At 47.4% G+C, this 288,358-nt stretch overlaps 2 protein-coding genes across 4 annotated transcripts; one reads left to right on the top strand and one right to left on the bottom strand.

Moving 5' to 3' along the window:
- The first annotated feature begins 80,110 nt into the window (after positions 1–80,110).
- On the top strand, positions 80,111–237,709 carry CRTAC1 (cartilage acidic protein 1). Of its 2 annotated transcripts, none has more exons than XM_049855699.1 (15): positions 80,111–80,243; positions 98,496–98,695; positions 168,725–168,921; positions 183,738–183,874; positions 190,276–190,432; positions 199,736–199,870; positions 203,262–203,407; positions 205,941–206,077; positions 210,510–210,592; positions 211,926–212,026; positions 212,441–212,609; positions 222,326–222,471; positions 223,857–223,899; positions 226,379–226,522; positions 237,451–237,709. In XM_049855699.1, the coding sequence occupies exons 1-15, from the start codon at positions 80,220–80,222 to the stop codon at positions 237,501–237,503; spliced, it is 1,872 nt and encodes a 623-aa protein (XP_049711656.1). In that variant the 5' UTR covers positions 80,111–80,219; the 3' UTR covers positions 237,504–237,709. The 2 variants fall into 2 exon arrangements, with proteins under 2 accessions (XP_049711656.1, XP_049711657.1); XM_049855700.1 differs by lacking the exon at positions 237,451–237,709 and adding an exon at positions 227,301–227,423.
- GOLGA7B (golgin A7 family member B) lies at positions 237,375–257,408 on the bottom strand. Of its 2 annotated transcripts, XM_049855702.1 has the most exons (7): positions 257,327–257,408; positions 256,807–257,092; positions 248,523–248,648; positions 244,848–245,000; positions 244,658–244,759; positions 243,341–243,447; positions 237,375–239,076 (listed from the first exon to the last, which is right to left on the bottom strand). In XM_049855702.1, the coding sequence occupies exons 2-7, from the start codon at positions 256,816–256,818 to the stop codon at positions 239,055–239,057; spliced, it is 522 nt and encodes a 173-aa protein (XP_049711659.1). In that variant the 5' UTR covers positions 256,819–257,092; positions 257,327–257,408; the 3' UTR covers positions 237,375–239,054. The 2 variants fall into 2 exon arrangements, with proteins under 2 accessions (XP_049711659.1, XP_049711658.1); XM_049855701.1 differs by lacking the exon at positions 257,327–257,408 and having other exon boundaries at positions 256,807–257,218.
- Positions 257,409–288,358: the final 30,950 nt, after the last annotated feature.

Genomic DNA, 288,358 nt, shown 5'->3' with positions numbered 1-288,358 from the left:
TAAAGAGATTGGAGAATTGCAAATTAGAACAGTCTTTCTGGAGAGCAGTCTGGCACCTTGCAACAAAAGCCATAAAAGTGTTTCTAGCCTTTGACCTGGTAATCCCTCTGCTGGGAATATATACCATGAAAATAACTGAAAAGGAAAAATAAGCTATTTGCAAAAAGATGTTTATTGCTGCCCTGTTCGTAATAGCAAAATTCTGGAAGCCACCCAAATGTTCCACAATTGGACAATGGTTAAGTAAACAAGGGAACATTAACATGATGGCATATTATATAACTATTACAAATGATAAATATGAGTGCTCTGTCAATACATGGGAAAATGCACACAGAAAAATGTTAGGTGAACAAGGTGGGGTATGAAATAGAATGGATAAGTTGATTACCACCCAGGAAAATGATGCTTATACAATGATATGGTTCATAAAAGGTCACTGAGTTACGTAAATAGTTGGAGAAGAAAATTTGTTCCCTTTAGGAAGTTGTTTAAATACACATTTTTTATAAAGAGTTGCCAAGCAGCTGAAGCTAGTCAGCAAACTTTTGTAGTGAGCTGATCTGCAAGGCTCTCAGGTAATCTCCCAACCGGGGTAGGAAGCAGAAAACAAGAGTAGGGGACATTCGGAGCCAAGAACTGTTACGGTGAATGGGTCAGAAAGGCAGAGGTCACCAAGAGGAATGGCTCATCACGTAAAAGGCTTTGAGGGAAGGTGAGCAGAGAGAACAGGGAAGGAGAGCTGGAAAATTGAGAGGAGGGGATGGACTGAAGACCCAAGCGAAGAGAACCCAAAAGCCTGTTGCCATACAGTGGATTCTAACTCATGGCGACCCCATGTGTTTCAGAGTAGAACTGCACTCCATAGGGTTTTCAATGCCTGGTCCCTGGGTGGTGCAAACAGTTAACGCACTTGGCTGCTAACTGAAAAGGTTGGAGGTTCAAATTCACCGAGAGGCACCTTGGAGGAAAGACCCGATGATCTATCTACTTTTGAAAAACCAGCCATTGAAAACCCTGTGGAGCACAGTTCTATTCTGACACACATGGGGTCACCATGAGTGGGAGTCAACTCCACAGCAACAGGCTTTAATCTTCTGCAAGTGCCTTTTTTTCGTGGCACTGCTGCGTGGATTTCGACTCTCAACCTTTTGGTTAGTAGCTGAGAGCAAAGAATTGCATTAATGGGGGTGAAGGAATGAGAGCTTCGGGCTCCTGAGAGGGTTGTTACAGAACTGGGGATATAGACTTGAGGAGAACTGAGCAGGTGGCTGAGGGGGAAGGTAGATGGAAGTTCCTGGAGCAGAAGAAGCTGAAGGAGATATTTAGGAAGTTTATTGTATTCTGATATAATTAAATAAACATGTCTTGAATAAACAGACAAGTAGAGTGACCACAATGAACGATAACGGTCCATTATTCATTTATTTATTCAGTCAGCAAATATTTATTGAGAACCTGCTATGTATCAAACACTGTTCTTGGCACTAGGAAGCCAGCAGTGAATAAAACCATACGATTTACCCTAGGAGGGACTCTGTTTCACAGGGTAGTCCTAAGCCGCATTTCCTCGCTCTCTACAGCAGGTCACCTAAATTTCACTCCAAGCACATGGTTTTATTAAATGAATATAGAAATAAGATGAATTCTGTTGAGCATTTAAAGCAGGGTCCACTGAGATGTGCTAGGGCCCCAGGAGCACATGGAGGGTAGGTCATCAGGACCCTTTGGCCTGCTCTGGGGTTTGTGCACTGCGGCTATTGGATAGTCACTGCCTGAAGGGGTGGACATAATAGGGATGGAAGGGTAGAGAGAAGGAGAGATACTGACCTTTCTAGAACCATAGGGAAGGACCAGAAGGTTGATGAGGGGACAGAATATGTTGAGATGGGAAGAAAGTATTCATGGAATGTTCGTGTTTTTCATGAAGTCATTCATTCAACATTTATTGGCATCTACCTTGGCGTGAGGAAACCCTGGTGGCGTAGTGGTTAAGTGCTATGGCTGCTAACCAAAGGTTGGCAGTTTGAATCCGCCAGGCGCTCCTTGGAAACTCTATGGGGCAGTTCCACCCTGTCCTATAGGGTCGCTCTGAGTCGGAACCGACTTGACAGCACTGGGTTTGGTTGCTTTTGGTTATCTTGGTGTGATGCTTTAGACTAAGGATTCAGGGGTCTGCAGAGATGAAAAAACCTCCGCTGCTATTCTCAGAAGGTTCACAAGATTGTTAAATCAGAAATGGTCCTGAAAACTGGGGCTTAGGAAGACAGGAGCTACTCCTGAATCCTTCCATGAAGGAAGAAGCTATGACAACTGCCCAGGGCTCTGTCCCCCTCCAGAGTTACCTCTAACCTGTGGGCAGAAACAACAACACTGTCCTGTGTGGGTTTTCCAGGGCTTGGCTGGAGGCAGGAGGAACGCTGGGGACTGGCTGCTGGAGAGAGACTAGCTGATACGCTGACTGTGTGGCAGGGGCTGCTAAATTAAGGAGGGGGAGAATGGTGGAGGGTTGGGGGAACTGGCTCTGGGAAGCTAATAGAGACCTTTCTCCAGGGGCTCATTTTGCCCAGGAGAAAATGAACAAAGGACTTCAGAGAAGGTGCTATGACGCCCTGGAGGCAGAGAAAGCCAGAGCTCACAGAGAGAGGGAAGGGGATGGATTGATAGAGCTGGCTCAGGAGCTAAAGGCTACCACGGGTCCTTCTGCTAGCCTACCTAAGGGGCTGCTAGTGTCAGAGGCAAGGGGTGGTTCATTCATTCAGTCGACAAACTTTTATTGACCTCAGACAGACCTGGTTTCTTATCTCTGCTCTGCCACATACTAGCTGTGTGCCCTTTGACAAGTCACTCCCTTCTCTCTGGGTCTCAGTTTCCTCCTCTGTGAAATGGGTTTAATAACCTAAAAGAGTTATTCTGCAGATTACTAAATTAATGTGTATGAAAGGCACCCAGAGTATTGAATAAGCCATCTGGACATGCTAGCTATTATTTTTTGTTAGAATGACTCTCAGTTCTGCGGGGGACACAAAGAGGGGCAGGATACAGCCCTCCTCCACTTCCTGCCAGAATGCCTCCTGTAATGAGGAGAGAGAGAGATAAACAAGGGATTACACCCAACTGGACTGTAGTGTGGTCATTGTTAAAACAGGAGCCTACTTGCTGTGGGAGCCTGGAGCAAGGAGTAATTAGTTCTGCCTGGAGAGGTCAGGGAGGGCTTCCCAGAGGAGGGGACTTTTGAGCTGGGCCATTAAGAAGATCACCCGGCAGAGAAGAGGAAGAAAGGTATTACAGGCAGAGCAAGCGCCTTGAGCAGAAGCAGGGAGGAGAGCAGGGCAGCGTGTGTCTGGGGACAAGTGAAGCTGGGAGCCTGTAGCCTGGCAGGGGCGCCGGGGAGAGGGCTGGAGGGTTGTTTGGGGCCGGCCTGGGAAAGGCCTTGAGCTGGGGCTTGTGGCTGTATTCCTGCCGCAGTGGGCAATCATAGAGCCTTTGTCAGCACAGGAGAGCGGCTTAGGAGGGAGGCCTGCGGTGGAGCCGAGGAAGCACGGAGGAGGAGGGCGACAGGTGCAGAGAGACCCGGGCAGCGGCTACGGCTCAGCCCGGCCCTGCCCCTTAGGGCCACGCCACAGCGCTTGCTCCCCCTACCGAGTTCTTGAGTGACCCAGCGTCCCTCCACAGCATCAGCCATCCCTGGCCCTGCAGCACCCAGGAGCTGCTGCTGTCGCCACCCAGACATCTCCCACTCGAGGGAGAAGGCCCCTCACCCAGCGCTGAGACGCTGAGGGTCCCAAGTCCCTCCCCTGCCATTTTGGGGACTCTGTGAGCCCCGACTGATTTGGGGGCTGTCAGGAGGCAGCTTCACACTCTTTCACGGGAAGAGTGAAAGGACAGTCCCCACCTGTTAAGTTGATTTTGCTTTTCAAAAAGAGAGAGCTTTGCTGATGAAGAGCGATAAGCGTCTTTCACTGGTGAGGAAAGGATTTTAATAAAGCCTGCTGATGACTCTTGCCCTGCTCCGCTCAGATACGGAGGCTCATTCTTCTTCCCTTTAATAACCCGGCGCGACTGCACTGTTTGGGAGCCAGCTCCCCCGGCTATCCTTTCTTGGCCCCCGTGGTGCACTCCCCCTTTGCCCCCCAGCTCAGGGGCCCTTTCCTGTTTCCTCAGTCTCCCTCTCTTCCAGGCTGCCAAAGTCTTCTTTTCTCCGTGGTTCATATGACCGGGAAGGATCTTATTAACAGGTAACTTGATCCAAAGAGGGTGAGCTGGGGTGTGGGAAACTGTGGGGGTGAGCTCCCCGTCTCCTTGGAGGTGATTACATAGCTGGAGCACCCTTTCGGAAGATCTTGCAAAGGCGGCTTGTGTTAGCAGATAAAATGTGGTTCTCGGACTTCAGTTGTATTAGAATCACCAGTGGATCTTATTAAAAACCTGGTTCCAAGCCCCATGTGTCCTTCTGTTCTGAGAGTCGGCTCTCTACGTCTGCAAAGGGCCCAGGAGCTGCAGTTTGCACAAGTCCCTCAGGAGACCCAGGCAGGAGGCTGAACTTCTCTGAGAAACTCAGGGATGAGTTTGGACAGTGGGCTGCCTGAGACTCTCCTGCTAACCCCACCCACTGGTCTTTCCTCCAAGGCTACCACCGTGTACAAACCCTGAGGCATTTTGGTGGTTTAAAAGCTTGCACTGCATATGTTAAGCTTGGCTTTTTAACAAGAGTGGCTAACATTTATTAAGCCTTTATATAGAAGGAACGGGGTAAGCACTTGACGCCATCTCATTTAATCCTCCCCACAGTGTAGTGAGGCGGATCTTATTATTCCCCTTAGAATCATTGTGTGACTTGCTCCGGGCTCCCAGCTGGTAACACAGACTTTACTGAGACCTGAGTCATTTGGCTCCCAAGCCCACCCTGCTCCAGAAGAAGCACACTGGAGATAGGTTAAAGGATAGGGAGTCGATTCCAACTCATGGCGACCCTATGCATGTCAGAGTAGAACATGCTCCATGAGGTTTTCAATGGCTGATGTTTCCGAAGTAGATCACTAGGCCTTTCTTCTGAGGCCCCTCTGGGTGGACTCAAACTGCCAACCTTCTGGTTAGCAGCTGACCATATTAATCACTTGTACTACCCAGGGACTCCTTTAGCCTTAATATCCCCTCCAAAATAACTCTCTCCTCTTTCTACCCCACACCCCTTAATTCAATTCTCCAACTACCCATTTTGCCACCATTGTCCCAGACTCTCGGGCTTATAACATGTAGATTCCATTTAATGTCTTCTCTCCTTCAGGCCTGAAGCCAACCCTGCTGACCCATTCACTGCTGCCTCTCTGGCTTCACACCTTGACTATTTTTTGGCCTCCACACCAACCCCCTGCTACCACCACTACTTCACACCTGGAAGGCTTCCTTCATTACCCTCCTAGCTAGAATTCAATCCTCCGACCTTCCGATATTTTCGGAGAGTTACTGTCAGTTACCTCTTCCAAAGCTCTCTGCTGTCATCCTGCATTATCTTGCATAGTCATACACATCGGCTCAGCATTGCCCTCCACACTGAGTCTAAACTCCCTTGCTACTCCAAGACATGCCTCCCTACTTCAGCAGTATGAATTCCCCATTCCTGTAGATCCAACACATTATATTATGTTCTTTCCAGCCACTAGGCCTCGGCATACGAGTCCCTGGATGGCGTAAACAGCTAAGCGCTTGACTACTAGCTGAAAGTTTTGCAGTTCAAACCCACCCAGAGGTGCCTCGGTAGACAGATCTGGTGATCTTCTGATAGGTCACAGCCTTGAAAACTGTATAGAGCAGTCTCCTCTGCCTACACGGGGTCTCCATGAGTTGGAATCGAGTTGATAGCAACTAACAACAACAAGAAGCCTTTGCATATGCTGTTTCTGCCACCAAACAAGCCTCTCATTTTCTCTGCTTCCAATCCTTCAGTTCTTTTACAGCCCTACTCCAAACTCTTTGCCTCCACAAAGCCTTCTGTGGCTGAGCCTAACCTCCTTTGCTGTTAATTCCCTGATGCTTGGTGTACACGGTTGGCATTACACTCTCTCACGCTTATTTATTTCTTGTTTTAGAATTATTTTAAGGTTCTTTCAGGTCTGTGTGTTTTTCTCTCCCTAGCCAGCTGCTGTAGGCATTTAAGAACAATAGCCAAGAACTTCCTGCTCTTCAGCAACCCCTTCCCTGGAACACGGTGAGTGGCTTTAGGAGCTTTGCGTTGAATTGAAACAATTCCTAAATCACCATCCCTTTAATTGCAATGAATGACTCCGAAGTCCAAAGTCAGTGGAGTGTGTGCTTTGTGGATGGAAATGATCAGATGATATAATGGGGACAAAGAACACAGGACTAAAGGTAGGACACCTGTTTTATAATCCTGCATTTTCTACTGCCCAGCTATGTTATCCAGGGCAACTCACTTCACTTCTCTGTCCTGAGGGGACAGGCCAGATGTTCTATGAGATCCTTTCCAGCACTCACATCCTATGACCTCAGCTAACCCATCTACTCTCTCGCCTAGACAACGATCAAGGGCACACGTGTCTCTTTAGATCTCACTTTGCTTACATGTGAAATGGAAACTACAGTAATAGTAGCTAATTTATAGAGTTGTTGTAAGGATTGAATGCAACAATTCAGAAAGCTCTTAACCTACAGCCTGGCACATAGCAAGTGATCAATAAATGGTAGCTATTATTAAGCCACTTGGCCAGGGTTAGGAAGGTGGGGAGTGCCCAAGGGAGAGGGGAAGGCCTTACCCTTGTGTTGTGATCCCAGTAGGAACTCCGAGAGTCCATGAAGCCATCTGAGCCCTGAAGTGGTCAGCTGGGGCCCTGGTGTTGGGGCTCTGCCCAGCCACCCTGCAGTGGCTGGAACACCAACTGTCCTATCAATGACAGCACTGCCGGCAGTTTGGGGTGACCCTGTTGTATAGCCCCATCGATTTTCCCATTATCCTTTAATGCTGCGTATTAAAGGCTTTGCAGATCCACTCTGTTACCTTCCTTCTTTATGATCTCAAGGGCCTGCCCAACTGCTTGGGAGGATTAAATGGCCTGGATGCAGCAAACCTCTCCCCAGGGTGAGACACCTCTTCTTGGGTAGAGCTTAGAAGCCAGGAGCCTTGGATTCCTTCCTGGCATTCTCCTCAGGTCACACACAGACGAACAAGGACCCTGCAGGGAGTGCAGACTGTGCAGCTGGGGCTAACTTATAACCCATGGTCAGCTGAGGACGGATGCCAGCAGAGTTAGGTCCTTGCCCCTCTGCCAGAGGTCTCCTCTGGCCTCACCTGGCCTCAGCCTGGGAGGGCTCTTCTTCTGATCCTGGTTAGTAACTGTCTCTGCTTGATCCTCCCTGCCTGTGATTGCAATCTTGCTTCTGTTTTGCCCATCTGTCTTGCCCACATCTCCAGATCCCCCCACTGACACTTCCTCCTGGTTGCTCTTTGTGTTCAGCGATTCATTTAGTATTCTAGACCCTAACACATATGCAGCGTCACCAAAAGCTTTATTGGGAACTTAAGTTTGCCTTGATTTTCTTGTTTATGAAATGGGAATATGAGTTCTTTCATCAGGACCAGGATGAAATGAATTCCACATGGTTCTCTGAGCAAAAACTGCCAGGGGAACAAGCACTGCTGTTATTTTTGAGGTATGACCAAAGATAATGAGGTTGATATTTTGTCCTACAATTCATCTTTGCAAATTAATTCTCTCCCATTCACCTCGAAAAGCAAAACACCAATTCAGAGTTGTGCCTGCAGCCCACTCTTGGTGGGTGTCCCAGTCAGCAAGGCTGCATTCTTTTAGGTAGGTTAGAGCTTTAGATATGGTTACTCAGTGTTAAGTCTGGTGAGCAAACTAAGTGATTAAACAAGGTAATCTTCTCCACCCTCCCATGATATAAAGTAAGGAGATGACTTGACTGTTAAATTGGTACTAAGGGTTATCTCAATGAGTTCTAAAAAGTATTTTGGAATAAATGTTGCTTACCAAGGTGACAGCTTTGAAGGGAAATGAACTTACATGATTAAGCTTTGATCTGCTTGTATATTCAGCAGGAATTTTGTGGTGGCAGGTGACGGAAATCCAACTCAAACCAGCTTAATGGGGAAAAAATAATTTATTGGCTCAGTGATTGCAACATCCACCGTTAGGTCAAGTTTCAGGCATGGCTGGACCCAGGAGTTGAAATAATGTCATCAGGACCTGGTCTTTCCCTCAAATTCTCGTAAAAAGACCAGATTAAATGGTCTGACAGAGACTAGAAGGACCCCAGAGGTCATAGTCTCCAGACTTTCTGTTAGCCGAAGCCTGAAACCATTCCCAAAGCCAACTCTTCAGACAGGGATTGGACTGGACTATAAGATAGAAAAAGATACTGGTGAGGAGTGAGCTTCTTGGCTCAAGTAGGCACATGAGACTATGTGGGCAGCTTCTGTCTGGAGGGAAGATGAGAAGGCAGAGGGGGACAGAAGCTGGCTGAATGGACACGGGGAAAACAGGGGAGAAGGAGTGCGCTGACTCATTAGGGGGTGAGTGACTAGGAGTACATAACAAGGTGTATATAAATTTTTGTATAAGAGACTGACTTGATTTGTAAACCTTCACTTAAAGCACAGTTAAAAAAAAAAAAAAAAGACCTGGTCTTTCTTGAACTCTTAGCATTTTTTCTCTGCTTTCCTTTCACTCTCAAGCAGGTCCCCTGAACACGGTGACACCCAGCACTTCAAGGTTTACATCATCTCATCTTCAAATCCAATGGAAAGAGGACTTCTCTTTCCCACTTGTTTCAACAAAAGCCCCAGAATAAATCTCACTGGCCTTGGCTTGGGAGGCGCCCTTCACTGAACCAATCACCATGGCCAAGAAGATGGAATTCCCTGAGAGACCAGGCCTGGGTCATATGAACATTCTAGGAACTAGGTTGACTCCATATGGACCAAGAGTTGGAAAGGGGTGGTGTCACAGACAAAAAGTGAGGTGCTGTTAGCAGAGGAAGGACAAATGCTTGTTTGGCAAACAAAACAATGGATATCCACCTGTTTTTGTTTTTTTTTTTTTTTAATGAATTTCATAGTTACCATATTAAAATGATGGACTCCTGATTTTCTTTTAAATTTTTACTTTATTCTTGTATTACAGTTCATAAAATAAATACAAATGTAGATGCCCCTAAAAAGCAATTATACTTTAGCAAAATAAAAATAAATAAAAATAAACTGCTCTATTCATTTCTGATTGCATCTTTTGGTATCCTTGCACTGAAATGTCTGGAGAGGTTTTCAGGAAGTTCTCAAGATGTGTTGCTCAAGATGCTGGTCAGACACTTCAGATACCCAGGGTCTTGTCTTTGCCCCTTGCCCTGCCTGCACCCACCCCACGCCACCATCTCCTCCATTATTTGGCTCTTGTTTAAGGGCTCCACTCCCTCTCTGTGTTGGTTTGATGGCTTCCAAGGCCTTCTTGAGGATGAGAATGGAGCACTGGGCAAGGCATGGGTTCAGAGCCAGGAAAGGGGTAAGGAGAAGGACTGTGAGCTGATGAGGGTTGAGAAACAAGGCCTCCCCCAACATTATCAGGGCATTTTGTCTCCTGCCAGGAGACCTAGCCTCCACTCCCTCTTGTGCTCAGAGCCTCCTGGGGCAGTCCCCACAATCCCTGGAGAGTCCTTGAGGTGTCACTCCTGGCTATTCAGACCCTGCCTGGGTCCTTTGCCTCTTCCCTCATGCTTTAAAAGCAGCTTCTATTTTTAGGTCCCACTGTAAGGGAGACCCTGGGATTCAGGCCAGGAATCCAGGGAGCTGAGAAAACACAGTCCCAGGGGCTGGATCAGCAGCATAACTGAGTGGATATAACAGCAGCAGCCTTGGCATCAAATAGGTATAAATCTAAGTCTATGATGAATCACTGCAAGGCCCTGATCAAGCTCTCTGCTCCCATGGATATGTAGGGCCTGGGCTTGAGTTGGATTTTCAGGCCTGTCACCCTTTCCACTCAGATACATCCCTCATTCAGCTTTAGAGACCATCAACCCCAAACCCAAATCTGGTCACATCAGTCTTCCACTTAAATCCCTTTAATAACTCTCCCCCATCCAGTAGCAAAGGGTAACCTTCAGAGTTTATAGCACCAACAGAAATAGGTGCTGTAATAGAGTTGGCATTTGAGCAACTCTTGAAGGATGAGTGGGATTTCAGTTAGTGAGCAGAGGGCTCACTGAGATATGAAGTAGGGATGGCTAAGAAGACAGTTTCCCACTGGTGGGGCCAGACTAAGAGACTTAGACTTCACAGCACAGACCCTGGCAATTGGTGAAGCTTTTCTAACAGAAAAATAATCTGGCTGTGGTATTTAAAATAATTATTCTATGTAGGATGATCCAGGGTAATCCCTGGGTGGCAGGATCAGTTAAGCACTTGACTACTAACAAAAAGGTTGGCAGTTCGAAACCACCCAGAGGCGCCTTGGAAAAAAAGGCCTGTGATCTGCTCCCAAAAGGTCAGAGCCTTGAAAACTCCAAGGTCACCATGGATCAGAATCAACTCAACGGCAACTGTTTTTTAGGATGCTCCAGAAAGGTAAGAGGCTGGAGGTAGGGAGATCATTTATTTGTTCATTCCACAAGCATTTACTGAGCACCTACTATGTGCCAGGCATTATGCTAGGTCCTGAGGAAAGAGTGGCATACAAAGAAGATTTGGTTCTTGGCCTCCCAGGAAAGAAAAATATTGAAAAGGAAATTATCAATGTGATGCCTGACGTGCAGAAGTACAGGTGGGCCTCACCAGGGAATTCTGACCCCGTCTGGGATGGTAGTGATGTTTAAACTGAGACCTAACAAGGAAAACCAGTTATGGTCAGTTGATTATGACTCATAGCAACTCCGTGTGTGTCAAAGTAGAACTGTGCTCCCTAGGGTTCTCAGTGGCTAATTTTTTTGGAAACAGCTTGCCAGGCCTTTCTCCCTGGCGTGAACTGAAACTCCTAGCTGTTTGGTTAGCAGCTGAGCACATTAACTGCTTGCACCACCCTTAGAGGATGGGAAGAGGAGGTGCAGGGTGGGAGGAAGAACATTCCCAGAAGAAGGAGCACATGCAAAAGGCTGGAGAGCAGCCCGCCCTCAGAAATTTTTTTTTAATTCGAATATGACTTGAGCTCAGCCTGGAGCGCAATCATGGTAGATGAGGCTGGAGAGGCAAGTCGGGTGGGGAGGCTTGAGCCAGAGTGCCAGTGGGCCATTTAGGAAGTCACTGACATGTCCAGAAGAAAGGTGATGGAGGCCTGAGCCAGGCTGTAGCGGGGGGTGGAGAGGAGTGGGTGGATTCTAAGGCCCTTGTGGAGACAGAATCTACAGGACCCAGTGGGGAGGAAGATGGAGGAGACGGGATTCTCGGGTTTCTGCTTGGAGATGGCTATAGTAGAACAGACCGAGAAAGCCTCTTTCCCCTTTATCCTTCGTGAAAACCAAATAAGGAGCTCTGGTGGTATAGTGGTTAAGTACTCAGCTGCTAACCAAAAGGTCAGTGGTTCAAACCCACCAGCTGCTCCATGGGAGAAAGATGTGGCAGTTTGCTTCCGTAAAGATTGCAGCCTTGGAAATCCCATGGGGCAGTTCTACTCTGTCCTATAGAGTCACTGTGAGTCAGAATCTATTCAACTGACGAGTTTGGTTTGGTGCTCTGAGCTTTGCCCTTTAACTAAATCATAAGCTTCTTGAAGCTAAATACCAGGTGTTGGTTTGCCCTGACAGGACCTGTCCCGGGACCTTTCAGGTAACAGATGTTCAGTAAATAGCTGCTAAGTGAATGAGTGGCAACCGTTGGAGAAAACATTTGAATTGATCCTAACTGTGGCCAGTCATGGCCAGACCCCACTTCCCCTCCCCTCTCAGCCCTCTTTTCCCTCTTCCCTGTCCCCCACTAATGACAGGCAGAACTCCGGGGGGCAAAGGGGAGATGTGGCTTGTGGGTACAGTGCCACCTGGAATACGTAAAACATGAATTGCGAGTCAAGTGGCCCCTCTCACAGTTAATCGATGGCAGCATATCCTGACCGCTTTCATTATTATTATTTTCTTATGCATGTGTGATCGGGAGATTTATTGTTGAGGCTACAGAGGCAAAATCAATTATTCATGTTATAAATTAGAAAATGATTTATGTCTACAGGAGACGGGGCCTCAGTGAGCCGAGCCCATTACAGATAAGCTTTGCTGAAAGGACCAAGATTTATCTGTAAACTTCACAAATTGCAGCTCACCAATCCAGTCCTGTTCTCAACCCCTCCCCCCAGGGCACCCATCCCTCTTTCTGAGTCATTTTGTCTTTCTGTCGTCCACCATCCCCTTGACTCCTATTTCCTTTCCCCTTATCCCCCTAACTTCTCTTTGTTCTTTCCTGCCTTTTTTTGCCTTTGACAAATGCCCAATCGCTTGCTTGTATCTCTTTTAGGGGCAGACACTCTTGAAGCTGCTAAATAAACTTTGTGGTCTCTAAGAATAGTCTGCCCTGTACAGGGAAGAGTTAGGTAACAGGTTGGAAAAGAATTCTCTTCATTCCGTTCATCTGCAAACCTGTCGGGAGGACAGAGGACCGAACCACGCTTCTCTGAGCAGCTGACTTCTGCCTTGGGTAAAAGACAACCGTTACACAGCATCTGCGTTCTGTCTTTCTAGGGTTCTTCCCAGAGAACATGGTGATGAGAAGCAATGTGAGGAAGGGGAAAGCCCAATGGCTCTGGAGGTAAAGAGACCAGGGACGAGGAGGAGAGGGAGAGAGGGAAAGTTGAGGGGTTTGAATCCTAACTTTGCTATCAATTAATGGTGTGATCTTAGGCAAGTCACTTACATTCTCTGGGCCTCAGTTTCTTTATCTGCAGAATGAGTTTCCAGCATCAGGCCTACCACATGGGATTGTTTAAAGACTGAAAGAATAAGGCACCATGGGCATAAGGAAGAAAGCACTGCCTCAGGAGTCAGAAAACCAGGGTTATAGACTTGCTGTCTCATAAAAGTCTATAACCAGGGCAAGTCAATCTACTCTCTGAGCCTCATTTTCCCCTCCTGTCGAATCGGGGTGATACTTGCCTTGCCTACGTCATGGGATGCTGTATTGAATGAAAGGACGGCTAGAAAGTTGCTTGGGAACTCTGAACCTCTCTACATAATCCCAATAATAATTATGACAAATCTTTACAGTGGTTCTTGTTGGATGATGTTATAGGGGAAAACTGGCAAAAAAGAGATTCGGGTCAGTGGGAGGGCAACCACAGCAGAAGTGCGCTTAAAAATCAGCCTATTCAACAATTGAGTAAATGCACTTTGTGATGCAATGGATCATTTTTATATGGTCTTTCTCACAATGGTCTTGTGATTCCCACCAAATGATTGGGTGAGACTATGCAAATGAGGTGCTTGTGGCCCACCAAGGGGATTGGACAGCTAGCTGATAATGCAAATAAGGTGCATGGTACCCTTGTGAGGATGGGGCCATGCAAATAAGGTGTATGGAACCCTAATGAAGGGACTGGTCGGTTTTGCCATCCACTTAGCTTAAAGGGAGATGCGTGGGCAGGGGAGGAGTTGTAACATAAAAGACAAGAGACAGCAGCACAGCAGTGGCAAAAGCAACAGCAGCTGGAGACTGCCAGAACCAGGGGACTGACACAAGACAGCTGAAGTAGGGGTTGCCAACCCACGGAGCTAGAAGCTTTGTAACACTTGCTCAAGCAGGGCAGAGGTGAGGTTGAGAGGCTAGAGAGAAGCCTGCCGGAAGGCATGACTGAAAAGAAGCTTTCCTGATAGAAGAACTGTATCCTAAGTCATTTCTGATCCTGAGTTGTACCCTGTTACTTCTCTAATAAACTGCTTAATTGTAAGTATGATTCGTGAGTTCTGTGAGACGTTGCAGTGAATTATGGAACCCAAAGACTGGAGAGAGAGTACTGAGGGGAGGGGGAGTAGTCAATGTTAGAGATGACAGAGTGGTAGAGCAGTTTGGAAAAGTTGGACATTTGGGACATCTTTAACCTCCACCTCATAGGAGCCAGCTTTGTGCTGATCCTTACATAAGAAATTATTCATTTACACCTAGGATGCCCTGAAATGGCCCCAAAGTCCCCCAGGGGAACCACACACTTCACCGGGGGCTGTGGCGGCCCTACCAGCCCACTGATGTCTGAGCCCTGGCTCCACCAGCCTCACGGACCCAAGGCGAATCTGATCATGCAGGAATGATCTTGTGTCTGACTTGGTGTAGCAGTGGGAGTGCTGACCCTGGAGATTCTGGCCCTTCCTGAGTACCCACTGAGTGCCAGAGACAGGGGATTCTAGTGGGCAAAGCAGACATGGCAGCTGCCCTCGTGGAGCCTACACTCTAGTAGAGGAGACAGACATGAGACAGCCATACCCACACACATCAATCTGTAAAATACAAACTCGGAAAATTCTATGAAAATGAAGTACAGGATGCTATGAGATCCAGGCAAGAGGGGCTGGATCTAGTCCTGGGAGTCAGGCAAATCACCCAAGAGGAAGCGGGTATAATTCATGACCTAAAAGACCAATGGACATGTAGGGCTTAACTAGGTGAAGGGGCAGATGAGGGGAGAGTGCACGAAGTCTCTGCTGGGAAGGGACAAGGAGTTAAAGCATTTGGCAACTGGTTACTGGTTTGGGGAGACAGGCTTGGGTCAGCTTTTGGAGAGAGTCCCAACCTGCCTCCAGCTCCCGTACTGAGAACTGCCTGCTTTTTAGTGATTGTTTTACTGAAGCCCAGGAGCCTGGTCCCAGGGGCATAGCCCTGGCCTTGGAGATTCAGCCCCACATCCTGCCGGGGGACTGAAACCCTGGTACCTAAGGCGTCTTCTCCTTCGATGGGTCCCATGTTGAAAGACAAAGTCCTCTCCTTCTGCCTCCTGGAAGATCAATCACTGGAGACCAGGCACAGGCTCCTTCCTGGCTTCCATAAAACCCACCCAGCACTGCCCCCAGCGCCCTGCACCTTTCCCCAAATCCATGGGAGCCCACCCCCCTGGGTCCTCAGGCCTCAAAGTAATTTTTCTCATCCCTTATTGCTAGTTCCTGAAGTCCTGGCAACTGTTCTTTCAGCTGATGGAAACCCTGTGAAACCCTTTTACCACATGAGATAGTCCTTAAACGCTCTAACCTGGCCCAGGCAAGAACCTTGTCCTCCAGAGCCAGCCTGCAGCGCCTCTTGGGACACGTGAGTCTTCTGATGCGCCCCCTACTGTTGACCAGAAGCCTCAGACTCCACCCAGCTCCCAAGATATTCTCACTGGACAAAGCACCCATTCAGCTTTAATTCTTTCATTTGATTCTCCCAGGACTGGTGTCAGCTATTTCCTTGGAGCATCAGATATTTCCCTCAGAAATTCCACCCACCTTAAACCCAGATAAGATGATCCCACTCTCTGCTTCAAAATTCTAGGGGCCCACCATTGGCCATGCCTGTAAGAAGATTCAAATTTATCAGCATGGCAGAGAAGGCCCTGGAAACAGGGTCCCAGGGCCCCCACCATGTCCTCCATCCTATCTGCCCTCCAGCAGCTCCACTTGCCATTCACTGTTCCCCTTCATGTCTTTCACATGCCCCTTCAACGTGACATGCCCTCCCTCACCATCAGAATCCGCCTGTGCAGAGTGGCCCAGTCTAGACATGATCTCCCATGAAGCCCCTGAGGGAAGAAGACAGCACAGCGTAGCAGAGAGAGCCCTGGGCTTGAATCTCAACTTCTCTGCTTGATAACTGTGTGGTCTGACGCAGGACATCATCTCTTCAAGCCTCAGTCTCTTCATATCTTAAATGGGGGAAGCACTACTTCCTCCCAGGTAACTATAGAGTCTAAGTATTTGGGTATGAGTTAAGGCTTGGGGTTCCAACTTGGCTAAGGAGACAGATGAAGACTCAAACCCCGGCAAGGAGACAGGAAGCAGCATTTTTGAACGTGGTTAAGGTCCCTCAGGGGGTCACATAGCACGCATTGGAATAGGGTCTCATTACTAATGTAGATAGATTTCAATGTGCCAGATGAGATGACTCCAGGAAAAGGTATTGTAAGCATTGAGATAGATTGCTCTACCTACCGTGGTTACCATCATCTGTGAATTATCAACGAAGGAAAGAGGGTGCTTTGGAAAGAGAGGAGGTGACAGACACAGACTCATAGCAGGAACCAGCAGCTGCCCCTGGGACACCAGTCGGGCCTGGATCAGGCTAGGAGCTTCAGCGCCTGCTAGAGAGGGAAGTGCAGAAGGTTGAAAAACTAGCTTTGGCAACGCTTGGTTACCTCATCCTGCAGATAAAGTCACCAGGATTGAAAAATGGAACTGACTCCCTCCCTTGCCCTTGTCCTCGGGTGTTCTATGTGTCTGAGCTCTGTCCTTTCACTGCCAAATTATCTTTGCTTCCCCTTGCTCTGAAATGCTCACAGCAAAATGACCCCCGATGAGCTTAGCTGCTAGCCAAAACGTTGGCAGTTCGAATCCACCAGACGCTCCTTGGAAATTCTATGCTGCAGTTCTACTCTGTCCAGTAGGGTTGCTATGAGTCAAAATCGACTCAACGCCAATGGGTTTGGTTTGGTATGGTCTGTATGACCTTGGACAAGTTAACTTAATCTCTCTGAGCCTCAATGTGCTCATCTAAATGGGAAAAATAATATCTACTTTACAGGGTTGTTATACAGATTAAATAAAGTCATGAACATGATTTCTTTAACATAGCGTTTGCCATATTGCAACTGTCAGTAAGTGGTAGCCATTATTATTATGAATAACCCTCCTAGCTGGGCCCTCTAGTTTGATCTCAGACCCACATGAGAAAGTCTGGAATTAAAGTGAGCGGAGAGGAAGAAGAAGGTAGGATTGACACTAGGGAGATCATTAGGACTGAGAGGAAACTAGGTTTGTGTAGGATGTAGTCTCTGCCCAAGAACTTGGGAGCCCTGCTTCAACTCCCATTTGGCATGTCACTGGGTGTGGGGTGGGCATAAGAACAGAACAGGCATCAAGATTTAGCTGCTTGGCCTGAGTAGGGTGCACATGGGGTCTTACAAAGATTCCGGGCTGAGAGCCAGGTTGTGTGTAACTGTAACTGGGCCTGAGTGTTTCCTCTTTAAAAGGGATCTCTAAGCATTTATGCAGATGGAAACCTAGTACAGATGTAATAAATGCTTAATAAATGTTTGTTGAGTGGAAGGAAGGGAGGTGGGAGGGAAGAAGAAGGGAGGAGGGGAGGAGGAGAAAGGCAGACTCTGAGGGAGGAAGCCAGTGGGAGCAGTGCGGGGGTCTAGGCTCTGTACCTGTTCTCTGTCTGTGATACCTGCCAGGTAAGCAGTCTGCATCAGGCCAGTATCATAGTCTGCTCACTCCCCACGAAGCTTAGAGGCCAATAGCTCACCCACTGCCCAGCAGAGCCGAGCCTGGTAAGCCCTGAGGCTCCCTCACCTCCAGCACCCCGCCTCAGGCAGACCAGCATAGGTAGGAGTTAAGAACTCCCAGGCCACTCGCTGCCTCCCTCCTCCTCTGACCCCACACATCTTTTCAGCTGCCATCCCAGCTCCTTGCCTTGCTTCACTGCTCAAGCAGCTCATCAGCTTGCTGTCCCTTGGGCTCTGGAGTCTTCCACGCCTTTGCAGCGTTGGCTAGTTCCACCCTTCTGGAACAGCAGCAATGTCTGAAACCTCCCACACCCACTTGCTTGCTTGTAACTGCCTCTTCCTTTGCCTCCTCCTCTTGATGATTCTCCCCACCTCCTCCACCTTACAAAGGAAGCTTCTCTCACCCTCTGGATGCTGCCACTGCTTAGTTTTGAATTAAATCAGAGTATCTGGTTCTGTCGTATGTGGGCACTTAGAGGCCCAGAGTCATCTTAGGAAACCTTCCTTCCCATTAAGTCACCTCCAAATTTAGTCATGCTCCTGGCCTAGAAATTCTCCACTCCCAGTGCCTCGCTCCATCCTTCTCCCCCTGCTGGAGCCTACAGATGATGCTTCTATAATCACTGCATTTAGATTACCTCTTCCATATTTTTTTTTCCATATAGACTGCACATAAGACCCAGCACAAATGCCACCACCTGCAGGAAGCCTTCTCAGATCTCTGTCATCAGAATTATTAATCACCCTTCCCTTTGACTGCCATAGCCCTTGGCTCACAACACTAGGCACTAGGCACAGGCTGCCTGCAATATAAACAGTCATGTGTCTGCCTCTCTACCCTGCCCCTACTCTAATTTATAAACATGGACCCTCTCGCATTCATCTCTGTATTCTTGGCACCTAGCTTGTTGCCCAGAACATGGAAGGTACTGAAATAATGTTTACCGAGTTGGTTAAATGATGGGCACCCTGGCTTGGCTGGGTTACTAGGCACCCAGCTTCCTTATGAGATGAAAAACTGTGTTGTTAGGAAGGACTTCACTCCAGGTTCACAATGACCTGGGAGTTTTCTGCTCCGGCCCTGTGGCCTCCAGGGCACACAGAGAACTGCATGCTGGTGCCATTGTGTGCTTCCAGACTGCGATCGATCGTTTCCTCACAGCAGAACTGATTTCTGGTTTGGAGTCAGCTTATTTTCTACTAGGACTTCTAGATCTTTTTCAGCTGTACATTTATATAGCCACTGAGGACTCCCCGCCTCCCACACACCTCTTTATCTGTATCATTTATTTTTTCCTCTTTGGGGAAAGGGTGTTGCTTTGATCCGTTTCTCCATGTTATTATTACCAAGAAATAGTCTAAATTGAACGAGCATTCATCTTTTTCCCTTTTCCTTGTCAATGACACCATCAGGTTAAACTAGTTATTTTTGCCTCTTCCAATTCACTCATTTCCAATAGCCAATCAGTCAGTTCAGTCTTGTGAATGTTTCTGGATTCATCCCTTCCTTTCCATTTCTGAAGTTGCCACTAGTATGATTCAGGCCCTCATCACTTCATATCTGAGGGACAGCCCTCGGACTGCTGGAGCAGGAAGGGACCTTAGAAATCATGGTCCAACTTTCTCGTTTTGGAGATGGGGAAACTGAGGCTCAGATGTGAAGTAACTCCCAGTGTCATACAGAGAGTGAATGCCCCATGAGGGCAGGGGCCACGCCTTTTTATTCAGTGCTGCATCCCCAGTGCCTGGAAAAGTGGCACATAGCATTGTACTCAATAAGGGCAAGGCTTGACTAATAGAACTAGGTTTGGAGCCAGGTCTTCTGACTCCCAGTCCAGTGCTCTTCCCACCCTGGCAGTGTAATGGCCACCCAACTCATCTTCCACACCCAGCCCATCCTTTGCAATCTAAACTGTGCTCTGAGACCAAACTCTTCTTTGACGAGATACTCCCCTGCCTCAAAAAAAAAAAAAATTTTTTTTGAGGCAAGGGAGTAGCTCAAAAGGATCCCTTAAAATGGATCCTTACCCATTGCCTTGTAATGAAACATACTTTCCCTCTTCTCAAATTACATAGGCATTAATTTTTTTTCTTTCAGAAAAAAAGATTGCATTATATACATTGTTGAGGGTGATAGAAAGAAGAGAATATAAAGATGGCCATTGAGAACTTAAATTCGTGAAAATCCAGGCTTGATCTCCTGGCAACTGGATTGCAAGAGAGAAAACAATGAACTGATTGAACTGGCCGGGTGGGGAGGAGGAGGGGAGGTGTAGAAGGGGCTGGATAGATGGTAAAGGAGCCAGAACGAAGGGAGCCTTATCCTTGTCGTTGGGAAACCATGGTCAAGAGTCAGGATCTGTCTAGCACTCAGAAACCTCTGATCAAGTACGGAGATGAGGACATCCTTGGCCTTAAGAATGGAAACCAGGAGGTGGCTTCTCACAAATTGGTGCCTCCACTGAGCACTTCCCTGACTCACGGTCTGAACTACGCTGCTAAAGGAGGACTATCTCCAAGCATCCTGATGTCTTTAGTCAAACATTCAAGACTGGGCCTTCCACCTCCCAGAGGACAGAGTACAAGGTGGTATGGGCAGAGGGCAAAGGCTGCAGAGACTCTGGCTGGTTTCTCCTTGATGTGTGTCCATGGGCAGGGAAGACTCAGAAGTGAATAGTGGTTGATGAATACCCATGGGTTTGGGGGTTTCCAGCTGAAGAGTTTTTGGAGGGCTGTGCTTCTGGGACTGTGGCTTTTGGTGTTTACATCACTGTCCTAGGAAAGGCCAGCTCAGCCTAGAAGGGGATATCCCAAAGTCTACCTGGACAGAATCAGGATGTGAGACTCCCACTGGAAAATGGGCAGCAGAAAACCCTCAAAGCAGGGGGCTTGGGAGCCAAAGGACAAGCCCATTCAGGAAAAACAAGTTGGTGGGAAGTAGAACAAGGCAGCAAAGCCAAAGACCTGGGAACAGAGGTTTGGTAGATTGATTGAGCTAATGGCTCCAATAAATGGCCACACCAAATCATGACCTTTGTGCTGTTATTTTGTGGTCCCACCCACTCTAACACTGAGCTCAGCCATGTAATTGGCTCTGGCTGATGAAATGTTAAAAAATGTGTTTTCAGGCAGAGGCTTGAAAGCACATGTGTGTTTCCTTTCTTTGCACGGCTAGACTTGCTGGTCATGGCCTTCTGCTGTGCCATGAGAATATTCCTGGGATGGAGGGTGTGAATCATCTCATTCACTCCAGCCACCCAAGTCATCCCAGTCAAGGCCATCCTAGATCATCTAACAGCTAGCCAGCCTCCCCATAATGTGAAAGAATCCAGCCATAATAGAAAAACCCAGCCTAAATCATCGACCCACAGCAAGCCAAGTAAATGCTTACTGTTTAAAGCCTCTGAATGTAGGGGTGGTTTGTTCGACCACATTGGTGTGGCCATAGAAAGGTGATAAGAGAAAGACAGTCAGTACCCAAGCACCAGACAACAGTCAGTGATGCAGAGAGCTTAGAATCAGAGGAAGCAGAAACCAGACTGCAGAAGATTGGAGGCCAAAGCAACAGCAAAGCTAGAACCCTGATACCAAGGCAGCTTCCTCCTTACATTGTGTTGCTGATTCTCCCTAAGTCCTGCTCTTCACTTTGCCTTTAACCAAGGTTGTTTGTGCACTTTTTGTATTCCCATACTAGATTATATACGTTTTGACTTATCCATCACTGTCTTTCCCTTTCTCTCTACCTCTCATGGGTGCCAGAGAAGCACAGGTCTAGGGTGTAGTCCTGGCTCCGCCAATACTACCTCTGCGACTTTGAGCAGTTCCCTCCCATTGCTGACGTTCACTTTCATTGTCTCTCAGTTAGAGGTGGGGCCACATGCCATCAAGTTCCCTCCAGCTTTGATAGTTTAGGATTCCCTGTCATTGGTGAGTCCAGACCTTTAGGACCTTGCAGGCCCTTCCCCTCCCCCTCCACTGTCCAGATGTTTTCCTTGCCTTCTAGTCTGTATGCAGTTTGCTCCAGCTACCCGAGGAATAAAGCGTTAAAAACGTATGCATTTCTGGTGTCATCTATTATCGGCTTTCCCCCATTATCTATTAGGAAGAAATGTTTTCCCTTATCTTTCTTTTGTTCCTAGTGTATTTTAAAGAATGTTTTTCTATTTCCTTTTATGTGTTTTGCAGGTTGCATCTCATTTCTTTCTTTGATTTTTCTTTTCTCAAGCCTATAAATTCTGACTATTTCTTTGTTCTCTTCTTGGCCAGTTGGGCCAAGCTTCCTGTTTTTGCCTTTCCAACTACCAGATCTGTGCCCTGTGCAGCTTTTTATCTGGCCAGTGAGATTTCTCCTTCATCACTTACCAATCTTCTTCACGTTTGAGTTTTTATTTATTTATTATAGGCCTTTAATTAATTCTGTACTCTAGAGAGCGGGCTGACAGTCACAGCTCTGCAACTTAACTAACTGAGTGATCTTGAGCAGGCCACTTAGCATCTTAGAGCCTCAGTTTCCTCACCTGTGAAATAGAGAAGTAATACCTGCCTCTACTACCCACTCCCGTTGCTGTGAAGCTCTGAGGGAAAGATGGTCATTCAGTCTTTGGTAGACTTCAGAGCACTATATAAAGACAGACATTATTGTTTTTGTGGATATGCTTGATCTTATGTCTTCTAAAGGTGAACTATATGGGCAAAACCAGGGACCAGAACTGCTTTTTGTCCCCAGGAACCCATGAGTGCTGTTCACTTTTCCCACAGCCTCTCCACTTTCCTCTCTGAAGATAAAATTATCTATAACAGCCACTGGCCTGACTGCCCAACTCCTGTAGAAGACTGGGGTATTTGAAAGTTTTGTTTGTCCAGAGTAATTCCCCATCATCTTTCTTCTGGGTCTTGAGGGAGTTCCTCTCTCTCTGCAGGTGGCCCCATTTGCGCTATCGTTCTCATGCTCTGTGTGCCCTTCTCCCCCACAGGGAGGCCAGGCAACTCAGGCTGGCCAATCAGAGTATGGGCATATGACCCAACATGACCAAACAGAATCTCCTATGTGATTTATATATGAAAATCAGGAGAGAGAAGGTACTTTTCTCCTGGTGTAGCTAAGGAGGAAAGGTGATTCTGGGATTCCTGGTAGTCATCTTGCCATCCCATGATGAGAGCCTGTCTTCAGAATTAAGCAAAGAGAATGAGGGCTAGAGAAAGGGACAGAGTCATAATGATATCATGTAATAACCCCCACCCTAAGATTCAACCATATCTGAAGTTAGATCCATATCTAGACTTCCTAGTCTTGTGAGCTTTTTGATGAGGCTTATTTGAGTTGGGGAAACTATGACCTTACTGAAAGATCTCTGACGAATACACTTCTCACACCTCAAATAGTTCTGGAGCCTCTCTGCTCCCCATCCCCACCAGTGGGCACTGTCCCAGGGCCAAGGTGACAAGGAGACAGAGGAGGAAGGGTAGCAAAGGAGCTGGTCTTTTCCCTATAAGCTCAACGAGTGAGCTGTGTGCGGAATGGAATGTTCCTTCCTTCCATGGTGGCCTTATGGAGGCATCACGAGAACTTAGAAAGAAACTAGGCTTTGGAGAGAGACAGACAAAAGTCTCCAACATGCTCCACTACTTATAAGGTAGTAAGTAAGCCTTAACCTCTCTTGTCTTGCAGAACTATTTAGGAATAATGTATGTCCAGAACCTGGCTGATAGTAGGCACTCAATAAATGATACCTCTTCTGAAAAGTTTCCTAATCTTTCTGAACTCAACTTTCTAAGCTGAGAGTGTCTTTGTGTTTCCTTTCCTGTTTTTCTTGGAAACCTATGTTAGAATAGTTTCCTGTCATTTCCTCTAAGGTTATCTTCAACTTTAAAATACCCAAAGCCTTTTCCCTTGTATTTGGATGCTGCTTACAGGTAATAGGTCCTCAGTGAATGTTTGTGGGTTGAACAAACCTGTGAACTCTGAACTGGGAAATGCATTCACCTCATTAGAGCTCTACCTTCAGCACCATGGAGCTGTTCACAGTACATTCTGGAACCAGGAAATGGAGCCAGAATTTGGGACTTTTTTTTTTTTTTTTAACTATTTCGAATGTATTATCTCAAAGTAGGCAACAGGGAACTTTCCAAGAATTTATTTATTCTTCTTTCATCCAACAAAACTTTATGCAAGTTGCTATTCAAGGAAGGTACCTATTGTCCTCAAAGAGTCTATAGACACCCAAAAGTAACAATCAAAAAGAAAAAAACTTTCCTCCACAGATCCTAGCACATTTCTAGGGACATATTGTCTGTACCATGGGAATAATAATAAAAAAAAAATCCTACGATATTAAAGTTGGAAAAGTCCTCAGAGATCATTAAACACCACTCTCAGCACTCCATCCCACCCTCCTCACCACAGTTCATTTCTTTGTGGATGAAGAAACCGATGCCCCATGACTTTCCCAAGGCCACACCTCTGGCTCACTATTTGTTCATCAACCAATTCTATGCACCTCTATTCAAGTATGGAGTGCTCAAACTCCTCCTTAGTTTTTCCTTCTGGCCAAGAAGTCTCTGGCACCCCTTGCCGTGCCTCTACATTGCTTTCCTCTGCTCCATCTTCTTTATGGGACTGCCTGTGCTGTACTTCTCCTTGTTCATGTCAAAGCCACGCTGCCACCCCTCCCCCTCTTCGTGTATTCCTGATCTCTCAGAGTAGCCTGGCTGCAGAACTGGCCCAGAATTTCAATAGTGCACATCAGATAAAGGCCAGCAGCACAATCAGGAACTCCTGTATGGGGGAAGATGTTTTGCAGATTGCCTCTGGGAAGTCAGGATTCCCCTGCCAGAGCGTACCATCCCCTCCAGATCACCTTTGGATGTAGAGTGTATTCACCATTTTCCTCTCCCTTGTTTAGAGCTGAAAATACCCACATCCCTCTACAGTTGAAGCCATTAAGTGAGAGATGTTATTCAGACATGGGGCATTTATCTGATCCCCAAAAAGAGATACAGGAATTAACTGGTGGGGTCAGACAAATGAGAACGCGGGTAAGATTTTTAAGACCCATTCCAACCCTTTAATTACCCATAGAAATCACCCATTATTCTCCCACTCCATCACCCAAGGGAGGTATTCTTAGAGAATTTTTATATTAATAATCAACCCCCACCTCCCTATACCCATTTCTATCAGAGGCTTCCTGTAGGAGAGCGGTGCCTGGAAGAGAGGACGCAAAGGAGAGGAGGAGCATGTACATGTCAACTTATCGCTGACTGTCTCCCCCACCAGACTGTAAGCGCTATGAGAATGGAAGCCAAGTTCTGTCTTGTTCACGTTGAATATCCATCACCAAGCACATAGCAAGTGTTCAGTAAATACTTGTTGAATGAGGAAATAAATAAAAACAAAAGAAGAGAGAAACCAAAGAGGCAAGAAGAGGAGAGGCACTTACTTCCCTGCTCACATGTCTCTGTCTTGTAACTAATGGAATGGGATGGATGAGAGGGCAGTCTGTCCTCAGAGGCTTGTCTAAGGGGCCCACGTGCTTCCTCTCCTCACCCAAGGCCGGGGTTGCTTCCTGTGATTTCTCATCCATGGCTGACATAAGTCCTTGGGGGAAGACACAATGGGCGCTGACTCTCTCTCTCTCCTTATCCTTGTTCAATCATCTGTGACTGCTACAGATGGTGGCCAGGGAGGGCTGCATGTTAGCAGAGGAAGAGGCAGGGAAAAGACCAATTCAGAGAAAGGAGCTGCCTCGGGGCTTCAGATTAAGGTCACTTCTGAGTTCTGAACAGGCAAGATGGGCAAGCCTTTGTTTGGTCTCCCAACACAGGCTAAGCTCTCTTCTTACCTTACTATGCAGGGATCTGGGGACCCAGGTGTTCTGGCCAGTCTGTAGCAGTCTATGTGAGCTGCATTACAGCAAGATTCTTATGGGAGGGTCCTGGATGCCAGAAGTTACCTCAGCTTCTTTAGAAATGCCCAGAAGTGCTATAGGTTCTGCTTGCCTTGGCTTGACAATCTAAGCTTCCACTATTTGGCCTTCAAAATACTCTACCAACCTCATGATCCACTATACTCCCTCTATCCCTTACAGCATTTCCTCTATGCCCTCTATAAATTCTCAGGAAATTTGTCTACCAACTCTAAAATTCATATGGAGCAGTTAATGTTCAAGAATAGCCATAACTACTTTGAAAAAGAACAAAGAGACAAGGATTTTCCTATCACATGTCAAGACATATTACAAAGCTATATGAGTTTAAATAATGTCATACTGGCTCAGGTACAAACAAATAGGACAATGAAACAAAAAGTCGAGAAATAGACCCAAGTACTTAAGGAAATTTGGTTTATAAAATAGGTGTTGTTTTTAATTAGTGGGGAAAGGATTGACAATTTGTTAAATGATGTTGGGACAATTAACCATCCATATGGAGAAAAATAAAGTCAGATCCCTATCTCACACCATATGAAATATATTCTAAAGAGGTTAAAGACTTTTAAACAACCTCATTTCACTGTTCACATTTCTTTAAACATAGCATGCACTTCTAACATCTCTCTGCTTTTGTTTATCTTGTTCCTTGCCTATAGTAATACAAATCCTAACTCTGCTTCTCCTCTTCTTCAAACAACTGTCCCCTGAAGGCTCAGACTAAATGCATCTCCACATTGAGGACTTCCTGGCTTACCAATTGGATTGGAAGTTCCTCAAGGACAGGTCCTAGATCATATCTCTTTGTATCTATCCCTAGAACCTAGCAAAGTGCCTTGGAGGTAGAAAGAGCTCTGTTAATATACACTAATGATAATGATTATGGTGATGAGGATGATGAGGGTGGTGATGGTAAAGATGAACAAGCTTAGCTGAATGCCCTGAGATACAGGATGGGTGACTCATGGTTTGCAAATAGAATAATCCTCATCAAGCTTCCTAATTAGGCTGAGAGTTAGGACACCACATTCAGTTCCTTCTCTGACATCTATGTATTAATTCCTGTTTTGGAATCCAGACTTCAGATGTTAATTGTCACTCAAGGTCATCCAAGATCTTCAACCCCCTATACTCAAAAAGTTAAAATGCCACTATTTGAAAATAAGTAGTAGAATCATAGAAATCAGATCAAGAAAAAAAAAAACTACCCATTAATCAATTAAGAGGCATTTATTGAGCTTTTTCTATGTGCCATTATCCGCAGAAAATACATAGATCCCAATTCAATACAGCCCATTACAAAGGATATATATTGGTGCCCTGGTAGTGCAGTGGTTAAGAGCTCAGCTGCTAACCAAAGGTCAGCAGTTCAACTCCACCAGCCACTCCTTGGAAACTCTATCGGGCAGTTCTACTCTGCACTATAGGGTCGCTATGAGTCGGAATTGACTCAGCAGCAATGGGTTTGGTTTTTTATATGCCAAGTGTTAGTTCTGTGACTAAGAACATAGGTTATGAAGTCAGAAATATGTGGGTCTAAATCCTGAGACTGCCAGTTAGTATCACAGTGGCCTTGAGTGAATTATTGTATCTCTCTAAGTCTCTGTTGTTTCATTCGTAAAATGGAGACAATTAAAGTATCTATTTTATAAGATTGTCGGGAAAATCAAGTGGAATCGTATGTGTAAAGCACTTAGCATAATGGCAGAAATGTGGGAAACACTCAATGTGCTATTAGTACACTTCTTTGTTATAGAACAGCAGTTTCCAATCTGTGGGCACTAGACCTAGAAGGGCTCCCAAAATCATTATGAGGGAACCCCAAATCTGCATAGCTACTAAGAAAAATCTACAGAATGAATAAATAATATGCCTCTCACACATAAACCAGACCAAACTTGTTGCTGTTTTAAGTTGATTCCAACTCATAGTGACCCCATGTGTTATAGAGTAGAACTGCTCTATAGGGTTTTCTTGGCTCTAATCTCTACAGAAGCTGATCCCCAGGCTTTTTCTTCCACAGCACTGTTAGGTGAGTTCAAACCATCAACTTTTAGGCTAGTAGTCAAGCACAAACTATTCGCACCACCGTGCCTTACAATCTTTCAAATGGATATAAACACTGCTATAACGGAAAAATAAAAAAGGTGAACTGACATAATACAATAAAGAAATGCCATTGTTCACTTTATCACTTGACATTTTCGCAACTTATAAGCTACCAAATAAAATAGAATTTATACAAAGACAGCATGAAAGGGTTTCCTCCTTTTTCCTTGGGAAACTCAGACACATGCATGAGTGGTGGGCAAATGATTTCAAAAGACAAATCTTGGCAGAAGAGTTTTGAGAGAAAATCCTAAAGTTAGAGATTTTAGCTGGGGGTTATGCATTCCTGTCGCCATCTTTCCTTCCCTCTGTAATTGCTCACAGATGGGAACCAAACAACCAGGGCGCTCCCAATATCAGTGCTCAGCACAGGGTGGCTGCACCACTGCTAGTCCTCCAGTTTTCCCACCACTGTCATCCCAGAAAAGAAGCCCCGCAACAGAAGCAAGCCCACCTGGGGAAGGTGGTGGTGACCAGAGATCCAAGGAAGTGTTAAAGGGCCATTTCTTAATAGAGCATAAGGGATTCGGAATTCTGAAAGGCAACATTAAGATTGATTTCCCTGCAAAGTGCCTTTTTCGTAAATGCTATCTTTGGGTGTTTAAGTGGATAATCTTTATTTTCAGGAACTTTTCTGAGGGAATAGACTTGGATCTTTTAAATGCTGAAGTTCCATTTATTGAAACGCCTGTTGGTCTCTGGTGACCCAACATTTTGGTTTCCTCTAAAGTTATTTCCAACTTTAGATTTCCCGATAAAAAGAGCCCAGGCTCCTTCTGGGAGGTGGGGCTGAGAGGGCATGCATAGAGAGCAGGAGCAGCCCAGAGAGACTGCAGGCATCTCACAAGGCAAGACCCAGACACAGAGGTCAAGTGCTCAGCCTGCCCAGCCCTCCTCCATACTTCATTCCATTCATACCCACAGAGAGAGTGAGAGTGTGTGTGTGTTTGGGGTTTTGCTTAACATCAGTTCCCAGAATTACAGAATCAACAAGCCACTGAAGCACAGAGAAGACCCTTTCCCAAGACCAAAGAATAAATGTCTTGAACTGGGATTAGAATCCACATATCCTGTTCATTGGTTACATCCTTTGAACCTATCCTGTAGCCCTTTCCCATAGTGTACCATGGGGAGGGGGAGCAAGTATTCAGAGACCCTGAGAGCTGAAGGTAGGAAAAGAAGAGCTATGCTGACTCATTTTCTCCCATGTAACCCGACTGGTGCCAGAGTAAGGACTTGGAGGGATCATAGGGTGGAGAAGGAAGAAGACTGAACAAATTTTCCTATGGGAAGCAGTTAGGAATTCCAAACAGGACTACCATTGTTGGTCCCTGTTCCATCACCCCCAGCAAATTCTGATGCTCAGGCTTATTAAACGTTCAACCTACATCAGCAACAGAAACACCTTTTCCCTGCCTCTGTTCAGGAGCATTCCATCCAGACACAGAGTCTTGAGGACAGACTCAAGGAGTCTGATGATGGAAGAGTAAGTGGCTCCTGGCTCAGAAGTACTTAGATATCAGTTATCCCAAACTGGTTTCAAGTGTAGAGTGATCTCTTCTGATTGGTGTTTGGAAATGATTCAACCAATTGGATTTACTTTGGAAAAGGAGGCATCTGGACACAGGTTGCTCACTGGGGCCATGCGTAATTGTGCAATAACCCAGGATATACTGAGATGTTTCTCAAGTCCACAACTCCCTTCCCCTCAAGTTAGGTCATTTCTGTAAAAGGCAGTGTTGGAGGAGGGGCACCAACAACTTCTGTCATCAAATAAAAAAATTCCAGAAGAATAGTGAAAATGGCAATGTTGTCTCTGCTGTTCCTTCTAGGTCCACCCGCCCTAGAAAGCACCCAGTGTGCTCACACCTGCCTATCCCATTTTGCCTCCTTTGAATGGACTTGACTTCTCTATTAAATGCCAAGCCTGTTCCCAGAATGTGTCCAGCCACATCTCACTTGCCATTTTTTAAAATTTTATTGTGTTTTAGGTGAAAGTTTACAGTGCAAATAAGTTTTTCATCCAAAAAATTTATACACAAATTGTTTTGTGACATTGGTTGTAATTCCCACAATGTGTCATCACTCTCCCCCTTTTCCTTTTCCACCCTAGGTTCTCCAAGTCCATTCATCCAGTTTTCCTGTCCCTTCCTGCCTTCTCGTATTTGCTTTTGGCCAGGTTTTGTCCACTTGGCCTTGTATACATGACTGAACTAAGAAGCACATTCCTCACCTGTGTTATTGTTTGGTTTATAAATCTGTTTAATCTTTGGCTGAAAGGTGGAGTTCAGGAGTGGCTTCGGTTCTGAGTTATCAGGGCGTCTATAGTCTCAGGGGTTCCTCCAGTCTCTGTCAGACCAGTAAGTCTGGTCTTTTTGTGTGTGTGTGTGAATTTGAATTTTGTTCTACATTTTTTCTCTGCTGTGTCCAGAACCCTTTATTATGATTGCCATCAGAGTGGTCAGTGGTAGCTGAGCAGTATCTAGTTGTTCTGGGCTCAGGTTGGTGGAGGCTGCAGTTCATGTAGTCCATTCATCCTTTGGACTACTACTTTCTTTGTGTCTTTGGTTTCTTTCATTCTCCTTTGCTCCAGACGGGATGGGATCAATCAATGTATCTTAGATGGACACTCACAAGCTTTTAAGACCCCAGAAGCTACATTTTCCTTATGAACTATGTTATGTCAATTGACCTATATTCTCCCAAGACCGTGGTTCCCAGCACTCAGCCTCAGTACTTCGGTCACTCGAGGTGTTTGTTTGTGTCTAGGAAGCTCCTGTGACTTTGACTTGGTCAAGTTGTGCTGCCTTCCCCTAAATTCTGTATTGTCTTTCCCTTCACCAAAGTTAACATGTCTACTATCTAGTTAATGATTTCTCCTCCCACCCTTCCCCTCTCTCATAACTATCGAAGATTTTATTTTTCTGTGCATAGGTGTTTTCTTGGGTTTTTATAATAGTGGTCTTATGAACATTTGTCCTTTTGTGATTGACTTATTTCACTCAGCATAATGCCCTCCAGATTTATCCACGTTGTGAGATTTTTCTGTGGACTCATCATTGTTCTTTATCGTTGCATAGTATTTCATTGTGTGTATGTACCATGGTTTGCTTATTCGTTCATCTGTTGATGGGCACTTAGGTGTTTCCATCTTTTTGCTTTTGTGATAATGCTGCAATAAACATGGGTGTGCATATGTCTATTTGTGTGATGGCTCTTACTTCTCTAGGATATAGTCCTAGGAGTGAGATTGCTGGATCATATGGTATTTCTATTTCTAGCTTTTTTAGGAGGCACCATATCATTTTCCATAGTGGTTGTACCATTTTATATTCCCACCAGCAGTGCACAAGAGTTCCAATCTCCCTGCAACCTCTCCAACATTTGTTATTTATTTATCTTTTTAGTGCCAGTAATGTTGGGATGAGTAGTATTTCACTGGAGTTTAGATTTGCATTTCTCTAATGGCTAATGATTGCAAGCATTTCCTCACATGTCTGTTGGCTGCCTGAATGTCTTCTATGGTCCATTTGCCAGTTTTGACCTCTATATATGCATTTTTACCTTTCCTGGCTTTCCAGCCCCCATTTGGTTCCACATCTCATCTGTGGACGCTAACTAACGTCCACACCTCCTCCCCCCCCCCCCGTTGATGATCATTGTGGACACCCTTTCCTGAACCAACCTCTGCTCTCTTCCTCATTCCCATTCTGATACTTTCCCCCAAGTCTCTTACTCAATGACCTAGGAAAGAGGCATATCTACTCAGCTTTCCTCTTCAGTAGGGGAGCAGGAATGGACCATCTTTCTGTTCAGAACACCTTGCTTACAGTGAACTCTCAGGGCCTTTTTCTTTGGCTGCTACAGTTCTACTATGCTAGATACTAAGGATACAAAGATGAAAAAGACAAAATTCCTGCTTTTGGGAGCTTACAGTCCGGTGAGAGAGAAAGAGCAGTAAACAAGCAAAATATATCAGTCAAGATTCAGTTTCAAGTGACAAGCTTAAGTCAAATAAAAGGGGAGTAGGGAGAGCTGATTTATTAATTCATTGTATCATATAGCTTGAAAGTTTGGGGGGTCATATAATCCAACGAAAAAAAATGGACAAAGGACTTGAATAGCTATTTCTCTAAAGAAGATATATGTGCCAATAAGCGTATGAAAAGATTCTTAACATTATTCATCAGTAGACAAACGCAAATCAAAATCACAATGAGATACTACTTTACACCCACTAGGATGGCTATTATCACAAACAAACAACAAGTGTTGGCAAGAATGTGGAGAAACTGGAACCCTCATCCATTACCGGTGGGAATATAAAATGGTGGTGTCACTGTGGGTGGAAAAGTTTGGTAGTTCCTTAAAAAGTTAAATATAGAATTAGCCCATGACTCAGCAATTCCACTCTGGATATATACCCAAAAGAATTGAAAACAGGGCTCAAGCAGATACTGGTACACCAACGTTCATTGCAGCATTATTCAAAACAGCCAAAAGACAGAAACATCAAAATGTTCAACAACAGATAAGTGGATAAACAAAATGTGGTACAATGGAATATTACTCAGCTGCAAAGAAAAATGAAGTTCTGATGACATGCTACAACATGGATGAACCTTGAAAACATTAGGTTAAGTGAAACAAGCCAGGCATGAAAGGACAAATATTGTATGGTCCCACTTAGATAAAATATCTAGGATAGGCAAATGCATAGAGAAAGTAGATTAGAGGGTGAGGGAAAGAGAGTGGGGAGTTGATTCTTAATGGATACAGAGTTTCTGTTCAGGGAGATGAAAAAGTTTTAGAAACAAATAGTGGTGATGGTTTGTAACATTGTGTATGTAATTAATACCACTGAGCTGTACGCTTAAAAATGATTACAACGGCAATTTTTATGTTATGTATATTTTCCCACAAACAAACCAAAAAAAAAAAAAAAAAGTTGAGGGATCAACTGGCTTCAGGCATGATATAATCTAGGGCCTCAAATGATGTGCTGAGGAATGTCACCCTCTCTCCTCTCCATTCTGCTTTCCTCTGCTTGGCCTTAATCTCAGCAAGCTCTCTCTACATTATGTCCTCACCCTCAAGCAGATGCTCTAACCTTGCTTCCTACTAGCTTAGCAACTCCCAAGGAAGGAATATAACTCTGTCCCAATAGCTCCAGCACAAGTCTAAGGTAGGCCTCTTATTGGCTTGATTCAAGATTTTTGAACTAATTACCGTGGCCAGGAGAATGCAGTGCTCTGATTGGCTAAGCCTAGGTTACATGCCCACCCAAATTACATGGACTAAGAGTGTGGAAGGATGTTTCTCCAAAGGAAAATCAGGATGCTGCTTCTAAAAAAAAGATGCTGGGCAGAAAAAACAACAAAGGCCTACTCTACAAGCAAACTGTACTTTCTTATCACCTGACCCCTACCAGCTTTTCCAGGCCATCAGCTGGCTGGAAATGACTGAAGTGTTATTGTGCACAGGTGTGTTAATATGTCATCACATATTTGTACACTTGTTCTTTAATGGAAGGCCTAATGCCATGCCCTCTCAAATGACTGCTGGTGAAAAAAATCACACACCCCCACAGCAGATCAGGGGCAGATGGTTTAGGGAAAGAACAGCCTTTGGTTGCCTCTCAAAAACCATACCCCATCTGCAGCTCTTCCTCTGATTCTCAAAGAGCTGACCCTGGCCAATGCCACACTCTACTTACATGTGACACTGTTTTAATCGTATCATTTAAAGGCACATGCAGCTGTTCATACAATAAAGACTGAAGGTTTTTATCACGGGGTGTTTGTGTATTCATGTGCATGCCTCAGTCTTACTTCAAGCACAAACAGCCCAGTTTGAGTTGTGAAAAAGACTTCATCATTGGCAGTTTACAAATATACCCCCTCTGTCTTCCACCTACTTCCATCCACTCTTGAGACTTTGAAAGCATTCCATGGGGATGAAAGGGCAGCAACCACTCTTTGAAAGACTGCCTAGAACAGGGTTAAGCTCTGTGCCATGTTTAAATAAAATCTATAGATTAGCTAATTAAGCCATTTGGCCTACATCAATTGTCACGACTGCCACAACATTAGCAATGTCCTACCAAGGAATGACTCAACACTGTCAAGAATTCAGGAACAGCTAAAAAAAACATTTAAGAGAGGTCTACCTGCCAGCCAAGGATGATTCACTCAACCTGGAAGGTAATGGGTTGGCAATAAAAGTCATTGGGCTAAAGGCACGGTGCCCGTGAGGCCATGCTCTCCCCCATCACTGAAACTGAGTACCCTGGAACTTTTTCTATAATCAGGGGCCTCGATGAGTCCTGAGACCTGGGCGCTCCCTCTAGGGGATATGCAGAAGAATCACCTTCCTCAGGCAATGCCAAAGAAAACTCTGAGGTGTTGGCATCAGACAGACCTGGGTTTAGTCCTGGCACTACCACTTATTTGCTCTGGGACTACGGGCAAGCTTCGGTCTTCGTATTTGTAAGGTAGGGGTAATACTACCAACCTTCCAGATGTGATGACTTCACAACTATTTACTGCATACCGACTTAGTGTCAGACCCTGGAGGGTATATCAGGGGACTAGACACATGGCCCCTGTCTTCATAAAGCTCTAGTTATTTAATTCATGTTATAACGTACACAAAGTAGTTGTCCCATAGAGAAATGGTAGTTATTATTTACTATGAAGAGCTGGGGTTAAGGAATTCCAAAACCTAACCCTTATTTAGGGGGAGGGGTAGTGGTGGTGGCTGGAGATGGAGGAGCATGGGAAAAGACCCCAAAAGGCCTGGGGAAGTGGGCTGAGCTGAAGTTCTTCAACAGAAAATCTGATTTGTTCACAAATCATTAGTAAGAACTGACTTATATAGGAAAAGTCTTCTTCAAGGCTTAGCTGGGCCCATTACAGCCCTCTCAGCCTCCAAACCATCCTGACAGTGACTGATTGTTGTCGTTATTTCACAATGGGGAAGCTATGGCTCAGAGAGGTTAAGTGATTGCTCAGGGTCACACTGCTGGTAAGTGATGGAACCTGGACCAGTACCTGAGTTTGTCCAATGCCAAAGCCTTTGCTATGAGTCTCTGCACCACAGCACCTACCTCTCCAGCTCCTGGGAGGGGAAAGGAAGCCCTCAAACCCTAAGGATGCAGCCCTTTTCCTGAGGTCCACGCAGCTGCTGGTGACACTGAGCCCAAAGTTACTCTGAACAACAGTCATTCTTTTACTCATTTAACAAACATTTATCAAGTGCCGGGTACTGTTTTGGCTTTGGAGATACAACACTGAACAAGATAAACAAAAATCTCTGCCCTCATGAAACTTATATCCTAGTGGGTCAGAGAAACAATAGACACAATGAACAAGAAAATTATCTGGTACTCTAGAGAGTGATAAGAGCTAGGGAGAAAGCTACAGCAGGGCAGGAGGAGAGGGAATGTTGAGCAGGAAGTTGCAGTTTTAGGTGGGGCGTCCCAGGAAGGCCTCATGGAGAAGGTGGTCACAGAAGTAGCCTGTGAAGATCTAGAGGAAGACCAGGGAAACAGTAACAGTCCACTGAAGGGTGGAATCAGTCTGTGACTCAGCTTTGCACATGCTAACCCAGGCAAGCTTAAGGTAGCATGAGAAATTGTTTCACATACCTCAAACTGCAGGGAGGGAAACTGACCAAGGATCCCAGTGCTGGGCTCTAAAATCCCTTGCCTAGTTTGCACTGAGGCCACGCTCCCACTGGCTGCTCCCCCAGCAGTGGCCCGGGAAGGCAGGGATACAAAGGCAGGCCCATTCCTAGGAGACAATGGCAACAGGCTGACGGGCAACTTTGCATCTAGGACTCACCAGCTCTGCTGAACCCTCTCCTGCTCCCTTCCTCCCTGGGGTCAGATTTGCAGAGCCTTCTCCATCTCCCATCCCAGTTTCTCTCACGCAGGTGTTTCCCCTAATAAGTCCGTGCTCTTTAATCCTGATTTGACCTCTGCTTCTTGGAAGACCCAGACTAAGGCAGGAGTGAAGGCAAAAAAAAGGGAAGGAAGGGAGGGACACAGGGAAGAAGAAAGGAATGGAGGGAGGGAGGGAGGATGGAAGGAAGAAATAAAGAAGGAAAGAAAGAAATGAAAAGGGGAAGACAAAAGAAAAGAAAAGAAAAGAAAAAAAGAGTAGGGTCTCAGTTTCTTGTTGGTTGTGCTCACTGAGCTGACCTCTGGTTATTTTGGGTTGGAGTTTCTCTGCTCTGCAAACTCATCCATTTCTAGGCTTTTGTACTTTCTTTTCCTGATTTGTTTTCATCATTTCCTAGTGGAGCTCTTTTTAAATAAACAGCAACAACAACAACAAAAGCTCAGCGCTAACCTAAGGGCGGAAGGCGCTCATCCATATCTCCTTGCACAGGAGTCTTCATGACAGAAGCAAGGGGAAACCAGGGTCCGGTGGTGATGGCAGCAGTCAGCCCAGTGGGACACTGAGGAAGACATTAACGCTGGGGCCGTCTGAGGTGAGGTGTGGGGGAGGGGAGTATCTATCCCATCCCCCAGACTGGGGTTTCAGCGGTGGTGGGTTGGTTTGGTGTGGGGTATTTCTGGAGGGGAAGAAGGGTGGGCACACAAACATCCTTTTCAGGGTTCAGCAAGGCCTATCCTAGGCTCATTGACTTCAGTTTCCCTATTGGTTTTGAAGCCAAGTAAGTCATTTCCGGCTGTTCTGCAAACATCAGCGCCAGTCAATAGCATCAGAATCGTTTCTTTGCCCCATTTGTTTTCAACAGCCTGCCACTGGCGGTCCCCCACGCTGACTTTCTCCAGTGGCAGCTGTGTTCTTGGGGCTCCTCGTTGGTGTTCAGTAGAGATCCCCAGCCGAGCAGCAAACACAAGTTCAGGCCTTTAATCTCTTGCTCAGAGGGATAAAGCCCCCGGTTCGCCTCCCTGAGCAGATTACAGGCACCTACTGTGCAGGCAGCAGACAGCCTTCCTCTCCTTGTTCTGTCTTGGCTCTTGAGAACAGCATTTTGGGGTTAAGCGGGACCTTAAAAAAAAATTTTTTTTTTCCCTCACTCACAGGCTGTCCTGAGGACTTGGTAAACCTCGGCAGCTCCAGGGAGGCTAACGGCCAGGTTTCTAGGAGAAAGACACCCAGCCAGAAGAAAAGGGCCAAGCTGCATCCATTCCTTCATGTGAAGGCTTGGGACTCAGCCTGTTCTAGGAAAAAGCTCTGGCCTAGCCAGACATCCTGGATCAAAGCAGATCACTTGAATGCCTGGTCCTGCCCTCACACGGACAGTACCAAGAAGCTCCATTTATGCATTTACCCATTTATCCACAACTAGTCAACAAATCTTTTAAAAAAAAAAAAATTTTTTTTTTTTTTTAAATCTTTTTAAGCCCCTACCATATGCCCAGAAACCCTGGTGGCGTAGTGGTTAAGAGCTATGGCTGCTAACCAAAAGGTGGGCAGTTTGAATCCGCCAAGCGCTCCTTTGAAACCCTATGGGGCAGTTCTATTCTGTCCTATAGGGTCGCTATGAGTCGGAATCGACTTGATGGCAACGGGTTTGGTTTTAGGTTTGGTACTATATGCCCAGCACTTGGGGCAGGGGTGGTTCAGTGGTAGAATTCTCCCCTTCCATGCAGGAGACCCTTCCTGGCCAGTACACCTTATATGTAGCCACCACTTACCTGTAAGTGGAGGCTTGCGTGCTGCTATGATACTGAACAGGTTTCAGCGGAGCTTCCAGACTAAGATGGACTATGAAGAAAGCCCTGATGAGCTTCTGGAAATCAGCCAATAAAAACCCTATGGATCACAACAGTCCCATCCACAACCAATCATGGGGATGAGACAGGACTGGGCAGCGTTTGGTTCTGTTGTGCATGGGATCACCATGAGTCGGGAGCTGACTCAAAGGCTGCTAGCAGCCACACAGTATGTCCAGTGCCTCACAGGGAGGACAAGAAGCCCTGCCCCCAATGACTCTGCAGAACAACCGAAGAAAGGGCTGGGTAGACAGCCAACTGGCATTGCTTCTTTATTCAAACTGCAATGGTCTTCAAATCCTGGAAAAGAGCCTGGTGAGCAGTGTGGCTTGGGGAGGAGGTGTTGTTTGCTTTGCCACTTATGCTTTCCTTTAGGTATTGGTTTACATCCGAGTCTGACCAAGCCAAGCAACAGATTTCAGCCATGATGGGAATTGTTTTCTGTGGAGGACCACTGGCTTTCCCTCTGACACATACACACACACGCACACACGCACGCACAAATATCAGCCCAGGAAGAAAAGTGATAAGAACGGAAAGCAAATGTATTAAGTGAGGGTATGGGTGGAAGGGGGGTAATTACTCCATTAGAATATAAGCTTCATGTGGGCAGGCTATTTAGATCGCTTTGTTCACGGCTGTATCCCCAGCTCCTGGCACAATGATTGGCACGTAGTAAATGCTCAATAAATATTTATCGACTGAGTGAGTATTAAATAAATTGACAAAGAGAGAGATGTGATTTTAACATTAAGACTAGCAGCTATTCTGTATTATCCATTAAAAACAAAATATTGACATAGGTACTTCTATTTGTGGCTAATAAGAGTGGTCAAAGGAGGAGACACAGGAGGGAAAGTCACCAAGAGGGCAAGTGGGAGGCACTGAAAGGGGAGGAAGAAAGTGCAACCAGTGATTGGGGGAAGGTCCACATTTCTCTCTTGTTTCTCTTGCCCATCTGTGCTCCTTGTTGACTGCATCAGCTGTGCTACCCGAACACTTGCCAAAATCCATCCTCACAAAGACCCCAGATTATTAATATTTCTAGCCTATAGATCCCCCCAGTGCTAAGGCCACCCAGCCTGGAAGATCAGTGTGTGCAGAGGAAGAGCACTGGACAAGGATAGGGCCCAACCTCAAAACAGCCTACAGGGTAAACATTATTATCCCCACTTTACAGATGGAGAAAACTGAGGCTCAGAGGGATAGGTAAGGTGTCCAAGGTCACATAGCTAGTAAGTGTTAAAATTGGAACTCTAAACCCAGTTCTAGTTTTAGCTCTACCACTACCCATGCAATCCTGGCCAAGCCATTTCACCTATTTGGGCCTCAGTTTCCCCATTTGTAAAAACAAAGCTCATGGAACACCCACCCAGTACAGTTCCCTTCGGATCTGACTTTCCATCAAGACTGTCTCCCACCAGTCGTCCTTTCTGCTGCTGAGACACCCCACATCTCTCTGTAGCTTGGACCCCTCATCCAGCAGACAGTGAGTCCACATTCCCACAACCCATCACCTTCCCCAATCCAAGACAGCCTGACTCCTACAGCTACCACCCCTGCATCAGCTTCCTCTCCTCCACATGCCCTCCTTCCCTGAAACTATTTCCCTTCCCTGTGTGGTACAAACGGTTAATGCGCTCAGCTGTAACCAAAAGGTTGGAGGTTCCAGAGGGTGCCTTGGAAAAAAAAGGACTAGAGATTTACTTCTGAAAAGCAGCCATTAAAAACTCGATGGAACACAGTTCTCCTCTGACACACACAGAGTTGCTATGAGTCGGAATCAAACCAATAGCAACCGGTTCTCTATTCCTTAAACCTCAGCCACTAGAAAGCGCTTCTTTCTCTGGAAGCATGCTGGCTCAGAGTGAGTGAGGTATCCGGGGAGAGGGTGTGCCCTCCTCGAATGTGCCTGCCTTCCTTTGCCGTCAGAGTTGTCGGCCAGACAGACAGATGTTCAGTCCGTTGTTGCAAATAGTGAGAAGTAGGCAGGAAGGGACAATCTTAGAAATACAGCATAAACCACCTATTTTTCTTCCTTTTTCACCACCTTTCTTGTACCCCACATTCCAGGACCTAGGGCTTGGTCTTCTCAGCAATGCAACGCAGCACCCATTTACAAGAAGCAGGGTAGGATAGAGGGCAGGTACTCACGGAGATGGTAAGACTGCAGCAAGTGGCTGGCAGAGGCAGGAAATGATTGATTGCCAGTGTTGGGAGCTGGCCAGTACACCTGGGTGAATGCGTTGGCAAAACAGATGAGTGTCTTGGCACATCTTCTCCTCCTGGGATTTGGGTCGAGTTCTGGGCTGGAGGACAAAAGGCCTCTTCTGAACCCCTCTGAGGGACAACTGCAGGGGCAGGGAGGGTGCTGGGCGTTGGAGAAGTAGGTAGAGATGTCTCCAGCTACCAGCTGTAGCGGAATCATAGACTGCACTTCGCCCCAGCCAGCTGGGACAGGTAGAGCAACAATGATAATGGCGATGCCTTTTATTGGGCAATGCTCAGCATTTACAAAGCCTCAGCACCTGGGCCTATTTGATTCAGGCAATAATTTTGTACGAAAGTAGATTTTGAGCAGTCTCCATTTTATGCATGAGGAAACTGAGGCCAGATAGCACCATTCAAACCAGGAATACCTAAATTCTGCCTTGGCCCAGACACCCCTCCTCCCAGCAAGGACCCTGAAGTGGAGATGTGTACAAATGAAGCAGGACCGGGGAAATGGTGATTTCCTCTTAGACAGCATGGTGCAGTGGTTAAGCGCATGGACTCTGGAGCCAGACTTACAGGGTTTGACTCCTTGTACCACCACTTACTAGCTGTGTGACCTTGGGCAGGTCATTTGCTTCCCTCTGTATGCCTCAATTTCCTTCTCTCTTAGATATACCATTGCCCTCGAGTTGATTCCAACTCATAGTGACGCTATAGGACAGAGCAGAACTGTCCTATAGAGTTTCCAAGAAGCAGCTGGTGGATTTAAACTGCTGACCTTTTGTTTAGCAGCCGAGCTCTTAACCAACTGTGCCACCAAGGCTCCTCTCTCTTAGAAGGCAAGGATAATAGCATCTATTTGACAGGTTATTTGGAGAACGTAATGCATTTAATACCTGCAAAACACTTTGCACTGCACCTGGCAGATAGAAACTACTACATTCTGGTTGCCATTGAGTTGATTCTGACTCATAACGACCACGTGTGTGTCAGGGTAGAGCTGTGCTCCATAGGGTTGTCAGTGGCTGATTTTTTGGAAGTAGGCCACTAGGCCTTTCTTCTGAGGCACCTCTGGGTAAACTCAAACTTCCAACCTTTTGCAGTTGAGTACATTAACCATTTATTTGCACCACTCAGGAATTCCAACTGCTAGGTAATGTTAGCTATTATTGCCACCACTAGCTGAGACTTCAGACTCGTATTCCTGCTGGACTATGTAGGGATACTCTTTCCTGAACTTGTTAGGCTTCAATAGCCTTGTACCAAAGGAGACTGTCTACTCCCCTCAACATCCAAACTTGGGTCTCAGAACATGATGTCTTATGGGATGCAAGGCCACAATAAACCAAAGGAAGAGTGAGAGATCAAGAGAGGGGCCTATCTCAATGCTAAGTCTCCTCCCCAAGACTCCTTAGGTCTGGGAGTAACCCCAAGTCTACCTGCATTAAGGGGAAATGAAAGAGACAAAGAAATAATAGCATCTTCTCAAAAAGGTTGCTGGTGCTGGACCACAATCCAACTTCACCATCCTCAGGGGTGGGAAAGAAAGTGAGGTGGCCAGGATGAAATACTATTCTGGCCTTATCTGAAAAGGGCTCACCCTAACTGTCCTCTGCCTCTTCACCAAGCCTCCATAGTGGCCAGAGTCCCTGAATTAGTCCTTTCCAGCATCTCTCTGTCTTTCTTCCTTCATTTAGGCCTCAATGAAGGGGCATCGGCCACATGGCTAGAGGAGGCAGAACCTGGTTTATAACTCAGACGCTTTAACTCTTGTCCCGACAGCTAATCCCACTCTGCATGTAAGCTCGGTTGGCCATTGTCCCAAGCATCTCTGAGCCCCTCTTCACCATTGACAAAATGGGAGTCATAATCCTAAATGTGCTCACAGGCTTGCTCAGAATTACCCCGAGAATGGCATGAAAGGCCTTTGCAAATGGGCAAGGCTGTTCAGAGTGAATGAGTAGCTAGCTCAGGCTCTTGTGCAGTGCTTCTAGAAAGATGGGTCTGGGAGGGTAGGACCTTGGATTCCTTGGTGCTGGAGAAAGTTCCAAGGGAAATGGACCCATGTCTGAAATTGCCCTAGATGTCCATGGTGCTGATTCTATTCTCTCCACTCTGTAAGGAATTCCATACACCCAGATTTAACAGCAATACTGGGAAGCTATAGTTTTCCCCCAGGGCAGTAATTCTTGACCTTTTGGAGACAATGGACCCCTTTGAAAATATAATTAAAGCTCTGGACTCTCTCCCCAGTAGGTTATGTTGTGTGTGCGTGCTGAAACATTTTGTAAACTATTTCGAAGGGGTCACAGATGCCTTAGTTCTCAGAATAAATTAATACATTGCATTATGGTTTTACCTTCGGTCTCTTGTGAACTTTGTTTGATTGACATGAATCAGACATGCACTTTAAACTCAGCTCAACCATAAGCCTGAGCGCCAGGTCTCCTGGTGTCCTAAAGACTGCATGGAACCCTGTCCCAAGGCACCACCGTATCTTTGGGTTTGGTGAGTTTATTTTAGAATAGCAAGGCTTTCCTAAGCTTCCTAAGCAACCTATAAATAATAATTTTTTTTTTACATTTATCCAGTACTTTACACCTTACAAAATGTTTGTCATTCCCTATCCTCATAATTCTTACATCCATTATATTCATGATGAAAATGAGGCTCAGCAGAGTGAAATGACTTTTGCCCAAGGTCACACAATGAATAATAATAGCTACAGTTTGACTGCAACTACCTGCCAAGCATTTTCGGTATGTTAAAAATCTGATTTCCCCAACACCGTAAGGTAGATATTATTATTATTTCCAGTTGGCAGATGGGAAAATTGGGGTTTGGGACAGCTAAGTAATTTACCCAAATCACACAGCTACAAGTAGCAGAGCTGCGATTTGAACCGAGGACTACCTGAGTGCAGAACCTGTCCTGGTCACGTCAGGGATCCTTGCAATACAAAGTAAACAGTTTTGTAATAACAGGCTGTTCGGATTAACAGAGGAAAGGACTGAAAAGAAGCATACTGGAATAGTGTGAATGTATTGGTGTTTCTCCAACATTGAGCAGGAAAAATGTATATTTAGATGCACTTAACTCATAAGAGCCCACCCAGATCCTGCTCTTTCAGCCAGGCTGAACCATTCCGAACCCTACTCAGCTGACTCCCAAAACAGCAAGCTTTGGGCACACCAGGTACATTTAAGGTAAGAGCCCTGGACCCTCTCAAAACATGCTCACTTTTGCTCCTTGATTTTTTTTTAGCACTTACTTGACATCTGCCCCGTTAGCTTTTCTCTCATGCCGAGCCCCATGCCCACCTCTTGGACTTGATGACGAACTGAACTTTACTTCATTTGAAGCCCTGACTTCTCTCTCAGATGCTGTTTGAGCGCATCCTCTGCCCTTGCTCCCAGCCTTTGACACACTTAATGAAGCCTATTTGATCAGCATCCTTGAGCCAAATCTGTGCTGTCTCCCCTCAAAATCAGATAATAGTTCTCAGATGTTGCATTCTGGCCTAACCACTGGCCTCTTGTGAAGTTGGTTTGGTTGACATGAATCAGGCATGCACTGATTAAACTCAGCTCAACTGCAAAGCCGGGTGCCAGGTGTCCTGGTGTAAGTAAACATTCCCATGCTCTTGCTATGTCTGCCCGAATGCCAGGGGGATGGGAGACATCCAGATCTGCTGGAGTCATTCAGGCATGTGTATACCTACCTACACATTTACTGAGCACCGACAGAGTACAGGGCTCTGAGCTATATGCTGTGGGCACACAAAGAGAACTAATATTTTTTGAGTTCCTACATTGCCGAAGCTCTGGGTTAGATGTTTTTCATATGTTATATTGTCCAATGATTAATACACCATCCTGATGTAAGGTGTGTATATTTCAGAACATTTAGTGACAAGAGACAAAAAAGAAAAGAGGTTCATGGAGGAGATAAAACACATATAACAATTACAATACATGATAAACTATTATATGAAAACTGGGGACCAGACCACCCCCCCAAAAAAAATGAAACAAAACAAACCCATTGCCATCGAGTCAAGCCGATTCCAACTCATAATGACCCTATAGGACAGAGTATAAATGCCCCATAGAGTTCCCAAGGCTGGCACTATTTTACGGATGGTGACTGCCACATCTTTCTCCCTTAGAGCAGCTGTTGACTTCAATGACCGACCTTTCAGTTAGCAGCCAAGCACTTAACCACTGCACCACCAGTGCTCCTTGAATATCTGGGACAGGCAGATAATACTCGCTGCTGGGCAGGGGGGAGATGTACTAACTCTTCAAGTTCAAATGGGCTTCTCTATATTTTCCATGGTGAATCCCTGTCCTTTCAGTCACTTACACCCTTCCTTTTCTCCACCCCCCAGACAGGTAAATATCTTCCCATCACATGTCAGCAGCAATTCCACTCATACAGGCAGCAGATCAGGGCAATGAGGTGGACCCAATGCATCTTGACTGTAGTGTGGCATTTGACAAATGCTTTACCTGATGCCCTTGAGGATATGATGGGGAAATGAGAACTGGGTCAGAGGAGAGGAAGTGGAGTCATAGCTGGATGAGCAAAAACAGTCAAAGAATGTTGATTAGTTTTTCTGTGTCAACCCGAAGGAGGTCTCTAATGGCATGCCGTAGAGCTCTGTCCTTGGCACTGACCTCATTGGTATTGTTACCTGTGACTCAGAAGATGATGTGCAAGGTGTTCTAATCAAGTTTGAAGCAGACACAAAGCTAGGAAGAATAGTCACCACTACAAATGGCAGAATGGAAGTAAGAAATGACCTCAACAGGAAGGAACACAGGGTTGAAACCAACATGATGAAATGTAACAGAGTGAAATGCAAAGTTCTGCGTTTAGGTTAAAAATTAATCACATGAGTACCGGAAGAGGTAGACCTGGTTTGGCAGCAGACCACATGAAAATGACCATTTACTTGTTATTCTATAAGTTGGCCAACTGTGTTATGTGGTTGATACATGATACGTAAAATGAACACAATCATGGCTATGTTAAGGGAAATAAGATGTCTCTGGTCTAGATCAAAACATGGCCTCAATAGCTCAGAGTGAATCAGTCCTATCTGGAGTACCATTTTCAACCCTAGGCATTACAGGGTAAGAAGGACATTGAGAAGTTGAAGCACATCCTGAGAATGGCAGCACGATGGTGAAGGGGCTGAAAGTCGTGCCCATAAAGAAAGCTCGAGGGAGTTGGGATACTTTGGTCCAGGAGAAGGGGCAACTCAAGGAGAATGTGAGTGATGCTTCAAACATGTGATGGGCTATCATGTGTAGATTGGAGTAGACTTCTTCGGTGGATACCTCGAGACCAGCCATTCCCAGCCATCTTTATCTGATAGGACATAATATGACAAATAATGATCATATGCTCAACACATTGCCCTGACAGACTCCTAGCTTTAAACACTCCCCACCCGTATTTATTTGCCTGAAAATAAAGAACTTAACGATAGCTTGTCATGGTCACAGCAATCCAAGTCCCATTAGTCATGATGACTCGTTGGCCTCCAGCAAGAGTCTGGTGGTTGAGGAAATGTCAGAGCTTCTCTTCCTGCTTCCCCACCCAGAGAAGGATGAGTGTTCTACAGACTACCAATTTTGAGAATGTTGCTGGGGCATGTTTCTAGGGGCAGAGTCTCAGTGGAATGGAGAATAAATACATTTACACTGGGCAAATATGCTCTTGGTCCCTTGTACTCTCATCTACGTCTTGCTAGCAAATATGGCCTTTCTTCAAGTTGAACTGTCAGAAACCAAGACTGCAGTATACAATTTGGCATGGAATTTGTCAGAACAGACCTTTTGTCTAGCTTTGATTCTAGGCTGTCATCATTTGTATAAAAGAGTTCTCCAAGGGGCCCAGCACGGCTCCCTGGCACTCTGCTTTGAGAGTTGGGGTCAGAGTCCTGACAGTAATAATGTATTCCTTTACCTTGCCTTATTCTCTGTGTTCTGTACCTCTGAGGACCTCTCAGAGAAAGGTGGCAGGCTTCACTTACCTGGAGCCCTGACCAAGGATCATACAACTCTCCCCTGTCATCTCCAAAAGTCACGGAACAATTAAGATCTTCCAAGATAGAGAGACCTACCTGTTCAAGACTATGTTCTAATTTTTTGTGAACTGGGTGACCTTGAGCAGATTACCTAACCTCTATATCTCAGTTTCCTCTTTTGTAAAATGGAGCTAATAATGGTTCCTAACTCCAAGAATTAGTGTAGGTTAGGTGAGATAATACATGTAACATGCTTAGCACATTGCAGGCCACACAGTGAGCTCTCAATACTAGTATAACGGTTGAAACACCCTTACTGTTCCTTGATCACTGACATCCTGGGCAGAGATAAGACTGGATGTGTGTGTGTGTGCAGTGCCCATGGGAGGGCAGCAACACCACACCCTCCTCTTCTAACCAACAAATTATCCAGGAAGGCAAGCGAGTAAAAGGGACACTATTTACACTAATCTGTAAAATTTTATTTAAGTAAATAATTTGCAAATTTAGCCATTTTTAGGCTATGTATTACTGGCAGCATGTGTCACAACTGATCCCGGCACACCACTGGGCACTGTGACACCAAAACTGAGAGCCCTTGCTTGTAGGCCTGGCTCTCACAATTGTGAGTATGTGTGAGTGTTTGTGTGTGTTTGTGCGTGTGTGAGAGAGAGAGAGAGATGCAAATTCCAGGACCCTACTCCTGGAGATTTTGATTCAGAAGGTTTTGGGTGGCACTGAACCCCCTGCCATGTTTTCTGGAACTTTGAGAAGCACAGCTCCAGAAAATAGAATCAAGAGTTATTTATGGAGTTTAAGCTGCCTGTAAAGGGAGGTGCAACAAAAAGAAGAGTTTTCTAAAAAGTAGAACTAACCAATAGTGAGCAGGCTGCCTTGTGGAGCTCTGAGCTCCTGACATGACGGTACTCATTCAAGACTCTACAAAGAACCATAGGTAGAGCAGGTCAGCTGATACCCTGAGGAGAGTGGGTACAAGGCCGCGCCTGCCTCCCTCTCCTAGCCCTGGTAGAAGCTTGTTGAGATGTCCGTTGAACTAGATGTGAGCCTTCGCCCCACCCTGGGGCACAGCGGAGAAGCAGAAATTTGTCCTGGGCAAGCTCCCTTTCTTTTCAATGCTTCCTCCAATTTGAGTGGCAGGAGATAGGTAAAGACTCAAGTTCAAACATTCAGTCTCTGCTAGGCTGTTCCTTGACTGCTCTGGAGAAGGCCTAGAACACTATTTCTCTCAAAGGTGTCTATACGTTAATAAGGGGGCTCTGGATGTAGACAAAAGGTCCCTAGGTGGTGTAAATAGTTTGCACTCAGCTACTAACTGAAAGGTTGGTGGTTTGAACCCACCCAGCGGCACCAGGCAAGAAAGGCCTGGTGATCTGCTTCTGTAAAGATTATAGCCAAGAAAGCCCGATGGAGCAATTCTACTCTGTAACACGTGGAGTCTCCATGAGTCGGAATCGACTTGATGGCAACAGGTTTGGTGTGGATTTTTTTAATATTGACCAAACTCCAAGAACTAGCAATTAGGAGTTGGTGGTCACTTTACTATTGTCTTAGTTATCTAGTGCTGCCATTACAGAAGTGCCACAAGTGGATGGCTTTAATAAACAGAAATTTATTTTCTCCCAGTTTAGGAGGCTAGAAGTCCGAACTCAAGGTGTTGGCTCTAGGGGAAAGCTTTGTGTCTCTGATGGCTCTAGAGGAAGGTCCTTGTCTCTTTGAGTTTTTGCACCTGGGCAATCTTCATGTGGTTTGTCATCTCTCTTTCCCCATCTCTACTTCTTTCACTTGCTTGTTTAATCTTGTTTATATTTCAAAAGAGATTGACTTAAAACACACCCTACACTAATCTTGCCTCATTAACATAACAAAGAAGAAACTCATCCCCCAATGGGATTATAACTACAGGCATAGAGGTTAGTATTTACAACACATATTTTGGAGGGTGTCTTAGGCTGAGTTCTCTAGAGAAGCAAAACCAGCAAATCATATACATATATAGAAAGAGAGAGGGATTTATATCAAGGAAGTGCCTCACCCAGTTTTTAGAGGCTGTAACATCCTAAGTCCGTGGGGCAGGAAAGAGGCTTCTCCTGACTCACATAGCTGCAGGAGCTGGCAAACCCAAGATCAGCAGGCCGGAGAGCAGAGCTGCTGCTCACAGGCTGTGAAGACCTAAGAATCCCAAAATTGGCAGGCAAGACTGCAGGTAAGCTACTAGCTCAATTCCCAAGAACCAGAGGTCAGGTGAACAGGAGCCAGCTGCAGGATCTGGAACCAACAAAAGCCCCAGCAAGGCAAGCAGAAAAAGCCAGGTGGCAGAGGGCAGAGAGATGAAGGCTGAGGGGGCTGGTGAGCCACCACAGGTCCTGCCCCCACCAGTACCATAGCAGATCCCATTATGGGGGCGATCACATATCAAATCTCAACAGGGAAGTAATCACAATATTATACAACCGCCAAAATACCGAGAACCGTGGTCCAGCCAAGTTGACACACCATCTTAACCATCACCCTTAATCCAAACCCACTGCAGTCAAGTCGATTCCACCTCCTAGCAACCCTAGAGGACAGAGTAGAATTGTCCCATAGAGTTTCCAAGGAGCAAATGGTGGATTCTAACTGCTGACCTTTTTTAGTTAGCGGCTGTAGCACTCAACCACTATGCCACCAGGGTTTCCATTAACCATCACAGGGGGACACAACTATCATAACACAACTATCTTACCACAACTTTGCACTCCAGTATTTACACATTCTCACTGCTGGTGAAAATGAAGTGGATGGTTGTAAGTGGGGTAGATCATATAAAAAAATATATATAATGTATCATTTTTAAATTTCAGTAGCCACATCAAAAGTTGGAAAAAGAAATACTTAATGTTCATTTTAATAACTATTTTATTTGACTCAATATATCCAAAATATTTCCGTTTTAACATGTAATCAATGTAAAAAATTACTAATGAGCTATTTTACATTCTGGCTCCCTTTCTCTCCCTCTCTGCCTTTTTAGTACCAAGTCTTTGAAATCCAGTATATAACTTATACTGGCAGCACATCTCAGTTCAGACTGGTCACATTCCAAGGGCTCAACAACCACATGTGGCAAGGGGCCACATTATTGGACAATGAAGTTCTAGATCCTAAACTACCCTAAAAACCTCCTAGCCCTTCTACTTAGTACACATGACCTCAGGCAAGTTAACTTTTCTTTATCTGGCTCTCCTCCTATGTAAATGGTGGTGATAACATTAGTGCCACCACCGTGGAGTTGTCAGGAAGGTTCAATGCATTAACATGTTTAAAGCACTTACAATAGTGGTTGGCACACAGCAAGTGCTCAGAAATTCAACCTTCCCAGCTCTGTCAAGTAGGAAGGGCCAGAGTCGTCACTGCTTTTTATAGAAAAGACATGAACATTGATTAAGCACCTACAATATGCCAGGCTCAGACTTAGAGACTTCTTGACCTCACTAAATTCCCCAATTACCCAGAGAATGAAGGATTATTACCACGTTTTACTGTCAGAGCTCAGAGAGGTCATCTAACTTGTCCAAGACCACACAGCATGTAAATGGCAGATCAGGGATTCAAACTTGGGTCTCCTGACTCCAAAACCCTGTTCTTTTCACTGAACTATGTGGCCTGAGATGGAAAGAGGTGACCCCAGTTCTCAGAGCAGGTAGGGGCAGCTCAGGGCCTTGAGCTGCCACATGTCTCCTCCAGTGCTCTTACCCCTTCACCAAGCTTTCCCCCTAAAGGCAGAATTTGTGGTACCTTAAACAGGAGGAAGCAGATATTTGGGGGGAAGGAGATTCTTTCAAATTTCATATCTTCAGGTGGTTCCCCATGTTTGCCGTGAAAACTGGGTCTTTGCCCCTGAGCTGAAGGTACAGAGAGAGGGGGGAGATGTGAGTTATTTAAGCTTATCTAAAACACTTTAGAACATTAGAACCTAGTTCCTGCCCTGGTTCTACTCAGCTTCTTTGTCCTTGAGTCCTCAACACTTTGGAAGAAGGAACCGGGCTCTCTGACCAGAATGACACAGCAAAAGGATGTGCCCAAGAGTCTCTCCCTGGCTGCCCCTTTGCCTTGGACACTCCAGCTCCCCAGCCTGAAGGTGAGAGGTGAGCAGAGAAAAAGCAACTAAAAGAAAAGCAGGAGACCCAGGAACCAGGATCCAGTTACAGAAAGAAACAGGGGGAAAAAAGAGGTACTGAGAAGGATTGAGAACGACAATGCAGCAAAAAGGGCTTTTAGTGATAATTAATAATTAATATTCTAATGATGTCCTGGAGACAGGAAGAGGCCAGCACAGGGCTCTGGGCATGACTGGGGTGACAGCGACCTCCAGGACTACCAGCAGTCTGAGCGTCATTAACCTTCATGAGCCCCCACAGCTGTGGACTTCGTTACAGAAGGCCACCCCTTTGCTGAGATGGCCTTTTGTCATAGTGAATCCAGGAGAAGAGAGAGGTTGGGGCAGCTGGTGGAAATAGACTACAGGTATGAGAGGGCTCTAGGGAATTCGTTTTCAAGGTTTACAGATTCAGCTCCACGAAACCCAGGTATCTGGCTTTTCCTTGGCCAAGGCAGGCAGCCAAGGGAAGGGATGTTCAGAGACATAGAACATTCCTAGGGAGCGGCAAGGTGCTGGGGACCAAAGGAATGCAGGAAAGTGGTGAAAGGGAACAAAGGTAGGAGACGCCTGTGGACTAGAAGCTGCTCCAAGGACAGTAGAGGGACTGGTTCCGCGGTTGCCATGGTGATGGTCAGAGTGATAGTGGCCATTGAAAGACTAGTATTAGGCTCTGAGGTGGCCAGCCATTCCAGTTTGTCCAGGCCCGAGGGGTTTCCCAGGATGCAAGATGTTCAGTGTTAAAACCAGGGCAGTCCTGGGCAAAATCAGGATTATTGGCCACCCTCATTCGTAGCCATTGAATCAATTCCAACTCAAAGCAGCCCTATAGGACAGTGTAGAACTGCTCCATAGGGTTTCCTAGCCTGTAATCTTTACGGAAGCAGGCTGCCACGCTTTCTCCTGGTAGGTTCAAACCACAGACCTTTCAATTAGCAGTCAAGCACTTAACCACTGTGCCACCAGGGCTCCTTGAATTATGGTGTTGGTGAAGAATATTGAATATACCATGGACTGCCAGAAGAACAAACCAATCTGTCTTGGAAGAAGTACAGACAGAATGCTCCTTAGAAGTGTACTTTGGTCCAAATTCTCATAAAAAGACCATACTTAATGGTCTCACTGAGACTAGAGGAATCCTGGCAGTCATGGTCCCCAAACCTTCTGTTGGCCCAGGACAGGAACCATTCCCGAAGACAACTCATCAGACATGGAAGGGACTGGACAGTGGGTAGGAGAGAGATGCTGATGAAGAGTGAGCTATTTGTATCAGGTGGACACTTGAGACTGTGTTGGCACCTCCTGTCTGGAGGGCAGATGGGAGGATAGAGAGAGTTGGAAGCTGGCAAAATTGTCACGAAAGGAGAGACTGGAAGGGCTGACTCATTAGGGGGAGAGCAAGTGGGAGTATGGAGTAAGGTGTATATAAGCTTATATGTGACAGTCTGACTTGATTTGTAAACGTTTACTTGAAGCTCAATAAAAGTTAAAAAAAAAAAAAGTGTACTTTGGGCATTTTTATTAGGAAGGACGAATCCCTGGAGAAGGACATCATGCTTTGTAAAGTAGAGGGTCAGTGAAAAACAGGAAGACCCTCAATAAGACGAATTGACACAGTGGCTGCACGACGGGCTCAAGAATAGCAACCAAGATGAGAAGGCAGAGGGGACAGGAGCTGGTTGAATGGACACTGGAAATACAGGGTAGAGGGGAGGAGCGTGCTGTCACATTATAGGGAGAGCAACTAGGGTCACATAACAACATGTGTATAAAGTTTTGTATGAGAAACTAACTTAAACTATAAACTTTCACTTAAAGCGCAGTTTAAAAAAAACAAGAATAGCAACCATTGTGAGGACCGGGCAGTGTTTCGCTCTGTTACGCATAAGGTCTCTCTGAGTCGGACCTGACTCAATAGCACCTAACAACAACTTAGTAGTAGTGGCAGCAGCGGTAATAATAGTAGTGGCTGCAATCTAATAATTGGCTAATGTTTTAATATTCTATCTGCTTTATATTTATATGCTCATTCACTTTTAAGCTGCCTCGTTTCCAAAGCGTAGGGGATGATATAAGCCCTTAAACACATGCAGTGCTTTATGGATACAAAGCATTTTTGCAAACACATCTGCCCCCACCACCTTGAGCCAGCAACTTGGCCTGCCAAACCCAAACCTGGCCCATTTTACTCCAAAGGCCAGGGTGGACACAGCCAGCTCGAGGGAACCCTCTCCCGCCAAAGGCCCTTCAACCCTGGGGAGCGCTGGCTGCCTCATTGTGCACCAAGCATATGCCCAAGGCCCCACCCCATGGAACTTCTAATGCCTTCAAGCCAAGATGGGGCCTCGGCTTTGGCAGCCTTAATAAACTCCCCAGGGGATTCGGAGAAAGAACAGTGCTCAGAGTCTATCTGCGGCTAGTTATGTTTATTTTACTTTTTATAAATTTTTATTTTGGTATAAGGTTAAACTTACAGAAAAGTTTCAAGAACTGTAAAAAAAAAAAAAAAAAAAAAAAAAACCTTATATTCTCTTAACCCAGATTCACCAACTGTTCACATTTTGCCCGTTTGCCTTATAATTTTCTCTCATTTATTTTTTTTTTTTTTTTTTTTTTTTTTTTTGGTCTTCTATTTTTTTTTTATTGTTCCTCTAGCTACATACTCCTTTTTTTTTTTTTTTATAATAACTTTTATTAAGCTTCAAGTGAACGTTTACAAATCCAATCAGTCTGTCACATATAAGTTTACATACATCTCACTCCCTACTCCCACTTACTCTCCCCGTCTTGAGTCAGCCCTTTCAGTCTCTCCTTTCTTGACAATTTTGCCGGCTTCCCTCTCTCTCTATCCTCCCATCCCCCCTCCAGACAAGAGTTGCCAACACAATCTCAAGTGTACACCTGATATAATTAGCTCACTCTTCATCAGCGTCTCTCTCCCACCCGCTGACCAGTCCCTTTCATGTCTGATGAGTTGTCTTCAGGGATGGTTCCTGTCCTGTGTCAACAGAAGGTCTGGAGAGCATGACCGCCGGGATTCCTCCAGTCTCAGTCAGACCATTAAGTTTGGTCTTCTTATGAGAATTTGGGGTCTGCATCCCACTGCTCTCCTGCTCCCTCAGGGGTCCTCTGCTGAGCTCCCTGTCAGGGCAGTCATCGATTGTGGCCGGGCACCAACTAGTTCTTCTGGTCTCAGGATGATGTAGGTCTCTGGTTCATGTGGCCCTTTCTGTCTCTTGGGCTCTTAGTTGTCATGTGGGCTTGGTGTTCTTCATTTTCCTTTGCTCCAGGTGGGTTGAGACCAATTGCTGCATCTTAGATGGCTGCTTGTTAGCATTTAAGACCCCAGACGCCACATTTCAAAGTGGGATGCAGAATGATTTCATAATAGAATTATTTTGCCAATTGACTTAGAAGTCCCCGCAAACCATGTTCCCCAGACCCCCGCGCTTGCTCCGCTGAGCTTTGAAGCATTCATTTTATCCCGGAAACTTCTTTGCTTTTGGTCCAGTCCAATTGAGCTGACCTTCCATGTATTGAGTGTTGTCTTTCCCTTCACCTAAAGCAGTTCTTATCTACTGATTAATCAATAAAAAAACCCTCTCCCACCCTCCCTCCCTCCCCCCCTCGTAACCACAAAAGTATGTGTTCTTCTCAGGTTTACTATTTCTCAAGATCTTATAATAGTGGTCTTATACAGTATTTGTCCTTTTGCCTCTGACTCATTTCGCTCAGCATAATGCCTTCCAGGTTCCTCCATGTTATGAAATGTTTCAGAGATTCGTCACTGTTCTTTATCGATGCGTAGTATTCCATTGTGTGAATATACCACAATTTATTTATCCATTCATCCGTTGATGGACACCTTGGTTGCTTCCAACTTTTTGCTATTGTGAACAGAGCTGCAATAAACATGGGTGTGCATATATCTGTTTGTATGAAGGCTCTTGTATCTCTAGGGTATATTCCGAGGAGTGGGATTTCTGGGTTGTATGGTAGTTCTATTTCTAACTGTTTAAGATAACGCCAGATAGATTTCCAAAGTGGTTGTACCATTTTACATTCCCACCAGCAGTGTATGAGAGTTCCAATCTCTCCGCAGCCTCTCCAACATTTATTATTTTGTGTTTTTTGGATTAATGCCAGCCTTGCTGGTGTGAGATGGAATCTCATCGTAGTTTTAATTTGCATTTCTCTAATGGCTAATGATCGAGAGCATTTTCTCATGTATCTGTTGGCTGCCTGAATATCTTCTTTAGAGAAATGTGTGTTCATATCCTTTGCCCACTTCTTGATTGGGTTGTTTGTCTTTTTGTGGTTGAGTTTTGACAGAATCATGTAGATTTTAGAGATCAGGCGCTGGTCGGAGATGTCATAGCTGAAAATTCTTTCCCAATCTGTAGGTGGTCTTTTTACTCTTTTGGTGAAGTCTTTAGATGAGCATAGGTGTTTGATTTTTAGGAGCTCCCAGTTATCGGGTTTCTCTTCATCATTTTTGGTAATGTTTTGTATTCTGTTTATACCTTGTATTAGGGCTCCTAGGGTTGTCCCAATTTTTTCTTCCATGATCTTTATCGTTTTAGTCTTTATGTTTAGGTCTTTGATCCACTTGGAGTTAGTTTTTGTGCATGGTGTGAGGTATGGGTCCTGTTTCATTTTTTTGCAAATGGATATCCAGTTATGCCAGCACCATTTGTTAAAAAGGCTGTCTTTTCCCCAGTTAATTGACACTGGTCCTTTGTCAAATATCAGCTGCTCATACGTGGATGGATCTATGTCTGGGTTCTCAATTCTGTTCCATTGGTCTATGTGTCTGTTGTTGTACCAATACCAGGCTGTTTTGACTACTGTGGCTGTATAATAGGTTCTGAAGTCAGGTAAGGTGAGGCCTCCCACTTTCTTCTTCTTTTTCAGTAGTGCTTTGCTTATCCGGGGCTTTTTTCCCTTCCATATGAAATTGGTGATTTGTTTCTCTATCCCCTTAAAATATGACATTGGAATTTGGATCGGAAGTGCGTTAAATGTATAGATGGCTTTTGGTAGAATAGACATTTTTACTATGTTAAGTCTTCCTATCCATGAGCAAGGTATGTTTTTCCACTTAAGTATGTCCTTTTGAATTTCTTGTAGTAGAGCTTTGTAGTTTTCTTTGTATAGGTCTTTTACATCCTTGGTAAGATTTATTCCTAAGTATCTTATCTTCTTGGGGGCTACCGTGAATGGTATTGATTTGGTTATTTCCTCTTCGGTGTTCTTTTTGTTGATGTAGAGGAATCCAAGTGATTTTTGTATGTTTATTTTATAACCTGAGACTCTGCCAAACTCTTCTATTAGTTTCAGTAGTTTTCTGGAGGATTCCTTAGGGTTTTCTGTGTATATAATCATGTCATCTGCAAATAGTGATAACTTTACTTCTTCCTTGCCAATCCGGATACCTTTTATTTCTTTGTCTAGCCTGATTGCCCTGGCTAAGACTTCCAACACGATGTTGAATAAGAGCGGTGATAAAGGGCATCCTTGTCTGGTTCCCGTTCTCAAGGGAAATGCTTTCAGGTTCTCTCCATTTAGAGTGATATTGGCCGTTGGCTTTGCATAGATGCCCTTTATTATGTTGAGGAATTTTCCTTCAATTCCTATTTTGGTAAGAGTTTTTATCATAAATGGGTGTTGGACTTTGTCAAATGCCTTTTCTGCATCAATTGATAAGATCATGTGGTTTTTGTCTTTTGTTTTATTTATGTGATGGATTACATTAATGGTTTTTCTGATATTAAACCAGCCTTGCATACCTGGTATAAATCCCACTTGATCAGGGTGAATTATTTTTTTGATGTGTTGTTGGATTCTATTGGCTAGAATTTTGTTGAGGATTTTTGCATCAATGTTCATGAGGGATATAGGTCTATAATTTTCTTTTTTTGTAATGTCTTTACCTGGTTTTGGTATCAGGGAGATGGTGGCTTCATAGAATGAGTTGGGTAGTATTCCGTCATTTTCTATGCTTTGGAATACCTTTAGTAGTAGTGGTGTTAACTCTTCTCTGAAAATTTGGTAGAACTCTGCAGTGAAGCCGTCCGGGCCAGGACTTTTTTTTGTTGGGAGTTTTTTGATTACCGTTTCAATCTCTTTTTTTGTTATGGGTCTATTTAGTTGTTCTGCTTCTGAATGTGTTAGTTTAGGTAGGTAGTGTTTTTCAAGGAATTCATCCATTTCTTCTAGGTTTTCAAATTTGTTAGAGTACAATTTTTCATAATAATCTGAAATGATTCTTTTAATTTCATTTGGTTCTGTTGTGATGTGGTCCTTCTCATTTCTTATTCGGGTAATTTGTTTCCTTTCCTGTATTTCTTTAGTCAGTCTAGCCAATGGTTTATCAATTTTGTTAATTTTTTCAAAGAACCAGCTTTTGGCTTTGTTAATTCTTTCAATTGTTTTTCTGTTCTCTAATTCATTTAGTTCAGCTCTAATTTTTATTATTTGTTTTCTTCTGGTGCCTGATGGATTCTTTTGTTGCTCACTTTCTATTTGTTCAAGTTGTAGGGACAGTTCTCTGATTTTGGCTCTTTCTTCTTTTTGTATGTGTGCATTTATTGATATAAATTGACCTCTGAGCACTGCTTTTGCTGTGTCCCAGAGGTTTTGATAGGAAGTATTTTCATTCTCGTTGCTGTCTATGAATTTCCTTATTCCCTCCTTGATGTCTTCTATAACCCAGTCTTTTTTCAGGAGGGTATTGTTCATTTTCCAAGTATTTGATTTCTTTTCCCTCGTTCTTCTGTTATTGATCTCTAGTTTTATTGCCTTGTGGTCTGAGAAGATGCTTTGTAATATTTCGATGTTTTGGACTCTGCAAAGGTTTGTTTTATGACCTAATATGTGGTCTATTCTAGAGAATGTTCCATGTGCGCTAGAAAAAAAAGTATATTTTGCAGCAGTTGGGTGGAGAGTTCTGTATAAGTCAATGAGGTCAAGTTGGTTGATTGTTGTAATTAGATCTTCCGTGTCTCTGTTGAGCTTCTTACTGGATGTCCTGTCCTTCTCCGAAAGGGGTGTGTTGAAGTCTCCTACTATAATTGTGGAGGTATCTATCTCGCTTTTCAGTTCTGTTAAAATTTGATTTATATATCTTGCAGCCCTGTCATTGGGTGCGTAAATATTTAATATGGTTATGTCTTCCTGATCAATTGTCCCTTTTATCATTATATAGTGTCCTTCTTTATCCTTTGTGGTGGATTTAAGTCTAAAGTCTATTTTGTCAGAAATTAATATTGCTACTCCTCTTCTTTTTTGCTTATTGTTTGCTTGATATACTTTTTTCCATCCTTTGAGTTTTAGTTTGTTTGTGTCTCTAAGTCTAAGGTGTGTCTCTTGTAGGCAGCATATAGATGGATCGTGTTTCTTTATCCAGTCTGTGACTCTCTGTCTCTTTATTGGTGCATTTAGTCCATTTACATTCAGGGTAATTATAGATAAATAAGTTTTTAGTGCTGTCATTTTGATGCCTTTTTATGTGTGTTGTTGACAATTTCATTTTTCCACATACTTTTTTGTGCTGAGGCGTTTTTCTTAGTAAATTGTGAGATCCTCACTTTCATAGTGTTTGACTTTATGTTAGTTGAGTCGTTACGTTTTTCTTGGTTTTTGTCTTGAGTTATAGAGTTGTTATACCTTTTTGTGGTTACCTCATTATATACCCCTATTTTTCTAAGTAAAAACCTAACTTGTATTGTTCTATATCGCCTTGTATCACTCTCCATATGGCAGTTCAATGCCTCCTGTATTTAGTCCCTCTTTTTGATTATTGTGATCTTTTACCTATTGACTTCCATGATTCCCTGTTATGTGTATTTTTTTTTAATTAATCTTAATTTGTTTGTTTTTGTGATTTCCCTATTTGAGTTGATATCAGGACGTTCTGTTTTGTGACCTTGTGTTGTGCTGATATCTGATATTATTGGTTCTCTGACCAAACAATATCCTTTAGTATTTCTTGTAGCTTTGGTTTGGTTTTTGCAAATTCTCTAAACTTGTGTTTGTCTGTAAATATCTTAATTTCGCCTTCATATTTCAGAGAGAGTTTTGCTGGATATATGATCCTTGGTTGGCAGTTCTTCTCCTTCAGTGTTCTGTATATGTCGTCCCATTCCCTTCTTGCCTGCATGGTTTCTGCTGAGTAGTCAGAACATATTCTTATTGATTCTCCCTTGAAGGAAACCTTTCTTTTCTCCCTGGCTGCTTTTAAAATTTTCTGTTTATCTTTGGTTTTGGTGAGTTTGATGATAATATGTCTTGGTGTTTTTCTTTTTGGATCAATCTTAAATGGGGTTCGATGAGCATCTTGGATAGATATCCTTTCGTCTTTCATGATGTCAGGGAAGTTTTCTGTCAGAAGTTCTTCAACTATTTTCTCTGTGTTTTCTGTCCCCCCTCCCTGTTCTGGGACTCCAATCACCCGCAGGTTATCCTTCTTGATAGAGTCCCACATAATTCTTAGGGTTTCTTCATTTTTTTTAATTCTTTTATCTGATTTTTTTTCAGCTATGTTGGTGTTGATTCCCTGGTCCTCCAGATGTCCCAGTCTGCATTCTAATTGCTCGAGTCTGCTCCTCTGACTTCCTAGTGTGTTGTCTAATTCTGTTATTTTATTGTTAATCTTTTGGATTTCTACATGTTGTCTCTCTATGGATTCTTGCAACTTATTAATTTTTCCAGTATGTTCTTGAATAATCTTTTTGAGTTCTTCAACAGTTTTATCAGTGTGTTCCTTGGCTTTTTCTGCAGATATCCTAATTTCATTTGTGATATCATTAAGCATTCTGTAAATTAGTTTTTTATATTCTGTATCTGATAATTCCAAAATTGTATCTTCATTTGGGAAAGATTTTGATTCTTTTGTTTGGGGAGTTGGAGAAGCTGTCACGGTCTGCTTCTTTAAGTGGTTTGATATGGATTGTTGTCTCCGAGCCATCACTGGGAAACTAGTTTTTCCAGAAAATCCGCTAAAAAAAAACTGCAGTCAGATCCCTATCAGAGTTCTCCCTCTGGCTCAGGCTATTCAGATGTTAATGAAGCCGCCTGGGGAGGGTGGGGGAGGGAACAGAGAGATAGGAGAGTAGCACCTCAGAATATAGCCAGAGTTGCTTGTCTTGCTTGGAAAGACTATTATATCTGAGATTCCCGCGGGCGCGTCGCCTATGTGTGCTGTCTGTGTGGAGATTGCCCCCGGGGGGTCTGGCCCGCTGGAGTCACGGTCAGATCCTCCGCTTCCAGCCCCACGCCCAGCGTCAAGGCTCCCCTACTGGGACGGTGCACTCTCGACTCCAAAATCAGTCGCTGCCTCCCGGGGACTTCTCGTCCCTCCAGCCGCGTGGCCGTGCCGCCCCCGTGAACCAGGTGGGCCCCCTCCCGGGGTTAGTTCAGATGGGTGGAGTAGCTCCCCGTGCTTGTGCCGCGACCGAGTGTCCCGGCTGGAACGCTGTTCTCCCCGCTCCAATACCAGTCACTGCCTCCCGGGGACTTCTCCTACCGGCTGCGTCCCACGCCGCCCGCGCGACCCGGATGGTCACCTTCCCGGGGTTAGTTCAGGGGGTGGAGCAACTCTCCGTGTTTATGGCGTACCTGCGTGCAGTCCAAATCCCTGTGGGACGGTTCCCCGGCTCGGGTGCTGCTCTTTCTGCTCCAAGATCAGTCACTGCCTCCCGGGGACTTCTCCTAACGGCTGCGTCCCACGCCGCCCGTGGAACCGGCTAGTCCCCCTCCCGGGGTTAGTTCAGGGGGGTGGAGCAGGTCTCTGTGCTTGTGCCGTACCTGACTGGTATGCTGGCTCCAGGCTCTGGAAACAATCGCTGCTTCCCCGTATTAGTTCGTTCTCCGTCTCTAAATCTGTGTTTGTTGTTCAGGGTTCGTAGATTGTTATGTATGTGATCGATTCACTTGTTTTTCCGTGTCTTTGTTGTAAGAGGGATCCGAGGTAGCGTCTGCCTAGTCCGCCATCTTGGCTCCGCCTTCTCTCATTTATTTTTATCGGAGGAGCCCTCATGGTGCAGAGGTTAAGCGGACAGCTGCTAACCAAAAGGTCTGTAGCTCAAATCCACCAGCCACTCGGTGAGAGAAAGATGTGACAGTCTGCTTCAGTAAAGACTACAGGCTTGGAAACCCTATGAGGCAGTTCTACTTTGTCCCATGGGGTCACTAAGAGTCAGAATCAACTCGACAGCAATGGTTTTTTTTTGGGGGGGGTAGGTATTTTTATCTGGAAGTAAACCAGAAATTAAGCTTTATTACTGCGCATTATACAGACTACAGGAGGACATACATAATTTGTAAGTAAATGCATACATATATTGAGAGACGTATTTTGGCAGCTCCATCACCGCTTCCTGACAGATGTGTTATCATAACTTCTGGTGGCAAAGCTCAGTGGTCACCTGGGGCTCAGCTGGAGAGGCTGGCTGGAGGGGGGCACAAGAAAGCTTTTTAGGGTGATAGAAATGTTCTATATCCTAATTGTGGGGATGGTTACACAAATACATAAATGTGTCAAAACTCATCTATCTAAATGTACACTTAAATACATGTTAGTTTATACATACTTCAATAAAGTTAATTAAAAAATTATTTCCAAAATTTTTCATCACCCCAAACAGAAACTCTATACCCATTAAGCACTAACTCCCCTTAGTCCCCTCCCCCTGGTATCCACTAATCTACTTTCCGTCTCTATGAATTTACCTATTCTACATATTGCCTGTGAGTGGGATCGTTCATTATCTGCCCTTTTGTGGCTGATTTATTTCACTTAGCGTAATGTTTTCAAAGTCCATCCATGTTGTAGCATGTATCAGAACTTCATTTATATTTGCGGCCAAATAATTTCTGTTGTATTCATATACCACATTCTGTATCCATTCCTCTGTTGATGGACCCTTGGTTTGTTTCAATAAAGTCCATTTTTTCAACCATAATAATAATTTTCAACCATAATATCCATTTTGAAGGACCCAGCAGAGAAAAACTGATGCCTAGAGACACATGGATTTTATGTCCTTAGTTATCATACACTTATATCACACACTGTAGGCTTGTGTAAGTGCTATCACGGCTCCCGTTCTACAGAACAGGAATAGAAGGAATAGCTAGTTGCCCAGAAAGTCCTTGGGTAGCGCAAATGGTTAACGACCAGCCAGTGGACAGAGCAAAGCCGAGTGTCCTTGGGGTGTCTCCACTGAGCTCCCACACCACTGGGCTTTCCTCCATCACCGACACTCACTGGGCCTGCCCCTTTCATCTCTGGCGCTTTCCAATTACCCAGTTTTAGGAACTGTCCAGCGGTGCCTTTCAGCCTAGAGCTTGAGACGGAGTGGTTGTCTGAGCCACTCTGTCTGTCCCTGTGAAATATTAACAGAATATAAAATATCAGTGTGAGATTTCCTGAAGTTCTATATTTTGGGAGCCGGGCTGGATTCCTCGTGATCCGCGTCCTTCCTGTAAGTCGGGGCTCTGTGGCGGAAGTGCACTGGGCCAGGTTTCAGGAGACGGGATTCAAACACAGACTTTGCTATGACTTGCTGTGTGATGTATGGCAAGTTACTTCCCTTCTCTGAGTGTCAGTTTTCTAACCTATAATTACAGGAGGTTGGACCAGACCAGAGGGTCTTGGCCTATGGATCCCCATGAAGTCTATAAAAGAGCTTCAAATGTTCTTGGAATCCCCCAGAATTTATATGCAAAATGCTTCATGTATATGGGTGGGTAGAGGGGCTTATAGACTTCATCCGATTTTCAAAGGGATTCACTATCTCTAAAATTTTAAAATCACTTGCCTGCCAAAGTCCTTTCCAGGTCTGAAATGCTGGGATTTCATGTCTTAACCTAAGTCTTTGTACTGCAAACAGCCTGGAAGCTTCACTTACAGAAAATATCAAAGGAGACCCAGGACATTAGTGACAGAGCCAGGACTCACATGAGAGTGTCTTGATTCTTAATTCAGTCTTTTCATTCACTCACTCATTTATTCATTCAACACATATCCATTATAATACATTCGTATTACTCAGTGATAACTTTTGACCAAGAGTCCTACATGTGCCCAGAGCCTCTACAATGCCCCAGGGCCTAACATCACATCTGGTACCTAGTAGGCACTCAGTAAATATGTGATGAATGACATAGTGAACAGAGGAATTGACTAGGTGCCGGGAGTAGGAAAATGAAGGAGAAAAGACTGAACCCCAAATCTGAAGACCCGAATTTTAGCCTCAGTTTGGCCACAAAGCCTCTTTCCTTTCTGGCCTCTCTTTTTCTATCTGTAAAATGAGGAGGCCGGACTAGCTAAGATCTAAGGCCCCTTCGGGGTTTAAGTTTCCAGGATGTCAAGGCTCTATCCCTGGCCATTCAGATGGGATGCTGGGAAAAAGCAGGGCTAAGCCCTCCCCTCCCCACCCCCGTCCCACCTCCAGGGAGGTCTCTAGCCCACTGTATTAATCATCTATTGCTCTATAGCAAATTACCCTAAAATTTAGCAGCTTTACATAGCAAATGTTATTATCTCACATAGTTTCTGAGGGAGTGAGTTAGCTGAGTAATTCTAGCTCAGGGTCTCCCATAAGTTTGTAATTAAGATGTCAGCCAGGGCTGAAGTCATCTGAAGGCTCAACTGGGGCTGGACGTTCCCTTTCCAGGCTCTCTTGCATGGCTGGAGGTCTCAGATCCTTGCCACGTGGGTGTCTCCACAGGGCTGCTTATGACATGGCAGCTGGCTCCCCCCAGAGCGAGTGATCCAAGAGAAAATAAGGAGTAACCAAGACAAAAGCTCCAATGTCTTTTTATCTAGAAAGTAACATACTATCGCTTCTGTTGTATTTTTTGTTTATACAGATCAATGCTGGAATAGCATAGGAGAGGACAGTACAAGGTGTGAGTATCAGGAGGTAGGGATCACTGGGGCCCCCATTTAGGCAGGGCCACTGCTCATCACTTTTCTGGGTGGGTCTTGGTAGGTAGAGTTTGCACATGAGCAACCAGTCATCAGTGGAATGCCCTGCCTGCTCCTTTCCAAAACAAGCCTAGGAACTCTGCAAAGCGACTCGCTGAAGCCCCACTGCCTGGCACAATCCTGCAAAGGCTGAAGGCAGAGTGGCACAGGAAGCTCAGAGAGACCATTCTAAATTACCCAACAAAATCTCAATTAACCAGAACCAAGTGAGCTGGGGCCCTCGCTTAATCAGATTTTTTTTTTATATTCAGCTGCTTTACACTGATAAATTTAAATAATGTGACAAATAGCAGGCAAATACATTGCTACTAAAGACTTAACCCCATCAAAGGTCCATATTTATACGCTTGCCTGCCCTCTGCATCTAAAATATTGTGAGATCTTGAAAGATCCGGAATTATCAATGACTGAACCATTACCTTTATTTTGCTTGCTAAGACAGGGAAATGGAATCATACATTTGAGAAAGTTTTCTTTTTTTTAAATCAACATTCCTAACAAAGCAGCCTTGCTGCTGAACTTTCATCTAATTAGGAAATTAAATTAACCAGACCATTTCACATCCTCAGTAAATGGGATTGAATTTCTTGCAGCGACTTAGACGCCGCTCTCCATTTCCCTGACATATCTGGTACTTCCCCACCTCCTGCTTTCCATTCCTCCCTCATTCTGGAATTCTTGCAGAGCCTGGAGTTGGAGTCAGGAGATGTGGGTTCCAGCCCCTGTTCTGTCACCGACACCTAGGGCACCTGGCTTCTCTAAGCTCCTTTTTCCTCATTTACAAAAGGAGGAGGTTGAAATACATGATTCTTCAGGTCTCTTTCACTGATAACATTCTAGAACTCTTTACATTGGCCATTCCTCTACCCCCTCTGCTTATTGAAATCCAACTGCTTTTTCAGCATCCAGGCCAAACGCTATCACCACCATGGCGCTTCCCTTATCTCTATGAACTGTTGCCATCGAGTCAACTCTGACTCATGTTGACCCTATAGGACAGAATAGAACTGTCTCCTAGGGTTTCCAAGGAGTAGCTGGTGGATTCAAACTGCTGACCTTTTGGTTAGTAGCTGAATGCTTAGCCACTGCACCACCAGGGCTCCCCTTATCTCTATGGGTGGAAGTAATTTCTCTCTTCTCTATGGTACCACAACTAAGTTCATAGAAGGTAACACATTATCTAACACGTTAGGTATAATATATGTGCGCATTTTGTGTCTCCTGCCAGATTTTAAGCTGTTTGAGGACAGAAGCCTTGTGATGGTTAAGGTTGTGTGTCAACATGCCTGGGCCATGACTCCCAGTCGTCTGGCAGTCATATGATGTTGTGATCACTTCCTCAGTGAGATATTATAGAATGCGATCACCTCCATGATGGGATCTGCAGTAAGTAGCCGGTCAGTTGGAAGGGAGTTTCTTTGGGCATGTGGCCTGCATCGAATATAAGTGGACATTCTGGCAAGCCTGGTGGGATTTTCCTCGCTCTGGATGCTGCAGCTGGCTCCTGTTCGTCTGACCTCTGGTTCTTAGGACTTGAGCTGGCAGCTTACCTGCCGTCTTGCTTGCCGATCGTCAGATTTGTCCATCTTCAGAGCCTGTGGGCAAGAGCCCTGCTGTCTGACCTGCCAATCTTGGGTTCACCAGCCCCTGCGGCTACGTGAATCAGGAGAAGCCTCTATCTTGACCTACAGACTTGGGACTTTTCAGACTCTACAACCACGCGAGCCATTTCCTTGATATAAATCTCTATATATACTTCTATGCTTTACTGAGTTTGCTTCTCTAGAGAACTCAGCTCAAGACAGGCCTGGTCCTGCTCATATTAATATCCCTTAGCACCACACTAGTACGTAGTAGGTGCTCACACCTGTGGTTTGAAGGGGGTCAAGTCTCGTGATTTTGTGGTACATAGATGTATTTGCAGCCCTCAACCAGCAGGGGGAGCACATTTGCTCCTTAAAAGAAGAAGCCAATTTTGAACTATTACACTCTTTGAAGAGCTGATGGATAGATTTACCTCTGAGAGTGAGAGAGACATAAGGGATTGGGATGGGAGCAGGGAGAGGGAGAACCTGTTATTTGTGACTAAGAACCCAGTACTTATTCTGCATCTTGGTAAACAGAATAACAACCCAAGAACAGTGAGCACCCTTTGTGATAAATTCTGAGCACTTCCTATCACTAAGGCCAGGAAACCGCATGGAGTTACAGCAGGATTACATTCTTGACTAAACTTGAGGCATTAAATCTACAGTAAATTGGGAGATAGGGAACAGTAACCTCATTTCTTTTCAGGATATTTAATTACAAAATTCTGTAATGAAATCACACCTTTATTAAAATGGTTTGTCACTGAGAGAGAGTCTCGAAAGGTGAAAAGATGCTGACAGGATAGGTGCTGTGCCTTCGGGTTTTCCAAGAGCCCTCCTTGTGCCACTGCACTCTGTTCAGAGACCAGAAAGAGGAGAAAAGGCATCTACCTTCAGAAAACAGCCCCTTGAAGGGGTTGCCTCTCTCCATCTGTCTGTCCCCATGATCCTGCCCCCACAGAGCCTAGAGTTATGGATAGCTAGAGTTCTACTAGGGAAAGATGTCTGGTGGATAAGGCAGTTTCTCTCTAAAAGGATGGACACCTGCCAGTAATGGGCAGCTTATCAGTCACTCACACCTTAGCTTGAATTACACAATAAGCTATTTCAGTTTCCTAAGAAAGGAATAGAGGCTAGTTTAACCTGAGAATGTTCGGTTTGGCTGCAGATTTGAAGAAACCATTGTTTTGAAGTGTGGGATACTCTTGGGAAAGAAGACTAGAGTAATGACTCCTTGTGGGAGGGCTTTGGGCAGTCAGAGAGGGGGACATAGAACAGAAGAAGCACTAAGAGATAGGTAACTATGCTGAAAACCATGCCAGTAGCAACTACCCCTGGATTTTGAGAACAAAACCCTGCTCCCACCACTGGCCAATGCATCAAACCATGTGCCCCAGTTTTTCATTCAGAAAATATGGCCCCTGGGGTCGCTATCAGTCAGAATCAATTTGACAGCAGTGAGTTTGGTTTGGTTTGGTTTTGGCTTACCTGATGAGTTAAGACTTTCTCCACTGTATAGAAGCACAAACATGTCAACCCTGGCTGTTCAATCTTGGAGCACTTGTTTCACTACCTAGAAACTGAGATCCAGCTTCCTCAACCAGACAATAGGGAGAGTCCTCTTACTCTTAGGTAACATGCTCGTAAGTATATTACTATGCCTGGTGCACAGTGAGCCCCAAAAAGGAGGTTGATTATTGTGGTGGCAGTGGTTGTCACTGCTGTTGTTAGTGCCTGGCGCATAAGAGGCACTCCAGAAACACTGGAAGTGCCATTACAGAATCGTTCTGTGTCCTGTAACCAAGGTCAGCCAGTGACACAAGGCCCGCTGCTCATTATTTACATCCAGGTCGGCTTTTCACCCACGAGGTGCCTAATTAGGAGCCAGAGCACGCTGTTGAAATAAACCAAGAAATCTGACAACCCCAGCTGAAGCCTCCCTTCCCTGTCACCATGTGGATTGGAGCAGTGCTCCTTAGGAGGCGAGTGCTTCTTCTAGGAATGAGAACTTCCAGAGCACTGGGTAGTGGTGGCTTTTGAGTTACCAGATGCCTTGTGGCAAAGTGGAAAGTGGTTGCATTTCCAGCTCCATCACCTTCCAGCTATTTTACTCCAGGCACGTCATGTAAACTCTTTTCTCCTCCTCACCTGCAAAATGGCGGCCATGCTAGTGAGGCTACTGTGAGGAGTCAATGTGGTCATGCCTGATTCAGTGCCTAATGAAGAGCAGGAATTCAATGAACATTAGCCTCCTTTCTTGCCAGCCCTTTCTCCTGCCCCGCACCCCCAAGTAAAGGCCTAGAACATCAGAGCTACGGGGGATCTGAAAGACCATCCAGCTCTGTCTTATTTTTCCAGATTACAGAAGAACACACAGCAAGGTAGTGGCCGGCCCTGAGGACAGGTCAGGTTACATGGCTCCTAGTCCAAAGCTCACACCATATACCACTCTGCCACCATATCCCAGTCATGGGCTGCCAGTTCACAGCAAACTTCTCCTGGTTTCATTTAATTCAGATTGTGGCTCTCCTCATTCTCTGAAATGACATCAACAAAGCCTTAATGACCATCAGCCACTGTGGTTTTTCCTTTCTGAGGCCGCTCACGTCTTGGGCTGTAAATGCATCTATACGTATTTGGAGCTTTGCTCATATTTTTGGTAGATCTTAGGGACTGTCCCTGGGCCCGAGCCTGGGCTTCTCCTGAGAAACGCAGAATTCTAAATTCAAATTCAGAACCCAGAGTCTGTTTTCTGGAGCACATCCAATATGGGTGAGTGAGACCAGGCAGTTTATTATCCTGAGATGGTAATCTACCTTTCCAGGTTCTAAATGTGGTGGCAGGAGTAATAAAGTTAGAGAACAGAATAGGTTCCAGGCCTGAATGACCAATTAAACCTCCTTTTAAATGACCAAGAGCAATAGCTGTAAGATACAAGCTAATTACAAGAATTAACAACAACCGCTATCCAAAGAACCCAGACGCTTCAACCGTATCAAATACTGAGGATCAGAAACACAAGCCATCTTACTGCATCCAATATTTTACTGCCTATTAAAGTCCCTGGGGGACACAGTCTGGGATCAGCTGTTAACTTAAAGGTTGGCAGTTCAAATCCATCCAGTGGCTCCGTGGAAGAAAGGCCTGGCAAACTGCTTCTGTAAAGATTACACCCAAGAAAAGTCTAATGGAGCAATTCTACTCTATAACACATAGGGTCTCCCTGGGTCAGAATCGACTTCACAGCAATGGGCTTTTTACATGTCAGAATAAACCAAGTCCTGGCTCTGAACTAAGTTCACCTCCGGCTCTTGAGCATACAGGGAAGACGTCAGAGGGGAAGGAAGCAAGGACGACAGGGAGCCTCTGAGTTAAATGGATACAATAGCAGTCTTAGGGCCCTCTCTCTCCTGCCACCTACCAAGCACTAATTCAGCAAACACTGATGGAGCAGCTACTACACAGACACTGTACTAGGTGCTGGGGGTGCTCCCTGCCCCCGTGGATCTGACCTTCTCAGTGGAGAACGCAGACAACAAGCAAGCAAGCAAACAAACAAATAAATAAGATAATTTCCAAGAGTGCTAAGACCTGAGAAGGAAATGCGGTAAGTTAGTGGGATAGTGGGGGCTGCCCTTGAGTAGGTGCAACTTGGATGGAGGTTGGAAGAGCATCTTTGAAAAGGGGACCTAGATGAGCTGAGACCTGACTGGTGAGTAGCTCCCAAAGGGTTGATTTGAGAGAAGAACATTCCAGGCAGAGGGCCCAGCAAGTGCAAAGAGCAGAGAGAAGGCCAGAGCAGCTGAGCAGAGGCTGTGGGTGAGATGGGCAAGGCAGACAGTGTCCTCACGGTGTACGGTCTCAGGAGACATGATGGGGGGGCACCATTGAGTCGATTTCAACTCATGGCCACCCCGTGCGTGCCGAGCAGAACTGCCTCATAGGGTCTTCTTGCCTGTAATCTTTACAGAAGCAGATCACCAGATCTTTCTCTTGAAGAGCTGCTAGGTGGGTTCGAACCACCAGCCTTTCAGTTAGCAGCCGATCACTTAGCTGTTGCGCCACCAGGGCTCCTTCTGGAGGCAAAATAAGAGCAGTTAAGTAGAAGCTGAGAGTCCCTGGGTGATGCAAATGGTTAACGCACTGGGCTGCTGACCAAGACGTTAGTGGTTCAAGTCCACCCGGAGGTGCCTGGGAAGAATATTCTGGCAATCTAATTCTGAAAAAATCAGTGATTGAAAACCCCAAGGAGCACAGTTCTACTCTGGCACACATGGGTTGCCATGAATTGGAATCGGCTCAACTGGACGCCAACTGCTTTTTTTTTTTTAATAAAAGCAGGCCTGGGGTCAGATAAACCTGGATTTGAATCCCAGCTTCGGGACTTACTAGTTGCATGACCTTGAACAGGTGACTTAACCTCTGAACCTCAGCTTCCTCACAGGACCTCCTGATGTGGTTAACGTGAGGAATAAATGAGGCAAGCCATTTTAAGTGCCGAACAGGGCACCTGGCACACAGTCAGTAGCCGGTAAGTTCCAACTTCTACTATTACGGACTTACCATTCATTGACTCCCAAGGCCACTGCTCACGTGTCTGGGCCCCAGGCGCTACCACTGAGAAAGCCACCAGGTGGCGGTCTTTCAAGTCTTTCTGGTTCCGTCGGTACCTGATCACAACTGTTCTGTCCTCGTTTTCACTCAACACGAAAGAGCCAATCCTCTAAACACTGGTTGGGGTACAGGGTTACTGGTATAAGGCTATTGTATTCAGGGTATAGTTTCTGATTTCAGCATCAAAATGTAGTGGAAGGAACACCAGGCTTAGAGTCAGATCTGGGTTCTAGACTCCACTCTACCTACAGACCGATCAAGCTTGGCAATGCATTTGGTCATTCTGGGCCTCAATTTCCCCATCTACCTATACCATGATGCCATTATGAGGCTCAAATAAGGTACAGTATGTGGAATGGCCTAGAGGCTGTAGAGAGCGTGCCTGAGTGACAGTCAGGAGTCAGACCTGTGCTCAAATCCCAGCTTTGCACTTACTTGCAGTTTACTTAGTCTCAGGATTTTTTTTTAATCCATAAAATAATAGCATATTAATAACATCAAGGATTAATGCACTCTGCTGCTAACTGAAAGGTTGATTGGAGGTTCAAGTCAACCCAGAGGTACCTTGGAAGAAAGGCCTGGCAATCCACTTCCAAAAAATAGGTAACTGGAAACCCAGTGGAGCATAGTTCTACTCTGACACACATGGCCACAGTCAGAATCAACTCAAGGGCAACTGGTTCTCGGTGCATCGTACGAGAGGCTCGTGGGGATGAGGAAAGCAGTTGAGCCGTGCCTGGCACAGGTAAGTACGCTTCAGGTGTGCTGTGTCACCTGAAGCAGATCGGCTTATTAACACGGGCCGTGGTGGCTTCGGTTGTGGTGCCTGCTGGGGTACCAGAGAGAAAGAAGAATGTTTGACCAAGGATGAGCTCCTGTAAGACCACGAATAAGAACAGAGAGGGGAGGTCCTCAGGGACACGGGGAGTGAAGGTGCCACTCACCAAGTCTTGGAAACATCTCCTGCCCCACAGTCTCAGACAGAGGTCGCAGGGTGAGGGAAGAGACGCATCAGCTGGTGGTGACATCTCCCCAGCCCCGGTCCATCCTGTACCTCTTTCAGCACGAGGTGGTCTTCCGTTCCCTGCTGTATTGTAAGCTCCTTGAGGGTAGAGACGATCCTATTTATCTTTGTTTCCCCACTGGCCTAACACAGAGCCCACACCTAACAAGCCTGGATGAATGTTTGCTGTAGGACAATCCATTCTGGACCACACAGTGAATTGATCACATCCCAGATGACCCTAGGCTACCCACTGAGCTGGAACTCAGTGCCAGCCCGCCTCGGAATCAGATGCTCTGCCTGTGACCTGGGGGTGTTAGTTCCTCAGTGCTAATGTCCCCATCTGTACCCGTGTGCAGACGGTGTCATATCACAGGCTGTGCTTCCTATTGGCCCACGACCTGTCCCTCCTGCCTGGAAGGCTCTTAGAGGGCGGCACTTGTTGGTAAGTGCTGCCTAATTGCTTAATGGCAGGGAGTGGGCGTGAGGAGGAGTCACAGAGACAGAGGAAAGGCAGCAGGCGGGGCATGACGGAATGGGTGCTGCATGCAAAAAGGAACACCTAGCCCAGCCTTGCCAGATGAGAACAGTGCGGGGAATCACTTCATCTCTCTGTGCCTGTTTCCTCACCTCTCCTAAGGGGAAATAGAAACACCCACTTCTTTGTCATAAAGAACATAGTGCCTGACATAGAAAAAATGCTTGTTGAATAGCCAAATGAGATACTGCATGAGACAATGCTTGGTAAACACTAAAGCTGCCTCGTTAAAATTTTTCTCCTCAAGTGCTCTGAAAGCAGAAGAATGGGTTATCACACCCCTGCCCTGGATGTCAGGGGCCTCACCCAACAGGAGCCTGAAAGGCCTTTGGAAGGCTCATGCTCTGTCTACATATGCAAGCAGAGTTTTTGCATTCCACTCCACCACATATTTAAATTTATTGAAATGAAAATTGTAATTTCGATTTTTTTTACCAGTTAGATTACCTACCATCCCCCCTCTTGCCCCCAGCCCTGAGAAAATATTCTAGTAAAAATGGATACTCTGGGAAGATGTGGCACTTTCATCCAGGATGCCTGTGCCCCTAGTTTACATCCAAGCATCCACGTTTGGGAAGCACTGCGTGAGACGCTCCTCGGGTTGGTTATTTTGTATTTAACATCTGCATCCTGCTTTACTCAGAGAAAATACTTGGCCTCAGTCCATTCGGACCCAGTCAACCGTTGAGGGACCAGAACCAGCTCCTTCCCTCCACAGCCACCCCTTCTCCCCTCTCCCACCTCCTACTATCGCCACCCTCCACCCCTACCCTAGCCAGCAGGCAGGAACTGGAGAGGTCAGACCATAAACAGTCTGCCCAGGCCTCCAGTAAGTTCCCAACAGCCTGTTACAGCTGTACTTGCTGACTGACCTTCTGACCCCCTGCCTCCTGGGGGCCCGCCCTCCCTGCCCAGCTCCAGCCCCAGCCCTGCAGTTGAGGTCTCACCTGCCTCGCCCAGGTGTGCAGCCTGCAGCATCCTGAACCCTCCTCCCTGCTGCCTGTGCCCCAGCCCTAAACTCACAGCCGTCATATCCACACCACACTGGCTCTGGCTCTTACAGACCTCCAGGGGAGCAGTTTCTACAACCTCTGCAGGAATCTAGTTCTAACATCTCACAACTCTCACCGAGAAGAAAGCCTTCTTTTCACAAAATCTCAATTCCTTTCTGTTGCAATGAGCATGGAGTTGCTTTTATTCTCTGCTAGTTTGAGCTATACTTAAACAACATAATTCCTCATAATTTCCTCCGTGCCGGGTGGAACACTGACGTTGCTTCTGGTCAGCCCTCCTCTGCTGTGTGCAGATCTCCTGCCTCTGAGTGGGGAGCCCAGCACCACAACAGACTCTTCTACCACAAGGCACGGCTGAGCCAGGGTGTCCCTGTGCTCCTTGGGGTGTCTAGAAGTACATTAACTGGCCAGGCATTAAAGATGTTTATGGGGAAATATAAAACCAGGTTTCTATCCTCAAGAACAGCACCACGAAACAAGCAATTACTTACTCAACTCTGTGGACAGTGGGAAAAGCACTGACTTTGGCTCAAGAGACTTAAATTTGCATCCCAGGCCTGCCATTTGTCAGCTGTACCACGCTGGGCAAGCTGTTTTATCCGTCTGAGCCATCACTGTTTGTCTACCTTATAGGGAAGTCCCTGGGTGGCGCAAATGGTCTGCTCTGACTAACTGAAAGGCTGGCGATTCGAACCCACCCAGCGGCACCTTGGAAGAAAGGACTGGCGATCTGCTTCTGTAAGGATTACAGCCAAGAAAACCCTACAGAGCTCTGTTCTACTGTGTAACACATAGGGCCACCATGAGTCAGAATCGACTTGAGGGCAAGGGGTTTGGTTTGTTTTTGGTAGGGGTAAATGTTAGTGAGTTTTAAAAATTCTGTAAAGTGCTATACAAATTAAAGAATGACTATAGGTGATGGTTGGGGGGACCTGTAGATGTGCTATGGTAGGAATAAATGTGTGAGCTGAGGAAGGTCTGAGAGTGAAGAGAAAGGGATGAAAGTGAGTGGCACTTCAAAGGCAGGAGGAGGTTACAGGTTGGGCACAGAGATTGGAGGGAAGAGAAGAGAAGAAAGATAATAGTTATCATTTATGGAACACTCAGTATGTTCCAAGTGCTCTGCTAAGTGCTTTGCATACATTAGCTCATGTTTTCCTTATAAAATCCCTGTAATGAGATTTTATTGTCCTCGTTTTACATAGATATAGGAGCCCCTTGCATCTGGCAGGTCATAACAATACCTCTGGACCTTGCAGCTGAACCTGGGAGAAATCCATTCTGTCTTTAATGGAAGATGGTGTTAGGATGCGGGTAGAGCTTCAGGACAAGTCAGGAAAGAACCAAGAGGGACAGAGATAACGGGGGGCTGGGGGAAGGGACCAGTGCTCAACAAATTCTAGTTTATGAAGTCAGAATGGAGTCCAGAAATCATGTTCCTTGTAAATTTCAAGCATGAATGCCTTCTCCCAGATGCCATCCGTTTTTGTCCACCTATTCCTGTGAGCCTTCTACTTGTATCCTATCCACATTCTGGATAGTCTACCTCCTCACTTTTCTCTCTCTCATTTTCCTGTGTCCTTCACTCATGTCATGTGTAGGAATCAACTTGACGGCAACTGGGTGGTGGTGTTCACACACATATACCCTGGCTCAGTTATCCTTTCCATCTTCTTTTGTGTCAATGCTTAACTCTTTGTTGATGACAAGAGCTTCACGCTTGGTTTAGACATTCAATACAGACAAAAAACATTCTCCCATCACCTTGTTTTTCCCTCTCCTAACATCCTCCATTCCCTTCCTCTCTTTCCTTGAGTCCTCCCTTTCCTACTCACCTTTCACCCAATTCTCTCTCATCCCTTATGATGAAGCTTGCTGGCAAGGGCACCCCTAGACTAGGAGCTCTCTGGAGTTTGCTGCTGGTAAATTTCTGCTACCCAACTGCTAAAGCTTTCTTCTTGTTTAAACCACTACCATGAGTTCGTGTCTGTCACAAACCTGGCTGGGTTTGCAGTTGGACATGCCAGATCAGGCGGGTTTGGAACCTAAAGCATGTTCAAGAGAGAAACTGAGGACCAAGTTGACAGCTTCTTCTGAGTGCACAGGAAAACACACAGAGGTCACTGGCCACCACGGAATATTCCCCCAAACAGAAAAACCCTCCAACGTCCGAAATATAGGATATACCCATAAAAAACCCACCACTGTTGAGTCAATTCTGACTCATAGCGACGCCATAGGACAAAGTAGAACTGCCCCATATGGTTTCCAAGGAGTGCCTGGTGGCTTTGAACAGCCGGCCTTTTGGTTAGCAGCCCTAGCTTTTAACTACTAGGTCACTGAGGTTTCCATAGGAGATACAGTGGCCATAAAATTGCACAGGTCCACCTTTGTGACAGAATATCTGTTAACCATAAACTGCCCAAAATTTACCTCATGCAAAGAATCCAAGATAAACTTCATGCCAAAGGTCAGCCAATGATTGTTTTCCAGTCTATGTAGTTGTTGCTAGTTGCTGTCAAGTTGATACTGAATCATGGTGGCCCCATGTGTGCAGAGTAGAACCGTACTCCATCGGATTTTCAAGGCTGTGACCTTTGGGAAGCAGATCATCAGGATTTACTTCCGAGGGTCCTTTGGGTGGACTTGAACTACCAACCTTTTGGTTAGCAGTCCAGTGCTTAACCATTTGCGCCACTCTATACTTCCTTCCCTTTCTCCTAAAAAATCCACCGTAAGTAGCCTCAGGTGAACCTTTCTGCTTTTCCGAACAGAAAGGCCTCCCGGTATGCATACAGACTGATGGCTTGAATAACCCTACGCGCTTTCATTCTTCTTGTGCTTCGATTATTTTAACAAGCAAGACCTGACTACCAAGGCAAGGCCAGGATCTGGGAAGGTCCTGGCATCTGGAGGTAGGAGGAAGTCAGGCCAGGTTGGGGGCATGTCAGAGGAAGCTGGCATGATGCAGTTGGTCCAAGAAGGCAGTTGATGTCAGGAATATAAGGCAGCGGATGGTGAAGACTCAATCACGGGGAGGGGAGTAGAGTATCTGCACGGAAGAATCCTAGTCCCTGAGGACCTGGGACATAACGTAGGGTGCTGGGATGGGAAAATGAGGTAGAGATCTAGTTACTAGAGCTGAGGGTACCAGACAGGTGCTCTGTGAAAAACAAGAGTCAGGTACTAGCATCTGGGAACAAAGGCAGGTCAGGACCATGGGCAGCGACAAGGCTCACCTTAAGATTCAAGGTGAAGCTTCCCTGCTGTTGACCTCAGGCTACTGGATGCCCCTTACCATGAGGATTGCTGGCTGAGCCCCTCAAGCAAGAATAGAGAGTTGTGCAGTCAGGGGGCCACCGTAAATTTCCCTTTTACTGTCCTCTTCCCTGCATCAGACTCAGCCAGCACCTCAGATTCAAAAGCCACCCCATGACAGTGTGGGAAAACCTCAAAGTATACCCCACATCCAAGCAGATGAGTTCCTGGACCCAGGCCATTTGGGCACAGATTGACGTGATGGTCAGACATCTGCCTGCATCACCACCCCCAGGCTTCTCCCAGCCCTAAGAGGCTCTGGCTTTCTAACTGGGCTTCCTTAGGAGGCCTCCCTTTCCTGGGTCTTCCCACTGTCTAGGTGAAGGAGTTTGCTTGTACCAAAAACCTGTTGCGGTGGTGTTGATTCTGACTGGTAGCAACCTTGCATTCCCACCTTAAGCCATTCTGAGCTAAGTCTGGCCATCTTGAACATCCCCTTTCTGTGTCTGCTACAGCCCTCCGCTTGAGCCATCCTCCATGGCTTGTGGCTTCTCTAGAAGAGTTTCTGTTCATCTCACCCCTACATGCCTCCCCTCAAAAGGCCACGCTGTAGGCTCCCATTTATTGTTAACACAAGGGCATCTGAAACCCACTACCATTTGATAAATCTGTACTCCGTGGAAAAAAGGGGCTGCAATCTGACCCAGCCTGGTTTGTGAGGGGGTCACTCTTTCCCCCATACTCTCTTAAACCCCTCACTTCTTTTGTAGTTACGGGTTCTCCTTTTCTTCTGTTGCTGCTTTTCCACACACTCACAAAACATTAATTTCTTTTGGGACAACCAAGCCTAAAATATCATTGCACAATCCCTTACCTGCAATTCCCAAATCCCCAATTTTCTGAAAATCAAAAGGCTTTTTCTTTTTGTAAGTTTGGTGCCAAAATTCATCTGGTGACAAACCTCACCTAAACTGACGTGGCTACTCCTTGATCCTTCTTTATCCCATTTAGTGTGAACATTGATATATTTCACTGCAGACATATTAATGTGTCTGATTGTGAGAGGCTACCCCAGACCCCACTGGGGATGTTTCAAAACTTATGGTATATGTTACCTGTCTCATTTCTGAAACACCTCTGGCTTTAAGGGCTCAGATGTGGGCCTGAGGAACTGTACCAACCTCTCTGTTCTTTTGCAACAGATTTGTTAGAACAGATCCATCTCTGAGATCTCAGGCTTTCTGGCATCTTCTCTCCATCTGGAGAGTAAGAAGACAGCCAAATGGATCAGTGAGGGTCACAAGGAAACCAAGGAGAGCAAATCCTCTGATTTGGAGAAAGAAGGATTAACAAAGTCACTTGGAAATGGAAGGGCATAGGAGGGGAGGGAGTCATCAGTGCTTAGTTCTGAGCAGGGCTGTTTTCTACAGTTTCTGTCCTGTTGTTGGCTTGCTGTGTGGCCAAAAAACTTGCATAACCTCTCTGAGCCTGAACTAAAGGAGAGAACAAGTTCCGAGAGCTCCTGCTCCAACAGGCTTTGAAGATGAATGAGATAGAATGTCAGAAAATGAGGTTCTATGTAACCTCTCTAGAATTTTATTTTTGAAAAGTAAATGTGTTTCATCAGAATAAATAATCAGCAAACTGCATTTACTGTGTGCTTAATCTGTGTCCAGTTCCATGCTGGGTTCTATAAGACACAAACTCTGAACTTGAGGGTGTTTACACTCCCTGGTTCAAGTGCTCAGCTGTTAACTGGAAGGTCGGCAGTTCTAACCCACCAGCCTGCTCTGTGGGAGAAAGATGTGGCAGTCTGCTTCTGTAAAGATTTACAGCCTTCGAAACTCTATGGGACAGTTCTACTCTGTCTCATAGGATGACTATGAGTTGGAATTGACTTGATGGCAATGGATTTGAGGGTTTTTTTGTTTTTGTTTTTATTTTAATACTGCCTGAGTGGCACAAATGGTTTGCGCTTGGCTACTGAAAGGTTGGCTGTTTGAATCCACCCAATGGCTCCATGGAAGAAATGCCTGGCAATGTACTTCCATATGATTACAGTCATTGAAAACCCTATGGAACACAGTTCTACTTTGACACACATGGGGTCACCATGAGTCGGAATCGACTCAACGGCAATGGGGTATACACGTTTTATGCATAAGAAACAATTCAAAAGAAAACAGGACAATACATATAATCGAGTGCTGAAAAGACAAGCTCACTGGCCACAGCAGTTTTGGAAGGTTGTGTGGGAGGTGGGACTTAGTTTGGGTACGAAAAGACGAGAAGACATTTTAGGCAAGAGTCCCAAGTGAGACTGGATGAGGCCTGTGGGAAGAACAATCTAGAGAGAGATTTCTCTAGAGCAGAGAAGGCCAGAGTCAAATTATTGGGAGGAGGGAAGATGAACAAGATGGCAGGGATAAGGAGTGTGTTGAAAATCTGTGCATGCGCCCGGAAGAAGTAATGCGTGGTCTGGGCAGTTTGTGGGGCCAAGGTGTCTACCATGGGATGGGAAGGGCTACAGCTCTGAGTGGACACTGACATGAACTGAGACAGACACGGAGGACACACATTAGGACCCGGACGGCCTGGCCAGCTGGGCTCAGCCTTCACAAGTGTCAAAATCAGATTGCATTCCCTGGAAAACTTCCTGGATAGAATATCTCCATCACTTCCTGAATTCCTCTGTCATTCCCCAGCACCTCTGGTTTGTTATACCCCTACCTGGCTAGCTGTAGGAAAGTGTGAGATCATTATAGAGTTGTTTTCTGCAGAAAGCCTATTCACATCTGGATGGCTAATGCTGATAATTACCATACTGGTTACTAAATCTGTCAGGTTTAGGTGAGGCAAAGCTCTACAGCTGGGGCTGCTGCTCACAGCTTCGCCAGCAGAGAGAGAGGTGAGAACAAAAATCCAGAAAGGTGTGCTCAGATGCTTGGGATTAAGTGAGACTAGTTAATTACCAGTCATTTGCTGTCTCCTTGACTTGGAGTTTCTGGCTAAGCAATGCTCATGGATCAGACAGAACATGACAACTTGCAACTTAGCTCCACAGCGAGAGGGTGGAGGGGGCCAAGATGCAGAGAGACAGGTGTGGGATGGTCACTCAGGTACCAGGACCATGGGCACATGGCTCAGATGCCCTCCAAACAGGGCAGTGGCATGATCTAGCTGGGGATCAGTCTATTTGCTGAGAGGTGAAGATTATTAACTTGGAGCCCTAGGTTGAGTTTTAAGGGATCAGTGAATCCCCATAATTGCATGTCAACATGGGTGTGAGTATGCAAAGAACCTTTTTTTTTTTCCTGAGAAGCAAACATCCACCAGCTTCTCAAAAGATTCAGAAGGGCTCTGTGATCCCCACAAAAGGAAGGTGATTATAAACCATTACTCTAGACCCCTAGAGAAACAGGCTGCCATTTGGCAGAGACCTAAGACACTCAGGGTCCCTAATGATCCTGAAATTATACTTAAGAGGTATGTGTGTTTCCTAGAGGAAGGACCCAATAGCTTTTGCCAGATTCTCAAAGGGGTCCACAACCCTCAAAGGGTTAAGAACCCTGAGCTAGATGTTGTTGTGTGCAGTGGAGTCAATTCCGACTCATAGACACCCCACGTGACAAGTAGACCAGAGTAAACTGCCGCCATAGGATTTTCTTAGCTATAACCTATATGGAAGTAGATTGTCAGGTCTTTCCCTGCCTGGAGCCTCTGGATGGGTTCCAACCATCAGCCTTTGGGATAGCAGCCCAGTGTTTACCCCTTGTGCCACCAGGACTCCTTCCTGATTTACATTACCCATTGCCATCCAGTCAATTCTGACTCCTAGTGACCCTATAGGACAGAGTAGATCTGCCCCATAGGGTTTCCAAGGCTGTAAATCTTTATGGAAGCAGACTGCCACATCTTTCTCCCTGAGCAATTGGTGGATACCAAACGCCAACATTTGGGTTAGCAGTCTAGAGCTTAACCACTGTGCCAAGGGGCTCAAAAAGTTAAGATGAATACCCGTGCTTAGCTACTTTTTTCTAGAGGAAGATCACAAAGATCTAAAAACAGGGCCCAGAGCAGGTCTTGGTGGTTCTGCTCAAAATTTGGCCTAAAGTCTGGGGTAAGGGGCTGGCTGCCTGGGGCTTTCCATGAAAGAACACCCTGGAGTCATTTTAAGAGTCAAGCACCCAGAAGATACCCTAGTGGGTGATGGTCACAAAGGTGGCAGTAGATGGGAAAACAATTCTAGCCCCCTCCGTCTATGATGGTGTATTGCCCAGGTCTTTCTCTTCCAAAGCCCTGTACCCCAGCTTTCAGAGACCCAAAAGCCTCACTCAGGGAAGCACAAAATTCATTCAACAAATACTTATTGGACGTCTACTACTTGCAAGGCTCTGTTCTTGGCGCAAGATAAGGGACTTGACTTCAGAGCTTGATGGACCTAAAGCAGCTTCTGGCCCCGGACACGGGTATTTTGGGCCATTCTGACCAAGCGCCTTTGTCCCAAGCTTAGCCCCCCCCTCCCCCTCCCCCGCCCCTAGTCCAGCGAGGCAGAAGTCACCCCACCCACCGCGGCGGGCTGGGGACGGGGGCGAGAAGCCGGGAAGCAATACCTGTGAGCAGAGCGGTGAGGGAGGCGGGTATACGCGCCAGGCCACAGCAGGTGGATCGGGCTCTGCCCGGGCCCTGCTGGGACCGGGGGGCGAGGCGGGGTGGGGTGGGGGCACTGCACGGGAGACTCTGCCCGCAGCCGCCTCGGCCGCCGAGCTCTGCTGGCTCCCTGCCTTCCCGGGCCGTCGCGGAGCTCTGCTCTCCATACTGAGCAGTCCCGGGGAGGCGCTCAGACACGTCCCCAGGCCAGATAAAGATCGGCTCGGTGCTCGCTCCGCTGCGCGAAATCTCGCCATCAGCGCGGCCCGCGCGGCCGCTCCTGCCCGGCGGGGCGACGCCAGATCGCTATCTGGGGGAACCGAGAAGGCAGTGCCGCTCCGTCCGCCCCCCCGCGTCCCTGCGCGCAGGGGTGGCCGCGGGGCCCCGGGGCTCGCCGCCCTCCCCTCCCCCTCGCCTCCCTTCCCGAGGGCCCCCGCTCCCGCCGGCCCAGGGCCCCGCGCCTCGCCAGGCGCCCTCTCCCCTCCGCCAGGCCCCGCTGCCTCCTGAAGGTTACGCGACGCAGTGGCGGTGGCGAGGGGCGCCCGCCCTCGCCAGCGCCCACCCCTTGCCCGCCGCGCCGCGTCGCGCCGCCGGGCCAGCCGGGCTGCCGGCTGCTGCCACCGCAATCCCGGCTCCTAAATCAGCGCCGGGGCGCCCCTCCCCCACCCGGCTCCCCCAGCGCCCGGGTCGCGATTGGCCGCACGGGCGCCCCCCGCCCCGGGCCTCGGCTCCAGCCGCCGTGCCATTGGCTGCGGGCCTCCGCCAGCCTTTACATAAGCCCGCGCGCTCGAGTGGAGTTGTATAAAGCGAGCGAGCTGCGTCGGGGCGGGAGGCTCGAGGCCAGCCCGGGACTGGGGCTGGGGGGACAGCGGCGGCGGCAGAGTCGGCGGCGGCGGCGAGCGCCCGCACTCCGGCGCCCCCAGGCTGTGTGGCTGAGCGAGTTTGAAGATGGCTCCGAGGGCAGACCCCGGCGTGAGTACCAGCCCCGGTGCCCCCACCCCCTCAGGCGGAGAAAGTTTCTCCCGCCCTCCGCGCCCCTCCCGAGCCTCCCGCAGGGGCGGCGGGGCTGCCGCCTGGGATCCGGGGAAGACAGGGACAGTGAAGGCGGCGGGGGCTTTGGCCCCAACTTGCCAACAGTCGCTGGACTCGGCAGGCGCTAAGAGCCTCCCCGGCGGGCTGGGGGAGAGGCGGGCTCGGTTCTGGAAGTGGCCGGGAGGTGGGAGCGGAGGTGTCGGAGCGACAGCCCACAGCTGACAGGGAAGGTGTTGGGGGCGCGCTGGAGGTCAGCTGTTTGGAGAGGGGCACCGGAGCTGGGAGGGGGCGGAGCAGGTGAAGAGGGATGTGTCGGGATGTGTCACCCAGCTAGGCGAGCTCAGCTCCCAGCGGGGAAAGCTACTGGCCTCGGCCGGCCGGATGCCTAAGCTTCCAGGCTGGGGACGAGCCCCTGAGGGTTGGCGCCTCTTCCCAGGGGCAGCAGAGCTTGCCGGCACAGCGCTGAGTGGCAGAGAGCTCCGGAGCCAGACCCGCGCGGCATAGCTGGTAGCAGCTTTTGCTGGACCGAGGTGTGGTCTTCTCGCTTTCAGCCTGCCTCAGGCGAGCCAGCTCCAGGCGTTGCAAAGGAACCGAGGATCCCCCTCGGCCCCCAGTGGGGGTATATAGAAGCTTCCATGGGGCAGTAGGCCGGGCTTTGGGGGCATGCCCAGCAATGCAGTGCACTTCTTGGCAGTACAGGACTTGGAAACCCTGGTTAGTCCTGCTTCTGCAGAAACTGACTTGCGAATCCAGAGTCATCTCAGCCTGGATGGGAGCCTCCCAGAGTGGCTCCTGGGTTTTTTTTGTTTGTTTGTTTTGGGGGGGGGGCTCCTCTTCCTCTGGGAATGACTAATGAATATCGTTGGGGAGGTGGCCACCTCATGTGGCTTCTGTGCCTCTTAGGAGGTACTTCAATCCTCCAGGCAGAATGCATTCCTGAGTCGCACTTGAGCTGTCGTTTGGGATGGATATAGGACTTCCCAAGTGAAGCCTGTCAGAAAGGAAAGGAAGGAGGCCTCAGGAGAAGGAGATAGCTCATGGTGGTGTCTTGAGTAGGGGGAGAACTCATGTGGGAAGAGAAACGCTATTGATAGGAGATGTTAGGCTGATGACTTGGCCTGGAGATACCCAAGACTGAACTGGAGCTAATTCAAAGTCGCACTACCTCATTCTCAGCCATGGGGAGGAGAGGTGGAAGACGGAAAAGTGGGGACATGGCGGTTGTTCCAATGTGGCACTCAAGGAAGCATTTTCTCCCTCTCTAAACCTGATTAAGAACATCCTTCTGGCAGCAGATCCTAAAGTCAAATTTAGAGGAAACAAAGGGAGCCTAGGGTCTTGATGCTGGCACAGTGGGCCCCAAGTAGAATATTGTGGTTTCTAATTGGTACTGATGGGCTCTGGAGAAGGCAGAAGGTGGGGTGGTGGTTACCTGCTCAGCAGCTGCTCACTTGGGGCTATGTCCTTCACCTTTACACCATTCCTGAACATGGGTGAGTGTTTTGAACTGCAAAGGCACATGTTTTGGCCTCCAGATCTTTTATGGGGCTGCCACTCCATAACCCCAAACCAGCTCCATCCTCTGCCTGCACTCAACATTTTTTCTGGTGCATTTCCCAAGACCTTCTCTCCACTGGGAATTTGTGAAGCAGAATACCTGCTCGTTGCGCTTTCTTTCCTTCTCTCCATCTGGGCTGCATCTGGTGTTCTGAACCCTGACGTTTATTTCTTGGTGCCTTGGTATTTGGTGCACAGGGGTGTCCCCTGTGAATGTGTGAACGAATGGCTTGTGTAATTCTAGGGGGTGAAATACCTCATAGAGAGAAGTCCACGAACCAGGAAGACAGATCTATTAAACAGCTTATGAAAGCCTCCTGAAAGCTTTTCTTGTTGCCTGAGGATGTGGTGGAAGCATAAAGGTGAAGCAGACTCCCTGGTGTCCAGTAGGGGGCGCCAAAGGCACCCAGCTCAAGACCATTGACTTCTCACTTATTGCCCTTCCCTGGCCCTGGCAACTTTACACTTTAAGCAAGCTCTGGCCACAGCCCCTAATCCTCACCTTCATGATGGAAGCCCTTCTACCATGTTTCCTGGATTTCAGGTGGTCTTGTGACCTCAGGTGCAATGGAACAGGTGCAGGCACAACTTTCCAAGGAAACAACTGATACACAACTCCACCCCATCTCTGAGGTCATCCCATTGTGCTTGGTGCTGGTGTATTCCCTAAACTCATTAAGGGCTCATGGAGTCCAAAAACATTACAGCTACAAGGAAGGAGCCTTGCAGAGCACAGAATCCAAGCACATCCCCTAACACTCACGTGCACACACAATTTACTAAGGCCCTATAAAGGCAAGTATCTTGCCCAAGTCACACAGCAAGCTATCGGTGTGGGACTAGATCCTGGGACCCCAGTTCTCTATTCAGAGCCCTTTCCAAGCCAAGGACCTGCTTCCTCTTGACTATGGAGACGAACATGTGTTCGCTACGCAGTAAACCAAAAAAACCAAACCGGTTGCCCTCGAGTTGATTCCGACTCATAGCGACCCTATAGGACAGAGTAGAACTACCCCATAGAGTTTCCAAGGAGTGCCTGGTGGATTTGAACTCCCGACCTTTTAGTTAGCAGTCGTAGCACTTAACTACTACACCACCAGGGTTTAGTGTACTCATAATTGCGGACTCACCAGACTTTGGTAAATTAATAAATTTAGTAAATTAGAATAAATTTACTTTGGATCAATTATCCAGAGCAAGGAGCAGATGAAATTCTTGTAATTTCCATACACAGGTCATAGAAATTCCTAATTATTCTTTCCCCTTCCTCCACTAGCTTGTCCCATTATTCCAACTGGTGGTCTAGGCAAAAACAATGTAATTCCACTTTTCTGGCCATTATTCAGTGCCCAGTCCCTTGCTGTGGTCTTGCTCCTCATGAACCCAGGCCTGGGGCTCTTCCTTTGCCCCACTAAGGTGTGCTGGAGTGGAGTATCTCTTTCCTGCAGTCACACCTTTGCCACGGGACCTCCCAAAGTCAGACCCTGGGTGAAGCAGAGAGTTTCCAATCAGTGTTTGTCCATTTCTCCCATCTTTGCTGCCTCCAGCTCAAGGTCAGAGTGTTAGGATGTTCTATTTTTGCAAAATCCTTATGTGAGGGCTTCTTGAGTGACCTGGAAGATCCTGCCATTTACATTGCCCTTTCTTTGGTTCTGCAAGTCTGGCCGTCGACATATGAGCTGGATTCTGGGAAGGAGGTTGCTGTGTAGTCTGTGTGCTACCCTCTCTGTATTCCTCACCCCACCTGGCTTCTTTGCACACTGCAGGGAGCTCTTTTGGGCTCGCCTTGGAGCCTTGACAGACTAGGCTGGCCCACCCTCATGAGAAACCCAGGAGCTGCCAAGCCAGAATTCTGAGAGGTGGAATTCTTTCTGTCCCTCTAGCTTACCTAAGGGGTGCTTGCTGCCAGGGATGATGCTCATCTCCTCATTTCCGTCAGGCAAACAGACAAGTTGGGTCTTCATCTTCTGGAGTGGAGGAGACTAGATAATATGGACCATCGAAGAGCAAGAGCCCCTTTCTTTAAAGTGGAGTTCCAAGAGGCTGTGCTTGAGATTCTCAGCAATTCCCAGGTTTAGCTAAAGAAATACGCCTGTGTTCTCTAGGCTTGGTCTAGCTCTGGATAAGGCCAGAGAAAAATAATTACATAAAATATAGCTACAGTACAGGATTTCTGGATTTTGTTTGCACATGGAAAAGGGAATAGAATTTGAGAAGCGCCATTAGGTCTGGGAGAGCAAGTCTTCCCATTCATGAGCCCTGCCAGATGGTTGACCCTTACCCTCCGACAGCCCAGTGTCTTGGAAAGGACACAGGGTTTGAATCAAGCCCCCCCCCCCCAGCTTATTGGCTTAGGGACCTTGGGCTTCACCTCTGCATGCCTCAGTTTCCTCCTGTGCTAAATGGTGATGCTGGCAATCCTTGATGGGGGTAGGGTAATGAAGACCTAGGGAGATACTCTTTAGTGTGTCTCTGGTAAGATGTGGAGGTATTCAGATGGAAAGAGATATTGCTGGCTCACTGGGAACCATGCAGGGTCTTCCTTTTCTCAGCAAGGAAGACTGAGTGTCCAGGTTGGCACATCAACCTCTGCTCGCAGCAACGGCTGGGCTGATGGACAAGCCTTCTTGGAGGGCTCCCTCTTTGCCTTCTTCCCTCGCCCACCTTAGGGTTTTCATTTTGGGGTTCTGCCATGCTTGGGAAAAAGAAATTTCACAGGTCCCAGGATAATTCTGAATGTGATGGAAGGCCCTGAGATATTGATTCCTAAGAAAGGATCTTTCTGCTGGGAGAAGGCTTCCTCGGAGCACAGTGATTTAAGAGTGCTGACAAATTCGTGCTCACCCAGCCTCCTGCAGGCTGCAGATACAGGCGTCCAGGCCAGCCTGGGCTCTGCAAGGGATTTCTGGGGAGCCTGGCTGGTTGCTTAGGGGACAAAAACCTGTGAACTCTCATTAGGAGGAAGTATGAAATCAATTGGTTCATTATCACACCAAACATACCCTGGACCACTCAGGACATTTTAGAAATGGAAGTAACAAAGGACTGAGAGGTTGTGTTTGAAAAGTGAGCAGAAAGGTGTGAAGGGGTTGGGAAGAAGGAGGGGATAGGAAGACCTTTTTTCCACTGAACCACTCAGGATCTTGATCTTATTGAAGTCCTTGGGCAGTGACTGGAGCAGTGGTTCTCAACTGGGGGTTATTTTGGCCCCAGGGGACACTTGACAATGTCTGGAGACACTTTGGATTGTTACAACTGGGGCAGGGCTGCTACTGGCATCTAGGGAGTGGAGGCCAGGGATGCTGCTAAGCACCCTACAATGCACAGATCAGCCCCCAACAACTGTGCATTACCTGGTCCAAAATGTCAATAGTGTTGGGCTTGAGAAACACTGGACTAGGGCATAGCAACACAGAATCACCGCATGCTAGAGGTGGGAGGGGTGTGAGGGGTCTTCGCGGCCAACTCTCCCATTCCACAGCTGACTACACTGAGGTCCAGAGAGGTGAAGGAACCAACGGCAGGATCACAGAGCAAACGAGTGGCAGAGCTGGGTCTAGAACTCAGATATGCTGTCTCCTGAGACTGACTTACCCAGACTCCCCCAGAGTAGTTGTGAAGATTAAATGTGAGCTGTGAAAACAGAAAATTACAAACAGACTATTATTAATATCGCTAAGACTATTGCTATTAATATAATTAAGAATTTGGAAGTTTGGAAAGTTCTATTTCTGGCTTTGCCACTGACTCATTGTATAATATTGGGAGAATCATGCCCCCACCCCCATGCATCTGTGTGAGTGCATATGGGGGGAGGGGCGGTATTAGCCAATAATAAGTATATCATAATCATTATCTTCAGAGAAAAATCCAAAGATCTGCCCCCCAAAATCCCTAGATACATTAAAAAAAGAAAGAAAGAAAGACATTTTCCTTGAAAGAAATCATGTTGACTTCATAAGAAGCAAAGCGTTTACTTCTTGGAAAAATTCCAGTACCCTGGCCCTGCAAGTTGGTTCCAGCCCAGGAAATCTGGTCAACATCCGGACGAGAAACTGATAGCCCTACAAATGACAAACGACTAGATTTGTCCCCACCCCCTCCGGGAAAGAGAGACGATGACTTCTCCTCCATCCTTTCTTGCTCAGCCCTCTTGGCACAGCGAAGTTCTGCAAGGAACTGCAATGAGGAATGGGAAGGTGTGTCATTAATTAGTAAAACCTTGTTTACTTAACAGACATATTCTTAAAGATCTCTTCCAAGGGACGTTTTGACATATTACTTTAATTAGCCACAGAAGAATCCTGAATCCGGAGTGCAGAATGACCCTTCTTCTTGTTTTCAGTTATTCTTATCTTTGTTTGCACCCGAAAGTATGGTGACAAGGTCACAAGATCATTGCTGGGCTCAGAGAGTGTGCCATCAACTGGAAGTTGTACTACAGGACTTCATTGTCCCTCACTTAAGCCTGTTCCTACCTGGAGGGCAGGTGCCTCCATCCTCATCCCCATCCCGCCCTGCTTTGATGAGTATCTTAAGGAGCTACCAAGTCATGTGAATCCCGAAGTGGCTCTAAGGAGAGGGGACAGGCTTGGGAGCCCGAATTTCCCCTCCTAGATGGACAGAGATGCTCTTGTAGGATTGGTGGGAACAATCTTCCTATTCAATCTCTCTTGATGTTATTCGGGAGTCCCTGGGGGATGCGAGTGGTTAGGTGCTGGCTACTAACTGAAAGGAAGGTGATTCTAATCCACCCAGAGGCACCTTGGAAGAAAGCCCTGGTGATCTGCTTCCAGAACATCAGAGCCATTGAAGACCCTGTGAGGCGCAGTTCTACTCCGCACACATGGTGTCGCCATGATCTGAAATCATCTTGGTGACAACTGGTTTGGTTTTCTTCATTGGTGTTGTTTGTATGAGGCCCATTGCTGGTCTGTCCTGCTGGTGCTCAGGATTGGGAAGTAGAAGGTCATTTGAAGTACCTCTCAGGGGACTGAGGTTACATCCCTTCCTCCTGGCCATGAGGGGGCATCATGACATATATTCTCATTCCTGGTCCTGCCAGGAACTTCCTGCGTATCCTAAGGTGGGTCCCCTAGGCTCTGGAGGCCTCCTTGTTAGTCCGTGTGATCAGAGGAGTTAGACAGACAGGCCCTTTCTAGTGCCAGCAGTGTCTATGTCTAAGTGATGTAATATTCTTCTGTACCCTGGGCTCTAAGAGCAAACTCTTTCTTGGAAATCATAATCATGCACCTTTCATCTGGCAAGTTATGTATATCCAAAGAGGCTTTTGCAGGTGGGGAAATAGACGGAGAAATCCTGCCTTGTAAGCAGCATGGGAGGAGGCACTGTGTCTTTTGTTTTTAACCATATATTCAGTGCCTAGCACAATGCTGAGGAGCCCTGGTGATGCAGTGGTTAAGAGATATGGCTGCTAACCAAAAGGTCGGCAGTTCAAATCCACCACCTGCTCCTTGGAAACAATATGGGGCAGTTCTACTCTGTCGTACAGGGTTGCTATGAGTCGGACCTGACTTAATGGCAGTGGGTAGCACAATGCTTGCTCAATAGGTGCTCAGTGAGTGAACGGATGATTAGATAAGTGCAGGTGGCCATTCTGGGCAGAGGCAGTCCTCCGTATTAAAATGCAACTCCAGGAGTCCCTGGGTGGATCAAGCGGTTAAAGCGCTCAACTACTAGCCAGAAGGTTGGTGGTTTGAACCCATCCAGAGGCACCTTGGAAGACGGGCCTGGCAATCTGCTTCCAAAAGGTCACAGCCTTGAAAACCTCATGGAGCAGCTCTACTTCGCACATCTGGGGTCACCAGGAGTTGGAATTGACTCAATGGCAACTAACCACAACAAACAGAATTAAAAGTCCAGAAAAATAAAGTGCATCTCCAAAGTGGTCTCAGTTAGTGAGGCCAGCTTTTCTTCTAGCTCCTTCTTCCCAAAGCTGGCACTTGGTAGCACCAGGGCTGTGTGAACCTCCAAAGATCCCCACCGATCGAGCAGGGCTCGAGGACCCGAGGCAAGGTCTGCCCCGTGAGATGGTGGCCAGCTCTGAGCCTTGAGCAAGGTCAGGCTTCTGCGCCTCATCGCCACCTTCTGACTGCTCCTCACTCCCCTCCTCTCCCCTTCCCACTGGCTGACTAACGCAGGAAGCTCGGTGCAGGTTTACCTTGTTTAAACTGATAGACTAGATGAAAACCTGAATTTCCACCCAAGACAAACTAAGGAGTGAATCATTGCTTCACAAAAAAGATTCTCCAGAGTATGTTTTTAAGTAGCAAGGTCCACTAATACACTTAATGTGATTTAGAGGGGAAAAAAATCTCATCCACAGACTCTTACACCTGGACGAGATTTTAGAGGTCATCCAGTGCCCCTCCACAGCCCGCCCCAGATGTTCAAATCTCCCCTGTGATACTCTCCTTCCTGCACTTTGCTGCCCAAACAAGCTTCTAAAATGCAAGTCTGATCATGACTTCAAAACATCTGCAACAATGGGACTCCGGGCTCCTTACCTTGGCTTCGCAGGCTCTGCAAGCCCCGACTGCTGCTTCCACGCAAAACTGTATCTCCAGCCTTCTGTGCCCCCTCCTCTCTCCCCACAGCCCAGACCCCAGACTCTGCACTCCAGCGGGGCGACACCTGCATTCCCCACGTGCACCGAGCTGTTGTCACATCTATGCCTTTGATCCGTAGATGCCTGTCACATGGAATGCCACTCCACTCCCATTGGAAAGCCACTACCATTTTAATCCTGAATCACGAGCTCCTGAGAGCCTTTCCTGCCTGCCCACTGCCCACCCCCGCCCCCCCCATGAGGCAGTCCCTCCCTCCTATGGGATCCATCTGGACTTTGTACCTGTTGCTATTCTGAACTTATCCCACTCTATCGTATGCCTCACCGCTGGAAGATGGTAAGCTCCTTGAGGGCAGGGACCATGCCTTAGTCATCATTTCTAACGTGGTCCCTGAGTATTCAACGTTTAAAGAATAAATGTGTATATTAAGGCATACTGAGGGATTCTGCATTTGGGAAGCAGTATTTAAAGCATCAGAGAACACCACTAGGCTCCCTAGACAAATTAGTAATAGAAGCAAGCCAATTCCTCAAAGTGTTGAAGTTCAGTGCACTCCATTCAATATCTGGCAACTACTCCTGGACGGAGAGTGCCTTCTGAGGTGTACTAATTCATTCCCGAACATTTATTAGTGGTAGCAGTAGTGTAGTTGTTGTTGCCATTACCTACCATTTATGGACTTTTATGTGCACTGTGCTTAGCACTTCACATGCATTATCTCATCTCATCCTCACAACAACCCAGGCAGTGTCAGTTCCCATTTTACAATCTGAGCAGTTTGTAATCCTTATTAAGGACCTGGAAACCCTGATGGTATAGTGGGTAAGTGCTACAGCTGCTAACCAAAAGGCTGGTGGTTCAGATCCACCAAACACTCCTTGGAAACTCTATGGGGCAGCTCTACTCTGTCCTACAGGGTTGCTATGAGTCGGAATCGACTTGATGGTAACGGATTTTTGGTTTGGTGCCTTGCACATGGAAACCCTGGTGGCGTAGTGGTTAAGAGCTGCGTCTGCTAACCAAAAGGTTGATAGTTCGAATCTACCAGGCGCTCCTCGGAAACCTGATGGGGCAGTTCTACTCTGTCTTATAGGGTCACTATGAGTTGGAATCAACTCGAAGGCAGTGGATTTGTTTGTTTGTGCCTTTCACATAAGGCTAGGAAACTCCATTTGTCCTCTCACTTTCACAGCCACCATTTCATTAGCCCCCCAGTCTCTGTGGCACATCCTAGCCTGGGTGTGCTACAAAAACCCTGAGTTTTTGTCTGCCTTTTTCTGGAGCAGGACCAAGCCTCCTCTCTGTCTGCAAAGGAAGAGTGCAGCTGCAGGCAGGTACTCAAGTCCACTCCAGCTAGCGGGAAGGAGGAGGAAGCCTTATATTTCTTGGTGCTGGGGAAGATCCATAGGACATGGCGGCCTTCAGGGGGCAGAGTGGGGAGGCAGTGTGGAAGGTCTGAGGTTTGTCCAGAGGACCAGGACAGGGGACAGGGTAGAAAAACACAGATAACTGAGGCCTTAGGATGTGGGCACCGCGAGGGCAAGGACTTTGTCTATTTTGTTCTCACAGTGCCCAGAACAGCGCCTGCCATAAAGTAGGTACATAAGAAATATATTGAATGGATGAATGGCAGCCTCCAGCATTCTCTCTCACTTGGCCACAATATTCACCTCCTTATTGGCCTCCCTGCTTCCAGCCCAGCCCTTCCAGGGCCTCCTCCATACCATCCATACCACTCTGCTGCAGGTTCTCACCAACACACCACTTCCACCCTGTCATTCCCTAGCCCTTTTGGCTCCATTACTCGTGAAGGCCTCCGTGGTCTTCTCCAGGTTCGTTAGCAGCACCCCTCCCCACCATCTCTCCTACCCTCGTCTCATGTTCCCATGTGCAGATCCTCACCCTGCTACTCAAACCTGCACTTCCCTCTGACTCGACTTGCACATGAATCCCCTCAGACTAGAGCATTCTGCACCTTGTCTCTCTGGCTAGCTCACCGCTACCTCTCCCTTAGGCCTTCCCCACCTTCCCAGGCAGAGGTGGTTCTGACCTCTACTCACTTTAAGACAAGTTTGGTGTATTGAGAGAAGCCGGCTGGTGTAGTGTCTAAGAACACCAATTCTGGGGCCAGTTTGCTTAAGGGCAAATCCTGGCTCCACCATGCACTAGCTGTGTGACCTTAGACAAGTTACTTAACCTCTCTGTGTCTTAGTTTCTTCATCTCTAAAGTAGGGAGAATAGTAGTACCTTTCTCACCTAAAGTCAGCCAGTGAAAACCTTATGGATCACAATGATCCAACCCACAACCCATCATAGGGAAACAGGAGGAGAGGAGCATGAGTGCTCCCCTGACACACAGCCTGGGGAAAAAGGGAGCAGGGCTTTAAATAGAAGGTTCTAGAAGGGCAGGTTGGGATGAAGGCTGAGTCCCCTGACCTTTGTAGTTCTCCGCTCTCTGTTTTTATTGCTCTCTTCTTCCTGATTCTCCGTGTCTAGCTAACTTCTTAGCATCCTCCAAAGTTCAGCTAAAGCACCTTGCCTCCAGGAAGCATTCCCCTGCGCCACACCTCCCCACTGCTGCGTTCCTTCCTCGACAGCACCCCACACCCACATGACCAATGTTGAGTAGCTTTCTCCCTGTGGCCTCCACCAGGCAGGACACACCCCAGCACCTAACACAATTTCAGGCTCATGGTGAGTCTGCTGCAGGAAGTGGTGTTGTGGGTGGATGTTCCAGGGCAGGTTCTGTTAGCTTTTCTCTAACTTGCTTTAGTGCCAGGGGCTCTTTTGCAGGTTTCTTGTAGATCCAGCGGCCCAGCCCAAAGGGGGCAGAGTGTCTCCAAAGCTGCCTCTCTTGTGTCTCTGCTGTCCTGCAAGGGCCTGTACTCTCAATATCTGAAGTATTTAAGCCCCTTGCCTTTGTGAGAACTTGGGGCAGTGTCCTTGGCTCTTGCAGTAATTGCTGAAGAACTTCGTGCCCTGAAAATTGCCCTGGAAGCCTCTCCCGACAGCTACCTGACCCCACACTGGAGAATACAGGTTGCTTGGTTACCAGTTTTTAGACCCAATTCAGGAAAGTCCCGAGGCCACAGAAAACTGAGTTTGGCCATAGCCAATGTCTAAAGACTAACCTAAGTACTGTTCTGTGTGAAAGGAAGGGGAACAAGGAGTGCTGCCTCCTGCCTGGCCCAGAGAGAGGTGCCTACTGTAGCTGTTTAACCCTTGCAACCTCAGCGGGTCATATTATCCTCATGTTACAGACAAGAACACTGAAGACCAGTAAGGTTAAGGAGCATGTCCAAGGTCAGAAGCTAGTGTAGGGTAGAGTTGAGATCCAAAGTCAGGTCCCTGACTCCAAGCTTTGGGTTTTAGTCTTGTTTTTGTTTTTTTCCTTCTCTCTCTTTATCCTGCTGAGGACTGTTCAAAAAGTTCACGTGTAGAGCTTTTTTTTTTTTTTTTTTTGGATTTAACAAAGAGAACTTTATTTTCTCACAGTGTAGTAGGCTACAAGTCCAAATTCAGGGCACCAGCTCCAGGGGAAGGCTATCGCTCTCTGTCGGCTCTGGAGGCAGGTCCTTGTCATCAGTCTTCCATTGGTCTGGGAACATCTCAGTGCAGGAACCTCATGTCCAAAGGATGTGTCCTGCTCCCAGTGCTGTTTCCTTGGTAGTATGAGGTTCCCCACAGAGCATTTTTGAGAAATTATTATTATTGGAAACGCTGGTGGCGTAGTGATTAAGAGCTACAGCTGCTAACCAAAAGGTCAGCCATTTGAATCCACCAGGCACACCTTGGAAACTCTATGGGGCAGTTCTACTCTGTCTTATAGGGTTGCTATGAGTCTGAAATCAACTTGACGGCAACAGGTTTGGTTTTTGGTTTGGCTTGACCCCCTCCCTCTTTAGGAGTAGCTCACATTCCTTGTCGAGGCACCTGGCACTGTGGTCATGCACCCCTCTGCCCATGCCCACCTTTGATATTTAGTCTCACCTCTTCTGTGCTGCTCTGCCCCTGGATCCCCTGCCATTGCACTTACATGAATGTTACACCTTCTTTGATTTTCTGGCTGCTCTCCTTCCTGCTGGGAGAACTCCTTGAGGGGAAGGACCAGGTTTTATTCATCTTTGTATTCTTAGAACCCACTATACCTCTTGTATATACTAGTACATATTCCTGTATAGAGTACTCTAAGTACTACTCCTGCCTGTGAGCACTGTTCACAGTACTATAGTACACAGTAGGTGCTCGATACACAAGCATTCAGGAAAACGAAAAGCTTAGCTCAACTAACTTTTCCATTCTATTTTTAACTTTTCTACATGCTCTCCCAAAAGATTCAGATGCTCACTATGGGGTGACAGAAGGTCTCCCGACCCAGCCACATAAAATGTGAGGCCGCTCCGGAGCCCACTGCCCTTCTGATTCAGGTGGAATCAGCCTGCTGTACTTTATTCCTCAAACTTTTTATCTCCCCTCTTTGACCCTCTCTGGCCAAATAGATTTTCTTTGTATACTCCAACAAGCTGGTGATGAATTTCAGTAGTAGAAACATTTTCACTTCAAATCGAATTGCACTTTACACTTCTATCTGGGGACTAGGAGTCTGGGGCAGTGGTTCTCAACCTAGACTGCCCATTAAAATAATTTAGATCCTTCTAAAAATACACAGCACCTAGGCCCCACCCCAGACCAATTAAGTCAGAAATAGGGGATGGGGCCTAAGCAGCAGTATACTCCTAAAAATTCCCTAGATGATTTCATTGGGCAGCTAATGTTTAGAACCACTGGTTTAGAGCCTTGTTACTAAAAGTGCAGCCTATAGACCAGCAGCCTTGGCATCACCTGGGAGCTTGTCAGAAACGCGAATCTCAGGCCTCACCTCAGACCTACTGAATCAGAGCTCTGCATTTTTAACAAGATCTCCAGGTGACTCGTAAGCATAATGCAGTTTGAGATGCCTTGCTTTAGGTAAAGAACAGTTTTTAACTAACTGTGTGACAAGTTGCAAGCAGTTTCTGCTGATTCACGTTATTGTTCAGACATATTCCTTCATTTATTCATTCACCAAATATTTATTGAGCTCCTACTAGGTACCAGGTCCAGGTACCATGATGGTTTCTGAAAACACATTGGGTTGCATCTCTACCTCAGCTGGAAACTTCCTGCCATGCCGGTTCTCTCTAGGCTCTGCCTTTTCATGGTACCTATCTCTTGTCTCCTTGACCTGACCTCCCTCCAGCTCTAACCCTTCCCCTCTTCTCACTTTTTTGCAAAGATTACAGTCAAAATCTCTCTTTGTCACTCTATCAATTATGATAATTTGACCTCGAGCTGAAGATGACATGTACTTTGAGTGTATAATGCTAAACTGAGCCCTGAGAAGCCCTGGGGAATGCATAGCCCTTGGTTGATTTCAGAGCCCTGGTGACACTATGGTTAAGCACTTGGCTGCTAACCAAAATGCTGGCAATTCAAATCCACCCAGGAACTCTATGGGAGAAAGACCTGGTGGTCTGCTCCTATAAAGATTATAGCCAAGGCAACCCTATGGGGTAGTTCTCCTCTGTCACATGGGGTCGCTATGAATCAGGACCAATGCGACAGCACCCAACAACAACAACAAAATTGATTTCAGCCCCTTAGATCTAGAGCAGAAGGAGGAGGTTCTTGAACCAATTTCATACATTCATTGTGGTATACAGCCTGGTTCCATGACCCCGGGAGCCCTGGCTAGAGCCTTGCTATTCAATGCATAGTTTATGAACCCATAGCAGCAGCACACTGGGGAGCTTGTTAGAAATATAGAATTAAAAAAAAAAAAAGACTGGGTTGTTTTTGGGTACCACAGATCTAGTGAATCAGAATCTGCCTTTTAACAAGACCCCCGAGTGATTCATACACATTAAAGTTTGAGAGGGACAGAAACACTGGTATAGAACAGTGTTTCTCAAATGTTGCAACATATTAGAGTCACTTGGAGAGCTTGTAAAAATCCGACGCCCAGCCGGCGTCCTATACCAATTAAATCGGAATATCTGGGATGAGACCCAGGCATCAGTACTTTTTTTAAACCCCTGGTGATTCTAGGTCCCTGGGTGGCACAAATGGTTTGCACTTGACTAGGAGCCCTGGTGGCACAGTGCTTAAGAGCTCGGTTGCTAACCAAAAGGTTACCAGTCAAATCCACCAGCTGCTCCTTGGAAACTCTATGGGGCAGTTCTACTCTGTCCTGTAGGGTCGCTATGAGTTGGATTTGACTCAATGACAACGGGTTTGGTTTGGCTTCCACTAACCTAAACGTTGGTGGCACAAACCCACTCAGCAGTGCCACAGATCTGTTTCCGTAAAGACGGCATCCAAGAAAACCCAATGGAGCAGTTCTATTCTGTAACACATGGGGTCACCATCAGTCAGAATCAACTGGCAGATTTCTGGTGTAGCCAGTGTAATCAGATTTGAGCAGTGTTTCTAATCTTTGATGTGCCTTCTAATCACCGGAAATCTTGCTAAAATGCACATTCTACTTTATTAGGTCAGGGGCAGAGCCTTGGATTCTGCATTTCTAACAAGCTCCCAGATGATGCCGATGCCCTCTCTCACCACCAGCCCCGCCCCAGGGGAGACTATCCACTGGTCTGCCCAGAGTCTTGGGGGGTGGATCGAAGGGGACACTCCCGCGCTCCCGTGCAAGTATAAGGGGGTGCCAGACGAGGTGCAGAATGACATCCCAAGGTGCCACAAATATGAAAGGTGCCTCACTGAGGCAGCTGGACAAGAGGGGGGAAGGCGTTTCTGTTGGCATGCCACGCGCTATCAACTTCTATTCATCTTGAAATTGGGGTGGTGGGCGCAATTTAGAGATTGCCCCTGGGCACTGCTACTCTCCCTACACCTCTAGGTCTGCCCGTGCCGGTTGAAATCGGGTTCGACGCTAATGATGGCTTTTTCCTCTCTGGCCGTGGCCTTGTGAGAGAAGTGCTATAGAACTCTGCTGAAAAGCCATTTTGTTCAAAATGTGTTTAATATGCTCAGAAAGGAAAATGACACAGGTTAGTCTGGGGTTTATAGATGGAGCTTGGGGAGGGGGGAACTGCTGAAGGTTTGCTTCTAAAGAAAATCCTTTAATCCATCATAGAATTTTAAAGCTGGAAGGACCTTTAAAGATCTCCTCCCAGTCCCTCATTTTAGAGAAGAAAGCTGGGACCCAATGAGGTTGTGACTTGTTCAAGGTCACCAAGCAAAATAGAGGTCAGACCATAGGTGCGTTATTTCTTTTTCATCTTGCTTCAGGTTATTTATCGGGAAATGGATAACACAGAGTAGCTACTTCTTTCATATGGCTCCTTTAATTAAAAGTTCTACCTTGCAGAGAAAAAGTAAAACTCAACAGGCGGGGTCAAGGCTCTTGCCCCCCATGGCCTTCATTAGAAAATTTCTACTAGTTAGACGCCTATTAGCCTAATAGAGCCTGCCTCCCTGGTGCCAGTGACCCAAGTTACAGGCATGGTGTCTGAAACGAACTAGCTTCTAGAAGGCATGCCCAGTGCCACTTTTCTCTTCCGTGCCCATGGCCGGCATTGTAAGCTGATCACAGCAGTCCTTTCCAGCCACTGCCAAGCAGTCGGATTTGGCTCTCAAGTTGAAACTATTTGCTGTCCCTACAGTAGAGATTATGCCTTAAAGATCCATCCCTTTTGACCTAGAGGTCCAGTGACCGTCAGATCCATGCTACATTGCAGCATGTCCACACCAGTTATTAAATGCTCTTCAGCTTCCCATTTCTCCCCAGCTGCTCATTCTCCAGTTGTGAGGTCCCTTTATCCAGTATAACGTGCTGCCTGCCAGTTGCAGAGCTCCCAGAGTGATGCATTCGCCTTTGGCGATTAAGACCACCCAGTAGAAGATGCTGTCTTGTTCAGATGTCTCAGTCATTTCGAATGTCCTCGCTCTAACAGTACAACACCCAACATGTGCCCCATGCTACAAGAGCCTCCTTCCCAGGGATGGCTCTCCGTGGGTAGTTTCTGCCATGCAGTTGGAGCCCTGGCTCTGCATCTCTCCCTGGGAAGCTGGCTGCCTCTCCGGCAAGGCATTAGGGAAACCTCGGAATCATATTTGGCTCCCAAGGTGGTGTCGGGCTCTCCATTTTGGTCACCGGGTCCTTGAACTGGAGCAGGCTCATTTGCTGGCAGGAATGTCTGTCTCCATATGAGGAGACAGTCTTCATATCTTCTTTGCTCTTCCCTTAAGACATCAGTCTCACTCAGCCTTGCTCTTGACTGCCAGACGCATTGGCAAGCCAGCAGGAAAAGTTCCATCAGGAAGAGATTTGCTGCTTTCTGAAGGCAAGAAGGTGCTGCTTTCCCTGCTGGGACTGAGCCCAGGCAGCCCCTGTGGGACTCGTTCCAGCAGAGCATCTAGAATGCTCTGTGGGTTTCAATTCCTGGTGTGCGGGCCCAGGCTCAGGGTGGTCATTTGTAGTATTTTAAGTGTCTCCCTCAGAGAGGGCAGAGGCCTCCCACCTCCTTGGCCATTCTCCTCTGTCTGTTGGGTATGTGCCACTGGCTTCCGTGGCCCCAGGCTGGTTGGCAACACCCTGAGTTATGTTAGAGACATAATAATGAATTATACAATGGATTGTACATAATTAATTTATAATAAAACACACACACAATGGTTTAATTTCTCCAAGTGAATGATGCACTGCTCGCCAGATCCTGCTGGAATGGGGCCCCTAACTGACTGCTGCCTGGTCTGGAGGTGATGGCTGGCTGCCCTGGGGAGGGACGTTGGCTCAAAGAAGCTGCCAGGTCACAGATTCCCTCCAGGCTCCTTCTGGGGTGTGTTCCCCCAGAAGGACCATCCTTCACAGCCTCACCTTGTGGTTCTAGACTTGGCTATTCGTGGGGTCTAGTCCCTACCTCTGGACTGTGTGGAGACCTGCTAGTTTCTTCTTTGTCCCAAAGTACGGAAGGGGCCTTCTTTTTCCTGGTATGTAATATGGAAAATGCCTCAAGTCTATTGTCTCCCTCTATGCGGATTAACAAGACATTTATTTACTGGGACTTACAAGAATGGTGATAGGTCCCTGCCTATACATTTTTTCAAGAAACCGTTGACCATGGTCTTCTCCCCCATAACTTAGTAATTATGGTCTACATTCATGTGGAGACTGAGGATCTCCTGCGCATTCAATAAGTTGCTCTTCTAATAATAGTTTTCATTTACTGAGCACCTACTGTGTGCCAAACACTGAGCCAAGTTCTTTACATATGTTATCTTATCCCAGATAATAGCCCTACAAAGTATGTATTTCCCAAACTAGCTAGTGAAGACGCTGAGGCTTGGAAACATCATATACCTCCCTGGAGTGGCTAGAATTCCTTCCTAAGTTTGTCTGGCTTCAGTGCCTTGTGTTTGTACTGCACCATTCTTTCCTTCATTCACTAAGTATGTATTGAGCGCCTGTTACGTGCCAGACGCTGTTCTTGCCTTGGTCTGATCAGTGAACAAATCAGACAAAGATTCTTCCCTTCACAGAGCTTACGACCTAGCAGAGGGAGACAGACAATAAATAATAAGGAAATTATACAGTACATTATAAGGTGATAGGTGCTAAGAAGAAGAAAATGCAGACCAGGGTAAGGGTGATTATGAGTGATGGGTACAGGCGGTAGTTTTAAAGGGGATGGTCAAGGCAGGTGTCGTGGAAAAGTGGCAGGCCAGGCCCCTGGGTGTCACAGGGTTTGCACTTGCTTGAGAACTGAAAATCCACCCAGCAGTGCTGCGGAAGAAAAGCCTGGTGATCTACTTCTATAAGATTACAACAGTTGGAACCCTCTACAGCACAGTTCTACGCTGAGGCACACTGAGTCACCATGAGTTGGAATCAACTCCATGGCAGCAGGCTTGGGTTTGGTTTAGGAATTGCCAAGCTCTCTGTGAACGGGGGAGAAAGGCACCACTGGGCTGACCCGGAGTAGATTTCCCTGGGGCCGCTTTGGCTATGGGGCCTTCCAGTAACGCTTATTAACTTTGGTTTCAGATGTTGGGGATGTCACTCTTCCTTCTGCTGCTGGGGCTTCTGCCCCCCACGGAGGGATCCCAGCGGGCTGAACCCATGTTCACTGCGGTCACCAACTCGGTTCTGCCCCCTGACTATGACAGCAACCCCACCCAGCTCAACTATGGTGTAGCAGTTACTGATGTGGACCATGACGGGGACTTTGAGATCGTCGTGGCGGGGTAAGTGGCTCCCACTCTGAGTTGGACAGATGTATTAGTCAGCTTTTGCTGCAACAAGGCTTATGACAAATAACTCCAAAACCCGCGGACTTAGGACCACACACACTGAGTTTTCGTTCATAGGCCTGTGGTCATCTGTGGCTCAGATGCAACCTGGCTGGGCTCAGCTGGGGTTCTGGCTTACTCTGTCCTGCCTTTTGCCAAAGCAGCGAGTTGGATGGAAGGCAGTTTGAAGGAAGGATGATTGACTCATAGGCTTTCCAGGGAGAAATTTTGAATGCTCTGCCTCAAGGCACCCTCTTCTCTTCTTATTTAAGCCCCCTTAGTTATGCATATGTTATGTATAAGTCGGAATCGACTCAACAGCAACAGTTCAGGTTAGTTATGTAAGTATTACTTCTTACCAGTGGGGTCTAGATTTTCTAAGTAGGAGGGGCTTATAGGGTGACAGTCACGATAGACGGGGATGCGCAGAGCTGCGTTCACATAGCACTTTACATAAAACTATAAAACGGTACTTGTCCTTTTAAAAGAAGGAAGATGGAAATTAAGAGAGAGAGCTAAACCTCTAAACCACACCTTGGTACCCACCATTCCTTTCTGTCCTAAGAAGCAACATTGTATAGCAAGAAAAAGCATAAGATTTGGAGTCCAAATGTCTTTAGTTCATGCCTTAGCTCTACAACTACCTAGTTAACGTGACCTTGAGTAGGTTACTTACTGAGATTCAGTTACATCATCTGTACAAAGGTGTATGGCTGTAATGCCCTATTGTCCTGAAGCTTCAGTAGGCGATTGCATGCCAGCCACTATTGATAATTCTCATTATCGAGCACTAACCTGGAGCCCTGGTGGTGCAGTGGTTAAAAGCTACAGTTGCTAACCAAAAGGTCGGCAGTTCGGCAGTTCGAATCCACGAGCCACTCCATGGAAACCCTGTGTGGCAGTTCTGCTCTGTCCTATAGGGTCACTGTGAGTTGATATTGACTTGATGGCAATGTTTTTTTTTTTTTTAAGTATGTGCCAGGCACTGTGCTAAGCCTTTCACATGCATCATCTTATTTAATCCTCTTTCTTTTTAAACATATATAGTTTTTTTTTCTTTAAATTTTATTTATCTTGTTGATATTGTTGAGAATATACACAGCAAAACATACACTGATTCAACAGTTACTACATGTACCATTTAGTGACACAGAGTACATTCTCCGAGTTGTGCAACGATTCTTACCCTTATTTAGTTCTCTTGACAACACTATGGAGTAAGTATAGTATCATCCACGTTTACAGACAGGGAAATTGGGATTCAGAGATGCTAAGTGACTTGTCCGATGTCAAGTACATAGTAAGTGAATGAGTCAAGATCAAACCCCAAGGCTTCCTAACTCTAGAGTTTCTGCCGAACTACACTGTACAAAGTTTAGTGATCACTTCAAAATCAATCAATCAATAACAGCACCATGGGGCCAGTCAGCCTCATTCTGGGAGGCCTGTGCTTTTTTGGGAGCTCTGAGCAAAGTAATGGCAGGTAACATTATTTGTAGCAGTTGCAAGTGACAGTAGAAAGCATTTTGGACTTTGAATTTGAAAGACCTGGTTTTAATATGTCCCACTCAAAAATTGTGAACCTTGTGCAAGTTATTTAACTATGCAGACCCAGTTTCTGCCAAGACAGTCTCTTACAGTTTACTTTTAAGATTTTTGTTATCATTTTGTGCCTTTCCCTGGCATCTCTCTCAAAAGCATGCTGAAGTAGCAGTCATGGGCTGCATTGCCCTCCTCTTGGCTCAGCTTTCAGCTGCAAAGATCAGAGCTGAGAGAGAAGGGCTTGCCCCCAGAAATGGTCCTGACCTGGGGCTATTTGGGAATAGGCAATATTCTGTTTTCTGTGTCTCCCTGTTCTTTCCAGGTCAAAGGGAGTGACTGACAGCCCAGACAGACCCATTATCTGAGGTCAGTTGTCCGGGTACCGTGTCTAAACACGGGCATGGCAGGTCTCCAGCCCACCCATCCTTTGACGCCAGGGAACTGTCAGCTTCTTTCTCTCTGAGTGCTTCCTTTTCAATGAAGTTCTTTTTCTCTCTCTTCCAGAGAACTCACGAAATTTGTTGCTGTGTCCTCTAGGGTAGGGAATGTAGACGAAATAGACCATCCTCTTTGTAGTCATCTTGCAGCAGGTGTGTATATCTTATCTAACTTGTTGCTTACTGAGGATCCTGCAGGACTCTGGAATCACCCTTTGGAAACAAGAGTCAGACCACCCCGGGTCTTGACCCTGGATTAACCATTTGGAAAGACCCCTTTCTCTTCTCCGAGGGAAGAGCTGAACCAGGTAGCTGCTGTCTGAAAAAGTTTGGGCTGCCGGACATTATTCTGAAAAACGCTAGTGCTCACCCTCAGCAAAGAGTAAGAGTCATGCAGAAGTCAGGGTGGCAAAATTGGGCAGCCTCTCAGCTCCAGGTCAAGCTTTTTGGCTGTTGTGAAGCATTGTGAATTCTCAGAGTGTCAGAAAGACACATTCTAATTTAAGTACCAAAATACACTCCAAAGGCAAATATAGCTTTTTGTTGTCTTCGTCTTAGGATGATTTGTCACTGTCTTCTCCCTTTAGCTGGATAACCAAGAGTTGACTATACAGACATATTTAAGTCATGACCTTTGGAGGTCATTTGGTTTACCCTTGCCTTCCAGTAAGACCACACCTATACTGTTTGAGGAGCTGTAGTGGTGCAGTGGTTAAGAGCTACGGCTGCTAACCAGAAGATCTGTAGTTTGAATCCACCAGCTGCTCCTTGGAAACCTATGGGACAGTTCTACTATGTCTTTAGGGTTGCTATGAGTTGAAATCAACTCAACAACAACAGATTTGGGTTTTTTTTGGTTATACTCTTTGAGAGTTCCACTTATTTAGAGGCTTACAAAAGAACGTGTGCAATCTTTTTGTAATCCAGCTCAATGGTTAATTATATGAAGAACCTATTTGATTAATCGAATGCTCTATGTTAGAGCTTAATACACCCATTTTCATTTAGTTTTTGTTTTGCTATTGCCTTTGAAATTATAAACCAAGTGGTCACCATCCTTTCCAATAATGACAGCTAGGATCGCTGTCCTGCCTTTCATCCCATGTGAGTGCCTTCGCACCTTTTCTGATTTTGACTCTTAACTCTATTTCATCCCCTCTGCACCCATCATGGAGTCCCTGAGTAGCCCAGACAGTTAAACACTCGAAGACTAGCTGAAAGGTTGGTAATTCCAACCTACCCACAGGCACCTTGGAAGACAGACCCTTGCGATCTGCTTCTGAAACGTCATGGCCTTGAAAATCCTGTGGAGCAGTTCTACTCTGCACACATGGGGGCCACCGTGAACTGTACTTAACTCGAAGGCAACTAACACCACCACCACCACGCGTCATATTTAACTCTGTTTCCTTCTGTGATTGTTGACTCTCCGTTTAAGAATCTTGTAGCAGGAGTTGAATTTTTTTTTAATTGAATTTGAATGTCTTTATCTGGTGCACCAGTGGTCCAACTCCTGACAGGCCTCCCTTCCTGTTATGTTATAGACCTGTCCATTATCTGGCCTGTGAAGACATTTACATTTGTAACCCCTGGTATAATGCCAGCCCTTCCGTTTATAAGGTGCCCTGTACTTGAACTTGTCTTTAGGTTTGTTGACCTTGTACCACGTCTGACTCTAGCCTTGTTGTTTTGAGTATTTACTGTTTGAATAGGTTTGTTTTGTTTTGCTTTTTTGGTATCCTCATTCTGGGTATCGATGGCATTGATTTTGAGCATGTTGCGGGTGAGTTTGTGTTGTGTTTCAGATTCTTGAGTTAATTGTGATGGAAGGCGTGTGCGTGCATCTGACTGGGAGGAGCGGCAAATGACCGCCCTTTATTCTGCAGGGGTGGGGAGGGAATGGTCAGGCTGGTGCCTCTGTGCCTCCGCATATGGAGGGTTTATCTGTTAACTGGCAGGTGCGTGATTGCAGACTGCCCACAGCCTCCTCCCTGCAGGGTGAGGGGAGAATTTGATCACTCCTGGAGATGTCTGCGCACGCATAGACCGTTGAAGTCTTTAGGACTGGTTCCCTGGGTAAATAGAAAGCCCAGTGGCTTCCCGTTTTCTCAGTGGAGCGAAATACCCAATCTATAGTCTCATGTAGTCTGGAAAGGAATTCTTGTTTCTGTCAATCTTGTACAATTCCTTTAGAGCAGCTTTTGTTTCCTGGGATATTCCCAGAGGCCTAAGATAACCCCGCTACCCTCTCAGTCTCCAACAGGAGATGTGCTCAAATGGAAAGACCGTAGTGGTTGTAAAGTTGAAATCCATGATTTAGATCAGTTTTTCTACACAAAGAGCATTCATTTGATAAAACCTTAACACATTCTTCACACTTGGAAGGGTTTCATTTAAAGGGATGCTATGTATTGTAAAGCAGTGACTTGTTTATTTTTCTTAATTTTGCAACTATATTGGGAAACTCTCTTTTTAATTTACTAAAATTAATTGAATTATTTAAAAGGCAAACCATATTCAATTACCAGATTAATCATGATCATATAGGAGATATTTTTGCTTGTATAAATAGTAACAACACTGATAAAGAATGAGATATTTACCTATGGTTAGCCAAAGCAGCACTTACGCATTTTATTATAAGCTATGTGTACCACATAGATATAGACATATACAGTAGATATAAGTAGATATAAGGTCCCTAGGTGGCGCAAACGGTTTGCACTCAACTGCTAACCTGAAGGTTGGCAGTTTGAACACTCCCAGTGGAACTGCGGAGGAGAAGGCCTGGTGATCTGCTTCTGTTAAAATTATAGCCAAGGAAACCCTATGGAGCATTTCTGCCCTGTAACACATGGGTTGCCATGAATCAGAATAAACTTGATGGCAACAAATAACAACAACAACAAATAGATAGCTATATGTAGTGTACATATAAATATATTTAAAAGTATGTGGTATATATAACTACGTGCATACACACACACATGCTTTTAACAAAATAGGAATAAATATTTTTGAACTTTCAGTATGAACTGTTGCTTTGTAAAATACATTTAATAGATTCAGTCATTGATTTTGACATTAACTTAAAATGTTAGATTATCCATTCAGTTTCTAGCCCTCTTGTTTTCACAAAAATGTATTTTACTTTGAATTACACTTAAATTTTTATTGCAAAAAAAGTATGCAATATAGATGAAGTGAAAACCTGTCTTTACTAACTCTCCACCTCTACTTTAAGCCCATCCTAGTCCCCTCCCAGAACGCACACACGAACACACGCAGGTGGTTGTTGTTGTGGCACCGCCGAATTGGTTCCAACTAATAGTGACCCTACGTACAACAGAACGAAACACTGCCCAGTCCTGTGCCATGCTTTTTAACATATATATATATGTATGTATGTATGTATACCCTGTAAACCCGCTGCTCTCAAGTCGATTCTGGTTCATAGCAACCCTATAGGACAGAGTAGAAGCTTCCCTGTAGAGCTCCATATATGTATATATATGTGTGTGTGTTGTTGCTAGGTGCTGTCATGTCAGTTCCAATTCGTAGTGACCCCATGTGCAACAGAATGAAACACTGCCCAGTCCTACATCATCTTCACATTCGTTGTTATGTTTGAACCTATTTTTGCAGCCACTGTGTCAGTCCATCTTGTTGAGGGTGCTCCTTTTTTCACTGACCCTCCACTTTACCAAGCATGATGTCCTTCTCCAGGTTCTGATCCCTCCTCATAACATGTCCAAAGTACAGAGACAAAGTCTCACCATCCTTGCTTCCAAGGAGCACTGTGGATGTATTTCTTCCAAGACAGACTTGTTCGTCCTTCTGGCATAGTATATTTAGCATTCTTTGGTGACACCATAATTCAAAGACATCAGTTCTTCGTCAGTCTTCCTTATTCACTGTCCAGCTTTCACGTGCATTTGAGGCGATTTTATGTATACGTATTTTTTTACAAGACTACATACTTTGTAAATAAATAAACATGTGTATATTATATATTTATTTACAAAATACATAGTCTTTTGAGGACTCAAACTGATACATATTGTTCCAAAACTTCCTTTTTTTGCTTAATAATATGTTCATTGTTCAAATGTATAGATCTAGCTTATTAAAAAAAAAGGTTGCGTAGTATGGATGTACCATATTCATTTTGACATCCCTCAGGATTGAATCTGTTTCTAATCGCTGACCATTGCAAACAAGACTGGAGCACACATTCTTATACACACATGCAAATATTTCTCTCAGATAACTACCAAGAAGCGGAAATGCTGGGTCAAGGATAGGTACATTTTAAATCTTAGTAGATATTGCTAAGTTGTCTCTAATCTCAATCTCCTACTCATTCATAGCTGAGAAATAAAAGCTAAGCTCGTGATTATTCCATTCAACAGCTCTTCGAGCACCTACTACAGGTCCAGCCACATGTGCTCCAGGGGCTGACGTTTATCAATTTATATTTAACAATTCCAAGGCAGAAAAAGGGGCTTACTCTGTACCTGCAAAAGAAGCTGCTGCTGTTAAAAACTGGCTTGAGGAACTTCAGTACTTTCTGATTCAAACTGCTAAAAGACTTCCTCTAAAGCCTCCCCTGCAAAAACATGTATTTCTAAAATAGGTCACCCTTAACCCTGAGATTCATTGTCGTTGGTATCCTGGAAGAATGATTGCGAGGTGCCAGGTCTTCTGCTGTGGTTAAGCATGGACTGTCCCTGATTTTGAATACTAATAAGACCTGAGTCGGAGCTGGAGCTAGGACTTTTTAACCCATTCTTACAGCTTTTCTAAAAAGGCTACTCAGGCATTCAGCAATGCATGCCAGGTTTGCCAGAGATGTCCCATGGGTCCATAGCTGCATCTGTTTCTCCTTCTCCCCAGCCCTGTGCAAACCCTACCCTGGCCCCCAAATCAAGACCCTCCTGACCAGCTTAGAGGTGATTACCCTAGTCACACACACATACACACACACACACCAAATCAAGACCCTCCTGACCAACTTAGAGGTGATTACCCCAGCCACACACACACAAACACATACACACACACACAATCAAAACCCCCCTGACCAGCTTAGAGGTGATTGATTACACTAGTCTTATACACACACACACACAGACACACACACCAAGGCTGTAAGTAGGTATGGTAGGCAGAATAATGTCCCCCAAAGATGTCCACATCTTAATTTCAGGAGCCTATGAGTTTGTTACCTTACGTGGCAAAAGGGACTTTGCAGATGTGATTAAGTTAGGGACCTTGAAGTTGGGCACATGATCCTGGATTATCCAGGTGAATCTAATGTAATCACAAGGGTCCTTTAAAGTGCAAAGAGGTAGGCAGAAGAGGAGGCCAGAGGGATGCGATCTGAGAAGGACTCAACCCGCCATTACTAGCTTTGAGGATGGAGAAAGGGGCTGTGAGCCAAGGACCATGGGCAGCCTCTAGAAGGGAGAAAAGTAAGGAAGCAGATTCACCCATGGAGTGTCTAGAAGGCAGTGCAGCCCTGCCGACACCTTCATTTTAGCCCAGTGAGATCGACGTCAGGCTTATAACATGCATAACTGTAAGATAATAAATTTATTTCTTTTAGTCTACTAAGTTTGTAGTAATTCTGTTACAGCAGCAACAAGAAACTAATACAGTCGTTAGGAAGGATAGCCACTACCTCAGAGAGTTTTAACAGTATTATGTTTATAATTTCACAACAATAAAAGAAACATACCCACAACAAAAGTTATTCTTTAAAAGAACATATTTAAAATAAATACACCACCAGTAAAAGTATTATTTTTTAATCAGTATCAATCCCTGTCATAGGAACATGTACCGTTTTGGAAACAATCCCTACAAGCATGCTTTATTCCTTGGTGACCACCCAAATTAATTCACCCTGCACTGCACTGTCTGATACTGTATGCAGTGGGGTGATTGGAGGGGGGTGGAATTCAGAGTTTTAAACGTCTCGCTGTCCTTGGTAGGGACAAACATACCCACACTGTCTGAGGATCAGCATCACCAGGGAGATGCAAGCATTCCAAGAGGTTGGAGGTGGTAGGAGCACCTCTGCCTGGGAATCACAGAAACTTTGGAGATGGCATTTGCCTTGAATGGAGAGGCAGGAGGTGGACGTTTTAACAAGGGGGCAGTGGCTCTCCAAGTTGAAGATAGCTTTCAGCTTATTTGAATTTTTTTATTATTTGGTTTTAACAAAAAAACGTTTTTCACAAAGTAGTGAAAAGTATTTATAAAAAGCCATTCAAAAATAGTAATATAATTAAGACACTAAAATTGCCTCTGCTGAAAAAGGCAAAGCTACTTTTAGTAGCCTGAATTCCACATCCATTCAGAAGATAGATGTATGCCCTGTCTCCGGCGATTCTCCCTAAAGCGTCTCTTCTCCCCAGTTTTCAGAGCGGTAGGCTGGCCTGAAGGCCCTGTTTGTCCTGTGGGCCCCACTCTATTCTCCCAAAGGCCTGGGCACCTAACTGGCTGAGCTGAGAGCGGCCCTCCCCCTTCGTCCAGCACGTGGGCCTGCCCCAGAAGCACGCCTGAGCCAAGAGACTGGCCGTTTGTTGCCCTTCTCTCTGGTACCATGTGCTTTTCTGTTTCCAGAATCACTTCTGCTCTGGGGGCAGATCTGACCCAGCCTCTCTCTCTAGCGTTTTTTCCTCACAAACCCCTTCTCCTCCCCAGCCCTACTTATTTGATGAGCTGGGTGGTTTAATCATGTTGTTACAAGGAGGCTATGGTCACTGCTTAATTTTTCCTCTGGGGAAGAGGTTGCTCTTGAGGTGCAGGTATTGAGAAAAACACACAAGAATGTGAAGAAGCTAAAAACAAATATTCCCCACTTCAGAGTTGTACCATAATTTCTCCTTGATTACTTTCACCTGTTTGCAGACTACTAGCAAGGGGTGGAGAGCAGAAGCCAAGTGTGTCTCATATTCTACTTCTCTCATTTTAACCATCACTGCAGTCCATATATGTTGTATTTGATTCTAAGTCACATGTTTCTTTACATGTTTACATCACTAAAATCGGGATGTGACTTATATTTGGCACCTTGCATTTAATCAGCAGAGTTTTTTCTTTCCTAGTGATATGTAAAATAATGGTGAGTCTTACCACCAATGATACCTTAGATTTGATGAAAACACGGTAAGAAGTATTGTTCCCATTTTGCAGATGAGGAAACTGAGGCCTAATGATACTGCTTAGGCTCATAAAAAGATAGCAAAATGTAGAAGTGTTATTCTGCTTATGCCCACTAAGTTAGGTTTGTTAATTGGGTAGTTCAAATCAGAATCATTTTTCATTTTCATGCTTGGCCTATTAATAACTGTGAGGCTTGTTTTGAAATCTCCTTCTGTGGTGGTGGATTTGTCCATTTCTTCCTGTGAGTCTGTCAATTATTGTTTTATGTGTATTGAGGCTAATTTATTAGGTGTAACTTTAGAATTCTTATATTTCCCTGGAGAATGGAACCATTATCATTATGAAGTGAACTTTTTCATCCCTGATTATGCTGTTGGTCTGATATTATTATAGCCATTCCAGATTTCTTTTGGCTAGTGTTTGCCAGGTATATACTTTTACTTTGAAATTTTCAAAGCCCTTATGTTTTGCATGTGTGTCTTGTATGCAGCATACACATGGCTTAAGTTTTTCCAACTGTCTGAACGTGTCTGTCCTTTTACTGATGAATTTAGTCCACTGACATTTAATGGGAACATTGATATGCTGAAATTTGTTTCCATTGTGTTACTTTTTCAATTTCTATATTTTCAATTTTTTTTTTTTTTAATTGAGGATTTTGAGGGATGGAGGGGAGGAAATTTTCTTTGTTCTAAATCCCATTTTTTTGGCCTCTACTAATTTGGAATTTATGCCCTCTATTTCTGTTCTTTTGGAGCCCTGGTTGCACAGTGGTTAAAGAGCTTAGCTGCTAACCAAAAGGTTGGCAGTTCCAATCCACCAGCCACTCCTTGGAAACCCTATGAGGCAGTTCTACTCTGTCCTGTAGAGTTGGTATAAGTCACAATCAACTCAATGGCAATGGATATTTCTGTTCTTTTAGTGGTTTCTTTTGAAATTTTATGATACATTTTTAACTTAACAAACTCCAGAATTATCTTAACCCTCCCCAAATCTATTGAGAGCCTAGACTTCTGTTTCTATCTGTATAAGACTAGATCCTCTAAAAAGCCCTTGCACTATAAAACAAGTAGATCCAAGTTAAAACATATTTTTAATGCATTACTGGGCCCACAAACTTCAAGGAAATCTCCAAGAACCACCCTCCATGACCCCTAGAAAAGTAAGCTAAAACTTGACCTGGAACTTGTGAGCAGTAAACAACGGACTGTGAAGAGCATTACTAACCCTGAGCTAGGAGCAAGGTCAGGATGCTGAACCCTAGAATTTTGCATTAATCTAGGACCCTTGGAGAGAACTGCAGTATTCCTAGGTCAGGCAGGCTCCCTGGCCCTCAGCAGAGGTAGATGCAAATCCTCTCTGATACAAAGCCTCTGCAGTTCAGGCCCCCAGGATTCCCACATTTCAAGATCAAGCAAATATGATAAGGAGGCAAGTCACCCTCGTTAAGAGACTGAAAAAATGACTAAGAACACATTTCAACCCCCAAAGTCTTCAGGTATTAGAATTGTCAAATACAGCATCTATCTATGTATGCAATGTTTAAAGGAACAAAAGATAAACTCACAAAAATGAGTAAGCAACAAAACATTATCAGAAATTACTAGGGAGATTTGAAAAAGGACCAAATGAAATTCCTAGAAATGGAAAACAATTTTTGGAACATAAACTCAGCAGTTTCGACAAAATTGAAGAGTTAGTAGATTGGATAATAGACCTGAAAAACTATCCAGTATACAGCAGCACAAAGAGACAAGAGATGAAATAATATGAGAAAGGCTAAGAGATTGGAGACGAAAATGAGAAAATCTGGTATGTCTGAGTGGAGCCCCAGAAGGAGAGAATGAAGAGAAGATAACTATTTAAAAAGATGATGGTTTAAGAAAATGTATTAAAATGTTTTGCATCCCACTTTGGTGAGTGGCGCTTGGGGTCTTAAATGCTAGCAAGCAGCCATCTAAGATGCATCAATTGGTCTCAACCCACGTGAAGCAGAGGAGAATGGAGAACACCCAAGACTCAAGGTAAATATGACCCCAAGAGACAGAAAGAGCCAAATAAACCAGAGACTACATCAGCCTGAGACCAGAAGAGCTAGATGGTGCCCAGCTACAATGGATGACTGCCCTGACAGGGAACACAACAGAGAATCCCTGATGGAGCAGGAGAACAGTAGGATGCAGACCTCAAATTCTCATAAAAAGACCAGACTTAATGGTCTGACTGAGACTAGAGGGACCCTGGAGATCATGGTCCCCTGACCTTCTGTCAGCCGAAGACTGGAACCATTCCTGAAGCCAACTCTTCAGACAGGGATTGGACTGGACTATAAGACAGAAAATGATTCCAGTGAGGTGTGAGCTTCTTGGCTCAAGTAGACATATTAGCCTACGTGGGCAGCTCCTGTCTGGAGGTGAGATGAGAAGGCAGAGGGGAACAGGAGCTGGTTGAATGGACATGGGGAATATAGGGTGGAGAGGAGGAGTGTGCTGTCTTATTAGGGGGAGAGCAGCTAGGAGTACACAGCAAGGTATATATGAGTTTTTGTATGAGAGACTGACTTGATTTGTAAACTTTCACTTAAAGCACAATAAATAAAATTAAATTAAAAAGTGACTGGTAACTTTTCAAAATTGATGAGAGACATGAGACTACCTACAGTAGTGAAACTACAGAGCCCCAAAGATGAAAAAGACAGAGACAAGAGATCCATCACCTACAAAGGAACGACATGTAGACTGATGATAAATAGACATGTCAACAGCAACAATGACAACCGGAAGACAGAGAAATAATAACTGTCATTTTGGAATTCTGAATGCAGAAAAATGATCTTTCAGGAGTAGAGATACAACAAAGATATTTTCAGATAAACAAATACTGAGCTTACAAGTGTCTGGTATTCCATAAAGAAACATCTAAAGGAGGTATATCAGGAAGAAGAAAAAAGGTCTTTCTGAAATGAAAGAAGGAAAGATGAGCAAATAAAATGGTAAAAATATATGCAAATAAAAACAATGCCTTTATATAATAGTAAGAACAATAATAATATATAACTGGTAGGGTTAACAAAGGACAGGATTAAAATATTGGACAAACAGCATGTACCTCAAGAATGCTATTCATTGTTAAAAATATGTTTTATCCTGAATCTACTTGTTTTATAGTGGGCGGGTCCTTCAGAAGCTGTGTCTGTCATACAAATGGAAACAGAAATCCAGAGTTCTCAATAGATCTGGAATCTCTAAGACGCCAAAGCTTGTGTTCTTCCTGCTACCAAGAAGACACAGCAGGGCATATGCACCTAACAGAAGTAGTGCTTAAGAGGTTCTCTTTTCCTTAGCTGTTCAGAAATGGATGCACTCCCTTCTTGCAAAATAGAAAGAGCTCTACAGCATGGGAGATTTGGGCATAGGGTAGAGAAGAAAGGGGTGTGTGTGTGTGTGTGTGTGTGTGTGTGTGTGTGTATAGAAGCATGTGCAGTAACCCACGTGCACTTGAGTAGCCAGGCCAGACCCTTCGACTGTGCCTCTCTAGAGGAGCACCAGAGAGAGTCAAGATCAGAGTCTGTTGCCAACATCAATGATACCATCCAAGGTCACTGACATTTGGCAGTGCCAACCAAGGAAGCATGTGACTGTGCACATCAAAAAGGACTCCCTCCCCCTCAGCAGCTGCCTTACCATGTTGTCTATAGAATAGTTACAGCCATCTGTGGTCAAGGTCAACTGCCCAGTATCTTTTGACATCCCCTCTTGTTGAGTCATTCTGTATGCTGGCCGTGAGTGGGCAATTCAAAGATGAGCAGGCTAATAAGGATTCTCCCAGTGCAGAGATGAGACTGACATCATTATTGAGCCTCCAATCCTGGTTATTCCTGGCTACTAACGCTTTGGAGAGGCAGTGAAATTCCCCCAAATACACCACTAACCAGAAGCTCTGCCTTACTCTGGAGAGCAGCATTGCGTTGGTGGGGTCCTTGGCACAGGATAGGGTGACAGAACCTGCTGTTTGCACCTCCACAACACCTTTACTCATTCTTCTGGGAAGAATACTTCCCGTCCTTTGGAGAGCTGTTCCTTTTCCAATTACAGGGTCCTGTGGGGCTGCCACTAGGGATTAGTCTGGGGTTCCCTATGACCTAATACTGTCCGATCAATGTCTTGATCTGAAGTTTTTCCTCTTGAATCTAATAAGGAAAATTATCCCTTTGTTCTTGGATCATGAGTTATAAGGGTGTATCACACAACTACCACCTGCCCTATCCCCCATCCCATGGAGGAACCTGAGAGAATGAAGATAACATCCAGAAAGAAGAGGAGACAATCCTGGGGACATCAGGGCCCAGTTTCCTGTCCTGAGATCCCCAGAGCTATGGGAATCCTGAAGCTCTCCTTCAATTCTGGGAGCACGCTTTCATACTTCCAGTAAATCTTTTTCTACCCTCTTTTACCTAGAATTACTGTCTCATCTGATACCAAAACAAATGGCTTGTAAATCAGAAGAGGGAAGTCCCTTTTCAGGCCAGAGCAAGCACCCTGTCTGGTGCTGTGCTACAGACCAAAGGAGATACGGAGGCTATCTAGTCAGAAGGAAGATCCTTAAGAATATGTAAGAGCAGCTGATGATCTGTGATCAATATTAGTCTGTGTTTCAGAAGGAGGTTTTGCTAGCTGGATCGGATTTAAAAAGAAACTTGAAGCAAATAAATATCACAATATTATCTAATTAAATAGTAAATGTTCTATAGACATACTTTGATTAATAATTATTTTTTAAATTCTCCTTTCATGTTAGGTTACAGACTCCTAATGGCAGGAACTTTAGCTTTTTCTTCTGTGCATTTACAGTGCCTAGCACATAGTCGATGTCCAATGAATGAATGAAATGAAATGAAATGAAATAGGCAGGGGTCTGATGAAGGGATAGAGGCTCTTAGGTAAGGGGGTTAATAAAAATAATAAACATTATATATTCAGAAGTGATTGATCTAAAGACATTAGCTTGATAGCAACCTCACTCAATTCAATAAACAGCTTCTACACACTTACCTATTGTATGCATAGCTGTGTGCTCAACACTTTGGTGGGTACAAGAATATGGCTCCTTTATTCAAGTGATCTTAGCCATGAGAGAGATACAGCATATGTGCGGTAGTAGGAAAGACTGTTACATGTGCTTTAGACACTTGATCCATGATCAACACACTCACCAGGTTCATTTCCCCAGTGAATCCTCCAGTTTCTTATAAATACTCAATTTCATCTGAGGTTGTGGTAATATGGTTTTTTACCCTCTCTGGAATTCCTCTTATGATGTCACAGTGTTTGATCTTCTCTTACTCGTTACAGCCAAGGTCCCTGTGTACATTTCCCTTTCATTAAACCATAATAATTGTTGACTGAGCAGTCCTAAGAGACTGACAATATCATGGAGCCTCCAGTCCTGGTTACTCCTGGTTACTAACACTTCAGAGAGGCAGTGAATTCCCTAAATTGCACCACTAACCGCTTGTACAAATGCCAACTTTATTTTATGAACATACGTTTTTCTATCACAGACCTTCCCTCCATATCCTTCCCTCCAGGCTAAAGCAGACTATGGAAGAAGGAGAGAGAGCTGTCACTTCCCCCAGTCCCCTCCAGATAAGATGGGTTCTAGTTTCTCCAACATCTTTTAAAGTTGTCCCCTCTCCAGTGAAGCTGCGGAAGCACCAGGCTGTAGCTGGGTCTGCACATACCCACACCCCACTCCCATCAGCCACTGCTCCACCCGGCTGATCTGAGAGGGCCTTGACTAAGCCACCAAGACCTTTCGGGTTCCTGGACAGCACCGGAGCCATGAACAGGCCCAGAAACTGAACCTCGTCCTTTCTTCTCCTACATCCCCACACGCATTTTGCTTTGACAAATTAGGAAGACTCTGACAAGTATGGCAAGTCTCATTATAAAAGTTTCCTTTTCAGATAATTTATTAATGTCAAAAAGCAGGAGCTAGTGGAATAGTAACATATCTTAAAGATCCCAAGGACGTATCTAAAATCTAAGTCAATCTTTCGAACATACCTAACATTTCATGGAAAAATAAGTCTTTAAAAACTAGGAAGGCAAAAGAAGACAAGTTCATTCTTGGCTCAAAAAGCTGGAAAGCTAAAGAAATTTTCAAGGGACCCTGGTAACTTTCTGATATCTATTAGATAATAGTACGTCCTAGGTTGTGTTGAAGACAAATGAGAAAAGGCAGGTATATTCCTTAGCACAGCATCTGGCAGATACTAAGCACTCAAATGTTAGTGTGTGAGGGGTTATTATGTTTTTTTTAATGCCTAAAGGGAAACCCTAGTGGCATAGTGGTTAAGAGTTTGGCTGCAATCCCAAAGGTTGGCAGTTCAAATCCACCCGGCGCTCCTTGGAAACCCAGTGGGCCGTTCTACACTGTCCTATAGGGTCACTATGAGTTGGAATCAACTGAATGGCAATGGCAAAAAAAATGCCTAACGTAACAGGAGCAGTTTACCCAAACCAACTCTTGTATCTCAGAAACCCCAGTATCTCTATCCCTCCTTCAAATCAATGGGAGACATGACACCATGGAACATTTCTTTGTTATTAAATTAGGATTATCCTCTGTTGTTAATTTTTAAAGCAGCCATTTAAACATTTTTATATTGTGTCATCTTCAGACATGCAATCCTAAAATAACTTGTCTTATAAATCAATGTACCACCTAGGAGAAAGTTTATTTACCCCTATTATGTTAGTCAGATCTTATTCATTCATTCTACAACAGATTTTTATTAAACTACCATGTGCCAGGCACCTTGCTGAGCCCTGGAGGTTAATGGTGAATGAGAACAACTCCTGCCTTCTCAGAGCTCAGAGCGAATCACTATGCCCAGCGAATTAAAGAAATTCATACTTCGGAAATAATTTCGGCTTCCTCCAACCAAATCTTTTATCAGAATTCTTAATTGGTACCCGCAATGATTTCTCACTCCCACTGTCCATTCTTGCTTAAAGATGCTAATAAGAACTGGAATGATAAAACAATATGGGATAGAAAAGAGGACATGACTTGGGCAGTCCACGAATTAATCAGCCCCTGAATAATCAAGAGGTGATACATAAAATGTAAGTATCATAGTTCATGCCTTCTTAAATAATTAAGCATATTAAAGGAGGGACAAAAAGACCACATTTCAGAAGAAATTAGTAGCCTCAAGGCAGAGGGTGAGCAAGAAAAAGCTCTATAGTAGCATTTATAAGCCTTTTCTACGTTGTGACAAACCAGGCTGGTAGCAGGAAGAGGGATGGTTATATGGATTCTCCCATATATTCTAAAGTAGTGGACGCCTACCTAGGGGTTGCAGAGTTATTAAAGGCAGCAGAGAATCCATCTGTGCAGGGACATTTTATCAATAGATGCTCAAGTACAGCTACTATTATATGGAGATTTTTTTTTAACCTTAAAAAAGGTATCTTGATACTTGAAAAGAGCTGAAAAACACGGTCTTAAAATATGTGCTCATGTACAATCATGAAAGTGGAGTTAAAAGGAACCAAAAAAAGGGTCATTTAAAGGAGAAGAGAGAGTGAGAAGACTTCAGAGAAGAGGCTGAGAGAGGGAGAGAGAACAGAGGAGTGTGGAAAGGAGAAAAAGAAGAGAGAAGAAATATACACGGAACGTAGGAGGAAAATTATGGAGACAGGTAAACATATGTTTAAACTCCAGCTCCTTCTCTTCCTAGTTGTGTGACCTTAGAACAAGTTCCCTAACCTCTCTGACTTTTGGCTTCCTCATCTGTAAAACAGAGATAATAATACCTGATAATGCCTACTTCATAGCTCTGTGGTAGGGGTTGAATGAGATAATGCACACAAAATGTTTGGTCCTGTGTCTGACACATGGTCAGCACTCAGATATTAGTGATATCACCACCACCATCATCATCATCATTTCTTACTGCCCTACCTTGTATCTACTCCGTGAGATCTTTCAGAGTCTTACCTGTGAGCAGGTGTCCGGGTGCTACTCTGTGGTAATTCTCCAATGAACAGGATGAGTCAAAATTCCTTCGACTGCATTAGAAACTAACCCCTGCTAACACACACCACTCCCCCGCCCCCATGAGAAAGAGGATCTGTTGGAGGCACACTGGGGTAACTCACGGATCTCAGAGAAAATATGATCAACTGAACCCTGAGAAAGCAGGCACAGGGGCAGCAGGGGGCATCAGTACTGACAGGAACCTGAGACTAAACGCAGCCAGGATCTCTCTCCCTGTCTGTCTGCCTCCCATCCCTGCATCTGCGTCTTGGCCTGCCAGTTTAATTATTTCAGAGCATCTTTCTCTATGGCTCTGGGACTAAAACTGCCAGTAGCTCCTGGGCATATACCATCCAAGCCTAACTACAAGAGAGAAAGCTTCAGTTCCAAGAAAAGGATTCTGGGTGGCCACATACCCATCTCTGTGGTCTAGAGAGGCCATACAGGAAAGGGGGAAGGATTGATCTTCCCAATAAAGGGGATTCTGTTCCTAGATCCAGTGGAGTCCCTGGATAGTGCAGATAGTTAAGCACTGGGCTACTAACTGAAAGGTTGGTGGTTCAAACACACCCAGAGGCACCTTGGAAGAAAGGCCTGGAGATCTACTTCCAAAAGGTCAGAGCCTTGAAAGCCCTGTGAGGAGCAGTTCTACCCTTGACACACCTAGGGTCACTGTGGGTCAAAACGACTCAACTAGGTTTTGGTACCTAGATCTAAGAAGGAAGAATGCTGATCAGACAAACAAATTTTATGAAACAGTCAGTCAGCAAACATTCATTGAGCACCTGCTGTGTGCAAACTCTACTGGGCACTAGAGACCCAGAGGAGAACAAGATGCATATGGTCCCTGCTGTCATGGAGCTGATATTATAATGGGCAGACAAGGAAAAAGCAAAGAAACAAGACGTTTGAATCTCTCTGGGGAAACAAGGCACACACAGAGACACACGCATGTGCACACATACACGCGACTCTTGGGAAATCTCATAGACCCTTGTGCTGGTGCGCCTTCATCACCATCCCCGGGATTCCAGCACAGACCCCTTCCCTGATTACCCTGCAGTCTCCCAGTTAAACTATCCACCTCAGCACCCATTTGTCTCCCCTTCTAACCCTCAATTTTAGTCCCTTTGAAACCTATTGAGATCCAATGATGCAAAGAGACGCCAGCTAGGTCTCCAAGAAAATTTGCGTGCTTAGAATTAGGAACTAAAAGATAGGGAGGTCTGAAGAAATGCTCTAGATGAACTCCCGTCAGGGAGAAAGGACAAAAGAGAAGAAAGATGAGTAAAATCCAGGTCTCAGGCTGTGATCAGCCATGAGAACCGTGGCTTAGAAAGGAGTTAACCAGGACCTATTCACAAGGCACTCAGGAGCTACTGGGCTCCAACCTCACTCTCTGAAGTGTTAGATTCATGAGGTTATATATTCAGCCATTGTATTTGTGTGTGGATGTGTTTCAAATCTTTTTTCTAAAGTGAATATTTTTAAATTATGTGAATAACCTTGGCAACCCTGTTTTGACATGTTTTCATTTTTTAATATACTGAGAGCCTCGAAAACTGGAAGTGACCCAGACCTCTCTCAGAATCTGGAAGGCTCTGGCATTAGCATTTAATGAGCATCTACTGTGTGCCAAACTCTGTGCTCCACCCTTGTCACACGTTGCCATTCGTAAAGGAGGTGCTGTGGTTTCCAGCTTACAGAGGAGGAAAGTGAGGCTGAGCTGGCAGGTCTCCTGCTGAAGGCCATTGCAGTTAGTCAGGGCACAGCTGGGAGCAGACGATGGCCTCTTTGGCTCCAGGCTCCAAACTCCTTTCCTTCCGGCCTCTGGTTCCCAAATGCTGGTTTCTGGATGGAGTCAGTCTGGGAGGAAGCCGTTTTCACTTTGTAGCCAGAGTCACTAAATAAGGATGATGCAGTTTTTTCATAAAGTTAAACATATTCCATTTTAAAGGACTGCTTATTAAATTCTATAATTTTATCTCTCCTGCCTTTTTTTTTTTTGGTTAAACTTTTATTTTGTTATGGTGATCATAGATGGCAGTTTTGTGAGTTGTTTTGTTTGTTTGTTTAATGCCCTTAGTTGGCAAAAATAAAACATTGGCAATCCTGTGTGAGAGCTCCAAAGTTTGTGTTCTGAAATTTTATTGTGCCGTGAAATCTGTAAGTCCAGAAAGCACTGCTCTCTTTAAATGTTGGCGTCCCAGAAGGGAAGAGTCGCCCTTCCTGCCACGTGTGGGCGCTGGGCTGGATGGTTTTCATACTTTATCTTTGATAGATCAAGCCCCTAAAGAGAGGCATCACCCTGGTTTTACAGACAGGAAACTGAGGCTTAGAGAGGTGAGGGTCCTTGCCGAGGACCCGGGGCTCAAACCCTCCCCCGCCACACACCTCCACTCTCCCTTGCCTGGTGGCTAACTGCCCTCAGTGCGTTTCCCCCAAGCAGCCCTCCTTCCACTCCTGGGGATTATCTGCAACAGTAGAGTCCCCAGCTGAGGTTACAGCCTCTTCTTCCCTTCCCACTTCCTCCCTCCTACAGCCCAGCCCGTACCCACACACTGGAGCCTTGATAGCCTTCAGAGCCCCCATCCACAGCATTTTAGAAGGCTGAGGCAAGCTTTTGTGATCTCGCATTCTGGCTTGGTAAAACTCCCTAGAGAGCCTCTACAGGTAGGTAGTGAGCTGTGTGCTTCTGTCCCTTACTAGCCAAAGGCACTGAGGTCAAATGAGCTCCCTGGAACTCTCGTTGGTTTACAAGGAGGTCTCTTATTTCCGTGCAGGGCATGCTGGGATGGATGGGTCAGCTGCTGCCCAGAGGGCCTCAGGGCCTGCCTTGCGTGTTAGCAGTGGTCTTGGTGCGTGCACATGGCCTCCCTCTGTGTGCAGGGGTTGGAGAGTGGTTTTCCTTCAGGACAGGCTGCTGGCTGGTTTTCTTGGAGTGTGCACATTTTTTCCTCACAGGGGCCTTGGCACTTTGCAGAGACATGTGCACCCCTGGGCTGAGCAAAGGCCATTTTCACTCAGGCCTCAGGTCATCTGCAGTGACAGAGGCACAGAGCAGTCTCAGTGTGGCTGACAGATGTGACTTGTGCAGACATACATGCAGATGGGAAAAGCACCTGATGTTGTCATTAGGAAGAGGAGAAGAACAGAGCTTGTGCCCTAGACTCGGAAGAGCTTGGAGGGAGAGAAACAGGGTCTGGCACTGCATGGGGAAGATGGATCAGGTGACTTGTGCAGACATACATGCAGATGGGAAAAGCACCTGATGTTGTCATTAGGAAGAGGAGAAGAACAGAGCTTGTGCCCTAGACTCGGAAGAGCTTGGAGGAAGAGAAACAGGGTCTGGCTCTGCATGGGGAAGATGGATCAGGCTATAGGCCAATGTATTTTTAGGAGATAGAAGATAAAGGGGAAGCCTTCATCAGCCTATGGAACTGGAGGTGGCTAACGAGGGCAACATAATTTACAAAGTGAGAAAAATGTTGATAAATAGAGTAAAAGTGAATATTATACAGAGCACTATACGGTACAAACAAAAACAAACCCATTGGTGTCGAGTTGATTTTGACTCATAGCAACATAGGACAGAGTAGAACTGCCCCATATGGTTTCCAAGGAGTGCCTGGTAGATTCGAGCTACCAGCCTTTTGGTTAGCAGCCATAGCCCTTAACCACTATGGCACCAGGGTTTCCACTATATGGTAATGGTAATAATAATAGGAGAGCTTAGTTGTGGTACATATCTGTCATTCTTTGGTGTATAGCATCTACTCCCCCTTCCTAAAAACACCTTTCTTTCTTTGTTGACAACTGTTCTTCCCTTGTGTAGGCAGTTTTGGAGAAATGGTAATCAAGGAATACTGATTCTACAAAACCCGAAGAATCCCTGAAAGGTTTTCCATCAGATGCCAAGGAGTAGAGCCAAGGAGTAGGCATGAGCCCTAAGCTCATCCAATTGCAGTCTCTCCTAGGACTTTCATTTTTGGGCAGAGCAATGCAAGATGGAAGAAGCATTTGGAATGTAATCATCTTAGCTGCAGCACCTGAGCTAGGCTGTTGGCGGCTTCTGGCTCCTCCTGGAGCTGTCTGTTCCAAGTCTGGTCCTTTGGCCTTCCCTTTCAACTGGCAAGCTCCCCCATAGCCTGTCAATCAAGTTCTTTTTCACTTAAGTTAAGCAGAGTCAGTTTCTGTTAGTTACAACCAAAAAAGGCATCCCCCAGCCCAAATTAGAGTTGTCCTCTGTTATGGATTGAATTGTGTGTCCCCAAAATATGTGTTGTAAATCTTAACCTCTATGCCTGTGGTTATAATCCCATTTGGTAATAGGTTGTCTCTGTTATGTTAATGAGGCAGAATTAGTGTAGGGTGTGTTTTGAGCCAATCTCTTTTGAGATATAAAAGAAATTAAACAAGCAAGTGAAAAAAGCAGAGATAGGGGAGGAGAGATGCCAAGCCACATGATGATTGTCCAGGAGCAGAAGCTCAGAAGAGATAAGGACCTTCCTCCAGAGGTGACAGAGAGAGAAAGCCTTCTTTTAAAGCTGGTGCTCTGAATTTGGACTTCTAGCCCCTAAACTGTGAGAAAATAAATTTGTTTGTTAAAGCCATCTGCTTGTAGTATTTCTATTATAGCATTACTAGATAACTAAGACATGCTCGTCAGGGTGGCATATTAGAAGGTCATATACCTGGCCCAGCGGTATATGACCACTCAAACAGTGCTGGGCCTCCATATTTGAAATGACCTTGAAAGCCTGTTTCCATGCCACACGAGAACATGTGACTTTTTAACCATGCCTCAATTTGGACCCAAAGCAATATTACAAGCTCAATCAGCTGGTTATTCACTGGAGTTGGCTACAAATGCCAAAAAAGCCTCTTGACGGTTCCCAAAAATAAAATCCAGCCTCACAGGATGGGATCTGCCACCATTGTGCTTATTCCAGACAATGTGGCACAGGTTTGAAGAACATTCTCAAGGGAGTCCCCAAAGTGTTAGGAACAATAGCGGTGGCCTTGGGATAATTACCTGGCATCTCTAGACGACTGCTCAAAAAGGGAAGGGATACTTGTTTGGATGAATACATTCTGATATATTTATTAAACAGCCCATCTCATTGTCTAAAAGTCACAGCCCGTGGTGAAGACATGTTTCTAAGCCTGAGAATTAGATCCTTTGGAAAATCTCCTACATGTGGGCTGAGACCCCCAGATAAGGCCATTTAACGATTTTCCCCTTCACATGGAAAGCAGATGTGGTTTAAGACAGTGGCTATTATCTGTTGTTCTTAAACAGGCTCTATGTCTTCTGCCCAAGAATGGCTGCAAATCTAAAGCAAGAGAATATGTAACATGTCTTTGCAAGACCCTCCCTTAAAGCTCTTGCTTAGGTATCGTGCTTCCTTGAGTTTTAAGTTTCTCTTAGATTATGGACAAGCTTACTCCTAAATTTCTTAAAATAAGAATATGCGTGTCTATGTGTGTGTGTGTGTGTGTGTACAGATGTTTGGATGACACTCTATGGGCCCGAAATTCAAATAGTAGAGTGGGTGAGAACACTCCCTACCTCACCCTACCCCCATCTTGATACAGTCACCTGCTTGTGCCCACAGACAGGCAAGAAGAGTGAATAAATCCTCTGTCATCCACTCCCAACTCTGTCAGATCCTGGCTGTTGAACCTTTCAGACAATTGAAGAATCCCACATTCAGGCAGGGGGCAGGAGAAATGTGGTGGTTCTTGATGTTTCTTTTGATAGGGAAAAAAAGAAGAATCAAACTTCTAGAACTGGCTTCCATCTCTTGGTGTCTTGCAATTTCCATCTCTTTGTGATCAAAAGATCACAGCCCAATAAGGGGAGGGAGAGAAGGAGCTCACCTTTTGGTAAGCTGGAAGACAGTTCTGGATTATTTATTTGTTCTGTAACTCATTTCTGTCAAACATTCTTTTTCTAGCTCTTGTCATAAAAAATTGAAATGCTAGTTTTTCAGTGGATGTCTTGACTTTAACTATCTGTCTGACCTTGGGCAAATTACTTAACCTCCCAGAACCTGTTTTCTTGAGTGTAAGCACAGTGCCTGACACAACATGGTACTCAGTGAGTGTTTGGGTGTGGGCGAGATGGCTCTTAGGTGCTTCCAGCTCTAACTCTCTGTGGGTCTCTTGTTATTCAAGAGAATCTAACAGTGGACTCCCTCTCCATGGTGAACATCACCATTGTCCCTTGGCATATTTCATATTCATTTTGCATTTATTCTCAAAAACATTGTTTGCCATTCTCCTGAGCATGCCCAGTCAGCACACTAGGTATTTGGGGTTTGTCTTAGGAGTCTAGAGTTGAAGGTCCACTGGCTTACCCATTAGAATTGCTGTTGACTTACCACGGCTCAATGCTTCTGGCTTTTGCTTGTCAAAAGTCATTTGTTCATTTACCCTTTGTATTTGAAAATTTTTTCATAGGGAACAACTTCTGAATTTCTTTCAACTCTTAGTGGTAATATATCTTGTCATCCCCATACAGATAAGCTAAACCATAAACTTTGTTTAAGTGTTATATTGCTCTTTGAATTCGTATTTCTCAATTGGCCAGTGCCTGAATTTGCACATTTGAGGTGTTTCTGGGGTTAATATTGCTCTTTTGTGAGATTGATTTACAAAGTGTGTCCCCTAGAGGCTCACCCCTAATCTGAATTGTCAACTGGGGACTTCTAGAGATTGATGACGGGGGATTATGATTGTCTACGTGTAGCTCTTTCATCCAATTTTCTGATGTGTTTTGGTAATGATGTTGACAGTTCTGTGAAGATCTGTTACTGAAATTAAAGCAGCAGCAGCAGCAGCAGCATTTTTAAGCTTGATGATTAGATTTGATTAGATCAGAGTGGGTTTTCCTTCTACCTCAGAGTCAGCAGAGATTTACTGTCCACTGGCTGATTTAACTTCACGCTGGAAGATGGTTAGTGACATAACTTACCATCGGAAACAGAAATGTCAAGAAGCGTTAGAACCAAATCCCAACCTTGTTTGACTTTTGTGTTGACCTTGAAGGGGCTGGAAGTGTACACATTATCAAAGATGTCTGCCTGTAGAGGATCATAAATAAAATAAATGTTGACACATTTTGGGGGAAATTTGTATTGATGAGCATCTTCCAACAGTAGCTATCACTTGAGAGAGTCAGAGGCTTTCATGAAATCAGATAAGGTAAAAAAGAATAGGATTACGGTTTCTGAATTTTTCTTGCCACTGGCAAGAGGTGAAAGTAGCTGGTTATGAGTCTATATCACTGAAAGCCACAGGGAGATGCTGGAAGGAGACAGCCCATGAGTGCTCCTGCACGGGGGCGTTTTCTATAATGTGATATGTATAAGTTCACTCTGAATATGACTTCTTAAAGTGATCATAACAAACGTTTCAACAAAAGAAAAGATGCAAGTGGCCAATATAAAGGACAAAAAAACATACAACTTCACTAAGAATGTTCAAGAGGTAGCATAAAATCAGACTCTAGTTTTCACTTAGAAAACTGGCAAAAATTTAGACAAACGATACTACTCAGTGCTAGCAAAGGTGTGGTGAGATGGATGTTTTTATGAACTACTAGTGCGAGTGCACCCCCACGTGTCTGTCACTTTGTCATACTGTGGGGACTGGCGTGTTGCAATGATGCTGGAAGCTGTGCCACTGGTATTCAAATACCAGCAGGGTCACCCATAGTGGACAGGTTCCAGAATAAGAGAGACTAGGAAGAAGGACATGGCGGTCTTCTTTGGAAAAAAATTAGCCATTAAAAACCTTATTTATAGCAGTGGAAGACGTGCCTGATATAGTGCCCAAAGATGGGTCCCTCAGGTTGGAAGGCACTCAAAATATGACACAGTGGCTACCACAATGGGCTCAAGCATAACAACAATTGTGAGGATGGCTCAGGACCAGGCAGTGTTTTGTTCTGTTGTACTAGGGTCGCTGTGAGTCAGAGCCAACTTGATGGCACCTAATAGTGGGAATGCAAACATCTAGAAAGAAATTTGTCAAAAAGTCCTAAAAGCCTTAGAAATACTCATGCCTGGTGACTGTAATTCTACTTCTATAACTCTGTCCTAGGAAAATAATCAGAAATGTGGTCAAAAATTATATGGAAGGCTATTTTTTGCGGCTTTTTATAATAGCAAGAAACTAGACACAGTTTTAATGTCTATTGTCCTAATTTTATAAAACATTTAAATATACGCAGAAAAGGAACTAGAAGGAAATACGCCGAAGTATTAACACTTATTCTAGGTGGATGATATAGAGGTGAATTTTATTTTCTTCTTTATGTCTTTCTGTGTTTTGTCAGATTGCACAAAGCACATTATTTATAATCAGGCAAAAAACTTAATAATCATACCCACAGTATTCATAGGGGTCACCCAAGAATGTTTTCAGCATCTCAGTTTTTCAGGATAAGAACCGGTAGAACAATTAAGTGTTTCTCTGTAGCTAATTTGGAAAATTTTAGCACAAGTCCCATTGGCTCCAGATACCTCGTTTTTTTCCAGCAGCTTGATGATTTCCTGCACCTTGTCAAAAATCAGAGGATTCTGCAGGTTCTTTTGTCTGATATTGCAGGAAAGAGTTGAAAATCTGTTCCTCAATAATTGTCTTAACTGTGAAGGTTTCTGAAATGCTCTTTCCAGAGCTTGGCAACAGCATCATTCTTATTTAGCATCTCTCCATCCAGGAATGACAGGGAAGACAGCAACTACTCCATGTATAGGGAGCTTAAATCTATACATGTTATGAAATGTTGGAGGAATACTAGACACTCTTCATGAGGTCATTTTCCTACCTCTTCTGCATACCAAACTTCTTTGAGCCTCTGCACTGGCTTATAGATGCCTCTATTTCTCTCCCTCTAAGTTAGTTCAGTGTGCTGGAAATTAAATGCTTTCAACCTCCTAGCTGTGACATAAGGAGGTTGGACTACATGATCTAAGGTGTCTTCCAACTCCAACCTGGTTTGCTTCTATGACACTTGGAGTCAGTTACTTCCTCTATCCCCTCATATATCCTTAAGAACTGATTTGCAACCTTTTGTGGAAGTGAATCTTGGGACTTTCTTACAGGCACTACTGCTGGTAGATTAAAGCATGTCTTTCAGTTGGCACATTATGAAGTTCTCAGAATGAAGAATACAGTATTGGAGGTTCTATAGGCTTAAAAGCAAATGTAGTTACTGAACATTTTGATCAAAGATTCCATAGAAGAATTCTGATCACAAGGGGGGAAATGCAGAACAGAATTTAAAATTTTCATGGACTTTAGACTTTCTGGAGCCATGGAGGGTGGATGAACCCCAAAACTATTCTCCTGAGATAATCTTTGAACTTTAAACCAAAAATATCCCTTGAAGTCTTCTTAAAACCAAATAATAGTTTAGCTTATCTAGTAAAAAAAGGTCTGTCTTAAGCATTATGCTGTTTTAAGAACTGTCTATATGGGATCAAAGTGACAATAGCAACTTGAAAGATTGGATGGAAACCTTAGGAGGCAGTGAGTTTATGTTAATGAGGTAGGAACAATTCAGAAAAGGAGGGTGAGAATGGTTGCATAACTCGAAGAATGTAATCAGTGTCACTAAATGGTACATGTAGAAACTGTTGAACTGGTGTATGTGTTGCTAGGTATATTCCCAACAAAACAAATAAAATTTAAAGGAAAAAAAACAAATGGTAGACATTGTCTCTTATTTAAAGGGGAAATAGGACTCAAATATTTGCTCAAAACCAAAATAAATGCAAATGCATTGCTAGAAACAGCTTCCCAGAGCCCACCTTACAAGAGAATGAGGGTGGCAAGTAATTTTTATTGCCCACCTACTGTGTGTGTGGCATTGTGCCAAGCACTTTACATGAATCTTCTCATTTACTCCTCAACAATCCTCAGAGATAGATACTATTATTCCCTTCATTTTACAGATGAGGAAACTGAGGTTTAAGAAATTTTCTCGAGGTCAGTTTAAGTTGCAAAGCTAGAACTCAGTTCCATTTGACCAGTTTCCCCCAAGTTTGCTGGGAAGAATCACCTGGAGTATTTGTTAAAAACAGCTCCCCAAGTGAGAATGAAGAAAACCAAAGATACAAGGGAAAGATTAGTCCAAAGGACTAACAGGCCACAACTACCACAGCCTCCACCAGACTGAGTCCAGCACATATAGATGGTGCCTGGCTACTACTACCAACTGCTCTGACAGGGATCACAATAGAGGGCCCCCGAGAGAGCTGGAGAAAAATGTAGAACAAAATTCTAACTCACAAAAAAAGACCAGACTTACTGGCCTGACAGAGACTGGAGAAACCCTGAGAGTATGGCCCCAGGACACCCTTTTAGCTCAGTAATGAAGTCACTTCTGAGGTTCACGCTTCATCCAAAGATTAGACAGGCCCATAAAACAAAACGAGACTAAAGGGGCATAAAAGCCCAGGGGCAAGGATGAGAAGGCAGGAGGCGACAGGAAAGCTGGTAACAGGGAACCCAAGGTGGAGAAGGGAGGGTGTTGACATGTTGTGGGGTTGTTAACCAATATCATAAAACAATATGTGTACTAGCTGTTTCATGAGAAGTTAGTTTGTTCTGTAAACCTTCATCAATTAACCCCCCCACAAAAAAAGACAGTGTCCCAGGTTGCTGGAACTTCCCTGTTGGGGTGGTCTGGAAGAGACTTGGGGATCGGTAGTTTTAATAAGTGCCCCTCTCCGTGATTCTTACCATCAGGCAAGCTTGGGAGAGACAGTGTTTCACAAAACTGCAGTGGTTCTCAGCCCTGGTTGCAAGTTAGAAACACCTGTAGAGGTTTTAAAAAAATACTGGTACCGGGCTCTACCCCAAGACATTCTGAATTAATTGAACTGGGGTAGGGCCCGGGCATCAGTATCTTAAAGCGCTCCACGTGATTCTAAAGTGCAGCCAGGGCTGAGAACCACTGCTCTGCTGCCTTGGTTGCCTAAACTTAAATCAGCCTGACTCAACGCTAAAAAAACACTAGTACAAGAAGAATCACTTGGTGCCAACCAACTGTCTCTAACTTCAAGCCCAGCAATCAGAGAGAGTCATATAAAAGCTGAAGAAAGAAAAGCAAATAACCAGCAGGGTGTGACATCAGGCCTCTCATTCATTCCTTCCCCAGCTCCAGACTGAACACCAAAATCTGATGCCCTTAGGTGCTTCACAGGCCAGAGCACAGGCGAAAAGGGGACTTCTGTTATTCCTTTATCACCATGGTTCTCATTTGTCAGCGTCTATGGGAATCCCCTGGAGGGCCCTAACCCCATAGACTCTGATCCAGTAGGTCTGGGGTGGGGCCTGAGAATTTGCATTTCTAACAAGTGCCCAGGTGGTGCTGATGCTGCTGGTCAGGGGACCATGCTCTGAGGACGACTGCTTTAGCATTTTGGTTGTCACTGAACTCAGCTGCCACATGGGCGTAAGTATGGACCCGGCCCTGCTTCCTGGTCAATGCAAAGCTGTGTTTTGGAGCACGAATTTCTTTGTGAGGAAAGGATCCATACAAATGAGTCAAAGACCATCTCCACCCTGTCATGGGTTCTTACACACATTTCCATACATAAATGTTAATTTATCAAATCATTCAACAAAAGTTATTTAATACCTACTGAATGCCTGGCAGTGTTCTCATAATTAGAAGAATGGTAGACAAGTCAGACCAGGTTCCTGGAGCACACATTCTCATAGGGAACCACCGGCCAAACAAAAAATGGGCAAGACCATTTCAGAGAGTGGTAAATGATATGAAGAAAATTAAGTCAGGGTGATGCAGTAGAAAGGTAAGGCTTTAGATGGGAAGGAGAAGGAACACCTTTTTGATGGGAAGAGATTTGAGCTGAGACTTGACTGATAAAAGAAGCCAGTTATGCAAGGACCTGGGGGAAGATCCCCTTTATCAAGAATGTCACAACTGAGATCTTGCAAGAATAATGAAGGGATTACCCATTGCCGTTCGGTCAATTCCGACTCCTAGCGACCCTATAGGAGAGAGTAGAGCTGCCCTATAGGGTTTCCAAGGAATGGCTGGTAGATTCAAACTGCTGACCTTTTGGTTAGCAGCCAGGCTCTTAACCAGTGCACCACCAGGGCTTCTAATGAAGGGATAGAGGAAGTGATTGACTCCAAGACAGGAATTAACTTGGTGCACTTGAAGAATAGAAAGCAAGCGGAGATTGATATGTGTACGATCATCACTTGCACTTACCTAGCACTATAAAGTTCTTCATGTCTGTGGGTGGTGGAAATGGTTTGCGCTCAACTCTATCCTAAAGATTGGCTGTTCAAACGCACCTAGTGGCACCACAGAAGAAAGGCCTGGCGATCTGCTTCTGTAAAGAGTACAGCCAAGAAAACCCTATGGACCATTCTGCTCTGTAACACATGAGGTCACCATGAGTCAGAATCCATTTGATGGCAGCGGGTTTTGGTTTGTTTTTTGGTATAAAATTCCTTACCTCGTTGTCTTATTGGAACCTCGTAACATCCCTATGACTGAAGATAGAGAGAGGTAAAGGGATACTCCCAAGGTGACATGGTTAGTAAACAATGGAGCTTAAGTCAGTGCTTTTCAAACTCCAATGTGCACACAAGCCAACTAGGGACCTTGTTAAAATGCAGATTCTCATTCCATAGGTCTGGGGTGAGGCCTGAGATTCTGCATTGCTGACACACTTCCAGGTGATGTTGCTGCTTCTGGTTTGAGAGACATACTTTGAGTGACAAGGTGGTAGATCATCATTAATGTCAATATGGCTATTTAGGCAGAATTGGGCTTGGAGTGAGGATTATTTCATGTTCTGGCTATATAATCAGATGGATTACATCCTCGGAATTAACCTTCCCCTCCCTACCCAGTAATCTAACATCAGAAGTTGAAGTCCTTGCAGACGCTGGTGTAAAATCCTAGAAAGAGGCAGTGCAGACCGCCCCTCCCCTTAGAAGCACCAGAAAGGCTGGCATCCTGGTATAAAATCCCTCCTTTGTCTTAGGCGCAGCCTCTGGGTCAGGCCATACATACTGATGATCACAGCATATTGGTTCCCTGCCACTTTGATTTACACTCATGAGGTGCTCATCAATTCCGATAGAGAACTTGTTGAGTTATTCTAGGTTTTCAATCTTGATAGCAAAAACCAACTCCATAAAGCCAATATTTCTCCCCTTGGATAGCGTAGCTGCCTTCTAGTTCTCCAATTGGCCGGCTAACCAGATCTTTTTCCTATCAGGTCCTCAGAGCTGATTGAAATTCTGTCTACCCCTCCCCAGGGTTCTCCAGTCGCAAATTTGGATTGGTACCCTGGAGAGTCGCCATTAAGATTATCCCAGAAAAAAAAATTAGCATAGATGGTAAACAGCTGGCTTTCTTTTTAACAGCAGGAATGTCATTCATTGCTCTAGCCACTGTTACCTAGAGAGGCAAAAAACTAATAAGACTTGACTGGGGGGACCTTTCACAGCACCCTGCCCCATTGGGTGAGCAGAGAGGTCCTAAAAAAAGACCATGAGCTGCAATTATGACTCCCAGGCCTTGCTCCTGTCTCACTCCTGGAGCTGCTGTTCTCCTCCCTACCACAGCATACCAGACATCACAATTCAGCTCTTGTCATGGTGAGCGCTTGCCAGAGAACTTATAGAACCTGTCACAAAAGATGCCTGAGTGGAGGAGGCCCCTTTATCAATTACCCTGGGCCCTGTGGCTGCCAGGGGCCCACCTGGCCCAGATGTTCAGAACTTACCCATAAATTCCAGGCAGACCTCATACTAATTTGACAGTATACTGCAAGTGAATACCAACTGCTTAGAAATGCTCAGCAAACAACCCTACCTTTCCTGTGATATCTTGAAGGTCCAGCAAAGACTCTGAGGCACTCAGGGAATATCTAGCTCACACATTTTCCTGAGATGATCCCGAGGCCTAAATGAACAAAGACGACTACGCTGGGCTGTATTTGTCTACATTTAATACAACTCAACAAATACTTATTGAGCTGTGTGAAGGAACTTTGCTAATCACTTGAGAAGAAATAAAGACGTATAAGGTACAGTCCCTGCTATCAAGAAGATTGTAACCCATTACAGTTGAGCCAATAGACATATCCGCAGATATCTGACATGCAAAATAGAATGTCATAAACTCTAAAGCAGAGGCAAGGGGGAAGTGTAGCGGGAGTTGGGTGAGAGAGGACATTCATTCTCACTGGAGAAATCTGGAAAGATTTTGTGGAAGTGTTAGCAATGGAATTGGCTTGCTCATGGAAAAGATAGAATTTCAAGCAGGGGACAAGCATTTTTAGCAAAAAGAACAATCACTCTCATTTGTTAATTAAGCTCTTACCGTGTATCAGACATTATGAGTGCCTTACATGTGTTAGCTTCTTTGATGTTATTAACCCCATGAGGTGGGTACTTACATTATCATCCCTGTGTTACAGGTGAGACAGGGGAAGCTCAGCAAGGTCAGGTAACCTGCCTCAGGCCAAATGCTAGTGAGTGGGGAGCTGGGATTTGAACCCTGGCAGCCTAGAGCCAGCGCCCACACTGGTAACTACTAAATTCTATTGTCTGTGTGTAAGACATTTAGTTTGCTTTTTTTATCACCCTCATTTTTAAATCACTAATCAACTCTGTTGAGCTTTGTTAGAAGCAGAGTAAGCACTGAGGACCCACTAAAGATGCATGTTTATTCCCTCACTATGGGCTTTTGAGCCACCTAATCAGCGAGGCCCTCAAGGAGAGCAAGCTGCAGCCGCCTGCTTTTCTGAGCTCTAGAAAGCCAAGAATGGCTCTCCAGACCGCAGCCTCCCCCACACCCAGTGTCTTTACAGTCCTCAGAGGCCAGCTAAGCCTTTCTCTGGTCCTCTGGGGCTTTGGACTCGGTGTTCGTGGTCCCTTTAGGGACTCTGATGTGAGGTGTAGGGCGGGGGCACACTGGGAAGATATTTCCTCTTTCTTCCATGGTTTCATGAGTTGTGACTGTTCACAGCCCCAAGAGGCAAAAGGAGCTGGTTCCTCACCCATCAAGCTCAGGAGCAGCGTCTCCCAAGTGGGAGAGGCTCTTGGCAGGAGGGAAAGCTGTCATTTGAGCAGGGTTTCTGCATGCAGGCGTCCACTCAGTAGGGCATGGTGGAAGGGGCACATAGGTGGGCACCAGAAACCCAGCCAGTGCTCTACCCCCAAGCCTTGCCCACTGGCTGAGAATGTGTGGGTCTGGAGGAAGGGGTATTTTTTGTCACCTGCACAAAGGGTCCATCTAGGACTATGCAAAAGTGATGGGGCCAACAGGTGTAACAGAAATGGTGCCACCTGGCCGGAACCGCAGCTCCTCAGGAAGAAGAAATGAAGCTCCCACCTGACCTGGACCAAAGTACTGACAGGGTTAATGCGCTCTCTTCTCCTTGATGCCAAGTGATGTGGAATCTTTCAGCTATTCCCCCCCAGCCCCCAGCCCCCCACCCTCCTCAAGCAAAGGGAGAAAGAGGTCTGCAAGCTCCCACCCCCGCCCCCTCCACGCTGGAATGGCCTACGTCTCTGTACACAGTCGCTGGGAGGTCTGGAGCCTTTGAACCTTCCAGCTGGTAGGCGGGTCAGGAGAGGAGCCGACCGCCTCCCCCAGTCCTGCTCCCTCGCGGGGGGAGCGAGGCGAGCCCCTTCCGTCAGCCAGGCACCAGGTCCCTGTCCGCCCTGGGGTTGGTCCAGGAGCATTTTGTGTTAACTGCCGGCATATAAATTTGTAGACGATCCTGGGGAGCAAATTGGATTCCTTCGCAGGGCCCTTAAGTGCTGCCATTTAACCAGATTTAACAGGAGGCTCTCGGCCCCGCCGCCGCGCCCTCTCTCCCGGGCTGACCCCCCACTGGCACCCTGGAGTCGATCCCGAGCTGCCCGCTGGCCGCGCCCAGGCTCGGTCTCCTCGTCGCTCCCTCGCCTCGCCTCGCCTCGCCTCCGGCTCCCTCCCTCCCGCACGCCACCGCCTTCTCTCTTCCCCTCCAGCCTCTCCCTCCTCCTGTCTGCGCAGTGGCAGCTGCTCCCAGTGCAGCGAGATGCACCAATTCATTCAGCCTCGCAGACTCTTTAAGGTCGTTACTAAATATATCAAGCAGAAGAAAAGGGTCTTTTTTCCTCTCTCTGAGCAGGGAGCATGAATGCCGGCCTTAGGATCCGAGCTCGTCCTCCCTGATCCAAAATGAGAGACCTTCCAGAGCCAGCCCGGGGACCTCAGGCCACCCCTCCCACGCAGCTGCCCGTCCAGGCAGGGAGGGTGACACCGGGGAGGGAAGAGGGAAGACGGGGCGGGGAGGTGGATGCCAGGGAAGGCCGGAGAATTAGAGCTCAAATCCATTTTATATCCTGCAAGGAGTTACACAGCTCTGGAGCCTTCGAGAAAACAATCCCCACCAAAGCGATTTCTCCCCCTTTTAATTATTTTTATTTATTTATTTTTTAGCGAAATTGGAAAGTGTTGAAAGGGGCTGACTTGACAGTCCCTGAGATGGAATTCTTTTCAAATGCTCTGAGCACTGTTGTCTCCGATTTGTTTCCTGAGTTGTAAGCAGATGGGCCTTGCTGTTCGGCAGTAACGGATGGTGCCCAAGCTCACGGGAAGCACCAGACTGGGGTGTTGTAATCAGACGAAACGTACAACAAAGTTAGGCTGCGGGTGACACAGCCGCCCGACGCCCGGCGGTCCCGCCCGTCTCTCGGTCTGGGTTTCATGGCAGCTTCTTGCTGGACGCAGCCCTCCCGACTACACACCCACACCCCCTCCCTGGGAGGCTCTGGGACTTTTTCTTCCCTCCTCTTCTGTGTGTGTGTGTTTTTGCTTCTGTGTAGGCAGAGCGGCTGAGTTGTGATTTAGAAGAAACGCCTCCTCCCCAAGCAGAAATATCTCCGCACACAGCGTGCAGTGCCCATTCTTTAGAAGTCGGAGGGGCAGGGGCGGGGGCGGGGGGCGGGGGCGGGGGCGGGGGCGGGGGCATAAAATATAAGTGGTATTTTATCTTAAAATCAAAAGTAGTGGAGGTCACTCAGAGAATGAGTAGGACAGCCTTTTTTAACCTTTTTTTTTTGGACCATGGACTCTTATGAGGCAAGGACTGCTGTTACCCACCCCCCACCCCCACCCTGTAAGATGTGCACTTTCCCACAATCACAGAAGTCTGCATACTGTTTTGGGAGGTTCATGAACCCCTACAGCCTGTCCACAGACTGTCTGACCCCCTAGTAAAAACCAAGGGGCCAAAGAGGAAGACCAGGGACACTGGCCTCTTGGTCACCGTCTACAAAGAAGATCCAGCGACAGGCCAGGAAAGAGAAGTCAGATGGAGGAGAACCTCCCAGGAAAGTGAGGGTCATGGCAGCCACCGGCCAAGAGGGGCTCAAGGTGGAGGATGTGGTCCCAACCGAGTGGATCAGAGAGTTCAGAGAAGGTAAGGATTGAGTAGTGCTCATTAGAATTACAAACCAGCAGGTTGGTGGTGGTGACCTTGGAGAAAAGTTTCAACTGGGAGCGGGGACCAGTTGCCCTCGAGTCAGCTCCCAACATGGCAACTCCAGGGTGACTCCATTTGTGTCAGTGTAGAACTGTGCTCCATAGGGTTTTCAGTGGCTGAGTTTTGGAAGTAGGTGACCAGGCCTTTCTTCTGATGCACTCTGAGTGGACTCAAACCTCCAACCTTTTGGTTAGCAGCCAAGACCATTTGTACCACCCAGGGAGTGGAGAGGAGGTCACACAATTTCAAGATGTGGCCCAGAGGACAGATGGTGGGAGTGGAAAAGTAGACCCCCTCTTCCAACAGCTTGAGCCAGAAGGGGAAGAAGTGGCATCAAGTGCTTTGGAAAAGCAGAAGACCGAGTTCATCCTTTCTGGATGGGGCGTTACCAGGAAGTGTTCACAGAGGAGTTGATTTTTGAGATGGGTCAGTGGAAACTAAATAGAAACTTGCCAGGCAGAAAATGGGGGGAGGCAGAGGAGGGCCTTTCAGACAGAAAGAAGAGCATTCTCCAAGAGATGGAGGCATGGAAGACTGTGTCATGTTACAGAAGCCAGGAGTAGTTTGTTGGTGTGTAGGGTAAGGCCTGGTGGTGCAACAGTTAAGTGCTTGCTGCTAACCCAAAGGCTGGTGGTTCAAACCACCTCCATGGGAGAAAGACCTGGCAATCTGCTCTTGTAAAGATTAAAACAAAAACTAACCCTGTTGCCGATTCCAACTTATAGCAACCCTATAGGACAGAGTACCAAAACCAACCAAACCTGTTGCTGTCGAGTCGGTTCCAACTCATAGCAGCCTTATAGGACAGAGTAGAACTGCCCCATAGTTTCCAAGGAGCACCTTGTGGATTTGAACTGCCAGCCTTTTGGTTAGCAGCCATAGCTCTTAACCACTACACCACCAGGGTTTCCACAGGACAGAGTAGAACTGCTGTAATCTTTAGCCTAGAAAGCCCTGTGGGGCAGTTCTCTGTCACATGGGGTCACTATGAGTTGAAATCTACTTGATAGCACCCAGCAGCAAAAGAGTGGGGAGCAGGGTGGGAGGGAGATTAACACTGAAAGTGAGGCAGGAGCCAGAGGGCACAAGGGCAAGAGTTTGTGCTTGACCTATCAGGGAAGGAATGGCCACTGAAGAGATATTTTTAACATACTTTTTTTTTTCCTGATTCTAAAAGTAATACAAGCTCATTACAGAAAATGTTTTTTTAAATATGGGAAAATACAAAGAAAAACACACAGACATAATTACTGTTAACATTTTGGCGTATCACTTTTAGTCTTCTTTCTACACACTGTATGTCGTTAAATCTAAGGCACCGTGGCTTGAGAGCACGCCGTGACTGTTTGTGCCTCTAAGAATGGGCAGTTACACTTGACATGATGTTTCTTTATCAGAGGGAGTGAGACATATCCCATTTCAGAGAGGTGAAAGTGTGGAAAAAAATCTGTGTCTTGGAACCAATGTATCTTTTTTCAAACTTGAGTTCTCTTCCTGTTTCCAATTTTGTATCTTGCTTCTTTACTCAAAATTATACAAAAGAATTTTCCAGGTTATAGTAATATTTGTAAAGATAATTTTAACGGCTGTGTAATATTCCATTACATAGATAGTCCACAATTTACACAACTATTTATCTAGGAGTCCCTGGGTGGTGCAAACAATTAATGTGCTCGGTGGCTAACTGAAAGGTTGGAGGTTAGAGTACACCCAGGGGTGCCTTAGAAGAAAGGCCTGGCAATTTACCCAAAAATCAGACACCGAAACCCCTGTGGAACACAGTTCTACTCTGACACACGTGGGATCACCAGGAGTCGGAGTGAACTTGGTGGCAACTGGTTATTAGTTCCTCATCTATAGATAATGCAGTAAAACCTATGAAAGCCGGAACCTGTGTAAGGCAGGTTCTGTCAGAGAAACAGAATTCAATTATTTTCTACTAAAAAGAGAGATAAGGAGCACCGATGACACAATGGCCAAGTGCTCAGCTGCCAACCCAAAGGCTGGCAATTCAAATCCACCAGCTGCTCTTTGGGAGAAAGATGTGGCAGTCTACTTCCATACAGATTACAGCCTTGGAAACCCTATGGGGCAGTTTTACTCAGTCCTATAGGGTTGCCCTGTTGGCGCAGTAGTTAAGAACATGGCTACTAACCAAAAGGTCGGCAGTTTGAATCCATCAGCCACTCCTTGGAAACTTCCTTGGAAGCTGTAAGGGGCAGTTCTACTCAGTCCCATCAGGTTGCTATGAGTCTGAATCAACTTGATGGCAATGGGCTTGTGTACCTCTATGAAAAATAGTGTGCATAAGCTTTTGTTGTATCTCTCTAGAATAGAGTCCTGATCATGGATGGAAAGGCGTGAGAACATTTTAGTTCCTTGATACACATTGCCAAATTGTTATCAGTGTGTAAGTGTGTGTGTCAGCATTGGATATTGTTATTTTTTGTTTTTTGTTTTTTTTTTGGTTACTGTGATAATAGAAAAATAACATGTCATTGTTTTAATTTGCACCTCTTTGAGCATTCCTAATGAAGGTGAACCTTTAAAATCTTCATTAGCCATGTGTGTGTCCTCTTCTGTAAGTTGTCTTTTTGTGTCCTCTGATCATTTTCCTGTTAAAGATGTAGTGTCTTATTTATTACTTCACGTAACCAAACCAAACCAAATCCATTGCTATCGAGTCAATTCTGACTAATAGCAACCCTATAAGTAGAACTGCCCCATAGGGTTTCCAAGGTACGACTGGTGTATGCTCCCTGTATTTAGTGATTCATTCAAACAATCACACATATTCTTGGAGTGCCTCAGGCACTGTCTAGGTATTGGAGATACTGATGTGAACCATCAGACAAAACTCCCTGCCCTCAGGGTGTATACATCCTAGTGAAGGAGAAACATATTAAACAAGACGAATAAGTAAAATATAAAATATGTTAAACAAACCAACCAACTAGTTGCTGTCAAGTCTATCCCAACTCTCGGAGACCTCTGTGTGTCAGACTAGAACTGCGTGCCATCGGATTTTCAATGGCTGATTTTTTGGAAGTAGATTGCTAGGCCTTCCCTCCAAGACACCTCTAGTGGACTCAAACCACCGCCCTTTTAGTTAGCAGCCGAGTGTGTTAACCATTTGCACCACCCAGGGATTCCATACAGTATGTTAAAACCAAAAAAACCAAACCCACTGCTGTCGAGTCGATTCCAACTCATAGCGACCCTGTAGGACAGAGTAGAACTGCACCATAGAGCTTCCAAGGAGCGCCTGGCGCATTTGAACTGCCGACCTCTTGGTTAGCAGCTGCAGCACTTAACCACTACACCACCAGGGTTTCCTACAATATGTTAGGTAGCAGTAATTGCTAAGGAGAAGGGAGAGAGGAAGTGGTGGAGCCAGTGAAGGGGAAGGCCACAGTAAGAACTAAGTCAAATCCTGAGGGAAATAAGGAAGTGGGCCGTGTGGTTATCTGGGGAAGAGTGTCCCAGGCAAAAGGTAAAGCACATACAAAGGCCCAGAGGCAGGGACAGCAGGGGAACTATCCCAACACTGGCGCAGAGTGAGGAAGGAGAGAGAAGTGGGAAATAAAGGCCCCAGGGTGGTCAGAGCAACAGACAAATAAATGCCAGCTCTGATGGTTGGTCGCTCGGACTTTTTCTTTGTTACGTGAGTGAGAAGATGGCCGTTACAAGCGGGATTTTGAGCAGAGGGATGACATGATCTGTCTCGCACTTTAAAAGGATCACTCTGATTTCTGTGTTGAGAATAGACTAAAGAGAGGACAGGAGGGTAGCCGAGAGAACTGTTGGGAAGTTCTTGCAGTAATCCGGATGAAAGATGATGGGGTTAGCAGAAGTGTGAGACATCACCACATTCTGTGTATATTTTAAGGCAGAGCCGATAGGAGTTGCTAATGAATTGGATGTGGGTGTGAGAGGAGTCAAGCAAGACTTCAAGGTTTTGGCCTGAGCACCTGGAAGCCTGGAGTTGAGAAAGGAAAGACAGCAGAAGTAGGCTGAGAGGGGCGATGGGGAGCTCAGTTTTTGACAAGTTAAGTTTGAAATGTCTATTAAACATTCAAGAGCAATGTCAAGTAGGCAGTTGGATATACGAGTGTGGAGTTCAGGGAAGAGGTCTGGGGTGGAGATATAAATTTAGGAGTTGTCAACGTAGAGATGGTGTTTAAAGTCCTAATGCTGTGTGAGATCACCAAGAGAGTGAGAATGGATAGAAGATAGAGGAGAGGCGCCAAGGCTGCACTTGGCGCCTCCAGTGTCAGGAGAGATTTTGACCTTTGGCATGATTTTGGCACCCTGTGGGTTACCAGGCTGCGTGCAGGCAGAGATGGGGTACAAAGACGTGATCAGATCTGTATTTTGGATCGATGGCTCTGTAGGGTGACCTGTGGTTTATTCCATTTCTCCTGAACATGGAGCAAATCTGAGAGCTTCCCATCAGAGGTCCCCAGCAGGCAATGGTTAATGTCTCAGATTTCCATGGTTACTTTTGACCAAAGATGAGCAGACTCTTTAATCTCGAGAGTCATCATCGACAGGGGGAAGCACACTGGCAGCCCTTTGATATTGACAGGGGAAAATGCAGGCTTGGGAGAAAGAAAAGAGGAGAAAGAGAAAGGAAGGGCAAGGGGCCCAGAGGGAGGTTTAGGGCTGGGTCCCTTTCTGCCAGCTTCTCCTTTAAAGTAGTGATTCTTAAGGGACATGGCAACAGGGGTATGAAAAGACCTGGAGAGCCTTATCAATCTGTTTTCCCATGGTCCCCAAACCCCCTAGCCCCAGGAGAGTCTAGAACCCTTTCCTGCCTCAGCATGAACCTGTCCCCATTCCCAATGGAAAGCCATCACACTGGACGTTGAATACACTCTCAGATTGGACCTGGGATGGAATGGCAATGTTTGGCTGAGAAGAACGTTCCGCAGATACATGACTCCTTCCCTGCAGTTCAGGGACACATCAGTATTAAGTGAAGTGACCATATAATTTATTGCCCAGACCAGAGCACTTTGATATTGGAGGAGTGGAGGGTAGAGCTATTAATAATTACCCAGGACAACAAGCATAAACTGGGACTGTCCTAGGCAAACTCTGGTGTTAAGACCACCAGCATAGCTCCAAATGTGGTTTAAAAATTACAATATCAGCATCACCTAGGGGAGATCATTTTAAAAATAAAACCCTAAGCCCATCTCCAGATGTATGAGATCAAAACCTATGGGGACGGGGCTCCTGGTCTGCATTTTTAGTGAGCATCCTTGGTAGAGGAAGTCTCTCTTGTCCTTCATCTCCTTTCTTTCCTTGAGAGGTCTTTCAGATCAGGCTTTGGCAGGAAGTAAGAACTGCTAGTTGGGAAGGAATTCCTCTTTCCTGCAGTAGGGTGACCATCCTAAAACCGAGGTACTACTGCCTTCCTGGGGAACTCAGCCCTTTCCACGTGTTCAGAGCAATCAATCCCTTGTCTCTTTCTCTGGAACTCTGGGCTGCCCCATTTTCCCGGACTAGATCCTCAGACACAGTAGTAAAACATAAAGACTATGCATACCCAGGACTCTCGAAGGGACAGCAGGATTAACTCCTTAAATGTCAACCCCCTGGAAAGTGTCCCTCCCATAAGCCAGCATCAATCCCCTTTCATAATCCATTCTGGCTCTGTCATTCGTGAATTTAAAACCTTTTTTGAGCCTCATTTATATTTTAAGCTTGTTTTTCCTTCTTTGTGTTGCAAATGCCATAAATTTCCTACCTGTTAAATAGAGTTTCCTTTTTTTGTCCTAAATGGAATGCTGAAACACTAGCTCTTTCTCCTTGCCCAGATCTTAGACTTCTGAAAGCTAGAAGACAATAAATCCTCCTGGGAAGCCATATATACCCTTTCCTTACATGGCATGTCCGTTCCAGCAATCATAGAGTTGGAAGGGACCTTGAACATGGTCAATTTGTAGTTACTTTTCAAATTCCACCCACCAAATGTCCCCTTTCCTTGTAACTGCCCTGTCTGCTTGGATCAGGGCTTTGAACTGGTTCAAACCAGTTCAGCCATGGCTGATGAAGTGAAACCAGAACAGACCTGAATTTTGACAATTTGGGTAATCCAGAATGATAACTGAGATAGGGAAAATTACAGGTCGGAGCCCTGAAATGGGAGACATGGAAGAGCTGTAGTGAGCCCTTTCAGGAGACTGATGAGTGAGATCGGATTATTGGCAGGACTGTGGAGAGCAGCACACATTCAAAGTGGTGTAATCGGCTGCCATCTTTGAGTGGGGCATCGTTGTTTCCAAGTCTGCTCAAAATCAGAAAGGCAAGAGGTTTGGTTGCTATGCAAAACGTATGCTGCCCTTGTTTTCTAAGAGGGAGATTAGGTTTCTAGCAGGGCTTCAACCTATAATTTTTCCCATTTCAGTTAGCATTCCAGTTCACTCAAATTTTAAAAACTCGTGTCTGTTCCATTTTCACTTCCTTGGCCATGACTGAACTGGAAAGAACCGCTTCAAAGCCCTGGCTTGAATATTTTCAGTGACACAACACTCACTACCTTGAGAGGCAAACAGCTCCAAGGTTACAGAATATTTTTTAGGTTGTTTAAAATTTGGTTTTACCTAGAAATAGAATAATTCATATGGTAATGGATTAGAGTTGGAGACATTAGTATGAACTCATGCTTTGCTTAATGTAGATATAAATGATTACAGATAAAAATAATTATAGACATATATATACATAGATTAGTATACACCCATATATATCCTTGCTCTATCAGCTGAGAGAGCCTAGAAACAACCGACACCCCAGTACCAATGAGCACACCTAGAGCTCAGATCTTGGTTTCTAATACCGTTCTCCAATAAAAGGAACCAGGGCTATTTGGAGAAGTGGTTGAGTCTAGGACGGTGGCAGGAAATATACAAGATAAGCTTGGGGCATCTTTAGTATCAGAAAGTAAGGAGGTGTTCAGACAGAACCAGAATGGTAGGGGTAGCCCAAAGGGACACAGGAGGCAACTGAAAGAGATCCCAATGGCCAAAGCTGGAGCAACTTTACCAACAGCATAAAGAAAGTAGTATTGGATTATAACACAAAGTGTAAAATAAACATCAATGGGTCCATACTGATATGAATATTTAATTGAATAAATTCCACCCACCAAATCACCCCTTTCCTTGTAGCTGCCCTGTCTGGTTGAATCAGGGTAAATGTGGTAGAACAGACAAATATGCCATGTAGAAGAATTCCAAACAGTGTATAGAAATACTCCATACTCAAGGAGGTGGAACATAACTCCCTACTCCTTATGTGTGGGCAGGGCATAGTGAGTTTCTTTTGATGAGTTCAGTATGGATGGGGGAAAGAAGGAGTAACTTTATAGAGGAGAAACCTGACAGATACTGCCTCAGCCAGGTGGTCAAGGCCAACAACAACAGTGATAAGTCAAGTTGATAGTATGTACCCTTGATACGATGAGATGAGAATGGTACCTTATCTCTGTGGTCTTCCTTCCTAAAAACATATAACCCCAGTCTATTTGTGTGAAAAACATCAGACAAATCCCAATGGAAGGGCATTCTACAAAACACCTGATCAGTACTCCTCAAAACTATCAAGGTCATCAAAAACCAAGGGAAGTCTGAAAAACTGTCACAGCCAAGAGGAGCCTAAAGAGACATGATGACTAAATGTAATGTGATACCTTGGATGGGATCCTGGCACAGAAAAAGCACATTAGGTAAAAACTAAGGAAATCTGAATGAAGAATGGACTTGAGTTAATAATAGTGTATTGATATCGGGGAGCCCTGATGGCACAGTGGTTAAAGCACTCAGTTGCTAATGGAAAGGTCCGCTGTTCAAACCTACCAGCCGCTCCATGGAAAAAAGATGTGGTGGTCTGCTTCTCTAAAGATTTACAGCCTTGGAAACCCTCTGGGGCAATTCTGCTTAGTCCTATAGGGTTGCTATGAGTCGGATTCGACTTGACAGCAATGGGCTTGGTTTGGTTTACTGATATTGGCCTGTGTGATGGCTAAGATTGTGTGTCAACTTGGCTGGGCCATGATTCTCAGTGTTTACATGATTGAACCTGCTTTGAGTAGCCAGTCAGTTGAAGGGGAGTTACCTTGGGGCTGTGGCCTGCATACAACTATAAGCAGAAGTTCTGGCTTCTTTGCTCGCTCTGGATCCTGTACTGCCTCCTCTTTGTCTGAACTCCGGCTCTTGGGACTTGAGCTATCAACTTAACTGCAGATCTTGGACTTCGTAGATCTTCACAGCCTGAGAGCAGGGCCCCGGCTCTCCGACCTGCCAGTCTTGGGTTCACCAGCCCCTGTGGCTATGTGAATTGAGAGAAGCATCTATCCTGATACACAGACTTGGGACATTGCAGCATGAGCCATTTCCTTGATATAAACCTCTCTATATATTTATACGCTTTACTGGTTTTGCTTCTCTAGAGAACCTAGCCTAAGACAGCTTGTAATTGTAACATATGTACCATATGTTACATATGTAAGATGTTAATAATAGGGGAAACTGGTTGTAGGGTAAATAGGAACTCTGCAATTTTTCTGTAAATCTAAAACTGTTGTAACTAAAACGTTTATTTAAAAAAAAGGAAATCAGCCTTCCCTGACTACCTAATGGCCTTAGCTCTGTCCTCAGCCTGAATCAATTCAATAATGACTAGCACAGGTCAGCCCTTGATCCCTCCAGGCCACTCTGCAATGGCAGCCATCATACTCACTCTCTCCCTGCCCCATCTGTTTTCTCCTTTCTAAGTCATGCGTCTCCATTTTCTTCATCAGATCCTCTGGGTCCTGGTTTCAGTCTCTCACTGATCAGATTCTCCAGACACAGCTCAGCTTGACGACTGCCTGCCCAGGTTTGTTCAGATGCCAAGAACTGAACACAGCACTTTGAGTCTGTCTGCACAGCCAGAGAAGAGCACACCTCCTTCAGTTCATACGCTATATCTCTATTAGTATAGCCCATAGCGACTTCAATGACTTATTTTTCAGGGAATCCACTTCACACTAATATCTCCAACTACACAATTTTTTTTTCCCCAAACCATTTCACTATGATAACATAAGGAATAACTTTCCACAAAGGCAAAGCTTATAAACAAAAGGAAACTCACTTTGGAGATAATGAGTGCTCTGTTGTTGGGAGTATTCAAGTACACTTGGCATCTACAAAGAAAGGGGAGATCTGCTGGGTGGAATCAAAAAAGGATGTTCAATGTACAGTCCCCTGGGCAAGTTATTTAACTGCTCTTGCCCTAGTTGCCGCATCTTCCAAATGAGGATAATAATGGAACCTACTTCACAGGATGTGGAAGAGTATATGAGTTAATATGTATAAAGTCACTTAGAACAGTTTCTGGCGCACATACAAAAACCAAACCTATTGCCGTCAAGTCAGTTCTAACTCATGGCAACCTCATGTGTTACAGGGTAGAACTGAGCTCCCATAGGGTTTTCTTGGCTGTAATCTTCATAGAAGCAGATATCTAGGCCTTTCTTCCATGGTGCAGCTGGGTGGGTTTGAACCACCAACCTTTTGGTTAGTAGTCGAGTGCAAACGGTTTCTACCACCCATGGACCTTTCTGGCACACAGTGAGCACTATAAAAGTGTTTATTATCATTTTAAGTTACAATTTAATATTTGTTTTGAAGGTGGAGACAGTCTAAAGGGTAAGATTTTCCAGCATCCCATAGTAAATCGCTCCTGACTCACACGTCGCTTTTGGATCCTGGCTCTGACACCAGCACCCTGGCTTCCTCTCCCGGCTTTATGTCATCTACCTATTTCATCAACAGGCCCACAAGTGCCCCCTCCCGATTCATCTGTGTGAACATTGAATAGAGGGTCAAGCCTGGTGGTGAGTGCGATGGGTTGATAAAGCCAGCTGGGCTGGTGCTACTCCAAGTAGAATGAAATACCCTCCATCTCTGGGCGCCAGATCGGTCTTACCACAAATCACAGGGGCGCCTTACACATGCTAATGACCAACTTCCTTTGGTTTTAAAGACCAATCATTTCAGGAACATCAGGGTAAATGATGGGCTCAGTAGCTATCGAAAAAGAAGTTAGAGGTGCTGGCATCTGAACTTAATTAGACTGCTGTGCTCTTTATACGGCCTGATAAGGTCAGGCAAATACATTCAGCGTTAATAACATTATCTGCACTGCCCGGTCGGCGAGCCTTGCCAAAGTCGATACGTCAAGTTTTTGTGGCTCAGAACATGTGTCTTCTCTTCCCACTCAAGCTTGTTTCTTACATGCCAACAGCTGGTGCCACATCTGGAAAGGCTGTTTTTGCTGCGGCTTCTTTTGTCTTATGAGTGTTTTATGGGACACCCCACCCCACCTCAGTCCTTTTCAGGGAAAAAGGTGTATTCATTCATTTTCTGATGGCCTGTCAAGTGGCAGTCCCTGTGCATTTGCTGGGGGTGGAGGGAAGCCATGTGAATAAGGCGAGCTTGGGATCCAGGGCAGTGGTCCTCAGACTTCAGAGTGCAGAAGAGTCATGGGGGAGGTGCTTATGAAAGAGGCATTTCCAGACCCAGCTCCAGGTCCACTGGGATTAAGATTAAACAGGTGGGGCATGGCCTGGGGACCTGCATTTCTCACATGCTCCACAGGTGATTCTGATGAAGGTGGTCTGAGGACCACACTGTACAAAATAAAGATCTAGGTTTTTTTTTTTTTTTGACCCTATAAGGCACCTAATGAGCCCTGGTGGTACAATGGTTACAAGCTCAGCTGGTAACAGAAAGGTTGTTGGTTCAAACAGGAGCCACTCCACGAGAGAAAGATGTGGCAGCCTGCTTCTGTAAAGATTACCCATTGCTGTCGAGTCAATTCTGACTCATAGCAACTCTATAGAACAGGGTAGAACTGCCTCGTAGGGTTTCCAAGGAGCACCTGGTGGATTTGAACTGCTGACCTTTTGGTTAGCAGCCATGAGTCTTAACCACTATGCCACTAGGGTTTCCAAGGCTGTAATCTTTTCGGAAGGAAACCCCAGTGGCGTAGTGGTTAAGAGTCATGGCTGCTAACCAAAAGGTCAGCAGTGGGTTTGGTTTGGTTTACAAGGCAACCACTGTAATGCACGGGCTCCTTAGTATAATTAGCACGGAGTTCATTCTGTCTTGTATGAGGACCAGGTGAGAGTTCACAGAGGCCATGGCATTTTAGCTGGGCATTAGATGACTGGGAGTTCTTCAGGTAGGAGAAGAGGAAAAGGTGTGCCAGAAAGAGGGAACAGCACAAGCAAAGGCCCCGGGACCTGAGAGCACGGAAGAGTACAGAAAGGTCATCGAGGTTCGATTTTTAAAGGAATAATATTTAAGGCTTGGGACTGGCTACCTATATGTCCTCAGGCAAGTTACAGAGCCTTAGCCTCAATTTCCTCATCTGTAAAGGGCAGCTACCAACCTCTACCTCTCAGGGCTGAGACGTAAAAAAAAAAAAAAAAGAATAAACATCATGATACATGGTGTTTACCAAAGAGCCTGGAGCAATGTTGGTGCTCCATAAATGATAGCTATTAATAAAAACAGTACTAACAAGAAATAGCAACCAGAAAAATACTCTTCTACCTTTCTGAAAAGTTAGAACTTTATATTTTATAGGCCATGAACAGCCATCAAAGTTTTAAAAATAGGAGTCATATTTTACTTAGTCAATCAATATTTATTGTACACCTACTATGTCCTGGGCCGTGCCAGGCACCAATGTTGATTAGGTTTGTGCTCTAGAAAGCTGGTGCTGGTGGCAGGGTGGGGGACAGATTGGAGGCATGAGACCATTAGAAACTGTTGCGATAGCCCAAGCTGTTAGTTCTCAGACTCTAGCCTGTGTTAGAATACTCTGGAGGACTTGTTAAAACACAGATGGCTATGCCTCAGCCTCAGAGTTTCTGATTCAGTAAGTGTAGGGTGAGGTCTGAGAAATTTGCATTTTTAACAAGCTCCCAGATGATGCTGCTGGTTAGGGGGGACCACACTTTGAGAACCCCTGGTCCAGGCAAAAGAAAAGGGCATAAAGATGTAAAAAAAGATGTAAGCACTGACTAGGGATGGTGGATGGAGCCCTGGTAGCGCAGTGGTTAAGCATTCAGCTGCTAACCAAAAGGTTGGCACTTCAAATCCACCAGCCGCTTCTTGGGAGAAAGATGTGGCAGTCTGCTTCCATAAACAGTACAGCCTGGGAACCCCATGGGGGAAGATCTACCCTGTCCTGTAGGTTCGCCATAAGTTGGGATCAATTTGATGGCAATGGATTCGGTTTTGGAGGGATGGTGGAGGTGCTGGCTCTAAGCTACATTTTAGGGGTGGAATCTATGGGAGATGGTGACAACAAGGGAACCAGGGACACTGAAGTCACCTCTCTCGGTTTGGCCTCGGGGATGCTTGTCCTGGGTTTTCTATGTACCTTTTGGGTCATGAGATCTTCCAGCTTCGGGGCAGAGAAGGAGCTATTGTCGTGTGGGTCTGGCTTGTGCCTTTGGAACGGTTGGTCCTATTGGCCCAGCTGGGGGTTTTCGGTGTGGTCTTTGCTTTTATCTCAGTCTGTGTTCAGAGGAGAGGCTTTTTTGCTTTCCTATTCCTCTCGGGATGTTGATGCCACCGAGATGTGCAGGGACCGTTCCGCAAGAGTGCCCAAGGTGTGTATTGAATTTCGGTCCCGGATCATTTAATGCGTGGTGACAGAAGGAGCGGATGTTGTTTGGATTCATGGGGAACACTCCGCCTTTTCTGTTTTCTGTACTGAAAGACCACAGAGCTTCACTCAGCAGCCAGCACCTGCATTCCCCGCCAGTAAGAACCTCGTGGCACCAGGAGACTCTGGTCCCCACAGCATTGCCTTAGCACCTTGTGAAACCCAGTGGAAAAGTGGAACATTTGTGCAGGTCTTCAGAGCACCCATTTCATTTAAAGCTTTCCACAACTCGGGTTGTTACTGAATTAAACATTGAAACCAACAACAATCAATAGCCTAATAATATTATGTTCTGAAATGTGTTCTTTAATGATTGTGAAGCTCTTTGAGGATGGAATGGGTGTGTGTGCACTAAACGGTGATCTGCGTTAATTCCTTTACAGCTGCTAGCTTTGAAAAATGGGTCTGGGCGTTTCTTACTGATGCAGAGTGTCCTGTTTTCTGTGGATCAGAAACTTCTCCTAGGTAGCTGGCTGGGATCCCACCCCTCTTGGTCTTGCTCGAGAAGGCTGCTTCTGACTTTCCTTCCTTCTCCCACCTCTCCCTTACCTGGAGTGTTGACTTAGAAACTGGACAGAGACCTAGTCCCAGCCCTTGTGACATGTGGCCCAACCACAGATGGGAAATCGTGAAGAAGAGAAACAACAGGCGTGAATGTGACACATGCGGGAATAGGGATTTTCTTGGTTCTCGAGCACAGTGGTGTTCCAAGGCTTTCTGAAACAAGGTAAAGGCATGGAAACTGTCTTCTGGTAGCCCGTGTTCTAAAAAAGACACCATCAAAGAGCGTAAGCTTAAAGAAGAAACAGTCACTAACTACATATGGAAATTAACCAGTTACCGTTAAAATTAGGTACAAGCCTCAGGTAGGTGCTCATTGTCGGGGAAGGCATGGAATCGATGCACAGGAGCATTGGGGTATTTATGTTTAAATGGAGTTAGAAGTCCCTTCCTTAGCCATCGCCACTCAAAGAGGAGGAAGAACTAGGAAAGAGTACATTTTGGCTTTTGGATTTAGGTTTGTAAGGCCCTAGAGAAGTTAATAGAGGCCAACGGTGGTTCAGTGGTAGAATTCTCACCTTTCATGCTGGAGACCTGAGTTCAATTCCTGGTCAATACATTTCATGCACAACCACCACCCATCTGTCAGTGGTAGGTTGCATGTTGCTCTGATGCTAAACAGGTTTCAGCAGAGCTTCTAGACTAAGACAGACTGGGAAGAAAGGCCTGGCTATCTGCTTCCAAAATCAACCAATGAAAACCCTGTGGATCGCAACAGTCCAATCTGCAACCAATTGTGCGATGGTACAAGCCTGGGCAGCATTTCCTTCCATTGTGCATGGGGTTACCATGACTCAGGGGCGGGCTTGATGGCAACTACTAACAAGAGAAGTTAATCATTTCTCCAAGACCACTGAGTCCCTCCCTGCCTTCCCCTCTGACCCAAGACCCAGACTGATAATTTGTGTCTTCTAATATCATGGACAGTATTTTGATTTTTGAAAAAAATTATATCGAAGAATTTTAAACATGTACAAAAGTAGGCAGGATAGTGTATCTTGATAAGAGTGGCTGACTGTGCCTAAACTATTGATACAAACAATGTGGTTTATGCTGAACACCTGCTTCCTTCTGGGAGGCTGGAATTTTGGTATGCGCTATGCCTACGTGACCAGCCCCAATGAAAACTTTGGGCACTGGGCCTCAGATGAGCTTCCCTCGTAGACAGTATTTCACACTTGTTGTCACAACTCATTCTGGAGGAATTAAGTGCATTCTGTGTGGTGCCAGGGGGAGAGGACTCTTGGAAGCTTGCACTTGGTTTCCTTTGGATTTCATCCCATGAGCCTCTTCCCTTTGCTTCTTTTCCTTTGTATCCTTTTGCTGTAATAAATCTTAGCCATGAGTGTGACCAGATGCTGAGTCCTGTGAGTCCTCCTAGTGAATCATCAAACCTAGAGGTGGTCTGGGAACCCCCCATCTGCAGCCATTGGTACTCATTATATCATGTCGTTCTATAACAGTTCTGCACTTATCTACACTGGTAACTCGCAGATCCGGGACTTGAACTCAGGTCTAATCTAAAGGCTCACTTGTTCCATGGAGTCACATAATGCTTATACTCACTGGTAATACAGGTCTCGAGACCTGAACACAGGGTCCTGCTGTTCTCAGATGTCCAGACAGAGCCCCCAGTCTCATCTCATTGTATTCTGGGGTGAGAATAAACCCCCGAACAGACCACCCTGAAGCAGCAGGGGCAGGGGGTCCCTATTTTTTAGGCCCCGTGGAATGTATTCCTGTGAGTTTCATCCCTGTGGATTCTCTCTGCTTCTTTTATGTGTTATCTGCTCCTTGGGAGACCAGCTGGTTGTATTTTCTGGCAATGAAGTGTGGGTAGGAGGGCTTACCAGGGGTCAGGGGCTGTGGCCACAAGCCAATCACCCGTTCTTTTTCCTGTCAGATAAAAAAGGACATGCTTTAGCTCTTCAAGTGTGGTTTAGGGTATAGATCAGAACAGTAGGAGATCGCTGCTTTCTTAAAAGGGTGACTAATTTCTAACATTCCCCACTGCAGTCTCCATTAACTGCATGGAAATGTCTTTGAAAAAGAAGAAATTGTCTCCTTTCTCTTGCCGACTGCCAGGTGATGCACCTACCCACTTTCCTGGTCTGAGAGGCACATGAGCCCTGTGCTCTGTGTTTAAACTGTATTCTTCACCTAAGCTGCCTTGGAGCTCAGGGAACCAGAGTTTTATCATGGAATGATCCTTTTTCTCAGGGAATCTTTTTTCCAGTAGCCTCCACTTTTCTCCTAGGGCTATACCAAGGCCCTTGAAGAGGTTAGGGGAGGCAAAGAAGGAAGAGACGTCCCCCTGTGTAGCCCTAGAGGGTAGTACAGAAACAAGAGGAAGGAGGGCAAAGATATCAGCCCCAGTCCCTCCATCCCCACCCCCATGCCCTCCAAATTCAAGTCAACTTCTGATTGACAAAGGAAGTGGCGCCATCGTCTCCCCCCAAAGATTACAATACGTGTTAACAGATGCCATTGCCACTTCCTGTTTCTAAGCCCCCCATGTAGCATCTCCTCCCTCCACTCAGTATACCGGTGACTTCTCACACACTTTCAGTCCAACCTCCTGGGTGTGGAGGTTCCATTGCAGCCTGATACAATAGACACAGACAATGCCAGGGGACAGTCCCCTTAGTTTCTTCATCAGTCAAATGGGTATAATAACAGTTCCTACCTTATAGAGTTAATGTGCAAATCAAATGAGGTAATTCAGGTGAAGTGCATGTAGTAGGCAGTCAATGAACTGCTGCTTCTGCTGTTGGTAATGTGGCTGCTGGTGTCCTTGTTGATGCTGCTAGGAAAAAGCCCACCTTCCCAAGGTCACGATAAAAACACAGGAGTCCCTAAGTGGTACAAATGGTTCACGTGCTCAGCTGCTAACCAAAATATTGGAGGTTTGAGTCCACCCAGAGGTGCCGCGGAAGAAAGGGCTGACGATTTACTTTCCCAAAATCAGCCACTGAAAATCCTATGGAGCATGGTTCTACTCTGACACACGTGGGGTCACCGTGAGTTGGAATCGACTCGATGGCAACCGGTTTGGTTTGGTTTGAATTATCAGTCACTCCCTTTCTCTACCACCCAGTCCTGTGCCTCAGTTCTGTTAGCACTCCCTCCTCATTCTAAGAAGTCCACTAAGACCTCCTACAAGGAGCCGGCCACCGCCAGATGCCCTCTTGTCTTTCCGGAGCGTTGCCTTCTCCCCCCAAAATGGTGCCTCTTCTCTTAAAACCAGTGTCCCACTTCTTGATGTGCACCTTCCAGAGGGCTCTCCCTGCCCTGCTTCCTCCATCTGACAGCATTCCTGTTGCCCTAGCATACCGCTATGCCTCTAGGGAAACAGTCTAAGTCTTTGTTAGCCTTTTGTTCCTTTGGAGAGCCTATAGTTGTGGATCTCTGTGATTTAGAGGAGAGTCAGGCCCAAAACAATGTTTCATTTTTGTTCCTTTGTTTGGGTTTTGGTGGTAAGCTTTTTTTTTTTTTGTGTGGGTTTTGCACAGTTACCACTGCTACTGAATATAACATTTATTTTTAGTGAGAAGGACAAGATCCTGTCAAAAATAAAGATGCACAAGAGCAAGAGCACTGACCCCAGAGCTGGACAGTGTGCTGGGTTGTGAGCCCAGCCTCCGGAGACTCCCCCAACCCCGGGTGGGACCGCGTGCCATTTTACAACTGAGTGGCCTTCAGCCATGCGCCGGACCTTCTAAGGTTCAATTTCCTCATCTGTAAAAAAGGATGGTAGACTTATTATGTGCGTATAAAGTTCTCAGCCCAGTGCCTGGCATGCAGAAAGCCCTCAACAAATGCTAGGGTGTCATTAGGACACAGCCTAAAATCCACTCTGAACCTGAGGTTACAGCCGGGGTTTTGGAATATATTGCAGAGGTTTGAGTCAGTCAACCTGCTTCTGGAGCTCACCTGTTTCATTCACTCTGGAAGCAAATGTGATCATTGGCTCTTAACAGAGGCAGGCTGTGGCTCTGGCAATAAGCATAAGCTTCACTTTGCCACTTAGGTGACACCTGATGGTGAACTACACTGGCCACTGAACCAGCAGTTGCCTACTATAAGGTCGTTCAGAGCCCCACGGATGTTGGTAGATAAATGCTGTGGTTATCAAAGATATCAGGAAAGTCCCACACCTCCCTCTGTGGCCTACCATTGACAAGCATAGTCATCACAGCCTCTTTGGGGCCTCCTTTCAAAGGCAATGACCACCACCTTGAGCTTATCCATGCATATGACGTGGGCCGCTAGTGTGCAGATGGCAGACAGTGCACTCATACACGAGCCAGGAGAGCCGATGTTGAACGTCATGGCCCTGGACTACCAGCCATCACAGAACCCAGCTGACATCAGCCCTCTCCTCCAGAAGCTCTAGTGAGGGAAAAACAGCCCAACCCACCCGTGCTGGATACACACTTTTATTTGAAGAGGTCCTGTATTGAATACCAAGGGGACTGATCAGTAGAGAAATTCACAAACCAGCGAAGATCACAATGAAAATAATAACTATTCGTGATTGAGTGTTTTTGTAAGCACTGTATAGAATTACCTCATTCAATTCTTACAATAGTCCTTTGAGGCAGAGCTATTGTTTCCATTGGACAGGTGAGAAGCACAATGCTCAGAGAGGATAGGTAGGTAACTTGACCAAGGACACAGAACAAGAGTGGAGAGGAGATTCGAGTCCAGGCTTGTCTGGCTCCAGAGACAGGGTTCCTGGACCTGGGCTTCTGTAAGGCATCGGAGTGCATAGCTACGGCTTTCCCACATCATTTTCTCACTGTCACCCTTTGGAACAACAACGAAAACCATATGCAGCACCCTAACGCAGAAAACATCAGCATGGAACCGCTGTGGTTGAAGGGGGATGGGGACCAGAGCCCTACTTTTCCTCCCCCTTGGGATCCCTGAGGACCCTCTGGGGAACGCTTGGGCTCCATGGGACACAGACCAAAAGCCTCTGGTGAGGCTGAGGAAGCGTGGCCTTCAGAACGTGTTTCTTTCTTTATGAAAGGAAATGCAAATATTGGCCTTGTTGGGCAGATTAAACAAACTTGTAAAGCACCCAGGTACTAATGTTATATCCTAATGGACATCAAGGAACCCTGGTGGCACAACCATTAAGCGCTCAGCTCCTGACAGAAAGGTTGGCGGTTCGAACCCACCCAGTGGCTCTGTGGGAGAAAGACCCGGCAGTCTGCTTCCATATATATTACAGCCTAGAAAACCCTACTCAGTCACATGGGGTATCTCTGAGTATAAATCAACTTGATGGCACCTAACAACACCTTTTGTGGGAAAATAGTGTTAATCCAGGGGGATGTACAGTGGATTGAATGCTGTTCCCCCAAAAGATATGCCCATGTTTTATTCCCCAGAACCTGTGGGGATTACTTTATATGGCAAAAAGATATAATTAAGTTAAGGATCTTGAGAGGAAGAGCTTAGCAGGTATTAAAAGGTGGGCCCTAAGTGCAATCACCTATATCTTTAGAAGAAAGAAGCAGAGGGGGTTTTGAGAGAAAAGGATACAGAGTGACCACAAAGGCCGAGGTTGGGGAGATGCAGCCACATGCCAAGGAATGCCTGCAGCCACCAGAAGCTGGAAGAGGCAAGGAACAGATCCCCCCGTGAGCCTCAGGAGGAAGCACAGCCCTGCTGACACCTTGATTTCAGACTTCTGATCTCTAGAATCATAAGGGAATAAATTTCTGTTGTTTTAAGCTACCCAGTTGGTGGTAATTTGTTACACAACCCTAGGGGGCTAACACAGGGGTCGTTGCACCAACATGGCACCAGCCCACGAGCTGTAGAAGGCAAAGGGCACGTGCTAGAATCCTTGGAATAACACATCAGAGGTGCTTGCCTCGTTCTAGGACAATGCCACCAGGCTTTACCAGGAACCTGTTTGCTCTTTCAAGACCCTTTGAAGGGCAGGTCCTCCTGACCACTGTAGATTCCTGCTCAGACTTTCGCTTTCTTCCTAAACCTCGTCTCCAGCAAGCACCACATCACATCAGTTACTCGTAATATCCAGATTGTCATTTCTGACAAAAGGTCTGCATTTATCGTTGAGTCTAATGATCGTGTGGACAGGAGCCTTATTTGTGCTGTCACCATCACACTCTGTCACCATCTACATCCAGGCCGGGGGGACGCTCAAGATGAGCAGTAATGCCTCCTAGACTCTGCTTGTGCTACATCTCCTCTTTCCTCACTTCACTTTAATAATTAGCATCTCCCAGGGAAGCGGAGCTGAGCCAAGTTAGGTCTGTGCTGCCACAAAGCAGCCACGGGGTTTGTGTGGCCCGGGCTCCATCATGGCACTGCCATGTCCCTCAACTGCAGAGACATTCCTCCCAGAGTGACTCCACAGCAGCCGAGCTGTAGAGACTCCTGCTAAGAGCCATCTGGCATTGATTTTTCAGCTCTACTCCTGAGAATTTGCTACAGCCAGGAAGTAAAAGAAGCAGGAACTCTTTTTTTTGGCTACCACACCTGCTGACGGTATCACATGTCAGTTCTACACCCACCGGTATAATTCGGAGAGGGCTTTGCCAAAAGGAATCCCTGGTCTAGTTAAAATAATACATTAGTTCAGAAATAGGAGGAAAACAAGGCATTATGGTTGGGTAGGGAATCTCTGGGTGATGCAAACGATTAATGCACTTGGCTGCTAACTGAAAGGCTGGAGGTTCAAGTCCACCCAGAAGTGCCTAAAAGAAAGGCCCGGTGATTTACTTCCAAAAGATCAGCCATTGAAAACCATGTGGAGCACAGTTCTTTTCTGACACACATGCAATTGCCATGAGTCAGGATCTACTGAATGGCAGCTGGTTTTTTGTTTGTTTGTTGGTTTATGATTGGGTAAAAAGAAACTAGAAGTTAGAGTTAGAGGACCTAAATTCAAGGCCCAGCCCTGCCCTTCCCAGCCGTGTGACTTGGGCACATTACTAACCTCTGGCCTACATTTCTCATTTAAGTTAGGGGGAGAAGGATAAGTAATTACCCTTCACTGGATCGCTGAGAGGATCAAATTGTAAATGTGGGTACGCCATAAAGCGCTATGCAAATCTAGACACTGACAGTGAGGACAAGAGGACAGAAGTGAATGTTTGGTTCCCTTTTGGTTCTATATTTTGAGTCCCAAGATCTAGGACGGGTTAGCCCACTAAAAGGATCGTTGTCGAGGTCCAGCTGGCCTCTGGCCGATTATTAAGTCTCCAAATCAACAGAGACCTCCAGCTGCACTCCTGTCAAACGTTGCCCCATCTCAGCTTGTCGTACATTGAATTTCAAAAGATGCTGGATGCTTTCCCCTTACCTCTAAAAGAATGTTATGGTTCACGCATCAAAAGGAAAAGAGGAAAGCTCACGTCATCCCTAAGGATTGAGCGCTTGCAGATGCCCACACTTCATCTGACCCCACTTCTGACCTGTGTTTTGGGAATGGACTTGGGCAGAGCTGCCAAGGTATGGACCCTACTGGCCCTGGGAAGATGCAGTGGGCGCCAGGAGGGCGGGGAAGAGTTTATAGGAAAAGGCTAATGAAATCAATCGCTGGTTTCCTGTCTGCTCTGAGCAGGGAGCCAGAGTAGTTGAGCCATGGGCAGGGCTCTGCCCAACAGCTGGAAAGAATAAGTGTTTCCTTGGAGTGGGAATCTACTCCACTCAGAGGAAACAAGAGGACAGAGTGTTCTTCGCCACCTTTAGGGAACATGTGTATTCAAGAATGGGGAAGGGAGATTTGAACGTGTTATGAATTAGCCAATAAGATCCTTCTAGGCATGTATACCACGGCTGGGTCTGTACGCGCTCGACTGTAGCAATGTTGTTATAAACCCCTAAATGGCAGAGACAAGATTCATCCACATCCTTTCAAACTGGACTCAGAACACAGCATGTCAACTGGTACCTAATGGATCTTGATAAGACCGGAAGGAATAGGGGTGGGCCTCACATCTTGGTGAACATAAAAACCATCAGGGAGTTTGTTTAAAATGCTGATCCCTCAGTCTCACGTCTAGAGATTCTGATCCCAGAGTTCTGGGTGGGGCTCAGGAACGTACGTTTTTAACAAGCTTCTCAGGTGTTTCCAATGTAGGTGGTCTACAGGCCCCTCTGAGATATGCTTAATACAGACCAGGCGTCTCAAGCTTTAATGCACACATGCATCACCAGGGTATCTTGTTAAAAGGCAGATTCTAATTCATAAATCTGGGGTAAGCCCCGAGATTTTGCATTTTTTAACACGCTCCATCCCATACTTTGAGTATCAAGACTCTGCTTGCTATGCTTTTCCTGCAGTCAAACAAACCACCTTCAGTGGGCCTTTGATCTAGATGGATGGTTCAAACCCTAAAATGTCAGCTTTACCCAATATCTTAAATTATAGTCATGCACCTTTTACTTATTAATAGCTGCAACAATGGACTCAAACATACCAGCGATCATGAAGACGGCACAAGACCGGGCAACGTTTTGTTCTGTTACATGTGAGTTCTCCATGAGTTGGAGCTGACAAGATGGCAACTAACAACCACCATCACCACCTTTTATTTGTAATTTAAAATAACTTTTTATTTTAATTGTCAGTCAAGCGGTTAATTTTTTGTACAGCAAGCACTTTAAAGAAATAAACGTCTAGGTATAATTTGGTGCTTTCTCACTAATCCTGAACATACATTTTCTGTCCCTAAAGTTTAATACACATTTTCTGTGATTGCCAGAGTCTGATTACCATTAAAGGATGGCTAAGGGAATCCAAGCCAGCTTGGCAACCAAGACCCCTCTGAGTGCCTTCATAGTTGACAGCTTTATATTTTTTTTAGAGCAAGAGTCTTTTCTAGGACTATTTCCTTCAAATCAAAATGAAGAATTTAATTCATCAGTTAACACTCCATAGCAACTAGAAGGCTTTTTGCTGCTTCTTCCAGCCATTGTTTTTCAAGACACATCCTCCTTAGCTGCAGCGCAAGAGGGAAAAGCAGAAAGAACTTGATTTTCCCACTGGGTGGGGTAGGTAGGGTGAGCAGAGGGTCAAGACCAGCAATCAGAATAGCATGTCCACAGGATATGGGGACAATATGTGGAGATCCAGGCAAAGGGAGTCAGTGTCCAACACAGTGTGGCATGTGTGTCCTGCGAGGCACAGGGACTCCAACAGCAACTTGTATTAGACATTCCAAGCTAATCATCATGGAGCGTGGCCATCCACCCAGCTAGAGGCCTGGGCTGGGACTCCAGTTGGACAGAGCCCAAGGCTAGAAGGCCTTTCTCATGTGAAGATGGCCATCTCCTCTCCCCATCAGCTGTGACCAACAAGAGGCCACCTGGCCCTTGTTTTCACATGACAGCCCTGCCTTTGACAGCTAAGACTTCTGAAGCTGCTCTCTGCCCCTCACCAGGGCCCGTGACCTGTGTCTAGTGACCTGTGTCTCCTTGCTTGTCCAGCCCAGACATCAGCCCAGCTGTTTCCCAGTGGCCTTCAGTGTCCAGTACCCCAGTGGACTTACTCACTGCTGGAGAAAACCACAGCCACCTGCTGACCAGGCCCTCAACAGATTCCTGTCATCTCGCTTTACCAGGGCATTCCTGCAGCTCAATGGTCTTGTCATTCAGCTCCTGTCGATTTGGGTAGAAGAGCTAGGGCTCCCCAGGGGGAACCAGTCAGCTGCCTCTGCTGCAGACAACAGCCATATACAGTGTGTGTGTGTGTGTGTGTGTGTGTGTGTGCGTGCACACGTGTGTGTATGTGTACACATGAATGTGCAAAGCCAACAGCTGTGTCATGGTTTGCAAGGTCTCGCTTGACCTTGAGGTAGAGCAAATATTATTAGCCCCACTTTATAGATGAGGAAACTGAATTCTAGTGAATATAAGCAGCTGCTTTTATCAAACATTGTGGGAGAGCATAGAAGAATAAAATATAGTCCTGCACTCTGTGGAGCTCACAGTCGACTGTGCTCAAGGCTACACAGGTAATAATAATAATAATTCATTCTTTCAAAAATGTTTACCGAGTTCTCATTATGTGTCAGGCACTGAGGGTATAACGGGGAAGAAGACAGACAGACTAACTGGTGTTTATTGAGCGTTTTGCTCTGGGCCAAGCACTGCATTAGGTCTTTTACAGGTATTAGCTTAAGCCCCAGCACAACTCTATGGCATAGGAGCAGATGTCAGCACCCTCACTTAACACATGAGAAAACTGAGGCTTGGAAGGGGTGGACGACCTGTCCAAGGGCCCCCACACAGCTAGAGCATTGTAGGGCAGTAATCTGCCCTCAAGTGGTCTGACTTCTGGGCCAAGCACCTTACCACTGAGCAATACTGCCTCTGGCCCTTGATGTTCTGACTCCAAGTCCAGTGTGTTTTCTGCAGCCCCATGTTGCCCCCACAGAACCCACTCAGTCCGCAGAGCAGACACTCCCCAGGCCTGAGGGCAGGCAGTTCCGTTCCCAGATCCTATGACCCAGAAGGCCTGCCCCAGTTTCTGCGGGGCCGGCCTCACCCACCCCCACCCTGAGCATGGTGCCCTGGGGCTGCCCTGCCTGGGCCTGGAGCTCGACCTCGGGCAGTGCCTCTTGTCCAGGTTGGCTCCCTGGGCCCTGCTTCACTTACCTGCTCAGATTTCTCTGCTCCTGGAGTGGAGCTTGTTTTCTCTACATGGACTGACCCCAGTCCCACCACTGCCCTCAGCTGCTCACCATCCCCCCAGGCATCCTGACCTCACCCTCAGAGGTCGCTGACCCTGCACCCCATTTACCATGGTAACCGTGGTGTAAGCCTCTCAATTGCTATTCCAACTTCTTTTTCCTTCCTTAGGCCATGACTTCCACACCCAGCAGAGAACTTTACCTCTTACTTACCTATGCAAAGATCAAGGTCTCTGGGCAACATCTTCCTAGTCGCTGCTTTCCACCTTGTCCTTTCTTCTGACCCATTCTAGCACCCTTTCCTCTTCTCTTACTGCAGCCCTAACCCATCTGCCAGTACCTTAGTCGTTGTTCCCCACCTCTTCCTACACATCTCGCCCAGGTATGCTTAGAACCCACTGGCTTTCTTTGGTCTTTTCATTTTGCCCAAAAACATGCACAGGCCTCAGAAATTGGGAAAACCCTCACCTCACCCGTGTCCCCTGGCCAATATCCTGGCATTTCTGCGACCTTTTTGCCCTTGATATGCTGCTACCCCCATCTACTCCCATGTGCCTCCAACCACCTCGCCTCTCTCTAAGGAAATAACTTCCTCGAAGGTGATCTGTGGCTTCCCACTTGCCAGTTGCTTTTTCCAGTCCTTGGTCTTTTGTTTGAACATTTGTTTGCTTGTGTAATTGAGGTGAAATTCACAGAACATAATATTAACCGTTTTAACTACATCAGCCTGAGACCAGAAGGGCTAGATAGTACCCAACTACAACCAATGACTGCCCTGACAGGGGAACACGACAGAGAATCCCTGATGGAGCAGGAGAGCAGTGGGATGCAGACCTCAGATTCTCGTAAAAAGACCAGACTTAATGGTCTGACTGAGACTGGAAGGACCCCAGAGGTCGTGGTCCCCAGACCTTCTGTTAGCCCAAGACAGAAACCATTCCCAAAGCCAACTCTTTAGACAGGGATTGGACTCTCACACCATTTCTTTTGTTACCACCCAACCAATACATCTCCTTTTGAAATCCTACCTGTCTTTCAAATTATAGATCAAATGCACCTTCTTTGTGAAGACTTCACCCCAGCAGAAGTGATCTGTCCCTCGCCTGGAAGCTTGGGACTCAGGGCCATGCCTTACTTGTCATACTAGACTGGAGGTTTTCTGAGCAGAGGAATTATGTAATATGCCGTGTATCCATTCATTACAGTACCTAGTGGTATTCCTGGCCTACTAGTAAGATCCAGAAGGGTAGAATGAACTAATTAGATGAATAATTGACTTAAGTTTTTTACTCTTAAAGAGAGTGAGGCACCCATTTGGCTACTTGCCCCACCATACCACCCCTGATTTGGTCCACCTCCTCAACCTAAAGAGTGACAGGAAAAATAAATAAAAACACCAAGCTTGTTAGGAGCTTCTAGTTACTTATGGCACGAAGGAAAGAAAGTTTGAGCTGAGATTAAAAATATTTTGTGACCCATCAGTTAAGTGATTTGGCTGAATCCACAGCAAGTTGGTCACAGACTGGGGTTGGAGCTCACCTTTTGTACCCCACACCCCACACTGGTCTTATTGCTGCAACTCTCAGTGCCCGCAGCCTCCCTGCAGCCCAGCTCTGCTCTGGAACACAGGCCTTAGGAGCCAAGAACCAGACTCATTTCCAGAACATAATAAGTCAAATAGTTGTTCCACTTTCTGTGTTTACCTTTCTGTGAGGACAGTGGGGGACCTTGAGTTGTGTCTGGAGGACACAGGGACTCTGATGCCAGAGAAGCACTGTTTTCCATCAGTAGGCCCTGGCAAGTCTGTCTTCAGAATGCCCAGACCCAGATGAGTCACTGTCTATCCAAGGGCTCATCCTTCATCCTTCCTGGCACTTCTCTTCCTGAAAATACGTGGCTCCTGAAATGCTGCTCTCGTTCAGCATGGTACTAGTTAAAGGTGTCAGTCATTGGCTTCCAGCTCCTGGTTCCAGAGATGGACGTGTGACCCAACTAGGCCAGTCAGAGCCTTTCCCTGGGGTTTTTCACATTCGAATGAGGAAAAAGAGCATCTTCTGCTCCAGTGCTGAAGCTGAGATGCAAGGCTAAGAGTGCCTCCATGGTTCAAGTCTTGTGAAGGATGGCGTGAGATAGTGAGGCTAGCAGACAGAGAAAAGAGGAAGAGGGGAGGGGAAACAAAGTCCTGGCAACTTCCTGGTTTATAGCCCTGAGTCCACCCACCTCTACGGCCCAGCTGTGCCCTTGCTGTTCCTGCCAAGTTTGGACAGATGAGTCACTAAAACTCCTTCCACTAGTTCAGGTTGAGTGTTTGTCACTTTCAGTCGAAGAACCCTGATTAGCACAGCCTCCATCTGTCATCTGAATCCGTTCTCTTGACAGTTTATAGAATTTCTTCCTCCCTGCCTTCTTCTTTTCCTGGGAGACATTGAGAAATGGAGTCATGATCTTCATCGTCATCATCATCATCTTCATCATTACCATCAACAATGTCATCATCAACGTCATCATCTTTGTCATCATCAACAGCAACATCCACATCAACAACCATGGCTGAACACCTGCTCTTTCCTGGCATTGTCCAATGTATGGTGAGGAATAGAGCTGCATATGATAGTCTCTGCCTTCTGGGTGCTTCCATGCTCACCAAAATATAAGTGATTCCAAGGGCACAGAGCATGTGCTGAGCACACCTTTTTTAGCACAAGGCATAAATCAGTCAGTGTGCATGGAGTGTGTACAGAACACAGATGCTATCACTGCAGATTATTCTGACCTTTTGGTACCAAACATCCCTTTCTTGAAAAACATCCACCCCTTAGGACAAAAGGTTCTTTTCCTTCATCTTAAAGTTACTTTCTCTAACAGAACACTCTTAGTCTGTGGCTTTTCTTCACCATGGTCAGCTCCTAATTCAGGATGAAATCTGTTTTGCTTTTTTTTTTTTTTCTGGGATGCCCTTTCTAACCTTATCCAGTTTAATCCCCCTTAAGGTCCTCTTCCCAGATTTCTTGCCAGGCCCAGAACCTTCCCATTACCAAAGTCTCCATTCCTTTAAACTCATTCCTGGCCTCTGGATACACCCTGTGGATCTCCTGTTTGAATACCTTTCCATGTGTTTTCTGGTCCTGTTTAACTGCAATGGCTTTCAAAGAATTAAATATGTAAGAAGGAAGAAGAACATTATGCACATTTCTAAAGAAATAATCTATGCTCTGTGTCATGCATTCAAAATGGGAAGCATTTAGATATGGCTAGAAAGGAAAGAAGAATGAGGAATAGAAAACAGGGGGTTCTGGAATCTCTGTATTCATTCTTGCCCTTCCGCCCTCAGACTTCACACCAGATCCTCAAATATTCTGAGATCCAAGTCCTAACCCAACTAGATCCAGGCCTCCCTTGAGGAGACCCACTACTGTGAATTCAAATGGCTATGTGTGGTGCAGTGAATTACTTAATATGGCCCTTCTAGCTGTAGTCTTTGTGACTCCCACACAGTGATTGGGTGGGACTCTGCAAAAAAGGTGTATGGCACCCTGTGGGGGTTGGACCATGCAAATAAGGCATACGGAACCCTAAGGAGGGGATTGGTCAGTTTTGCCATCCACTAGGCTTAAAATGAGCCACCCCAGAGGCAGACAGGAGGGACCTCATTATCACCAAGAAAGAAGAGCTAGGACTGGAGTGCATTCTTTGGACCTGGAATTCCTGCTTTGAGAACCTTCTAGACCCCGGAGACAGAACTGTAACACCGGCGATGGTGAGAGACAGCAAGAAGTAGCGGCAGAGACAGCAGAGGCAGCAGAACCAAGAGACCAGCAGGAGATGGCGTGGTGGGCTTTCTGGCCCACGGACGGAAGAGCAGTGCACCTTCAGGCAGGAGGCTCTCTGGCATTGTTGGGTGCCTCTGGGCACTTATTGGTGGAGCTAAAGAGCTTTTTAACACTTGCCTGAGCAGGGCAATGGCTGATCCACCCCAAGAGGCCTGAAGAGCTGAGGGCCAAGTGGTCAAGGGCCAAGGAAAGTCCTGCCTATAGGCACGGCTGAGAAGAGTCTGTCCTGATCGAAGACCTGTATCCTGAGTCATTCCTGATCCTGAATTGTAGCCTGTTACTTCCCTAATAAACCCCGTAATTGTTAGTATTGTCTGTGAGTTCTGTGTGGCTATTGCAATGAATTATCCAACTCAACAGAGAAGTAGAGAGTGCTGTTGGAGGAACAGCCGATGTCAGAATTGGTAAAAAGGTTGGAAAGAGGAGGTATGCCTGACCTCTGCGTCATAGGAATCAGCCTTGGGCTGATGCTGAAGGTGACTCTTCCCCTTGTGAAGTTAGAGGAGGTTAGATGCCTCTGCCATGCTATTTTTTACACCATCCTAGAGGATTCCGCTGATTTATGAATAATCCTTTCTCCTAGTTTCCAGGGGTAAATTCCTCTTCCCCTGAGGTCTGAGATGATACATCATCCTTATCTACTCCCTTTTCCAAAAAGTGAGTGGCTTAAAAATATATTATTTCCCACAATTCTGTGGGTCAGAAGTTTGGGCAGGGCTCAGCTAGGTGGTTCGTTCTTCTGCTCCACGTAACATCAGCTGGTATCATTCACTTAGCTACAATAACCTGTTAGCTGGGCTGGGATGGAAAGTCCAAGAAGGTGTGATAAGGGGCCTGGGTTTCATTCCTGCACATTGGGAAACCACCAAAGGGTTTTTGGCAGGACAGTGCCATGATCTGATTTATGTGTTAGAAAGATGACTCTGGCTACAGTGTGGGGAGTGAGATTGGAGGGAGCAAGTAGGGAAACAGAGGAAGGAGGATCTCTAGCGACAGTGGTAGTCAAGGGAGAAAGAAGAGAAAGGGTTTGAAATATTTTAAGAGGTAGAAATGACAGGATTGGCTGATAAATTAAATGTGAAGAGAAGGGGGAGGAGGAACCAAGGCTGATGCCAGGGTGCTGGCTTCGGTACAGGGGTGCCCGATGGGGAGGGATCAAGCAACCAGTAGTTCCATTTTGGACATATTCCACCTGAGATGACTGTGGGACATGGAAGAGATGTCAGGTAGGCAGTCAGATACACCAGTCTAAGTTCGGCTGGAAATTTGGGTTGGAGAAATAAATTTGGGGTCGTCAGTCATGGATATTATCCCCTAGAAAAAGAGGAAAGAGAAGAGGACCCAGAACCAGGCGAGGGGACTCCAACATTAAGAGGGCTAGGGGAGGAGGGAGAACTTGCAAAGGGGACAAGGAAGGGAAGCCTGAGAGGTAGAGGGAAAACCAGAGGTGGGTGGCTTCTTATGAACCAAGAGGGGAGAGTGTTTTCTCCTAGTTTCCGGGAATAAATTCCTCTTCCCTCAAGGTCTGAGATGATACATCAACCTTGTCTACTTCCTTTTCCAAAAAGTTAGCAGCTTAAAAAAAAAAAAAAAAGTGATTATTTTTCACAATTCTGTGGGTCAGAAATTTGCGCAGAGTTCAGCTAGGTGGTTAACGTGACATCAGCTGGTGACTGGGCTACAGTCAGCTTTTGGCTGGTCTGGGCTGGAAAGGCCAAGAAAATGTGATAAGGGGGCCTGGGTTTCATTCCAGCACAACGGGAGGCCATCAAAGAGGAAAGCAGTGGGGCCAGGAAATGGTAACAGACAACTGTCCCAAATACAGCTGAGAGGCTGGGGGAGCTGAAGCCAGAAAGGTGTCCCTAGATGTGGCCACATGAACATCACTGGTGATAGGGACAAGAACAGCTTTGGTAGAATTGGGGGGCGGAAAGTAGATTGGGTGGGGTAGATGGGTGTGGAGAAAGTGGAGAAGCTTGTGGAGACAACTCTACTGAGAAGTTTGATTATAAAGGGGAAAAAAGAGAGATACCCACAGAGGATGAGAGGTCAAGGGTGGGATTTTAGGGGGTAAGAAATACTAGAACGTGTTTGGAAACTATCAAAAATGATCCGTGGAGAGTGAGAAATTGCTCCTCAGTGTTTTGAGTTTTAAAATAATGATGTGAACTTAAAGTTGTGTAACTCTTCACGGTTTACCAAGTGTTATCACATACACTGTCTCACTTCATTCTCACAGCCACCCTGTGAGGTATGTAGCAGCCCAAGTTACCGATGAGGAAACCGAAGCTTAAAGGAATTACGCATCAAGCTCAAGGTCAGAGTTAGGAAGTGGTGGGTCAGGAGGCCCCCCCACCAGGTTGCTCTCAATCTAACCCCAAGGCCTCCTTTCTGTCCACAGCGGTCCTGTACCGGTGGACTGGTACCCGACCTGGCCAGCCCTGGGACATGTATCACCATGGTGTCTCTCAGGCACGTTTTACAATGTCCTCCAACACAATCACCTTTGTCCACTGGCCCATCCTTTGATACTATGAAGTCACAGCAGCTTTTCAGAGATATGGAACCCTGCCCCACATCCTGGCTCTGTCTAACTAAATTTCACAGAGTTCTTCTGCTCCTGAATTTCTAGAAGTGCCTAGCAATCTCTGGCAGGTGTCTGAGAGAGGGAAGTATAACCCCATGGACTGCACATCCAGCTCCCCAGGCCATCACTGTGCCTGGGATTGAACACAGATGCCACGGAGTGGCCGTGGGCAAGTCCCCTAGCCTCTCTGCCTGTTGGTCTCCATATCTGTAAAATGGGGATGTTAATAGGACCTAATTCCTAGGATGAAATGAGATAATGGGTGTAAAGTGCTTAGAGTAGTCCTTGGCACATGGTGAGTGCTCTATTAATGCTACCCAGGATTGTTTTTCTACCACCCGTCTGTCAGTTTGTTGTACTATGGTGGCTTGTGTGTTGCTGTGATGCTGGAGGCTATGCTACTGATATGTCAGATACCAGCAGGGTCACTCGTGGTGGACAGGTTTCAGTGGCGCCTACAGACTAACACAGACTAGGAAGAAAACCATGGCAATCTGCTTCCAAAAATTAGCCAGTGAAGACTTTATGGCTCACAACAGCATAATGTCTGATATAGTGCTGGAAGATGAGCCTCCTAAGTGGGAAAGCACTATGCAAGGCCACAACAATGGACTTGAACATCCAGTGATCATGAAGGTGGTGCAGAGCCAGGCCACATTTTGTTATGTTGGATGTAGGGTCACTATGAGTTGGAGCCAATTCATGGCAACTAATGACAGCAACATGATTATTTTTATTCATTTATTCATTCACTCACTAATTCTTGCATTAGATGTAAATGCAAGACAGTGGTTGAACACCAACTCTGTGCCAAGCATTGCTGTAGGCACAGCAAATATGAAGGTGCATCCACATGCTTCCTGGGCCCCAGAAGCATATTTGTTAATGAGGGAAGTGATGCTGGGACACAAACAATTCTGCTCTCAGCAGGAGGAAGAGAGATATAAAGCCCTGTGGGCTTTCAGAGAGAAGGTCACATCTGACTGGGGCAGTCAGTGCAGACTTTGTGGGTAGGCAGGAGGGTGGTTAGTGGGCCAAGATTGCAAGTGGGAAGAGCCTTCCCCAGGGGTGGGCGGCTGCAGCTGAGCAAAGTCACAGAAGCCAAAAAAGGCCAAGGCATAGTCAGGATGGTGAGGAATCAGATGGGAAGGGGGGATTAAGGCTGATTATCCTGGGGGAAAGTGTAAGAGTCTCCTGATGTCAGGCCTGCAAACCCTGTGTAGGACAGCATGGTGGAAGGAAGGGGTGGCAGCCCTGTGCACTGCCCACTGGCCCTCTATCCCTGACCTTGTGCCACAGGTCGTCAAGAGGTCTGATGGAGGAGCCGTCGGTCTGGCTTCATGTCTGTAGTACCTGAGGGGAGGGACAACAGGTTCAGGGTTCATCCCAGGCTGCCATATAGGTTTGGGGCAGCCCCTATGGCACTACTCACTCTATGACAGATGGCAGAATTTGACCCAGCCTAGGAAACTCACCCCCTATTCCCCTTAGGGGACCTTGGAGCCCGCACTCCCCCCCCCACCCCAGTTCATCAAGAAAGAGGCCATCCAGAGCCTCCTGATCCCCCAGGGCCACCACCCATGGGAACAGGGACATTGTGTACCCCACTCTACCGGTCCAGGGTGAACAAGAAGGTTCAGGGTGAAATGACTGGCCTTTAAGATGTAGGGAGGCCACAATCCCTCACCTCCCACTGGGAGCCAGCTCCAGGGAGTGTTACAGACGTTCCCGGGAGTTCCCAGGGGTGTGGGAGGGGTCCAATGCTGGACTTTATATGGTGGCTTCTCAGCTATGAGGGGGAGGAGATGCCTACTCTGTCCATCCCAGAAGGTCAGGGTTAGACTCATGGGCCCAGAGAGAGAGACCAAGAGGGGCTCTCACAGAGCTGCTCATCCAGTGGCTTTAAACTTTGTCTCTGGAAGAGCTTGTGCAAACATTTTTTGGAATGTGATGCGTCAAATCAAATATATCAATGTAGACATGCTGTGGTTGAAACTGAGAGGGGAGGGCCCAGAGGCCTCCCTCCACAACCACACCTGGTCCACACCTTTGCAACCCTCTGATTTAGTCCAACTCTCTCACTTTACTGAGGAGAAACAGCGCCTAGAGAAGGGAACTGGCCAGCCCATAGTCACAAAACTAATCTCTGATAGAACCAAGACCCGTAAGAAACAAATGAGATCAAAGATGAAAAAGTGCTTTGTCAACTGTGAAGTGCTGTGGACACGTAGGGTTATCATTATCTCTGCCGATTACATGAAGTTTCAGGCATTTCTCACAGTTGGTACTTTGGGGAAGGCTGCTAGAAACTAATACATAGGACTAAGAGGGTGCTGACATCCTAGGCTGCAGGGAAAGAATACCAGGTTTGGATCCTGGCAATGTGGTTAGAGACCCAGAGCACCACTTCTGAGCTGTGTGACCTTGGACAGCTTGCTTTGCTTCTCTGACCCTCAGTTTCCTTTTCTAGAAAAAACACCTTACCTACCTTCTCTCTGGAATTATGTGGGGCTCAAGTGAGACAATGTATAAGAAAGTGCTTTTAACATGGCACACACTCTACGAATATAGAATCCAAACCCCATATTATAGGGCTGTCGTGATGGTAGTAAACAGAAGACCCAGAGGATTTCAGGACTAGTATTGGGTACTCAGAGGTACTTCCTGTCCCTAAGGGCTAAAGCCAGCTGCTGACAGTGCTGAACCCAGGTCTTCTGTCTCTACTGCCTCAACGCATCTCCACAGGTCACGCCACACTCTCAACACACAGCCCTCAGACACTCTTTGTCAAGGGGTCTAAAGCATGACCTTCCATCACTGGGTGGCTAACTCAGTCTCAGTGATTGCCCATCTTCACTTTCACACACTGTGGGTGCCAGGAGGCACCCGGCCAGTTGCTCAGCATCCCCTAAACTTCACTGGCTCTGCATCTTGGTGACAGAAGAGAGGGCCAAGTTGGATCTGTTTCAGGAAAGCAAGAAGTGATTTCTCTCAAAGACCTTGGAGAGCTCTTTCCAACCTCCCCCAAGTGTTCTCAGCTGGGCACTCGAGAGGCCAGCAGCAGAACTTCACTTGGGATATTCGCACCCAGGTCAAGACAAGGGCTAGGGACTCAGTAAAGGGGGTTTAACTGGGTTCCTTGGAGAGCCTGGCAGGCTGGTGGACCCAGGATGGAGAGGAAGCCTTCAGACATTCAGGCTATGCTGTTGGGGGTGATCTGGGGTGCATGGCTTTCCTGTGGGGCCTTCAGGGTGGGAAAGGTGATGGGAAGAAATTGATAGTGGGACACCTAAGCCCCTATGACCCAGACATGACTTCTGAGGCATCATTCATTCAGTTATTCAACAAATATTTACTGAGAACCTAGTGTGTGCAGACACTGTTCTAGGCACTGGGGAACAGAATAGACAAAAGACTCTACCCTTGTGGAGCTGGCATTCTAGTGGAATCAGACAGACAATGAACACATAATAAGATAGAGGATTGAACCCTGGTGGTAAAAGCTGCAGAGAGACAGCGGGAATGATGGATGAGGTGTACAGGGTGGTGGTGGTGGTGGTATGTGCCATGGAGTCAGCTCCAACTCATGGTGACCCCATGTACAACAGAGCAAAACATTGCCTGGTCCTGCACCATCATCGCAATCGTTGGTATACTCAAGTCTGTTGTTGTGGCCGCTATGTGTAATATTTTGAGTACCCTCCAACCTAGAGGGCTCATCTTCCAGCACTATATCAGACAATATTCTGTTGTGATATATAGGGTTTTCATTGGCTAATTTTTAGAAGTGGATCACCAGGCCTTTTTTTCTAGTCTGACTTAGTCTGGAAGTTCTGCTGAAACCGGTCCACCAGAGATGGCATTTAAGTATCTGTGGCATAGCTTCCAGCATCATTGCAACGTGCAAGCCACCACAGTATGACAAACTAACAAACAGGTAGTAGGCAGGGTAGCGGCAGTTGCAAATTTTGGGAGTGTGGGCAGGGAAGTCTTCACTGAGAAGGAACAATTGAGCAGGGCCTGAAGGTCTGGCTGTCTGGACGAACAGCATCCTAAGCAAAGAGAACAGTAAACACAAAGTCCCTGAGACAAGAACAGGCTCCAGGGCTTCAATGAAGCAAGAAGGCCACTGTGGCTGGAAGGGGTGAGAAAAGGGGAGAGTGGTGGGCGATAAGGATTGGCGAGTGTTTTAATCTTTTCTTTTGAGCTTCTTAGAGGGAAGAGGCAAAAAAAATCCAGTAGGTCCACTTGATAACTTTAGCTATGTTCATATTTTCCCGCCTGAGTTCCTAATTTCATACCAACCCGTTAACTGCTGGAACTTTCTATCAGAAGAGGGTCCTTCCAAACCTCAGCAGCTAAGGCTTCTGCTCCTCCAGGGCTCCTTCATGCATGGTCTTTTGGGAGAGTGAAAAAGGCCTGAGTTCAAATCCCAGCACATGACAATTACTACTGTATGACCTTGGGAAGGAGACTGTAAGCCTGTTTTCTTGATAAACCTCATCTGTTACTTCAGCTGTAAAATGGGTTGATGATAATACTGTCTCCTACATGAGGGAATTTTTTGCTTTTTTTGGTGAAATCTGTGTAAGGGAGTTGTCTCAGGCTGCCACTCCTCTCCACCGTGCCACACCTTATATTGTATCCCATGTGGCCTGGTTGACTTTCACTCTGGGTGGCGTGGATCGGATTCAGGGACACCTATCACACACCCAGAGAGCCCCAAGGTGAGACAGGCAAGGGTCCTCTCAGACAGCTCTGGGGCTGAATTGCCCGTGGTATGTGTGGTAGGACTTGGAGCCCATTGCTCTGGTCGGCTGGCCTCCCCAACATACCCTCCCTCTCCTCCTCCAGGTACAATGGCCCCAACCTGGTTCTGAAGTACGACCGGACCCTGAAGCGGCTGGTGAACATCGCTGTAGATGAGCGCAGCTCACCCTACTATGCACTGCGGGACCGGCAGGGGAACGCCATCGGGGTCACTGCCTGCGACATCGATGGGGATGGCCGAGAGGAGATCTACTTCCTCAACACCAACAATGCCTTCTCGGGTAAGGACCCAGCCTCCGGCCCTCCTCTCGCACCTTTCGCCTTCCTCCTCCCACACCAACAACTGAGGGCAGGACCTTTGGGGACCTGGCCTTGCTCAGACCGTCCCCAGGCAGAGTCCCCTGCTGCCTCCAGGACCTCCTGGTCCCCAGCAGATGAGCCCTTTCTTCTCTCGTGCATGAAGCTTGTAGCTCTCATCTCCCAGACCCTGAGCCTGGAGGTGAAGGACGTGGACAGAGGAGACCATTCTCCCCTTAGACTGTGTCCTCTTAGCCCCCAGTCCTCCTAGTCCCACCCCTCCTCTCCATCTGCCTGCTCCTGCCCTGGTTCAAGCACTCGCCACCTCCCACCTGGGTCACTACCAGAGCCCACAGACCAGCCTCAGGATCACCCTCTATGCTGCTTCTAGGGAGGCCTTTCTAACGTGCACTGAAATCTTCCAGTGGCCCCCACACTTACAGGATTTCACCCAAGCTCCTGAGCTGAACTCATTAATTCATTCCCCAAAGTCTTGCTGAGCACCTAGTCTACACCAGACCCTGGGTGAGGTGCTGGGGATACATCTTTGAAGAAGACAGTCCTTGAGTTCATGGAGCCTTCCCTAGACCAGCGCTTCTCAAACTGACATGTGCCTAGCAGTCACCTGGGGGCCTTGGTAAATGCAGAGTCTGACTCAGTAGGTCTGGGTGGAGCCCCAGAGCCTGCATTTCTAACCAGCTCCCCGGCTATGATGATGATGCTGGTTTAGGGACCACACTTTGAGTAGTAAGACCCTACACCCTAAGGAAGGGGTGAGGGAAATGATGCTCAAAAGGCTACATTATAGCAACAATACTAGCCAATACTTAAGTGGCACCTACTATGTGCCAGGCCCTGATCTAAGCACTTGACATTAATTGCCTCATTCAAGTCTCACAACAGCTCTGTTAGGCATGTGCTGGTATATCTCCCTTATAAAAAAAAAAATTTTCTCCCTTATAGTTAAGGAAAAAAAAGAAAAACTGAGGCACAAAGAGGTTAAGTAGCTTGCCCAAGGCCACACAGCTTGAATGTCCCAGGATCCAAACCCAGGATCTGACTCCAGATCCCTCCTTTTAATCAAGACATTCTATGACCTTTTCAGCGTGGTGTCCCCCGGGCTCGTGGAGAGCCTGGCAGCAAAAGAGGACTCAGTGTTTCTCAATTTGGGGGGCTGTGTTCTTGGGGCTGCAGTTGGAGGTGTGTCCCTGCCCTGGCTCTTCCCATTCCCTCAGGCCTGACCACAACCCACTAGAATGAAGTCCGCTTCTGGGTGGGTGGAGGGGGGGTGCTGTGACATCTGTGGGGAGCTCCCAGGCCACAGCATCCACCTAGAGGATACAGGGTCTAATGTCCCTGTGGGGCCAGATTGGACGCGCTCTGGACTTCCCCAGATGGCAGCAGCCTCTTGGGTTGACCCTGGATGAGACCCTGTGGTTCAGACCTGTGCATTCATCATCCTGGGCTCTCTCATCTTCCTGGAGGCAGGTGGTTGCCTAGCCATGGGGACCACCCTCCCCTCCCCACCCCTGCTCCCATGCACTGGCTCTCCCCTGGACCCATAATGTTGTCCCTGCTGGTTGTCAAGATCAAGCCAGGACCCAGCCCCTGGACTGTCCCTGCCAGTTGCATGGATGGGAGGGGAAGAGGTTGGGGCCTGTGCCAGGGGCAGGAGGGGGCAGTGCCACCTGGCTAGCTGCCAGCCTTGTGCAGCCAAGAAACAATGAGCCACAGCCCCGAGTGATGTTTTATGGGTTTTCATCTCATCTTGCCACCAAGTGAGGCCTGAGAGATAGTAATTATCCCTACACAAATATCAGGGCATGATTACCCAGCTGGATTTACTGCCCTCTCCAACCAAGCCGAGATTGGACTAGGACACAATTAATTGATGGGCTGATCAATTCTTTAATGTGGGACAAGGTCAGGAAGGGAGCAGCATCAAGGGATGGCTGTGGAAGGGGTGAGCCCCAAGGAAGATGCTGGAGGGCAGGCAAGCAGCAATGAGGAAAACTGGAGCAGGAGGGTGTTCAAGGTAGGCTTGGCAGGCAAGGTGCCAGAGGAAAGGAACAGATTCCACCCCCCACCCAACTCACCAAGCACAGAGATGGGTGTCTCTGAAGCAGCAGCCCCTCTCACAATCTTTGAGTAGAATGTTCCATTGTGAATTCTAGAGCAGTGGTTCTCAGCCCAGGCTGTGCATTATAATCACCTGGGGAGCCTTGAGTAATCCCCATTCCCGGCCCAATTCAATTAGAATCTCTGGGGACAGGTCCCAGTCATCAGATTTGAAAGCTCCTCAGGGGATTCCCACATACAGTCAAGGTTGAGGGTCACCACCACAGAGTATGTTAGCTCTGTAGTCAACCCAACTACAGACCCATTCACTGGACAGATATTTATTGAGCACCTACTATATGCCAGTAGGCACTGAGTTTATCTCCATGAATTAAAGACAAAAATCTTGCCCTCATGAAGCTTATACTCAACATAACCTTGTATTTCTCTAGGCATCTGACTCCCTGTGGGCAAAGTTCCTGCACTGGTCATTTTTAACCCCGCTCTGGTCTCAGCCAGACCTTGAACATGCCAAGAGCTCACTTAGAACTTGCTAAATCAACCCCAGGAAGAAGAGCCATCAGGCCTTCTTGCCAGTAGAGAGAAGACATGGGAAGCAGGCAAAATGGAGCCCCAGGCAGGGGCTTTGGCTTCCTGGATGGAGGGCACAGTGTTTGTCTGGGAGAGGCTGGGGTGAGAACAACACGCCTGGCAGCCTTGGCCCCAGGCCTGCAGCTCCCTGTGACCTTCAATGGGTTTGAGGAATGTCTGTAGGTCTGAGTTAATTTTTCGGTCGAGTGATCCAATTGATTCATCAACGGTGGACGGATGTGAAGCCAAGACAGTTGTGCCGTGTCAGCACTTCCCATGGGCCAGCTGGCACAGCCGTTGCCACCCTGCCCACCTTGGGGAACCTAAGAGTCTCTCTAGGAGTGGCCAGCCAGCTCAGGCCTGCCCATGGCATTTGGCTGGGCCTCATTTAGCTTGTGCTGAGGTGTTGGAAGGATCTATGGAAAGGCAGCCCTCTCCTCTCCCCCAGCCAGCCTTTGGGATGTAAGCATTGGCATCCCGGGAAGGGGGCTGAGACCCTGCATCCAGAGAAAGATTAACCAATTATCAAGGTACACACAGGCTTAATTGTACTTACTTAATCTGTAGTGCACAATTTCACCTGGTTTTTACCACGTCAAAGATGTGGTGAAACCTATCTGAAGTTATGCACTAAAGATTAGTAAGTAAGCACAATTAAGCCGGTGCATACCTTGCTTACTATAAACTGGTACATACTATGCTTACTGGCTAATCTGCTCCTGCCTGCAGCCTGACAGCTTCCCGTGGGAGTCAGCTTCTATAATCCTGGGGTGCCTTGGGCAAGATTCTTGGCCTTTCTCAATCTCAACTCCCTCGTCGGTAGAACAGTAACAACCACATCAGCTTCATGAACTCAACCCTCCAGTTGCTCCTTAGAGGATGTTCCAAGTTTTCCGTCGCCTGTAGCACCCTTCCTGATGTGAGCCAGGCTGCCTTTCTGACCTCGTTTCTTTCACTCTTTCTCTTGCTTACTATATTCCCACCAGAGGCCTTCATATTTGCCGTTCCCTCTGCCTGAAATGCTTTTCCCACCAATGCTCTCAGGGCTCATTCCTTCCCTTTATTCAGGCTCCTCTTCAGATGAGATCTTCCCTGAAGACCTTACCTAAAATTGCACCCCATCACTCCCTATGGCCTTAACTTGCTTCATTTTTCTTCATAGTACTTGCCACTGTTGGCCAGTATATGTTCATTTATTTGCTCTTCATCTCTTTTACTAGAATCTAAGCTCCATGAAGGTAAAACTTTGTCTTGTCCACAGTTGTATGTCCAGGACCCACAGCATTGCTTGTCACCTCGGAAGCATTTAATAAATACATTTCAGAATAAACAACTGAGATCATGGATAAATACGTATTATGATACCTAGAACATAATAAGCACTATAGCTGTTGTCATTCTATGGCTAGGAAGAAAGACAGAGCCTTTAGGGTCCTGGGTAGAAGGAACCCAGGCCTCCTCCCAGGCCGTGGGAAAGAGAGACACTAGAAGCAGAAGATAAACAGTAGCGTGAACAAGACAGCAGCACCCAGTTGGGGTCACCAATCAGGCATGGGCCAGGTATTAAGAACTGTTATTGTTGTTAGTAGCCATTGAGTTGGCTCCAACTAGCGACGACCGTATGTATAACAGAACAAAACATTGCACAGCCCCAAGCCATCTTTATCATCACTAGCATGTTTGAGTCCATTGTTGTGGCCGTTGCGTAGCGCCTTCCAAACTAAGGGGCTCATCTTCTACCACTATGTCGGACAGTATTTTGTTGTGATCCATAAGGTTTTTGTTGGCTAATTTTTGAAAGTAGATTGCGAGGCCTTACTTCCTAGCCTATGTTAGTCTGGAAGCTCCACTGACACCTGTCCACCATGGGCGACCCTGCTGGTATTTGAAATACCAGTGCCATAGCTTCCAGCATCACAGCAACACGCAAGTCACCTCGGTACAGCAAACTGATAGACAGGTGGTGGATTAAGGATTGAAAAGTAGGTAAGAAAGAGGGAAAGGAGGAAGATTTACCACAATTCTAAGAAGGCCTGGACCAGAAACCAGCTTATAGCTTAAATGGCCTGGAAAAATACAAGACAGTGTATTTCATGCCACTCAGGGAAAACCAGGTGGGAGAATATGAAGGGCCAAGGGGAGCAAGAGGCAGGTCCTGGCACCTCCCCCCACATCCAGGAACCCAGGACCTTCTGCAGCTTCTGGGCAGAGCCTATCACCCCAAGGGTCCTCCACTGGGCCACTCCTCCTGCTTCCTAGCATGACTCTGAGCTCTCCTGTCCATGGGACCTGGCCTGAGGTACCTACCAGGAGCATGGGTACTGTGAGCCCCACCATCGACCTTGTTTTTATTTCATTTAACTCAACCAAATGATCACTGAAGATCAGTTATGTGCTGGCGCTATTCAAAGAACACTTATGCCTCCCTCCTTCTCTACAAACAGTAGCATACTCTACTCACGATTCTGCTCCTTGCTTTTTTCATTTAACAATAAATTTTGAATATTATTTCACGGTAGAATATAGAGAGCTTTGTCATTCTTTTTATGGCTGTATGATACTCCATTGTATAGATTCACCATTAATTTAATTGGTTCCCTGTTGGTGAACATTTAGATTGCTTACAATCATTTGATATTATAAACAGTGCCACAAAATTAATAACCTTGTACCACTGGGTTTATCTGTAAGATAAGTTCATAGAAGTGAAATTGCTGCATCGAAGGAATATATATGGGTGGAAAAGTAAAATGGTGCAGCCACTATAGAAAAGTTTGGCAGTTCCTCAAAAAGTTAAATGTAGAACTACCGTATGAACCAGCAATTCTGCTCCTAGGGATATACCCAAAAGAATTGAAAGCAGGAACTCAAACAAATACCTGTACATCAATGTTCCTTGCAGCATTATTCACAATTGCCAGAGGTGGAAATAACCCAAGTGTCCATCAACATATGAATGGATAAACAAAACAAGGTATATACATATGATGGAATATTATTCAGCCATAAAGAGAAATGAAATTCTGGTACATGCTACAACATGGGTGAACCTTGAAAAACTGTGCTGCATGAAATAAGTCAGCCATAAAAGGACAAATATTGTATGATCTCATACAATATTTATATGAAATATCCATAGAGACCAAAGTTTATTAGTGGTTACCAAGGGCGGGTAGGAGGAGGAGGTGGGGAGGGTATCACTTAAAGGGTACAGAGATTTTAAGGGTGATTTAAAAAAATGGAAATGGATAGTGGTGATGGTTTTACAACATGATGAATGTGATTAATGTCACTGAATTATACACATAAAAATGGTTGAAATGTTTTGTTACATATTTCACCACCATAAAAAGTTTTTAAAAAGCATTGGAAAACTAGAAAAAAAAAAAAACGTGTGGTTTTGATACCAAACCAAAACCAAATCCATTGCTGTCAAGTCAATTCCAACTCATAGAAACCCTATAAAACAGAGTAGAACGGCCCCATAGAGCTTCCAAGGAGCACCTGGTGGATTCAAACTGCTGACATTTTGGTTAGCAGCCGTAGCACTTAACCACTACGCCACCAGGCTTTCCATGGTTTTGATAAGCATTGCCAACTTGCCTTCATAGGGACGGTACTCATTACTCTCGGTCAGCATATACGTGAGGTTGCCTTTCCCAACACTCCGATCAACACAATGAATCCTCGATTGTTTTTTAAATATTTGCCAATCGGATAGGTAAAAAAAAAAAAAATTGACTTGTAAGTATAGTTTTCATTTTCATTTGTTTTTAATGAGCAAGCCTGAGCATATTTTTATGTATTTGAGCCTCTTGTCTGTTCATAGCCTTTGCCCATTTTTTCCATTGATTACTGTTTTTTTTTATTGATTTGTAGCACCTCTTTATAAATTTGGGAAATTAGCCCTTTGTAATACAAGTCGCAAGTAGTTTTTCCCTTGTTTGTCATTTTTCTTTTGTCTTTGCTCATAGTGGCAATTGCAATGCAGAAAATTTTTATTTTTATGAACTCGAACGTATCAGTCTTTTCTTTAAGGCCTCTGGGCTCAGCCTTGCTCGTTATAAACAGGGGCTTTTGTAATCTCTCAGAGAGGAGGTGCCAGTCCTGTGCCGGAGAGAAGGATGGGGGCTCAGGGCCCACACAGCTAATGAACCATCTGCCCTGGAGAGGAGCACCACTTGTCCAACAGCGCCTTCACCCAGGCCTAGTCCGACTGCACCCAGATACTCTAGATCTCGCCACCCCAGGTGTAATCTGCAGACCACAGCTTTGGCATCAGCTGGGAGCTTGTTAATATGCAGAATCTCAGGCCCCACCTCAGACCTACCGGACCAGAGTCTGCATTTTAACAGGACCTCCAGGAGCTTCCTGTGTCTATAAAGACTGTCCTGAGTCTTGACCCTCTTTCCTGGGTCCCCTAGACCCTAAAGTGGATGCTAGGGTCTCCTAATTCCCCCACAATATTTCCCTTGGATGCGAAGCCCTAATTTTCAGCTCACTCGGTGTGGCTCCATTTGGAGAGATGCGCTCGGGAGCTGCTTAGGCTTCCTGGCCCTCATGAAGAGCAAGGATGGGGCAAGGCTGCCAAAGCAGCAGCATAAAGGGTATGGGGCCCTAGAGGCCATTTCCTTAGTCCTAACACAGCATGGGGGACAGTGGTGGTTGAGTGGTAGAGTTCTCACCTTCCACGTGGAAGCCCTGGATTTGATTCCTTGCCAGTGCACCTCAGACACAAGCTTGCATGTTGCTATGATGCTGAGGAGGTTCCAGTGGAGCTTCCAGACTAAGATGGACTAGAAAGAAAGGCCTGGCAATCTACTTCCAAAAATCAGCTAATGAAAACCCTGTCGGTTACAATGGTCCCATCCACAACCCATCATGGGGATAGTGGAGAACTGGGCAGTGTTCTGTTCCGTTGTGCACGGGGCTGCTGTGAGTCAGAAGCCGACTCAATAGCAGCTAACGACAGTAACACAGCACGAGGGTCCTTGGGAGCCCAGGGCTGCTCCCCCTGGCCCCCGCCTCTGCTCTTTAATGCCATGGGAGGAGCTTTGCAGTCAGACAGACCTCAGTTGAAAGCTCAGCTTTTCTGCTTAACGACAGCTGTGCAACCTTAGGGAAATGATTAACCCTTTGAGCTCCAATTTCTCTGTAAACTGAAGAATCTAGCCTCTCGACAAGGCCATGGAGAGGAATAAACGAGCCGATGTGTGTGCAGCACCAGGCAGATGCTAATGGAATTCCCTCTCCACCCAGGACGGAGGAAGGAAGGCTGGGGTCAGGAAGTGAGGGGCAGGGGGAACCTGGGTTCATTCTTTTTAAAAATGTCCTTTGCCTGAACTGGTTCTTTCTTCCCCTGGGATCATGACTGCTTGCTGGTCTTCCACAAGCTAAGTCTTGTAAAGCATATTATATTTAATGTCACACCTGCCTCCTGGGATGTAGCTCTTTGAGGACCTATTGCCTTGCTCTGCAATTCCCTGTCTGCTGCTGCTGCTGCTGTTGATGATGATGATGATGATGTTATTTATTGAACTTATCAAGTGCCAGGCATTGTCCTAAACACTTTTATATACATTATATACATTCATTCAGTCTTCACAACAATCCAATGGATACGTGGCTGTTCTCATTATTCCATTTTACAGATAAGAAAAAGGAAGGTTCGTGACTTGCCCAGGGTCATACCAAGAGGAAGGGATGTTGCTGGCTACCTCCCCAACCCTGCTGCTTGGCAGTAACCTCCTTGCCTTAGGAATGAGGTGGAGGCTGAGACCTTCACCCCACCTCACACACCAGCTCACCCTTGTCTTTGCCACCAATCCCAGACCACAAGTCAGGTGATACCTTGAGATGGGGCATGCCCTGGAGGAGGAGGCATTCAGGCCCATGACCCTTAGGAAGAGCCCTCAACAACCCAGACTGGTCCTCCCAGTGACTCCAAGGCCCCTCTGGGGGCAGAGCCAGTATGGAGGGATGATGGAATGGTAAAGTGAAGACCATAGTGCAAACGGTTAATTCTGTTAACCAAAAAGGTTGAAGGTTCAAGTCTACCCCGAGGTGCCTCAGAAGAAAGGCCTGGCAACCTACTCAAAAAAATCAGCCATTGAAAACCCTATGGAGCACAGTTCTATTCTGATACATATGGGGTCGCCACGGGTCAGAGTCAGCTCAGCAGCATTCGGTGTACTTGATCGACACTGCTGCCCTCGAAGCTCTAATCTGCGTTGACTCAGGACCTTCACGTTTTCTATTTCTCGGATGATTCCTCCTTCTCTACTCCTTCCTCCTGTACTCCAAATATGGCTGCTCGCCAGCCTCAGTTTCTGGGCCTGGTCTTTTCCCTCTCTCCCCACTTTGCAAGCTGCCACCCTGTGTGGCCAGTAACCTCACAGACATGCTGTCCTGGCCACCTTGCAACTGACTCAAATGCAAACTGCTGAAGCCAAGCTCCCACTGCCTGCTGCCAGCCAGCCCAGTGCCCTGCTTTGGTCACTGTCCCCATGTTGTGGACCACTCCCTTGCTTGGGCCCCCCCCACACTGCCAGGCCCCCTGCACTTCCTGCTGCAGCCTCTTGCACCTCCACTTCCTCCCCACTCCCTGTTGCCACCCTCCATCAAGCCTGAGCTACTACAGCAGGGGCTGCCCACTCCATTTCTCCGTCGCTAACCCACCCCTCACTCCACTGCCAGTTAATCTGGGAACACTGTCTTCCCTCCCCTGTCATTCCCCATGAGAAGCCACCAATGGCAGCTTCACCCCCAGTCCTGGAATTCCAGGGTCTCTCCACACAGACCCTACTCCCTGCCCTCCCATGTTGGTCCTCTTCCACCTGCGCAAACCCTCCTCTCTACGCAAATGGCACTGCCTGTCTGTGCCATTCTTCCTGCCTGGAGCAGCACTCCTTCCTCTCTGCCAGACTAGGCCATAGGGCTTTGAAGTCAGAACAACCTGAGTTTGAATCTGTCTCCACCATTTACTAGGTCAGTCACCTTGAGCAATTGACTTAGCCTCTCCGACCCTCAGTTTCTCCATCTGTAAAATGGGGCTACACCACCTCTCCAGTGGCAACGGGGAGAATCCCAAGATGATAGTTGTAAAAAAAAAAAAGGGCTTCACACAGAGCCTAGCCATGCTAAGTACTCCATAGATAGAAGCCGTTGCTGTGGCTAGTCTGACCCTTCAAGTCCAGGTACCTCCTCCTTCATGAAGCCCTCCCTGACCACTGCGGCCTCTGTGAGCTCTTCCATCCTGATTTCATGGCATTTCCTGGATGCACATCCTGTCCTGCCCCGCTGGGCTCTGCTTCCTGTGGGATCTTAGGCAAGTCCCTTTATCTCTTGTCCTTTAAGTGCCTCATCTGTAAAATGGGCATGAAATTAGTACCACCTTGTGGGGTCATGGTGAGGACTAACGAGTGAATATATGTGAAGTGCCTGGCACATAGAAAATGCTATAAAAGTGTCAGCTCTAATTAATTTTAATACTAGCCCATGACATCTCCTCTACCTGCTCCTGTGTTGTCAAATGGACTGTAAGCTCCCTGAGTCAGGGTCCGCGACTCCTGCTTCCCTGTGGCCTCCCACAGCACCACGCACAGTGCCTGGCACCCAGCAGGGGCGTGGGGGACACCTGAGCCTCACCCACTGGGCCTTCCATTCTGGCCACCGGGCAGCAGCTAGCATTGGACTCTGACACCTTTGAGGCTCCTTGAATGCCAATATTAAACCATCATCTCGGGGTTCACCCCACAGCCACCCAGTAGCCCCGCTTTACAGATGGAGGAATTGAGGTTCAGAGAGGTTAAGTCAATTGCTCAAGAAATGGGAGTCCCCAGACATACCTGTCATAGGGGAAGTGACCTCCAGAGCCTCCCCCCACCCCAATCTCCTTCCTATTCCTCCCAGGCCTCCGCCCTCTAGGACTCTCTCGCAATGACTCAGCCCTCCCTTCTGTTCCTAACAGCCTCTCCTCTCCCCAGGCAGCCGCCCCGACTCAGTGAGGTGCCCCAGGGCGGAGTGCGCTACAAGGAGCCCGAAGGTGGGATCAGGCGCTGACATGGGCCAGGGGCCGGTGCTGGGTGTTCCTTGCCTGTGCTATCGACCCACATAGCTAGCTGTTGACCTGTCTTCCTGACACACCTAGTTACCCAGGTTGCGGCTGCCAGAGCGTTTGCGCTTCCTAAGTCACGGGCTCCCATCCCTCCTCTCGCCCGGGCCCGGGCCTCTGCCTGCAGAAGGGCTGCCATTGATTTTGCCGTTCCTGTTTCTGATCTACAAGGCTCTGCTCCACTGTTGCACATCTCACCTTAATTAGTTTATTCTTCTAGGCAGCCCTGGTCCGCTGGAAGCCTGGAGGCTGGAGGTGGGGAGAGGCCAACAGCACACCACGCCCTAACCCCTCTGGCAGCAAAACCCAGAGCCAGACAGGACCTTTCCACCCTAGGACAGTGCTACCTTTACAGGAAGCTAATAGGTGATCTGCAAAAAGGGCTTCCATGGCTAAGTAAGTTTGGGAAAGGCTGGGCTAAATAAAATTGTTGTTGTTATTAGTTGCCATCAAGTAGGTTCTTACTCGTGGTGACCCCATGTGTTCAGAGTAGAATTGCTCCATAGGGTTTTTAAGGCTGTGACCTTGCAGAAGCAAATCACTGGGCCTGTCTTCCAAAGCACTTCTGGGTGGGTTCAAACCACCAACCTTTTGGCTAGTAGTTGGATGCTTAACCGTTTACATCACCCAGGGCCTAAATAAAATTAAACCCCGTAAAAAACCCATTGCCATCAAGTCAATTCTGACTCATAGCGACCCTATAGGACAGAGTAGGACTGTCCCATAGGGTTTCCAAGGAGCGGTTGGTAGATTTGAATTGCCAGCCTTTTGGTTAGCAGCTGAGCTCTTAACCACTGCACCACCAGGGCTCCAAATAAAATTATGCAGGTAATTTATTGGAAGACATTTCAAAGCTTTTAATCCTTCGAGAATCCCCATGAGGGAGAAAGTGTGTGCAGTCTTTCTCCAGGCAGCTCACAGAGAGCGGGTCCCACAGAGCACACTTTGTGAAATGCTGCCCTGGGTGAGCAAGAGGAATTGGAGGTGATGAGGTGAGCAGAGGTGTGTAGAGTCACCTGGGCCTGTTTTCTTCCCTTGTCTAATTGAGGCAGGAGCTCAGGGACTTGAGAAGTTTCCCCTGCAGAATCCGAAGGGGCCACCAGATCTCTGCAGAAAACAGGGAAAGCAGCTGCTTTCTTGACCTGGCCCAAGCTTTGGTGGAGTTTAACCAAGGCATTTAAGAAAGGCCCTGGGTTAGCTGGAGTGCAGAATCTAAAGGAGCCCTGGTTTGACAGAGAAGGGCAAGGGTCTCTGTTGGTGAAGGCTGGAGATCTAGAAGTATGTGGGGGCCAAGGGTGCCCTCAGAGACCCTCCAGGCTCCAGGAAACAATGACATGGCAGCCACTTCTCTCCAGTCGCAGCAGCCATCTTGAACAGTGGTAATGATGGTGGCCCCTTCTCTGCAGCCCTGAAATCCAAAAGGCTCTCAGAGCCTCAAGTGCAGTTTTTAAGTTTGTGAGAAACTCAATTGATGGCAAAACCTGTCCTGAAGCTGACGTGAGCTATTTATAGGCCTTATTTGTACCACTTCGTGTGAATATTCATGTTTCACTGCAGAAATATTAATGTGTTTAATTACGGGGTGCTGCCCCCAGTTCCTGCTGGGGTGTTATGTAATAAACGGTGTGTGCATGGTGTTACTTTTCTTAACTATGAAGGGGAAAAATCTAAATTTCCAAACACATCTGGCCCCGAGGGGCTCAGGTGAGGGCTGCGGGCAGGGGTGGTGTGGAGTGGTGGCAAGCCCTGGGGAGGGTGGGCCTGGCCTGTGGCCGGCTTCATTTGCATCCTCTCACTTAGTTCCCACACAGCACTGGAGGGAGCACAGTTGTTATTCTGGGCTTTCAGATGAGGAAGCCAAGGCTTGAGGATAGAGGATAAGTACTAGCAGGAGGCCGCGTGGCTAGCAGGAGTCAGATCTGGGAGAGAGCTGGGCCGTCTGAGTGGGTGCGGTGCTGTGATCCAGGGAGCCTTTTTCTCAGTTTCTCCAGGGAGTGGGACTGCCCCCCATCCCCTGCCGGAGGCACAGCAGCTCAGTGAGGACTCCCCGCTCCTCACGGGCCTGAGCGAAAACCCACCCACACAGACGCCCTGCAGGTCCCTCTTGATTCATGAAGGGCCTTTCCCTCCTGGCCGGGGCCTCTGCTACCCCCAGGAACCCCAGGCAAGGACAGATCTGGCAAGCATCCCCGGGGCCAACTCCAGACAGCCAGGTGATGCCCCTGCCCCCGGGGGTCCCAGTCTCAGGAAGTCCCAGCATGATCAAGCTCATCGGAGACCCTTTTGTCCCCTCCTGGGTATAGCCACCTGAGGGATGGTTTGTACACTGCCCTCACCTCCACACACTCACTTTCACACACACACACTCATTCACTTGTTCACATACTCACTCTTACTTTTACTCACATACTCTCATTTGTACACACTCTTAAGCACGCTGTCACATAGTCACACACTTGCGTTCATGTACTCACACTAACACACAACCTCGCTCTCCTCACACACTCTCATTCCCACATACTCTTTTCACACATTCAAACACACTCACTCTCACACACTCACACACTGTCTCTCACACACAGTCTCTGACACTCACCAAGCCCCTGTAGTGCAGAGCTGATGTCTCTAAAAGGACCTTAGCCAGTATCTCATCTATAAAATGGGAGTAATCATTTTTATCTAATAATAGTTGCCACTTTTGCAGGCTTAATGTATGCCTGGTGCTCTGCTAACCCTTTAAAGTGCATCATCTCATTTATTTTTCACAGTAAACTTGAATGTGGTTATTATTTTCACCCCCATTTTACCAATAAGAAAACCGAAGCACAGAAATGCTAAGTAACGTGCCCAAAATCATACAGCTAGACCCTAGCACTAGAATCTAAATAGAACCTAATTTGGGACTCAGGCTTGTTTTACTCTAAACCCTGCATCCTTAACCACTTTGCCGTGCTGTCTTCCTTCAGTCTAAGCAAGTTGTGTCTCCCCTAGGCCAGCAGAGGGTCAAGTTCAAGGGTTCTGTCCCCAGGCCCACTCCCCTTCAAGCTCACCCTCATCTCCATTTATTTCCTGTGCTGGGCCCTGATGGTAGAGCATGGCCCCTCCTGAAACAGAACACTCTGGATCTCAAGTTAAGAAGAAGTAAACTAAAGGTGAGGGCAGAGGGACTGCTCTGCCTCAGTGGCCACTAGGAAGGCCTTGAGCCCCAGCCGCCAGCCATTCTCCCCCATTTCCCCAGAACAAGACTTCTTAGCCATGGATGAGCTTCAGAAGCCCCAGCCCTCCTGAAGTTACATCTGGCATGTGATATGGTGCAGATGTGCGTCTCCCTGAGCCAAGGGCTCCTTAGCCTCCATCCCATCCTCGAAGAGTCAGGAATCCAAAGGAGGCGGAGACCACCACTTCTCCTGAGAGCAGGAGTCCCCCTGCACTGCCTGAACCCCTCATCATGCTCCAGGCAAAACAACCCCTGATTCCACCTGAGGGCTGACCCTGCTGCCCTCTCGTTCCCCTGGGAGTGGAAGTGACAGACCTGCTACAGCTCAACTTCCAGCCCCTTCATTGGCCTGGACATAGAGACCTGCCCACCACCCAGGACCATTTGTTCTGAGATCCAAATCAGGCCCTGGGGTCCAGCAGAGAATTTAGCGGGGAGCTGCCTGGGGAAAGAGGCATCCTGGGTTGAGTTTGGATGCGGAAATACTGGCAATCAGGATTCTGGGGATTATTTGATTTTGAATTCCAGCTTTTGAGGGTCATCCCAGACATGATAGCAGTAGCATTCTTCCCTAGTTCCTGAAGTCTGGACTGGCCATTTTCCTAAACCTCAGAGTCTCTTCTCTCAACTGAAAACATTTCAGTGCTCCCAGAGAGGACTCTCACCTCGTCTTGAGGTCTTTCTGCAGCAGATGACCCATCCATCTCTGGCCACAGCCACAGGCCCAGCCACCTTGCAGCAGGTAGCACCAGGCATAGCCAGAGGTCGGACATGTGCCTCGGCCCCTGATCCACCAGGCCTCCCTTTCCTCCCCTCTCCAGGAGTGGCCACATACTCTGACAAGCTGTTCAAGTTCCGCAATAACCGGTGGGAAGACATCCTGAGTGATGAGGTCAACGTGGCCCGTGGCGTGGCCAGCCTCTTTGCCGGACGCTCTGTGGCCTGTGTGGACAGGACGGTGAGTGCAGGGGGATCTGGCTGCCTGGGGAGAAGTGGAGGGCGCGCAGCGACGTGAGAGACAGGAGCGGAGCCACCAGACAGACATTCCCTGACAGTGGAGGCTCTCAAGGGCAGAGCTGAAGGCTGCATTGTCTCAGCAGCTTCCATAGTGTCTTACATATAAAACGAAACCAAACCCACTGTCTTCGAGTCAACTCCAACTCATAGCAACCCTATGAGACAGAGTAGAACTGCCCCATAGTGTTTCTAAAGCTGTAAGTCTTTACAAAAGGAAACTGCCACATCTTTCTCCCGAAGAGTGGCTGGCAGGTTCGAACCACCAACCTTATGGTTAGCAGCCAAGTGCTTTAACCACGATGACACCAGGGCTCCTTATCTTGCACACAAACCAAACCCATTGCCGTGGAGTCAATTCCAACTCACAGTGACCCTATAGGACAGAGTAGAACTGTCCCATAGGGTTTCCAAGGAGCCCCTGGTGGATTTGAACTGCCAACCTTTTGGTTAGCAGCTGAGCTCTTAACCACTACACCACCAGGATTTCCCATCTTGCACGTAGTAGGTACTAAATCCTAACAACCAAGACTTGCAGGATGAGGTACAATATACCAAGCCCTTACACATTTTTCCTTCCATGCGACCCTCCCAATAACCAGTGAGGAAGCAGGCCAGTTGTTGTCATCATTGCATCCATTGGACAGATGAGGGGACTGAGGCCTAACTTGGAGCAGTGACTTACCTGAGGATTAATGGTGTACCTAGGACATGAATCAGAATCTTCTAGCTCTAAATCCTGTGCACATTCATTCACTTGTTCAACTAACACTTATGTTCTAGGCATTGAGCCATGTGGCCTTCCATAAACGTATATAGAACAAATGAAGGCCATCAAAGGGGTCTGTGGGTGGGTGGGTAGAGGGTGGCCAGACTGTATTCTAGCCCATCAATAGCTTCATCGAATGGTGCCCTACTAGATTACCCTACACAAGGGTGGCCATCAAAGTGGGGGGGGGGCAGGAGAAAGTGGTGTGGGGTGAGAGCAGCTGCAGCCATCTGCCTGAGGGACCGCCGCCCAGGCCCCATCTCAGCAGGCCCAGTCAGAGCCAGGAAGGCTTGCTGGAGAGGTGATTTATCCCTCCTGTCACCTGCTCCCCTGCCACCCACCTCCTTGGCTTTACAAACAGTCATCACTAAATCAGGGACCCAGCTGCTGCCCAGCTTCCAAGGGAGCATCCCTGGGCCCCATTCTAGGGGCAGGGGCAAGGGGGCTGGCTCACTTCAGACTGAGATGGCACTGAGGGGATTGGGGATTCAGCGTGAATCTTCACAACAGGGACCTCCAGGCCTTCAGAGAAGGCAGGTGCCAGGTATAAATATTTATTTCTTAACAAGCTGGTGCTGGGAAGAGAAGCCAAGCTGGGCTGTGAAGCCACATTTAGCCCTGACCTGAATCTGTGCCACCTGGACTCCAGCCTGGTGGGAGGGGATGGGGAGGTGGCTGTGAACAGCCCCAGAAAGCGGGGAGGATCTGGGGGGAACCAGGCCGAGGTCATGGCAGGGGGCCTTTCCTGTCTCCTTCCAACTTCCTGTTTCACTTGTTCAGGACCAAGGTGTCCTACACTCTGCTCAGGTGAGAACTTCCTCTGAGAGCTGGTGGGAGGTGCATGAAGGTTAATCAAAAGGAGACCCGCTTTTTATGCTAGCAAGATCATCTGCACACCCACATGTTTAACCACAGGACAAAGGCACTATGTAAAATCCAAAAAAACAAAAGACAATTTGGCACCACAGCACAGTAGGCAGGCACTTAGCAGCTTGCTCTCGCCCGCCCAGTCCCAGACCTCAGTCTCCTAAGCCTCAGGGAACCAGAAAGAACCCTACAGTCCATCTGCCACCAGGAGAGGGCTTGCTTTCTGAGTCTAGCCTCCACTTGGCCCTCCCTGGGGCCTGCGAATTGTGGAGGGCAGGGGGCATTCTGGGGTAGGAGCCGGGGAGGTCAAGGCCAGCCCGGAAGTTGAGAGACAGGAATGAATTGTGGTGTAGGAAACAACAGTAGTAACAATAATAACAGCTAACACTTTTTAAACTAACAACATGCCAAGCAATGTGCTAAATGGTTTACATGCATTATTTTACTGAATGACTAATTACCTCATAATAAGTCTATGAGGTAGATGCTATTGTTTCCCCCATTTTACAGATGTGACAATTAAGGCTTTGAGCAGTTAACAACTTGACCTTGGTCATGCAATAAGTGGTAGGCTATAGCCAGGAATTGATCGCAGCCTGCCTGAAAATGAAGCAGAAGCCTTTACCCCTTTGCTACCCTGCCTCTGGGTGAAACGGTATCAGACACAAATTTCTAACAAGTTCTACTACGGCATTCACTCTATTGATCCTCAGCCTCACAGCTCCTACCTGGGGCCTTTCAGTCTGTCTGGTCAGTGGTTCTCAAAGTGTGGTCCCCAGACCGGAAATCATCAGCCTTGTCAGAAATGCAAATTCTCAGACTCCATTCCAGAATGACTGAGTCAGAAACTCTGGGAGTGGGGCCCAGCACCCTGCACTGCAGCAAGCCCTGCAGGTACTTTTGATGCACCTAAAGTTTGAGAGCCACTGCACCAGGTAAATTTCTCCACCCCAGCCACCGCCCATGTGCTCTTCTCCCCCTCTTCCCTTCCAGCCGCTCAGCCTCTGCCCCAGACCTGGAACACCCGCTGCCCTTTACCTTCCGCCGCCTCATCACTCACCCACCTTTCTGGATCCAGCTCAAAGCTGATCTCTTACAAGAAGTGTTCCCTGATCAATAATGATTATACCTCATGTTTGTATAGCATTTTTATCTTTTCAAAGACCTTTCACATATGCTGTTTCATTACATCTTCTCAACAACCCTGCCAGGAAGCAGGGAAAACATGATACCCATTTAACATGTGAGGAGAGGCAGCCTGGAAAGGCTGAGGAACCTGCCCAAGGACAGAGCCAGGTAGGGGCGGAGCCTGGCCTATCACTCGCACTAATACCGCTAGACCAGACGTCCTCAAAGCGTGGTCACCAGACCGGCAGCATCGATTCTCAGGGTCCACCCTAGACCTACTGACACAGAAACTCAGGGAGCAGGGCCCGGCATTTGTGTGTTAATAAGCCCTCCAGGTGATGCTTTGGATGCACAATAAAGTGTGAGAGCTACTGCCCTGGACCCAAAGCTTCAGAAACACCTCCCTTCTGGAATCATCTCACCCTCCCAGAATTATCGTGGTCAAGTTCATATGTGAATATATGCAGTCTTCTACAACTGTAACGTATTATGTTTGTCAGTTTTATCACCCCCAATAAATTGAAGTAAGGAATTAGGTAGGATGGAATTTTGTAAATATGCTAATTTCCAGCAGAGTGCATTTCAGTCCATTTGGGCTTAATTGCCCATTTGTTGATAAGATTGCTAACAGCTGGTAGGGTCGTGCGTGGTTACAGAGACGGTGCACCTTCCCCTTTGGCCCCATTCATTTGCTTTTCATCCAGTCATTCCACACAATATGCTGAGCTCCTGTGATGGGCAAGAACCTTGCAAAGTCCCCCCCCTCCCCAGTCAAGAAGCCGTGTTGTAAAGCAGGGCTTCTCAAACTTTCATTTTGCAGAGGAATCATGTGGGGGCTTCCTGTTAAAATGCAGATTCTGATTCAGTAGCTATGGAGTGGGGCCTGAAATTCTTATTTCTAACATGCTCCAGGTGATGCCAATGCTGCTGGTCCAGGGACCACTTTGAGTAAAGCACAGGTAGCAGGATAGAGTCTCAGACAACCAAAAATGAAGGGATGCAGAACTGGGCTTCAAACCAGTTTGAACCGGTTCAGTCATGGCTGACAAAACAAAACTGGAAGAGACCTGAATTTTTACAATTTGGGTGATCTGGAACCATAACTGGAATGGGAAATTTTACGGGTCAAAGCCCTGGAATGTGAGACCCGGAAGAGGCATAGTGAGCCCTTTCAGTAGCCTGATGTGTGAGACTGGATTACTGGCAGGACTGTAGAGAGGGACATACATTCAAAGAAGCACAGTCAGCCGCCATCTTTGAGCAGGACATCGCTGTTTCCAACTTTACACAAAATCCTAGGGGCAAGAGATTTGGTTGCTATTCAACACGTGTGCTGCCCTTGTTTTCTAAGAAGGAGATTAAGTTTCTACTGTAATTTTTCCCGCTCTGATTGTGGCTCTGGTTCAGCCAAATCTTTAAAATTTGGGTCTGTTCTGGAGTTGCTTCCTTGGCCAGAATTGAATCGTGAAGAACCAGTTCAAAGCCCTGCTACAGGAGCCTTTAGGGAACAGCTCTGCTGCCTCCTCCAGCTTCACCCCTTGACCCTCCCTGTCTTACACTTTACATGCTAGCAACATTGAGTGAACGGGCTGTGGTTTCCCTGTTGTTGTTGTTGTTAGCTGCCATCAAGTTGGCCGCTGACTCATGGCAACCCCATGTACAATGGGATTGGACCGTTGTGATCCGTAAGGTTTTCATTGGCTAATTCTCGGAAGTAGATCAGCAAGGCCTTCTTCCTAGTCTGTCTTAGTCCGGAAGCTCCACTGAAACCTGTTCAGCATCACAGCAACATGCAGGCCTCCGCTGACAGATGGGCGGTGGCTCTGCACGAGGTGCATTGGTGGGAAATCCAACCCAGATCTCCTACATGTAAGGCAAGAATTTTACCACTTAACCACCACTGCCCCCATACACCGTTCTGTTTCTCATTTCTGCCTAGAATGTTCTCTCCCCTCTACTTCACCTGCCTGAGAAAAGCTGTTTCTGAACTTGCCATGATTAGAAGCCTCTCTTCTGTGCACCCAGGACATCCTGTACATATTCTCTCCCGTGTTTTTTATTGTACTTTAGATGGTTTACAGGACAAACCAGTTTCTCATCTAACAGTACACACATTGTTCTGACATTGGTTAACAACCCCATGACATGTCAGCACTCTCCCTTCTCAACCCTGGGTTCTTCTCTGCCATATTATTGTAGGATTGTTGATGTGTCTGCATCCCCCAGGATACCCTGAGCTCCTTCTTCCTTGACCTCATCCACCAGACAGGCAGTCTAAAAAAATCAAACCAAATTCATTGCTGGCAAGTCAATTCCAACTCATAACAACCCCGCAGGAGAGAGTAGAACTGCCCCATAGGGTTTCCAAGGCTGTAACCTTTCTGGAAGCTGACAGCCACATCTTACTCCCATGGAGCAGCTTGTGAGTTCTCTTTCGGTTAGCAGCCAAGCACTTATCCACTTTGCCACCACCCACCAGGGCTCCTTTGACAGACTCAAGTGACTCTTAATCAGCTTCCACAAAGAAAATATAATAAAGTCAGTGGCCAGGTGGGGCCATTGAATAAGAAACAGAAGCAAACAAAGAGGGCCAAGAAGGAGGGGTGACAGAGCACACTTGTCTTGAGCTCAGCTGTTTCTCTTGCATCGTGTTGTAGTTATGGCTTGCCGGTCGCACTAGACTATAAGCAACCTGTAGACAGGGGATCTGCCCTAAGTGCATTTCTAGCAGAGTGCCATGCACATAGAGCTTAAGAAATATTTACTGTCTGCTTAATTGGAAGGAAGAGAGTAAAAGGATGCAAAGAGCTAGAAAACTGATGTAGAAATTGAGTGAATCTCCTGGGAAAGAGGAGGCATCCATTGAAGAAGTAACACCATTATGATAACAGGCAGAAAAGAATCTTTCATCAGCAGCGTTTTGGACTCGAGAAGAGAACGACCACAGCAAAGAGGAGCTAGTGCCTAGGGCTTCTCTCAGATGCAAAGGGAAAAAAAATACTTGAGACAGTGGTATAAAGGCAGAAGCAATATAATATTTCTTTCTGGGGTTAAGGGAGAAAGAAGTGAATGAAAGGGGGAAGGAAAACCCCTGTGAACCTGTGCCTTCTGTGCTTCCAGAGTAAAGGAATGAAGTGTAGAATGGGAAGGGGGTGGTGGCTCAGGAATTCGCTTGTCATCTTGGCTGGATTGAGCTTGAATGGGAGACAGAGAGACTGAGAATAATGGGAATTGGTAGATCAATCAATCAGCAAATATTTATTGAGCAGCTACCCTGGCTGGCAGCTGGAGAGAGCTCAGCTGGAGGGAGGCACATTAGAAAATTGTCTATAAAAGGATGGTGGTGGGGAGAGGGAGCGATGTGTTCTTCTGGAACAGGATGGAAGGAGAAGCAGGCCTGCTTTGTTGTACAATTCCAGGGAGCATCATTCACATTGTAGCCTTTGTGAAAGCACCTCTGGAGTTAAGCCTGGGAGAAGAACCCAACCCCGTGAAAGAGCTGTGGTCCTGAGACAGGAGGGGGAAGACCAGGACAGACCAGTAAGGAGCCTGCTCACTCACCTCCTTCCCTTCCTCCTCAGGGCTCTGGACGCTACTCTATCTACATCGCCAATTACGCCTATGGTAACGTGGGCCCTGACGCTCTCATTGAAATGGACCCTGAGGCCAGTGACCTTTCCAGGGGCATTCTGGCACTCAGAGATGTGGCTGCTGAGGCTGGGGTCAGCAAATATACAGGTATGCATAGTGGCGCGAGAGGCTGTGAGCTGGAGGGTCTGGGACCCTGCAAGTCCAAGTGTAATCCATCAGAGGCCGCAAGGAGAGGATGGCTTGTGTCCCCAGGGAAGGGAAGAGGATGGTGTTATTCTATCCCATCACCCACAGGAAGCTTCTCCAATGCTGCCTTTCCAAGGGTTGGCAGGTGTGGCCTTGGGGGCCTCAGAAGGGACCATAGGACATAGGGGCCTGCTGGCAAATGGCGTGAGAACCCACACCACCATCTTCTCCCTGGAACCTCTTGCCTCGTTCCCTGCTATAAAACCCAGATGATGGGTGAATAGGTTCTGTAGGAGAAAAGTGACAGGTCACAAAAGCCGAGATGGAAAGCATGCTTTATTGCTAAACAGCAGATGAAATTATTTACTTACACGTAAGTAGCCAGGAATTGAGTCCTAAATCCCTAAGCTTCAGCTGGGCCCTGTCTCAGATAACTGAGCTCAAAGAATTGTGTTCTTGTTCCAAAAGTTCTCCAGCACTTTTTTTGAAGGCACGCTACCCCCAGCGCCCCTCCATACCTTTCTGGATGGAGGACCTATTGTCTGAATCTCTGAGAGGGAGATCTTTCCGGGGAAGGCTGTTTTTCTAATTCCAGCAAGGCTGCTGACTAAACTCTGATAATCTGCCAGTAGACTGCTGATGGCAGAGCAATCCAGTTCCTGTCTGGGGTGCCAGGAACCAGGAAGCTGGAGCCCTGCACAGCAGCTTCTCAAGTGAGCTTCGGCCTAATTCACAACCTACCTGCACTGGGGACAGGTAGATCTCTTGTAGGTTGACCTTTCCAATGTATCCATTCTAACTTGTACTACAGACTTCTAAAGTGGCAGCCAGACCCTCAGGCTGAGAGGACACTTGAAGGGTCATCCCCCTGCCTCCAGACACCTGGGTGGTGGCACATTCTCAAAGTCCTATCCAGAAAGGGTTGTCACTGCCTTCCCTGAGTTTATGCTGCTGTTCAAGAGCCAGCTCTCCACCTCGGTGAAAGGGGGAGATTAATGCTGACCTGTCTGACAGAGTTTGTGGGGATAAATGACTAGACAATAAAATAGTTTGCACAGTTCAAGCCCCATCAAAGTCCTCGAGAGCCGGGCACATGAATGTGCAGCAGAAAGGCTGAGTGTCGGTAATAAACCACGTTTCCCCGGGAAAAGGAATAAACACGCAGGAGCTTCAGCCTAGATTTGTACAGTCAATTTTTCTGAATAGTTCCCAGTCCTGTGCACAGGGCTGACTTGGCAATTAAGTTCCTTGATCTGCAGGAAAAGGGAGGTGGGCTGGGAGGGATGAAGCACTTGAAAATGCTGAGATGGAAGGGAGGCAAGGGCTGGAGAGAGGGTTATCCACAGAATAGAAGAATTCAGAAGGTTGCGGCTGGGTTTGAGCACGAGCTGGCTACGCTGGCAGAGAGGCTGGCACAGAACTGAGGAGAGGACCAAGAGGAGGCAGCTGAGGAGCACGGATGGGGGTGGGAGCACCAGCCAACTGGGCTGGGCTGTGCTGGAAGGACCGGGCAGCTCAAGAAAGGGACAGCAGCTTCTGTGGAGGCATGGAGACAGGCCGGGGCAGCTGGCATGCCCAGAGGACACATTAGAGCAGCTTTGCAGGTTTCCAGAAGCCGTTTGGCTGACAAGAACCTATTTGGCCCACCAAGTTTACTGTTCTGTCTGCCCGCCTTCTCCAGCCTATCCTCTCCCTACCCACCAAGCCCCCCAATGCTACTCTGCAGCCCCCCTTGTCACTCAGCTAACGACACATGGACATCTGGCTGGAAAACAAGTCGAGTGTGCCCTGAGCCCCAAGAATGGACCCTAAGTGTAAGAGCCACCACACTGAGCCCAGGCTGATTGCTGAGGCTCTGGGCACGTGGCCAGTGCTCAGTGCCAGGCCAGTGCCACAGTGCCTCGGAAGAGGGAAGGGAAACAGACAGGGTGAGCTGGCCCTGAGCAGACTGAGAGGAAGAAGCCATGGCCAGGTGTGCAGTCAGGGATCTGGGGGTCCCCAGGGCTGAGTCACCTACCCACTAGACCAGTAGTCTTTATATAACCCAAGCCTCCCATGTTACACAGGAACAAACTGAGGTCCAGAGAGAAGGGACTTGCCCAAGGTCACACAGGAGGTTTGTAGAGAAACTAGAACTTAGAGCCCCGTGTCCTGATGCCTAAACTGCCACAACCAGCTGACCTTTCTGATGACCTTCAGCTTGGGAATCCTGCTCTGTTCCAGCCTGCAAGACAGGGAGGAGCTGTTGAAGGAGGAAGGGACACGCTGGAAGGCAGCTCCATACATTTGCACCAGGACTTTAATTGCAGTCCTAGATTTTGTGGCTGAAGCAGCTGCTTGGCCCAGGGTGATCAGGGCAGCAGGGGCAGCCCTGGTGACAGCGGAGCAATGGCGCTGGCCTCCGCACGGGCTGTCCGGCTCTGTGGGAGGAGGAGGGGAGTCCGCCTCTCCAGACACTATTGAGTCTGATGGCTGCAGCTGCTCTGCTGGGTCACAGTGCCATCTAGCGGCCAATGCACCCGCTCTCAGGGGACACAAGGGCCCCTGGAGGTATCAGAGCCTCTGGCGCTGAGTTGGGGTAGTGGGAAAACCACTCCCTATCCCCTTGTTCATAAGCATCCTGAGCCCCAGCTTCCCCAGCTGCCCCTCAGCATCTTGGAGGCAGGGTGGCACAGGAAGCAGCCCTGCCTGGAAGTCCTGAGAACTGGGTTCTCGCCCCACAGAGGGTCTGGCATGGAACCCAAGGAGGGGGAATGTGGGACCAATAGGCATGCACTGCCTCTGTGGACCGGGTAGCCCTGGGCACATCTCTCTGCCTCTCTGGGCCCCTTGAACTAGCCATCCAGCAGAGCAGCTAAGAGTGCAGGGTCTGGAGCCAGACTGCCCAGTGCAGATCCTACCTCCACCAAGCTGTGCCAAAAACCCATTGCCACTGAATTGATTCTGACTCATGGTGACCCCATGTGTGTCAGAGTAGGACTGTGCTCCGTAGAGTTTTCAATGGCTGTGATCTTATGGAAATAGATTGCCAGGACTTTCTTCCATGGTGCCACTCGGTGGATTCGAACTACCAACCTTTAGGTTAGCAGCCAAGCACAAACTGTTTGCAGCACCTAAGGACCTCTGGTCTGTGCCGCAGTGGGCAATCACTTAACCTCTCTCAGCTTCGGTTTTCTTACCATTAAAATGGGGTGATTTTGAGAATGAAAGGAGATAAACATGTGACATAACTGGCATAGGGCCTGGCATACAGGAAGTGCCCACTGGGTTTAGCAAACATCAACGTGCTGCTCCTCTGAGGCTCTGACAGAGAGGGATAGAGGACCCTCTGCTGGGCACCTGCTGGATGCAGGAGCACTGTGCTCGGACAGGAGGAAGCCCAAAGCAAGCGGAGCCAGCTGTGCCCTGGGGCGTTCTCATGTGTCCAGGCCTGTCCCCATCCCCCCCAGAACCCATCTCACTTCCCTCCTCCTGTCTGACTCTGCCTTCCACCCCTCCCCAGCAATGCTGCATTTGGGCCTCACCCTTTAAGGGAGCATCTGTCCAGGCTGCAAGGTGATGATTAAAGAAGCCTTAAAAGAAATTTAGAAAGAAAATGAAGGTGGATTTATGATGTCGGATGGGGAGTTTTGCTGTTGGCTGGGAGCAGTGTGGAACAAAGCGGAGGGCAGATCTGATTTATAGGAAGTCATTATCGGAGGAGACGGAGATGCTGAAAGCCCAGCTGAGGCCTTCTGGCGGATCCCCACAAGCAGGCTCAGGAGAGGTGACCAGGGGGCGCAGAGTGCGGGCTGTGGAGCCTCCCAGGGTTTGAGGGGGCGCTGGCCTTTTGGTGGGAGCACAGCCAGGTCTGGCAGCTGGGGAGGCTGGAATGACAGACCCTTCAGCCCGGGGCCCAGGACCCCCAGGGAGTGCTTCCACAGGCCTGCCAGGGGCCCCCAAAGCCCCAGCACAAACAGTGGCATTTTCCTGGGGTGTCAGACACATAAGATGAGTGTCAGGAAGGGACATAATTTTTCTGTTAAAACCAATGCAGATATGTTACAGAATAGGATTGCAATTCTTATGTGCATATTTTTTAGCTAAAATAAGAGATTTTATAGAAGTTCCAAGCCTGTGGCTGGCCACTCTGGGCTACACCCCCAGCCTCTGCCAAGAGGAAACACTGGTAGAAATGTTGAGCAGTGTGCTATGGAGATGGCACTGGCTCTGGTTTGAATTGTGACTGCCACCACCTGCTGGCTGTGATTGCTCTCCCCAAGCCTCAGTTTCCTCACCTAGAAAGTATTGGCGGTAGAGCACATCTTAAGAGTGGTTCTGAGAATGAAATGGGAAGACACATGGGTGATACCTGGTACCCAGGAATGAACAGTTGTTAGCCAGGGGGTCATTCCTGCCTCCTGAAACAGCTTCTGCCAGCCCCTCACAGCTAGAGGTAGGCTTTTAAAGGGCGCCTTCCTTCCTGCACGCCCTCCAGGTGGCCCAGGTTGGAAATCTTCCACCCAGTGAACAATGCAGGAGACTGTCCTCCTACTCACCTCCCCCCACCCCACGCCCTGCAAAGAGGAGGTAGGCAGGCTGGGGGCAGGAATGCCCTTGTCTAACACCTTCCACCCAGGCATTCAGAATCCTGCGCAGCATCTGGACGGTGCCCAGAGGGCTTGGGAGTGGCAACACCAGCACCAACACAATGTGATTCTGTTTAATATTTTTCTGGAAATTTGGGAAGAGACACCCTTTATTCTCAGCAACCCCTTTACCAACATTCACGTGTATACACACACTCACACACAGCCCCCTCCTCTGCCCCTGTGTCTTCTATCACCTTTGCCCTACTCATTTACAATACCTTGGATGTTCTCGGCAGCCTGCAGGCCTTGGCATTCACCAGAATCCTATTTCTCTCAAGGCTCAGCAGATTAATCCCACAGGTCCAAGCTCCTCCTTGGCTGATGGGCCTCACCTCAGAGCCTTCCTTGGGTGCAGTGTCGATGGCCCAGGAACCGGCCCCCAAACACGCTTATCCTGTGGTCACCGTGGCGGAGGCACTGAGAGGGAGAGCTGGAAGGAGCCTTGGAGATCTCCTCATTCTCCCACCCATTTTACAGGGAAGGAGACTGAGGCCTGAAGAGAGGCACAAGCCAGGCAGGAAACTAGAGGCTTTTCCTTAGCACCGTGAATCCCTGTGCCTCTTTGTCCGGGGGGCCCTCATTTTGGGGCAGTTCAGCAGCACACCTTTCCCCCGCAATCTCCCTCTCCCTTCTCTCCTCTCCTGCCCCCACTCACCCCCAAGTGTTGGCCTAGACTCTGCCTGGGAGACAGATACCTGTATCTGAACTGGACTTGAGTCTGCACTGCTGAGGTGCCAGGGTTCCGAGGTCTAGGGGTACAGTTCTGGAGAGCAAGTGGGACTGCCCCATAGGGCTGGGACCCAACAGACAGAGAAACCCTGGGTCCAGGCAGGTTGTAAGAGGGAGCACCGGAATGTGGCAGGAGGAAGTGGGGACCCTGGGGAGAAAGGGCATTTTCCCCTGTAATTCCACCTTCCCACCAGCCTGGTGGGCAGAATGAGCCATCTGGGAGGGACAGGCTGGGAGGGGCATTCACACGCCAACAGCAGAACAAGGAGGCCTTTGAAGTTTGAAAGTGCTGGGGAAAAATAAAGGGATATTATTCACCCAGCAGGTGGTAAATAGTCCCAGCTAATGAGTATGTGGCACCTGACATTTTCCAAGGTACCTTCCGAAAACCAGCTCACTTAATATTTACGACAGCCCTGGGAAGGAGGTATTGTTATCATCAGTCTCATGCAATAGGTGAGAAAAGAGAAGCCCAGAAAGGTTTGGTGATGTGCCCAAGGTCACACAGCTTAAACTTGGACATTCTGCTCCCTAGGCCCATGGTCTTTTCCATTCCCAGGGCTGCCCCTCCAGCCTCAACTGGGGAACTGTTCAACTCCAAAAGGAGGTGCTGGCCTCAAAGAGAAAGTCATTAATTGATGCACAGTGTCCCTGTTGGGACAGCCTTCTCCAAGGCTAAAGATGTTCCTAGCTGCCCCCTCCTACCCCCATATTGTTGTTGTTGGATGCCGTTGAGTCAATTTCAAGTCATAGTGAGTCCATGTGCCAGAATAGAACTGCCCCATAGTGTTTTCTTCGCTCTAATCGTTACAGAATCAGATTGCCAGACCTTTCTCCTGCAGAGCTGCTAGGTAGATTCAAATTGCCAGTCTTTCGGTTAGCAGCCGAGTGCTTCACAGTCACGCCACCAGGGCTCCTTATGATGTGTGCTAAACCATTAGGAGATGGAGGAGAGGGTAGATGAGATGGAGGAGGACTAGGAGGAGGGTGAAGAGCAGAGGGAGGTAAAGAGCAGAAGGAAGCAGGGAAAGGTCCTGGTAGAAAGTCCTTGCTGAATAACGGGCCTTTGTCCTTGACTGGGAAGGGCGTGGGAGTGTCAGGCTACATTGACGATGGATGGATTTTATTGGTTTCAAGAGGACTTACATGTTCCACGTGGGATCAGAGTATCCCTGGAAGCATCAGTGAAGTGTGCAGACACGTGACTGCCCACCTCAGACCCTAAGTTAGCCCCACATCCTGAGGCTTCAAGGGCCCGTGCTCAAGAGGCCAGCTCCCCGAACGTCAGCACACCTGCTCCCCAACTGTGTAGCAAACTTGCCAAGAAGGAGTTGTGGGTAACATCTCTGTTATGGTCCGGTTTCCATGGCAATAAATTGTCACTAATTAGTAGTGTGGTTACCATGGCAATTTTCTAGTAATTACAGGTTACAAATGGTGCAAGGCTTCAACCCAACCCAATTAGTTAATTAGAAAGATTTAGAAATTTGTCCAAAAGGGAAATAACCTGCTTTGTAGAAAATGAAGGGAATGTGTCACAGCTTGGGGGCCAGAGGCAGAAAGGAAATTGGAGGATGCCGGAGCAGGGGAAAAAGGATGGAGTTGAGTGGCGGCAAGTCCCTGAGCCCCAGTTGGGATTTCCGGGGGCCCAGGCAAGACCAAGGGCTCCTCACTGAGGCCGGCTCCTGGGCTAGTGTCTGGCAGGACCAGGCAGGACAGCTGCCAGCAGCCACTGAGTGGCTCCTTTCTTAATGGGCAGGGGCGGTACCCAGGTTATGGCCCAGCACCCTTCCCTGCTGGCTTTAGGAGTGGCATCTGAAGTCTCCCTGTGACTGTCATAATGAAAAGCAGATGCTGTGTCTTGGATAACACTCCCCAGGAGCCATGAGAGTTCAGTGGCTCCATTTTCACATGGCTTGAACTCTTCTTAAGACCTAATTAGATTATCTGGGAGGAATCTGGGAGGCGTGGGGTCCAGATTGTGTTAACATGGTGCTCAACCAGGAGAGCAATAAGGGTGGTGATGCCAGCTGCCCCCACCCCGTCCCCCCAGCCCCGAACACCAGCTCTGGTGGGCAGACTCCATTTGCTCAGGTGAGAAATGCCCCATGACCTCCTCCAGGGGCATCTCTCAGACGTCTGCCTGGAGGAGCCTGGTGACCAAAAGAACCGTTCTCAAATTAGCAGAATAGCTTTGGGGAACCTTTGTCCCATCCAGGAGAGCTTGGCCCAACACCAGTCGGGTCTGCAGGCTGCCTGAGCTCTCATTTTCAAACAAATCCAGCTCTTCTGGGGTGCTCTGGTAACTACTCTCATATTGAACAGCACTTTAGAGTAATCCTTTTCAAACTAGATGTGTGTACAAACCACCCAGGAGTCTTCCTATAATGCAGATTCTGATTCAGTAGGGGCCAGAGAGTCTGCATTTCTCACAGCTCCTGCATTTTGTCCACAGACCTGACTTTGAGTAGCAAAGTTGTAGCGTTCGCAAAACCCTTTCACCTCATTTGTTCCTCTGAAAAACTCTGAGGTGGAGGAGGCAGGTCAGATTATCCTCATTGTTCAGATCAGAAAACTGAGGCTCAGAAGGGTAACATAAATTGCCCAAGGACACACAGATTGTAAAAAGCTAAGCTGAGACTAACATCCATGTCCTGGACCTGGTCAAGCTGTTTCCTGCACTGTATTTCCAACGTTTGGGGGTGTGGCCAGGCAAGGCTTTCATGCAGGTTTGTTTTCCTGGGGGTGGGAGGTGGGACCTAGCAAGCAGAGAGGCTTTATTTGAAACCCACCGGCTGGAGGTGGTTTGTTCAAGACATCTTAAGGTTAGACTTCTTGACATGGGTAGCTCCTATTTGCTCTTGGAGACTTCAAGCCCTAATGTAGAAAATGTAGAGCTGGCTTAATTTTGTTCTTTCTTTTTTAAATATACACTTTATTGGATTTTTTTCTTTCAAGCTATAGAAGCAATTCTTGTTGCAACCAACCAAACAATACAAAGACATTCAAAGAAAAGGCCAACCACCACCCCTCCTTCCTGCCCCAAATCCTACCCATCAAGGTAGCCAGTGTTCACAGCAGGGGGTGTGGACTTTCTCACTTTTCTCCAAGCTCGTACAAGCGTGCATAAATATGTATATTCAGAAATATGTATTTTCCTATTTTTTCTAATAAAAAATAGGGTTACATAATGCCATTACTTGGCGAATTGTTTTTTCATTTAGCAGCATGTCACGGGCACTCCTCCCAGTCAATACATATGGATCTGTGCGGTCTTTTTAGTAGCTGCAGAGTGGTCCATCGTATGGATGTACCACAATCCATTCAGCAGCCCACTGTTGATGGACATGCAGGGTGTTCCCAATTGTGTACGACATCAAACAAAGTAAGCAGCCTTGTACCAAGAGTGGTGCTTTTACTCCAGTAGGTCTTTAAAGCAGGAACATCCGCAGTGGTTTTGACCAGCATGTGTGTGACTGGGGCGGGGAGGGGGTGTCAGGGAATCTGCGACATGAACAAAATGGTGTGGGGTGGGTAGAGCTGGGTTGAGGGTTACTGTAATTCAGCCACTTTTCTTAGAGGGGAGGGAAGGCATCTGTGTGGTATCCTCTGAGCCCTCGGGCTTGCTTCGTGCATGGAATCATCGAAGCGTTCCTTGGGCACATGGTGATTTGGTCCTGCTCCTCGCCTGCCTCATCATCAGTATTGACACCCTCCACACAAGTTTATAGAGACTGTGGGCCCAGACTGAGGCTCAGGGAAGCATCAGGAAGGTCGAATTTCTCCCCGAGGCTCTTTGGAAATGTCCCCAGTGCAGCTTCTCCTAGGCCTCAGGGGCAGCCCCAATCTCGGGACAGCCAGGGCTTTGCTTCTGCCCTCACAGTGGATCTGTGTCCTCTTCTAGGGGGCCGGGGAGTCAGTGTGGGCCCCATCCTCAGCAGCAGTGCCTCGGATATCTTCTGTGACAACGAGAATGGGCCCAACTTCCTCTTCCACAATCGTGGTGACGGCACCTTCGTGGATGCCGCGGCCAGTGCTGGTGAGTGAACCTAGCCGCTGCCCTGTGCCCTCACACCTGACCCACTGCAGAGGCCGAGAGCTGGCCCTGTCCAGCTCCCCCAGCACGGTCACCCAGGTCATTGCCTGTACCACACAGAGAAGCATTGTTGACTCCCCAAGTTCCACTTCCCCTGTGACTCTAGCCAGGCCACGGGGGATGTTTGCTGCGGTGGGGCAGGGGGGCCTGCAATTCCTGATCATTATCTATTTTCCAGCAACTAGAACTGGCACATATTCCTCTGAGTCCTGCCTACCATGCTCTCTCAGCATCAATTTCCCCTCCAAGCTGCCTCTCCTTATCTTGGCCCCCCTCCCACATTTACCTAAAACATTCAGTTCAATTCAATAACCATTTGTTGAGCCCCTGCTAAATGCCCGACTGCTGTTTGGAGCTGAGGATGCTGACCTGAATAAGGCCAAGACCCCGCACATAAGGCACTGGCATTCCAGAAGGGGAACAGACATATAAACAAATAGCTATAATAGGAAGTAGGATAAAATCCATGCAAGATAGTGCCCCCAGGCTCCCAGCTCTGCCTCTCCTTCTCCCTTTGTGCTCATCCCTCATCTGCCTCAGGGCCTTTGCACCTGCCATTCCCTCTGCCTGCTCTATCTGCAGACCTTCTACTTACCTTTCATCACTCAGCTCAAGTGTCACCTCTGTACAGCCTCTCCTGATTCACCCTCTGTACGGCCTGGCTGAGCCTGGACTTCCTTCTCCTTGTTCCCACTGCCCCTTACGTGTATGTATGTCTCACTCAGGCTTCTACATTGACAAAACGACTTACCCGTGAGCTCCACAGAGCCGAGGGCCTGTTCTATTCATTCTTAACACAATGCTCAGCACGCAGGGCTCACCCAGTAGTTCTGCTACATTTTCTTAAAGTGTGTGAATGTAATCAAACTATTGATCAGGCTGCCTTCCAACCGCTTCTCCCTACCCATTTCCTCCCCGTCTTGCCAACGAATGGAAGGTTTGATTTTACCTCCTCCTTGGAGGCATTGGGAGGGGCTCTGAGCTCCAGAAGAATAGGTGAGTGGGAGCTGGACTCAGATTAAGGTTCTAAAAGCTCGTGCTGACAGGTACCATCGAATCCCTAAGCATATGCCAATCCATTCTCTTTGGTGTAAGAGCACTTACTCCCCTAGCTTTCTGCTCTGGAGTCCCTACTTTGGTGAACCCCTGGCCCAGGACCCCCAGCCAGCACCCATTCCTTGTTTACCCTCTTTACCTTCCCCGGCAAAGCCAAGGTTGGAGGCAGCTCCCCTGTCTGTCCTCCCACTGACTCACCTCCTACTGCTATACTCTGGCCGCAAATTTTCTTACTGCTGAAAAATCATAAAGCGAGGAGAGGGTAGGAAACCTAGAGGACCTGATAAGGTGTTAAAGAGATAGAAGCAGAGGCGAGTGAACAAGTTGGAGCCGGAGAAAGTACCAGGCGGGAGGAGAGAGGAAAGGTGCTAGGCCCGTAATTGAAAGTCAGAATGATTGCAGGGGTTTAACAAGACATGTCAAGAGGGCATTCATCACCCAAACAGATGCTGCTGTGAAATGCAGCTTGGCACCGATTATTCCTGAGAAAGGGGACCAGCTCCTTGTCAAGGTGCCTCATAGATCGGAGAGAAATGGGCCAACACAGAAGGCCACCGACATTCGGGCTGAGGGGCTTGCTGAGAATGAGCGGGGTATTAATCCTGGAGGTTGCAGGCTGCCCCCCCTGCTTTGCAACCCCTTTCTCTCAATCCTGGGTCTCATTGCATCTTCTCTGCTGCACATCCCTAGATCTTTCCCTCCCCCTAGAGGATGCTCAGCCTCTGAGGTTCTTATAGGCCATGCCTTCTCCCACTCGCACTCTCAGGATACCCATGTGTGCAACTGGTAAGAGCTCCCTGTGCCCCAGTGTCTGATCCCCACTCTTAATGTATTGTCCTATCACTCACCAGCTCTGAGGGCCTGACTACCAACAGCAGTTTGTCGTCATAAAGAGTCAATGAGGAGCAAGGGGATTTAGAGCCAGTCTCTGCGCCTCTCAGCTCTGTGCTTGGCCTGAGGGAGCATGTCTGCCTCTCAGCTCTGTGCTTGGCCTGAGGGAGCATGTCTGCCTGGGGTAGCCGGGGGCACAGGCCATTGCTCTAGGCAGAGCCATCCCTACTTGCCCCCAGGATGGGCTCAGTCCTGGGACACTGGCAGGTGCAGGGATGGCATAGGTGTTACATCAGTCACACAAGCTTCCTCCTGGACCTCAAAAGGCACACTGCTGGTTTCTCTGTCACAGCTGCACTGTTTCCTCTGCCATCACCAACGTCCTCAGTTTGCTTCGGTCAAATTATTTGTGTCTGTTAGTGAGAACTGCGAGGTGACAGCAGACCCTGAGACAGAAGTTGAGTGGACACGGGTGAACACAATGACCAGGCCTGACCTCATAGAGTATAAGGTCTGGTGAGAAAATCTGGCCCTAAACAAGGAAACCACAGGGAACAGAATTGCACTTTGTCATAAAGGCTATGGAGGAAAAGGACAGGAGGCTATCAAGGTGCGGTGAGGCTGTTTGAGCTGAGAACAGAATAACTCAGAGCCAGCTAAACAGGAGCTGGGGAGGAACATTCCAGGTGGAGAAAGACCAGTGTGACGAAGGAAAGAGCTTGGTTCATTTGAGGAATGAAAAGGACATTGGGTGACCAGAACACAGTGAGTAAGGAGGAAGGGTGGTAGGTAATGGAGAGGTAAGCTGGGGTGCCATCAGACAAGGCCCATGATCCCCAGTCAGGAATTTGAATTTGTCTCAAGAAAAGAGCACTGGGGGGCCATTGGTCAATTTAAGCAAAAGAATGGCACCATCCAATTAACATCTCCCTAGTAGCAGACAAGGGTGGCTGAAAAGGGCTTTAAAACCTAAAACCGAACCCATTGCCCTCAATTCCGACTCATAGCATGTAGGACAGAGTAGAACTGCCTCATAGGGTTTCCAAGGAGCACCTGGTGAATTCAAACTGCTGAACTTTTCATTAACAGCCAAGCTCTTAACCACTGTGTCACTAGGGCTCTGCAAAGAGTTTTAATCCTCCTGAATTTGTACCAGTTTCCTTCCCCCCACCATGCTACCCCAAAACCTAGCAAAAAACATTGTGGTTGCTGGGCAAACACAGTTAGAGGACAGTCTCTGGTCCCATTTGCGACCAGATGGCCACTCCCCCTTATATGCTATGGAGAAATGCTGAGACCCTGGCTGCGTCTCCCTCATCTACTCCCAGGAGGGCAGGGACAGTAAAGGGCCACCCTCCACTGTTGCTCTTTGTGGAGCTTGAGCAAGGTGAGTGTTGGTGGAGAGTGCAGGGGACAGTGCCCTGAGGGCTCCTGCTGTTACCTGCAGGTGTGGATGACCCCCACCAGCACGGGCGAGGCGTTGCCCTGGCCGACTTCAACCGTGACGGCAAAGTGGACATCGTCTATGGCAACTGGAACGGCCCCCACCGCCTGTACCTGCAGATGAATGTCCATGGGAAGGTCCGCTTTCGGGTAAGAAGGAGCATCACCCTTTTTCCCTTCCCACACCCAGCTGCTCTCACCCCAGCCCTGCGCCTCCCACCAGGCTGAGAATGGGCTTGTGGCTCTCCAGGGCCCCAGGGGCAGGTAGAGGGTATGTGACAATGAAGGTAACCTCATGGGAGGTGGCAGACTTCACGTGGTCTGCTATAGTGCCTCTAGTGCGTGGAGCAGAAAGAGCCAGTGAGCAGAGCAGGGAGACCCTCTCCCACGGTGGGCGGGAGCAGGGTCCTGTGAGGCCTGGGCTTTATCCACTGGGTCAAGAGCATCCTTCCTGATGGCTCCTGGAAATCCTGATGCTGTAACCCTGGCCAGAGCTTTCCAAATTGAGGTTCAGGCCAAGGGCATGGTGGTGAGAGAACAAGGGAGCTTGAAGCCACAGAGCTCCCAGCAGCTGTCCTTAAGGCCAAACAGATGGTGGGCAAGGGGCTTTGACCTCAAACCCCTCTCAGTGCCCACTCCCGGAGTTGTCAGTGGGATATAATGCCAACAATCTTTCAGCAAGGCTGTTTGGTGGCAGTAATGGAGGGGTTCAGTATGATGAGCTTGATTTTGGGCTTTCTCAGTGGAGGGCAATGCAGGGCATGGGGCCATTGAAGTTGACCTCAGGGAGTCAAGTGGTTCTGGAAGTACCTAGGTTTTGCCAAAACCCCCTGAGGGATTAAGAAAGCTCCAGCCTTTGCTATTTGGTCTGTGTGACCATGGAGACACCACCGCTATGAGCTCCCTCCCTGGGAGGCAGCCACTTTGGGGTGATCAGGCCCGGCACTCCCTCCCCATCTCTGGAGCGGGAGGTGCATCTGAGCTCAGGGCAGTGGATCCTGGATGACTTCCATCTTTCTGTGCCTTTTTATTTTAACTTTGTGGTTCTCAGCCAGGGGCAATTTTGCACACACACACACCCCACCAGGGAATATTTGATAATGTCTGGAGACATTTTTGGTTGTCACACAGGGGTAGGGGATCTACCGGCATGTAGTGGGTAAAAACCAGGGATGCTGCTAAACATCCTACAGTGCACAGGACAGTCCCACACAACACAGACTTATCCAGCCCAAAATGTCAATAGGAGGGAGGTTGAGGAGCCCTGTTAATCCCCCGAGGGCCCACCCCAGAGCTCACAGGAACAATAATCATAATCATAGATGCCTCATTTATCAAGTGCCTTCCATGTGCCAGGAACCGCGCTAAGTGCCATCCATATATTATCTGGGAAGTCCAGGCATCCAGTGAGGTGACCCCAGGGAGCTCTGTAGGTTTCCATTTTTATAGGATCAATAGAATAGGAACGAGTTAGAGATCCTGAGGTCTCTTTGTTCCCCAGCTCTTAAGGCCCAGCTCAGGCTAGCCAACTGATCAGGCTCTTAATCGGCTTTATTACTGCCCTGATGGGGACAGCCTCTCCCTGGCTCCCCCAGAACAGGCAGCCCACCAGCCATCCAGGGCCAGCCCATTCCTGCAGCAGGAGGCCCAGGGGCAGGGCCAGGCCAAGGGGCAGGAAGGCCCACCCAGAGACACTGACTGTCCCCTTCTCAGCCCTCCGCATGTGGGCCACGGGATTTGGACAGGCTCCTGGGGTCTTTAAGGGACAAGCTCACCTATAATGGGGATATTCTCAGAAAGGACACCCTGCACAGCTCTCCTTTTGTTTTAAAGGCAAACCCCACACCTGGGGTCCTTTGCTGGGTCTGCCCAAAGCCCTGCCAGCACTTTGGGGTCCCAGCTGGGCTATTGTGGGTCCCCTGGACAGGTACATCTGATACTCCAACCTCCCAAAGCAAATGTCTCAAAAAGTAGTGGGCGGAGGCTCCTATAAAAGAACATAAGGTAACAGAGACAGCAAAAACCACAGCTAAAGGCAGCCATCATCATTTCTAGATTGCCAGATTGCTCAGGTTGCAATAGAAATCTACGTAGCCCCCATCGGTGCCAAGAGTTTTACATATATCACCCCATGCCATCCTCACAGGCTATTATTATCCCCATGTTACTGATGAGGAAAGTGAGATTCCAGGGGCAGAGTAACTGGCCTAAGATCACAGCCAGCCAAATGAGGAGCCTAGATTCAAATGCATAGCACCTGTGCCCCACCAGGCTTCCTGCTCTCAGGGCCCCACTTGTTCGCTATGACAATGGACAATCCCCCTCCCTCTCGAGGACTCAGTTACCTCACCTGTAAAATGGGAACCCTAATGTCTGCCCTACCTCACAGGACTGATGGAAGGGTTAAGTGATTAGGACTAGTGAAGGGCAAAGAACTTCACACTGATGTGATTTGTGACAGTTACACTTACCTCTTTGTTCTCCTACAAGCAGCCTGAGGTACATGTGGTCCTAAACACACCCACCCCAGGCCCCTTGCCATGAGGTGAGAGAGGAGGTGTTGGGTGGGCTCTATGTTTTATCTCTGAGCACACCCCTGTTCCCGGTAGAGGGGACTCCACCCCTTGCTCACACCACTCTCCTCCACGTCCATCCACTGACCAGCAGCCCTCTCTCCCGCCAGGACATCGCCTCACCCAAGTTCTCCATGCCCTCCCCGGTCCGCACAGTCATCGCCGCTGACTTTGACAACGACCAGGAGCTGGAGGTCTTCTTCAATAACATCGCCTACCGCAGCTCCTCAGCCAACCGCCTCTTCCGGTAGATGTTCAGCCTGGCTCCTGCTGTTGTTAACTTTGGCAGCTGGGGGAGGTCGGGGAGGAAGGGTTAGGAATCCAAAGAGGAGGGTTCCAGGGGCCAGGGAGTCAGTACTGAGGTGGAAGGAGGTCCCCTGATGGAGGAACAGAAAGGAGAGGGAGGAGCAGAGACTGGGCTGCAGGGGCACGGAGGGAGAGTCCTGGACAAGGAGCTGGCCTCCTGCTGGGGCAGGGAAACAGGGAAGGAAACATGGTCTGAAGCGCGCCCAGAAGCCAAGATCCACAGGCCATAAATCCACTGCAAACGGGATTACAGTGCCAAATCTGTTTAGGTAAACCCAAATTACGCAAAGCTAAACAGGTTTATTTACTGTGCGACTTCTCAGAACCTTTAAAATGCCCATGAGTATTTTTACCTTCCAAAAGGAAGACAGAGTATTGCAAATGGATTGGATCACAAGACACTTCTTTCAACGATTGTCTCTTGGGATTGGCGTTCTGCAAAATATCCTTTGGGGACCACTGGATGAGACAGTGCAGTGATAGACAAGGAAAAGGGCGATATAGAAATGGAAGTCATCTGCAAGCAACTACTGCATCCAGGGAGGAAGGGCTGGGTTTTCTGAGGCAACACTGCATCAGAATCACCCCAAGTGCTTATGCCAAATGCAGAGTCCCAGGGCCCACCTGGGATTTCCTGAACCAGACTGTCAGGAGTCAGGACCAGGAATCTGTGTTTTTAACAAATGCACTAGGCACCAGGTGATTTTTATCTCACTGGTTTGAGAACCTCTGTTGGGGAAAAAACCTCAGGGCCCATGTGGCTTAAGACTTCCCTGTCCCTGGCCTACAACATGCTGATGGGATGGTTTGAGACCAGGTGGGGAGAGGAGGGTGGAGCAGGCACTTTGGAGCCAGGAAATGGGCCTGCTCACCTGCTCAGCTCCCTAAGGCCCCCGCCCCTATTAATAAACTGCGAGAGCTGTGACTCAGTGTGTTTTAAAATATAATTATTAACAGAGCATCAATCCTGACTGGATGTAATCACCCCCTGAAGGCACCAGATTTACTAATTAGGTGCCTTGCAAAAAGCTTATTCACAACTTCCAGATTAATTGTGGAAGATCAATTGCTCGTTAACAGAGACACTGCTTTCCTTCTCTGGCTGATAAAGTGTCACTCGCCAGGACCCCAAGCACCAAGGAGTCTAGTGCTCTTGCCTCTGCATCCTGAGCCCCAGGCACTGCTCCGGCCTCCTTCTACTCAGACACTGCCCACGGTCCCTGGAGCAGGCCTGTTTATAACCTTCGGCCGCCACAGTGTGGGCTGAGAGGACAGGTTCACCACGTGGTTAGTGTGTTGACTTATACACAGCGATGCAGAAGCCACTTCCCAAGTACGTGCTCTGACCCAAGTCCCTGTGGCAGATGGCTGGGTCCTGAGCAAGTGGTAGAAAGTGAGACAGTGGTCACAGCTGGGGCTGCCACTCCGCTGCAGCTCTAGAAGCCATAACTCCACCTGCCCCACACGGCAAGGGCTTTGCACCTATTGCTGAACAGAACCTCGTGGACTCCTTGGTCCTGGTGCTCCTGGGGCACCCCAAGCACTAGGGACTCAAAGCCTTCATGTGCTTGTGTCTGTAAATCTTTTAATGACACCTAGGGTAACCAGGGAGTCCTAGGATGGTGCAAACGGTTAACACACTCAGCTGCCAACCCAATGGTTGGAGGTTCCAGTCCATCCAGAGGCACCTTGGAAGAAGAACCTGGTGATCTACTTCTAAAAAATCAGCCTCGAAACCCCTTTGAAACACAGTTCTACCCTGACATACATGGGGTCACCATAAATCGAGGTCAACTCAATGGCAACTAGTTAGGGTAACCAGAGAATTCGTCACCCAAACCAAGACACTTAGGAGAGGGAAAGGGGGCCTATTAATAATAACAGCAGGACAGCAGGCATGAATGGACACCGTCCCAGGCCAACCAGGATGTGGACAGTCACCCCACTTACGCATCTAAACTTCTTCTGATCTGTTCTCATCTCCCCACCTTGTATGCTCCCGATTCCTGCACCCTGGAAAGGTCTCCTGTCTCCCGTACTGCAGAAAAAAAACTAAAAAGAGGTTTTTGTTTTTTTTTAGCAGAGCCAGCTGCTAAACATGCAAATCTGGCTGGCCACACCCTTCTCTCACTTAAAACTCTTTAAAGCTTCCCATAGCCTTCAGATTAAGCCCAAACTCCTTTACATGACCCACAAAAAACAGTTGTCTTCGAGTCAGTCCAGACTCATGGGGACCCCATGTGTGTCAGAGTAGAACTGTGCTCCATGGGGTTTTCCATGGCGGATTTTTCAGCGGTAGATTGCTAGGCCTTTCTTCCAAGGCACCTCTGGGTAGACTTGAACCTCCAACCTTTCAGTTAGCAGCAAAGCAAGTTAACTGCTTATGCCACCCAGGGCCTCCACAAGGCCCTGCTATTGTTCCAGCCTCATCACTCTCCACTTCCCCCTCTACATCTAAGCACCAGACATACTGAACTGCTTTCAGTTCCGGCTGCAGGGCCTGGACCTCACACTGCCCACACTCTCTACCCCTTCATCTGAGGAACTCAGACTCACTCATCATTCTGGCCTCAGTTTAACTGGCCGTTCCTCTCGGAAGCCTTTCCTAATTGCCCAAATCTGGATGAGCCCCCCAGTTCCGTGCTCCCCTCATGACCACTCTCCCTGTTGGCCGTTAGCACTCTGCGTTGTGATCCCCTGTGGACCTGGAAGCAGCCTTCCAGGACTCTGAACCCATCCTCCTTGGTGCGTACCATACCCCAGGCCCAGCACAGCGCCCAGCACCCAGTATTTGTTGCATAACAAATTACAGTACCAGTTACCATCAAGTTGATTCTGACTCATGGCAGCCCTGTGGCGTCAGAATAGAACCGTGCTCCACAGGGTTTTCAATGGCTGATTTTTTGAGAGTAGGTTTTTTTTTTAGGTCACTAGGCCTTTCTTCCAAAGTGCCTCTGGGTGGACTTGAACCACTAACCTTTCAGTTAGCGGCCGAGCATGTTAACCATTTGCACCACTCAGGGACTCCTGGGTTTTGTCCTTCAGAACTCAAGACTCTCATAACTGCATTGTCACCTGAACCAAGAGGTGTCTCTGCCCAGCTGTGGCAGAGTCTGCAGGACAGGCATGGTCAAAGGAACTGTGGATGTTAGCAGGCCTAGGCTTGCACACCTGCAGCAGGTGTCTGCACACGCAGGCACACTGTCCCAGCTGTACACATGGATATGCTCGGCATAGATGTCCCACATGGACAGAAGACACACTCATGGGCATCAGCTAAACCCTACAGACACCCTGAAGTTCTACAGTGCTCTCTGCCCTCAAGCCACTGGGACTTCCAGCTCAGGGGATCCCAGCTCAGGGGAACCCAGCCCCATCCTGCAAAGCACTGGCCACATCACAGCCATCTGGTGGTTCTCTACGATTGGAACGTACAACAGCAACCTGCAAAGATGGTAGGGAGCTCCATCACAGCTCCATACATCCAGGGCAGAGCACCCAAGGCTGTGAGAGGATAATGAGAGGGGAAAAGTTAGCGGAGGGGAAGCAGACTCACCACATCATTATCATTAAGCTTGGCATGGAGAAAAGCAGGACTTTTCTGGTGGACTTTTCTGAAGCAAATATTACAAAGATTCAGAGTTCAAAACAGACAGGACCCCTGCAACCCAGAGGGATTCCTTACCTCCCTTTTGCCTCTGGAATCCATCCATGCATCCCACAGACATATGATACGCTTGGAGCTTCGGAGAGCCAGGCACTGTGTTAGATGCTGTGGGTGATGCAAAAATGAATAATGCATGGTCGCAGCCTGCAACAAGCTCACAGTCCACCCGGGGAGATAAGAGGCATTCATACAGAGCTTTAACACAAGGTAGAAAGTGATAAAGGCAGAGCAGGAGGGATTGCTTCTAGCAGAACAATGAGAGAGGGCTTGGAGGAAGTGGCATTTGAGCAGAGTTTGAACCCTGGGTAGGACTCAGAACTAGGAAACCTGGGGCCACTTGGAGGAAAGTGAAGGTCAGTTGAAAGGAGTTCAGTCCCCACCCCTTCTCCATCCATCAGCTGCCGTGGCCCAGGCTGTCTATAATTCATCCATTAAAAAAAAAAAAATTTTTTTTTTAATCCATTAGAGAAGGAAAAATCAATATTCACCAACATAAATTAAAACCTGGGAAGGGAATGATCAGGGGGTAGGCAGGGTCTGTGAGCAGAGTGGCTCCATGGGCATTCAGGAGGCAACCTGGGCACAGCGGGGCCTGAGAATGCTCAGGGGACAGAGGATGTTGCAAGTGGGCCTCCAGGTCCGGGGTCCACTGGAGCCTGGCCGGCATGCTAAGAATCCATGAACAGCCTTGTCTCCTCTCCCACAGTGTCATTCGCAGGGAACACGGAGACCCCCTTATCGAGGAGCTTAACCCCGGTGACGCCTTGGAGCCTGAGGGCCGGGGCACAGGTGAGGGCTGGGGGCTCTGGCCTGTGCTCCCCCTGCCTCAGCGCTGTCCATGCCCTGGGATGAGGGTGGGAGGGGTGGGGCAGCCACCCTCACTCCTTCTCCTGTCCCTGCCACCCTGAGGGATAAGGGTAAGAACAGAGATGGGGTCCCCTGAGGGGCTGCTGGGGGCATGGGGACCCATGGGCTTAGCTCTCTGGTGATGCCTTGACAGTGAGGTGGACAGGGGTAGAATGGCTCTTTCTGCTCCGAGGCAGGAAGCCCTGCTGTCTGACCCTTCCATCTGGGCACTCAGCTTGGTGTCAGAGAAAGAGCACTGGACCAGGAGTCACAAGACCCAGTTCTGGCATTGCCTCACTTCCTGGTCTTGGAAAAGTGACTTCATTTTCTGGGCCTTGCTCTCCACATCCATAAAATGGGGATAATTATATCTGCCCTCCTCAGCTCCCTGGGTTGTAGTGAGGCCCAAAAGGAGACCATGTATTTTCAAGCATTTGATAAATTGACAAAAGCTGTGCAAATATAACTAAACCCACTGCCGTCAAGTTGATTCTGACTCATAGCGACCCCATAGGGTTTCAAAGGCTGTAAATCTCTATGGAAGCAGACTGCCACATCTTTCTCCCACAGAGCCGCTGGTGGTTTCAAACCTCCAGCCTTTCAGTTAGCAGTCGATTGCTTTAACCACTGTGCCACCAGGGCTCCTTGTGCAAATATAAACCAAAAAAAAACCAAACCCAGTGCCGTCGAGTCAATTCCAACTCATAGCAACCCTATAGGACAGAGTAGAACTGCCCCATAGAGTTTCCAAGGAGCACCTGGCTGATTCGAACTGCCAACCCTTTGGTTAGCAGCCATAGCACTTAACCACTACACCACCGGGTTTCCATGCAAATATAAGGGGTGGTTTATTATTCAAACCATAATAGAAGGACCAGAAATCCTCATGGTCTGATCATTTGCCCCCACCCTCCCTGTGCAAAAGCCTAGGAGGAGAGAAGGGAACTCCTCTTGCAGGCATTCCTGTTAGGAGCCGGAATCAACGAGTACTTGCCAGCTCATTTCATGCTCACAGAGGTTCTAAGAGGTAGGTGATGTTCAGGCATGGAAACTGAGGCACAGAGACTAAGTTTAGTGACTTACCTGAACTCACACAGTTGGAAAGGAGACAGACAGGCTTCCAGCCCCAGGCTCCCTACCCCCACCCCCCAGCACCATCCTGTTTCTCTCAACCCACCTACCACACTCAGGGCTGTGGACACTGCACCTGGCCAGGAGCCCCCTGTGCCTGTGGGTTTCCTGGCCCGTGGCAGGACTGAAATCCATGTTGTTGCAGGGGGCGTGGTGACGGACTTTGATGGAGATGGGATGCTGGACCTCATCTTGTCACATGGAGAGTCCATGGCTCAGCCGCTGTCTGTCTTCCGGGGGAATCAGGTGTGCTGTCCTAGCCGGAGGTGGATGAGGCAATGGAAATCCCAGGGGATGTGGAAGTGAATAAACTCCCAGAGCACAGGAAAGCTCTGAGAAGGCTGCCTTCCAGGAGGAGCCCTTCACCCCTCTGTCCTTCACTGCCACGTCTCCAAAAACTGGTTTTCCTGAGTCTAGCAACTTTTCCACCCTCCTTTCCCAGGGCCTTGCTTTCCCTCCAGCCCATCTGTCTTTGCCTAGCTCACCTTCCCTGCCTGGCTTCCTCTTCCTCTGTCTTTCCTCTGCCCTTCTCTCTTCTTTCTCCTTCGCTCCCTCCTTCCACTCCCCCCTCAGCTCTCCCTCCCTTCCCTCCCCACCTTCCTTGTCCCTACGCTGATGTGAGCTGATGTGATGCCGTGTCTACATTTCCCCTCCCTACAGGGCTTCAGCAACAACTGGCTGCGAGTGGTGCCTCGGACCCGGTTTGGGGCCTTCGCCAGGGGGGCTAAGGTCGTGCTCTACACCAAGAGGAGTGGGGCCCACTTGAGGATCATCGACGGGGGCTCCGGCTACCTGTGCGAGATGGAGCCTGTGGCACACTTTGGCTTGGGTGAGTTGGGGGTCTTGGGGGGCAGGGAGCTGTTATGGCAACAGGGGTCCTGAAACCGCATCCACAGTGCTGAGTGCTTCAGGGAGCCGTAGCCTGAGCATCTTCCAAAAAAAAAAAAAAACCAAACCCGTTGCCGTCAAGTCGATTCCAACTCATAGCGACCCTATAGGACAGAGTAGAACAGCCCTATAGGGTTTCCAAGGAGCGCCTGGTGGATTCAAACTGCCAATCTTGGTTAGCAGCCGTAGCACTTAACCACTACGTGACCAGGGTTTCCGAGCATCTTCCAGGGACCACTTCATGTGGACACCCACGGCCAACACCAGCTCACGGAGGCACTCCCTGCTCTGAGGTAAACCTGAGCTCAAAGTGAGAAAACCAGGTGCCATCGAGTCGACCCTGACTTGTGGCGACCCCATGCTTGTCAGAACAGAACTGTGCTTCACAGGGCTGTCAGTGGCTGATTTTTCAGTAGATCACCAGACCTTTCTTCCAGGGTGCCTCTGGGTGGACTCAAACCTCCAACATTTGGGTTAGCAGCTGAACACATTACCTATTTTTACCACCCAGGGACTCAAGCTCAGTTGTTAAATTAAAGTGTCTCACCAAACCCCTGCTGTTTTCCCTTGGACAGAAAGTTGGGGAAGCCATGTGTTCTCAACGAGAGTGATGTCACCCCCAAGGGGGCAAAACTGACTCTTGGGTGGGGAATGAAAAAATCTTACTCTTTTGTTAATATGTGTAAAAGCACAGATATACATACAGTACATAAACAGATCCACAGTATATCTGTGGTATTAACGGGATACCACTACACACTTATTAAACCAGACCAAACCAACCCCACTGCTGTCAAGTCGATTCCAACTCATAGTGACCCTATAGGGTTTCCAAGGCTGTAAATCTTTATGGAAGCAGACAGCCACATCTTTCTCCTGCAGAGCAGCTGGTGGCTTTGAACCACTGACCGTTTTGAAGAACAAGAATCTGTAAAGATTATAGCAGTCAGTCACTTTACGCACACACTTATTAGAACAGCTAAAATAGTGACAATAGCAAAATGCCAGCAGGATATGGAGAAACTGGGTCGCTCGTACCTTGCTGGTAGGAATGTAGAATGATACAGCCATTCTGGAAAACAGTTTGACAGTTTCTTTAAAAAACAAAAACTAAACTAAACATACAACTGCCATGTGACCCAGCAAATGCACTCCTGAACATTTGTTCTTGTTGCTATTAAGCACCGTCGAGTTGATTGCAACTCACAGCAACTCAGCGTGTCAGAGTGGAACTGCCCCATGGAGTCTTCTAGGCTGTAGTCCTTACAGAAACAAATTGCCAGGTCTTTCCTCCCACTGAGCTGCTGGTGGGTTCAAACCACCAACCTTTTAGTCAGCAGACAAGCACTTAACCATTGCACCAGCAGGGCTCCTTCCTAGGTATTTATCTCAGACAAATGAAACTCAGGTCCACACAAAAAGCCCTGTACACAAATTGTCATATGTTCATATCAGCTTCATTTTTAATAGCCAGAAACTGAAAACAATGCAAATGCCCCTCGGTAGATGAACAGTTAAACAAACTGTGGTGCCTCCATACCACTGAATAGTACTCAGCAATAAAAAGGAACGAACTATTGGTACACACAACAACTTGGGTGGATCTCAAGGGCATTATGGGTGAAAAAGCCAATGGTGAGGCTGGTGCTGGGGCTGCGTTCTCCTCCCCTACTTCCCATGGGCTGCCCCTGCTATTTTAAGGTGTGCATTATGGTCCTTACTGGGTCCCCTCTCTGGTCAAAATCTGCCTCTGGCAGGAGAACAGATCTGCTTCCTCAACTGGGCAGCTCGCTGGGTCACTTGGTGGGACAAGGGCCTCCAGAGCTTCTGCGCCCTGGAGCCTGCCTGCCTCCCATGCTCTGGGTTATGGACGCTGCCCCTGGTTGGGAGCCCCTCATGACTGCCAGTCTCATTGTTTTGCAAAGCCACCAGATTTGTTCTTGATCTGAACGCTGGCTCAAACTGCTCCAAGGGGCCCCCTGCGAGATCCACTCCCAGAAAGGCCCTCCAAAAGCTACTCTTGGAGACAGGCCCTGCGGGTCAGCATGAGCGCCAGGCCTAGGCAGCTCAGCGGATGGCAGGGTCAGCACGCCTGGGACACAGCAAGGGGTGCGTGGGCGCCATTCCTGCAGCTCCAAGGCCTCTTGCAATCCCCAAGTATTCCCTTCACGGAGGGAGCGTGGCACAGGCCTCCCTGATTGGTGGAGAAGCCTGCAGTGGAGCAGGCAGGGACAGAGATGCAGGGATGGAAGGAAAGATTGATCAGAGAAAGCAGGCAGGGAGATAGACAGAGGGAGACAAAGAAAGCCAGAGAGATGTGGGAGAGAATACAGATGGGATGGAGAAGAAATGCTGCCACGCCCCCAGTCTCACAGTCCAGCGAAGGAGGCAGGTCCACATAGTAACTCTGACACAGGCAGATTTGGAGGCCTCACCATCCTGGCCCAGTGGCCATGAGAGGATAAGGTGGGAGAAGTTTCCCCAGGAAATGGGACTACAGCTAGGCCTGGGAAACCAAACCAAAACCAAGACTGTTGCCGTCAAGTCGATTCCGACTCATAGTGACCCTGTAGGACAGAGTAGAACTGCCCCACAGAGTTTCCAAGGAGCGCCTGGTAAATTCAAACTGCCAGCCTTTTAGGTAAGCAGCCATAGCTTTTAACCACTATGCCACCAGGATTTGGAGGAAGGTAGGAATTTAGAAGGCATGGGAGGGAGCTAGGGAGAGCTATATTCAGTGGACCAAGGAATGGAAATGGCCTGGTGGGAGCAGGCCTGAAAGGGAGGCCAGGAACAAGCTGTCCAGGCCTTCAGAGCCAGGCTGGAGAGGGCAGGCGGAACTGAGAGGGGAAGAGGGTTTTGGAGGAAGCCCGGAAGCCACCAGCCGGGGCTGTGTCCTGGAGGGAGGGCAGCATTTGTGATTGTCTTCAGAAGCCCTTATTTTTCTTCTGATTGCAAGAGTAGTACATATTGTTTATAGAAAAATAAGAAAATATAACAGAAATATAAAAAAAGCAAGTAAAAATTGCCCACAGTCTCACCACTGTGTTTGGAATATTAAATACAGAGTAAATATGTCTCCCTTCTCCCTCCCCCCAACACCATTGATTCATTTATTCAGTATATATTTACTGAGCACCTACTATGTGCTAAACACTAACTAGTCAAAGAGCTTTGCCATTGGTGATCGTACATTCTAGGGGGAAGAGGAGAAACATGTAATACGTCATCACATGGCAAGTACGTAAATATATCAAATGTTAGAAGGTGGTAAGTGCTATGGAAAAAGCAGGGTAAGGGGATTAGGAACATGGCAGGGAAGGGGCAGGCAGCAATTTAAATACAGGTAGTCCTGACACGCACTGGGTTCTGTCCTACAACACCATCCCAAGTCAGCTCTGACATAAGTCAAAGTTTTCATTATTATTGCCCTTTATTATCAGTATCTTTATAAATCATAACATTGAACATCTTTGAGTGAACATCCGATAAGGATAACATCAGCAAATGACTTGCCGCGACATTGTATGCAGTACATATTACTAATGATAAGGAAAAAACAAAAAAAACACGGTCATAAGTACACATCAGGGTAACTCAAATACACCGTAAATCGCGGACTACCTGTACAGTGATCTGGGTTGGCCTGTTCCCAGTTCCGTGCTTTTTAACATGCTTTTATTACCTGCATGTATACTCAGGAATACATTTAGATGTATACTATTTGGGATATTTCTTAACCAAAAGTGATTATACTCTTCCTGTCGTTCGGAAACTTGCTTTGTTCTCTTAAAAATACACCCGGGTCACCACTGGCTCTCATTTTTAGTGCTCCACAGTATTGCATTGGGTGGCTGCATTCTCTAGCCTGTTTAGCAAGTCCTCTATCCATGGGCAGTTAGATTGTTTCCAAGTCTGAGCAGTTTGTTTTGTGTGTCGGGGTGGGGAAGTGGGGCGTCGGAACATGAACCCTAGACAGGCATGCCAGAGGTTCAGCAGGACTGAGAGGTCAGGTGAGGCCCCGGCCGCCCTGGGCACTCCCGGTCCCCACTGCGGCCTCGTGGCTGCTCCCTATCTCCCTCCCAGAGCCACTCCCTGCCGCCTCCCGACTTTGCAGCAAGGTGTGGTAAGCGTGCACCCATACATGGACACCTACCTGTGTGAGTGTGAACGCGTGTGCCTCTCGGCACACATCACCCTCAGCCTGGCCTTTCCCCACACACACCGCGTCAGGCTCATCCCTGCACCTGCTCGAGAACGCCTCCTAGCGGTGCCTCTGAGCACGCCAACCCTTGTTGGGTCAGCACAATCAGACCCAGAAGGTTCAGACCCCATCCCTCGGGTAGCAGAGCATCCGGCTGCATCGAATCACACAATTAAAACTCAGGGACCTTGAGGGTGCCTTGTCTTCTGGAGGTTTCCTGAGGGCCCCACTATCTCGTGCAGAGCATCTCACCTCCGCCCTGGGCCAGGTTCCTCAGCCCCTGTCCACCTGCCCTGGCCTTTCCCTACTCCCCCCGGGCTGCCCAACCCCCAGGCTCACACGTAAACATTTAGGCTTATAGCCCTTGCTGAGGGCCCCCTGCCCCACGACCCCAGTCCCTGCACACCCACCGTTCATCCTGGCTCTCCTTTTCCTAACTGGCTGCAGACTGAGGGAGCTCATTATCAAACCCAGCAAATAAAATCAAGCACCAATAATCTACAGTAATCTACTTGCTCGGCCAGCCGACCCAGGTCTTGACAGCCATCCCCCTTGGCCCCCACCTTCCTTTCAGCTCACTCGTTGCCAGCGACTCAGCTGCCTCCAACCCGGCTTGTGCTCATTTAGGGAAGGAAAATTCAGTGGCCCCCATAAAAATTGCTTTATTAAAGTGCAAAAATATTCCACCAACTGGATTCTCACCATCTGTTTTTCTTGTAATTCTTCTGAAAAGCGCAATTCTCTGTGCCTCCTTGGCCTTTGTCCTTTAAAAGCTGCCAGAGCAGACTCGCTACTGCTCTTGACCTCCTGTCTCTGCTGGTTAATATGGGGGTGGGGGCTCCTCTCTTCGAGCCTCCCCCTCCCGCACAGACTTGGCAGATGAGCCAATTTAAAGGCTCCCATCGTACAGTGTCTGGGAGCATATCTTACAGGCAGCCTGGGACAGAGGGAACAGCCGGGCTTGAGAACAAGCAGACCTACTTCCAGTCCTAGCTCAGACATTTTCGAGTCACTTCACCTCACCAAGCCTCAATGTCTGCATCTGGAGAATGGGGATAAAACACCCACCTCGTAGAGTCGTTGCAAGGATTAGAGTCTGCCACACATGTGAAGGCTGCAGAGTACCTCCCCAGTCTCCTCTCCCACCCCCCACCTAATATACCTTCTCATACTCTGCTTCCCCCACTTTCAACTTCTCCTTGATCTTCAAACACACGGTTCATTTCACATACCTCTGACCCTGGGTGTCACAAACAGTTAAGCACTCAACTATTAACTGAAAGGTTGTAGTTCAAACCCACCCAGAGGCACCTTAGAAGAAAGGCCTGGCAGTGTGCTTCCAAAAGGTCACAGCCTTGAAAACCCTGTGGAGCACAGCTCTGCTGTGTAACACATGGGGTCGTCATGAATTGGAATCTACTCAACGGAAGCTGGTTTAGTTTGGTAGCGTGCTGTACTGCCCACCTGGGATGCTCTTTTCTCCCCCTCTCTGCCTCACAGACTCTTATTCCACCTGCAACACCCAAATGAAATGCAATTTTAGCACCCTTCTCTCTCACCAAGTGGTTCCAATGCTATTGCGTGTCTCCAGCTTACGGTAATATGATCGCTTGGTTCATTGCCCCCATGGAACTCAGTTCTTACGGGCTGGGAGGGGATGTCCCATTCACTGCTGAATCCCAGACCCCAGCCCAGTGCTTGGCCTGTGGTAAGGCTGAACATTTGGGCAGGGGTGGGCAGTATAACACAGGGGTATAGCAGATGTGAGCTTTGGGATCAGACAGAACCTCACTGGGTAATGGTGGGCCTTCACTTCACCTCTCCAGTCTCAGCTTTCTCATCTCTAAAATGGAAATTATAAAAATAGTGCCTTCCTCATAGAGGTGTTGTAAGGATTCAGTGGGCTAACACCTTAAAGCACTAGGTACAGTTTGGGACACATAGTATTCACTAAATGGTCATTATTATTACCAAGGACAGAAAGCCCTTTGAGAACTGCAAGGTGCCTCCATGTCTAAGAGATGCTGGAGACGGGATGCTGGTGACAATGAGCCAGCTGGTACAGGGCTCACATTCTGGTGAAGACCGGCTGCCCTCCCCAGGATCGTTAGACGTCTAGGCCAACACCTCCATTCTACAGATGAAGAAACCGAGGCCCAGAGGAGTCAGCCAGCTAATCAGTGGCAGAGGACAGACCATCTCCTCTTGAGATGTACTTTCCGGGCTTATTTAGCTAACAACCCTGACAGCTCCCTGGGTCTGGAGGAGGGGAGGAAACAGGACTTGGAATAACAGAGCCTCAAGTGCAGGATGTAAATTTATGATTGTCTATGAATATTCGGCGACTCTTTTGAGTTATTTGTGGCACTTTAGTCAGACTGGAAAATGTATTCATGCAACTGTTCTGTTGGCCTAGGTGAGAAACATTTGCTTTCTTTGTCTCTCTTTTTTTTTTTTTTTTTTTTCTTTTATGGGATGTTTACTGAATGCGGGCACTGTATACTTTAAAAATGCCAGATTTCTTGGCCCTCATGATACTACTTCCAAAGGTAAAAAAAAAATCCATAATTGACACCCTCAGCCCCATCTCTACCCTCCTTTCTCAAAAGGAATTATTGTGGATTGTTGGAGTGGGGCATAGGAATTTAGGAGAAATGTGGCTTATTAAAGCACTATCCAGAAGCAGTGAGACTGGGCCTGGAGGCGAACATCTGCGTGGGAAGAGCAACTGAACCTGTGTCTCCACCCACCCTCGGAGCCTCTCCCCATTACTGCCCACCACCCCCCAGATCCACAGGGCCAGGGTCTGCTCCCCCTTGAAACTTCCAAGTGTGGCAGCTGGTCCCTGCCCTCATTAGCTCACAGCACAGCAGCAGCAAGTCTGGCACGTTCAAACAATGTTTCTCTGGGTGTCAGGAGAGGAAAGCAAAGGGGAGGCAGACACAGCCAGGAACGTGGAGCTGGACAGTGCGCTCACAAGGTGTGACTTCTCTGCAAACCCCACACTGACATCCTGGGGCTTGGAAAGAAAAGGGAAGCAACAGGGTCCTTCCCAGCACCCTGGCTCCCTCCCCACCAGGCCATCTTAGCCCCCACCCCCAGAGTGGAGCTGTCTACACAGAGAAGTAGGAACCGTCTACACATCCTCCTCTAAATCCAGGAGTGGTTTCCACCTGTCCTAGTCTCCCAGTGCTGCTGTAACACAAATACCACAAGTGGGCAGATTTAAAGGACAGAAATTTATTTTCTCACAGTTCTGGCAGCTAAAAGTCCAAATCAAGATCTCGGCGGTATTGATTCCTTCTTTACTGGTTGCTCTGTGTTCCTCCATTCCTTGGCAATCTTCCCCACTCTGTGCTTGCTGTGCTTCACCTTATAACTCAGAGCGATTAGGTTTAGGACATGCCCTCCACTGGTCCTTCACTGATAGGGCTTCGTTAACATAACAGAGAAAACCCTATTCCACACAGGATTACACCCACAGGTATAGGAGTTAGGACTCCAGCACTTATTTTAGGGAGAACACAATTCATTCCATAACCCCAACCCTTTTCTAAAATACGAGAATCCCTTTTTATAAATCAAAATAGTTCAGACTACACTCCGCATTAGATAGTAGCTACCATTGTAAACCACTGGTTGATAATAATGACCCCAAAAAACAAAAAACAAACCCATTGCCATGGAGTTGATTCCAACTCATAGCAACCCTGTAAGACAGAGTAGAGTTGCCCCATGGCGTTTCCAAGAAGCGGCTCGTGGATTCGAGCTGCCGACCTTTTGGTTAGCAGCTGAACACTTAACCACCGCTCCATCAGTACCCAAAAGCTAGTATAAATTCAACAGCACTTTAAAGCTTGATTTGTTTTCTAACAGTATCTACGTACATTAGGGAAAAAATAGTACTTACAGGTGGGTGGCATATCCTTTATTCATCCCACGAATGGTGCTCAGGAGTATATGGATCTGTGGACCCTCCTCAGGACCCTGTGCCTGCAGAGCACCAGGCCCATCATGCCCCCAGGGGGTGATAAAGAGGAGGCTGCACCCTCCCATCCCCCTGCACTGAGACCGAGGTCCCAGGCAGAGCACTGACCTGCTTCCCAGGTGACTGCCTGGGAGAATGGCATCTCCCAGCAGGTGAGCCCCCCTCAATCCATCACCATTAGCCTGACCTTGCACAGTGACAGGCCCTGTTTCCTGACGCAGGAGCTGGGGCAGGCTTTGACAATGCCTAAACACCCGACAAATCTTTCCAGCCAGCTTTCTGTCAATGGTGCACACGCTGCTTTAGGAGGACGTACCAATGGATTCACCGCGAACGTTCTCTGAGCGGCTCCAGCATCTGTCGTAAACATCTGAGCTTTGTAGAATGGTCTTTCACCTATGTCCTCCATCTTCCAGTCCTTTGTCACCCCAAGTTTTTATTTAGAGCTTAGCTTCAAGCCTCCTCCTCAGAGATGCTGTTCCTGACCACTTGAACGAACAAGGCCCCCAGAAACCCCACTTCCTCTTTATTTCATGACCCTATTTTTGGTTTCTTTTCAGAGCTTGTCAGTATCTGACTTTCCTAATTTGTTCATCAGCTTGTCTGCCACCCCCCACAAGAGTGGAAGCTCCATGAGAACAGAGACATTCCCAGTGACAAAAGAGAGCCTGGCCCCTAGCAGGGTCTCAGTAAATATGAGTGACATGCCCAAGAGTACACAGCAAGTCAACCACAGGGCTGAAATTTATCCCCAGTACCACCCCCCACCCCACAAAAGCCCTCACGGCACAGTAGTCAAGAGCTACACCAAGCTATGGCTGCTAACCAAAAGGTTGGCAGTTGTAATCCACTACCGCTTCTTGGAAACTCTTTGGGGCAGTTCTGCTCTGTCCTATAAGGTCACTGACTCGACAGCAACAGGTATGTGGTATACCACCCCCACCATGTTTTTTCCAACATATCAGGTAAGTGGCAGAGCCAAGATTTGAACCCAGTACTCCAAAGTAAACCTACTTACCACCAGGACTTGCCACCTCCCCCAAATATAGCCTCGTGCTGGTTGGCCTGTCCACTAGAATGTAAGTTCCAGAGCTGCACTGTCCAAAAAGGTAGCCACTAGTCACATGTGTGGTTAGTTAAATATAAATGAATTAAAATTAAATAAAATTTAAAATTATGTTCCTCACTCACACTAGTCACATTTCAAGTGCTCAGTAGGCCCATGCGGCTAGTGGCTACCGTGTTGGACAGTGCAGATACAGAATATCTCTTCATTGCAGAAAGTTCTGTTGGACACTGCTGCTCTAAAGGGCAAGGACCTTGTCTGTCGTGTTCACCATTTCCCTAGCACTTAGAGCAGCACTCAGTATATTTTATTAAATGGATGACCAAATGAATGACGGTCACTTAGCTGAGAGGCACCTGCTTCTCCTCTGATGCTCACCCTTTCTCCTCCCTCCCACAGGGAAGGATGAAGCCAGCAGTGTGGAGGTAACGTGGCCAGACGGCAAGATGGTGAGCAGGAGTGTGGCCAGTGGGGAAATGAACTCCGTGCTGGAGATCCCCTACCCCCGGGACGAGGACAAATTTCAGGACCCAGCCCCACTGGAGGTGAGGAAAGGCCTCATATCCCTAAAAGCCAGCACTGCCCAGGGCCCCATGGGCTGAAGGTTCCAGGCTCTGCACAGTTAGCCTTTAGAACAATGGAAATCTTAGCAAAGGGCAGGCCTCATAATGATCCCTCCAACACTATCATCCCGCATCTCTTCATTTCCTCACAGAAACCCTAAGGTATTATCGGAAGGGCAGGTTATTTTTGTACCCATTTCACAGAGGAGGAAGCCAAGGCCAAAAAGGGAGCCCACCAAGGCCTGCCAAGGTTGCACAGCCAGTATGAGCAGAGTCAAGAAGTGACCCAAGCCTCCTGCTACCCTCCTGGTTCTTTCCAAGGCCTCCTGTTCCACCGAGGATAGGGCTCAGACCCCATGGCAGGACTTCTGGGGGCTCTCTGAGGAGTGGCTCTGGACCAATATCTGGAGCGTCCTTCTAACTGTGACTTGGTTGGAAATAATAGGAACCCATACAGAAAGAGGAGACTTATAAGCAGGCTGCTAGCATAGCTCACAAATCCCAAGGGAAAGGGCGAGTGAGCTCAAAGGGCAAGGACCTTGTCTGTCGTGTTCACCATTTCCCTAGCACTTAGAGCAGCACTCAGTATATTTTATTAAATGGATGACCAAATGAATGACCTCAGGAACTCAAGGACCTTTACTGTAGTGCATCAGTGCGGTGGCTGGTGGGGTGGGGGGAACCCTTCCCCAGTGATCATCAGCCCTTCTCATTCATTTCTATGGACAGTTGACTTTTTTGTCTTGTATAAAATGTTATGCTCTAAGTCCTCCAACCTGCCACCAGCCTGCCATCTCTGAGACCCCCATATAGACATTATAGAGCCCCCATAGTATTGGGGTTACCAGGCTCCCAACTCTGTCTCGGCATCAGTGAGTTCAAATCCCAGCCATCAAGCCTTTGTCTCAATCCTCTGTTTGGATGTCCACCCCTTGTCCCAGGAGCCCTGGCCGGAGAGCTGGGTCACAGTGTGGCTTGCAGGGGCCCACCCTGTGAATAGGGTATGGGTAGTGAGCAGACACCTCAAGCATCCCCTGACCCTCATCACACTTTGCCCAGACTGAGACCCAGCCTCAGCCCCAGGGCCCGGCTACAGGAGAGACAGGCTCTGTTAGGTGTCCCAGCTCTGGCAAGTGGATCCCATGTGCAGGGAAGTGGGCAGGAGTTTGAACCACATCCGTTCTTGGCTTTCCCCAGTCTCCTGTTCTCAGTACAAGGGTAGGGGTCCTGGAAGCGAGGGAGCTCCCCCCAGGCCCAGAGCTAAGAGTACCCCTTATTCTGGGGTCAGGGTGACAGCCGCTCTGTGGCTGTGACTAGGAGGGGACCTTCTCAACTCACAAGTGTCTCTGCTTCTGCCCACCTTGCAGTGTGGCCAAGGATTCTCCCAGCAGGAAAATGGCCATTGCATGGGTAAGTTACCTGCAGGCACCAGGGGCTGGGACAGAGGCCAGGATCTCCTTGGGGAGTGTCAGCTAGAGCCTTGGCAAGGCCCAGGTTGCAGACAAGGGGGTAGAAAGGTGGGAGGGGAGCATGCTGTTTTGTCCCTGGGGCTCCAGATGCCAAGACAGCCACCATGTGACTCAGCAAGGTAGGAGTGATGTTAGCAACCAGCGGGCTGATTCATCACCATCCTGGGCTTGGCAGTGCTTCCTTGTCATGAATGCAGAGAGAATGAGTGTGGCAAGAGGACAGTGCGCACAGGGGGACCTGGCTATTGGGCCTGCCGTCACAGGATGGGCACGCACCCCCACAGAGAGCTGGCGGTTTCAGCCTGGCCAACGGTGGAGCAGCAAGCACAGGGCTGGCAGGCAAGGTTGGATGTCACCAAGGGGCATATGGGTGAAACAGGAAGTGGCATATGGTCACAGTACAGAAGGGAGATCGCAGCCTTGTGCAGTGGACAGAGGGAGCCCGGGGTGGGGTGGAGTGGGGTGCTGCAGTACTACCAGGACAGCAGCTCTGTGAGGGCCCAGTGACCTTCTGAAAGTCCCTAAGGACCTGGGAAGGGAAAGAGCAGCCTTGGAGAGACTCAGCATCCAGGAGACCTTCAGCCGAACGGCTTTCATCCCAGCGACCAGCAGGGAGGGGGCAGGGCAAGGACATCTGCCTTCCTTTAGACCCTCCGGCTCTAGACAGATGGTCAGGGGAGCTTCTGAGGAGTGGCCCTTAGAGCTGAGATCTGAAGGAGGAGAAGGACCCAGGCATGCAGGAACTGAGGGAAGAACTTTGCTGGCAGAGGGAAGAGCAGGTGCAGGAAAAGGCCTGGTGTGTTAAAGGAGCAGGAAGGAGGCCGTGTCCCTGGAGAGGAGGGAGAAGGGGGCCAGGCCAAGTCCAGGAGGGTCTTGCTGGTGCCAGTAAGAGTCCAGATTCTGTTCTTCGGAACATTAGAAGCAAGAGACTGACATGATGTGATTCACATTTTTAAAAGCTCACTCTGACTGCTGAATTACAGAGTGGATTGGAGGGAAGAGTGGAAACCAAGAGACCAGGCAGGAGGCTGCTGCAGCAGTCACTAGGGTTGGTGTCACCCAGTGCAGTAACTCATGGTGTCACCCTCCTCATGAACCTCCTTCTGTACCAGGCCATACAGAATCCTTAAAAACATTTATTATCAATTTTAATCATAGAATAATACGTGATATAGTTATAAACAGTTTAAATGTAATACTTCTTAGATTATCTGAATACTAACAAGAAAATCGTTTTTGTGAAGTCTTTCTACATTGAATTACATTATTTGTTACATTATTAGTAACTAAGTGAAAGCCTTTATTTTTCTCCTCCTTTTCCTTTAATTACTACGTCGTTCTCAAGAAAAGTTATTGATACAGGTTCACAAATACTAATTACTATAATTTGTAGCTAAAACACCAGAAAGTTTGATGAAATCAGCAACTATAAAAATACTGGCAGCAAGGAAAACAACAACGCATGCTTGTAAAGCGTGCAGATAAAACCACTGGATTGGAAGCGTCACTGTAATTGGGTAATAATGACAGCTCTGACCAGAGAGCATCAGAAGGTTCAAAAGGTAAATTAGCATAGAGTTTTAGCTTTGTAGGTGTATTGATACATGTAAAGTGGGCTTATGAAAAACGTTTTTGTTCTTATCGCTAACTACAGGGATATTTTCATTAAAAATAATAAATTTCTGCTGAAACACTGCACAAAAATTTTATAGACAGTCATTTTGGTGTTATCCCCTCTGACAGTGTCACCTGGTGCAGTCCACACCCCCTGAATTCCGTTAGTGACACCATCGCACTGCAGAAATCCAGGCACGAGAGGGTGATGGCCTGGAATAGGGTTGTGGCCAAGGGGTAAGAAGTGGACAGACCAGAGGTGTACTTCGGAGAGAATTGACAGGACCTGTTGTTTCATTGCATATGGGTTTAAGGAAAGCACAGGACTCAAGGATACCTGGATTTCTGGCTTGAGCAGCTACGTAGATCAAGGTGTTATTTGTTGAGTTAGGGAAGACGGGGGCAGGGGATGGAAGAAGGTTGAGGGCTGTGGGGAGATCCATTTTGGACGAATTAGTTTGAGATACATATTAGACATCCAAGTAGAACTGTCAAGTAAGCCGTTGGATAGACAAGTCTTTGTGGCTGGCAACATGAAGTTTGGAATCATCTGTGTATATCGAATCACCTAGAGAAAGTGTGGTAAAGAGAGAAGACCAATACCAAGCCTGAGGTTCCCAGCATGTAGAGGTCAAGTCTAGGAGGAGCCAACAGAAGGGACTGAAGTGAAGAAACTGAGGCCCAGAGAGATGGGACATGCCCAAGGTCACAGTGTAGGTGGCACCAGCAGAGCCTGAGCTAGAACCCACTGTCCCACCCTCCAGCCTAGTTTGGCGCCCCTGGTGAGTGGCTCCCTCGCCTTTCAGACACCAACGAATGCATCCAGTTCCCATTTGTATGCCCTCGGGACAAGCCCGTGTGTGTCAACACCTATGGAAGCTACAGGTGCCGAACCAACAAGCGGTGCAGTCAGGGCTACGAGCCCAACGAGGACGGCACGGCCTGTGTGGGTGAGTAAGACCCCAGCCACAGTCCAGCAGCAAAGGGAAGTTGCCTTCCATTTTCCATTGGTGAGCCCCAGGTGGGCCCCAGATCCCCAGCCCCGGCCTTTTCCTGGCTGGCTGGAGTCTCCTTAGGCCCACCCTGGGTCTCCAGGGAAGACCATGGCCGAGGCTTGGAGAAGCCCCACCACCACTACCACCACCTGAAGGGCCCCCAGGATACTGAGTCCTGGCCTTAGGCTCCCCCTCTTCTCATTTCTCCCCTTCCCACATTTCCTAAAATAAATGCTACCTAAGGGCAGCCTGTCTTTTTCTACCTGGGATATCGGCTAACTCCTGGTTGTCTGAATTTCTGAATTGGTATTTGTCTTCTTCCTCCCAAACTCCTTCCTCCACCCTAACCTCCCACCCCTTTCTCCTTTTCCCATTTTTTATCTCCCTCCCCCATCCTCTTTGCAGCTCAAGTGGCCTTTTTAGGTGGGTATCCCTCTGCCGCCTTTAGACTCTCTGAACCTCTCTCTCGGGCCTCATATCTTTTTTTAGGCCTTGGACTTTGCCTTCAATTATATGCACTTTAAATCCCATCAATAAAAAAAAAAAAAAAACTAATGACCTTTGTGGAAAACTAAATCTCTGTCCGGTTGCCTGTCTCCAAGCCCGGTAGATCCTGCTGCGTGCTCCCTCTGAATGGACAGCAGGGGTGGCCATCTTTGAAAAGGGAAGTTTGGGAGATACTGACTCTTAGTTATTTGTGAAACCATCTTTGCATGTTTTTTTGAGAAAACAGAAGAGGAAAGTCTCCCCTAAACCCCATCCAGCCTCCTTCACCCCTTCAGAAGAATCAAGATAGACCTGTCTTTTCTGAATCCTCCAGTGTCGTGAGCGTCTTATTTTGCCCTTAACAAAGATGGCTCCCAGGTGGCGCTTGCTCGGTTGATTTAACGATGTATCATGTGCCTGCTAGTTTGGCCTGTGCTGTTTTGCTTTGTGCACCCTCACTCCTTGTGCCAGAGAAAGCCCTATGTGGGTTGGTGATGATGCTGCGAGGGGAAAAGGGTGGCCCTTTGGGACTCATGATAAAAATGTTAAAGTTTGAACTTGCTAAGTCTTCCAGCCTCTTTCCTGGAGAAATTATGCCAATAAACTCTCTGCTGGATATGAGTGCCTAGCTGATGAAAACAAATGCGTCTGGGGCAAGGAGATACTGGTTGGAACACCGCATTAGCTGTGGCTCTTCCACCATGTGGCACTTAGAAAGCAAATCATTATACAGGGAAAATACCAGCCCTGCGCGTGAGCAGTGGTTCGGGTGTAAGTGGCGATGTTCACGTGTGGGGAACCAGGATTTGGATCGGTGAGGGGCATGGGGCGAGCAAGGGGCAGACATGGAGGGAATAGTCTTGGCCTTTTACCTGATAGAGGTCAATTCTCCACTCTGGGCCTCAGTTTCCCTAATCTAAATAATAAGAGAGGTGGGCTGGCTTACCCTAGGAAGGGTCCTCTCCTTTCTAAGTCCCCTTAATATGTGGCTGGACGTAGGCATGGCCAGTCTCACATTACCCAGATTTTTATAAAGAACCTTGCAACTTGGTCTCCCCTGCAATATGCTTGGAAACCTGGAGCCAGCGCACCCTTTGGGAATAATGTAACACCATAGAGTACTTTCAAGACCAGCCTTGGTATTTAAAGTTCCCACCTTTGTTATAAATTACAGATCTATTCTTCACGGGGGAAAAAGTTGCCCCAAGATATAATAAAATCACATTTAAGAATGCAGCTAGCCTTTTAAAAACGTATTTAACAACCACAACAAAAAAAAAAAACTTTCCACTTTCTGATGCAATAATAATACTCTAAATAAATCACAAAATATGAATTCATCATAGCGAGTGCTGCTTTTACACTGGGAGCAGGAGCCTAAATGAAAAGTTCTAAAATAAAAACAGCTACAATTTCACTGAAAAGCATCGACCAGCTAAAAAATCACTCTACTCTGGGAAGCCCATTCCTGTGTGTCAACGTAGAATTAAAGATCTGAAAGGGCCCCAGGAGTGAGGCTCAGAAAGATGAAGTGATTTGCCCAAGGTCACAGAGCCAGCTGGTCCCCAGGCCGGGGCTGGAACCCTTTGCCACCACACTGTCTTGTCTCTTTTCAGCTGGGTAATAGGCAGCTCTGTCACCATTCAGACTCTAGTCACTTGTCATTCTGGAAGCTGCTGTTTTTTTAGAAGTCAGCAATTGGATCTAAGATAGTGAGATAGTAAAACCCAAAACCCACAGAGGCAATGGTTTCAAACACAGCAGTAAAGGATAAGATAACAGTGTCCATTGGTGGACTACCCACAGCAGTACAAGAAATCTGTGGCTGGGACAACTAGTGAGATACCCTGCTGAGACATCAGGAAACTCAATATGACAGCAAACTTCGGAGGATGCCTTAGAAGTAATAACCATAAATCCCTGTACACTGAGATTCTTATAACAGGGTATGTGTGTCAGTTTATTTGGTGGGTGGGCAAAGTTACAAAGAGGCGTTCAAAATGCCCCCAACTGTGAAGAACACACTATAATTTCCAACTCGAGGGTAAGAAGGCTTTCTATTAGTTTCAGTCATTCATTCAACAAATATTGGTTGAGCACCTACTATGTGCCAGGTACTGAGCCAGGCTCTGGGCATACAATGGTAAGTGAAGGCAACGTGGCTGCCACCCCCACTGCCTTCCCTCCAGCCAGATGATGGAGCCAAGAGCGTGGGATGAGAGTGAAATGACGGAGGGGCTTTCTGAAAAGTCTAGCTAAATTCTTGGGCTGCCATCCTAGAATGTAAGCTCTTTGCATTCCTTCATTCATTCATTTATTAAGCAAGCAAGTATTTATTAAGAGTCTACTGTGTGCCAAGCACTAGGTCCCTCCCATGAAGAAGTCAAGTTCTCTGGTCCCAAGATACTTGTGCTGGACGAAATGCAAGCCTACAAGATATAAGGCCAGACAGGCACTGAACCAACTCAACGTTGTTGTTGTCATTCTTAGTTGCCATCTAGTGAGCTCTGACTCATGGTGACCCCCACCTACAACAGAACGAAACACTGCCCAGTCCTGTGCCGTTCCCATAATCAGTTACAAATCGGACCACTGTGATTCATAGGATTTTCTTTGGCTGATCTTCAGAAGTAGATTGCCAGGCCTTTCTAGCCTATCTTAGTCTGGAAGACTTTGCTAAAACACCACTGACATGCAGGTGGTGGCTGCAGGTGAGGGGTTTTTGGCCAAGAATCAAACCTAAGTCTTCTGCATGAAAGGCAAGAATTCTAACCACTAAACCACCACTGCCTTCGTAACTCAACGTTGTTGTTGTTAGTTGCTATCGAATCAATTCTGACTCTCGGCGACCCCACATGTGCAGAGTAGAACTGCTCCACAGGGTTTTCAAGTTTGTGACCTTTCGGAAGCAGATTGTCAGGCTGTCTTCTAAGGCCAACCTTTCAGTTAGGAGTCGAGCTCTTAACATTTGCGCCACCCAGGGACTCCAACTCAACATTGCTTGCCTCAATAACAGGGCCTCCCCAGTGGATAAGAAAGTCCAGGCTTTCTGAGCCAAATCCCTCAAGTTCAGCCCACTTATTGGTTTGTCCTATATGAATCGGAATCAATTGGACGGCAGTGGGTATGGTTTTTGGTTTATACCAGCCCACAGATGGGAGGGAACAGAGCTGCACCTGAGCTAGCCAGCCTCGAGATTCAGAACCAAGAAGTGGCTTTCCATCCCCGTCTTCTAATACCTTTTCCTCTGATGCCCACAGGGGCTCCAACCTCGTTTTCCCAACCCTTGCCCTCCGTTCTGAGCACAGACAAGTTGGTCTTTTCTGTGTCCTCCAACCCCACTTGGGCACCTGCATCTTTGTTCACTTATACTCAGCTTGAATCTATAACAGAAACAGCAAGTGCCTTCTTGAAAGGGCAAATAATGCAAAAGAATGGAATAGGCCAGGAAGGGTTTATGTAAATGGGGGGGCTGGTGCCCCAAATGAAGGGGCAGCCGGTACTCACTACAGCCAAGCAGCAGCGTGGATCAGTGTTGCCAGAACTTCCTATTCTTTCAGTAAAAGCCAAATAAGAATAATATTGTTTTTATTCTGCACAGGGATACACACTGTTCCCAGGAATGTACCCCTTAAAATGACAATATTAGCTTACATTTGGTGAGGTTGCCATGCCTGGGTGAGAGCTGAGCTCTTAACAAGAATTAATTCACTTAATCCTCACAGCAATCCCAAGAGGAAAGTGCTACAATTATCCCAATTTTGCAGATAGGTTAAGTGGTTTGTCCAAGGTCACACAGCTGGGAAAGATAAAGGCAGGATTCGATCCCCAGCAATTGGGCTCCCCAGCCTCTGCCCTTGACCACGCTCCTTCCTTCTTCATTCGGGGTGAAGCCACAATCTCACGCTACAGAGTCAAGGACTCGGTGTGGTAAGAGAGAAGCAGCACTACCTAGAGGGCCAGGGAGCTGAGGCCACCTCCCCAGGATCATGTTCTAGCCTACAAGAGATGGCAGCTCCGCAGATGCAGAATTGTGACTCACCCACTCAACCTGTTGGAGCATCTACTCCTGTTGTCAGCCCTGCTCTGGGAAGGTGCCATTCTGAGGGCCAGGAGTTTGATTATGTGTCACTCTGGCTGCTATGGCCCCCTCCCAGGGTCTGGGCATCACACCTAGACCAGCGCCACAGGCTGCAGCCCAAGCAAGGACTCCGCTCCAGCCTCCCAACAGAGAAGCTGCTCGTCCCTCCAGAACCACCCTGAGAAAGGAGGCTGAACACTCAATTTTCTCAGGCAGCAAGCTGAGTTTTTCCAGCAGATTCGGGACTGATACCCCTGCCCAGAGCCCAGGAGGCAAGCTGAGTCCCTCATGTTCTCTCCCTCCCCAGGGTCATGCATGCTTTCTTTCTTTCTGTGTAGGCCAGACCCCAGCCACAGCCTGTCAATGGCTGATGTTGCATCTCCTTAGCAACTAGCTCATCCCGGAAAGAGGAAGAAGGAGGGCAGAAGAGCGTGGCTGGTTCAGCCCACAGATAATGCCAATCGCTTCCTTCAGCGGCTTGTTCTGTTAAGGAACTGCTGTTGAACAGTGAATTGGTCAAAGGGTAGGCCATCAGAGGGAAAATGAGAAGCAAGAAGAGAAAAAAAACATTCTCTGGGGAAGGAGCTAACATTTATGGAGAGGCTACCATATGCCAAGAACTTGACGTAAGTGTCTCCATTAATCCTCATACCCACCCTGTGAGATAAATGTTACTAGTCAGTTTTACTACCAAAGAAACTGAGGCTCAGGAAGAATAAGTTACCCAAGGCCGCATAGCTAGTTAAGTGGCAAAGCTGTAATTCAAACCCGTAACTCTCTGGCTCCAAGGCCTGTGTCCTCCAGCATGGTACTCTGTAATCTCTGGGTTATGGACACTTGGACAAATTATTTAACCGGTTGTTCACTCGGCATACACTGATTGGACACCTACTATGTGCTGGGCACTGTTCTAGTAGCCTAGGATATATATCAGCGGACAACACAGGCAGAGATTCCTGCCCTGGTAACACAAGGCAGGCACTAAACCGTAGTCATAATAAGTACGGTGTGTATGTTAAAAGGTAATACAAGCTATGTGAGGAAAGAGCAAATTGGGAGTGCTGGGATGGGGGTAGGATGTCATTTTAAATAGGGGAATTCAGAGTGGGACTCGCTGAGAAAGAGGCATTTGAGCAAAGATTCAAAGTAGGTGAGGCATCCTTGAGTCTCAGTTTCCTTAACGGTAAAATGGGGATACCACCTACCTAACTAAGTTATTGTGAGCATTAAATACGATCATTACAACATTTAACATGGTGCCTGGCACATAGTACCAAACCAAACCAATTGCCACCGATTTTGACTCATGGAGACCCCATGTGTTACAGAGAACAGCTACATAGAGTTTTTGTTTGTTTGTTTTGGCTGCAATCTTCATGGAAGCAGATCGCCAGGCCTTTCTTCCAGGGTGCCACTAGGTGGATTCAAACTGCCAACCTTTAGATTAGTAGTTGAGTGCAAACTGTTTGCACCACTCAGGGACCTTGGTACATAAAAAAAAAAAAAAATAGTAACCAAAAAACCAAACCCGTTGCCATCTAGTAGATTCCGACTCATAGCAACACTACAGGGTAGAGTAGAACTGACCTGTAGCGTTTCCAAGGAGCAGCTGGTGGATTCGAACTGCCCACCTTTTGGTTAGCAGCTGTGCTCTTAACCATTACAGCACCAAGCGCCCAATAAATTAGAATTATTATTATTACTAGGTAGCAAAGTTCAGGATGGAGCCCGGATCTATTCATTGTGGAAGTTCACATGTCCCCCAACACACCCTGCTGCTGTCTGACAAGCCCAGGACACCGGGGAGTCCCCCAGTGTGGGAGATGTGGGGTACGCCAGCCCTACAGGGAGCTCAAAGTTCAGCAGAGAGGAGGTGGCAAGACCACAAGTGGCCATAAGGGGGCAGAGCGAACCTTCCTGGAGCCTGTCTGTGCTGATGTGTTCAGCTTGGTTCTCTGACACAGTGCGGTTCCCAAAGAGAATAATCCTGAAGTAAAAGGGTCAGCAAGTGAGGGGATGAGGTCAGCAAGTGGGGGACAGAAGGAGAAGTCGGTACCACCTCTTCCCAGGAAATGCCCACCCAGAACCTGCCAAAAGCAGAGCAGCCTGGTTGTTGTTAATTACCATCGAGTCATAACGACCCCATGTGAAAGAGTAGAACTGCTCTATAGCGTTTTCTAGGCTGTAATCTTTATGGAAGGAAATTGCCAGGTCTTTCCCCCCAGGAGTCACTGGGTAGGTTCAAACTGCAAACAGCTGAGTGCTTAACCATTGCACTACCAGGGCTCCTCGAGTTGTCTGGGGCCCAGAAATAATGCCTATAAAGGTAGCTCATTCTCCTTCATGGCCAGCCCCTGGGCATCTATGAAGAATTTTATTCCCTAGAATCATTTAATGCATCCCCTCCCCCCACCACAAAAATATGTAAGGGCCAACTTTCCTCCCTCCACCCTGCATCTGGTTGCAGAGCTCCTTGGGAAGGAGAGGCGCACAGGCAAGTTCCCCAACTTCTTGTGGAGACTGTGGCAGACAGACAAGTTTCAGCCAAAGGGACAATGAACCCAGTACAGTCTGCAATTTCAGGCCTCAAACTCAAGATTTACAACCCGAAGGCAGACTCAGAGAGGAACAGGGAGAAGGGAACCTGGGGCTGTGTTCAGTGTACCAGGCCCTGGAAAGGTCTCAGTGCCTTACCCTCCTGCAGAAGGTGTCTGACGTATTCCAGATGCCACCTTCTTTCTTAGAGAGCTGGTGCAAAATCCCTACAACCCTCCCATCTCCCTTCCTTCCATCTATCTTAAAATTCTCTCTTCACCTTGAGTCTCTGAGACCAAGCAGAGCCAGGCTTGAATCCCAGACATGCCATCAGCCCCCTCTCTAAGTGACCTTGAACAAGTCATTTAATCTCTCTGAGCCTTAGTTTCTTTGTCTACAAAATCAAGGAAGTGATAGCCACCTCCTAGAGTTTTTGTCCACAATCAATGGCCATGGAAGCAGCAGTTAAGAAATCAAATGATGCATTGCATTGGGTAAATGTGCTGCAAAAGACCTCTTTAAAGTGCCCAAAAGCAAAGGTGTCACCTTACGGACTAAGGTGTGCCTGACCCAAGCCATGGTATTTTCAATCACATCATATGCATGTGAAAGCTGGACAGTGAATAAGGAAAACCAAAGAAGAATTGATGCCTTTGAATTATGGTGTTGGTGAAGAATATTGAATATACCAGGGACTTCCAGAAGAATGAACAAATCTGTCTTGGAGGAAGTACAGCCAGAATCCTCCTTAAAAGTGAGGGTGGCGAGACTTCGTCTCACATACTTTGGACATGTTATCAGGAGAGACCAGTCCCTGGAGAAGGACATCATGCTTGGTAGAGTAGAGGGTCAGTGGTAAAGAGGAAGACCCTCAACGAGATGGATTGACACAGCGGCTGCAACAATGGGCTCAAGCATAACGATTGTAGGATGGCGCAGGACTGGGCAGTGTTTTATTCTGTTGTACGTAGAGTCGCTATGAGTCGTAGCTGACTCGAGAGCACCTAACAACAACAGAGGTGTTGTTCAGAAGAAAGGCCTGGCTTCCAAAGTCACCACTTTGAAAATCCTGTGGAGTGCAGTTCTACTCTGCAATGCCTAGGCTGGCCTTGAGTCAGAATTGACTACACGGCAATTCGTTAGAGATATTTTAAGGATTAGTTGAGAAAAAAGCATGTAAAGCGCTCAGCTCAGTGCCCAGATGAATAAAATGCAGGTATTGTTATTAAAACTTGCTCCAGGGCCTTCAACTTCCTGCTTTCACTTCTAGCAGTGCCTGATTTTACAACAATTCATAAGTCATTAACTAGGGCCATACTAGACCTCTAAGAATCCTTCCCAATGAGACACATACATCACTCAGAGTTACAAATGTGGAGTTCATTTGGGGACTGGATGAACACAGCCTCTTCTCTTTGAAGAGCTCCAGCCCTGTATTTAGATCTGCACTGGGGAGAACAGGGCCAATCCGAACCCATCCATTCACCTGCCTCTCCAGGGTCTATGAGCATTCATCTCAAGCCAGGCAGCTCTCTTGCTCAACTCCGACCCATCGATCATCTTCTGCACCCATCTCCTCTTTATCCATCCATCCATCCACTGTGGCACTTTACCCACCAGGGTCCTCAGGTCCAGACTTGCCAGGCAAAGTACCCAGCCCCAGAAGGGTTTACCTGCATCACAATAATAGGGCTGAGCTGGGTGGAGAAGCACGCTTCCTCCCTCCTCCCCAGGACAGGCAGAGATGGTGAGCAGAGCCATAGGACACAGCCAGGCAACATTGCCGACAGCTGCTGCCCAGCACAGGGGTCACCTAGGGTCACTGCCTTTACTCTTTAATTTAGTTATTTGGTGAGCACTTGCCCGTCTAAGTCTGCCTAAGCTGCTTCTCAGTGGCACGTTGCCCCAGGGACCTGAGGATCTCATATTTCCATCTCTTCCCGCCAGCCTATGGTCAGCTACGTTTCCTATTCACCGGCCAAGCCCAAGGCACGTGGGGTAGAGGAAGGGAGGTGGGGGAATGAGTAAGACAAGATCTCCAGCCTCAAAGAGCTTCTGGATTAATCGGGGCCAGCAGGGACCAGGACAGTGCCCATAATGTGAGGTCGTGTAGGCCCTGTGTAACATTTCCTGTTTCCCGAGGCTCACTCAGTCCTGTGCTCAGGTGGTAGCTAGTCCCCAGTCACTTTTCCATTACAGAAATCAATAACTTGAATTACTCCAAAATAACTAGCACCTTCATGCCCCTGAGAGCTAATTTTTCTGTATCTGCATCTGCCCACATGCTCTCTCTGGGTCTGGAATCTGTCTTTATGAGTCAATCCAGGTAGAACGGAGTCTTTGTCTGACTGTAACCTATGGTGGCAGAAGGAGAGCAGGGTTTGGAGTCAGAGTCTTCGGCTCAAGCCTTTGCTCTGACACTGGCCGTGGGCCCTTGTCAAGCTGCCTTCCCACCTGGAACCTCACTTTCCTCACCCACAAAATAAGAATTCAAACATAACCACCCAACAGGTGTTAGAGGACGAAATGGGATAATAATGCACAGTACTGTTCCTGGCATACATCAGGGAGCCAGTGAACCCTCGGCTAACTATCCGTTTATTCTGCACAAGAATCTGAAACCTGCTGTAAATCCGTGTCGTGAGGCCACTATATAATGAGGTCCTAGTGTAACTTCAGAGTCCCTGGGTGGTGCAAACGGTTAACATGCTCAGCTCCTAACCAAAAGTTTGCAGTTCAAGTCCGCTCAGAGGCACCTTGGAAGAAAGGCCTGGCAATCTACTTCCGAAAAATCAGCAGTCGAAAACCCCATTGAGCACAGTTCTACCCTGACATATTCGGGATCACCGTGAGTCAGAATTGACTCAGTGGCAACTGGTTTAGTGTAACTTCAGCAAAAAACGACAATACCGTACACTGGATATCTTACAAACAGAGAGATTATCATTCACAAAGATGCATTATTCCCACAATGCTCTCATTCTACAAATGACGAAGGTGAGGTTCAGAGAGTTTAAGTGAGTCGCTGGGGATCCCCAGCTGCTGCAGCCCTTCACACTCTTGCACCTCCTCCATCATCCCTGATTCGCCGTGGCTCCAGGGGAGCTGCTGCCAGCTCAGCTCTGCCGTCCAGCAGATGCAGAAATGACAGGCTGTTTGAATGACCTCTTAGAGGAAGAACTGTGAGCCCGGCACAGTCTGCCTTTCACGCTACCAGGAGAATAAATTCTCCTAGAAGTCACCTGAGAAGGGTCACATGGAAACCCCCGAAAGCTGGACTCTGGAAAGGAAGGGACAAAACTGACCTTACCGAGCCCCTATTTCATGCCAGGCACAGTCACAGACAGCTTCTCACTGACTCCTCAAAACGAGTTGTTCTTAACCTTTTGGGGAGGGGGGTCACATACCCCTTTGAGAATCTCCTGAAAGCTGTGGACTCACTTCCCCAGATAAAGGCCCATCGTTTTCCATACAAGTGCAGGGGTTCAAGATTAAGAATTCCTCATGTAAACCTGGGTGGTTCTAAGACTTTCTTAGGCCCCAGGGAGGCTCTCTTCTGGAGGTCCCGCCCCTCATCATACCAGACATACTCAAATACATCCACAACCCCCATTAAGTACCATACATACATATATATCTACATACAAATCGAGTTGAATTGCAGTTGACTGTTTGACGTAAATGTTACATTTTATACATCTTTAATAAAACATTCATTTCAATTTTGTGCTTTCTTTTCCTGTTTTGGAGCCAATAAACTTTTCTGTAAATTCTATTGCAGTGACATCGTACGTACAGAAAAAGACACAAATCATAAGTGCTACAGCTCAATGAATTCTCATGAAGTAAGCCTGCTTGTGTGACCAGCACTCTGATCAAGAAAAAGAACAGTATGGCCCCACAGAAGCCCCCCAGATCCCGTTCCAGGCAGTACCTCCTCCCTCCCAGCCAGGGTATCCGTTATCCTGACTTCTAACGTAATAGATTACTTTTGCCTATCTTTGAACCTGTTATAAATGGAATCATACAGTTTGCACTCATTTTGTGTCTGGCTGCTTTCATGAAACCAATTAGCTTTTTATTCAGGACTCAAACATTTTCAGACGCCTGTGAAAATCTCATTGGCACTTGTTATTTGCTGTCAAGTTGCCTCCGACTCATGGTGACTTTGTAACAGAAGGAAAGGTTGCCTGGTCCTGCACCATCTTCATGATCCTTGGTACATTTTAGCCCATTGTTGCAGCTATTGTACCAACCCATCTCGATGAGGGTTTCCCTCACTTTCATGGACCTTCTGCTTTACCAAACATCGTGTGCTTTTCTAGCAACTGGTCTTTCCTGATGACACATCCAGTTGAAGTCTCATCATCCTCATTTCTAAGGAACATTCTGGTTGTATTTTTTCTAAGACTGACTTGTTCTTTTGGCTGTCCACGGTGCATCCAATATTCTTTGCCATCAACACAGTTCAATCACATCAAATGTTTTTCTGTCTTCTCCTTGGCTCTGTGGTGGTGCATTGGCTCTAGGTACTGCTAAACCAGGGGTTCTCAACCTTGCCTTCACATTAAATCACCAAGGGAATTTTAAAAAATCCTGATGCCCAGGCCTTACCCAGACCAGTTAAATCAAAGTATCTGGGAAGAGGACCGGAGATTTATAATGTTCCCAGGTGGTACCAACTGAAGCCGAAGTTGAGAGCAGCTGATCTAAACAAAGTGGGTATTATTACTCTTATAGCTGAGGTAACTGAGTCTCCAGGAGTCTCCATCATGCGCTAACGCCTTGAAGATGTTGTTGTTGTTGTTAGGCGCTGTCGAGTTGGTTTCGACTCATGGCCACCCTCTGTACAACAGAACGAAACACTGCCCAGTCCTGCACTATCCTCACAATCATTGCTATGTGTGAGCCCATTGTTTTAGTCACTGTGTCCATCTATCTCATTGAGGGTCTCCCTCTTTTTTGCTGACCCTCTGCTTTACCAAGCATGATGTCCTTCTCCAGGGACTGGTCCCTGCTGACAACATGTCCAGATACATGAGATGAAGTCTCGCTATCCTCACTTCTGAGGAGCATTCTGGCTATACTTCTTCTAAGACAGATTTTTTTTCATTCTTCTGAAAGTCCATGGTGTATTCAATATTCTTCACCAACACCATAATTCAAAGGCATCAATTCTTCTTCGATCTTCCTTATTCATTGTCCAGCTTTCACATGCACATGAGGCAACTGAAAATACCATAGCTTGGGGCTGGGCTCACTTTAGTCCTCATAGTGACTTCTTTGCTTTTTTTAACACCTTAAAGAGGTATTTTGCAGTAGATTTGCCCAATGCAATACAAAAATGTCATGAAGGGGGAGCTCAAATTCAGGTCTGACTTGGAGTCATGTTCGCATTGCCTTCACCCTGGGGGAAGCAGAAAAAAATAAAAACCAAACCCATTGCCTTTTAGTTGATTCTGACTCATGGTGACCCTATAGGACAGAGTAGTATAGGACTGCCCTATAAGGTTTCATCTTTCTCCCATAAAGTGGCTGGTGAGTTCAAACCACCAACTTTTCAGTAAGCAGGCAAGCTCTTTAACCGTTACACCACCAGGGCTTTTTGGAGGAGCACTAGTAAAGCCAAAGCCAAGTGGGGATACCTCTAGCCAGGCAGGACCCTAATTATTTTAAGTGCTTCCAGGGGTTTGGAGAAGGGAGGTGGGGAGACCCCTAGAGAAAGGCTGTTGCCTAGAAGGCAGCACCCCAAGGGCTTGCTGCAGGGGAAAAGAGTCAATACCATTGGACGCCACCTTCTCCCTGTGCTCCTAGAAGCCACAGAAAATCTCTTGCTAGTTGGGAGCAGCTGCTGACTTGGGGTGATGGGGGAAGCTTCACCAACAGCCAAGTAGCTCTGCCCGGGCTTTCTAATTCCAGGTGCAGTGCATGATTCCACCACTCCGCGGCGCCTCGAGCTTCTGTAAACCCTCTGGTTTCACACACACCCTGACTTTGACCAGAAACTGGAGTGCTGGTGGCAGTGAAGGAGGAGGGCCACTGAGGGCTGCCTGGGGGATGCCTGGCTGGCTGGAGCCTTCAGGCGGAAGCTGGGGGGACAGCTGGCCAAGGCAGGGGCAGGGTTCCTCTGCTCCCCGGGCCTGATGGGGCCTGTGCCAGGCTGGCAAGGGGGATGCAGGACATGGCTGTAAGCAGAGAGAAGCCACAAATAACCTGGCCTGCAGCGAGTTTGGTTTCTCCCCATCACCCTTCACCAGGCTGTCCTCGTGGGCCCCGCACACCCAAGCAGAGCCCACCCACATTCCCGTGATGCTCTGGGTTTGGAGATACCAGCCCTGTGATGGAGCCCAGACACGGCTCTATGTCCTTCCTGAGAATCTGCCAAATCTTAACCCTCAGATGGCTGAGGACCTCAAGCTGCTGATAGGGGTCTCTAAAGCTGAATCTATCATATTCCTTGCAGTTTGGAGTCAGACTACCTAGGTTCAAAGCCAAGCTCTGCCACTTTCTTAGTCGTGTGGCCTGGGGCAAGTTACTTCCGTGAGACTCAGTTTCCTCATCTGTAAAATGGAAATATTAGCCCACACCACAGAGGGCTGTTGTGAGGGTTAAATGATGTTATACATAGAGCCTAAACCTAGTGCCTACCACAGAGCAAATGCTATGTATTTGAAACTAGGCTGTTATTTGAAACTAGGAGGATTGAATGCCTCCCAACCCGGTAGCATTCCAAGTTGGCTTTACCAGTGTGGAAGTCCTCAGCCTTCACCAGAACCTCCTCTCCAGGACAGGTGGGCTGGGATTCAAGTCTGGCTTGGGGACAGAACATATTTGCTACCCCAAACAGGTCAGACATGTTAGACAAGAACCTCCCTGTACGAGCCCCAGGTTTGAGCAGAAGCAGTCGAGCCCAGGCTGCACCCATGGCTCAGGCAAAGCCCTAGCTATCCCCAGGAGGCAGAAAGCACCCATGTCAGTGCCACCCAGAGAGGACCTCCTAGTCCCCACTCAGGCTGAGTGGTTGTTCCTACAGTCTGGTGAGAGCCTCTCCAGGAACAGACCCTTGGCCCACTGACCCGAGTGTGTGTCCCTGGCCACCCTGCAGCCTTAGGCAACTTCCCGCCTGGGTGCCGTGCTCATGGTGTCACAGAGTATGTACTCAGTCAGGAGACCTCAGCTCTAAGTCTGGCCCTGTCATCCTCAAACAGCTGTGTGACCTGGGGCAAGTGACTCACCCTCTCTGGGCCTGTTCCACCTCTATAAAATGAGAGAACTCAGAGGATCTTTCAGTTCCCTTCCACCTCTAGCATATGGTTTTAGCAGTCTCTGGCACACAGCAGGTGCTCAATAAATGTTACCTTATAAAATCCAAGCCACAACTCGGCTGGGTTCTAACACCTACCCATCTTCTAGTCCTCAGTGCTGACTGACCCATGTGGTCCAGCCCCTAAGAGGACTCGATCCAGAGTACAAGCTCAAGAAATGGGTAATTGCTTTTGACCTGGCCTTCAGACCAGCTCGTTCCCCTACCCAAGGCTGTAAGTACCCCATAGAGTCCAGATTAGGGGGTCTGGAATATCTGCCTTCCCACACTAGAACGTAAGCTGGGAACAGAGTCATCTTATTCCCCTGTGCCCAGTCCTCTGGCTCATAAAGAGCACAGTGGCTGGCTCAGCCCCATCGCCCACTGCATGAAGTGGTCCTGGACATGGACACCACCCCATCGCCATGGGGAGCAAAAGCAGAACAGAGCCTCGAGCTGGGCAGTCCCTTTATTGGAAAAAAATAATAAAAGGCCATCCTGTTGCCTGCGCCCAGCCACCCCCCCACCCCGGGGTGATACACTGGTCAGACACAATGCCCAGCCACACAGTGGGGCCAGGGCCAGCACAGGCCAGGGCCAGGGGTCAAGGGCTGCAGTAGCTCCAGGGAAATCCTTGGACCAGGAACTCCCTGGGGCCTCAGGGGTTGGGCCAACCATCTCCAGCTCTCTGGGTCGGCACCTTATTCTCACACGCTGCTCACATGTCCAGAAGAAAGTTAGGCCCCTCTTTGGTTCCAGAAAACCACCTGCAGTAGCTGGGCTTTCAGGTCCAGTTATAGCACCTCCTGCTGGCTGAGGTAGGCAGCCTTTCTGCCCATCTTCAGGGCACCAGGGCCGGGGCTGCTCCCTTCCAGTCAGGCCTCCCTTCCCAGCCTGAAGCCAGAGCATGCTCGGCTAGATGGCCCTTCTTCCCTTGGGAAGGAGTTTGCCTTTCCCCTGTAGGTTGCAGGCTCTCTCACACAGCCTTAAAGAGCCCTGGAGGCTGGGGGCGGGGGGGCCCTGAAAATGCAGCAGCTGTGGCCCCACTGCCCTATTGGGGGCTGGGAGAGGGGCACAGAAGGCCCTGGAAGCTTGGCTCTGCCCTCTAAGAACCCCAACTTCTCTTCTGCAGAATACACACAGTAGAGTCTGAAGGTGAGGCATGGGGGAACCCCGAGGGAAACGGAAGGCCAGGAAGAAGTGCCAAGCTGGCAGCCGCAGGAAGAGCAGTGAGGGGCCCTAGTACATTTATTTACAGGGGCCAGGCTGGACCCACAAGGGAAGAAGCCACAAACCCATTGCGTAGCTAAAACAAGGCAGAATGCAGAGAGAGGCAGTACTAGCCTAGCAACCAAGAGGAACACACACATGCACTGACGCACACACATATTCACATACGTGCACTGACACACACACTCACACATTCACACAAATAGACTCACAGACAGATTCACACTCACATGAACTCATACAAACATGGACTTACACTCATACATGCACTTACACTCATACTCACACACGTCCACACACACAGTCATTCTCTCACGTATAGGCAGGCTCTATCCCAGGAAGATGGCCCCGGCTCAGGAGGTTCAAGCCTCCCAGGCCACATCTTGCCATGAAGAGTTCCTCCAGACCCCCACATGATCTCCCAGAGCCCCAGTCTGTGTCCCACGACCAGAGCCTGGTGGCCTGCAAAAGCCCAGGACTTGGACACTTCTTTGCAAGGCCAGATAGCCCCAGACTCAGGGTGGAGGACAGGGAAGCCCCAGGACCACCACGGTGTTCATAAGCTGACCACTCCCATCTCCCCAGGCCTCGAATTGAGTGGAGGCAGGGTCACAGACAGGCAGAGGCCAGAGGCGGCATAGAAAGGCCAGCTGCTGCGAGACAGGCATGGGGAGCAAGGTGCTGGAGAGAGAGTCCCCTCAGCCAGGCCTGGTGGAGTGGGGTTTGGGATGAGGAGTCATGCATGAAGGGAATTCTCTAGGTGACAGGCCTGGCCCCCCTGCTCTGGGGTGACGAAAGAGGAGCTGCCAAGGAAAAGAGGCTTTCCGGACTGGGTCCTCCCCACCCCAGCCTACCCTAAGAGGGCCTGGCTCCACATGACCCAGACCCGCCTTATGGGGAACGAGCCAGTCAGGAAGTGGACCAATCCTGCTGTGAGTGGCAGGGAGCAGGGAGGGGCAGGGGCATGGGTCAGAGGGCCGTAGGAAACACAGACCAGCCACCCTCCCTCCCACTCTTGGCAGTAGGGTGGACCCAGAGAATGACTCAGAAGCGGGTGCTCTGGTAGCGCAGCCGTCGCAGGTCTGAGAGGCCCTCGCTCCGGCCATACGCCTCCCTGCAGGGACTTTCGGCCAGTCACCGGGTCGCCGCTCCACCACCCCCACCACTGCTGCTGCCGCTGCCGCTGCTGCTGCCGCTGCTGGAGCTGCCACTGCTGCACCGGTCCTCGTAGATGGAGATCTCGATCTGGGCAGCGGTTAAGGGAGCTGCACGGCTGCCTGCGCAGGGCTCGACCCAAGAGCAGGGCTCTACCGGAACCGGTTGGTGGAGGCCGGCAGGGGAGGCGGGCGGGAAGCTGAGCCTGTGCGCCTTCCTAGACAGTAAGGCTGCGGGAGGCCTGGAAAGGGGGACCACCCAGTCGCCAGGCTCCCCCTCTCTCAGCTACAGGTGATGGAGACTTTGCTGTCCTGAGTTCAAATCCTGGCATGCCCACTCACAAACTGTAACCTTAGACAAATCACTTAACTTGTTAATCATCAATTATCACTACTATAAAGTACAGGTAATAGAAATTTTGCAGCTATTGTGAGGATTAAAAGAAATAATGTGTGTAAAGCACTAAACACAAAGCCCAGCACAAAATAAAGGCTCAGTAAAAGGAAGCGCCTCCCATTGGGCTTTGTAAAACATGTGATTCTGGGAGTCTGTTTTTTACAGAGTTTTCCAGTTTAAAAAAAAAAAAAATTAGCAATTCTGCTCTGGTTGCTGTGAGTAAGGAGGAGCGGTGTGTGTGCAGCTTGACTGCACTATCCCGGGTGGAAGGAGTGGATCTATGAGCCCCCTGACCCAGCCTGGCACCAGGATGGAAACTTTGGGAGTTGCCTCATCCTAGACCTCAATTCCCTCATCTGCAAAAGGGGGGTCATGGTATCTCCCTCACGGAATTAAATGAGGACTATAAGAGATGGTGGACATATAAACACATGGTAGATTTGCATACTCCTTGAGGGACAATACTGCCTCAAGGTTAGGGCTGAGCCTGGGCCCAAGTCCTGGCTCTGACCCTCACCAGCTAGGTGACCTGAGCCAGTGATTTCACCCCAGTGTCCTCACCTATAAAGGGGATAAGAAGAGTCACCCACCTCACCGAGTCATTATGACAATCAAGTGAATTCAGATTTCCAAAGCACTTAGCATGATCTCTGGCATATATTAAACACTGATTAAATGTAGCTCCATAAATGCAAACCCTGAAGCTCACAAACAGGAAGGATAACTTAATGGGGGCATGGGGGGAGGATGGCCAGCGATGTGAGGAACCCTGGGGAACCCTGAGTGAAGGCCCCTGGGGTGGTCCCCATTTCCTGGCAGCCTCACACACAGGCAGACAGACTGCCCCAGAGACCCCACTGGTTGGCTGCTCTAAGCCCTCACACAGAACAGCCAGAAAGGATACAACCCTCATGCCACGCTCCACGGGGTCGGTGAGCAGGAGACCTCGAGGGGCAAAGACCTTCTCATTCTGCTCCTGGATGTAACGGGAGATCTTTTTGAGAACCTGCAAGGAGAGGGGTCAGTTGAGGGTGAGCGTGCAGGCTGGAAGCCTGGAGAGAGGGCGCACAGGGCAGGCCAGGGAGGGAGCCCACCTTCTCATAGTGGGTCTCCATGCAGAGGAAGATGAAGTAGGCTGTGGCACAGGCCAGGCAGCCCTCAAGGTAGGAGCTGCCCCCAATCTTCTCGGCCTCCGCATAGAAGCTGTTGAGGGTCTTCACAGTCTCCTCAAAGAGCTGCCGCTCGATCTGAAGGGAGAGAGGGAACAGGGAGCCAGGCTGAGATTTTACCTTCCAGAGAGCAGACAGTCACAGGAGTCACAGAGGTAGGGCTGTGGGAGCACTGGCAGGGACGCCATGGGGTGGCGGGAGACACCTGGGTTCACAGGCCAGACCAGAGAGGCTGCAGGTGCAGGTGGAGCAGAAGGAGCACTGAATTGAGAGTCAGGAAACCTGGGTTCCAGACCAGACTTGAACATCAACTCGCTATGTGACCTTGGACTAATGGCTTAACCACTCTGGGACTCGATTTGCTCATCTGTAAGATGGGAATAAGAATAACTATTTGGCCTCCTTCAAAGACAGGAAGCTCACATGACATCCTAGGTGGGAGTGCTTTCTGCAGAAGATCAGACAAGACTTCTGGGGACTTTGTTACCCCTCGTTCTTGATGACAGCAAAAGGGCTCAGTACTGAGTCAGTGGGACTCCAGTTGCATGAAGCTAGGGGGATGAGACCTCAGGAGTGTCTCTAGGAGGGGGCATTTCTTCCTAGCTAAGAGGTCACCCACAACATCACAGCACTGTGTGTTTGGACAACTGAGAAGCTGACCTGTTTGCATCCATGGTAACAATAATAAAATTTATTATGTACTTTCTATGCGCCAGGTGCTTTTTATCCATTATTTCATTTAACCCTCATAGCAGTCCTATCAGAAAAGCACTACTATCGTCCCCATCTGCAAGTGAGGAAACTGACCCTACAGCCGCACTATGGTCCAAAGCACCCTCCCCTGTGGCCTCTCAGCTGGTCTCCCTGCTCCCAGCCTGTCCCCTGCCTGAGTGGAAAACGTATGTCAGATCCTGTCACACCTCTGACCAAGAGCTTCCAAAGTCTTCCCATCTCTTCAAGTAAAAGCCAAGAAGTCCTTCTAGTGGTCTGCTCAGCCCTAAATGGCCTTGCCCTGCTGCCCCTCTGAGCCCATCTTGTGCTCTCTTCCTCACTCAGCTCCTCTCCAGCCACACTGGCCTCTCCACTGCTTCTCAAAAGTGCTAAGTGTGCCTGTGTCCTCAGCTGGAACTCTCCTCCCCCAGGCATCCCCATGGCCCATCCCTTTCTTCTTTCAGGTCTCACCTTATGCAAGAGGCTTTTCCCAACCATCCACTTTCCCCAGTTCTCCCTCTCCCCCGGCCTCCCCCTTAGTCTTCTCCGTAATATTTGTCACCACCTGAGCTACTACACATGGACTTGCTCGTTGGCTCCTTTTCTGTACCCGCTAACAGAAAATAAATTCCATGAGGGTCTGTTCCTCCTATATCCTCAGGGCCTAATACATAGTAAGTGCTTAATAAATACTTGCTGGAACGCTGAGTGGACTTGTCCAAGGTTACACAGCTCTGACCCCAGAGTCTACGCTCTTTACCACATAGCCCTACCCCAGACAGCCTAAAGGTCATGTTCCAAACTCAGCAGGTGTCAAAGTGTCTGTGGACCCGTCCACATTCTTCAGAGCACCCCCTCCCCAGCCACACTCCCATAGGACCAGAACTGGCCATCATGCAGGTTAGGGGCCCCCCATGCCTGTCTAGGGCAAAAGCTCTCCCCAGGAACAGTCAGAAGCTTTGGAGTTCCGAGCCTCTGCCCCTACACAGATCCGGAGGAAACACAGAGAAAATTCTGCCCACCTGGTCTACGGTTCAAGCCCTGCTACTCTGCCCTAGGGATCACCCCATCCCAAAGGATGGGCATAATAAGAGAAGAAGAAGACCCACACTGCTCCCCAAAAGCTGGTTGGGGTCAGGTCAGCCAAGCCCAGGTCTGCCTGCCTGGGCTGTTGAACGGAAGGATCAGAGTCTTTCCTTTACCCTCCCCCAACTCTGGATCAGTTCTAAGGCAGCCTGGAAGGAGGGCTGCGTACACCAAAAAACACAGTAGGAGCTGACTCCCTGCAAGAGGTCTCTAGATCAGGAAGCACCCAGGTAGCTGAGTCTAGAGCCCTTCACACAGGGTTTTATCCACTGCTTTTGATGCCACCACCAGACTCTAGCACAGAGCATCGGGCTCCCCCTGTGCCCAAAGCAGGGAGAAGGGGGGAAGAGCAGCCGCCAGCCACTCCCTCTAGGTCTCTAAGTTTCCCTGCCACAGAGGCATCCAGTTTCATCCCTACTTACCAAGGATGCAATTGCATCAGTAAGAAAATATAAGCCCTAGGCAAAAGCCAAGATCCGGGGCACTGAGGCCCTTCTGCCACTGTTGCTAGCTTGCTTTAGACCATGAGTAGGTCACTCTCCCTTCCTGGCCCTCAGTTTCCTCTGTTAAATGAGAGGGGTAGACTAGTGCAGTGCTTCTCAAATGAATGTGTACATGAATTACCTAAAGGTCTTGTGAAAATGCAGGTTCTGATTCAGTAGATCCAGGCAGAGGCCTGAGACTGTGCATTTCTAACGAGCTCCCAGGTGATGCTGATAATGCCAGTCCACAGACCACAATTTTATTAAGAAAAGCTTAGTGGTTCTGGACTCCAGCTGCAGACTCTGGCTGCACACTAAGCCACCTGAGCAGCCTTTAACACCAGCATATGCCCAAGTCTCACTCCCAAGAGATTCTGATGCAGATGGGGAGGGGTTATCAGGACAGCAAAGGCCACGTCTGCCCTACCCTACCCAAATGGACTCCTTGCAAAGTACGTTTTTAAAAAAGCTTCCCAGGTGATCAGAATGTGCAGCCAAGCCTGAGAAGACGCATGTACTAGAAGACCTGTGATTCTCAAACAGTGATCTCTGAATCACCTGACTCCAAATCACCTGGAGATTCTGCACTAAAAACCGAAGTCTTCTGTGCTGGCTTCACATTGGAATTGCCTAGGGAGATTTAAAACAATACTGATGCCTGGGCTCCAGGCCCAGAGATTCTGATTTCATTGGTCTGGGATGCAGCCTGGACATCAAGATTTTTTAAAGCTCCCCAGGGAATTTTAATGTGCAGGCAGTCAAGGTTGAGAACTGCTGCTTAAAAAATAGACATTCCTAGATCCCAGGCCACCAGCTGAGTCAGCATGGAACCTCACTGCCATTGAGCCCATTCTGACTCATAGCGACCCTATAGGGCAGTGTAGAACTGTCCCATAGGGTTTCCAAGGCTGTAAGTCTTTACGATGAACGCTGCCACATCTTTCTCCCACGAAGTGGCTGGTGGGTTAGAACTGCCAGCCTTTCAGTTAGCAGCCAAGCACTTTAACTACTGGGCCACCAGGGCTCCTTGGGCATGGACTAGGGCTCAGGGATTGACATTGTAAATCAGGCTCTTCAGGAGATTCTCATGCAACTGAAATTTGAGAGCTGCTGGCCTAGAAGATCTCTGAGGTTTCGTGAGCTCTAACTTTCTATGAAGAGACACCAAGACAGCGTTAAGGATATTTTTTATTCTTCCACGTGAAGTGGCTGACCCTGTTCTGTGTCTTATATTACTTTTATCTTGGAAAAAAAATACCTTCAAGTAAGCCCCTCAGTTCTATCCTGGCCTGTGTTCCAAGTATAGAGAGAGATTTCTTACCCGGCTGTCCAGCTCTGGGGGAAATTTGGTCTGGAACTGACAGATGGTGCCTTCGCTGTAGTCTCTCTGGATAAAGACCTTGGTGGCCAGGGAAGCACTTCGTCGGAGTTCCTGCAGGTTGTGGACCTGAGGAGACATAAAGGAGGTACATGCTAAGGGTGACTATTTCTCTCCGATTGCCTGGGACTGAGGGGTTTCCCAGACATGGGACTTTCAGTGTTAAAAACCAGCAAAGTGCCAGGCAAACTGGGACAGGAGTTGGTCACCCTGCATGTGCTCCAGGAAGGCTGGGGGAAGGAGGACTGTGGAGATTATCCAAGAGAAGATGCCTTGAGCTATCCCAGAAAGTTCTAGAAAAAGCCTGAAGCAGGGCCAAAGCTGAACCAAAATAAGAGGTTCTGGAACCATCAATACAACTAGAAATGAGCTCTAGCAAGAGGAACAGGACATTTTGGTGCCCAGTCTAGACCCTTTCTCCCCCCTCCCCGCCCCCTTTCATTCATTCAGCAAGTATTGAGTGTTTACAACTTGTCAGGCCCTGCCTTTGATGAACAAGACTGAAGCCTCAGGCCCTGCTGATTAGAACTTGCAGTAGGGTTGGGGTGGGGTTTGGGAGGTGGGGAACAAGTGGAACAAAGGAGTACCTGATATGCCCATGACCTCAGGGGGAGATTCAGGTTCAGGCCAAGTTATGGCTCAGGCCAGAGAGAACCACAGATGGTTTCTATGTCCAGCACATGTCACCGTAGGAAAGCAGGGGTCCATAAGTGTCCGAAATCCCCCAGAGAGGATTGTGGATTAAGTGAACTGAGGCCAGAAACTGAAGAGCTACTCTGCCCTGGTAGGAAGGAGTGGGGCAATTCCTGTCCCTTGTGCCCACCTGTGGACTTGACATTGACACAAACTCCAGTGTTTGAGGAGAGTAGGCTCGACTTTGCAAGGGAACAGGCCTCTTTGTTCCACTTTTCCAGTCTTAGTCACCCACATTTGAGACAAGCATCCCACTGGGTGAAAGATGCTAAACACTGGAACCACAGTGGAGACTGAGCCTCAAAGGCACAGTGAACAGTTCATTCTTTGTAATTAAGATGAATGTGTAATTAAGGTGAATCCATTCCATCACTCAGCTGTCATTTATTGAGTCCCTACCATTGCCAGGTTCTGGGGACACTGAGCAAAAGACAGTCTGTGAGCTCCAGGGAGGAAGACAAGTAAATATATAATTAATTAGACTGTGATAAATGCTACAAAGAAGTAACATCTTGCCCAGAAACACTTACTCAGAAGATGCTTCCTGAAGCCCGTGTTAAGTCATAAAGGTAGGCCAGGAGTTACCAGTGGCAGAAGATAGACAGGAGATGGGGAAAGGGAAGAAAAGGCAACCCAGACAAAGGGAGAACCTTGTGCAAAGTAATGATAGCAGAGAACATGCTCCAATGGCTGGAGGCAGATTTCAGTGAGACTGGAGTTGGTTTGCGGATTAGCTGACAACAGTGAGAGACGAGAGGTTAGAGGAGACAAATGATAGATCACAAAGAGCTAGGATGGGTTTCTTCTGGGGCCAAGATTTAAGACGGAAGGTACTTGAACTTGCTTAAAAGCTAGGGGAAATAATAAATAGAGGAAAGACTGTCGATGTAGTAGAAAGAGCAGATACTTGGTGGATCAAGGTGGTAAAAGAATGGGAAGCAGGGGAGCACAATATGAGACTTTCCTAATGCAGGCGAACCTTGTTTTTTTGTTTTTTGGTTTTTTTTAATTAACTTTTATTGAGCTTCAAGTGAACGTTTACAAATCAAGTCAGTCTGTCACATATAAGTTAATATACATCTTACTCCTTACTCCCACTTGCTCTCCCCCTAATAAGTCAGCCCTTCCAGTCTCTCCTTTCGTGACAATTTTGCCAGCCTCCAACTCTCTCTATCCTCCCATCCCCCCTCCAGACAGGAGATGCCAACACAGTCTCAAGTGTCCACCTGATATAATTAGCTCACTCTTCATCAGCATCTCTCTCCCACCCACTGTCCAGTCCCTTTCATGTCTGATGAATTGTCTTCGGGGATGGTTCCTGTCCTTTGCCAACAGAAGGTTTGGGGACCATGACCGCCGGGATTCCTCTAGTCACAGCCAGACCATTAAGTATGGTCTTTTTATGAGAATTTGGGGTCTGCATCCCACTGATCTCCTGCTCCCGCGAACCTTGTTTTATGTAAGAAATGTGATTCCAAATATTGTGACTGGATTAAATAATCTATAAACGTTCTTTTAGTCTTAATATTCCTTGATTCCTCTAATCAGGGTTTTAATTGAAGTCCTATTGACATCTACTAGGATCCCATGATAACTGAAAAATAAAGAATCCTTTGGTAATATAAATAAATCACTTTTTAATGTATCTGCTGTCTGCTTAACGTTTCATTAATTTTGTGTTTTCAAAAGAAAAGGATCTGTTAGCCCAAGACAGGAAACATTCCCAAAGCCAACTCTTCAGGCAGGGATTGGACTGGACTGTAAGATAGAAAATGATATTGGTGAGGAGCGAGCTTCTTGGCTCAAGTAGACACATGAGACTATGTGGGCAGCTCCTGTCTGGAGGGGAGATGTGAAGGCAGAGGGGGACAGGAGCTGGCTGAATGGACACAGGGAATACAGGGTGGAGAGAAGAAGTGTGCTGTCTCATTAGGGGGAGAGCAACTAGGAGTACCTAGCAAGGTGTATATAAGTTTTTGTACGAGAGACTGACTTGATTTGTAAACTTTCACTTAAAGCACAATAAAAATTAAAAAGAAAGAAAAGGAATGGGCTACGGCCTCACTCCACTTTTCTAAAACCAGCTTACAAGAGCCAGTTGATTTTGAGGATGAACATTCATGGCCCTAGAAAGATCATTCTGGCTGCTTCGTGGGGGGTAGATGGGAAGTGGGCAAGACTGGGTCAGGGGTTCAGTTGAAGGGATGAGTATCTTTGTAGTTGTTGTCGTTGGTTGCTGTCAAGTTGATTCTGACTCTGAGTGGGTCTAAACCAGGAAAAGTAGTGGTGAAACAGAAAGAGATGAACAGTGCTTTAGCCATTCTAACATAGACACAGCTTCCTCCCTCCAACAGCTTCAAGTCTCTGCCTGAACACACACATGCACCTATGCGTACACACACATGCATGTGTGCTTCCGTGAAGGGATGGGTGTCTAGAGACTCCCTGGCTGTTCACAGCCATTTCTTCTTCCCCCAGGCACACAGCTAGATTAATTCCCAGCACCCTTTGTCATTAGATGCAGCCATGGGACTGAGTAGAATAATGTCAATGAAGCAATCAATGTCACATATAGGCTTGACTCACAAAAATCTGCCACTTCTCTGTGCTCTTTCCCCCTCAATGGGAAGAGGAAGCCATGTGTTGAAGATGGTGAAACCATAAGATGCAAAGAGCCCGGGTCCCTGAATCACTGCCTGGAGAACCACCTCTGATCAGGAACACCTGCCTGGGACCTTGCTGAGCAGAAAATAAACTTCTATTGTATTAAGCCATTAAGATTTGAGCCCTGGTGGCACAGTGCTTAAGCGCTTGGCTACTAAATGAAAGGTTGGTGGTTTGAGCCCAAAGATGTGGCAGGTTGCTTGCATAAACACTTATAGCCTTGGAAACCCTATGGGGCAGTTCTACTTTGTCCTACAGGATTGGTATGAGTCAAAATCAACTCGATGGCAAAGGTTCACCTAAATAATACAGTCCCATTTCCTCTTGGCCTTGTTTGATCCATGGGTTCTAAAGTAGCCAGAGTGGGAGGGGCCAACATCTTTCCCCACCCCAACCATGTCCTTACTTAGAACACTGTCCTGGCTCTGGGTGACTAGGGATCTGCTTCTCTCCCTGAAGAGTGTTTGTGAGGTCTTGATGAGTTGCTAGAGTATGGTATCAGACACATTTTATATGCGAGAGCCTTGGTCTCCCAGGTCTACATAGAGCACACATATCACAGACCCATCTGTAGTTAGTGGAGAGCTGGACTTAAGACAAGGCTGGCTCTCCTTACCCTCTCAATCTATGGCACAGTTGTGAAGTGCAATGAGCCCTGATGCAAGACTTGGGAGCAGGAGACCTGGCTGCTAGTCCAGGCTACGTGATTCTGGAAAACTCTTCCCTTCTCTGGGCTCCGTTTCCTCAACTGTATAATGAGAAGTTGGAACTATGTAATCTCTGAAGCCCCTTCCCAGCTCTGACATTCTAGAGGCCTTGTCAGGGATTATGAATGCAAATGTTTACAGGTGCTAAGGAGTAAGTGGGCCAGGCGGGGACTGCAGCTAATTAGAGAACTCATGCCCTGTCTTGAAAAGGCAGCCGATCATTGTCACGCGAGAATGTGAACCCAGGTTGCCAGCACTTCTGGTTTTTCAAGAGAAGCTATAAATCCAGGTTGTCCTCATGTGAAATGTCTTGATTTTTACATGTATCAAATAAATGTTTAAAATTTGTAAGCACTAAGAAGACAAAAGAAGGCATGCTTGTGGACAGGATTCAGCCCTAGAGCTGCCAGTTTAGGACCTCCGAATAAGGAATCTCGTGGCAGGAGCCCTTGGGCCAGAGCTCGAGCCAGGCTCCAGGCCCCCTGCCAGCTATTTAGCTTTCGAGAAGGTCCCAGAACATGGGCACACCTCTCTCGGAGGCTTCAGTTCCCCCTGAGCCTCTCCCCAAGGGTTTCTTAACTGACCCAGAGACCTGGGCTTCTCTTTCACATCTCACCTTCCTCAAGCCTGCCCCAATCTTCCATCACCATCTGCTGACCTATTGGCTGCTGTGTAAGGACAGGACCAAGAGGCATTTCATGAGGAAAAAAGAGAAAATCAGAGGTGAGATCTGCTGGCACCACCTTTCAAACTCCAGTATGGCAGGGAGGGGGAGGCTGCCTGGATGACAAGTACTCCCTGTCAGACATGTAGACCCATGCACTCCACAGAGTCAACCTGGCAGGGGTGGGGAGGAGCAAGCACTGGAGTGCAATGAGTATTCCCAGGCCAGTATGCCCAAGACATACAGGAAGTCACATCTGGGCCCACACCATCTCCATTCTCATTAAAAACCATCTAATTCCACAGGATGCATTTGAGGCTCAATTCAAGAAACAGATTCAGTTGAAGAGCCCACCATGACCCCCTGCCTGGGGCGTGGAGGAACAGTAAGGCTCACGAGTCACAGGTAACCAGACCAGAACTAAGGATAGAAAGCCTGGCAGAGCCTCCCTTCTCTGCCTAAACCAGGAGCCAAGCCTGACCCATTGTCGGCTGGCTGTTCGTTCCACACCTGAGATCAAGCCTCCAAGTGTCCTGCTGGGATAATGCTGCTTGGGTGCATTTAGAAATCTCTTAGGGGCCAAACTCCACCACTCAGAAAGCCCCTCCCAGACAGGCACTTCCCAGTCATTCTTGGCCATCTGGACTGCTTCCTGGGGAGGCCCCTGCTCCCAGTGACACACATTCACACAGGCTTGCCACTCAGGAAATGGGCTTATTGAAGCCTTCCAAATGAGGTCAGTGTATCACTCAAGAGGCCTTGTCCCTCCTTTGAGTTCCTCACACACTCTCCCCTAATGCTAATTCCTAAACAGAAATTTAAAAAACCGTTGCTCTCGATTCCAACTCATAGATTCTGACTCATAGCAACTCTACAGAACGGAGTAGAACTACACCTGTAGGGTTTCCAAGAAGCAGTTGGTGGATTTGAACTGCCAACCTTTGGGTAGCAGCCGAGCTCTTAACCACTATGCCACCAGGGCCCCAAACGAAATTAGGGAGTAGAAAAGATCCAGTGTTCATGTCTCCCATACAAGGATTTTTTTTCATCCATTCTCTCTCTCCTCCCATCAATACACCTTCTACTGGAGCTGAGGACTTTCCATCCAGAATTCTAAAGGAATAGCCACAGGAGTCTGGAGTAAGGGTTTGCTTCCCCTAACAGGTGTTTCCTGGTAATTTTAACCCAGTTCTAATAGTAAAAACAGGCCAGGAGAATGATTCAAAACAGCCCGGGGAAAATGATTCACCCCATAGCCCAGATAATGTAAATGTCCTGTGCCTTGGCAGGGCTAAGGCTTCCTTCCCCGAGACTGCCATCAGTGTCCACCCAAGGCCAAATTCCAAAACAGGCAATGCTTTTCCTTAGTGCCCATTCCTTCTGGGCCTCTGAACCATGACCTCAAGCTGACCCAACCAGGCCAGTCAGGGGGCCCGAGTCCCCACACTCCAGCCCTTCTGCCCTGACCTCCTTTGCATCCCTTCCCCTGTGAAAGTCCCATGTCAAGACCCCTAGCACCATCCTCTCTATTAGGCAATACAATTGCCTAATTGAATACACTAACCCTGGGTGCAAGGGGAAAAAATTACAAAGTACTGTCCAGGGAAGCAGAAGACTCAAGTTCCAGTTCTGGCCCTACCACAATTTAGCCATATTTTCTTGAGTAAGTCTCTAGGCCCCAGCTGTATCATCTGTAAAATGGGATAATGATGCCTTCCTTGGCTCCTTCACAGGACTCGGGCAAGCTTCTGAGTCTCGGTAGTCTCATCTGATAACTGGGGATAATAATACCATCCTTGCCCACTTTACAGGATTGCACTAAGCCTCAAAGGAGATCACACGTGTGATAGCGCTTTGTACGCAGGAAAGTGCTGTATCCACATTGGTGTTACGAGCAGAGCCTCTCCCAGGGGAAAGTTATGCACGCCTAACAGCAGCCTCCTGGAAACAATGCCTCGACCTAGAGACGTGAGCCTAATGGTTGGAATCTGTGGACCATAGCGGTCCCAAGAGGGAGATATGCTGGAACAGATGGGCCTCTTGCAATCTGTCAGATCACATCACAGAGGGAGCTGCCTTCTCTGCCCACGCTGCTGGCCCAGCCATGTCTGTGTGACTGAAGTTTCTCCTTCCTGTCCAACACCAGCAGCCTCTGCTGCAGTCTGGCAGCCTTATCTGGAAGGTGACCAGCTCCTTGGCCATTTCTCTTTGTTCTTCCTGCTCATCTCAGTATCTTTGGCACTTTCTGGGCATTCTGCATTCCTCCACCCTAGAATCCAAGCTCCATGGGTCTCTGGGGGTCAGCGCCCTCACAGGGTCTGGGGGTGAACTGTCCTCCTAGCTAACCCACCTTTTAAGGAAGCACAGTGATGCCAAGAAACTGCACCTTGTTCTGTGGTGACGGCAGCAGAATAATAACAGTAACATTTGGCATTAATGTCACACTGCTCACCAGGATGCCCAGAGCCACTCCATAGAATTGTTGAAAAGCCTTTACTCTTCCTCTGTCTTGAGTTTCAGATGGGTTGGAAATGGGGAAGGCCACAAAGGAGATCCACATCAAAACTGGGGAGACCCCGGTGCCCTGGGTTTCACTCCAGAAATAAAAGAAACTTTCAGTTCTGTTGCTGACATGCTGTGTGAGCATCAAAGAGGTCCTCCCCTTCTCCACAGGTTAGTTTTACCACTCATAAAATGGGGACATAAAGAATTCCCACCTCCCTCACAAAATGAGGTGGTGATATTGACTAGACCAACCATAGGGGCAGAGAGGGAATTCTGCTCTCACCTAACAGGTTCCTTGGTTTGATCATCAAGTCCTTTGAAGGTGACACACTCGTAGGCACAACCTGAAGAAGGTAGCACCTCCCATCAGACACAGGGGAAAAGTGGACACCCTGGGACAAGAGATTCAAATGGGGTGAAAAAGCAAGAAAGGGGGATGTGCAAAAGTGGGGGTCACTGCAGGCAGCCTATTAAAACCAGTCATTTGGTTCTTGGGCTGAAGACATCTTTTTCCCCAGAAGGAAATGCAGATGTAGAGGTAGGTCTCTCATCACTTAGCCAAGCTTTTGGGTTCAGAAGCTGAATGACTGCACCGCATAGCAACAGTGGCTGGCCCGCCTTCACTTTCCTTTCCCATCCCCAGCCCTCTAGGGAATCAGTTCAGGACTTGCAGTCCAGGGACAAGGGGAAATCTCAGCCTGGGGCCCTAGAGGAACCTTGGCTCTAGTGCCAACAAGTGGCACGGGCCACTCTAGGGCTCAGGTGGGGCATGGAGAAGAAGGTTGACGCACCGCGGTCAGAGAGAAGCCCTCACGAGGAGCCCCTGCCACTATACCCCCCACCCTCTCCCTCCGGATCCAACCCAGGGAACCGCCCCATTCCACCCTCCCCACCCCCGCCTTCCTCTCCTGCTCAGTTCTCCCGGTTTGCCCCTAGCGGGGATTTGTTCCCGCGGTAGTCAGCACTGCCTGCGGGCCAGGTGCTCACCCCCTACCTCGGTGGCCATGTTCTGGCTCGCAGCCTGCGGCCGGCTTGCCGAGGGGGGCTGTCCGCTGTGCTGACTCTGGGAGCCGGTGGGCTGGCGGCGGCCAGGTGGGGCCCGGGCGCTGCCCGCGGTGCTGATGCGAGTGCCGCGTGCCAGGGCTCAGGTGGACTGGTGGGCTGTAGGGAGGCTAAGTCCTGGGGAGGCGCGCTGTGCTGTCCGCGGTGCTGACACCGGGCTGGGGAGGCGAGGCCGCACCCGAGGCTCTTCACGGCCCGATCGCCCACTGCTGCTGCTCCTGCAGGCAACGGCCCGGTTTATCTTTGACAGCAGCGACAGGGGTGGGGGCGGAGAAGGGGCCAGGCGCCTCCGCGGGTGGAGAGGGGGAAGCCGCGGCCCCCAGACTCCGGCGCCCCGCCGGAGAGGAGCCCCGCCCGCGGCCGGAGGCTGAGCTCCCGCCCCGCCCGGAGGCCCCGCCTCTCCCGCCTGCCCTTCCCCCTAATAAGAGCACCAGGAGTTCTGCTTTCTCTACCAGGGCCTCCAGCCTCCGGGGAATTCTCGCTCGGACGTGAGAAAAGCTGGGAAGTTCTGGGACAAGATACTCAAACCTGTGGGGCTGATGGGTCCCCGACCCGATCACAAGCCCCAGGTGCAGCCTGTTTACCTCTTGCCCCTCCCCCACCCTACCCTGGGGCTTCCTTTTTTTCTCTTCCCGTTTCTGTGTACACCCCTCCACACACACACACACACACACACACACACACACACACACACACACACACACTGCCTTGAGCCCCGTGAGCTAGAAAAGGATGCTGCAGACCTGAGAAAATCATTTTCTTCAAATATATGCCTGCATTTCAGCCGCAGTAATACTCTGGGGTCCCTTCTCAGGGAGCTCCAGAATTGAAGCTGTTCTCTCCTTGCTGTGCCTTCTAGCCTTGCCCCCACACTTTTTTTCTTCCCTCTGTCCTTGAAATCCAAGAGTTTACACACACACACACACACACACACACAGCAGCAGCAGCAGCAGCAGCAGCAGCACCACTGCCACTCAAAACCACAAGCAGGTGGTGCCAAACCGGTATGCTTACTTTCAGTGATGGAGGTCTGGCCTTGGTTGTCAATGGCCTGAGGAAGTTGCTTCCTTCATATTTTTGACATTATACCTTCCATCCAGGTTACCTATTTGCTTAATAAACAATAGGAAATCCCAACACGAGTTCCTTTTTACATATCCAGAATACCCCTTTGTCTCTTTGTGGGGAAGCCATGTGTGTTCCTCTGCAGCTCACTGGTATCCAGGGGTCACCAGCACCAACCCACACAAGGGAGACATGGAGAGCCAGGACCCTGGCTTCTCACTCTGGCTTCTGCAGCCACATGACTCAGGCAAACATCTCACCTCTGGGCTTCACCGTCCTCCTCTATAAGAAAGAGCACTGGACTTCACCAGACTATTTCTATGGTCCCCTCTTTTTTTCCTTCAACCTTTTATTTTTTTAATTCTCATACATACAGAAAGTTGAAAGAATAGTACAATAAACACCCTTATCCTATCTACCTAGCTTCAAAAATTATTAGCATTTCACCATACTTGTTTTATCAATAGATGAAAAAAGTCAATAATTTTAAAAATAAATTTTCATCTAATCTAATATTCTAGGGTTGTTTGTTGCCCCTCAAAACAGTTTAATAGCAATGACTCTTTCGAACTTCCCCCATAACTTTTGATTTTTAATAGCTAACATTTATTGAGCATTTTTATGTGCCAGGGGTATGCTACACATTTTATTTGTATTATCTTAGGTATCCTCACAATTACTCTTTGAGCTAAATGCTATTATCCTTTTAGTATTCCCATTTTATAGACAAGGAAATATTAAGCTGCCCTAGGTCACACGGCTTGTGAGAAGTGGAGGCACCATTCAAAACCAAGCAGTCAGGTTCCAGAGCCCGTGTGGTTGATCCTCCTAACTATACAGACTCCCTCCAGCATTTTACAGACCATAAGCTGGCAGAGCAGTGACCAACTCTCCAACTGTCTATTTCACAGATGAGCACACTGAGACCCAGAAAGGATAATTGGCATGCCAAAGAAGTTGAAGGCAGATGTTTTGTTCCACCTCACAGTTCAGCAAATGAACTGGCATCAAGGAACAAACTGAAAATATCTGTGAGTCCCACGATGGTCACTGGTAATAAATGAATGCATAACCTGAAAGATCACAAGCACACCACACACCGTCCCTCCAACTTGATTTTGATCATATTATTTAGACAATCATCTGAAAACCACTTTCTTCACCTGATGACTAGAGACCTGAATGAGTCAATTTGATAAATTCATTCATTCAACATATATTTGTTAACACCTGCTATGTGCCAGGCACTATTCTTGGAATTTGGGATACAGCGATGAGCAAATATACAAAGGCCCTGTTCTTATGGAGCTTACATACTAATGGAAAAAAATGGAAGGTGTCATGAATTGAACTGCATCACCCCAAAATGTTTTGATACTTTGGCTAGGCTCTGCTTCCTAGTATTGTGTGATTGTCTACCCTTTTGTCATCTGATGTGATTTTCCTACCCCACCCCAACGCTGTCAAGTCAATTCCGACTCATAGTGACCCTATAGGACAGAGTAGAACTGCCCCATAGAGTCTGCAAGGAGAGCCTGGTGGATTCGAGCTGCCAACCTTCAGTTAGCAGCAGTAGCACTTAACCACTACACCACCAGGGTTTCCGTGATTTTCCTATGTGTTGTAAAATCTCTATGTTGATGAGGTAGGATTAGGGGCAGTTATGCTAATGAGACAGGACTCAATCTACAAGATTAGGTTGTGTTTTAATCCAATCTATTTTGAGATATAAAAGAAGCAAGCAGAGAGACAGGAGGATCTCATACCACCAAGAAAAAAGCACCAAGAGTATAGAACATCCCTGTGCTGAGAAGAAAGATTGATGACAAAGGCCTTCCTCCACAGCCAACAGAGAGAAAGCCATCGCCTGGAGCTGGCACCCTGAATTTGAATTTCTAGCATCCTAGGCTACAAGGAAATAAACTTCTCTTTGTTAAAGCCATCCACTTGTGTTATTTCTGTTTATAGCAGCACTAGATAGATAAAACAGGGGGTAACAACCAATAACAAATAAACAAAAAAGTATAAAATGTGTAGGCTTGTGATCATTGCTAAGAAGAAAAGTGTGGTAAGGAAATAAGAGAGTGGCTGGGGATGGGGCTATTTTAGAAAGAATATTCAGGAAAAACTTTTTGATAAGGTGAAATTTGGGTAGAGGCCTGAAGAAAGTGAGAGCGCGAGACACACAGATACCTGGGGAAAGAGAGATCAGGCAGAGAGGACAGAGCGCATGAGGGCCCTGAGGTAGGATTGGGCTTGGTATGTTCAAAGAATAGCAGGGAGACCAGTGTAGTTAGATTGGAGTGAGCAAATGAAAGAAAGAGGGCAGCTGAGATAAGATGGGTAGCAGGAGCCAGGACTTGTCAGGCCTCGTAGGCCCTGATAAGGTCTTTGGATTCTTTTCGGAAAGTGAGATGGCAAAACTTAGAAGGTTTAGAGTAGAAGTTGCAGTTTTTTTAAAGATTATTCTGGCTGCTAAGGGTGGGGAGTACGCAAGGCTAGAAGCAGGGAGACCAATCAGGAGGCTGCTAGAGTAGTCCAGGTAAGAGATGGTGGGGACTTAGACTAGGATGGTATCAGTGGAGGTGATGAGAAGTGGCTGGTTGCTGGGAATGATTTGAAGGTAATGCTGACAGGATCTACTGATGGATTTGATGAGTGGTATGAAAGAAGAATCAAAGATGAGTCCAAGTTTTGAGCCATTTACTGAAAGGGAAGACTGAGGGCTGAGCAGGCCTGGAGGCATGGAGAACACGGTGTTTTGGATGTGTTTAGTTAATTTTGGTTGAAGTTTGATGAGTATATTATACATGTAAGTGGAATAGGCAGATGGGGTTCAGGAAAGAGATAGGGGTTGGAGATATCTCAGAAGTCATCATATATAAGTGGTATTTAAAACCATGGAACTGGATGAGATCATCTAGGGAGTGGGTGTAGCTTGAAAAGTTGCTCAAGGACTGAGCCTGAGCACTTCATCACTTACAGGCTGGGACTACAAAGAGACTGAGAAGAGTGGCCAGTGAAGTAGGAGACCTGAGAGAGTGACGTCCTGAAGACAAGCAAAGAAAATGTTTCAAGGAAGAAAGCATTACCAGATATGTTGAATGCTGCTTACAGTTAAAGTATGATGAGTAAGATGAGGACTGAGAGATGACCTTGGCCTTGGCAGGAAGAAAATGGCCTAAGAGCTGTTTTAGTGAAGTATGGGAATGAGATTACTGATTAAAGTGAGTTTAGAGTTAGGATGGAAAGAAAGGAAGTAGAGATACTGAGAGTGCAGACAACTCTTTTGAGGCAGTTTGCTATAAAGGGAAGCAAAGTGTAGGGTGGTGGCTTGAGGGGGAAATTCAAGAAAGAGAAGGTCTTGTTAAGGTGGGAGATATTTACAGCTTGTTTGTAAATGATAGGAATAATCTAGTAGAAAGGGAAAAGTTGATGGTTCAGGAAGGAGGGGTTAATTGCAGGAATGAGTCCTAAACAGTTGAGCAGGAGATGAGATCCAGCAAAAACATGGAGGAGATGACCTTGGAGAGGAGCACAGACAATCTTCCACCACAGTAACAGAAGAAGCAAAGTAAGTGGCCACAAATGTGAGCAGGTTAAGGAGAATTCGTAGTAGAAGCAAAGACCTGAGCTCTACTCCTTGCGCTTCAAGTAGCCAGTACCATTCACATATCATGATCCATCTCAACAAGCACATTCAATCAGTATATACAGAAAGCTTGCTATGTACCAAGCATAGTCTGGCACTTTCCTGTGTAGCCCAGAGAGAGTCTTGCTTCTCATTGACATTACAGGTCTAGGACATGACAGAGGGCTTTGAGATCATCCACATAAGGATGAATGCTCCATTTCAATGTCCAGCTCCTCTGCCAGGAGGGAGACTTTAATAATCTCAGCCTTTCATCACTACATTACCTCCAGGGTTGTTGTAACAACCTTGAAAGATCTCAAGGATTGGAGGCACCAAAGTAGAGGCCATGGAGAGGGATGTACATTTGGAGTGGGAGGAGTTTCGCACTGTGCCGACTCAGGCTGTAATGGGGTGTTATAACATGGGATGTCCTCACCCTCCAAACACATGGACTTTTAACTCTTGAGGCAGCAAGGACTTGGAGATTTAATCTAACTAATGATTATTATCCAACTGCCTAAGGACAACCCAGTCCTATGCAAGAGCCTAGCCCTTTGATGTTTTTGTCATAAATTAATGAGTTTGCCCACAAAATGACATCAAAGAAAATCCACTAACTAATTCACTGTTATCATCCCCCAATCTGCGGCTGCATTGGAACGTTTCAAAAAAAAATAAAAAGACCACAGCTGGAAAAAGAAACCAACTAAAAGATTTAGAAATCGTGATATCTGGAAAGAGATGACAGAAAAATGAACTCCTGCAGACTGCAGAGGAGACAGAGTTAGTAAACCTCAGGGAAATGAAGAAACAGCAAGGGTGACAAGGAGATTTTCAGCACTTGGGTCTGGAAGAAAAACAATTGCTTGAGGGGAAATTGTGGTCTGGACAGCTTTAAACAGTGTCATCTCACAGCACTTTGCAGAGACTATGAGGCAGCCTGTGGTAGGAAACAGTATCCTTGGAGTCAGGTGACATGAGTTTGAACCTCAGCCCTCCTACTTTCTATGTGATCGTAAGTATCTCGATGAGCCTCAGTTCTCTGATCTGTAAAATGGTGGCAATAATTCCCCCCAAAATACAGGGTCCATCCAAGTATAGAAGGCTTTTTCCAGATGTTACCTGACTCACTCAGATCTGATCTTTCAAGAGGAAAGCAGGACCAGATTTATAGAGCTGCTTCTCTGGAGATATTCCCATGGTGACATTTTTTCCAGGCCCAGCAAGATTTCCTAAGTTATGGAGAAGATGTCAGCAAACACACTCCATTTATCTCAGTGAGCAGTTATTGAACACCCACTGTATGTCCTAAAGATAACTATGAGATATTTCTACTTCCCCCTCCCACAAGGACATCAAAATCTAATTAAGTGATGACCAGGCTCAGTGATAGTTGCTAGGGTTAACACAGGTTCCTCAGAGTTAAGAGTCCAGGAAAGGTTTTCCAAACGAAATGACATTTGAGCTGGGGCTTCAGGGACAACTGTCAGTTTCCCTGTCAGGGGATGAAGGACCAGGGTGTACAAAGGCAAGAAGGCATGAAGGGGGCCTGGAAATCAGAAGCTCTGGAACCTCAAACTCAAGAAAGCAGCTGCCAGGCAAAAACAAGAGACATCTGCAAAGCCCTCAGAAACGTGGAGGGGACCTACCCTGAAAATAGTACTGTAGCAGGCAGACCATGACATATGTCTGAAAGTGGCATCACTGGGAGGTGACTAAGCTAACGATGGGGGAAGGGGTGCCTCCTTTTCTTAACATCATTCATAGTCTCTCTCTCCTCTCCCTCTCCCCATCTCTCCATCTCTCTCCTCCACTATGATAGTAAAGAGGCAAGGTTCTGTAAGTGAAATTCACAGCTGTCCAGGAGAAATGACAGAGGCTGTGATGATATCAGGTGACTATTGGCCAAAATGTTTGTCTGGCATTACAATGGCCACTATGCCAAGGACCCCTGTCCTAATAGAGGCTCCAGAGAGGACCCACTGAGTGATTGACTATGGAATCTCACTTCCATAGCAAGCAAACTGGCAATAAATTCACCAATCACTTCAAACCATAGCCAACTGGGAGACATGGGCAAGGCTTGTGAATACATTATGGAAATTCTTAGAGGAAGTAAATAAGCAAGAGCATAAAGAGTGACAGGTGTTTATAAAGCATAATTATGACCGCCAAAATGGATCATGGAGTTCAAACCAATTTCAGCTGCAGAACCCTTTGTTCAAATAAAATCTTGCATGAAAGCCAAGATACATAAAACAGATGAAAGGGGGTAGGCTTGGATGAGGGGTGCAGAACTTGCCGGTTGTATCAGCCTTGAAGAAGCCCCCAAGGCTCCCTCCCATGGACTCCCTAGGGCTATGTTTTATCAAACCACCGAAGTAACACATGATGATTTTTTTAAATCCAAATGTACAGAAAGGCTTGTAATAATAGGCGAGCATCCCTTTGCCTACTCTATCCTGTGCCTTCCCACCCTCAGTCATTTCTTTTCCCCTAGAAGAAACGGCTTTTCACTCTTTTAGCTGTTTGCTTTAAATTCTTCTAATAGTTATCTTTACACCATTAAATGATCTGCCTGTACTTCTATTTCTTGATTTATTACCTTTAGGAGCCTTGTCCTGTCATCTGCAGTGACAAAAGAGAACTTGGTTCACACTGCCACCCTCACCTCCCAATCTAGTTATGTCACTATTTTAATTTTTATCAAAGTAATACAAGTGATTAGTTGATAATTCCAACCAGGAGCAAAAGGTTTATAACAAGAAACAGGACTCCTGTCCTATCTCTTCCATGCTCCCCATTCTCCTTCCTTCTCCTCAGGTAGGTGAGCTTATGAATATTGGAAAGGTTGGAGATTCGAGTCCACTCAGAGGCACCTTGGAAGAAAGGCCTGGTGATTTACTTCCAAAAATTTAGCCATCGAAAACCCTTATGGAGCACAGTTCTACTCTGACACTACACATGGGGTCGCCATTAGCTGGAGTCAACGGGCAGCAGCTGGTTACTGGTTTGGTTTATTGTTTGTATGGCCTGCAAACTGTAAGCTTACACAGGGATCTTGGCTGTGTTCACTGATGCAGTGAAACCAGTGAGAGCCAGAACTCGATGGAACTGCCTTATTTTTCCGGGTCTTGCAAGTCTTCCGCCTTTGACAGGGTACAGTTGTACCACTGTTCTCTCTCTCCTTTTAGTAGAAAATGTTTGAGTTTTCTTTCTCTGACAGGTTTCTGCCTTACACAAAACCTCCTGACTTTTGCAGGTTTTACTGTTTATCCCAGATGCCTAGAATAAGGTCTGGTTCAATAAACATTTGTTGAGTTAATTAAAGTAAAATTCTGAGGAAAAGGGAGAGAAAAAAGTGGGGTTCCTTTGAGGTTGTGTTAGAACCAATCCTTTTACATCTAATTTGTTCCATGAAAAAGAGCGTAAATGAACTTTTTAGTCTGTAGGTGATACAAAATTCTTCTGGACACTGAGAGATATGATATAGTGGGTAAAGACCTCATTTCAAACTCCACTTATTGGCTTTGCATGTTTGGGCAAGTTGGCCCAATTGCCTTGGAAAGAAAGTATCTGTTTGCTCAGGTTGGTAGAGACTGAGTGGGAAGTGCGTGTAGATGAAGGGACCTTTGCCAATCCCACTCTCCCAAGGACAGCTCCTGCTGTGGAAATGGGAGGCAGGGGTGCTTCCTCCAGGGGCAACTGGTCCACCATGGGTCCCAGAGCTAAAGGCCGTTAGCCAAGAGCTGGGTGCTGGTGGGAAGGAAAGACACTGGCCTAAGCCCACCCACCCCAGCACTATGAGTTCCACCTCCCAGATGCATCTCAAAGTCCATCAGTTCCAGGAAGTCTTTCTTGAACCATCCCACTCCAAAACAGAGGACTTTGTAGGAACTTCCCTTATGGCCTTTATCTTACCATGCTTTTCCTGGTAAATTCCATCAGGCTCCTGGAATTCCTGACCATTGTCCAAGTCACAGGGCAGGTTCCAGTGTTCGGAATGTTTCCATGGTATTTGGAGCTCTACCAGCCATTGCACCATTCCCTGCCTTCATATCACCTATTCCTCCTCCTGGGCTCCCCAATATTTCCCTGTACCTACAGCCAGAGTGCTCCTTGGAAGCAAGGATGGTAAAACTTCATCTCACGTACTTTGGACACGGACATGTTATCGGGAGTGACCAGTCCCTGGAGAAGGACATCATGCATGGTAAGGTAGAAGGTCAGTGGAAAAAACGAAGACCCTTGACAAGACGAATTGCCACAATGGCTGCAACAATGGGCTCAAACACAGCAACAACCGAGGATGGCGCAGAACTGAGCAAGGTTTCATCCTGTGTACATAGGGTCTGTATGAGTCAGAACTGACTCAATGGCACCTAACAACAACAACACAGCTACCTTGGCTAAGAAGTGTCACCCCCTCCTCCCCAGGCCATAATACCCAGAGCCCCTATTTTTCCTGGGTTCATCCCATCTGGAAACTGCTTATCCCTCCCAACACTTGCCTTCTCCCCACTTCTCTCCCTCACACTCTACATGCCAGCTGCAGCCATATTGGACTCTTTTTTTGTCCAGTTTCTCAAATGTGCTATGCCGTTTCTCACTTTTGAGCCTTCACATATGCTGTGCCTGGAACATTCTCTGCCCTCCTCTTCACCCGGCTAAATCTTTTCAGGTCTCAAAGTTTACATCCTTGGGGAAGCCTTCCTTGACACTTTAGCCTAGGTTAAGTGCCCTTTTTATGAGCACCCTATACTCACCCTGTAATAATAATCATACTTCCTTAAATACATGTGTCATTTCCCCCATTAGACCACAATCCTCTTAAGGGCAAGAACTTTGTCTTCTCAGCTGCATTGCTAGTACCTATAATAGTACCTGGAACATAGTGGGTAATTAGGCAATATTTGTATATGAGGGTAGGTTGACTTACGGGTATGCGAATACCCCCATTCAGTTCCCCAGTATTGAGCCCCATGTAGGGAGACAAGCATGGTTTAATCTTAAATGACTTTATAGTCTTGTGGTAGAAACCAGGCTTGGACACCAGGACCCAGTGAGCAACTGACAGGTGCTACAGTGACTGTAGGAACAGCAAGTGCTGAAGGAAAGCTGGGGAGGATGCGATCTCAGTGGTCTGGTGACTAGAGTCTTCCCCTAGCCCAAGAGACTGGAGGTGGGTTCTGAAAGACAAGGTGTTCTACACTTAGAAGAAGAGGCTAGGCAGGGTAGGGTGGGTGGGCAGCTGGAAGTTAATGAAGGCCTCACTGAAAACAGCAGACCATACTGGCCAATTCAAACTATTCTACAGAGAAACAAGGCTGGGGCCAGGTAACGAAGAGCCATCATAGCCAGGACTTGGTTGCACAGGCGATAAGGAGCTGTGAGAGAGCCAAAGCAGTGAATAGCATGAGAAAAGCAACGTATTGGAATGTTCATCCGGGAGCAGTTTGAGGGATGGATAGAAGGAGAAGGGCCAAAGTTATTGTGATAGTCCAGGTGGGGGGCATGGGTCATTGCCTAGAAATGAGGGCAAAGGGACAGATTCAAAAAACATTTAAAATGGAGGTGCCAGGGGCTGCTGCTTCTGATAGGGCATATGAGATTGAAAAATAAGGAGAGCTAGACAAAGAGGATGCAAGGTCATCCATCCATCTCCATGGCTGGGAGGTGCCATGATTAGAAAGCATAAAGGCAGAAGATTAGCTTAACTCTATACAGGCCAGACGTAAGGGGTTAGGAGAAGCGTCAGCGATTTTTCAGGACTAAGGGGACAGTGCAAGGCTATAGGTAAAAACTTGGGAGATCTCTCTAGAAACGTAATGGTTGATGCCATGAGAATGAGTCACTTGACACTGACACTGGGAGAGAGGTAAAGAGAGATGAGAAAGGGACTGATTTATCCTTGGTTAAGATGTCATAATTCAAATCGAAGATACTGTCCCTTACTAACTCAGTGGCCTTGGACAAGGAACATAACCTTTGTAAGTCTTAGGTTCTACATCTATAAAATGGGGATAATAACACCAAGGGCACAAGATTTTTGTAAGAAGCAAATAAAATGACTTTTGTAAAAAGCCAAGCTCAGCTCCTGGTCCATGGCAGGTGTTCAGCAAGTTGTTAGCTCATGGTTAGAAGGAGTCAGTGTAAGGAAAAGAGAAGGAAAGCAGATGGAGATCTATGATCCTGAAGCATCACAGAATCCCAGGGAGAAGTCCTCCAGAAGGATGGATGAACTTGTCAAGTATTGTAGAAAGTTCAAGAGAAACTGGATTGGAGAGAAATTATATTACGTACTCTTGGAGAGCACAATTTGGATGAATAGTACTAAATGGACCAGCGAACAGAATAAAAGAAAAATTGAGAGAGAAGTTATCACAAATGTACTTCTATCAGTCAGGATATTTGGCTGCAAATAACAGATTACCCTACTAACATGGTCTGAGTGATTTAAAAAAAAAGTTGCTGCCAAGTCTATTCCAACTCATGGTGACCCTATCTATTGTACAGTAGAACTGTGCTCCATAGGGTTTTCATGCCTGTGATCCTTCAAAAGCAGATTGCCAGGACTTTCTTCCAAGTCATCTTTTAGTGGGTTCAAACTGCAAACCTGCAAATTTGAGCAGTAAAGACATTTAATTAACAAAACAAGAAGTCTGGAAGGTGGCAGCTCCAGGACTAGCTCAGTGACTCAACAGTGCCCCCAAGATCCTAGGTTTTTTCCATCCTTCCCTGTAACACCCTAAGCATATTAGCTTCTCAGCCTCAGACTTATTGCCTCATGGTTGCAAGATGGCTGCCACAGCTCTGAACATCATATTCTCATAGATAAGCATCCATGGCAGGAAGGAAGAGAGAGAGCTTACTTCCCTTTCTCAAGGAGATAAATTTTTCCCAGAAGCCACCTAGCTGATTTCCTCTTATCTCTCATTGGCCAGAACTGGGTCATATGGCCACTTGTAGATGCAAGAGAAGCTAGGAAAGTGTCTGGCATTGCCAGACTCTACAGAGGGAAAAAGACAAGGAAGAAGTTGAAAATAGCCAGAGGTTGAGTGTACAGCCAACATTGTCTGCCACACTACTCATTTACAAAGTCTGCGGATAAAACGGACAAAGAGACAACAGGGTCAGTATTTATAAGGATATAGGGAAAGAGCTTATAAAGAGGGGGACACTGTAGATGACAAAGGAGAGAAGGAGTAGGATCCTAAGGAGAGAAAAAAGGGCTCAGGCTTGGGAGAGGAGAAAGGTGGTGTCCTTCTCTGCCATAGTAAGACCGGTGGGAGGTGGGCACGGAAACAAGAGTCCGGAGATAGTAATAGGGCCTTTAACCACAGCAAAGCCAAAAATGGCCACTTTGGAGAATATACTAGAAAATCCAGGGGAGCACAAGGAGATACCACCCTTCAGATTAGCAGGTATTAAAAAGGCTCACAAAGCAGGCATCAGGAAGGCTGTGGAGTAACGCGAACACTTCCACACTGCTGACAGGAGTTATCAGTAGGTTACATCCACTTTGAAAAACCAGTTAGCATTATTGCATAGCCCGGCAACCCTACTCCTAGATTTACACCACTGCATATGTGTTTCCAGCTATGAACAGGAACATTCATAGTAGCACTATTTATAAAAGAGAAAGCTGGAAACAACCCAAACATCCTTGGACTGGAGAATGAAGAATTAAATGGCAATATAGTCCTATGATGAAATGCTCTACAGCAGCACCACCACCAGGAATCCCAGAAAAATCATGTTGAACAAAAAAGCAAATGGCAGAAGAACGTACACAGCATGGCTCCGTCTACATGAAGTTCCCAAATATGCAACTAAAACAATATTTTACTTAGATGTAGAAACATAGGTGGGAAAACTATAAGGAAAACCAAAAGGTGATAAACGCAAACTTCGAGGAAGTGGTTAGCTCTAGGGGCACAGGATGCAGGCGACTTCAAATGGAAATGCGATGTTCTTATTTCAAACTGAGCGGTAGGTACACAGATGTTTGTTGTGTTCTCATTCTTTATACTTTACACATATCCAGAAATACTCTTTGGTACCTACTGAATATAATGAAAACAATTTTAAAAGAAGAGAATTAAGGGAGATGAAGACATGCCTGCCAGCCCACAGAAGACCCACCATTTCATCATTACTTGGAGCCTGCAAAGCCCAGACAAACCAAAAACCAAACCATTGCCATGGAGTCGATTCTGACTCACAGCGACCCTATAGGACAGAGTAGAACTGCCTCATACAGTTTCCAAGGAGCACCTGGTGGATTCGAACTGCCGACGGCTAGCAGCTGTAGCACTTAACCACTATGCCACACCCAAAACTTGCTATGGGTGAAGTCTCACCAGCTCTGGGAGTCAGTTGGGAGAGGGAGAGCCCTACCTTGGAAGGAGGTGTGTATTGAGTGCAGGGGTGGGGTGGAGAGGGCATCAAGATTTCAGGATGTTGTTCTTTGAAGAACTAGGAACGATAATAAAAATAATGTTGAATAAGAATAGTAATTAACAAGAAGAATTGTTCCCTTTATGGAGGTCTCGCCATGTGCCTGCAAATGGTTAAATGCTCAGCTGCTAACTGAAAGGTTGGAGGTTTGAGTTCGCCCATAGGCATCTCAGAAGAAAGTGCTCGCAATCTGCTGCCGAAAAACTGGCCATTGACAACCCTGTGGAGCACGGTCCTACCCTGACATGCATGGGGTCGCCCTGAGTCAGAGTGGACTTGGTAGTGGTAGTGGTATCAGATGCCAGGCACAAGTGTCTTACATAGATCACATTTAAGCATCCTGACAAGCTTATGAAGGAGAAATTATCTCCATTTCACAGAAGAGATGACAGAGGCTTAAATTAGGTCATAGAGTGAGTTGAGTCCAAAAAAAGCCAGGCACTTAGAATAATCCAGAAACTCACCCACCATGCCCTGAAGGTCCCACACCATCTGGGCTCGCCTCCCCCTCCAACCTGTCTCACACCCAGGGATGACTCATCCAATCAGCCTAGTATGCACAGGCTTACTTGTGCTTACTTACTAATCTGTAGTGCACAATTTCATCTGTTTGTCAACCCATGTGAAAGTGTGCACTACAGGTTAGTAAGTAAACACAATTAAGCCCGTGCATACCTTCTTACTGGTTAATCCACCCCTGCTCACACCTGATGGCTTCACTCCAGCCACACTGACCTTCCCTCCAAGTCTTTCCTGGTCAGAGCCTTGCCCATTCTGTCCCCTCTCCCAGGAACCCACTTCCCCACATCTTTCCCTGCAGGCTCCTTCCCCCACCCTCCAGGTCTCAGCTTCTGTGCCAGCTGCTCAGAGAAGCCATCCTTACTACCCCAGGTGGGGCTCTGTCCCTTGACCTCATTGCACTTCAGCTGCTCACATTACTCTGTTGCTTTGCCTGTTTGCTGTCTTTCTCACACACTAGAACATAAGCTCCCTGAGGGCAGGGACTATGTGACTGCTGTTCACCACAGTATCCCAGGGCCTAGATCTAGGCCTGGCATGCAGCAAGTGCTCAATAAATGTTTGTTGAATTACTAAAATGATGGGCCAGGGTAATTAGAGGCAGCTGTGCCAGAAGCATGCAGATTTAAACCTCACACTTGCTCAGAGAAGTCTTCATCTGCTCCTCTACCCAGGAGGGCATTTGGTGTGGCCCACTGCCTCCCAGACAGGGTCTGGGCAGCCCTGGGCATCTGGGAAGGGAGGAGGTTAAGACCTTCTAGATGGCCCTGCTATTGGCAGCCTAGACACGACTCTGCCCAGTGGGGATGCTCCCTCCCTCCCTATCTGCTCCTAATGAGATCTTTCCTGATGGCGGCATTGGGTTCTTGGCAACCACCGTTCCAGAAAGATACCCTGAAATTGGAGGATGTTCAGAGACAAAATATCTGAAACAATGAGGGAACAGGGGAAATGGGATAATTAGAACAGATGAAAAGACCCACACTCCGGGCTTTGCCAAGTTGAACGGAATAGGATAATTGCGTGCAAGGCTCTAAGGGGTGTTGACGCCCACGAGGGATGGGAAGTGTTGGAGCTGACATGAGAGGTATAATTATGTGAAATGGAAGAAGATGAATCCCTGGGAATTTTAGGCTTAGTGGCAGGAGCCATTGCCTCCCGGAGAAAGCTCTCAGGTTGGGCAACAGTTTCCTAACACAAGTGGGGTACCACCCCTAATGGCATTTAAGCCGAACTTAAACCAAGCCCAGGAGACTCTACACATATGGCAGCCTCGTTCTAGAAGGCTGAGATCAGGTGTTAGAGGGGCAGAGGTAATCTGATGGCAGTGTGGTGCAATGGTCACTTATGCAAGCTGCACAGCCCGAGAGCTGGCTTCCAGTCTCAGCTGTCACCTTTCTAGCATTATGAGCTTGGCCATATCTCTCCATGTCTCAGAGTTCCCGCACCTTTGAACAGCATACCCAGTATTAGCAGGTTATTGTGAAGATTAAATACAATATACATAAGCTGCTGTTTCAGTGCAGAGTAAATAAAGAATATAGTTAAGTGTCAACTCAAAGTCCTGTGTGGAGAGGCTCATAGGATCTTGCTGGGATATCTGGTCCATGCTGGGGGAGAATAACTGTCAGACCCCTGGAATTCCCAGGCTGTGATAGGCTCTGAGGTGCAACTTCACACAGGAACCAGGTGGGAAGTGTTGCTGTGAAGCTAGAAGCAGGCTGTAAAGCAGATATCCTAGTCCTTGGCAGTGTGAGATGTCTGAGAGCTGGAAAGCTTGGTTAGGCAGGTTCAACAGCGGAAACCAACCAAACGCCAGCATTTTGTAGGCACATTGGGCTCCAGGCCCTCAGGCCTTGGGACCTCTTGCCACTGCAGAGGCGAGGGCTTGTTTTAGATGGTCTGACAGAACAGGTTTGGAGAAACAGCCAGTCCCTGTTAAAAACTATGTGTTAAGATTTCAGAGATGGACGAGATCTTCCCCAGCAGGTTGGGACAAAGGTGAGAGTTTGGCTGAGTAGGATGGCAAAATGTGGGAGGAAGCCAAGCCTACTAGGCCAGCAGTGAGGTAAGGCCCCAGGCTGGCAGTCAGGACATAGATGACACCTGGTTCCCTCTCTGTGAGTCTGAAACCAACTTGGCTCCCAAATGTCTTGGAATGAAAGGAAGGCAGTAGCCTTGATGGGGACTGGGACTGGGGTTATTGTATATCTTAGAGATGTCAGAGAGGCTCGGTTATTGTCTGCCGTCAAGTCGATTCCGACTCATAGGGACTCTACAGGATAGAGTAGAACTGCCCCACAGGGTTTCCTAGGCTGTAATCTTTACGGAAGCAGATCACCAAGGCTTTCTCCCAAGGAGCCGCTCAGTGGGTTCGAACCAGGTTTCTCTTAGCAGCCGTGCTTATCTGTTGTGCCTCCAGGGCTCCTGAGAAAGGCTCTAGAAGGTCCTAAAACAGGGCTGTTTTTTCAAGAACTTTGCCAGGGAGGAAACCCTTGTGGCATAGTGGTTAAGTGCTGCAGCTGTTAACCAAAAGGTAGCAGTTCGAATCAACCAGGTGCTCCTTGGAAATTCTAGGGGAAAGTTCTACTCTGTCCTATAGGGTTGCTATGAATCAGAATTGACTGGAGGGCAACAGGTTCGGGGTTTTGTTTTTGTTTTGTTTTTTTTGGCCAGGGGAGGAAACTAGCCCAGAGGAGTGACCAAATGACTAAGATACCTCACTCTCATGTGTGGAGTCAGCCCAGTGGTAGACAAAGCAGCTCCCTGGGGCAGGGATATACAAAGCCAGGAAGGCTTTGGAGAGAGGGCCTGGGAACAGATCTAGCTGAATGGGAGGGCATCAGCTGGGACCCTACTCCCAGGATCTACGTCAGGCCACACAGGCTCCAGGGATCCCAGGCGTGGGGCTGCTGTGGGAACCAGGGAACTTCTATGGAATGAGACTGCCAACAGGCTGCCTGCCATCCTTCCCCAGTGCTCACTGGGTTTCCCAGCAAGGAGGTCTGCCCCACCCCCAGGCAGGCTGAGGGGGTCGTGTGTGGAAATAAACGGGGATGCCTGCAGGGAAGGACTGGTCTGTCAGCTAAAAGCCTGCAGCTCCTGGGTTTCTGCTGCAGAGACAGGAGGCACTGGAGGAAATGTCTTCGTGAAGAAGCAAGGTGAGCTCCAGCTCAGAGGGCCCTGGTCACACCCAGCAGGGGAAAGCTGACCCAACCTGTCCTCCACAACCCAGAGATAAGAACATAAAAATCACAGATTTTGAGCATCAACTGTGAGCTCCCTGGGAGCTGGGGATAGAGCAACAGAACACAGAAAAGAAGTCTCTACCCTGACGGGGGCTTCTATTCTAATGGAAATGACAAGTAATAAACAATGCAAACATGTAGTATGTTAGAAGGTGATAAGTACTGAGAAGAGGTAAAGAGGGGAAGGGAGATGGGGAATCCTGGGGGAAGTGGGGAAGGCCTCACTGAGGACGTGGCATTTGAGTAATGACCCGAAGGAGGCGGGGTAGGAAGCTGTGTGGATACCTGGGGAAGAGCACTCCAGGCAAAGGGAACAGAAAGTACAAATGCCCTGAGGCAGGAGTTCCAGGAATGGCAAAGAGGCCAGTGTGGCTGGAGTACAGTGATGGAAGGCAAGTGAGTGGGACACACAGTGAGAACGGTTAGGGAAATTCAGGTCATGCAGGGCCGTGAAGGCAATGCGAGGACTGTGGTTTTGACCACGAGTGAGATGGAAGCCCTGGAGGCTGTGAGCGGAGGAGGACATGATTTGCCATGTGTTTTCACAAAACCACTTTGCTGCTGTGTTGAGAATAAAGGGGAATTAGGAAGCCCAGTTATTATTGTTACCATCATCATTGTCACCAACAACTATAATAGCAACCACCAGGCTCTGAACTGCCCCATTTTCACCAGCTAGCTTCAGTCTCACAACAACCCTGTACAGAGGGCCTTATTTTCCTCATTTTACAGCTAAGGAAACTGAGGCTCAGCCAAAGTCAGAAAATCACACAGATCCCGTATCCAGCCCTGCTCACCTGTCCAGTCCCCAATCTCTTCCCACTCATGCTTCTCACCTGCCCAGGTCACTACTCACAATTTCCTCCCTTCCACACATCCATTCAGACCTCTGAGCTTTTTTTATATGCTGTTCTGGCTGCCTAGAACTCTCTTCCCAGTAGTCCTTTGAGAGATAGCTCCAGCTCTGCCTTTTTAGGGGGCCCTCCCTGATAGCTGATAGCCTCCAGCACAGCATTCAGCCCTCCTCCCGGGAACAGGAGCCTCACAATGATCTACAGCGGAGCCCGGAGCCTGCACAGGCAGGGCACCAGCTCAAGGCCAGGGGCTAGAGTGTACATGCCTCTGTTTCCCCAGCAACCCATTTTGGAACCAGATAGGCCTCAGATTCAAACCCTGCTGATGACGTAGTAAGTTATCCTAGAATATTTCAAATTTCTCCAGTGAGATTTTAATTTCCATTTCCTTCATACATGTTCATTTATGTGTATATACACGTGACCTAGAATCCCTGGTGGCACAGTGGTTAAGTGCTCGGCTGCTAACCAGCCACTCCACAGGAGAAAGTTGTGACAGCGTGCTTCCGTAAAGATTTACTGCCTATGGGGCAGCTCTACTCTGTCCTATAGGGTCACTATAAGTTGGAATCAATTCCACGGGCAATGGTTTTTGTTTTGGTTTACACCTGATCTTGGACAGTTATCACATGCAGAGTTTTGGGCTGATGGGTGAGATCACACTTTAGGAGAATGATGCTGCTCATAACAGAAGGGAAATGCATGATAGAGAGGGAGCCATGTGGGCCTTAGAACCAGCCAGACGTGAGTTCAAATCCTGCTCTGCCTCTCACCAGCTGTGTGGCCATAACTTATTTAACCTGGGCCTATCTCCATCCGTAAACTACGACAGGTGGTACGTACCTTCCCTCATGGGTTCTGTAAGACTGAGAAATAGTGAGTGCAGAGACTGGCACTAGGTGTCCCTCAGGAGATGCCCACACTCTAACCCAGTCCTGTCCTCAGAGTGTCCTGTACAGTCACCTTGACCACTACACTCTTAGGAAGCCTCATACTCCTCAGGGACCATAGCAATAATTAACTCGAAATCCCTGGGCCTAGTTCTGAGGTGGGGCCTGCCACTTCTTGACAGGGCTTCCCCTGCCCTGGGGTACCTCACTTCAGCTCCCTACCTTGCAGTGGGCCAATACCATCACCTGAGGGCACAGCAGACATCCACATGCTCACGCCCCCCTCTCCGCCCATGACCCTGGGTCCTTGCTATGAGGTCCTCCCACCTGATGGTCCAAGCCAGCCACACGTCCAGCAGAAAATGGGAAGTAAAAGAGGGGGAGGGCACCATGACCCCAGAGGAGACTCCACTGCAACAAAATGGGCCAGAACATTTGACGCTAGAAACTAGGTGTTAGGGGTTAAATTTTGCCAGCCCCCACCCCCTCCCAAAATATGCACTGGAATTCTAACCCCTATACCTGTGGATGTAATCCTGTTTGGAAATAGGGTTTTCTTTGTTATGTTAATTAATGCATACCCCAGTAGGGTGAGCTCTAAATCTAATCACTTCTGAGTTGTAAAAAGAACAGACTAGACACAGAGACAGGCACACACTGGGGAAGATAGATGCCATGTGAGAAGATCACCAAGGAACCAAGAAATATCCTGGCCTACTGACAAGGAAAGAATCAACACGCTTGGGACCCTGGTTGGGACTTTTCACCTTTAGACCTGTGAGAAAATTAATTTCTGTTTTTTAAAACCACCCCCTTGTGGTATTCGTGTGACAGCAGCACTAAGAAACTAAGACACCAGGCAAATATCCCAGCTTCTGGTCTTTCGAAGAATTAACATGCAGGTCAGGGAGACACAAAGGTCCAATTCTCTCACTTTAAAAATGAGAAGCCCAGAGAGGGGAAGGGACTAGGTCAAGGTCAAACAGCAAGCGAGGAGAGGCAGGGAATCAGATTTGGGCTGCAGACTTGCCAGTGATCACTGCTCCCCTGGGCTCCACGCTCCCCTCAGCAAGGCCTAAGCCTGAACTCCACTAGCCAGCAGGAGCAGAGCAGCTTGTTGAGGACCCTCTAGTTCTCTTGCTTCAAGAGATACCAAAACCCTCTCAGCACAGTGGTCCCAAGAAGCATGGTGCCTATCCCAGTTTCTTCAGTGACCTCCAAGGAAGCCATTTGTCCAGGCTTTGTGGCGGCTGCCAAGGCAATTGATTACCCTTCATAACCACAGTCTCCTGAGGCAGTTGTTTGTTCTTGTCTATTGATTGTTACTATGTCAGTAGTTACAAAGTGCTTGAAGCTTCAACAGTGATGTGACGCAGGGGGTGAGGGTAAGGGAAGCTGGGATGTATTTAGCCCCCAGCATCTTGGGGTCCTGGTGGCCTAGTGGTTAAGAGCTACAGCTGCTAACCAAAAGGTTGGCAGTTCAGATCCACCAGGCACTCTTTGGAAACCATATGGGGCAGTTCTACTCTGTCCTATAAGGTCGCTATGAGTCGGAATTGACTCCATGGCAATGGTTTTTTTGTTTTTTTTTTTTAATTCTGAGGTCAGCACCACAGAATCACGGAAGCTAGGGCCACATGAAACACGGAGGCCACAGAGCTGAGACACTTGCAGCCCTGCCCCCAAGAGTTCCATCCAGGGAGGATGTGGGGGGAGACTTGGCAATCTGTATAACAAACTCTTCGAGGGATTCAGAGGCACTAGCACACACTGGAATGACCAATCTATGCAGCCCTCCACTGGACAAGGAGTCCCACCCACCACCTCCTTACCAGGTCATTCCTTCAGGGACAGGGAGCTCACTTCCTCACAAGTTACAAATGTTCTAGCAGTAAAGAGGACAGGCTATGGCAAGCTGAAAACAGCCTCCCAGGTCCTGGTCCACCTTCTATGACTTGTTGGTGGGTGCTGCGGTGTCGACTCCAACTCCTAGCAACCCCATGTGACAGAGCAGAACTGCCCCATAGCGTTTTCTTGGCTATAAATCTTAATGGGAGCAGATGGCCAGGTCTTTCTCTTGCAGAGCCACTGGGCGGTTCAAACCACCAACCTTTAAGTTAGCAGCTCAGCACTTAACACTTATGCCACCAGGACTCCTTCTGTGACTAAAAAAAAAAAAAAAAACTAAACCCAATTGCTGTTGAGTCAATTCCAAGTCACAGGGGCCCTGTAGGGCAGAGTAGAACTGCCCCATAGGATTTCCAAGGCTTTAATGTTTACCAGGGCCCCTTCGCTCCAGGCTAAGGGCAGGGAATTCAGACACCTCTGCTAACTACACAAGTCAAATGCCTCTTCTTCCTCAGCAACACCCTTCCGGCCCTACCCGAGCATACCCTTCAGACCTTCTGGCCTCCTAGTCCTCGGCCTGGGGACTCTCAGGGTCTACCTGGCCCTAACTAGTGAGAGTTTTCTTGTCCAGCACACTGGGCTCGCGTGTGGTTAACAGCTGCTCCTCCTCCTGCACCCCTCAACACTCACCTTGTGGTTGTGGGAACACCTAGCTACTCATTCACATGATGTGCCAGGCCCTGAGCTGAGTGGCAGGGGGACAACCTCCTCCCCCAGCCTGAGATCAGGTCCTAATTAGAAGCAAGCAGGGCCCTGCTGTCCTTGCCCAGTGCCATGTGGCTTCTGAAGCCATCTTGCCAACTTTAGCTCTTTCTAACAAGTTCCAGGCGATGCTAATGCTGTTGTTGGTTAGGGACCAATTCTGAGAACCATAGTAGAACAGTGGGTCTCAAATTTTATTATACATAAGAATCACCTGAGGATCTTGTTAGACTGTAGATTCTGATTCAGTATATCTGGGGTAGAAATGCAAATTCTCAGCAGGGGTTTGAACAGAAACCAACCAGTTGAAAGCTCTGTTCCAAACAGAGAGAAATAATGATCTCTCCTCCCAAGGAGACATCAGAACACCTGAGTTCTCATTTGGGCTTCACACACTTCCCAGCTGTGTGACCGTGGGCAAGTGACTGGGCCCATATGGTGAGTTTGAGTTGCTTGGGGAAAAGTGAAGCAAGCATCACAACTCACAAGCCTTTCCCATCAGCGCTGGGCTGTTTTCCACCTTGGTCCTGGCCCCTTCCCACACTCCCTTCTCTGGTCCTTTGGCCAGCTGGCACACACAGCTGTGGCCCTGGCACAGGACTCTGACATGGCCTGACCAGCACTGGCCCCTAACCGATGAGCTATCTAACCAGCAGCAGACTTACCTAATTTTTTTTTGGCATGAGAGTGCCTTGCAGTGTCAGGTACACGGGTGCTCAACGTTATCAGTGGTGTCTGATTTAGGAATGCCAACCTACACCCACCAAGTAGAATGAAAAATGTAAGCACCACAATCAAATATCACTTCATACTCACTAGGATGGCTGTCATCAAAAACAGAAAACAAGTGAGGATATGGAGAAATTGGAGTCCTCATACATTGCTGGAGGGAATGTAAAATGGGTGGCCGCTGTGGAAAACAGTTTGGCAGTTCCTTAAAAAGTTAAATATAGAATTATCAGATGACCCAGCAATTCCACTCCTAGGTACATACTCAAAAGAACTGAAAACAGGACTCAGATACTTGTACACCAAATTCATTGCAGCGTTAATCAAAATAGCCAAAATTTGTAAGCCACACAAATGTCCATCAACAGATGAAATGTGGTATATACATACTTTGTGGATTGAATTTTATCCCCCAAGAATGGGTGTCAACTTGGCTAGGCCATGATTCCCAGTAATGTGTCACTGTCCACCATTTTGTCATCTGATGTGATTTTCCTATGTGTTGTAATTCCTACCTCTATGATGTTAATGAGGCAGAATTAAAGGCAGTTATGTTAATGAGGCAGGACTCAATCTACAAAATTAGGTTGTGTCCTGAGTCAATCTCTTTTGAGATATAAAAGAGAATCAGGCAGAGAGACAGGGGGACCTCATTACCACCAAGCAAGAATAGCCAGAGCACTGTCCTTCGAACCCAGGGACCCTGCGCTGAGAAGCTCCTAGACCAAGGGACAACGGATGACAAGACTTTTCCCCAGAGACGGCAGAGAGAGAAAGCCTTCCCCTGGAGCTGGTACCCTGAATTCAGACTTCCAGACTCTTAGACTGTGAGAATAAATTTCTCTTTGTTAAAGCCATCCACTTGTGGTGTTTCTGTTACAGCAGCACTAGATGGCTAAAACATACAAAGAAATATTCAGCCATAAAGAGAAATGAATTTCTGATACATGCTATAACATGAACTATGAAAACATCATGTTAAATGAAATAAGCCAGACACAAAAGGCCACATAGTATATGATCCTATGTATATAAAATGTCTAGAAGAGGCGAATCCATAGAGACAAAGTAGATCAGAGGTCGCCAGACTGGCAGAAGGGAGGAGGGGTAGTTATTGCTTAATGAGTATGAAGTTGTTCGGGGTGATGAAAACGTTTGAAATAATTAGTGGTGATGGTTGTACCATACTGTGAATATAATTAATGCCACCGAAATCGTACACTTAAAAAGGCAAATTGTATGTTTTATATATTTTAGCACAATAAAAAGAAAAATGTAAACACTGGACAGGACCTGAGCACTCAACCCCATTTTACTGAGGAGGGTCCTGAAACCCAGAGAGGAAATGGGACTTCTCCAGGGTCACACAAGTGAGTTCAGCCAATATTGGCTCAATTTGCCTGGTCAAAAATCCCTGAGGCTTCCCCAGAAGGCCAGGGCACTGACATCATGGCTAAGAGGAGGCCCCCTCAGTGCCCCAGAACCTCCGCCAAGTCAATCACTCAAGCTTGACAACACCTCCTCCCAGCATCCCTGGCCCTAGCTCCTGACCAGCAGGTAGGAGCATCTGCCCTGGACATCTAGGAAGCTCTCAGGCCCTCGGTGCCCACCCCCTGCTCGCAGAGCATGGGGAACGTGGGAGCGGACAGCCTACTTCCCTCCACCAGGTTATTTATAAAGCGTTCCTGGATGAGTCAGGAGTGGAGCTGCCCAGCGCTGGCAGGGGCTGTTCCTGTGGAAATGCTGGAAATGATCCTAGGCACTAGACTCCCACCCCAGACCCCTAATGGCCTGTGCTTCGTGCAAAGGTGGAGGCAGGAAGCTGGGACTGGCAGCGTCTGTGGTGCTGTTGTGATGCACCTCACTAGTGGTCTGAGCCCCGAGCCCTGGCAGGCCAGTTTGTGAGGGCAAATGGGGGAGTCCCAGGGAGGGTGAGAAAGAAGGGCCTCAGCCAGACACCCTCCCAGCCACAGACCACATGCCCAGTCCCCACCAGTCCCAGCTCCCCTTCACCTTCCCAAACCAGACTGACAGACAAGCAGAAGAGGATGGCCCCCACCCGCACACCCCCAGGCACTGGCTGCTCCCACCTCCATTCCTGTGTGTACTGCACGCCACTTCTGCCAACAAACCCACCAGCTATTTATATCTCTCTGGAACAGGCAGGGCACCAGAGCCTCCCAGCCTCTCCCCACTTCCTGCGTCTGGCAGCACTAATTACTTCCTCAGCTGGGTGCTGCCTGCCTCAGCCCCCTGGCCAGGCCACCGTAAATAAATGCACCTGTGTTCAGACTCAGCTTCCAGGGTGCCCCAGAGCCAGAAGCCCTGCAGGGAACATGCTGCCCAGGGCCTGGCCTCAGGACCTGGATGCCCCAAACTATGCAAGCCCGTTTTGTAAGCCTGAGCTAAGGCACTGAGAGTCTTTGTGACCCACTCTACCCAGGAGCCACAGCCACAGCTCTGGAGGGGCTACTTGTTTGTTCACAAACCTTCAGTGTGCCTGGTGAGGGCTGGCTCTGCATGGTGGGGACTGGGGAGGGCCAGGAGGTGGATAAGAGCTGTCTGCCCTCAAGGGAGGCAAACATGTAAACAACTCCTTGTGCAAAAAGGAGGAGTGAAGTAAGTGCTAAATTAAGACACAGGCTGTGCCTGGGCCTGCAGGCCCTCAATTATTCTTGCCTGAGGGGCTTTCTATTATTATAAAAGTGATTCATAATCATTTTACAAAAATTTGTAAATGCAGATAAGAAAAACGACAATACATTCATGGTCCAACCACCCAGGGACAGCTCTGTCTATACCTGAGGGGCAGACTTCCAGACACTTTTTAAACAAAGCAGGGTTAGGCCTCAGATCTGAGGGTCCTCCTCCAGAGACCCTCAGCCTGGCCCTGGAACAGTCTCTGCACCCATCAAAATTCACAAGAAATAGAGAGGAAGATTTCACAGCAAGATGATGCTGATAGTATGATCTGTTGTGTTTTTTTTAAAAAACTCAAGAACTGTGTAAGTGCCTGGGAGATGTCTGGAAAGATACACACCAAAAAGTTAACGTTGGTCAGCCACAGGGAAGGGTGTGTAGGATGGGAGTGGGGGGAGCAAATGAAAGGAGATTTTTTTTCTTCTAGAAATTTCTTTATTTGAATTGTTAACAACAAGCATGTATTTATATCTAATTTTTAAAAGTTACTTTTAAATTTTTTTTTAATTACTTCAATAATTTCCACATTGTCTATGGTATTGCATTATCTTTGCACGAAGAATAATATAATATTAAAACTAAAGGGACCCCCCCGCAAAATAAATAACTACAGGGACCCACCAAAGTCAGTCTCACTCAGCCCTCAGGCCTCCCCCACACGAGGCCCTACCCCCTGACCACCAGCACCTCCTTGAAGGGTCATGAAGCAGAATCCCTGTACCTGCCCCATGGCAGAGCAGAGCCACCGGCTCCAAGGAGGCCACGAAGAGGCGGGAAAGAGTATGAGGGGAGAATATATCAGAGCGAGAAAGGGGACATACAGGGACGGGAGTTGGGGCAGGGCAGAAAAGAAGGACAGAAGTGATTCCGCCTCATATGTCAGCACTTCGTTGAGAACTGCCTCACTCTCATGGAACCTACCAACAACCCTGAGAGGGCAGTACTATTATCCCATTCTCCAGATGAGAAAACCAAGGTTCAGTGGGACTCGGAGGCATGGCAGGGACTGAAACCCAGACCTCCTGCCTCCAACAACCAGACACTGAGGATGATGGTCAGGGGGACCTGATGCAGCCCCCAGGTCTCCCCAGTCTGCTCCCCAGCACTGCCCAGAGCCAGCTCCTTCCAGCTGGCTGGTCCCCAGGGGGTGTAAGGACACCCTGCCTGGGATGGAGAGTGAAGGAACTTGTCCTACCTCAACCCCTCTCCTTCACTTCTAGATGGTGCACTCTGGCTGGCTGAGGCCCTTCCCTGTTCCTCACTTTGAGGTTAGGGTGTGTTTAGGACTCCGGCTCTGGCCTAGACTTGTGAGCTCAAACCATGACTCAGTCGTGTGATAGCTCTGTAACGCTAGGCTTCCATTTCCTTGTCTGTCCCAATTGAATAAAACGAAGAAATGAGACAGCGTTCAGAAAGAACTTCACACAGTAACTGCTCAGCATGTTGCCTTTAATTTTAGCTAAGCATCTGCTGGGATTACCACAGCTCCCAGTTCATGGGATTGAGGCTCAATCAGCCCTGTTTCTCCTCCAGCAGCTGAGGGAAAGCCCCCTTGTCACTGTCGATTCTGCAGAACTTGCCAAGTCTAGGAAGCGCCAGCCTGTTGTGCTGGTGTGTCTGGGCCCCGGCTACTCCAGCTAGCCCTGCCCTGCCTTCCTCAGAGCCCGTCTGCATTTCCTTTTCTTCCTTGACAACTAAAAAGTTTAAAAACCCTGCTGCCCAGCTCTTTGTAAGGGTTCAATGGACCTGTTGTTGTTATTGCTTTTAGTTGCCATCAAGTTGATTCTGACTCATAGTGACCCCATGTGTATGGACTAGAACAGCTCCATAGGGTTTTCAAGGCTATGCCCTTTCAGAAACAGATTTCCAGGCCTTTCTTCCAAAGTGCCTCTGGGTGGGTTCAAACTGCCAACATTTTGGGCAGTAGTCAAGTGCTCAACCGTGCCACCCAGGGACTCCTATTCAAACAGCCCGACTTCTAATAATTAAAGTTCACTTATACCTGTACCATGTTTTACAGTCTACGCAAAGCACTTTCCCAGGTATTACCTCACTTGGTCCTTACCAAAATCCGATGAGGCAAGCATCGTTGTTTCACAGATGATATAGATTACAGATATAGATATCTCCCTGGTAATATTCTTTGTTCTGAAGCCTACTTTGTCTGATAGCAACAAAGCAAATCCAGGTTTCTCATGACCAGCATTAGCATGGTGTATCTTTTCCCATCCTTTCACTTTTAACCTATTTGTGTCTCTGTATTTAAAGTGTGTTTCTTGTAGGCAGCGTATAATTGAGTCTTGCTATTTTTGTTATCCAATGTCACAATCTCTAATGGTGTTTAGACCATTTACATTTAATGTGATTATTGTTGTGGTTAGGTTTGTGCCTATCACCTTGCTCCTTGTTTTCTATTTGTTTCATCTTTTATTTATTTTTTTTTTGCTCCCTTCTTCCTCTTTTTCTGCCTTCTTGTGGATTCTTTTTCGTGATTCCATTTTATTTCCTTTGTTGGCTTATTAGCTACAACTCTGTCATTTCAGGTTGCTTTAGAGTTTATGAGGCCGCTTGAGTTGGAACCGACTCAACAGCAAGGGTGTTTTTTGGATTTTTAGAGTTTATAGTGTACATCTTGAACTTATCGTAGTCTTCCTTCAGGTGATAGTGTGCCACTTCACATAGAGTATAAGAAACTTACTATAGTATCCTTTTCCCCTCCCAGACTCAGTTTCCCTCCCTGTACCACAGCCTGCATGGAAATCCTGGTGGCGTAGCAGTTAAGAGCTACGGTTGCTACCCAAAGGGTCAGCTTGTTCAAATCCACCAGGTGCTCCTTGGAAACTCTATGGGGCAGTTCTACTCTGCCCTGTAGGGTCGCTATGAGTCAGAATCAACTCAACAGGTTTGGTTGGTTGTCTGTTTTTTGTTCCCATAGCCTGGAAACTCTCTAAAAGCAGTAAGCAGGGACAGTCGATTTGGCATCTCAGAACTTTGGTGCCTGCTGCCCAGTGTCTTGAAAACTACTAATTCATATATTTTGTCTGGTTTTTTGTTTGTTAGGGGGTGTTTTTGTTTTGTTTTGTTGCTCTTTCAAGGGAGAGAGTGTCTTAGTTATGTATTGTTTCTATAACAGAGATACCACAAGTGGGAGGCGTTAACAAACAAAAATTTATTTTCTTACAGCTTAGGAGGCTAGAAGTCCAAACTCAAGGAACCAGCTCTAGGGGAAGGTTTCCTCTCTCTTTCGGCTCAGGGAGAAGGCCCTTGTCTCTTTTCAGCTCTGTTTCTTGGTTCCTCGGAGATCTCATGTGGTATGGCATCTGTCTTCCCCCATCTGCTCTTTTATATCTCAAAAGAGATTGACTTAGAACACACCCTACACCAATACTACCTAATTAACATAATAAAGAAAACCCTATTACCAAATGAGATTATAACTACAGGTGGAGCCCTGGTGGCACAGTGGTTAAGAGCTAAACTGTTAATCAAAAGGTCAGCAGTTCTAATCCACCAGCCACTCCTTGGAAACCCTATGGGGCAGTTCTACTCTGTCTTATAGGGTTGATGTGAGTAGGAATCAACTTGATGGAAATGGGTTTTTTTTTTTTTTTTTAATAGTAGGATTTACAACATATTTCTGTGGGACACAATTCAATTCATAATAGAGGGCAAATTCAATCCCTGTTATTCCATCTTGGCCAGGAACAGAAGTCTCCAATATATACATGAGGAAACCAGAACTGAGGGGCTGAGCCCTGTCCCCAGGGTGCTGTAGCCAGCAAGTGGCCAGAGAAGGCCTCAGCCAGGTCTTCCAAACCCCAGGCCTGGTGCTGTCTTCCCTGGGCCCCTGCTCCTTCCTGACCCATCCTGAGAAAGCAGAAAAAGCTGTCAGCAGAGCAAAGCAGACTTTTGCCACCACTGCAAAAAGCTGCTCACAGCAATGTCACCTGCCTTGGAAGCCAGCGTGACAATTATTTTGCATAAAGCTACCCAGCAAGTAGCAACTTTCAGCATCTTTCAAGTCTCCGCTTAAATGCTTCTTCTGCATCTTCAGAAGCTTTGGTGGCATGTTCCTGCAGTGGCTGCTGTCTACCAGGATGCCAGGACCTGCCAAGGATGCTGGGATCCTTCCCCACGAAATTATGAAGTAATCTACAACATGACATGACTGACTCAACAGTCTCCCCCATTTACCCTTCATGAGTATTTTCTTCTTGAATCTAATATCCAATTGGTAGAATTGCAGCAACTCTGTGTAAGTATTGAGTGTGTGTGTGTGCATGTGCACACACACATGAAGGGGGTGGTTTGGGGGCAGGCAGGGTGCCCCTCTTTTTATCACACAATTCTGTTGCAGGTCCAGAGATCTGTTTGGCTTAGAGGAGAGATAGCAGAGACTTTCCTTAAAAATCCCTTAGGACGACTAGCTCTGGCCAGGCTCCAGAGAGATGGGGGAGAGGAAACCAGAATAGCCTTTGCTTCTTCCCATCGTCTCTCCTGCAGGCAGAGAGGAGTTGGGGGCTGGATTCTTCCCAAGACCTCTCCTCTACCAGCCGACCCCAGAAATATTTTTGGGGGGCGGGGGGGAATCAGTCTGAAAGCCACCAGCTGCTTATCACATGTCAATTTCATTTAAGACCACCATCCCTTGACCCCACCCCACCCCCACCCATCAAAAATCTGGCTCTGCTATTCCACAGCTGTGGGGTGCAGGCAACGGCCTTAACGTGGCCAAGACTCAAGTTCCTCACCTGTAAACTGAGCCTAATGCTATTGACCTCCCAGGGTTGTTGATTGTTAAATAATCTTGCACCGACTGGAAGCTTGAATGTTAGGCTTCTTTCCATTATCCCCATATCCCATCTCCTTTGCTGTGGGTTTTCTCTTATTACCATAGAAGTCTGTTATGCTTGTTAGCCTGTTGCTCTCAACTGAAACCTATAAAAGGAAAACCAGTAAGCAGGACCACATCCTGCACCAAGGTTTTCCAACCTTTAGCTGCACGCTAGACTCACCAGCGGAATTTATAAATCCCAACGCCCAGGCTGCATCCCAGACCAATGAAATCAGACTCTGGGGCTGGGGCTCAGGTGTTACCATTTTTAAAGTTCTTCAGGGGCTTCCAATGTGTAGCAAAGTTGAGAACTGGTGATCTTTCCAAAAAGGTCCCTACATGTTCTCAAAGTCCCATTCTCTCCTCCTTTGCCTACAATGCCAGCACCATCTCTCAGGTTCCCTGAGGTGCAGTAACCAGGGGTGCAGGGCTGGAACTAAGGTTAGGGGAGTGAGGCAGGGTGGGCTCAGCACCTTGTTAAACTATGTTTCCATCATAAAAGCTTATAAGTAGCCATCTAAGATACATCTATTGGTCCCATCCTACTCCGAGTAAAGGAGAATGAGGAAAATCAAAGATACAAGGAAAATACTAGCCCAGAGGACTAAAGGACCAAATGAACCAGAAACTCCACCAGCCTGAGACCAGAAGAACTAGATGGTGCCCGGCTACCACCAATGACTGCCCTGACCAGGAAACAACAGAGAGTCCCGGACAGAGCAGTAGAAAAATGTAGAACAGAATTCAAATTCACATAAAAAAAAACAGACTTAAAGGTCTGATAGAGACTGGAGGAACTCCTGAAATTATGGTCCCCAGATGCTTTGTTAACCCAGAACTGAAAGCATTCCCAAAGCCCACTTTTCAGACAAAGATTAGACAGGACTACAAAACATAAATTAATACCCATGAGGAACAGGCTTCTTAGTCCAATCAGATATACGAGACCGAATGGGCAGCTCCTGTCCAAAAGCAGGATGAGAAGGCAGGAAGGGACAGGAGATGGTGGAATGGACACAGGAAACCTGGGGTGGAAAGGAATCTGCTGTCACATCGTGGGAATTGCAACCAATGTCACAAAACAATGTGTATAATTTTTTGCATGAGAAATTTACTTGAGCTATAACTTTCGCCTAAAGCACAATTAAAAAAAAAAAAAAAACTGTGTTCCCCAGGCACCTCTCTCTTAAGGAGGCCCTCACCTGCCCACCCTTCACCTGCAAGAACCCAAGAAGTTCCTCCTTACTGAGCCATCTCACCCTAGTCCCAAAGATGAAGGTTCCAAAGGGAAAGGGAGTCCAAGAGCCCCAACGCCCACCCCACACACACCACTACTCAGGGAGGCACCTTTACCTTGGAACAAACCAACAAGTCCTCCTCTTACCCTACACAGGGACGTGGTTCCATCCCCCTGGCCAGAGCCCAGTAACTGTCAGGCCACCTGGCTAAGGAGGAAGCAAACCCATTAAAGGAAAGGGGAGACAAGGTGGCCCTTAGCTGCCACCCAGGCACTGTCCCACTCCCTGAAACTGGCCCCCTGCCTGGGTGACAGTTCAAAGATTCTGGGAAATGACAAGGCTTGGCAAAGGCAAACCCGACCTTTCTTCCAGGTGCAGGGGCAAGGGCGGGAAAGCTGGAGAAGATGTTTCTTGTGCCCTAAGCCTGGTGGGGGCCTAAGCTGTGCCCGAGCTAAGAACAAGGCTCTACCGGGGGACTGGAAGGGGGGTCAAGACCTGGCCTTGCCCTAGAAAACATGACTGGCCTGACCCCACTACCCCCCAAGCCCCAGGCTCTTCTCCTTTGTAGTTCTTAAGCTTGAGTAAGCATGACAATCACCTGGGGGAACTTTTCTGCAGCTTCTGCTGCAGTAGGCCTGTGTTTTGGACCAGCACTCCCAGGTGATTCTGATCCAGGTGGTCCATACCGTGAGAACCACTTCCA

The sequence above is a fragment of the Elephas maximus genome, chromosome 16 (genome assembly GCF_024166365.1).
Source record: "Elephas maximus indicus isolate mEleMax1 chromosome 16, mEleMax1 primary haplotype, whole genome shotgun sequence".
NCBI classification, from domain to species: Eukaryota; Metazoa; Chordata; class Mammalia; order Proboscidea; family Elephantidae; genus Elephas; species Elephas maximus.
The sequence above is the reverse complement of the archived record's forward strand: the minus strand, read 5'-3'. Positions and strand labels throughout refer to the sequence as shown.

Bases quoted from the DNA above. Each gene is read 5' to 3' on its own strand.
- CRTAC1 (XM_049855699.1), top strand. From the start codon at position 80,220: ATGGCTCCGAGGGCAGACCCCGGC. The intron at 206,078-210,509 runs GTAGATGTTCAG...CCTCTCCCACAG, and splicing joins TCAGCCAACCGCCTCTTCCG to TGTCATTCGCAGGGAACACG. The intron at 226,523-237,450 runs GTGAGTAAGACC...ATTCTATTGCAG, and splicing joins GGACGGCACGGCCTGTGTGG to TGACATCGTACGTACAGAAA.
- GOLGA7B (XM_049855702.1), bottom strand. The intron at 245,001-248,522 runs GTAAGAAATCTC...CTCTCCCTTCAG, and splicing joins CCCCAGAGCTGGACAGCCGG to ATCGAGCGGCAGCTCTTTGA. The intron at 239,077-243,340 runs GTGACTGGCCGA...TGCTTCCCCCAG, and splicing joins GGTGGTGGAGCGGCGACCCG to GGTGAAGGCAATGCGAACAT.